Raw genomic sequence first — 275,727 nt, 5'->3', positions numbered from 1 at the left:
AGGCAGGGCATCATAAAAATAAAAGTCTTGGTTTGAACCCAGATTTAAGCTGGATCAACTGCGCTGGTGGATGTGGACTTCCCCACCTCCTTCTTCCCACAGGGCCTCTCCAGCCCCTTGAAAATGCCGCACAGGAACCTGGTTTGCGTGATCACTGTGGCTGGACATATGCCAGGTGCTATCTGAACAATCACTGCCTGGGGGCAGCATGTGGTGTTGTCTGAACCCAGGTGACATGGCTTGTTGGAGGGTTAATAACAACAGCTCTTGAGTTATTTCAGGGTTGTTTAACCCTCCAACAAGCCATGCTGCCTGGGTTCAGACAATATGACAAGCCATGCCCGGCTGGTGGTAATTCAAATTGTGCCTGGCACACGCCATGGCATAAACAAGCCACAGTGATCATACAAACTGGCCCAGAGAGTGGAGTGGGCTGTGGGAGGGAGGCTGATCCCCCCCAAATCAGGTGGCGGGATCTTCCTCTTGTGGAACTCAGATCCCGGATCCAACCCAAAGTTTGGAAGCATCCCCGGGTTCATATGAACACAGCTTAGAACCCCCCTCAGCTCAGCTTGGCACCCCGGGCAGCCGCCCAGCTCACCTACCCCTAAGGCCAGCCCTGGAGACACCCCAATAACAAGTTACCCTCACATTCTAGAACAAAACACCAAGGCCATAATTCAACACAAAGTTAAATATGCTTAAGTCTATTGAAATAAATGGGTGTAAGCGCACCTAACGCTGTCAGACTATGGCTGTTACGTGGAATTCTATCCAATTTATTTTGATGAACTACCTGAGTTTCATGGCACATGGTTTAAAACCAGGGCATTTGCCAGAAGTCTTTTCACCTCCAAAAAGAATGATTTCCATCCCGTCCCCCACCCACCCATCACTTTATGTGCAGTAGCCAGTTTGTCACTAGATCCTATTTGGGACTGAGGTTCCTAAAGATGAATTCTCAAGTACCCTGTCATGCAGAATCGTCACTACAGCAATACTTATTTCATGCTGACGATGTGCTAAGGCCAGCCACTATATTCAATGTTGGTTCTGTACCTATCCCAGCTTCCTCACTCTGTGCTATTCTCTTGCTTCAGTTGCTTGCAAAAGTAATTCATCTTCATCCCCTGCATTCCCCCCCCAGAGGTGGATTTTCCTCCAGGGTCATGCAGTTATAGACAAAGAGATGTGCTAGCTATGAATTTCTGTCTGTGTGAATAAGACTAATTGGTCCCTACTGAGAGGGACCATCTACACCAGCTTGTGAGTGGAAAAGGACTGCAGGGGACACTCAAGTAGTGCGGGACGTATAATCACAGCAGAACTAGAGACATTTTCCAAATTGCATACAGAGTTAAAAGTGCAGAAACAGCTTTATGTAAACGCACCCTATACAAAAGAACTAAGGTCAAGCTGTGAACACCACTGGGATAAGCCTGCCTAAAGGGAGGAAGATCGAAGGGAAAGGGAAAAAAACAAGTCCACGGTATGCTGTAAGGCAGCCTTCTCCAACCTAGTGCCCTCCAGAGGTGTTGGACTACAATGCCCACCATCCCCAGTCTGCAAGATAATGGGAGTTCTAGTCCAACACACATCTGGAGGGTGCCAGGTTGAGGAAAGGGGCTTTAAGGTTTCTAGCCAATGAGAAACCAGAGACTGCTTCATTGGCTGTCAGAAATGTCAATCCATCAGTGGAACCCAAGGTAAGTGCCCAACTCCACGCTGACCTGGGAAGGGAGAGGGCATCAGGGGCCATCTATTAAACATTAGAGGCATTTTCACTCTTCCTTTACCCTTCTCAATCTTTGTCCCATTTTAATTAATAACCGCATCTGCCGCAACTCCGATGCGCACCTCTTCCCCTGGATGTGTGGAATATTTTATGGACGGTCCTTCACTTCCTTCCCCAGCATGAGAAAATGGGGCAAGAAGCAATGAGGCCTCAGGTCACCCCTCCCTCTCACTTGGCCGTGCCCCCTTGGGGAGATCTAAGCCATGCTTTATGGCCCTTGACCTAAAGAGATAAGGAAGGAAAAGCTCGAAAGGGGGGAGGCATGGGCAGACCGACATTCCTAGAAAGTGGAACCAGACACTTGGCAGGTCCTGAGTGGGAGCCAGCTGCCTTCCAGCTCTGTCCTGGCCTTCTCACTTCCCCCTTCCTTTTCACATCCGAGCTCTTTAGTTTTGTTGCAAGAGGAAGGGGCCATTCCAGAAAACTGAAGCCAGAGCTGTGGCAAGGCTGTTGTCTTTTGCTCTGGGGGGGGGGGATGGGGAATCCTTGGCCCTTTGAGAATGTGGGCGCAGGTTTTATCCCAAAGCTTCTTTTTCTGCACATCTATAGGATATGCCATGTAATATAAATCTTGAATCAAGTGTCTGCAGCTGTGGTAGCAGCCTTACAGCAGGGGCAGGTGGCCTTTTGGGGTTGTGGGCACCTTTGGCAATTTGAGAAACTGTCCTGGGCACCACCACAAAATGGCTGCCATGGATGCCATGGCAGAGGACAAGTAACCTGTCCAAAAGACTGAGTACAAGGCAGAGCAGAGGTCTGAGCCCCAAGACGCTAAACAACTCCTTTGAACCCACAGTTTTCAGAAACGAATTTCCCAGCTGCTGGATAGAGAATGTGTTAATTTTTTTTAAAAAGTGGTAGAGCACCTTGCCGGGTGCAAGTAAAGGTGTCCAGGGGCTCAATAAAATGGAGAGGAGGAGGACCGTGTACGCCGCCTTGGGTTCTTTCCAAGATAAAAAAAGGCAGGGTATAAATGTAATAATAACAACCATAAATGGTGCCCGCAGGCACCATGTTGCCTGCCCCTGCCTTACAGGGACTGGTATGTTTTGTTCCATGGGGCAAAATAGTAGTTCCAGGGGAGCGGCTAGGGTCTGGAAAACAGCACAGGGGAAAAGGGTTAACTCTCCCTCTCACTGTACCATGGTCCTGACCGAAAGAGCGCCCCTCCCACAGCTGCACTTACACTTTATGGAACAGCAGGAGCCCCAGGCACAGAGCCCCCCCCCCCCCCGGTCTTGTCTAGTTGTGTCCTTCAGGATCCTATCCAGGAGAGCCAAGAGCCTCTGGCAAATCTTAGAACTATTGTATTTCCATTGCCCCCAAACTAGCATCCATACAATGCTGCATTTTATGTACTGTGCATGCGATACTTCTTAGGACTTAAATGCAGGAGGTCAGGTAGCAGGTAAACAAGCAGCACACTCCTCTCCAAAAACGGTCTTCTTGTGCCTCACTTTCAATGTAGAAACTTCATGGTATACAAAACGGCCGGGGACTGGGTAGCAGAGGGGAGAGGCTTCCACTGTCTCCATTACTGAATGTCTGCTGTAAAACTGTTGTCCTCTTTCAGGAGCCGCAGGGAACATAGATTCTCCTCTTAGCATATGCAAACAGAGGTGACTTCAAAAATTAAATATCATCGTGCTGAGCAAACCAGCTTCTCTTCATTTCATTGATCTGTTTGCTCCTATTTGCACAGCGGCTTGGCTTGAAGGAGGGTCAGCTTGAGGAATTGTCTGGGGAAGGGAAAAGGGTGATTTACAACAGTTGCCTGGGGTGGGGGGATTCACAATGGAAAGGAGGCAGAAACACGTTATCAGAACTCATCGCAGCACACCTTCCTTTGACACAGTGAGGCCCACATGACCTTGTTCATCTTCTCAGACTGGAAGAAATCCTAATTTCCACAATGACCCAAAGACTACGATCCTATGCATATGTACTCCAGACTAAGCCCCACTGAATACCAACAGACTTACATCCAAGCAGTGGCATAGTGGCAAATTCTGAAGTACATGCGCTCATTATAACAATCATGCCCCCAGGGAGAGTCCCAAAATTCAGGCACCTGTGTTGATCCATATCAACAAACTACTTCTAGCACTTTTCATCCCCCCCCCCCCCAAGCAGGTCTTTTGTCAAGCTAACATCTTAATTGCCCATTCCAGGCCAACCCAACCCCCAAATACTTTGCATTACAACAGGGAACAATAGACTGTTGTTGAGAAAATTCATTTCCTGCCAGCTATTATAAGGACTGTAGCTAAGTTCATGAGCCATTTGTGGTAGAAAGGTGGGGTACAAGTCAAATAAATAAGCTCAGAGGGAAAAGGGAGTTGGTGGGGGAAGCGGTGGCAGATGACATTGCTGTCCCTGCTAATAAGAAAGTGCCAGCAGCACGTCCCTGTGAGCTAGCCTCCACTACACCCCGATGCCAAGTAAACATGTATCGGATGGGGCTGCACATCTATTTTTCCTGATATTTAGCAAAGTGGGGAGGTGAAGCCAAAGTCATTCAGAGACTAAAGAGCCCCGCACCTCTTTTTAAACCCTACCTGCAATTCTGAATCACAACCACAATAGCAAAACAGATGGATCTTTTGATATAGATCAGGGTTGCCAGACGGCCACACATCTTCCCTGTCCCTACCCACTTCCCTTCTAACCTCTGATCATTTGGGGGCTTCCTGGCTTTTGTGCATGTTTCCCCCTTATAAAAGATTGAAATGTCTCTCCTAAGGATTAGTCACTGGCAGTCAGAGGTTTAAGCTAGAATATGTTGGTATGTTTGGTCCCACCCATTTTGCCTCTGGTCCCGCCCCTTTTCAATCCCTCCCCCCCTCACACACACTGAATGTGACCTCCAAGAGCTTCTCTGAAATGGAATTTGTCCCTCAGGCTGAAAGAGGTTCAGCAGCCCTGATATAGATGAATAGCTGGCCAGATGGAAACCCATAGCAGCAAAATTTAACATTTATAACATTATATTGGGCTGGAGCAGTGCAGAATAGTGCCGCTGATTTGTGTGTTGAGAGTTTATTTTTGTTTTTTGTTCTCTTCAACAGACAAGAGGTCCTCCACATAAACCTAGGGACGTCTGTCACTTGGAAATCCAGCCCTTTTGGAGTTCAATGGACTTCCACTGCCCGCCCGACTCGCCTTGCATTTGTGAGCCAAGCTGCGGGTTTTCCCTGAACTCAGGGGACTTTTTGCGTATTTTCTTTTTGGTGTTGGCTGCAATTTGTACAAACAGAGATTTGTGCAAACTGCAGTCGAAATTTGTGCAAATCACACAAATTTGTGCAAATTGTGGCTGCTATTTGTGCAAATTAAAAAAAACACACACATGGAAAATTCACTAACTGGCCCAACTTGCTGCAGACCGAGTCAGGCCTGTCAGTGGAAAATGAACTGAAATCCGGGGGGCTGAGCCAACAGAAACTTGTTGAGCTCCCGCCACCCTCAACAGATTCCTCTGACATCCCTGCCTAAACATGCCCCAAAATGACTCTGCATCCTGTGGACAAGGATGCAGTGGCTACCAGGGCCCAGAACATTGAATGAACCTGTTCTCCTTTCTGTGTGATCCAAAGAGAAAGAGAACCCTTTTCTGACCAGATATTATAGCTCTTCCCAGACTTGGCTGTATCATTAGGGAGAGTGAGGTGGTTGTTTTACCTGGCAAACGCTTGGGGGTAGGGATTAAACTAGCCCGCTGCCCTCAGGTGTGGTGGAAGATGCTGTCCCATCACGAGTGTTGCATTAAGATTCATCTGCCGGTTTGGTCAGTTTCTGTATGTGGAATGGGAGGGGGCGCCATCTTGTCCTTCGTCTTAGGTAGCACAATGTCTTGGTCTGGTCCTGGCCTTCCCAGTCCCTATTCTCACATAATCTACAGGTTTCATACTTTTTAGGACAGCCACAGACAGATTGTAGTGTACATGGGTTTTAGTAGGCATGGTAGAGCTGGTGTTGGTTATTATGGAGCAACTTTGGTTTCCGGAGGCTAAGAATGTCTTCATTCAAGTGGGTGGCAGAGGTAACGCCAGCAAGGAGTCTGTTGTTGGGTCAAAGCAATGCTGCTGTGTTTCAACTGCTCTCCTGAAGACTGTGTAAAACCGCCCTTCACCTGTACGAAATGGAAGAAACCTTTTATGGCACCTTTGACAGAAATGGTGCCATAAAACAAACACTTGGGTGTCCAAATTCCCATGGGAATCATTCTTGGTATTGGAAGGTGGCTCTTCCCAGAGAGTGATGTTGCAGTATAAGAGTCTTCCTCAACTCCTGGCATCTACAGTCCTAGTACCACTACCTTGGATTCTGGGGCAGATTCTTTAAAAGCAGTATTTGGAATGGTAGCCATGCTTTCCCCATGTGGTATGCTGCTTAGAGGAAGGCAACAGACCCACAGCAATTCCTCCTCCTCCTCCTGGGCAGTGCTGGATACTTAATAAATTCAGGGCCCAGGCCTGTAGGACACAAATCTGCATAAAATGTATATATGTTGATTTATATCTATATATAAATATATATAGGGGAGGGGCTGTAGCTCAGTGGTAGAGCAGCTGCTTTGACTGCAAGAGGTCCCAGGTTCAACCCCCGCCATCTCCAGGTAGGACTGGGAAAGACTCCTGCCTGAGACCCTCGAGAGCCGCTGCCAGGCAGTGTCAACAATACTAGGCTAGATGGACCAATGGTCTGCCTCAGTATGAGGCAGCTTCCTATGTTCCTATATACAAGTGAAGAAATAATTACTAGGATTTATTTATATTTCACGGGAGGCAAAGTCAGTCAATTAATTTCTCATCCAAATAATCTCAAATAAAATAAATTCTGCATTTAATTTGGATTTCCAAATGGATTTCCCTCCCCCGCCCCAAAAATTGCCATGCAGGGAGACATGTGCTGGGGGGATGTGTTGCAATGTGTGTGGGGGGGATAGTTAGCCCTTCCATCTCCAGCTGCAATCCCCCTTGAAACCTGCCCCCTGCATGGCAATTAACCTAAAATAAAAACCAGAACAAAAACTTTCCATTAGCAACAACAGATGCCCAGGGCTCTGGGGAACAGATCTGGAACCCTAAGAAATAGAGTTGAAACTTGGGGCCCTGGGCCCAGGCCTAGCAATGCCCCTGCCTGCTGCCTAGACCTCTACAACCTGTGTGAGACGTCAGTGCCATGATGACCTGCTGGCTTCTGAGGGCAATCCATGTGGCCGTGTGCTGGCTCCACCATTCAAGGTGTGTGTGGTTATTTGAGAGAACTGGCACAAAGATGCTGCGAAGAAAAATTGAAATAAGCTTCCTTAAAAGGCTGGCCAGAATGAGGAAAGATGCGGGGTGGAGAGAGGATATTATTGTTTCAGGATTTGAGCAATTGGCACCTGAATTGGCTAATAAAGTGTGAAATTGGTTTCATGCTCTGCTACCTTCTCGGAGACATGCTGTCATTATAGTTGCTCCCCATCTCCTCCCCTGTGGTGATCCAGCTGCTTCCAACATCTTTTCTACTGTCAGGGCCTGCCAGATGAACAGGTCAGTTGCTCGTGTCTCTTGGGCCACTTTAAAAACACTGCCAGGAGGCCAGGAGGACAAAAACATGGCTGTTCCAGCAGGTCGTTCACTTCTAAACAGGTATACTTGGCCCAATGATAGTCATATATATATATATATATATATATATATATATATATATACCCACACACACACACACACATATACATACACATACACATACACACACACACACACACACACACACACACATTAAAATCCCCGCAAAAGACATTATATTTTGAAGCAGTAATCACCCTAGTGTAACAAAGAACATATTAAATGTTGCATTGTCCGGCTCGATACAAAATGTTCCTCCATCCTGCAATCCTCACTTGTGTCAGGCTGGCTTTATTCCAAAGTGGGTGGGGTGAAGACTCTGGGCAGCGCAGGCCACCACCCTCTTGTGGCATCTTCAAAGGTCCCATGTGTCTCCTGAGGCCTTTTCCCAGGGGTCATACGCCAACCGAACAGGAAGTGACAATGCAAAACATTGTCAAGCATATGCCAATAATAGCACCCCCATGCCAGCAATAGCTGATGTATACAAAAATGAATACGGAACCAGGGGTGTGCACACCACAAAAAAACACACCCAGTCCTGCACCCACACCTCCAGAAGAGTGTCCTCTACAAGGCAGCATGGAACTGCATCCAGCCCAACACTTACTATGGGGGCAAGAAACTGACTTGGTTTACACATAAAAACAACCCAGAGTACAGGTTGAGTATGGGTTGTCATTGAATCGTGGGTTGTTATTGAATTGTGGGGTGTCATTACGTGCGAACCCTGCATTATGGTTTAACTATGGGTTGTTAACCACAACAACCTAGCAAGAGCACCCATGGTTTGTTGTTCGGTTGTGAACTCTGAGTTTTTGTGGTTAACAACCCATAGTTGAACCATAGTGCAGGGTTCACACATAATGACAACCCACAATTCAACAACAACCTACAATTCAATGACAACTCATACTGAACCTGTACTCTGGGTTGTCGTTATATGCGAACCAGGCCAGTGTCAAGCATTTGTGGGTGGCCCAAAGCTTACTGTGGGCTCCACACACCCAGTTCCTTATTCATTTCTATCCACATTGGCTATTCTTGGCATGGGGGCACCATGTTTGACTGTATCTTGCACCCGAAGTGTTGAGCTGGGTGTGACTTTTAGCAAGAATAGAAGATTATGACAGTGGCTATTAACAGGTGCTTATGCTGATCTAGCAAGGGAAATGTACAGGGTTAGCTTTAGAAGTATTAGGGGGTCCCCTACCCCCAAATTATTGTGCTGACAAAAAGAGACTCAAACAATCCTCTTAAATGTTTGCATGTTTAAAATGCTAGTTTCCTAAAAAGGGGGCATTTGACCCCATAGAAAAAAGGCTATTACAGTGTCAAGTGACTGTTACTTTTCAACCACTTTCAGTAACAACTGGAGATGAAAAACCCATTTTGCATTGAGCTGGACATTATAACTTCTACAGCACAATCCTATACTCAGAAGTAATTCCCACTGAGTTCAATGGGTCTTACTCCCAGGTAAGTAGATATATACTAGAGCTGCAAATTACATACTGCAGCTCTAGTATGTAATTTGTTATGCTAGTCTGGTTGTTCTTCCAACAACAACAAAATTATTCTTTTTGCAGGAATTTGAAAGTTCAAGCTTTTTTTGACTGGGTTACAGTGCCTTTTCCCCCCTTCATGGATCACTGCCTTGTTGTGGCGAAGGGGCTTGCGTAACTCAGTGAAGCCATAAGCTATGCCGTGCAGGGCCACCCAAGACGGACAGGTCATGGCAGAGATTTCTGACAAAATGTGGTCCACTGGAGAAAGAAATGGCAACCCACTCCAGTATTCTTGCCAAGAAAACCCCATGGAACGTATCACAAGGCTGAAAGATATGACGCCGGAAGATGAGCCCCTCAGGTCGGAAGGTGTCCAATATACTACTGGGGAAGAGCAGAGGGAATTTCCAAGTAGCACCAGAAAGAGTGAAGCGGCTGGGCCAAAGCCGAAAGGACACTCAGCTGTGGATGTGTCTGGTGGTGAAAAGAAAGTCCGATGCTGTAAAGAACAATATTGTTGAGGAACCTGGAATGTCAGATCAATGAATCAAGGTAAGCTGGAGGTGGTCAAACATGAGATGGCAAGATTGGACATCGACATCTTGGGAATCAGCGAACTAAAATGGACAAGCATGGGTGAATTTAATTCAGGTGACCATCTTATCTACTACTGTGGGCAAGAATCCCTTAGAAGAAATGGAGTAGCGCTCATAATCAACAAAAGGGTGGAAAAAGCAGTACTGGGGTACAATCTCAAAAACAACAGAATGATCTCAGTACGAATCCAAGGCAAACCATTCAACATCACAGTAATTCAAGTCTATGCCCCAACCACTGAGGCTGAAGAAGCTGAGGTTGATCGGTTCTATGAAGACCTACAACTCCTTCTAGAACTAACACCAAAAAAAGATGTCCTCTTCATCATAGGGGATTGGAATGCTAAAGTAGGAAGTCAAGAAATCACCAGGATAACAGGCAAGCATGGCCTTGGTGTACAAAATGAAGCAGGACAAAGGCTAATAGAGTTCTGTCAAGAGAACACGCTGATCATAGCAAACACTCTTGTCCAACAGCACAAGAGGCGACTCTACACATGGACATCACCAGATGGTCAATATCGAAATCAGATTTATTATGTCCTTTGCAGCCAAAGATGGAGAAGTTCTATACAGTCAGTACAAACAAGACCTGGAGCTGACTGTGGCTCAGATCATGAGCTGCTTCTTACAAAATTTTGGCTTAAATTGAAGAACGTAGGGAAAACCACTAAACCATTCAGGTATGACCTAAATCATATCCCTGATGAATATACAGTGGAGGTGAGGAATAGATTTCAGGGATTAGACCTGATAGACAGAGTGCCTGAGGAACTATGGACGGAGGTCCGTAACATTGTTCAGGAGGCAGCAACTCAATCCATCCCAAAGAAAAAGAAATGCCAGAAAGCAAAGTGGCTGTCTGATGAGGCTTTACAAGTAGCTGAGGAAAGAAGGGAAGCAAAAAGCAAAGGAGAAAGGGGCAGAATTCAAGAGAATAGCAAGGAGAGACAAGAAGGCCTTTTTAAATAAACAATGCAAAGAAATCGAGGAAAACAATAGAATGGGAAAGACTAGAGATCTTTTCAAGAAAATCGGAGATCTCAAGGGAACGTTTTGTGCAAAGACGGGCATGATAAAGGACAAAGAAGGCAGGGACCTAACAGAAGCAGATGAGATTAAGAAGAGGTGGAAAGAATACACAGAAGAACTATACAGGAAAGATCTTAATGTCCCTGATAGCCATTATAGTGCGCTCACTGAACTTGAGCCCGACATCCTAGAGAGTGAAGTCAAGTGGGCCTTAGGAAGCATTACTAACAACAAAGCTAGCGGAGGTGACAGTATTCCAGCTGAGCTATTTAAAATCCTAAAAGATGATGCTTTTAAAGTGCTGCACTCAATATGTCAACAAATTTGGAACACTCAGCAGTGGCCACAAGACTGGAAAAGGTCAGTTTACATTCCAATTCCAAAGAAGGGCAATGCCAAAGAGTGTTCAAGCTACCATACAATTGTGCTCATTTCACATGCCAACAAGGTTATGCTCAAAATCCTACAAACTAGGCTTCAGCAGTATGTTAACCGAGAACTACCAGAAGTACAAGCTGGGTTTCAAAGAGGCAGAGGAACTAGAGATCAACTTGCCAACATTCGCTGGATCATGGAGAAAGCAAGAGAATTCCAGAAAAACGTCTATTTCTTCTTCATTGACTATGCTAAAGCTTTTGATTGTGTGGATCACAACAAACTCTGGCAAATTCTTAAAGAGATGGGAGTACCAGACCACCTTACTTGTCTCCTGAGAAACCTGTACGAGGGTCAAGAAGCAACAGTAAGAACCAGACATGGAACAACCGATTGGTTCAAAATTGGGAAAATTAGTACGACAAGGCTGCATATTGTCACCCTGCTTATTTAACTGATATGCAAAGTACATCATGAGAAATGCCGGGTTGGATGAAACACAGCTCGGAATTAAGATTGCCGGGAGAACTATCAACAACCTCAGATACGCAGACAATACCACCCTAATAGCAGAAAGCGAAGAGGATCTAAAGAACCTCTTGTTGAGGGTGAAAGAGGAGAGTGCAAAAGCTGGTTTGAAACTCAACATTACAAAAACTAAGATCATGGCATCTGGCCCCATCACTTCCTGGCATATAGAAGGGGAAGAAATGGAAGCAGTGACAGATTTTATTTTCTTGGGCTCCAAGATCACCGCAGACGGTGACTGTAGCCATGAAATTAAAAGATGCTTGCTCCTTGGGAGGAAAGCTATGGCAAACCTAGACAGCATAGTAAGAAGCAGAGACATCACCTTGCTGACAAAGGTCCGTATAATCAAAGCTATGGTTTTCCCAGTAGCAACGTATGGCTATGAGAGCTGGACTATAAGGAAGGCTGAGTGCCGAAGAATTGATGCTTTCGAACTGTGGTGCTGGAGAAGACTCTTACGAGTCCCCTGGACTGCAAGGAGGTCCAATCAGTCCATCCTAAAGGAAATCAACCCGGAGTGCTCATTGGAAGGACAGATACTGAAGCTGGAGCTCAAATATTTTGGCCACCTAATGCGAAGAGAAAACTCCCAGGAAAAGACCTTGAAGCTGGGAAAGATTGAAGGCAAAAGGAGAAGGGGACGGCAGAGGACGAGATGGCTAGATAGCATCACTGATGCAATGAATATGAACTTGAGCACAGTCCAGGAGAGAGCGGAGGACAGGAAGGCCTGGCGTGCTGTGGTCCATGGGGTCACAAAGAGTCGGACACGACTTAACGACTGAACAACAATAGTGCCTTTTTGCTTGTTCTGGTAGCACTAGTATGCAGTGGCATATTATGCCATTGCATACCAGTAGTGCAGTATGCAATGGCATAATGGGGCACTTGGTGATCCTTTTGTTCCCATCTTCATGCAACTACTTATGACCTTTCACAGCCTCCAGCTGCTATACCAGAACATCAGCAATGTGGCTTTTTGTCTTTGAGCATGGCATTGCGCTTCTCTTATGTCATCTCCAGTTCAGCATGAGCTGTGCTGAGTGCAAATTCTCCAGGCTGAGGGTGGGTCACCTCCCTTGTACCTTCTTCTCAGACTGGAGTGGGTAGTAGGGTGGGGCAAATGACAGGTCTTGCCTGCACTTGGCCTCCCATCTTCTTTCCAGCTTTGGCACATGTACTTCATTGCACTGTATTGCATTTAGCTGGAAAATGCCTTCTGAAGGAACCAAATTTAGATCCTATGGTTTCGGATAACTATCGCCCCATGTCAAATTTTCCATTCTTGGGTAAGGTGCTGGAGTGTGTGGTGGCCTCACAACTCTAAGCCATTTTGGATGAAACTGATTACTTAGATCCATTCCAATCAGGTTTCAGGCCTGGTCATGGGACGGAAACCGCCTTGGTCGCCCTGGTTGATGACTTATGCCCAGGAATGGATGAGGGGAGTGCAACCCTGTTGGTTCTTCTGGACCTCTCAGCGGCTTTCGATACCATCAACTATGGTATCCTTCTGGATCGTTTGTCTGGATTGGGCTTGGGAGGCATGGTTTTAAAGTGGTTCTGGTCCTTTCTGGAGGAGCGGTCTCAGAAGGTGGTGCTGGGGGACTTCTGTTCCACCCCATGGACATTAGCCTGTGGGGTGCCGCAATTCTCAATCTTGTGCCCCATGCTTTTTAACATCTACATGAAACCGCTGGAGGAATTCATCAGGAGGTTTGGGTTGAAATGTCATCGGTATGTGGATGATACTCAGCTCTACCTCTCGTTTCCATCTGCACTTCCCAGGGAGGCTGTGGAACTCTTGAACAAAAAAAAAACAGTCTGGAGGCTGTTTGGGGATGGATGAGGGCGAACAAGCTGAAACTTAATCCAGACAAGCTGGAAGTACTGTGGACTGGGAAACCAACTACTTCAGAAGGAGGTTCACAACTGGTCTTAGACGGGGTTGCACTCCCCCTAAAAGACCAAGTGTGCAGTCTGGGGAGTCCTCCTGGACTCTGAGCTAACTGGGGAAGCCCAGGTGGCTGCGATGTCCAGGAGTGCTTTTTACCAGCACTCCATTTTAGGCTGGTACCCCAGCTGCTGCCCTTCCCCCCCACTTTTTTGGTACTTTACTGCTGTAAGCTGCCTTGGGAGGGCTTCCGCCCTGAACAGTGGCCAAGAAATGTTATAAAACAACAACAACAACAACCACAGCCCACACTTGACCACTGACTGTTAGCGTGTTGTGTGAACCCAGCCACTATGTAGGATCACTGAAATTCAGTGGCAGGCCAGTCAACTCACCTGTTTTATGTAAGTGGCTGCTACAGGGCTTCTACAAACCTGCATGTCTCCCTGCTACATCCACCTGGTTATCATCTAGTCTAATCAATGCTTGATGTGACGTCATTGCATTCAGCATTTCCACCCCTGCTCCAGTTCAGTGGTTGCTGCCTGAACGGGCAGAGAAACCTTGAACTCAATGATGTCACATCATATATTTCTTTCATGAGACATTACCGGAGAGGTGCGTGGGGAGAAGTAGGTCAACAGCAGCAGCCATGTATCTCTTGTAATGCCTAGCATGCAACAATCGCCTGACGGAACCTTTCTTCAGGTGGTATATTTCCATATAATGTGTCCATGAAGAATATTGACTTCATGGTTCAATAATTGTGCTACAAATGGAAATTCTGTTATAATATTCTGCTAAACCAATTAAAATGACAACAATCCTGAAATTCTTCAAATTGGGTCCAAACCCTCAATATTCAGCCTGAGCATATTCAGGCTGCGTATGATTATTTCCTTAAGGAATTCATTTACAGTACGGATTAATTCCCAGTGGTTCAATTTGTCTCTTGGATTCAGAACCCTGTTAAGCTCTTCAAGGAAGGTCAGAAATCACATGGCCAGCAAAGCAGGTTCTCCTTCTTGGAGTTAACTCAAGATTAGAAGTTTCTCACAGTCAAGTTAGAAAGTCTGGTAGACCGCAGCAGAGTGCACAGGAATTCTCTTTGGGAAGACCCAGTACAGTGCTTCCCTCATGACGATAGATTATGCTCCACGCATTTAGTTGATGGGTTGCAAGATTAGATTCTACATGGGATTTCAGCTGCAGTTCATGTCCGTGGGTTTGTTTTTCCCTTGTTGTTGCATTTTTATGGATTTATATGTACCATTTATTTTGGTGGTAATCTAAGACACACACACACACACACACACACGCATGCTTATTTGTTTATTTTATAGATGTACACCCCACCTATCAAGTTCCCTGGGCAAAATTACAATCAATCTTCCCTTGCCTGGTGCATGCTGGGGTTTCCAGGCATATCCTCAAAACTGTAGCAAGATCACCATGTCATCAATATCATTGCCATCAGTTTGTCAGCCAGCATTCTGGAATGTGGGGATGATGGGAGTTGTAGTCCAACACATCTGGAGGGCGCCCGGCTGGGGAAGGCTGGTTTATTTCTCTGCTGCTTTCCCATGGTAAACTGTGCTCAAAGCAGCTCACAAAATCAGAGGAGTTTATATGATAGAATATAACATCTCAAAATGATTCACTAACAATTACAAGCTTACAAAATGTATATAATCATGCACATATGAATAATTAGACCACAAAACAATCCACTGACAGTTCAGTCCTACAGGGGAGGGAGAGAGAGAAACAGCCTTTTCCAATGTTCTCTCACATCTGCAGGGCAGAAGGTAAGTGGAGAACAACTTTTTCTTCTTTTTAATTGAGTGTTCCTAGCCCTTTTCATTCTTTTAAAAAAACTTTTCCCTTCCATTGATGCCAAGGTAAAGGAAAGGAACGATGCCAGCTTCTGTGGTTCCTGGCCTATTCAAGGAACCCGTCCTTTTCGTGCTCTCCAGCACCGGAGTTCCAGCAACGGAGAAGCTGAGCACCAGCTGCAAAGCTCACGGAGGAGCTTTGCAAGGTTAGGTCTCCGTCTGTGATGGTTGAACTCTCTCTCCACTAACAGAGAAGAAGATCCTAAACATCCTGTGCCCTCCGAGATTGCAAGGATCATGGGATTGCCACCTAATAATTCATACTAGGACCTAACAACAGAAATATCAAAGCATAATGGAAATAGCAGCAAATATAATACGTCTTGTCCAGGACTAAACGTTGCCTCCAGCAACAGCCTCTAAACTCTGGGGGTCTCCAGGCACTTTCAGCAGCAGGAGCAGTGTTCGTAGCTGCAGTAAATTTGTAAGTTTGTAGCTGCAGTAGGTCAGGGCCCTCGCCTCCCAGGCCAGTGGAAATGAGCCAGACAGAGTGCAAGGGCTTCACCACACTGGGCTTTTTATCCCACAATGTTACAGAGGCTTCTGCTTCCCGATTCTTTGCAGGATTACAACCGGTTCCTTTACATGGGCAGACAGGTGGTTTGAATCAAGGAAAGCCCTTCCTTGGCAAGTTCTATATGTTCCGATATGTTTCCTTTTACAGCCACTAGATGGTGTTGTGATAATAGCGCTTTGTTGTCATTACACGCAGCCAGTAGAACGGATTAACGCCTCTTGTTGCTTTATTTCCAATATTTTAAAAAGCGGGATAAAGGGGGGAAAGCACAGGAGATGTCCTGGAAACTGACGATGTCATGTAAAGGACCTGCAAACTTCCGTGACTGGCCAATCACAAGCATGAAATAAATTGCTCGTGTAGGAATGCTCCAAGGACCAAGATGGAGAAAAGACCATGATCATGTCAATATGAGAGATCTCTCCAGTTGAAGCCCAACATTTCATGTAACTGTTGGTTAGGCTGTGTTGGAAGCAGACATTGTATCATGTCTAGAGCTGGATACAATAGGCAAAGGCAAACATTCAAAATTTAAAGTGAAAATTACAAGAGAAAGGTACAAGGTTGTGTAAGATTTGTTTTCAGATAGTGGTATCCTTTGGAAAAGGGCTGTGTTTCACCAACAGTTTGCAGAGTTGGTTTTGCTTTCCATTTGTTCACTTGCTGCAGTGACTAAATGCAATGGTCGACTACCCAATAGGAGCTCAAACTTCATCCCTGGGTTGAAAAGATTTCTGACAGCAGAACTGTTCTGTAGCCTACATTCAGTAGCTCTTCATGAATTGCCTCTCCAGATACTGATCATCCTGGGTGCATGCTGGGAATGCCTTTTACCTATACTATTTCATTTGTGGATGTGGACAAGATGGATGAAGACCTTCACAGGGCTGGCCAACTTGCAGCCCTAGGATTGTATGTGGCCCTCAGACTAATGTCATGTAGTCCTCATCCTAATTTCAGAAGGATGTAATATGTTTCAGACCTCTGGCAAGAGTGACCTCTCCCTTTCCTGGCAGCCTACTGGGTGGGAAGGAAGGAAAGGGGGGGGGAGAGAGAGAGAGGGGTGGGGCAAAAAGAGGAAGACAGAAGGGGTGACCCACCTCCTTTTGGCTTTGCCCCCACCCATGGCTGGATTTGGCCTCTCCCACCACTGATATGCTGCCCCCAACAGAAAAAAGTTTCCCCACCCCGTTCCACCACCCTGAACAAGCATCCGTCCCTAAAACCCCCAACTGTGCGAAGAAAAAACCTTGAAGGAAAGGAAGGAAAATCTGCATCACGGCCTTGCTTCAGCCAAGGCCGGAGAAGAAGTGGATGTGTTCCGCGGGCAAGCAGAGAGGCTGCCGGTGCTCAGAAGCTATTCAGTGATGGTCAACAACAACACAGCTCAATCACCCTTTGCTCTCAAGTGTCCCATCTGTATATCTTCCCAGGAGAAGGTGGTCAGCATTATGATCATCTCATTAGACCAGCTTTTCCCAAACTGGCACCTTCCACATGTGTCCGGACCACAACCCCCACCTCTCCAGCTGGTATGTGTTGGCTGAGGATGAGGGGGGTTGTAATCCAACCCATCTGGAGGGCACCGGGCTGGTGAAAGGCTGTTTTAGAGCCTGCCCAGGTGTTATCTTCCTCCAGGGTCATTTTAACATTGGAGCACACAGCTAGAGGCAGGAGAGCAAGTTCCCTGGGGAAGAGGCATCAATGGTGTGGTCTTCATGCAGCCATCATTTTTGGACTGAGCATCACCCAAACGGATGTTGCTTATTGCCAGTGTGCTCTTTGGACTAACAGGGGCCAGTGTTTTTTTTTTTTTTTTTTAATTGTCTTGCCTTTCAGCAATGCTTCTAAGATGGTTTACGAGACAATAAAACTCAAAAATCAAACTAAAATGTAACCATCATGATAACGTTAAAAGAGCAACACATTAAAAAGCATGAGAAAATTTTTTAAAAATCACTTTCCACAGAAAAGATAACAATATTGGTGTCAGGAGATCGTCTTTGAGGAGGGAGTTCCAAAAACGTGGTGCCACACCCGAGAAGGCCCTCTCTGTCTGGTCCCCACCCACCTCAGCTCAGATGTTGGTGAGCAGTGAGGGCTCTGGAGAAGAGCCTCCAAAGATGACCTCAGTACACAGGCTGGTTGATATGGGAACAAGTGTTTGTTCCTGTCCCTGGGCCCTGAAGAACCATCACATAGGGATCATCACAGCCCCTGCACAACTTGTGTCAGAGCTCCTGAGTCTGGCCTTGAAGAAGGCACCCCTTCCTTGCCTGTGCTGGGTCCAGATTTTTGAGGGCCCCTGGGCAAGACACTCTAAATGGGTTCCCTCCTTCAGTGAGTCCACCTTCTCACTGCCATTGTCATCAGCTGCTGTTGCTCCTCCTCCTTTTTTCTCATCATGCCCACCACTTGCTTGCTTGACAGGCAGAGAGCCAGGGAGCAAGGAGGCCGTGGCATCTGCTGCTCCTCCTTCTCACCACCACTGCTGCCTGGGCCAGAGCAAGAGGCAGGTGAACAAGCAGGCTGCAATGGTGAAGAGAAGCAGCAGCTTCAGGGGGCTCTTGTCAGTGGCCCCTGCTGGATTCTGGGCCCTTGGCAGGTGCCCAGCCATGCCTACTCTTGTCGCCAGTTTTGCCCCTTGCAACACCCTCTGTCTGGAAGCAGCCTGAAGTAGTGACAGGGAAGGAGAGGCGCAGCATGAGAGGATATGATTCATATCCCAAGTCACACATAGAGACAGCAACAGAGAAGGAAGCAGCAACCCATTCTCTTGGTGTTCTGCCACTTGATCCACAGAGGCTGGCTGAGTTCCTTAGGTGGACAATTTCATGCAATCAGATCCCGGAATGGTAAACTCAGAGGTGGATTGGCATGAACAGGCAAGCCGAATCATACTAGAAAGAATTCAGTACAACAAATCCCAGGTTTGCCATTTGTTTTTCATTCGCTTCACATCGTGAACTTGAACTTTGGATTCAAAGCAAGGGCTCCCAAGCCAGTAGGACTGTTTTGAGTTGTGCGGTTCCAAAGTAGTGTAACGCAGCAGACTGAGTGACGGCACCATTTCTCTGAAGCCAGAGTACTCTGCCCGCAGTAGTAGCTTCATGCACAAAGGCCATCCAGGGATCTCTCAGCCTTCTCCCTTTCCCCTACTGGCTTTGCTCCCCCCCACCCTATCTAGGGCAAGGATCAGAGGCAACGATCACCCAAGGCAACAGCAGTTCCAGACAGCAGCAAGGAGGGTGTGCAGCTGAGCCCTGAGGCTCATTGCTGCAGCTGGGGATGAGACAGAGCTGAAACATGAAGCCTATGGTGGCCATGGGTCTGACTTTACAGAGGACACTCCTCTATCTGAAGGCATCCTCTGTTTGGATGCTATCCAGTCCACATCCAGTTTAAAGAAGGGAGAGCTAACTTACATGCATAGATGCAAATTTAGAAAGAATTGCTCCAGTCTAAATAGAAATACAGAAATATGTCTCAGCATAGTGTGGAAGACAGTGACCACAGGTGACCTGCGTGCCTGCCTGCTCAAGATGCTCACTGTTGATGGGCAACAGTTGTCATGGTTCTTGATCTTTAAACCAGAATTGGACAGGACAGCCTTTCAAATCCAGGGCGTCTTCGAATAGAGGACTGCTCTCTGTAAGGGAGGACACCTGGACACTCCGCGAGCCTGTTGATACCAGCCAAACCAGATGGTGCCGTTTTGGCTATGTAAATACTGGCACTTGAAGAATTGAGATTGCTATTAATATATGTGATGATAGCCTTTGCCCTCAGGGAGCGGTTTTGTGTTTTTCCAGCTCTTCATAACATAAAACCTTTGATCTGGTTAAAGGCGAAAAGTCCACCATTAACTACTGTTTTGTTTGTAGGACTGATTGGGGAGAGGGATCTCCCTCTTTTTTTTTCTCCATTAAGGCACTACAGAGATTGCATATCATACTATATATACCAATAAACAGTTAATAGTTTAACAAAAGAAAAAAGAAAAGAAAAAAGATTGCGTCCACAAGGCATTTGGAGGGGCTAGAATGACAAAGCTGTTAGTGCTGCATAATTGAACACATTTGCGTAGGCAGGAGCTGCTGGCTAGTACTACCTCCTGATCAAGCTGTCTCCAGGAAGACACAGAAGACGGGAAGCCTCCATTTGCATTTGATTGGATGCGCCAAGCACAGGTCCCTCCAAGGCACTGCCAATTCATCTCTCAGGGGCACACAGGGGAGGCGGGCAGGTGGGCAAGCAGGCAGGCGGCACAGTGACGGGAATGGCAATGTGTGAGGCACACACAGGAGATGGTGGATGCTGGGCATAGGATAAATGTGGGTGGTTTGGCCTAGTTGCCAGATGGGTGCTTGGTTGGGGACACCTTTGGATGCCCCATCAGACATAGAAAGGACCAGCACGATGGAGGGGCTAACTACATGTCACAGACTTTTAAAAAGAGAGAGAAGAAGAGAGAGCAAAGTAAAGAAAAGAAAAGCAGCTAGGGGGGATTTTGAGCTGAAAGGTAGCAGCCGGAAAGGGTGCTTAATCCTCATCTGCCATTTTGCTGCTCCAAATCCTCCAATCTGATTTCAGCCAAGCAGCATGAAAGCGACGTGATTTGCAGTATAGATACAGTGCAGAGGGTAAAGGTGAAGCATTGCACACCCACCTTGCTCCCCTGCCACTTCACACTTACATTGGCATGTAACATGTAGAATGTTGGACTTAAAACTGGGTTTTGGTCCTGGGCTCAAGTCTCTGCTTGGCCATAAGCCTCTTTTTCCCAGTCTAACCTACCCCACAAGATTGTGAGAATTCAGTATAATCCAGGAAGAGGCTTGCACTCGAGAAACCCAGGGCAGAAAATAAGCAGTGAGTGCAAATGCAAATTTATTGTTGTTGTTGTCGTTGTTCAGTCGTTAAGTCGTGTCCGACTCTTTGTGACCCCATGGACCATAGCACGCCAGGCCTTCCTGTCCTCCGCTCTCTCCCGGAGGGTGCTCAAGTTCACATTCATTGCATCGGTGATGCTATCTAGCCACCTCATCCTTTCCTGTCCCCTTCTCCTAACGATATTAAAGGACACTAGACATTTTGAGCTGCATCCAATGTCTTCATCAGGGAGAAATTCTACAAAACAAACAATAATGCCAGTGTTCTTTTTGTTTGTTTGTTTTTGTAATGTAATATAGGTTTGTAGTTTTTTTTAAAGAACCACACATAATGGCAATGCGTCCATATACTGAAAATGAGGGTAGCCGAACCATAGAGTAGAAGTAAGATGTCAAATTCCAGACTCTTTGGGTTCAGCCAACACAATAACCCACACTCAAGGGATGAGTATGGGTTGAGTGTAGGTTGTTGAACCGTGGGTTGTTGAAACATTGTCTGAACTCAGCTGCAGTAACAAACCATGGTTTGTTAACCACAAACAACCCACAGTTCACAACCCAACAACAAACCATGGGTTCTCTTTATGGGTTATTTGTGGTTAACAAACCATGGTGAACGAGACAGGTGAAGAGGAGGAGCAAGTCCAGGGGGTTCTTGTCAGTGGGCCCCTGCTGGGGTATGGGCCCTTGGCAGGTGCCCAAACATGACTACCCCTGATGCTGGCCCTACTCAGGATAGCGTTTTATGATTTCTTTTTGCCCCTGAGGGCTTACTTTGATCAGAGAAAGCAGCTGGGGATGGCTTCAGAACAAGCAGAAGGCTGAAGGTGGGGTGAGGGGCTTTTTAGCCCTCTCCTTCTCAGCTGTTCTTTCTGCTCAAAATCACACCTGGCTGCTTTTCTCCTAGTGAGATATAAAGTAGATATGTGGACTTGTATCCTTTTACCCAAGGGGAGAAAAGCGGCTGGGGAAAGGGATGATTTTAAGGATACACATGGCTGAGAAGGAAGGCATTAAACCAACCCTCAACATCCCCTCCTCATCCTTTGCTCAGTCTGAAGCCACCCCCAAGCTGTTTCCTTTGATAAAAGTAAGCCCTCAGGTGGGAAAACAAGGCTGGCCCTTCCATGAGACAGGGTGAATCCCCTGCTCAGGTGACAGATCAAGTGGGGTGGTGGATCACCCCCCCACACATACACACACTCCTAGGAGGGCCCTACATCTGGCGCCACTGCGGAACTGCTCGCCCACCTGTTCTCTCACTTTGGGAGAGAACTCAGACCAAGAGATCAGGCAGGTGGACTCCCTGAAGAGGTTGCCTGCTCACCTGCCTGATCGGTCACTTTGAGGACACTCCCAAAGTAAAAGATCGGGTGGGAGCCTCTCTGGAGAGCCATGTCAGCCAGACAAAATGGCCAACATGCCTCTTTGGAGAGGCTGCCTGCCCCATCTCTCACTCAGGGGACTCTCTCAGAGCAAGAGATCAGGTGGGCAGGTGGCCTCTCCAAAGGGCCGCCTGCCTGATCTCTCACTCTGGGAAAGTTCCCTGAGTTAGAGACTGGGCAGGCAGCCTCACTGCAGAAGTGCCCAGGCCTGAATGCCACATTTTGAGGGGTCCTTCCATTGGGAGGTGGCCCGGGACACTGCCTGAACTGCCAGCTGCAGCTACACATCCCCCTGCCAAAGGGAGCGGGACATCTTGTGCCACCAGTGGGGAAAAGAATCACAGAATTACCAGTCCTGCATAGTTCCACCCTTGGTTCACACGAGCAGCAGATGAGGTTGTGTAAACCTCTTTCTGGACGATGCCATTTCAGATTGCAGGAGGAGGAAAACATGGTTAACTGTTCCAGCATTGGGGGGTGGGGCATCCCTGCACATTCGCATATCAGGGAGAAAACTAGGTTAGAACAAGTCTCCTTGACGTGGTCGTTTTCTATGTGCAGGGCAGAGGGTGTATATAATTTTTTGCACTGAGGAGCTTTTATCTATGCAATCCACCAACACTATCCACTACATAATGTGGTTTTCCTTTGCAGGAATGTTTTGGTACCCATAGAAGAACAGCTGTAGTAAAGGTTTCACCTGGGTAGAAACATTCAAATGGCCTTTGCAAGAAAGATCTGTGAGTGAGATACTATCCACTCCTGCTTATGACTCATTCCTGCGAAATCCACCTGGTTTGTCGTTATGGCAAAGCTTTCCATTTGTATTTCTTCATTAGAATTCCTTCAAAGCACTCTACTGGAGGAAACATTCCAAAATCCATTTTAGGGCAATGCCTTTATCAGGCCAACACAAGGATTATGCAATTTTGGGGTCCCCAGATCTCTTCATCACACAAGAGAAATCTGGAGATCTCGAAAGCTTGCTCACTATTTTGTGATGTTTTGCATTTGCCTAAGAAAAGTATTGCCCTAATATGGATTTTGGAATTGGTATAGCCTTTGCTTTTGTGTACTGGAGGAAAAACATTGCATCCAAACTCCCTGACAAGTTTATAGGTATATAGGCAGGCAAGCAGGCAGGCAGGCAGGCAGATAGACAGGCAGGCAGACTTTAAAACTGGAGTTCTTTCTTCAGTTAGCAGTTTCTGTGGCTTACCATGGCCACCATATCACTTTTTCATACGTCTTGCTGGGCATGAGGAGCTACATGGGAAATGGCCTTCTACCAGATCAGGTGATTTAGTCCACGTAGCACAGTATTGTCTTCTGTGACTGGCAGTGGTTCTCAGATAGCAAGAGGTCCTTCCCATCACCTGATCTTCCCTGATCTGTTTAAAACTGGAGATGCCAGAGCTTGAGCCTAGGGCCTCAAAGCAGAAGCCCTGCCACTGAGCTACGGTGTGTTTAAAATGCTGTCTGCCAGTCAGAATACTTGGAGCAAATTCCTTTGGAATTCTCTGGGCATTCCAGCACCATTAAACATGTCAGAGCATTGGCACACGAGTTGCACTTGCTGAGTTTCTTGGGCAGCAGCTGCACAACACAGAAAATGTTCCAGATGGGATGGCACAGAAGATAGGAGCCTAATTTTTCCCCCTTTGCAACACATCTTCAGTAAACAGGGGTCCTTATCTCTCCTTCTCACCACCCCCTAGAAAACAATTGGTTAGAGCAGGGCATCTTTCCCCGGTGCCTATGGGGAAAGCGACCATGTTATACTTGAGTTCTTGGTTCTAAGGGAGGCAAAAGCCGAGTGTAGTCAAACACGTACCCTGGATTTTAGGAAAGCTGATTTTAATAAACTCAGAACAGTGATCAGTAAGGTCCCATGGCAAGTGACTCTAATGAGAAAAGGAGTCCAAGATGGGTGGGAACTTAAAAAAAAAGGAAATTCTCAAGGCACAATTACAAACCATTCCAACAAGAAGAAAAGGTGGAAGACAACAGAAGAAGCCAATGTGGCTTCACAAAAAGCTTAGAGATGACCTGAAAACAAAAAAAGGACACATATAGGAAGTGGAAAGAAGGCCAAGCAACAAAGGAAGAGTACAGGCAGGTAGCACAAAATTGCAGGGATGGCGTCAGAAAGGCTAAGGCTGAGAACGAGCTGAGGTTAGCGAGGGATGCTAAAAGCAACAAAAAGGCTTTCTTTAGCTATGTGCATAGTAAAAGACAGAGGAAAGAAATGGTTGTTCAGCTATTAAATAAGGATGGCAAAATGATAACAGATGACAGAAAAGGCAGAGGTGCTCAATTCCTACTTTGGCTCAGTCTTCTCCCAAAAGAGTGTCTATGACCCCCCTGGCAAAGGCGAAGTACAGGCTGCAGGGGCAGGATTGCAGCTTGAGATTGATAGGCATATGGTCAAGGAACACCTAATTACTTTGAATGAGTTCAAATCTCCAGGGCCAGATGAACTGCACCCTAGAGTAATAAAGGAACTGGCAGAAGAACTCTCAGAACCACTGTCTATTCTCTTTGAGAAATCATGGAGGACGGGGGAAGTGCCAGATGACTGGAGGAGGGCTAATGTTGTCCCTATCTTCAAAAAGGGTAAAAAGGAGGAACCTGGGAACTACAGACCATTCAGTCTGACATCAATCCCTGGGAAAATTCTGGAGCAGATGATAAAGCAATCCATCCGTAAGTACCTTGAAAACAATGCAGTGATTACTCGAAGCCAACATGGATTTGTCAAGAACAAATCCTGCCAGATGAATCTGATCTCATTTTTTGATCAAGTAGCCTCCCTTGTGGACTGTGGGAATGCTGTAGACATCATATACCTCGACTTCAGCAAAGCTTTTGACAAAGTGCCCCATGATATCCTGATGAGCAAACTAGCTCAACGTGGGCTAGATGAAATAACGATCCAGTGGATCCACAGTTGGCTACAGAATCGGACTCAAAAGAATGCTTATCAATGGGATCTTCTCAAACTGGGGAGAGGTAACGAGCAGGGTACAGCAAGGCTCAGTCCTGGGCCCAGTGCTCTTCAACATTTTTATTAATGACTTGGAGGAAGAGGTGCAGGGAATGCTGATCAAATTTGCAGATGACACAAAATTGGGCGAGATAGCTAATACTTTGGAAGACAGAAACAAAATTCAAAGTGGTCTTGACAGACTGGAGCACTGGGCAGAAAACAACAGAATGAAATGTAATAGGGATAAATGCCAAGTTCAGCACCTCGGAAAAAGAAACCAAATGCACAGTTACAAGATGGGGCATACGTGGCTCAACAACACTACAAGCGAGAAGGATCTTGGAATTGTTGTCGATCACAAGCTGAATATGAGCCAACAATGTGATGTGGCTGCAAAAAAGGCAAATGCTCTTTTGGGCTGCATTAAGAGAAGCATAGCTTCCAAATCCCGGGAAGTACTCATTCCCCTCTACTCAGCATTGGTTAGGCCTCATCTGGAGTACTGTGTCCAGTTCTGGGCACCACATTTTAAAAAGGATGCAAACTGGAGAGGGTTCAGAGGAGGGCAACAAAGATGATCAGGGGACTGGAAACAAAGCCCTCTGAAGAGAGACTGAAAGAACTGGGCATGTATAGCCTTGAGAAGAGAAGACTGAGGGGAGATATGATAGCGCTCTTCAAGTACATGAAAGGTTGTCACAGAGAGGAAGCCAGGATCTCTTCTCGATCATCCCAGAGTGCAGGACACGGAATAATGGGCTCAAGTGACAGGAAGCCAGATTCCAGCTGAACATCAGGAAAAATTTCCTGACTGTTAGAGCAATAAGGCAATAGAACCAATTACCTAGGGAGATGGTGGGCTCTCCCACACTGGAGGCATTCAAGACGAGTCTGGAGCTGGACAGCCATCTGTCAGGGATGCTCTGACTTGGATTCCAGCCCTGAGCAGGGGGTTGGACTCGATGATCTTGTAGGCCCCTTCCAACCCTACTATTCTATGATTCTATGATTCTATGATTACTCCCATAATCCATAGCCATTGGCTATGCTGGCTGGGGCTGATGGGAGTTGTAGTCTATAACCACTAGAGAGCACCAGGTTGCCTACCCCTGGGTTAGAGTATCCTGATATACACACACACAAGTTGAACCCTGCCTGAATATTATGAAGGGATATTATGCCTTTCTGTTAGTGGTTTGACTCTCTTCTCTAATCTTTTCTAGGAACTGTACCACTTCCTATTGCAGACTGTTGCATGTATTTGAATGCTTATCCTTGTCAAAACAAGCATGTCAGGCGTGGTTTTAATAGTGATGCTGGGCATCTGAAAACAACAACAACAGGGCAATGTTCCATGAACTTTTGAGTCTTGCGTTTAGTACTGGCACCCCAACATGGTGCATTCCTGGGTCACAGATGCCTCATGTGTTAAATGTTGCATGCATGGGCATCTGTGTGACCCATTTTAAATATGACACCAACTATGTGGAACCAGTAGAGGCTGGTGATATAGGTTCATCACCTTGGACAGCTCCTTCAGAGTTCTGGCTGGTTCTGACTGAAACCCAGAATGGATTTACAGCCCGACAATCAGGGCCACCAGCCTCCACTGTGTGGGCCCCCATTATTTTAATGCACCCAGCTTTCCATTTTAGCTAGATGTTAGTGAGTGGGCTAGAACTATTCTCCCTAATATGCTTGGTTTCTGTGACAGTATGGTGGAGTTCTTTGTTTTTTTAATTTTTACATAGGGAAGTATTCAGTAATGCGATCCCCCACCTGCATTCTGAAATAGTACAGTCCCAAGAGGAATTTTGTACCTCATGCTTTTTACAAGCATGCAGATTGGACTATGAATTGTTGGCTGTGTCTTTAGAAGGCCTGAGGTCGGCAATGAAGTGAAATCCAATGCCAGGACATCCAACCCGTCTGATGGATCATGTAATCCAACCTGAAGTTTCTGCATTGTTCTGCTCACATTTCTCACCTTTCTCCTAGACAGAGGAGATTTTCCTAGTGAGAGTAAATGTGCTAAGAATGTATCTGTGTCAAGGCATACAGCCCTCCTTATAAAGGTTTCCTCTGGGTGTATACCTTCCCCACTGAATGGTACATGCATAAAATAGCGCAAACACTTTCAAATTGGAGGACGCATGATTAGGGGAGGAGCAGAAATGTAGGCTGGTATGGCACGCTCTTGATAAAACTATGAGAATCTCAAAAGGGCTGCTAGAATATGCAGCCCAGTCTATAGGTATTCATAAGTAAGGTATTCATAAGTTTAAATCTGTGGGATTTCCATACAGGTATCTGTGGATAACCCTGAGTGTAGGTAATTTTGTATGTGACCCTTAGTTAGTCATGGATTATTTCTTTTCCATTTTAGCACACCTTTCTACCCAAAGGGTTCTTAAAGTGCTTATGACTGTGATATCTGGATTTAGGACATTTAGAAAGTCTGTATTTTAGATGTCATAGATGTCAATAATGGTGCCTATGTCCCTGGGATTTTTGTAGTACTACTAGTCTGCAGGTGCATGTGGATAAAGGTTACATGAAATACTGCTAAAACAGAACAGGGAAAACACCAGGCCCAGTAGCTTTATGTATAACCTCAGCAGAAGGAATATGGTAGGTTTGAGGAGCTCTCCTTATATACATCTAGATCCTCTAGCACAGGGCCGGGCAACTTGTGGCCCTCCAGATGTTTTGGCTTGCAACTCCCATCTGCCCTAGCCAGCATAGCCAATAGTGAGGGCGGATGGGAGTTGTAGGCCAAAACATCTGGAGGGCCACAAGTTGCCCATCCCTGCTTAGCATGCTTATTCAAATGTAGGTTCCATTAGCTTCAGCAGGGCATACAGACAAATAAACAGGCCTAGGATTGCAGCCCAAGAAATGAGGTGGTAGTACAAATACAGTGGTTGGGAAATAATTCCTATAATACAGAGAGCAGATGATGGAAAAGGTGAAAATCCTATTTGCGCTCCTTTTTTCTGTAACAATCTCGGTGCTGCTTAAAAAGGCTCAAGCCGAGATCCACAGCCTGCAGCCAAAAGCTGCTCATGCTTCCCCTAGCAATGTTTAGCAAACCCACAGGCAAAGAGTGAGAGGAGAGACTGCAACAGCTTTAGCGCTATTTTATTGGCAAACAATAGAGAAAGTCAGAAAATTTATTCATAACATAAAATGATGAGCTGGGGTGTAGTGGCAAGAGTGTTGGACTGGGAGCTGGGAGATCTGGGTTCTAGTCCCCACTCGGCCATGGAAGCTCACTGGGTGACTTTCGGCCAGTCACAGACTCTCAGCCCAACCCACCTCACTGGGTTGTTGTTGTGAGGATAAAATGGAGAGGAGGGGGATAATGTAAGCTGCCTTGGGTTCCTTGCAAGAGGAAAAAAGGCGGGGTATAAATGCAATAATAATAATAATAATAATAATAATAATAATAATAATAATAATAAATGTGGATATACCCGCGTGCCGTCAAAGGAAAACAATGTATCTAAACTTCAGCCCACCACAGAGGGTTTGCAACCATGAATGTGCAGTTATGTTGGCTGGGATTCCAGATACTGGCTGCATGTGTAAACCCAGTGGAGCGCTTAGTTCCATCGGCCTATGCGGTCCTGCCCTTCGAGGTACACCATGATGATGTAAGAGGACAGGCTACAGTGGAATCTTGCCAACCTGTAGAACATCTGACTGCCCAAGAGGAAGAGGAAGATGATCAGGCTCAACCCCATGTCATTACATCCTGGCCCTTCAAGGGAAGGGAGGGGTGAGGTCATGGTAGACACTATAGATTTTATGGGACAGCTTTCTGTACATCTCATACGTGCTTATAAAAAACACAGGCATTTTATTCAAAACCATTTTGTGCTGGGAAAGAATCAATTGCATTGTGGTTGCTCTTACTGATGGTTCCACAATAATGCTATAGCATCTCTGTTCTATTAACGGTTATCTCTGCAAGCCATTTCCTACCAAAATGGTGAGTTCTCTTCTTATGTTATGCTTTTACAATGACAGGTAATGAGCTTACCAACAATTTCAGGGAAACAAACCATATCTGTGTAGGAGGAAAGCATGATGGGCCCTGCTTTGTGCTTACCTCATGTCTATTATGGGCTACATGAGAGGTTTTAAGTGAATTTCAGCTGTTTTTCTTCTTTTCTGTATTAGAACAGAAGAAGAGGATTGATGGATCGAACCAAAGAAGCATCTAATCTGGCATGCTGTTTTTAACAATAGCTAGTTAGATGCCTCTACGTCTGAGATAACAGCATGGGTTCTTCCAGGGGGAATCTTCCAGCAGGCAGGGCAAAAACACATTGCTCTGCCCCCTGGAAGAACCCAAGGAGGCTCTGCAGGCCGGACTGAACAGCATGGCAGGCCAGATCAGGTCCGTGGGCCATTGGTTCTGCACCCCTGCTCTAGGGAGACTACAGCATGGCACAAAGGCAACAGCCTTTCCTTGTTGTTTGTCCCTACTCCATCTGACATTCAGAGATATACTTCCTCTGAATATGGAGGTTCCAATGGGTTTCTATGGCTAATAAATGTTGGTAGACCTCTCTTCCATGAATTTGACTAACCTAGGCTTTAATGGGTGCCCAATCTTAGCCCTAGCATCTGTTCTCCATGGCAGGACTGAATCCTGAAACACATGAAGTAAAAACAGGTGGATGTTCTCATGAGCAGGTGCAGAGTGCATTTCTGTCGTCATGGGGCAACTACAGAGAATCTATATGCATCAAAGATGCGGGGGAAAGGCCTCTAGATCAGAGGCTACTGTTTCCAGATAGCCAAAGAGCTCAGTTCCAGCATCACTCCGTCTCCCGGCCCCAACCCCGACCCCGCCCAATGAAACACTGGTCTAATCCTTTTAAAAGCCATCTGAGTTAATGATAGGGTGACTATTTATGAATTGCCAAAAGAGAGGAAATGCTAAAGAGGATACAGATTTGCATAAAATCTGAATATGCCAGTTATATGCATAGATGCAAATGTAGAAATAAGTATTTTAGTTTTAATGGAAATGCAGTACATCTCACCATAGTACAGAAGGCTGTGACCGGGTGATCTGTGTGCCTACCTGTTCAGCCTGCTGTCCAGGTGCTAACTCTTGCTGGGCAATAATTCTTATGGTTCTCTAAACTGGAATTCAATATAGGCACCTCCAAATAGAGGACTGTCCTCTGTAAAAAAGTATACCTGGCTACCCTGTCACATCTTGTGTCAGCGAGTTCCATATGTTTGTTATGTGTTGTGTGAGTAGGATTTGTTTTGGTCTGACCTAAAGGGACCTCCAAACAACTGCATCTTGAGTAGACCCACAGACAGGTTAGCCTTGCATGCCTTACTAGATTATTTTGGTTCTCTTTGCTAGGGTGCTACATTAGACAAAAATGAAACTGAAATGGGGACACCAAGAAACATGAGGGAACTAGCAGCATGCTCAAGGGAACCTTGAGATTTGAAGAAGTACACACACACACAAAATCCACACACACACAAGCCCAGGGAGGGCTGAGCATGGCCACTGGCCATGCAATACTGAATGTTAGTTGGAGAGGAAACAGAGGAAACTGGGCTGGCGGTGATGGAATATTTTGGAGGAGGTTTTGGCAGGCTGGCTGGCTAGAACCCTAAACAGGAGCACCGGTGTTAGGAGGGAAGCCACACTGTAACATGTTGCTGTGGGTGCCACTTGTAAAGCATGGCGAGCGCATGTTGTTCTCCTTGTGCCTCTGCAAAGATTAGAGCCCCATCAAAGCTCTAAACACAGCACAGTCCTGGGAACTGCTTCCCACAACATATATGCCTTTCTTCTTGTACAGACATTATCACCACATAGGAGAAACCCAACAGAAATATCCAGGTACACAGTCATCACACAGGTGTCTATATTTTGTCACGTGTTTGAAGAGTTTGCAGCTTCCAAACATGGTAAAATTGCAGCAAAATAGACTCTCACCATGAGATTTTCACACGCGGCAGTCATACTGGAATTCCTGGCTTGTTCCTACTCCAAGGTCGTCATCTCCCTATAGGAAACTGTCGTGCGTGTGATGCAGCCCCATCTTACTATGTGCTGAGGCCTATACCACAAGTTTAAAACGTGATCCAAACAAACCAGATTTGCAACGCTAGCTACTTAAAATAACAACCTTGATGTGTGCCTGAAAGTTTCCTTCAGCTTATTCCACATTGCCACAATTACCACATTGCTTAGCCCCCCCTCCTGATTTGCATACCTTACATCTGGACCTGCAGAACAAGTTTTGAGTGCTACGGATGCTAACTAAATTGCTTTTTGCACCTTCAGGCAATGAAACATCTGCATGCTTCTCACTTTTCCTGGGAATGTTGTTCCTAGCAGACACATTACTCATTGCTTTCCCCTTTTAGAGAAGAGCCAGATGTACAGAGAAAAAGCTATCAGACTTTGGGCAGCTAGGCTACTGTTTGGAGGCAAACGGCTCCAGTTAGTCATTTGAATTTGCACTGGGAATGAAGGAAACAAACTCATCAAGCAAAACCGGAAAATAAGGAACTCGAGCAAATGTGAATAAGCTGTGGGACTTCCAGGGTTTCTAAATGAGGAAGACTGTGTATAGATGGAAACACCCGTCTCTTTCCAAGCCAAAGGAACTGCCCCTTTCCTGGAGCTGATCACACTCCAGCTGTCAATGAAAATTTTAGGAAGTTAGCAAGTTGGGTAGGCGGGTGTCTGGGGTTGAATGTTCATTAAGCAAAGTTAAAAGTTTTCAAAAATGGACCAATACCAGAAAAGCTACTCTCCCCTGCAGCAACACTCTGCCATTTCGTTATCCCTTTCATTGAAAAAGAACACCTTTGGAAGCTATGGGCATTTCCAGAAGGAAGGATCCCAAGCGCTACTAATCAAAAGGGATTGTGCAGCTATTGTAGCTTTCCTTCTTTACTGGATTTTCTGTGGAAACAAAAAAGATCAATTATGAGAAATCCCTATATTCTGATCTAGTTCAGCAGTGCCCTGTAGCGCATCCAGAAAGTTGGCACCCTGCTGGGCATCTTGTATAGGCTTATCTCATCTCTTTCTTTCCCAATATGCATCCTAAGCTAACTGGCTCAGACTGACTGGCCTCTTTGAGATGTAAGTTTACAGCCATTAGGAAGGTGGGTCCTGCCACTAAGGGCTTCTCCACACGAGGCTTTTATCCTCTGATGGAGATTGGCTACTCATGGAAGTTTGTGGGTCCTTTACATCACGTTGTCAACGTTCAGTGCATCTTTCATGCTAAATTACCTTTATCCCATTTTTTAAAAGATCAGAGATAATGAGCTACCAAATTACAGAGCATTGAGTTTCCTCGTGAAAACAGGAAGTCACATAATAAGAGGAGCTAGACCACAGTGGCATCTAGTGGCTGTATAATGAAACATACAGAACACGCAGATAAGGGAGAAAGGGTGGGAAGGAAAGCTCATGTAAAGGGAGCCCATTGTGATCCTGCATTTAAAATGGAAGCAGAAAGCCCCGGTAAAATTGTGGGATTTTTGCCTGGTGTAGAAACGCTCTAAGTAGTTTTCTAATTAGCTAGTTAGACCAATGACATCAAAAATGGAGGCTATCGCATTATTCGACAAAACCAGGCATGGCATCGGGGTCGGCATGGCATGGCATCTGCTGAACGCCCAGGGCTGAGAAGCGCTCATCCTTGGCCATGTCATCCCCTAAGATGGCAGGTGGCAGGTGTGAAGTGGAGCTGACCGCTGACCCAGCTCCCATTCAAACACTTCCTCACTTGCAGCAACAGCCACGCACTGTCAGGAGCGCTCTAGCGGCCTCTTTCAGTCTACTCCAATGGCCAACTCAAGACACAGACGAAAGGATTCGTTTCAAGGCTTTAATCCTTTTACAACTTAATGACTCTTTCAGATGCTAATCACCAGCGACTAAGCAAGGAACAGCAGAGTAGCCTATGCTCCAGGTTAGGCAGTTGGTCCCCGTTTGAAGGAGAATCACGGGAAGACCCTGAACTTATGGGCTAGGGAGAGTTCCTCCCTCTTTCCCTTGGGACGCGACCGTTGCTTGCATGCCAAATGAGCGGTACACCTCCTTTCCGCACCCTCCAGCTGTCATCGCTCCCAGCGTCGGCATCCAGCATCCAGCAAGCCCCCCTCCCGCACTCTCTCACTGCTAGGGTCACTATCTATCTCAGGAATGCTGGCAAGAGGAATTTCTGCCAGCTGCTGTGCCTGTGAGAGATGAGCGCGCTCCTCTCCCACGGATTGCTGTTTCTCCTCACAATCAGAACTGCTCTGGGGCTCTATTGGCTCAGTTTCCACCCTGACATACACTCCCACAACAGCATGAAAGGTTCCCCAGGATTAGCAGCAGCGTTGTTGAGTGTGGGAGTGAAGTCGGCACATGGCTCCACTTCGTGTCTGCTGCTTGCCTGCCACTCGCCTGCCACCACGGATTCGCCCACCTCCTCTCCCTCCACCATCTCGCCCTTCTCTTCCTGTCCACTCCCCCCAAAGTATCCTCAGGGGGCAGTGCCACTTTTGAATGGACTGCAGCTGCTGTCCAGCATCTGAAGATTACCCCAAGTACAATGCTGATCACATCGACATTGGGCATTGGATCTTGGTTAATCTTAAGAAGCTGGGCAGCAGGATGGCCAACGGCCCTCTCTTATAGAGGGCAGTCCTCTTTTTTGAAGGGCATCCAGAGGACTGTTCTCTGTTTTGAAGGTGTCCTCTGTTTGAAGGGCCGTTCTGTCCAATTCCAGTGTAAAGATAAAGAACCATCAGAAGGGAGAGCTGGGCCTTGAAGCTGCCCATGAACAGCACCTGGACAGCAGACTGAGCAAGGCACACAGGCCATCTGGTCACTGTCTTCCACACGATGGTGAAATGTACTGTATTACTATTTTAATAATGATGATGATAATAGTAATGCCTAAATTTATAACTATACAAATATATTAGCACATGGACATTTTATGCAAACAGTGCCCTCTTTTGTCTTCTTTTGTCCACTTTTTTAGTGATGCATTTCCTCTTTTTTGGTGATTCACAAGTGGACGCCCTAGCGGTAGCTGAAGGTCGGGGCCGAATGCTGGCTCTGCTCCCATTCAAAAATGCCCTTGGTCTGCCCAGGAAACTTTTGGGGGAGTGTGTGTGTGTGGGGGGGGGATGAGGAAGTGGGTGAAATGGTGGAGGTGGATGCAGATGTGGGGGAGAAGGAGGCAGTGGAGGTGGCTACTGGGCGGGGGTAGGAGGTGGCAACAGGGGGCCCATTGGCAGCACCATGCCAGAGTGCCCCCTGAAGTCTGCTGCTGGCCCTGGACAAAATAACAGCCTCCGTGAAGGGGCCAGCTTTAACTGAATGCAGATTCCCATAAATGTAAGTGTTCATTCACTACTTCTAGAACCTTCCACGCACCATCTCACTGCAGGTCAGGATGCTGTCTAAGACCATCCTCTCTGCAATGAACCCTGCATATGCTCTGGAACCCTACGTAAGTAGATAACGTGCAACTAGATTAGCTGACTTCACTGAATTTATTTGGAATTCTGTGTGTGATGGTTGCCCACCCCCGCCCCATAAGCACTTTTAAAAAACATTTGGACATTTGGCTGCATTATTTTGAAGGGGAATTCTCACTAAGCTCTTCCCCGTGTGAAGGAGCGCAGAGTTGCCATTTGTGTTTTAGGATCTCATGAGATTTCTCCGGGGGCCTGTGTTTCTGGGCTTGGGGCAAGGCAACCCCAAGCACCATGCTGTGTATTTGTTCCTGGGGCTGGGCTGAGGGGAGGGGTCCTTGGCCACAGAGCTCAGAAACTCCCCAAGCAGGGGACAGAATAGGGTGTGTCAGGAGGTTCATCCTGCTTAGTGACAGCCTACTAGGGATTATTTTTCTATAAAATAATAGAACTCTTGTAAAGAGGGGAACTCTTGTAAAGAAGGGGCCCACCAGGAGGAAAAGTCCATCACAAAGACAATGAGGGCTAGTTCCCCCATTATATTCCATGAATGTGGCAGGACAATTGCATGCGAAAAGCCTGTGTGTTCCTCCTGTCCAGCAGCACACGACTGCTCATCTGCCCCGATTATTTTTCAGAAGACTACAGAAAATATTGCCATTGCCTCCATTGCAGAAAGGTTTTTTCCCTCCTTCTTTCCAGTAGGGCTATTCCTCTTTCTGTTGTTATTGTTGTTACTGTTATTCTTTACATTTATATCCTCTCTTTCCTCCAAGGAGCTCAAGGCGGCATATATAGTCCTCTCCCCATTTTATCTTCACAACAACCCTGTGAGGTAGGTAAAGCTGAGAGATGGTGGCTTGCCCAAGGCCACCCAGTGAGCTTTATGGCTGGGTGGGGACTGGAACCCATGTCTCCCCAGTCCTAGTTCAACGTTCATATGGGTTAGGATGACATACTACTTGCACTAGTTTCTGGTTAGCAGTATTTTAATGTTAACGAGTTGCCGCCAAATCTTCCCTTCATCCCACCACCCCACGAACACAGAGTTGTCTGGAAATGTCCACAACCAGAAATAATTCCTCAGGGAAAGATGCTCTGCTGTCATGGAAATGATTTTCATGTCTTCCTGATATCTGAAGTGGGAGTTTGGTTTCTACTCTGTGACAAACTAGGCTGTAAACCAAACCCTGTGAATAAAGCTCATAGGGCCTTGTAAAGGGCATGATTCTTGTTGACAGTATAAACAAACTAAGCTCTTGTTTGAACTGTGCAAAAGGAGAAGTGCATTGTGACAAGGTCCTCCGGAGTGAAGTGTAACAATGTCGATGGAGCTGGTCTCTTACTTCCTGATATCAGTTCCTTGGCTTTTTTTTATCTTGCAGCTCCATCAACATATAAAACCGATTTGTTGATTCTCCTTACAGTACACTTCCTTGATACCTGGGCTTTAAGGAGGAGGAGGAGTCATGTATTTATTTTTAATGACTGAAAATAGTAGCCCTTCAACTGCAAAATGCTCAGGTCCCCATGGAGTTTCACAGACATGGAACCAGGCAGCCATCTGGTTCGTTATAGCTGGGACATCAGACATCGGTTGGATGGACTGGTCCTGCCATTAACCCTAAGCGCTTGGCTTTTTCAAATGATTTTCTGATGCAGGTGATGCCCCTGAATCTATAGAGCCTCCTCCAAGGAAATTATCTGTGGAAATTATCTGTTCATTACACAGATACATTTTGCTATTGTGGTGCTTCTTAAGCAGGCATTTAGACCCTGATGCTGGGAAAGACTGAAGGCAAAAGGAGAAGGGGACGGCAGAGGATGAGATGGCTAGATAGCATCACCGATGCAATGAATATGAACTTGAGCACACTCCGGGAGAGAGCGCAGGACAGGAAGGCCTGGCGTGCTATGGTCCATGGGGTCACGAAGAGTCGGGCACGACTGAACGACTGAACAACAACAACAAAGATACTGCAAAGCTGCAAATCATCCAGCATCTGTGCATCTACCAAAACTCTTATGGGAGGGCTGGACTCAGGAGCACGAGGAGGCAGAGGTGGAGAGGCAAAACTGCAGGTTGGATATGGAGAGAGAGGAAAGGCACCCACAGTAATTTGGAAGAGGCAGATTAAGCCACACCTTTTCTTCAGCCTGAACTTGCTGTCCTGTTAGCCTGAAGGTGCTTCCATGTAAAGAGCCTCCCAGCACTCCCTCCTGGGATGCTGTTCCAGTTCCACTTAAGGGGTGCTTCTAGATGAGGCTTTTATCGTACCTTTGCCTTGCCTCATTCATAGAATTTTACAGGGAATCTACAAGATGTTGTCCTCCACTTGTATCTCTCCCATGTTTTCCCACCGCTTCTTCCATCTTTTCTCTTACCACAGAAAATCCATTAATGAGAAACAGATGGAATAGCTGCACAGTGCTTTCTAATTAGTAGCAGTAAGAGCCCTGCATCTGGGGGCATTCCATGTTTATGCCAGCAAACTAGGGGCTTTGCCACATGGGGCTTTTATCCTGCAATCGAGATTGGTTATTCACGGATGTTTGCAGGTCCTTTACATGATGTTGTCAAGCTCCAGGACCTCTCCCATGCTTTCTGACCTTTATCCCAATTTTTTTAGATAGTGGATAATGACCTATTTAAATATAGCAAGTTGAATTTCTCTGTTGAAAGAGGAAGTGGCGCTATAACACAGCACCATCTAGTAGCTGTATAATGAAACATATAGAGCTTGCAGATAAAGGAACTTCCCAGGAAAATAAAGCAGAAGTCCATGAAAAGGGGCGTAAAAAGGGGTGGTCTTAATCTTGCAAAGAATATGGAAGCAGAAGCCCCAGTGAAGTTGTGGGATAAAACGCCTCTGTGTAGAGAAGCTCTAGACCTTGAAGCAAACAGACCAAATTCCTTCATCTATGCAACTAATTCCTATGCATCTATGCAAAGGCAGAGGTTGCCATCTGTCTTCTTTCCTTCCATTGGGTCACCTTAGAATGTCCTGCCCCAATCTGGTGCCCTCCAGATGTGTTGGACTACAACTGCCAGTATCCCAGGTCATTGGCCATACTGGTTGGGGATGATGGGAGTTTTCGTCTGACACATCTGGAGGGCATCAGGTTAAAGAAGGCTGCCCAGAGAGAAATACACAAAGATAACATTATATTATTACAACATTTAAAGTGTTGTAGATGAAGTTGGGTTCTGGACCTCAGTCATACATCATAAGGAGTCATGTTAGATTGACTCAGTAGCCTGAGAGAATGCTTTCCTGGTTTGTTATATATTTTATGGAGTCAAACTAATGGCCCATCTAACTTAGTACTGCTAATCCTGAAGTTTGGCAGACTTTAATTCCAGATCTTCAGGATTTCTCAACCTGAAACATTTCCAAGCTATGAAGACATTAAATGGAGCTGTGAAGGATCAACCCTGGGGATTCCGTGATAGAATACTTGCTCCCCTTCATGATCTTTGGAGCAAGAAATACCTGAGGGGAGTGACTCCAGAAGTACATATCTACTGTCTAGCATCTCTGCAAACATCCATGTGTTTTCTAGAGAAACTAAACACAAAACTAAAAATGTAACTGTAAGCTTCAAATGTAAAAATTTACCCCAAACTGTTCCTTCTTCCAGAAGTTAATTCTTTCTGGTGTTTGTGCAAAATCATGTTTTTAGCAATGAGCCTGCCATTCGGCAGCTGTTAGGGGCCCTGTGCTTCTGAGTCAGTGCTTACCACAAGAAGTTCCAAATCTGAAGGATGAGCTGGATAGAGAAATCAGGAAGCCCTGTGTTAATATCCAGTCACACTTGACCACCAACTTAGAATCATGCCTACAGGAAGGATTCTTACAAAGGTAAATCAAGGCTAGCTTGCCTTTTCATTTGTCTTTTAGGATCCTTTTTATTAAAAAGAAAGACACTGCAATCAAAACTATCCACACTGACAGTGCATGTTTGCTCCTTGTGATGGCAACATATAACAATCAAGGACTGAATAGCTCTGTGATTGATTAACTCGCGGTTTCATTATGCCCTCTGATGAATCACTGCCTGTTTTAACTGATCACCATTGCTCTGAATCTCACCATTAGACCAGGCTGGAGCAATGAAACAGATGAGTGGGAGGAATCCCTTCATATCAGAGGTTTGATAGTGATTGTGCATCTTGCCTCTCTAATACAATAGGCAATTAATGGGCTATGATGACATCCTCTTCTCCTGGCTGACTAGCACAAAGATCCGCCTGTGAAGACAAAGAAGGTATTTGTGAGAACCGGTTCAAGTGCATCGGTGCAGATTGACAATATAAACATTAAAAAAATAATAACAAATGGATATATTTGAAAAGGCAGGGTAGAGTGTATGATTCTATGTTAAAAAAATCCTTTTGACCAGCATCAATTGACTTGCCCACCCTCCCAAAGTGGGAACCCCAGATCCCCAAAACTGAAACCTAGCCTGTCAGGATCCAAAGAGAGTACCCAATGAAACTGAGCCCCTGGAGAGAAAAGCTGAGTGTTGGAGTGAGAGAGTAGAGAAGAGCAGAAGGATGTCAATAAAACCATGGAAGCATGGAATATACAGTTATTGGATCAATAGGAGTATAGTGAGAACATTCATGAGAAGGGCTTAAAAACAAAGCCTCTGTGTGTGTGTGTGTGTGTGTGTGTGACAGAAACAGTACTGTATGGCACTTCAAAGTGTTCTTTAAAGATGGAAGTAGATACATTTGGCCTCTTCTCAAAAGGTTTGCCATATACAGTCAGGGCCAGAAATATTGGAGCAAGGATAACTGTTTTGGCAGTTGGCCTCTGTACACCACCACATTGAAGTTGAAAGGAAACACACCCAGATGGGAGCGAAGTCAGGATTTTCAGCTGTAATTCAAGGGGTTTGACAAAAGTGGGGCACTAACCACTCAGGAAGTACAGCCAGTGGCAAACACCCCCCCCCAATCGTTGGGGGCTCATAAGTAATGGAACAAACCAACATCATTTCAAACTTAAGGATCGCCTTTAATACCTGGATGAAAATCCTTCACAGTCAATGACTGCCTGAAGTCTGGAACCCATGGACATGACCAAGTGCTGAGTTTCCTCCCTCGAGATGCTTTGCCAGGCCTTGACTGTAGCTGCCTTCAGCTGCTGCTTGTTTGTGGGTCTTTCTGCCTTCAGTCTTGTCTTCAGTATGTGAAAAGCATGCTCTATTGGGTTGAGATCAGGTGACTGACTTGGCCATTGAAGAACATCCCACTTCTTTGCCTTGAGAAACTCTTGGGTAGCTTTTGCTGTATGTTTTGGGTCATTATCCATCTGCAATACAAAGCGGCGTCCTATCAGTTTGGCAGCATTAGGCTGAATCTAGGGATGTACGAAAGTCACTTACCTTTTAAGAAATTTGATTTGCGGTGGGGGGGAGGCACTCCGTCCCTCCCCCCGAAATTCTGGCCACGGGGGGAGGCGTCCCATCCCTCCCCTCCGAAATTCTGGCCGGGGGGAGGCACCCCGTCCCTCCCGCCGCGAATCCTGGCCGGCCGGGTCTGCAAATGGCGGTGGCCGTAGCTGCCGCCGTTTGCGTCCCTGCAGTCAGCCGTGATAGGCTACGTAAATGTTTACGTAGCCTATCATGGCTGAGTTAAAAAAAAACACCGCGCGTATGCAAATGGCGGCGCCCATGGGCGCCACCATTTGCGTTCCTTATTTTGGCACGTCTAGTCTACATAAACATTTACGTAGACTATGGCGAAAATAAGGGGAACGCAAATAGTGTAGATGCTACGCTATTTGCGTTCCCCTTATTTTCACCGTAGTCTACGTAAATGTTTACATAGACTAGACGTGCCAAAATAAGTAACGCAAATGGCGGTGCCCATGGGCGCCGCCATTTGCGTACGTGCGTTTTTTTTTTTTTTAACTCAGTCGTGATAGGCTACGTAAAGATTTACGTAGCCTATCACGGTATTTTTAAAAAATCTAGCCGTGATAGGCTATGTAAATCTTTACGTAGCCTATCACGTTTTTTTTTTTAAAATTTGGAAATGGCGGTGGCGGCAGCCGGTCGGAAGACCGTCCGCCGCCGCCGCGCCACCGCCACACCGCCGCTGGAGCTGCCGCCGCCAGGGAGATTCGCCCAAGATAAGTCCCGTCCCGGGGGGGTGCGGGAGGGTGGCAGACCATTTCGCCACCGATTTTGGGGGGCCGAATGCACTGGCATTCGGCCTCCCCGAGATTCGTGGTGAAATTCTCTGACATCCCTAGCTGAATCTGAGCAGAAAGTATAGCCCTATACACTTCAGAATTCATCCTGCTGCTTTTCTCAGCAGTCAGGTTATCAATAAACACCAGTGACCCGGCTCCATTGGCAGCCATACATGCCCATGCCATAACACTGCCTCCACCATCTTTGACAGATGATGTGGTATGCTTTGGATCATGAGCTGTTCCTTTCCTTCTCCATACTTTTCCCATCATTTGGGTACAAGTTAATCTTGGTTTCATCAGTCCAAAGAATCTTATTCCAGAACTGGGCAGGCTTTTTTAAGTGTTTGCTGGCAAAGGCTAATCTGGCCTGTCTGTTCTTGAGCATTACCAGTGGTTTGCACCTTGTTGTGAAGCCTCTGTATTTACATTCATAAAGCCATCTCTTGAGTGTAGATGTTGACAATGACATGCCTACCTCCTCAAGAGCGTTCTTGACCTGGCTAGATGTTGTGAAAGGGTTCCTCTTCACCATGAGCAGAATTCTGCAGTCATCCATTTTAGTTGTCTTCCGTGATCTTCCAGGCCTTTTGCTGTTGCTGAGCTCGCCAGTTAATTCCTGCTTTTTCAGGATGTTCCAAACTGTTGTGTTGGCCACTCCCACTGTTTTTGCTATCTCTCTGATGGGTTTATTTTGTTTCCTCAGCCTAATGATGGCCTCCTTCACTCGCATGGACACCTCTTTGGACCTCATTTTGGGAGTTCCAGTGAACAGCTACCAAATGCTAATGTAAGACTCAGAACCACCTCCAGGCCTTTTATCTGCTTTATTGGTCATGCAGCTGCTTGTCAGCCATTCCTTCCATTACTTATGAGCCCCCAACGATGTGTGTGTGTGTATGCCACTGGCTGTAGTTCCTGAATGGTTAGTGCCCCACTTTTGTCACACCCCTTGAATTACAGCTGAAAGTCCTGACTTCCCTCCCATCTGGGTGTGTTTCCTTTCAGCTTCAATGTGGTGGTGTATAGAGGCCAACTGCCAAAACAGTTTCCTTGTTCCAATATTTCTGGCCCTGACTGTAGCTTCAGGGGCATTTATTGCAGCATTTTTCAGACGATTTTGAATACCCATCTCATAAAAAGTGCTATCTTGGGAGTAGAGCCAATGAACTTATCACACTTACATTAGGCCTGTGCTCAGGAGCAAAGGTTTCTATTTGCCCTCTGTCACTGCAGTATGAGGATGTGCGGATGGAGCTCGAGGGCATCTAGCAGGAGTTCTGGCCTCCCCCACCCCATCTCCCATTCCCTGCTGGCATGCCAGGTGCCCTGTTTTGGCACATGCTGTTTCTGTGTTTACTGCCTACACACCATCACCATATTTTCTTATGCACAGATGTAAAACACGGATGCTGGAACCGAGCAATGAAGCTGACACCAAGAGGGATGCCACCCAAGGCATGGGTGGCAGCAGGCAGAGACAAATGAATGTGTGTGTGTGTGTGTGTGTGCGTCAGGGAGGGGTGTGTGTGTGTTAGCAGATTATTCCAAAACTCTGAACCTTCCTCGGGAGAAGAGCTGAGGCTCCAAGTGACCCCACCAGGGCCTCCACAGCCTCTCCTGACTCAGCTGGTACAGAGAAACAGAGCTGAGTATGGGTTGGCTCTATTGTTATTCCCTCCTGCAGAGCACTCTCACTGGTGTAGCTGAGGGAGAAAAGCAGAAAAAAACACATGTGCCAACTGTTTCTTGTACTCAACTGCACTCAAATAATTCTGCTTGCTTTTTTTTTTTAACTGACTTACAACCACCCAAGTGCAGAACTTATCAAATAAGCACTGGATGTACACAGCATTTCTCTGGGTTTGATAGTTTCCTGGATTTTTACACTGTTTTTAAAAGCAGGGGCTAAAGCCCCATTCCAAAGTCACTGGCAGAAGCTACCATCACTCCCAGGTGGGCCAGGGTTCTCCTCTCAGGCTCTGTACCTTCCATTTCCTTCATGTAGAAGTTACTAATATGAACATCTGAAGCTGCCTTATGCTGAATCAGACCACTGAGTTCTGTATGGTGCTACTGGAAGTAGTTCTCCAGGGTTTCAGAGAGGACTCTCTCCCAGGGATTGAACTTGAGACGTTCTGTATGCAAAGTGTATGCTCTGTCACTGAGCTATAGCCCCATTCCTGATCATCTTCATCCCCCAAATCCTTCACCCCCAATATTCCTTGATACCACCCTGAATGGTCTTCATCCATGAAAATCACTGACCTTTGTTCACAGGGTTGTACCACCCACCGTTGTATCATTTTGTCTTCTGCTGAAGACCACGTTGGGATGAACATGAGTGTGGAAATGTCCGGGCTGGCATGATCCAGGAACTTGGAACCAGGATCCAGGAGGACAAATCAGGAGACAGGATCAAGAAGCAATCCTGAAATCAGGACCAAAGGACAAACCAGGAGGCAGGACTGAAGAACAACCAAAGGATACAGGAACATGCTGGAGCTCAGGAGGACCTTGCTGCACAAAGAAGGCTCCACTGGAACAGGAAGCCCTCTTAAAAGTCCTTGTCTAAGAAGACCCAATGGCCACCTTGGCTTGCCAGAGTTAGTCCAGGCTAAGAAGGCTAAACAACCTGGGCCGATGTTGCAGTTCAGTGGCTCACCACATGGGGCAGCAACACACCCAGTTCAAGCCCTGATAGCTCCTGTCAGAATGAAAGAAACAGGAAGCTTTTTTTTCTAGCTGGGCTCCTTGGGTGGGGCTGCAGGTCGCACAAGTCCTTTACTAGCGCTTTACAAAGATTGCCCCCACTAGCACTAGTGTCAGTGAAGCATGGGGTAAGGTTGGTAGGCCACAGGCCTGCAAGTAAGAAAATGAACCAGCCAGGATGATGCCAGTTGTGGGGGCAGGATCATACTCCTCGCAGGTCTTCCATTACTCTTTCTGTTTTGGCAAATCATGGCTATGTTGTAATGCTCAGATAGAACTAATGATCGGGAGAAAATGTGGTCAAAGAAACCTGGGTTCAAGTCCCATCCCAGTAGCAAAGTCATTGGGTCTGGTGGCCTTGGTCAAGTCACTACCTTTTAGCCTTAATGATATATCTGTACTACTTTAAGAACAAGCTCTATGGTTCCTGCCATGCAAGCCACATTCCTAAATTGCCACTGGAGCATCCCAGGAAGCAGTGCTTGAAGGTTCGTGCCAGCTTCCTAGGACACTCTGGGGATGCTCTAGAAACAAGCTTTCTACTGCAGAAAACATAGAGCATGTTCCTAGAGCAGGATTTTTTTAGATTGGGTTGGGGTGGTTGGGGAGGGGAGGGGGTTTCAACACCTTGATGTTGTGACATGGAGCAGTTGCTGTTGTGGCAAGACCAAGATCTGTTGCTGCAGGGGTAAATATGAATGGTGTGTGTGTGAGTGACGTGTGTGCATGTCTGCGAGTGACATTTGCACTCCCCCCCCACAGCAGACACTTAAGGGAGCTGTTAGGGCTGAAACATCTGTGCACCCCTGCTCTAGAAGCTGTTTCATGATGTGATTGTGAAGATGAATGGGAAGAAGCCTCGCAGTGGATTTCAGTAGCATTGACCGTGGGATCCTTTTGGATTGGTGGGGGTTGGGGGCACTGTGTTACAGTACTCTGTTCATACCTGCTATATTGGTATTTGAAGGTAGTGCTGGGGGCCTACTGCTGTGCTCCATGAGAGCTATAGGATTCTATTGGGCTCTGTTCTGTCCTCTATGCTGTTCAACATCTACATCAGTGGTAGGCAACTTCGGGGGGTTATTTTGCCTCTCTCCCTGAATAACAACATGAAACAGCTGAATGAGATAATCTAGGGGGAGTGCAGTTTCATCAGTATGAGACAAGAGAGAGGGCCTTTTCAGTGTTAGCCCCCCATTGTTATGGAACACTCTAGAGAGGCCTACCTGGCAGGGCACTTACATTATCAACCTTCCAGTCTCAGGCAAATACCTTTTTGTTCTCCCTGGTCTTTTAACAGCATTCTAATACTTTTCAACATCATTTACATGTATTAACATGCGAGTCTCTGCTTTTAATGGTGTTTAGGATGTGTCTGCCCTTACAAGACTTTTTTTTTTAATTCTTTGTGATTAGGTCTTGTTTCTCCCTGTCCTGGTTCTGTTTTCTGTTTTATTGGATTTTAGTGTGTATTCTGATAGTAAAACATGGATTTCATATTTTAAATTGTTTTAATTCCTGTAATTGTATGTTCCCCAAAGAACTTAGGTTACTGGGTGACTAACAAATATAATCAATAAAATACCCAATTACGCTTCTCCTTTTCATGAAATTCAGGTAATTCTGTGGGAGTGCTGAACCAATGTCTGGGATCAGTAAAGGACTGGATGAGGTCCAGTAATCAGAAGCTCAGTCCTGATGAGACAGAGATGCTGTTGGTAGGTGGTTTGTCTGATGGGGAGATGTTATGTAGCCTGTTCTGGATCAGGTTCATAGTTTGGGGGTGTTATTTGATCTGGCCATCTCTGGAGGCCCCAGTGGCCTCTGTGGCAAGAAGCACCTTCCACTGACTTAGCTTGGTGCATCAGCTACAGCCTCTCCTAGACAAAGATAGCCTGGCCACAGTAATCCTGTTTGGAGTACTGCATTTGTACATTGGGCTGCCCTTGAAGACAGTCTGGAAATTAAAATTAGCACATAATATGGAAGCTAGATTATTAACTGGGTATATGGAACACAATTTTCCACCTTTGAAACAGCTTCACTGGTCCTGGTCCATTTCTTGGCCCAATGCTAGTTTTAACTTTTCAAAGCTTTAAATGCCATAGGACCAGGATACCTCAAGGACTGCCTCTTTCCACATACACCTGCCCAGGTATTACGATTCTCATCAGTGGTCCTTCTGCAGGTATTTGAGCTGTCAGTGGTGAGGTGGGTGATAATCTAGGATAGGGCCCTTTCTGTGGTGGCACCCAGCCTCTGGGATTTGCTCCCAAGGGAGATTTACCTGGTGCCATCCCTGTTGTCTTTTTGGTACCAGCTGAAGACTTGTGTTTTGTTTTTCACCCAGGCCTTTCAGGGTGTCTAGCTTTTGATTGATGGGTTTATCTGACTTTCCCCACCCTCCAATTAATACATAACATAGTAATGTACGAACAAAACATCAACAGTACAAGCTACATTCAGTCTGACTTACATGTTTTAGCTCTGTTAACAGCAAAATTGGGAGATTTGATATTAGGAGCATGATTATAAAATTATATAACCTGTGCTGCTGTACCTATAAATAGAGCTGATGTGGCTTTTAAATGGTGAACTGCTACAATCTAATTCTGTCATATGGTATAAAATAAATCTACCGATACTGGATTTTTTTTCAGCGTTTTCTAAACTGCTTTGGGAGGTTGTTATATCTTATTGTAACTGTTTTAGCTGTTTAAATTGTTTTAAACTTTGCATGTTAAAGATTTTATATTATGTTTTTATTATCTTGTAATTGCATTTGCGGGTTGTGATTTCTGTAAACTGCCCAGAGAGCTTTGGCTATTGGCAGTACAGAAATGAAATAAATAAATAATATCTGAAAAGTGGTGTCTAAATGCTTAAAACAAACAAATGTGAATTGTATAGGACTTTACATGCTAAAGAAGGGTATTTGTATGTCGATTGAACAAGGATACTGCAGCCCCTGTGGTAATCAGAGTACGTTATGAAATATGAAGCTTAACTGGGCCTGTTGATAGTGGTACCAGCCACAGAGAGGTGTAATGGCCATACAGTTATCCAACCTTTTAAAAGAATAACCTAGTTGCAGCATCCTGGGATATTGCTATGATACAGTGTGGAGGATGGGGGAATAAGTAAACTTCTCTCTTGCTAAGTCAGCATCCAGAATATTAACCTAAAAGGGCTGCTTTCCAGTTGAATGTGCTCATTGCTTCAGCATCATAGAGATTGCAGAGAAGAGAGAAAACGGCATGCACGCACTGCATCCTTGTAGTTCTAGGATGGGGATGCCACATGTGCTGGGACAGAATTCTCAGTACCTTCCCAAAGTAAAATTTCCAGGATTCTTTGACAGAAGCCATGCCAATTAAAATAGTATGAAATCAGTATAGGTTATAGTCATATAGCACCTGGAAGACTAAAATTCTTTTACCGTTGCACAAACTTCTGCAGGCAAGAAATTATTTAATTAGACTCATGAAGCGGTTTGGAAAAACTAGTTTGTACATACACATGGACTGAGGCAGGGTGGAGACAAGATCAAGTTAACATGGAGGACTTACTACAACGCAAGGAACACAACTTGGTAGCAGCAGTGCAACACATAATCTAAGGGCATCTCTACACCAGCCTAAAATCCTGCATTTAAAACGGGGCTTTCTGCTTCCGTTTTAAATGCAGGATCACAAGAACTCCTTCTCCCTGTATCCAAGCCTTCCATTATCTTGCATTGATCTTGGTTCTCCTCTTGCCGCTTTTCGCTTTTCCTCTTTTCACGGAGGAAACTGATGCAGAACATAAAGGGGTAATCTGATAGCTCATCATCTGCGATCTATTTAAACATGGAACAAAGGGCATTTAGTGCAGGCAACTCCTTGGATGATCACGCTGTCATGTAGAGCCTGCAAACGTCCGTGAAGGAGCAATCTCAAGGGCAGGATAAAAGCTCCGTGTGGAGAAAGCCTAAGAGAGCCAGTGTGGTGTAGCGGTTAGAGCGTTGGACTGGGACTCAGGAGATCCAGGTTCTAGTCCCCACTCAGCCCTGAAGCTGACGGGGTGACTTTGGGCCAGCCTAACCTACCTCACATGGTTGTTGTGAGGATAAAGTGGAGAGGAGGAAGAGGACCATGTAAGCTGCCTTGGGTTCTTTGCAAGAGGAAAAAAGATGGGATATAAATGTAATAATTAAAATAAAGAAACATAAGTAACAGGGAATCAAAAACCCTCCTCTTGCATAAGCTCTTGCTGAAATCCTTTAGAAGGACAACAGAATTTTAATCGTTAGAAGACTACACTTTCATGCCTGAATCATCAGAGTCAAGAATGTCAGGTCAGAAATAACGCCACTAGCTTGCTGAGAGAACATGTGAAAAATCCTGAGTCTCTCCATCAAAACTAGACCACAGGCCCCAGTTCTTAAACGCTGCTTACTTAAGACATTTCTGGTGAATCAACGTAGCCACTTTGAGGCCTTAGTCAGCAGCTGAATACTCTCCCGTTCATCCTTAATAAGTATTTATGTAAGCAATTAATTTACATCTTGATTTTACCTCATGAAAGCTGCTCACAGCCAAGATAAAACTTTTTTTTTTAAAAGACAAATGAAACAAACCAAACCAGTAGGGCATTAACAAAAGCAAAAGCAAAACGGCTGTTCTCTGTGCTCACCACCTAAGACCCCCTCCCCCACATCGGCAATCCTCCTCCTGCTCTGCTTTCCCAACCCAGCTCAGCACGTTCACCTGAGCTTGTGTGTCTGTTCCTTTTATCAGTACTCCTCGGTCTGTATATTTCTTCATCTGTAGGCCCTAATCACCTGTTTCCACAGTCCTGGCCTTCTGTGACTGAGTGGTGACAATCTGTGCAGAGGTTTCATTTTTCTTTCCTTTAAAAAAAAATCAAACACATGGCAACAAATGGGAATTAAATTGAGGCCAGCAAGCTCATTTTCGATTTCAGTCGGCGCTGTAATAAGATTTCAGAGGGCGTCTCACCCATCGGCTCTTCAGAGCAGCTGTCTGTTTCCACTTGGAAAATGCTGTCCACTCTCCCTCTCTCTCTCTCTCCCTCCCTCCCTCCCTCCTGCCGCCGCTGCCGCCGCTGCTGCCACTCCAGCATGCTTTTGCCCAGCTACTTGAAAGGGGCTTTGTATTTTCAAAGTCCTTATGGAAAAACCCAGACAGATAACTGCCTGAGTGTTCTCTTTTCTAGTTTATCTGAATCTATCAGGTGGAGAAGGGCTGAAGGCTGGATTTTGCATGCACTCCTCCCTGGCAGTGCTGGCTACGGATCTGTGCAGGCATAATAAAGCTCAGGACCTGGCCATGAGCGCTCCTTCTGCACCACCTTCTCAGAGAAGGAGCCGCGCAGGGTGTAGCGACTGGCCTGCGCTTCTCCACTGACCATTTAGAGCCAGGTCGGCTGCAGCAGCAGCAGAGGGTGACGTGCCCTCTAGGCCCGGACTGTTAGAAATGTGCTTGGTAAGGGAGACGCATCAGTCGCACCAGAGAGCTTAAGGGCAAGTGTGGAGTGCTGCTGCCCAAGCGCACTGAGAGACAGGCCGGAGAAGAGAGTGAGCTGAGGAACTATTCACTGGTGGGACCATAGCTAGGGAGAGGTCATACCTTGGTGGTAGATCCCATGCTTGGCATGCAGAAGTCCTCCGGTTCTATCCCCAGGAGCTCCAGTAGGGCTAGGAAGGAATCCTGCCTGAAACCTTGGACAGCTGCTGCCAGTCAGTGTCGACAATAGTGGCCTAGTCGGACCAAGAGTCTGACTTTGAGGCTGAGATAAAAAATGAGCTTGCTGGCCTCTATTTAATTCTCATCTGTTGCCATGTATTTGATTAAAAAAATAAAATAAAAACATGAAACCTCTGCACAGATTATCACCATTCAGTCACAGAAGGCCAGGGCTGTGGAAACAGGTGATTAGGGCATAGGATGAAGAGATATATAGACCAAGGAGTACTGACAGAAGAAGGACATACAAGCCCAGGTGAGTGTGCTGAGCTGGGTTGGGGAAGCAGAGCAGTCTCTCTGGTCAGTGCAGGAGAGCCAGTGCTTACAATATTCCTCTTGTGGGTGCAGAATTTTTCTCTGCCCTAATTCACTAACAAGTACCCAGGCCTAGTCAGTCAGGGACTTTCCAGATATTTTATTTATTACATTTATATCCTGCCATTTTTCCTCTTTAAGAAACCCAAGGTGTCGTACATAATCATCCTCCATTTTATCTCCATTTTATTTAATTTATAGTTCAATAAATACACAATAACAACAAAGGGCCTTGTGGCATCTTAAAGACTAACAAATTTATTCTGGCATAAGCTTTCATGGACACGGTCCACTTTATCAGAAGCACAGTCTGTTTGCTGCAACAAGCTCACACAGCTACCCTCTGGGGGGAAAAGAAGTTGTTCATTTGATGCAGGAGATCTTGAAGTCTTCCCTCAAGCAAGACTCTCCCTTTCAGGGCTATTGCGGGGTTTGTTTGTTTTTTGGTGGGGTCTCAAATTACTAGGAAAATTGCATTGTTACTGGGGAAAATGCCACTTTTCCCCCCAGCTAGTGGGCCCAATGCAATTTGAAGTACTTGCTTGAGAATCACGGGGGACTTAATTGGAGAGCACTCATGATGACGTCACTGATGGCAATCAACAAAACTCCCAAATCCCAAGCTATAATTCTAGCACCGATCTGAGAAAAGGAGACTTGCACAGGAGCTAAAACTAAGTAACCAATCTCACAGCAAAATATACATCAATCCCATACCAGGTGTATTATTTGTTATTGCACTCTGCATTGTTTTTATTTATGTATAGTGGGGGCAGAAGCATACTAATTGCAAGGCAGGGCTTTCAACCTGCAGTGAGAGCCTGCCATGAGATTCGTAAGCGTCACCTCTGTATCAGCCCACAGTTTGCAAGCTGAGTTCTCTCCCTTTCACCTACTGGTGTGCCCAGCTAGCACTCAGCTCTTGTGTGTGTGTGTGCGCACGCGCACATGCATATGAGAGAGAGAGAGAGAGAGAGATTGAGAAGCAGCATGGCTATCTCCTCCGCAGCAATCTTACTTCATATCCATTACGTAGGGCTGGAAGCCACCCCTTTAGCTTTGAACTGTGGCTTGCAGGGCTACCTTTCAAAGCCTACGAACTGGTTGCAGAGGCATTTTTTAACTGATCATTTGAATAAGCCCTCAATCAGAAATTGGTCAGCTGCTGCACTGCCTTACTCCACAGAAGTCTTTTGGATTTGAGGGCACTTGCAAGCTAAGATTGGCTATGAATGGGGATTTATTTCCCAGGCTACAGGAAGATGTGAATAACCTTTCTGGCAATTTAGGTGATGCAGCTGGAAATTCTGATTGATACTGGTTCATTAGTTCTCTGCCCTTTAGCTGTTCCACAGATACAGATTCACAGTGGACCAAAGCTATACAAATAACGTGAATTTTCTATTAAAATAATATACAAAGTCTGTGGGAAGGTTGGTGTGTGAGATGTACTATTAGAAAAAGACTACAACGGCCTTCAGATGACTAGCTGATTTTCTAGGGTAGCTTTTGCCTTCCAGTGCAACAGATTGCGCTGAGACCAGGAAGAGGGGAATGTTACAGGAATGAAAATGGGACTGCCCCCAGTTCAGTCAAGGTGAGCCTTTAAAACCCTTTTGGCAAGGGCTACATTCACACAAATAAAGCTAAACTGCTAAGCAAGCATTCCTATGTGCGCTACTTAAAGAACTATTTTGCCCTGAGCAGAGAGAAGAGACATCAGAACAGCCTGGCAAGTCGCCCACCGCCCAACAGCTCCCCGCAAGTGACTCCAACTGAGCTGGTCCCTCAGACCCCAACTATTAGGCAGAGTGAAGGGGCCATCTCAGACAGCAACTGCTGAAGGATGGGGAGCAGACAGCTGTGTGTATAATGCAGGCTGCTCTGTGACCCTGAGCTAGACTGCTGTACTCAGTGCTGAAGCAAGATTCAACTGCAGATCAAGTTTATTTCTTTATTTTATTACATTTATATCCTCCTTGAGGAATTGAAGATGGCGAACATGATCCTCATAGAATCATAGAATAGTAGGGTTGGACGGGGCCTACAAGGCCATTGAGTCCAACCCCCTGCTCAATGCAGGAATCCAAGTCAGAGCATCCCTGACAGATGGCTGTCCAGCCTCGTCTTGATTGCCTCCAATGTGCCTCCCTAGGTAGTTGATTCTATTGCTGTATTGCTCTTACAGTCAGGAAGTTTTTCCTGATGTTCAGCTGTAATCTGGCTTCCTGTCACTTGAGCCCATTATTCTGTGTCCTGCATTCTGGGAAGATCGAGAAGAGATCCTGGCTTCCTCTCTGTGACAACCTTTCAAGTGCTTGAAGAGCGCTATCATATCTCCCCTCAGTCTTCTCTTCTCAAGGCTAAACATGCCCGGTTCTTTCAGTCTCTCTTCAGAGGGCTTTATTTCCAGTCCCCTGATCATCTTTGTTGCCCTCCTCTGAACCCTCTCCAGTTTGTCTGCATCCTTCTTAAAATGTGGTGCCCAGAACTGGACATAGTACTGCAGATGAGGCCTAACCAGTGCTGAGTAGAGGGGAACGAGTACTTCCCGGGATTTGGAAGCTATGCTTCTCTTAATGCAGCCCAAAAGAGCATTGGCCTTTTTTTGTAGCTACATCACGTTGTTGGCTCATATTCATCTTGTGATCAACAACAGTTCCAAGATCCTTCTCGCTTGTAGTGTTGAGCCACGTATGCCCCATCTTGTAACTCTGCATTCGGTTTCTTTTTTCTAGGTGTAGAACTTGGCATTTATCCCTATTAAATTTCATTCTGTTATTTTCTGCCCAGTCCTCCAGTCTGTCAAGACCACTTTGAATTTTGTTTCTGTCTTCCAAAGTATTAGCTATCCCACCCAATTTTGTGTCATCTGCAAATCTGATCAGCATTCCCTGCACCTCCTCCTCCAAGTCATTAATAAAAATGTTGAAGAGCACTGGGCCCAGGACTGAACCCTGTGGTACCCTGCTCGTTACCTCTCCCCAGTTTGAGAAGATCCCATTGATAAGCACTCTTTGGGTCCAATTCTGTAGCCAACTGTGGATCCACCTGAGAGTTGTTTCATCTAGCCCACTTTGAGCTAGTTTGCTCATCAGGATATCATGGGGCACTTTGTCAAAAGCTTTGCTGAAGTCGAGGTATATGATGTCCACAGCATTCCCACAGTTCACAAGGGAGGTTACCTGATCAAAAAATGAGATCAGATTCGTCTGGCAGGATTTGTTCTTGACAAATCCATGTTGGCCTCGAGTAATCACTGCATTGTTTTCAAGGTGCTTACAGATGGATTGCTTTATCATCTGCTCCAGAATTTTCCCAGGGATTGATGTCAGACTGACTGGTCTGTAGTTCCCAGGTTCCTCCTTTTTACCCTTTTGGAAGATAGGGACGACATTAGCCCTCCTCCAGTCATCTGGCACTTCATCCGTCCTCCATGATTTCTCAAAGAGAATAGACAGTGGTTCCGAGAGTTCTTCTGCCAGTTCCTTTATTACTCTAGGGTGCAGTTTATCTGGCCCTGGAGATTTGAACTCATTCAAAGTAATTAGGTGTTCCTTGACCATATGCCTATCGAACTCAAGCTGCAATCCTGCCCCTTCGGTCTGTACTTCGCCTTTGCCAGGGGGGTCATAGACCCTCTTTTGGGAGAAGACTGAGCCAAAGTAGGAATTAAGCACTTCTGCCTTTTCTCTGTCATCTGTTATCATTTTAGCATCCCTCGCTAACCTCAGCTCGTTCTCAGCTTTAGCCTTCCTGGCACCATCCCTGCCATTCTGTGCTACCTGCCTGTACTCTTCCTTTGTTGCTTGGCCTTCTTTCCACTTCCTATATGTGTCCTTTTTTGTTTTCAGGTCATCTCTAAGCTTTTTGTGAAGCCACATTGGCTTCTTCTGTTGTCTTCCACCTTTTCTTCTTGTTGGAATGGTTTGTAATTGTGCCTTGAGAATTTCCTTTTTTAAAAGCTCCCACCCATCTTGGACTCCTTTTCTCATTAGAGTCGCTTGCCATGGGACCTTACGTATCATTGTTCTGAGTTTATTAAAATCAGCTTTCCTAAAATCTAGGGTATACATTTGACTACGCTCGGCTTTTGCTTCCCTTAGAACCAAGAACTCAAGTATAACATGGTCGCTTTCCCCCAGAGTTCCTGTAACTGCTACTTTATCCACTAAGTCTCTGTTGGTTAGGATCAAGTCAAGGATAGCCAATTCTCTAGTTCTTTCCTCTACTTTCTGTAGGAGGAAGTTATCCAACACACAAGTCAGGAATTTCCTGAAGGGGCCATGTTTTGCAGAATTTGTCTCCCAACAAATATTGGGGAAATTGAAGTCCCCCATTACTACATCATGCTTCCTTGAAACATTGGCTATTTGCTGTTCAAAAGTTTCATCCTCGTCTTCTCCTTGATTGGATGGCCGGTAGTAGACTCCATCCACCAGGTTCCTTTTATTCTTTGCTGCATTTATTTTGATCCAGATGCTCTCGATGGGGCTACCAAGCTCATCCTCCTGCATTTCTGTGCAGAGATATGTATTTTTCACATACAGTGCAACCCCACCTCCCTTTCTGTTCCTCCTGTTCTTTTTGAAAAAGTTATATCCTTCAAGTGCTGTATTCCAGTCATGAGAGTCATCTCACCAAGTCTCAGTTATACCTATCAAGTCATAATTTCCCTCCTGTATTAAGAGTTCAAGTTCGTTCTGTTTGTTTCCCATACTCTGGGCATTAGTATACAGACATTGAAGACCATGTGCTTCATAGTCTGGCTTTCTTCCTACATGTGTCTGAAGACTATTATTGGGTGCTATTAGAGCTATTCTCTCTGTTGTGGTGCATGAGCCTTCGTCCATTGTTACCCCCAACTAGGGATGTCAGAGAATTCCGCCACGGAACTCGGTGAGGCTGAATGCCAGTGCATTCGGCCCCCTGAAATCTGTGGCAGAACGGCCTGCCCCCCCGCCCCCCGCAGATCCCTCCCGGGATGAGACTTACCTGGGGCGGATCTTCTGGGTGGGGGCGGCTCCGCCGGCAGCGGCGGCTGGTCTTCCAACCGGCTGCCGCCACCGCCGCCATTTCCAGGCTTGTGGGAAAAAAAAAAAAAGACGTGATAGGCTACGTAAAGATTTATGTAGCCTATCATGGCTATGTAAAAAAAAAAGAAAAAAAAGACGTGATAGGCTACGTAAATCGTTACGTAGCCTATCATGGTTGGGGGTGGGTTTTTTAAAAAAACAACGCATATGCCAATGGCGGTGGCTACGACCGCCGCCATTTGCATTCCTTCTTTTTACCGTCTTAATCTACGTAAATATTTACGTAGACTATGACGGCGAAAATAAAGGGGAACGCAAATAGCGTAGCGGGCGCTATTTGCGTCCCCTTTTGATCCACCTTTTTAGCCTATGTAAAGATTTACGTAGGCTAAAACAGTGAATGAAAAAGGGACGCAAATAGCGCCCACTACGCTATTTGCGTTCCCCTTTATTTTCGCCGTCATAGTCTACGTAAATATTTACGTACATTAAGACAGCCAAAAAGAAGGAATGCAAATGGCGGCAGCCTTAGCTGCCACCATTTGCGTACGCAGTTGTTGTTTTTTACCCAGAGCCCTCCGCAGCTGGAAATCTGGCTGCGGACGGCTCTGGCCTGGCCGGGCTGGGCCGGGCCTGGCTGGCTGCTCCGTGGAGCTGCCGCGGAGCACAGCCGACCGTTTGAGGATTCCGGGGGGAGGAACGGAGTGCCTCCCCCCCGTCCAGGATTCCGGGGGGAGGGACGGAACGCCTCCCCCCCCATCATCAACATAATCCGCGAAAGGTAAGTCACTTTCATACATCCCTACCCCCAACTTTACATCTCCCTCCCCCGTAGGATTCAGTTTAAAGCCCTCCTGATGAAGTTCTTCATGCTGTGGCCAAACACATTCTTCACAGCCTTTGTGAGGTGCAACCCGTCCCTTGCCAACAGCCCATCTTCCAGAAAGTATAGCCCGTGGTGCCAGAATCCAAATCTCTCACGCCGGCACCACCTTCGTAGCCACTCATTCAGTCCTCCTCCTCTCTAACATACAGAAGGTGGCTTCTATATGTTGAAGGGGAGGTACCATCTTGTCCTTGGTCTCAGGCAGCCTTGGGCCAGCCCTGACCACCAGGGGGTTACTTAAAAAATGTCTTGCTTTATGGGGAGGAGAGAAAAGGGAGAACTGCCTGTCTAATCACCTGACTGCAGAAAGTAGCATTAAATAGCAGGTGACTGCATGTGAACATGTGAGAGCATATATTAAAATGTTGATTAGCCTGTGTCAAGAATGAAAAGCAATTATTGCAATCAAAGTTTGAAGAAGCATATATACACACACACACACACACACTTATGTAGACATATAACCATATACTTATGTAGATAAGTACATATACTTATGTAGACATATATACTTATGTAGGCATGTAACTTATGTAGACATGTAACCAGGCCATATCTACTTATGTAGACATGTAGTATATGTATATTCTTCATGTTTTTGTTGCACATTGCCTTGAGCACTTAATGGAGAGGTGATTCAAAGGAAGAAAGAGAGAAAGAATTTTAAAAAGTAAGTCGCTGGGGCACTTGCTCATGACGGAATGTTTCGAAGAAGAGAACCACTGGTTGTATTTCATTTTATCTCCAGTTAGGGTAAATACATGAAGCCAAATGTCATATACCACGATCACATGGAGTGCAAAACAAACTGTACACACATGCTAAGCCATCTCCGTGACCATAACTGCACTTTCCCCAGTTGCCATAACCTCAGAGTTGGCAGCTGACTCACTCAGTGCACAACCCCATTCTCACATGAATCTTTCTCCATGTAGCTGTATACCTGTGCACATGATCATACAGAGAAACTGGCCCTCAGGCTGCAATCTTATACCCACTTACCTGGAAGTAAGCCACATTGAACTCAGTGAGACTTCTGAGTAGACACGGATAGGAATGTGCTGTTAGTGTCTGAAATGGCATGGAATTAAAGTGCAAAGGCAAACACTAAAAGGTACTTCTGAAGAGGTTGTGCAAGAGTAACTGTCTTTCTTTTATGAAATTTAGGGCACAGTCCTATGCATGTTTAGATCAAGAAATGGCCTACAAAGCTGGCTGGGGAATGCTGGGAGTTGTAGGCCTTTTCTCTGTCTAAACATGCATAGGATTGCGCCCTAAGCCACCTTGATATAGAGGATACATGCCCTATTAATTTTCTGCAAAAAAGGAACAACTTAAATTGACTTAGAATGTACATTTTATTTAAGATGAGCTCTCTTTCACTTTCTGTACCACATTAGTAACATTCACAAGTAACATGTAGAAGAATAAAATACGTTCTTAGCGTCACATGTGAAAAATGTCCCCTTTAATGTTGGTGCAGTAATTCAAAGGAATGGGCCATAAGAGATGCTCTTTTACTGTGGCTTGCTGCCTAATTAACTAGTCATTTACACAACTTGATTACACACTATGTTGCTGAATTTTACAAATGTACTGTTTATGCTCTCACCGCAGCTGTCTGCATAGCTGGACTCTCTGGTGAACTGATGTTTTGTTTTTGTTTTTGTTACATCTGCTGCTGGTGGAAAGCTAGAGTATTAAAATCTTAGATCATTGTTTGATTAAACAATCTTACTTTATTTACACCAAAGATCTCTGGGAAGCTAATTCTGCTTCATAATTTATTTATTGCTCATTTGGTATGGATTTATTCAGACTATCAACAAAATGGGAATGCTTTGATTTTTTTTTTTTTTAAGTTACAGCAGTACATGAAACAAATCTGGACGTTATCAGGAAACAAAATGAAGCTTTGCTCTTGAAGTTATACAGGAATTTAAATCCCCAGCAGTTACTTGGTTCTGCTTCAAACCTGATCCATTGTTTGATATGGAAAGCATCTCCATGTAAGAAAAAGACTGAGGCTACCTCATGTAGACTGTTGCACAAGACAATTGAACATGCATCTATCCCACCCCATGTAGAAGTACTGGGAAGCTGTAACCCATCATGGCTCCCCAGGATGTGTACATGTAAAATAGACATGCCCAATTGTCATGCATTAACTATCTGCAATTTCTCTCCTTTTCCCCATTATTACTATTCCTACCGTTAGTTCGCTTAGCTGTTAATCCACTGTATGTGCTTTCGGTTTCATCACAGGATTGAGATCCAATCACTAGATGAAGAGCATTTCCTGTCCCGCTTTTCCACTACATAACCTCTAGGTGGCACCATGGTATAGGAGAATAGTGCAAGTACAACAATGGGAAAAACATTTTCTTTTGCTTTCATAACACTGCATTTTCCCAGCTCTAAAAAAAACTTTGCTGAAAGTGCTGCTTAAAAACAGAAACGAAACTGGAGGGTCATGATGTTGTCAAAAGAAATGACAAACAACCATGAGTAGGGAATGACCAGGACCAAATCTACATGGGGCTTTTGTGCCAGTTCTACTGTGCCCCAAAGTTGATAGTGTCAGATGATGCATGCCCTTCTCTGTAGCCAGCATGCTGTTTCTAGCTCTAAAATCCGGTGTTTCTGAAACTGCTTTTCTGACAGATCCCATCACGTCGCTTTCAGGGTCTGCGTGAGCTGAACTGCCCTTACTGCAGGCTGCTGGAGCTGTGCTGATTGACAGAAGGGAAAGTGGTGGGAGTGGGTGCAAAGAGAACAGAATCAAGTCTACCTGGAAATAACTTCAAGTTGCACTTTGCTGAGAACAGGAGCAGAGGGGTCAGAAGAATTCCTCTGCCTGTTGTCATAATATTCATTGAGTGGGGAGTGGGAGTGGTGGAGAGCAAGCCTCAAGCCTGCTCTTTTAAAACTACACATCCCTACTTGGAAGTAATGTGTCCTCTTTTGCAGTTCACCACCCTCAGGGGACGGAGGGAGAATGGCGGAGAGCAAGCCTCAAACAGCGGGAGAGGGAAGGAATGGAGGTAGTTAACCTTCTGCTTCGCTCTGTCTGCACACCTTTGAATATGAATGGGGCCAGTTGTCTCCTTTTTCCCTTTTAATTTCTTTGCCTCAAGGAACAATGAGCTGGCATGGATAACCATATCTACTTAGAAGTAGGGATGTTAGAGAAATCTGCCGCGGATTCAAATGAGGCTGGATTCTTTGGAATCTGGCCTCAGGAATCCACGGCAGATTGGCACCACTTACCTCCGCTCCAGGAGGATTGGAGGCAGAACGGCACTCGGCTGCTTCTTCCACCAGAGCCGTTTGCCTCCTCCTCGCCAATTGCCATTTCTTTAAAAAAAGAAAAGAAAAAAGGCGGTCGGCAGGATGTGCCCATAGACTTATATGCAAAATAGAGCCATGAATCTTGCGTATAAGCCTATGGACACATAGACTTATACGCCAGATTCATGGCTCTATTTGCGTATAAGTCTATGGGCACATCCTGCAGATTGTCTTTTTTTAAAAAAAAGAAATGGCGATCGGTGTGGAGGATGCGAATGGCTCTGGCTGGCAAGGTAAGCGGCCCTATAGCTGGTGTGGCTCTGTGGAATCCTTGTGGAGCGGAGCCACTCCGGAGGATTCCGGGGGGCAGGAACGGATCGCCTCCCCCGCCATGGATTCCCACTGGAACAGACAGTGGGGAATCCATACACCCCTACTCAGAAGTAAATCACATTTTTTTCAATGAAGCTTACTCCTGAGAAAGTCATCAGGTTGCTTTTGGGTTCCCTTTGTAAAAAACAAACAAACAACAACTCCATGGCACATCATAGTTTTACACCCATTCCTGCAACACCCTTCCCCTCCTGCTCTTCCTGATTCTCATGTAGGCAGAGTTTTATTGATTTTAAGATCTGATGATTAGAATGTGCATATATACAAGCTCAAAAGTCAATCATCTCCAACCCCCCTCATTCTCATCCATTTCACTTGATTGAGCACAGAAAGGAGAACGGGGTGGAAGTAACTTGGTGTCGCCTATTGACTTAATAAAGTGCGGAGAGCAGGGAGAGGGAGAGGGGGCAAGCCTGTCCACAGCAATTTAATTCAAGTACTTTGATTCACCCCAACTTCCTCTGAGAAAGGGAGCATGTGAGGAGAGGTGTTTGCTAAACATGCCTACTCAGAAGTAAGTCATGGACGTCCATTGCACTTGACTGAGCAGTTTCATTCACAGAGGGGAAGGGGGGCAGTGGCCAGTAGCAGGAGCAGGGACGGGGCGGGGCGGGGAACACACCTCTCTCATTCGCTGAGCAGCGTCTCTGCGGTTGATGACGTTCACTTCAGCTGGCAAGACTCCACCCAACCCCAAAGAAAGGCAGTTTAAGGTGCTCTGGTGTGACTTGTGAAAGAGAGTTTTTTGGTGGTGTATCTCCGCTTTTCTTGCTTCGTGTGCCGCCACTGACAGACCAAAGCCAGTTTCATGATAACACCAGATAAAGCCAGAAAATGCTTCGGCTTCCATTTTCGTGTAGATTGGGCTCAGAGCAGTATAAATGCTTCGTGCAGAGAAGCTCCAAGAAGTTTAGGGCAGCATAGAGGAATGATCCCATCTTATCCTCAAAACAACCCTGTGATACAGTTTAGGCTAAGCAGTGGTAGTTGGTCAAAGTTATAGAGTGGGCATCATGACTGAGCAGAGATCAGCATGTACGGGAGGAACATTCCATGTAGGGAGCTCTTAAGGGCTGAAGAAACCCAGAATGGCCTATCATCAAAGCTCTGGCCATTCTGTGCCTTCCCAATGTTTCAGTTGATTTAACTCTGGAAGGTGAAAATAGATGGGCTACTTTCACATTTTCACCTCATCTTCATAGGCTGGTGATCCAGCACCAATCTTAGTGCTGTTATATTTGGGTCTCTGCTTCAGGAGAACGTTTTGTATTCTTCAAAGAGGCTTGTATTAAGTGGTTTTCTTGTGTTTTGAGCATCGTTTAAACATTGACTTAGATCCAAAGATCATGCTATGCAAGTAAAAAACACCCATATCCACTTACACAGAAGGGGTGGCCTGTTTTCCTTCATCTGCATCCCCCCTTTGAATTCCCCCCAAATTGGCTTTAGAGAGCTAGGGGATCCTCCAAAGTGGCTTTTTGGAGGCACAGGGTGCTGCAGACTGGGTGTGCGCTCTCTTTCTCACTCTCTATTACACACACACACACACACACACACACAGACGTGTCTTCTAGTTATGCAGAGGGATCTTTGAATCCAATCCAGTGGTGCTTGCTTATTATTTTTTTTTAACCAGCCAAATCTTCCTAAAGTACACCATGAATTTGTGTCCAAATAAGTACAGGTGACTAGCCTGAATTCATGATCTGTCCAGACTATGGATTCACAAGCTAGTTAAATATGGATGGATGCATTGCTTCACCTTGCAATTTAATTTAGAGATAATTCGATATCTGGGGAGTGGGCGGGAAAGGGAGTAAAGGTTTGTTGCCGGAAGACAGATAATAGTTCCCCTGTTACTCCTGCTTCTTTTCATAGGCTGCCTGAAGCTGTGTTCATGTCGAGTTAAGCTCCTCCTAATCTGTTTTTAATTGTGTTTCGTGTTTAAAATGCTCCTAGTTGTTAATTTGCACATGTCCAGCCACAAATTAGTGCTGAATGCATTGTGAACTTGTGCTAAACAGTCGAGCACCTGTAGATTTCAATTGCAGTTGTTTTGCACAACAAAGCCAGTAAGGACAGTTGACAAATGGAAACTAATACATTCAATCACCAAGGAGCAAGTATTACCAAAATACCTTCATTTCTCTCCGTTATTGCTACCTGGCCTAGGCTCAGACAGGGGGTCTGATTGTACTTGCTTTCAGAAGTTCATGCACTTGGATAGGGAGACATTTTAACCCCTCTCTCATAATGACTAGACCCCAGAGTCATCCCATAAAGCTGATTGGTGGGAGATTCAGGACAGATAAAATTACTTCTTCATACAGTACAAAGTTAAACTATGATAAACAAGATGTAGTGATGGCCATCAGTTTAGATGGCTTTAAAAGGGGATAAAACAAATTCATGGATGAGAAGGCTATCAATGGCTACTAGTTCTGATAGCTACTAGCTCTACCACCAGTATCAGAGCCAGTTGCTTATACACACCAGTTGCTGGGGAGCATGGGCAGGAGGGTGCTGTTGTACTCATGTCCTGCTTGTGGGTTTCCTCTGGGCATCTGGTTGGCCACTATGTGAACAGAATGATGGGCTAGATGGACCTTTGATCTGATCCAGCAGGGCTCTCCTTATGTTCTTATGTATACTTTGCCAAATGACAACAATAAAAACACACCCCGGCCCTTTCTTCTTATGGGTTGGCTTGTTGCACATCTTGATTTGCACCATTGCAGCTGAAGTGCACCCCTACACATAAGAAGACAGGACAAGTTGGCTGTCTTGTGTTCCAGGAAGACCCTGGCTGGATCTACACTTACTGCCTTTTTTCGCTTCCAATGAGGTTTCACTGCCGGCCTTTCACACTGCGCAGTACCCGCCTCAAATTGGAACCGGAATTTCCCACTTCCGTGCTCCCGCTTTCAATACCCTGATATCCCGGTATTTCCCCTTAATGTGCTCTGATTTTCCGCCTTCGCTACCGTATCCGGTCGTAGTCCCCTCCCCCGCCTGTCCATAAACGGCGGTGTTTGTATTTCCCTCCTGTCCAATCACAGCTCTTGACGGCCCCATGTCTTCTTCCGGCTACTGATCGCATAGTTTCCTCAGCAGCCCCCATTTCCTCAGCAACAAGCAAAGGGCTGGATGTGCGTGCGCTTGTCTGATCTCGCATGCTAAGCGGGGTCGGCCCTGGTCAGTAGTTGGATGGGCGACCGCCTGGGAATGAGGCTTCCTGCACTGAGCAGGGGGTTGTTGTATCCCTTCAAATGAGATTAAGTTTTACCCCCTCCTATCCCCCGCTCTGGATGTTTTTTTAAAAATTAAGGCGTTATCCTCGCAGAATTGGGGCTTCTCCACAATGTTTTTTCTCTAATTCAGGCATGCTCTTCAAAGATTCGAAGTTGTGAAGCTTCACAACTTTGAAGCTTCAAAGATCATGCCTGAATTAGAAAAAAAAACATCGAGGTGAAGCCCAGATTCTGTGAGGATAATGCCTTAATTAAAAAAGAAAACATCTGGAGCAAGGGATAGGCGGGGGTAAAACTTAATCTCATTTGAAGGGATAGAACAACCCCCTGCTCAGTGCAGGAAGCCTGATTCCCAGGCGGTCGCCCATTCAACTACTGACAGGGGCCGACCCCGCTTAGCATGCGAGATCAGACAAGCGCACGCACATCCAGCCCTTTGCTTGTTGCTGAGGAAACAGGGGCTGCTGAGGAAACTATGCGATCAGTAGCCAGAAGAAGACATGGGGCCGTCAAGAGCTGTGATTGGACAGGAGGGAAATACAAACACATGCGTGATGTGCGTGATCAGACAAGTGTGCACAGGAAAACAGCAGGAAAACAGCACAGCGCTCGAGTGTGAACCGAGCTCGCGCATTCGATGAAGCACTGCAATGGGGAAAATGGGTGAGTGTGAATAATCACATTTTAATGCAAGAGCATTTAACCCGATGGGACACCAAATTCATTGTGATGGCGGGCGCAATGTAGATCGGCCCGCTGTCTCCGCCTGTACTATCAACTCTTGCTGGCCCGGCCTGGTCCTGGGGGCCAAAAGGATTTTGCATATGGATGCAGGACAGGAGATTGCCTCACTTCCTTGCCAGTGTGGTGCAGGGGGCCTTGAGAGGCACAGCAGCACTATGCCATGCAAAAGTCTTAGTGGGAGGAATGCACAGCCCTGCCAAAGCCCTGCTGCTGCTGAATCCTAGCGAACACCTTGGCTGGATTCCGGGAGCTGCTGCATTGAAGCACAGCACTACCTTAGGTGCTGCAGCATAGCAGTTATTCAGTAAAACGCATCAGAACTTTTAAAGGGGGTCTGCGCAGCTTGTGATCCACCAAGCCAAACGCAGCCATGTAAATGATCTTACTCCATAATCCTCTTTTGGCTACCAGCTCGGGAGTGCAAAAGCAGGACGTGTTGTCAAGCACCTGGAAGGCTACCACACCTGGCTGTGTTTGGCCTGGAGAGTCTCAAGGCGTGCGGGCCTCATTTAATGAATCTCATGTGGGTGGGAGTTGCTCCCCTCTCCCCCATTCAGCCCTGACCTGCCCTCCCCTCTGTAGCAACAGGCCTGTAGCATTTGCTCTGGCCTGCAAGTGATCCTGCAGTGTGTAGGCCGGATTGGGAGCTTGTCCATTTCGTTCGCAACAGATGCTTTGGCACTTGACATGGCAACTGAGGCATTGCCAAAAGAAAGGAGACAGATTTGCATAACCTTTGCATGTGCTCATTTATACATATAGCTGCAAAGGTAGAAATAATTGCTATAATTTAAGTGGAATTACAACAATCTGACTATAGGGGGGAAGACTGTGACCGGTGTGCCTGCTCTGTCAGCTGTTGTCCAGGTGCTAACAGCTGATGGGCACCTTCAAGGCCCCTCCTCTCCCTCTTTAGGGTTCTTTATCTTTAAATTACACTTGGACTAGACAGCTCTTCAAACAGAGGACACCTTCAAATAGGGGACTGTCCTCTGTAAAGTAGGACACATTGCCACCCTATGGTGAGAGACCTTTTATCTGCTGAGTGCTAGTCACAGTTTGTAGTCAAAAGGACTTTATATACACAGATCCTGTGAAAAAGAGCCAATTTCTGCAAGGGCTGCCAAACATTGTGAAAATTCCTAGAATCACGGAACACTCAAGGCCATGATGTTGCAGGGATGTGGAGCTGATGTAAGAACTCTGAGGCGATGCCTGTTTGGGCTGCTTACTGTATCAAAGAGCAAGTCCTAAAATAGAAATGAAATTAAAGCACAAGGGTGGGGTAGGGGGCTCACTGATTTTGTCCCAGAATCATCATCTCCTCTGAACAGTGAGTGATAAAGAATGGCCTCCCTTGGAAGACTTTGGTAGAAAAGATGGCTTTATAACGTAAGAAGAGGTAATAATACTTAGTGGCTTTAACAAAACCTTCTCAAAGCCTATTCTCCAAGAGTAATATAAGGGAAGTTCCTCTTGAAAATGCCTAGAGTGACTTCTTAGCTCTCCCAAGGGACGGGATAGAGGCCCCATCAACTGTGTCATCTAAAAGTGGACTGGACAAAGCCCTAGAATAATATTCTGTAGTAAACAACCCTGTCTTGCCTCTCAGGAGATTGGCAACATGAGAGCTTTAGTCGCTCTTTTAATTCCAGATCCTAAAAATAGCAAAAGAAAAGAGAAAAAGAAAAAAAGCTTTGTAAACTTCAAGCCAAAACACCAACTTTAAGATCTATGGAAGAGCTGAGAAGGGCCAGAAAAAGAAAAGACATGCTATGAATGACATCAGAGCTTTTTGTTACTGGCTAAGGTCATGAACGTAGAAACGGAAATAAGGAACAATCCGCTGGTCATTCGGGCAGCGTTAAGGGTCCCAAGAATGCTGGATTAAAATAAAGGAATAAATTATAACATCTAAATTCCACAGCAAGGAATGCTAAATCCTGCAAGCATGTGGGCGTGGGCATGGGCGTGGGAGGGAGAGAATCACCACCCAGATCATATTACAGAAATTTGCATAACTATATGTGGAACCATACTTTAATTACAACATTTGTATAAGATAAGGGTGGGCAATTTGTGGCTCTCCAGATGTTTTGGCCTACAAGTCCCACCATCTTTCACCATTGGCTATGATGGCTACAGTTGATGGGAGTTGTAGGCTAAAACATCTGAAGGGCCACAAGTTGCCCAGCCATGTTTTACAAAAAATGTTCAGAGTGCTTCACATACATTATCTGGTTGTAATCCTTACAACAGTCTTCCCCAACCTGGTGCTGTCCAGATGTGCTGGACTGCATCTCCCTTCGTTCGTAGTGGGCGTGGCCAATGAGCATGCCAGCTGGGAATGGAGTTGCAGTCCAACCCATCTGGAGGGAACCAGTTTGGGGAAGGCTGCCTCACAACAACCCTGCAATTATCACCCATGTTGCAGACGGCGTGTGGTGGTGGGAGCTATGGCTAAGAGGGAGCAGCTTGCCTAAGGCTACATAGTGAGTTCAAGGCAAAATCAAATTTCAGACTTTCTGATATGTAGTTCCGTCTCTTAGCCACTACATTATACCAGCTTGATAGTGATGTATGACCAAAGTATCAGAGGTGTTGGAGGACAGAAGCTTTTTTATAGAATGGTGGGGGTTAGGGATGGGGTGATGGGGATGGTGGTGAAAGAAGCAATTTACACGATGGCACTGTTTCCAGTTGTGCCTGACCTTAGCTGTGAAGGCCGTTTGGGGGCTGATGTGTGTATAACAGCTGCTACACAGAGGCTGCTTTAATTTTGTCTGTGCAAAGGTTGCCACTGTCTCCCAGCAGGAGCCATTCAAGGGCAGCTGTGCACCATGGGGAGTTGTGGGCCAAAACATCTGGAGGGCCACAAGTTGCTCATTCTTGCCTGAATGTATATACTGGCATTTTGAAGAGAAGGAGTGTTTGTATTTAGTACTGTGATTATTCATCAGCAATCATGGGTATTTTCCTTGAGGAGACTTCGAACAATGGCCATATTTTGTTAATAAGGCAAAAAAATATAGAATTCCTGAGAGCTGGCTGTTCCTCCTTGTTACATTCCATAAAAGTTAAAAATGACACAGCAAAAGTTGCATGATTAAGGAATCTTTAGAAAAAGCTGGCCACTGGTCCACAGGTAAGCCGCAGGTGAAGAACTCTACTAGGTCGTGGTGAGCGGGCACTGTGATGCTTTTCATATGCTTTCTGGTATAGTGCTCATTCTTATATGACAAAGACTCGACTTGTAGCCATATAATAGCCCCTTTCCTTCATGTGGTTTGAAAATGTAAGTAGGGAAATGTAATGTCAGAAGCTATTTGTTCTTTGTTACCTTCCTGCTCTAAATAGAAGATATTAGTCATGGTTCAAACTTGAAGCTTGGATCTCAAATTTCAGGTTTCCTATTGCTCGACGTAACACCCAGAACAAAATGCACAGAGCATGTGTGATAGAGCAAAGGGCCCAGATCCAAAGAATGGTGCATCTTGTCCTTTGGATCCAAGCCACTGTTGTTAAACTGAGATCACAGGGACGAGCGGGAACCTTAGGGTGGCCACTTATCAATCACCAAATAAGAGGACAAAAGAGGGCAGTGATTTGCATAGTGTTTGCATATTTTAATGTATATTAAAGTAATATATTAAATTAAGGTATATTAAATAGATGTAAATTTAGAAATTATTATTATCATTTAAATAGGAATACAGTACACCTCACCACCATACTGTGGAAGTCTGTGACCAGGTGACCTGTGTGCCCGCCTGCTTAGTCTGCTATGCAGGTGCTAAATGGTGATTGTTCCTTATCTGTAAATTGGACTTGGACTGGACAACACTTCCAATAGAGGACACCTTCAAAATAGAGGACAGTCCTCTTTCAGACCTTCAAATAGAGGACTGTCCTCTGTAAAGAGGACACCTGGCCACCCGTTGGCCCTGAAGAAGCCCCTTTCTGGAGCTCAATTTTGTATTCATTCTTCTCTTGGCTACTACTTGCCATGTCTCCTTTTGTTTCTTTCTTACTTTTTTGACAATGTATCTGCATTAGCTCCACAGGCAGTGGGGGGAAATAATCTTCAGCCTGGCTCATCTGCTCAGGAGCAGAATACTAGCAAGATGCAGACATAGTCCCCAAGGCTTTGGTATAAACAATAAGAGACAGGCAGTTTCATGGCATAGTGCAGACACGGCATGGTAACTAGCAATTCTGTATAGGTTCATGGCGTTTTCCAGCTGAAAGAAGAGTCTGTTTGTCAGAACTTTGCTTGCAGGCTATGGGTATTTCCCCTTAATGTGCTCTGATTTTCCGCCTTCGCTACCATATCCAGTCGTAGTCCCCTCCCCCACCTGTCCATATGCGGCGGTGTTTGTATTTCCCTCCTGTCCAATCACAGCTCTTGACGGCCCCATGTCTTCTTCTGGCTACTGATCGCATAGCTCCCTCAGCAGCCCGCATTTCCTCAGCAACAAGCAAAGGGCTGGATGTGCATGCACTTGTCTGATCTAGGAAGCTAAGCGGGGTCGGTCTCGGTCAGTGCTTGGATGGGAGACCGCCTGGGAATCAGGCTTCCTGCACTGAGCAGGAGGTTGTAGTATCCCTTCAAATGAGATTAAGTTTTACCCCCTCCTATCCACCGCTCCAGATGTTTTCTTTTTTAATTAAGGCGTTATCCTTGCAGAATTGGGGCTTCTCCGCAATGTTTTTTTTTCTAATTCAGGCATGATCTTCAAAGATTCGAAGCTGTGAAGCTTCACAACTTCAAAGCTTTGAAGATCATGCCTGAATTAGAAAAAAAGCATTGCGGAGAAGCCCCGATTCTGTGGGGATAACGCCTTAATTAAAAAAGAAAACATCTGGAGTGGGGGATAGGAGGGGGTAAAACTTAATCTCATTTGAAGGGATACTACAACCTCCTGCTCAATGCAGGAACCCTGATTCCCAGGCGGTCGCCCATCCAACTACTGACCGGGGCCGACCCCACTTAGCATCTGAGATCAGATAAGCACGCAGGAAAACAGCAGGAAAACAGCACAGCACTCGAGTGCGAACCGAGCTTGTGCATTCGATGAAGAACTGCAACGGGGAAAGTGGGTGAGTGTGAATAATCACGTTTTAATGCGAGAGCGTTTAACCCGACAGGACACCAAATTCATTGCGATAGTGGGCACAATGTAGATCGGCCCCTAGTTCCATGAAGAAATGAGATTTGCATTGCTTTATATGTATCACTACACCTGTTGGTTTCTTCAAATGGTGAAGTCCACCAAAACATCCTTACCTATGTGGCAGCTTTTGCACACAGAAGCAACAACAACTAAATATTCCTGACTTTTTGCATTGCCCAATGACACATGAAGTATGAAGGGCAGCTTCATCACTGCCAATGTGTGCTGGAGCTGGTGTGCATACTCTGAATGTGGTTGGGAGATACATGGTAAACATCTTCTGCCTCTGGAAGAGCCGACAGTGGGATTATTTTCAATGTGCCCACCTTGTGTTTGAGTTCTGGCTAAAAGTTAAATCGGAAACACACAGTGTAGTACTGCTTGCCACTTTTTCCAGCTTTTTAATTATTATTATTATTATTAGTAGTAGTAGTAGTAGTGGTAGTAGTATTCCAGTTGGCTGCTGGAATTTAATCAGGATGTGTTGTTGAGGATTAAAGTTTCCATGGAGAAAATCTTTTGCATGGGCTTCATGACCACCATATCAACTGGAGCCACTGTCTCCCCCCCGCCCCACACACTTGATATCATTTCAGGTTTAATGTACATAATGCATACATTGAATTGAGTTTTGAGCTTACATGAAGAATTGGGCATATAAAATCTAAACCTTTTTTCATAATCCAGTCATCATTTCCTTTGGGCTAAAATAACAATTTCACACAGCTCCTGTCTTTGACCTGGAGGTCAATTTTGATGGTCTGCCCAGGCGACAGAGAAAGCCAATAAGATTCCATTAAATTTCACAGTTGAACACTGTTCAGCCAACATACTACTTTGCTGTCTAGCAAAGTATTTTAGTAACTTATTCATCAAAAACACTGGAGTGGATAATAGGCTTTAGGCTACACCTGGATTCTTAGATGATAGTTTGTGCTTAAAGATCTCTGTCCATTCCCATTTCTGCAGAGATGCAGAGACAGTGGATTTTCATCTCAGATACAGAATTTGCCATAGATGTTTCATTTCTTTATAACCATAACATTGGGATACGAGCTATTTGGAATTGTCTTTGCAGATGATTTACAAACTCCAGCTGATACAAAATCCAACAGCTCAGATCTTGAAAGGCATTGACTCAGAGGGAACAACATTTCAGTGGTGCCCCATTTCACTAGCTTCCAGACTGTTTTAAGGAGATGCTTCATCTACAAAGCCCTTAGAAACTACTGAATGTAAAGATGGACTCATCTCATATGCATCTTCACAGGAATTTGGATGGGATGGAACACTCTTGTTAATGGCCCTAAAAGGCAGAGTGTGTTCTGTGGAGGGTTCATATATCTGGAACACTGTGCCAGCATTGGACCATCTGTGTTCTGATTTACAGAATTTCAGGAAATGATGCAAGACTTAGAGCATTTCTACATGAGGCTTTTATTGCACGCTCATGATTGGTCACTCACAGAAGTTTGCAGGTCCTTTACACGATGTTGTCAACCTCCAGGGCATCTCCTGTGCTTTCTGACCTTTATCCTGATTTTTAAAAGATTGGGGATAATGCAGTAATAAATGTCATTCTGCTTTAATGTCCGTGCGAAATTGCGCATTTCTGGTATAATACAATGCCATCTAGTAGCTGTATAATGAAACATGTGGAACTTGCAGACAAAGGAAGTCCTGGAAAAAAGCCTGTGTCAGCCCATGTAAAGAGCCGATCTTAATCCTACAAAGAATCTGGAATCAGAAGCCCCGATAAGTTGTGGGATAAAAAACCTGGTGTGGAGAAGCCCTTAATCTTTTTTTTGTGTTAGGGTTGCTTCACATTCCCATATCACTCCTAATATTGTAATGAAGGAAGGATGTGAAGTCATGTCTATTTATGAGAAATACATGGTTGCCCTAAGAATCAGGGGTGGGTGGGTGCTCAGCATCTTTCTCATGAACAAAGATACCTGCACAAACTCTTCTATTGTTATCATTTTAGTAACAGGACTGTCTTGGTAGAGCAATTCTACAGTATAACGTAAGATCACAGGAAGGGGTGTATCTCAGAACATAAGAAGAGCCCTGCTGAATCAGACCAAGGGTCCATCCAGTCCAGCATTCTGTTCACACAGTGGCCAACCAGCTGTCGACCGGGAACCCACAAGCAGGACACGAGCGCAACAGCACCCTCTCGCCTGTGTTCCCCAGCAACTTGTGTACACAGGCCCACCACCTCTGGTACTGCAAAGAGCACACAGCCATCAAGACCAGTAGCCATTGATAGCCTTTTCCTCCAGGAATTTGTTTAACCCCCTTTTAAAGCCATCCAAGTTGGTGGCCATCACTACATCTTGTGGTAGTGAATTCTATGGTTTAACTATGTGCTGTGTGAAGAACTACTTCCTTTTATCTGTCCTGAATCTCCCACCAATCAACTTCATGGGATGACCCAGGTTCTAGTATTTTGAGAAAGGGAGAAAAATGTCTCCCCATCCACATTCTCCACACCATGCATAATTTTGTACACCTCTATCATGTCTCCCCTTACCCTCCTTTTTCCAAGCTAAACCATCCCAGCTGTTGTAACCTTCTTTCATAGGGGAGATGCTCCAGCCCCTTGGTCATTTTAGTTGCCCCATTCTGCCCTTTTTCTAGCTCTACAATATCTTTGTTTTGGTAGGATGACCAGAACTGTACACAATATTCTAAGTGTGGTTGCACCATAGACTTGTATAACGGCAGTATGATATTGACAGTTTTATTCTCAATTCCTTTTGTAATTATGCCTAATGTGGAGTTTGCCTTTTTTACAGCAGCTGCACACTGGACTGACATTTTCATCAAGCTGTCCACCACAACCCCAAGATCTCTGTCTTGGTTGGTCACTGCTAGCTCTGATCCCATCAGGTTATACTTGAAGTTGGGATTTTGCCCCAATGTGCATCACTTTGCACTTGCTTACATTGAACCTCATTTGCCATTTAGATGACCATTCTCCCAATCTGGAGAGATCCTTTTGGAGCACCTCACAGTTCCTTTTTGTTTTAACCACCCTAAATAACTTGGTGGTGTCAGCAATCTTGGCCACTTCACTGCTCACTCCTAATTCTAGATCATTTATGAACAGGTTATAAAGCATTCGTCCTAATACAGGTCCCTGTGGGACCCGGCTATTTACTTCCCTCCGTTGGGAGAATTTACCATTTATTCCTACTCTCTGTTTTCTGTTCTTTAACCAGTTACAGATCCATAAGAGGACCTGTCCTCTTATTCCATGGCTGCTAAGTTTGCTCAGGAGTCTTTGGTGAAGACGTTTGTCAAAAGCCTTTTGGAAGTCCAAGTAAACAATGTCCACTGCATCACCCTTGTCTACATGTTTATTGACACTCTCAAAGAACTCTAAAAGGTTAGTGAGACAAGACTTACCTTTGTGGAAGCCATGTTGATTCTTTTCCAGCAGGGCTTGTCCTTCTATATGCTTACTAATTTTATCTTTAATAATGCCGTCAATCAGTTTACCTGAAACAGATGTTAAGCTAACCAGCCTGCAATTTCCCAGATCCCCCCTGGATCCCTTTTAAAAAATTGGTGGTATCTGGTCCTCTGGTATAGAGGCTGATCTTAGGGACATATTGCATATTTTGGTTGGAAGATCAGCAATTTCATATTTGAGTTCTTTGAGAACTCTAGTATAGATACTATCTGGGCCTGATGATTTATTTGCTTTCAATTTATCAATAAGGCTGAGAACTTCATCTTTTGTCACCACTATTTGCCTTAGTTCCTCAGACTCCCTTCCTGAAAACATCAGTTCAGGCACATGTATCTGTCCTATATCTTCTGCAGTGAAGACAGCTGAAAATAATTCATTCAGCTTCTCTGCAATCTCCTTGTCCTCCTTCAGTACTCCTTTAACTCTACTGTCATCCAGTGGTCCAACTGCCTCCTTAGCTGGTTTTCTGCTTCTATATTTAAAGAATTCTTTATTGTTGGCCTTGATTAAGAATGTATGAAAGTCACTTACCTTTTCACGAAATGTGATTCGAGGTGGGGGGGAAGCGCTCTGTCCCTCCCCCAGTAATTCTGCCCGGGGGGGGAGGCGCTCTGTCCCTCCCCCCTGAAATTCTGCTGGGGGGGAGGCGCTCCGTCCGTCCCCCCGAATCCTGGCCGGCTGGGTCCGCAAATGGCGGCAGCCGTAGCTGCCGCCGTTTGCGTCGCTGCAGTCAGCCGTGATAGGCTACGTAAATGTTTATGTAGCCTATCACGGCTGAGTAAAACAAAAACAAAAAAAGCGCGTATGCAAATGGCGGCGCCCATGGGCGCCGCCATTTGCGTTCCTTATTTTGGCATGTCTAGTCTACATATACATTTACGTAGACTACAGTGAAAATAAGGGGAACGCAAATAGCGTAGCGTCTACGCTATTTGCATTCCCCTTATTTTCACCGTAGTCTACGTAAATGTTTACATAGACTAGACATGCCAAAATAAGGAATGCAAATGGCGGCGCCCATGGGCGCCGCCATTTGCATACGCGCGGGGTTTTTTGGTTTTTTTACTCAGCCGTGATAGGCTATGTAAACATTTACGTCGCCTATCACAGTATTTTTTAAAAATATAGCTGTGATAGGCTACGTAAATCTTTACATAGCCTATCATGTTTTTGTTTTTACTGGAAATGGCGGCAGCGGCAGCCGGTCGGAAGACCGGCCGCCACAGCCACCGCTGCCAAACCGCCGCCGAACCGCTTCCGCTTCCGCCAGGAAGATTCGCCCAAGGTAAGTCCCGTCCCAGGGGGTGGGGGCAGGGGGGTGGCAGACCGTTTCGCTACCGATTTCGGGGGGCTGAATGCACTGGCATTCGGCCTCCCCGAGATTCGTGGCGAAATTCTCTGACATCCCTAGCCTTGATATTGTTAGTGATATGCTCTTCAAAATGCTTTTTTCATCTCTTATTGCCCGCTTGCATCGCCTTTGTGCAAGCTTGTGCTCCCTTTTGTTTTCCTCACTTGGGAAAAAAAATCTATTTTTTGAAGGAAGCTCTCTTTTCTCTCATAGCTCCATTGACAATGTTCATTAACCATGCTGGCGACCTCTTAGACTTGGCGCTACCTTTCCTGACCTGTGGTATACATTTTAGCTGAGCTTCTATTGTTGTAGTTTTGAGTAATCTCTAAGCATTTCGAAGGGATTTAATCCTCTTGACTCCCCCTTTTAACTTCCTTTTCACCAGTTTCCTCTTTTGAAGTCAAATGTGACTGTGTTGGACTTCCTGGGCAATTTTCCACTTAAATATATATTAAATCTGATAGCACTATGACCACTGTTTCCAATTGGTTCAACAACATTTACATCTCATACTAGTGTGTGTTAAGTTTTGATCTCTGTAGTTTTAACCCTTGTGACGGAAATATTTTATTTGTCTGTATGTGAATGACTCATTACTGGCATGATCCAGCCAAAGTTATAATATCTTTAAGTCCCATTGATCTTAATGGAAGAGATTTAAGCAAGTGATTAACTTTTCTGTTAAAATCAGTGACACTCCCCCCCGCCCCATGTGTGTGTGCTCTCAGCAGCCTTTGGGCTTTGGGTTTTCCTCTTTCCCAATCTCTGGAGAGAAAGAATAGCTGCAAAAAGAACAAAATGCTAGCATGTTAAACAAGCAACTGGGCTTGTAAATTAGACAGACAGCTTCGTTCATGTCTGAACTAAGTACATTTAAGGATGACCAAAAGATTAGTGAATTTCACATTAGGAAGAGATTTTTGTATCCAATTGCATACGAGCCAGTTCATCGCATACCTAATCCACTTCTTGTTGTTATCTCTGAGAAGCTGAAAGCAGAAAAAAAGAGACACATGTTATGCCTTCCTTGTATAGATTCTAGACAGCCGCAGCTCAGTTTGTCAAAAGAGAGTCTGCTTTTGCTTCTTGCAGGTATATGTCACCTACGTTTTTGCATGGTGCACAATTGTAAGTCCAAACTAAATGCATGAAATCATGCTCTGAGTTGAGAGAAAACCCCATCACTTTTTTTACATGTGATCTCTGAGTATTTCTGTGTCTGTAACAAGCCACTTTTACCCACTGCAGACTCTTTGCTTATGGACACACTGTTGTCTGTCGTGCATATTCATTGGCAATTATCCATGCAAATTAGATGTGGAATTATCTAACATTTTGATAACCTGGTGCAGCATCAACAAGGAAAAACATGGATTATTATGTAGACATGGCCACGTACTGCAGTGATGCTGTTTCTGGAACAAAACACTGCATTTGGATGAGTCATCCACAACAATTCCAGCGTAACCCACCGTGCCAGTGCTCACCCACTCATGCTGTTTTATGTTGAATGGCAGAATGAGATTGCTTAGAAGCTAACTTCTGACACTGTGTTATACAGTAAAATATTTATCAGTGTCAAAAGTTGATGGCAGAAATCAGACAGGTAGGAAACGGAGGAGGCATTTGGGGATACTGACAAAGAGGAGGCAGGAAAGTGGGACCTGAGCTATGAACACTACAGGAACACAGTCACAATCTTGGACATTATAGTGCTAAAATAATGTCCCTTTCCACACTCCAAGTGCCCCCCCCCATTTCCTTATGCAGTGAGACATCTAGGGTAGTGCTACAGGGTTTCATATCCTTTGAAAAAAAAGAGCACTGGAGGCTTATAGTGTCTTTTAGTTACAGATAAATGAAACCTCTTTGCATTACAGATCCTTTATTTACAGATATACAAGCAGAACTTATTGGAAACAAGCAAACTCCTAATATCTGGCAACACAAACACTAAAGTTGCTTCAGATTCCCAGAGTGGCTACGCCTCAACCCCAGATATCCCATTTATGCCCACACAAAGCCCCTTCATGGATCACTGCCTTGTTGTGGCGAAGGGGCTTGCGTAACTCGGTGAAGCCATAAGCTATGCCGTGCAGGGTCACCCAAGACGGACAGGTCATGGTGGAGAGTTCTGACAAAATGTGGTCCACTGGAGAAGGAAATGGCAACCCACTCCAGTATTCTTGCCAAGAAAACCCCATGGAATGTATCACAAGGCTAAAAGATATCACGCCGGAAGATGAGCCCCTCAGGTCGGAAGGTGTCCAATATACTACTGGGGAAGAGCAGAGGGAATTTCCAAGTAGCGCCAGAAAGAGTGAAGTGGCTGGGCCAAAGCCAAAAGGACACTCAGCTGTGGATGTGTCTGGTGGTGAAAAGAAAGTCCGATGCTGTAAAGAACAATATTGTTTAGGAACCTGGAATGTCAGATCAATGAATCAAGGTAAGCTGGAGGTGGTCAAACATGAGGTGGCAAGATTGAACTTCGACATCTTGGGAATCAGCGAACTCAAATGGACAGGCATGGGTGAATTTAATTCAGGTGACCATCATATCTACTACTGTGGGCAAGAATCCCTTAGAAGAAATGGAGTAGCACTCATAGTCAACAAAAGGGTGGGAAAAGCAGTACCGGGGTACAATCTCAAAAACGACAGAATGATCTCAGTACGAATCCAAGGCAAACCATTCAACATCACAGTAATTCAAGTCTATGCCCCAGCCACTGAGGCCGAAGAAGCTGAGGTTGATCGGTTCTATGAAGTCCTACAACACCTTCTAGAACTAACACCAAAAAAGATGTCCTCTTCATCATAGGGGATTGGAATGCTAAAGTAGGAAGTCAAGAAATCACCAGGATAACAGGCAAGCATGGCCTTGGTGTACAAAATGAAGCAGGACAAAGGCTAATAGAGTTCTGTCAAGAGAACACGCTGATCATAGCAAACACTCTTTTCCAACAGCACAAGAGGAGACTCTACACATGGACGTCACCAGATGGTCAATATCGAAATTAGATTGATTATGTCCTTTGCAGCCAAAGATGGAGAAGTTCTATACAGTCAGTACAAACAAGACCTGGAGCTGACTGTGGCTCAGATCATGAGCTTCTTTTTGCAAAATTTTGGCTTAAATTGAAGAACGTAGGGAAAACCACTAAACCATTCAGGTATGACCTAAATCATATCCCTTATGAATATACAGTGGAGGTGAGGAATAGATTTCAGGGATTAGACCTGATAGACAGAGTGCCTGAGGAACTATGGATGGTGGTCCGTAACATTGTTCAGGAGGCAGCAACTCAATCCATCCCAAAGAAAAAGAAATGCAAGAAAGCAAAGTGGGTGTCTGAGGAGGCTTTACAAGTAGCTGAGGAAAGAAGGGAAGTGAAAAGCAAGGGAGAAAGGAGAAGATATATCCAACTGAATGCAGAGTTCCAGCGAATAGCAAGGAGAGACAAGAAGGCCTTCTTAAATGAACAATGCAAAGAAATCGAGGAAGACAATTGAATGGGAAAGACTAGAGATCTTTTCAAGAAAATTGGAGATATCAAGGGAACGTTTTGTGCAAAGACGGGCATGATAAAGGACAAAGAAGGCAGGGACCTAACAGAAGCAGATGAGATTAAGAAGAGGTGGAAAGAATACACAGAAGAACTATACAGGAAAGATCGTAATGTCCCTGATAGCCATGATAGTGCGGTCACTGAACTTGAGCCTGACATCCTAGAGAGTGAAGTCAAGTGGTCCTTAGGAAGCATTACTAAAAACAAAGCTAGCGGAGATGACAGTATTCCAGCTGAGCTATTTAAAATCCTAAAAGATGATGCTGTTAAAGTGCTGCACTCAATATGCCAACAAATTTGGAACACTCAACAGTGGCCACAAGACTGGAAAAGGTCAGTTTACATTCCAATTCCAAAGAAGGGAAACACCAAAGAATGTTCAAACTACCGCACAATTGCGCTCATTTCACATGCCAGCAAGGTGATGCTCAAAATCCTACAAGCTAGGCTTCAGCAGTATGTGAACCAAGAACTACCGGAAGTACAAGGGGGGTTTTGAAGAGGCAGAGGAACTAGAGATCAAATCTCCAACATTCACTGGATCATGGAGAAAGCAAGAGAATTCCAGAAAAAACGTCTATTTCTGCTTCATTGACTATGCTAAAGCCTGTGGATCACAACAAACTGTGGCAAATTCTTAAAGAGATGGGAGTACCAGACCACCTTACCTGCCTCCTGAGAAACCTGTATGAGGGTCAAGAAGCAATGGTAAGAACCGGACATGGAACAACCGATTGGTTCAAAATTGGGAAAGGAGTACGACAAGGCTGCATATTGTCACCCTGCTTATTTAACTGATATGCAAAATACATCATGAGAAACGCTGGGTTGGATGAATCACAGGTCGGAATTAAGATTGCCAGGAAACTCATCAACAGCCTCAGATATGCAGACAATACCACCCTAATGGCAGAAAGCGAAGAGGATCTAAAGAACCTCTTGTTGAGGGTGAAAGAGGAGAGTGCAAAAGCTGGTTTGAAACTCAACATTACAAAAACTAAGATTATGGCATCTGGCCCCATCACTTCCTGGCATATAGAAGGGGAAGAAATGGAAGCAGTGACAGATTTTACTTTCTTGGGCTCCAAGATCACCGCAGACGGTGACTGTAGCCATGAAATTAAAAGACGCTTGCTCCTTGGGAGGAAAGCTATGGCACACCTAGACAGCATAGTAAGAAGCAGAGACATCACCTTGCCGACAAAGGTTCGTATAATCAAAGCTATGGTTTTCCCAGTAGCAACGTATGGCTGTGAGAGCTGGATTATAAGGAAGGCTGAGCACCGAAGAATTGATGCTTTCGAACTGTGGTGCTGGAGAAGACTCTTACGAGTCCCCTGGACTGCAAGGAGGTCCAATCAGTCCATCCTAAAGGAAATCAACCCTGACTGCTCATTGGAAGGACAGATACTGAAGCTGAAGCTCCAATATTTTGGCCACCTAATGCGAAGAGAAAACTCACTGGAAAAGACCCTGATGCTGGGAAAGACTGAAGGCAAAAGGAGAAGGGGACGGCAGAGGACGAGATGGCTAGATAGCATCACCGATGCAATGAATATGAACTTGAGCACACTCCGGGAGCGGAGGACAGGAACGCCTGGCATGCTATGGTCCATGGGGTCACGAAGAGTTGGACATGACTTAACAACTGAACAACAACAACAAAAGCTCCACAAAGGAAAATCTACCACTGGCAGTTTTCCTGCTGGCAATAGGCCCTGTGGTTCTAGGGATAGTGTGTTCTGTAGATGGGGTGGTGGTAGGGTAGTGCTGGCATAGCTAATTTCCTCCCATTGCTTTTTTTTGGGGCGGGGGAGAAAAGATCCACAGTCCAGCAATGCCAGCCCCCTACACCTCCTGCCCTGGCGGTGGAGGATTGCTCTGTAAGTTAGGAAATTTTATGCTGTAATATTGATATTGTTATTGCATCGTTTGGCATCTTTTAAAAATATTTACTTTCAAATGTGTTTGTTTCATTATATAAAAATTTAACAAGGGACATGGGGGGAAAGACAGCCAATCCTTTATCAATACGAAATATTTGATGGTTACTTTAATATTTGGCTTCTGATACCTGACATCAGTTATTTCATATTTAACCATGGTTATTTGATATGTGATCTTCAATATGATTATTTATATTCTGTATTTGATTTATTCTATGCTAGTGATCAGAGCTGGCTTTGCATGAGTTGGAATAGCCCTTTGTTTGATCCAGCAAAGCCCGCTGGCACCCTAGGCACAGCACCAGCCACAGTGTACCCATATAGCCTCCTGAGGGAGAGGTCTGTCCACTCCATTCCCCTGGGAGGGGTTGCCCCCAGCAGGGCAGAGGGGGCAGCCATATAACTCTGTGCCCCAGACTACTCCCCCACCCCCCACTTCAGACTATATCAACGGCAGAGCTATGTCCTGGTTAGGGTACTGCAGGCTTCAAATACATTGATACATGAACATTAATTCAAATTAATTAACATGTTTAAAAACCAAATAACCCCAAGGTGCACACTCCTTAGTATGCATGCCAAATTTCAGGTGTCGAGGTTTCTTGGTCTTGGAGCTATGGTGCTAACAGACAGACACACATACATCCTCTTTTATAATTGTAGAAGATCAATAGGATTGACGAAGTCTATAATATCTGATAGGTCCCTCACCAAAGACTCCTGAGGAAATTTAGCAGTCAAGGAATAAGGGGAGAGGTCCTCTCGTGGATTGGAAACTGGTTAAGGAACAGAAAGTGGAGAGTAGGAATAAATGGAAGGGTATAAACAGTGGGATGCTCCAAGGATTAGTACTGGGACCAGTGCTTTTTAATTCGTTCAGTTCGAGGTGAGCAGCGATGCGACCAAGTTTGCTGACGACACCTAATTATTTTAGGTGGTTAAAACAAAAAGGGATTAGAAAGAGCTCCAATTCTAAAAGGATCTCTTCCAACTAGGAGAGTGGGCAGTAAAGTGGTAGGTGTGGTTCAAAGTAAGGAAGTGTGAAGTAATGCACATAGGGGCAAAACATTCTAACTTCAAGTATATGCTGATGCTGGGATTTCAGCTGGTGGTAACTGACTGAGAAAGAGGTCTTGGGCTTGTGATGGATAGCTCCATAAAAACCTGGCGTGAGGCTGCTGTAAAAAGGCAAATTCCATGTTGGTGATCATTAGGAAAGGAACCGAAAATAAAACTACCAATATTATAATGCCTTCACAGATTAATGGTACAACCGCACGTGGACTCCTGTTCTGGTCATTGCACCCCAGAAAGGAAATTGCAGTGCTGGAAAAGGGGCAGAAACAGGCAACCCAAATGATCAACCGCTGGAGTAACTCCCATAGGAAAGTTACACTGTTGAGGGCTTTTTAGCTTAGGAAAACAGTGACTAAAAGGGCATCTGATAGAGTATCAGGTTCCCAACAGTCATGCCTGACCCAGGCCAGGACAACTCGCCAGATGAAGTTGTGGAGACTGTGGACTCCAAGAACCCTGCGGATCTTCTTGATGCTACTGACACCCCTAGCACCTCTAGAGAAGCTACACCGGGTCCTCCAGTACTGGTAGACTCTGAGGAACCCCTGGATGGGGCCCCTGAGGGCCATATATCCCCTGCAGAGTCTGAGGATGGGGATGAGCGTTTGCCTAGTCCTAGAGCATGCTGGCACCAGAAGGTGGAAGCACAGGCTGCTACCTGTAGGCAAAGTGTGCACCTCAAGAACTACAGCAACTGGACTCCTCATGAGTAAAGGCGTCCTCGTGAGTAGCTCCTTCCTCATAGGGAGGATTTGTTACACAAGCCTGGGATGCAGCTGAATCCTGGGTGGGGTTTAGGAAGCTCCAACCTTTAAGCCTTCAGTTTAGACCTGCTAGATGCTGGAACAATACCTTACCTCAGCTTCTAGTGCCTTGAACCCTTGCTTCCCTGACCTTGCTTCATAACTGTGCTGCTGACCTTTGGACTCCTCCTGCTCTTTGGACTGTGTATGTGTTAAGCTGCTAATCTGTGTTTTGACCTTGCCCATGCCTCAGACCATTGATTGATTGACTGATTGCATTTATATCCCGCCTTTTTTCCTCTTGCAAGGAGCCCAAGGCGGCTTACATTATCCTCCTTCTCCTCTCCATTTTATCCTCACAACAGCAACCCTATGAGGTAGGTTGGGCTGAGAGTCCGTGACTGGCCCAAAGTCACCTAGTGAGCTTCCATGGCCGAGTGGGGACTAGAACCCAGATCTCCCAGCCCAACACTCTAGCCACTACACCATGCTGGCTCTCCTTTGTGACTGGTAATACTGTGCTGTTGACCTGTGCTTGCTTACTGACTTCTCCTGCTTTGAACTGCCCTCTTGCTGGACTAATACAACCATGCTTGACTTCTTATTGGATTTGCCCCATAATTGGCCCCAGGGCTGAGCCTGTCCAGCTGTAGCAGGACACAGAGGTGTATAAAATTATACATGGTGTAGTGAAAGTGGATAGGGGAATGTCTCCCCCACCGCCATTCTCCTAAGACTAGAACCCAGGGTCATCCAATGAGGTTGAATGGCTGGGAAATTCAGGACAGATAAATGTACTTCTTATTTATTTTATTTTATTAAATTTCTTAATCGCCCACCCGGCCACTTTGGGCGATGTACAACAGTACAATTTAAAACAGTAAAATTACACATTAAAACATTGTGTAAAAATACCCTAACCCACCCCAAATGCCTGCCTGAACAACTAAGTTTTCAATGCATGGTGGAAGCTCATTAAAGAGGGGACATGGCAGCATTCCCTAGGGAGGGAGTTCCACAGAGCAGGGGCCACCACAGAGAAGGTCCGTTCCCTTGTCCTCACCAGCCTAGCTGTCCTGGTTGATGGGACCGAGAGAAGGCCATCCAAGGCTGATCTTGTTGAGTGGCCTGTCTGGTGTTGCTGGAGGTGCTCCTTGAGATAGACTGGGCTGGAACTGTATAGGGTTTTAAAGGTCAAAACCAACTCCTTGAATTTGGCCTGGAAAATGACTGGTAGCCAGTGCAACTCCTTCAGCACTGGAGTGATGTGATCATGCAGGCAGCTGCCTTTAATCAGGCGAGCCGCCATGTTCTACAACAGGTGCAGCTTCCAAACCATCTTCAAGGGTAATGCCACATACAGCGCATTACAGTAGTTGAGATGACATTCTTCACATGGTGCATAGTTAAACTATAGAATTCGCTACCAGAAGATGTAGTGATGGCCACCAATGTGGATGGCTTTAAAAGGGGATTGGACAAATTCACGGAGGAGAAGGCTATCAATGGCTGCTAGTCCTGATGGCTGAATATTACCTCTTGTATCAGAGGCAGTATGCCTTTCTATACCTGTTGCTAGGGAACCTGAGCATGAGGGTGCTGTTGCACTCATGCCCTGCTTGTGGGTTCCTGCCTGGTCGACAGCTGGTTGGCCGCTGTGTGAACAGAATGCTGGACTAGATGGATCCTTGGTCTGAACCAGCATGGCTCTTCTTATGTTCCTTATGTTCTTAGTAAGTGCATAAATGGGGATTAAGGCAAAACAAATGCAGCCATTCCCATATTACATGCATCTTCATACAAGGGTTTGGACTCCTATGTACAGATTGTAGGATGCCACATGGAGGTTTTGTATCCGGGATCCCAGAAGTCAGGTTCCTGTGTCTTACCTCCTTCACTACCAGTGCTGTTTCCTGACAGAATGAGCTCCGTGGTTCAAGGCCACCCTCTAGTATGCAATACCAGCCTATCAAAGCATTCAGTCAGCTGACCTTTAGGGCCAATCCCTGACCACCAGGCCCTATAAGGTCTTAGCATCAGAACTTGCTCTTCGCTCTGAGCAACCTTGGTCCAAGGACACTGGCTAAACTGTGGCTCTCTTTCCCCCGTTGCTGCTTTAGATCTCACCCTGTCTAGTTAGGACTAGGCATCTGCCTCTGGGCCCCCTGATCTGTGTTTGCTCCTCTGGGACTTGACCCCTGGCTGGTTACTATATACCTGCTTCTGGCCCACTTGGCTGAACAGTCAGCTTTCCCAGGGTCCTGGAACCCAGCTGCCTAGAGCCTGACTGACTCTTGCTAAGGTGGGACAGAGGCAAAGCCAGTTATAAGCAGAGGTTCATTTGTTCTCTCTGTGCAGCACTGGGGCAGCTTGTCAGTTAATGACCTACAGACAATCACATACCACCAATGTGTTCTGTAGGCCCCCACACCCAATTAACCAACTAGAAAACTCACAGACACTGGTGATAAAATATCCAGTCAAGAGGCTATTCTCCGCTCCACCCCTGAATCAAATGCATTTGACTACAACTTGCATTTCAAGGAAAAGAATGTGAAGCCAGGACATTAGCTCTGAATTTTGAAATGTTGCTAGGTTTCAAATTTTCAGCCTTTTCTGTTAGATTTAAAACATTCTCCTCCTCAAGCTGGAGCTGTCTGTCTTCAAAGCTCACCTGCTTCTCCACCCTCCTTCAGCAATGCTCCTACTCTTTCTCTCTATCAGGATGGGCTGGTCAAAAACTCACATTGTAGCATCATCCTTTCACTCATGAGCTACCTGGCAGCTGCTGCTCTACAATAAGACAGGGGGTAGACGTTGACAGGAGACACCTTAAGATACCTGGACCCTGTTACAAAAGATGGGTAATGGTTATAGATTTTTCAGCACAGCAGCCCTAGCTGTCTAAGTGTTCTGCTCATGCTTCTATCAGCAAGAAGGAGGCACAGAAAAGTGGACTTGCCGAAGGCTCCCAATTGAATAGTGACTGCCAGCTGCCTAGCAAGTGGCCAGGGAGAGGAAGATGTTTGGAGGCTGTGGTGCCATTTAGGCCTCTTGAAACTGGTCACTTTTTCTTCTGGCAGGGCTCCTGCAACTTTAAAAAATAATGACAGCCAGAAATCCAATGGGTGCAGCTGTCTCTATCTTGACTTGCTATTAGAGCAGCTTCACCTGTTGAATTTTTTTAAATGGTGGCAAGCCCAGTTGGGATGAACAAGATGCTGGGAAAAGGGCTGCCTGAGTAGCACAAATCAGTTTAACAATGGTACAGTTATTGAAACAGGGACTGAAGACCCTCCGCTGACACTGACATTGAGGCCAGTCAGAACCCTTTGGTGGCTATGGATAGCAGTGTGAGGTCTATATTTTGGGGAGTCCTTGGGCATGCCCACAGTGGGACCACCCTCCTTGCCTCTGCCCATTTGTTTGGCCTCTCCCTCTGAGCCCAGTTCATGTCCCTGCCCAGAGGAAGGGCAAGGCAAATGAAGACTGCTGCTCCTTCTCGTTTCTGTTGTCATTGTTCATAGCCACTTGGAGAGGGTAGGTGAGCAGGCAGCCACAGCAAGGAGAAGAAGCAGAGCCAGAGAACTCCATGGCTTAGCTGTGTTCCCCTGCTGTGGAGCAGGCCTTGGCAGCTGGCTGCTGATACTGGCCCATGACGCTGGCCCTAGTGGGTGTCATCACAGGAAAGCTAGGGAGGTTCAGTGGGAATCTCATGGTGGCAAGGCTTTGATCAGGATGGTTTGGGCTTCCTTCACACGGAGCTTTTATCCTGCACTTGAGATGGCTTCTTCATGGAGGTTTGCGGGCTCTTTACAGGACGCCGTGAACTGCCGAGGCATCTCCTGCACTAAATGGCCTTTTTTCTGTTTTTAAATAGATCGCTGATAATGACCTATCAAATTACCCCATTGTGTTCCGCTTCACTTTCCTCCATGAAAAAGTAAAAGCAGCAAGATCCATGAAAGATAATGGAAGACTCAGATACAGAGAGAAGGAGGGGGAAAGGGGAGGGGGAAAGGATGTGTGTGAAAAAGGGAATCGTTGTGATCCTGCATTTAAAACAGAAGAAGAAAGCCCCGTTTTAAATGCAGGGTTTTAGGCTGGTGTCAAGATGCCCTTAGACTGGGATTATTGTGGGGTGAGGAGGCCCCATGTGTGTGTGTGCGGGACAGTGCTATGGATATGCGTGTGCATGAAAGAGACTTGCAGAGAAAGCTGTGTGAGCATATGTGGTGGGGAAAAGGAAATTTTAAAAATCCTGTTAGAAATTGTAAAAATTTAAGACAGTAAATGTTTTTCCTATATAGCAGGATGGTCTATATCGTTCTAACACATCATAGACTTGTTAAGGGCTCAGACTTTTTTTGGGGGGGGCCAAGTTCATATTCAAGCTGTGCTGAGTGAAGAATGTGCAGCAGGTGGAGGCTTTAATGACTCTGGGCTCAATTGTCTGCTGAGCTCACATATCAAATGCAGGAAAGTCACTAAAATCAATTGTAAGAAACATTTACCAGGAGAGGGAAGTGTGACTTTATTTAGGGAGGCAGCTTGAGCCATCTCTTGTATCTAGGCACAGCAACTCCGCTCTGCATGAGGTAGTTGTAGAACATTGGGGGGTCACCTCGTGCAAGGCAACGGAGCATTGCAACAGACGTTTGTGTTGAAACACCACATATTTTAAAAACCTGTACCACAGTCTTGACCCTGCTTGCGTTGGATGGTTGCCATGAAATGAGGTGTAGTCTTCTGTGCAGGACTGACTAAACTAGCCTGGGCGAGAACATGCAGTTCACAGCCATCCATTGCTTACCTGGTCTGCCTGAGACTGGCTAAGAAGATGCCAATTGCCACTGCGAATAGCCCTTGGGAACAGGAACAGCAGCAGCTTTCTGGGAAATCCCAGAAGGTATTGTGCACTGGACACAAAGGCTCGAATCTCACTTCTCTCTATGACTGAGGCTATACTATACTCACTTACCTGGGAGCAAGTCCCACTGAACTTGACGGAACTTCCTTCTTGATAGACATGTAGAGGACTGCACTTTAAGTCCCTGTCTGCAATATGGAGACAATAATACTTATTCACCTTACCAGGGTTGTTGTAATGTATAACAGATGTTTTGAACACTCAAAGAGCAATACATATTATCTATAGTCACGTATTTATTATTCATAATTCTGTGTTATTATTATTATTAATTTATTCTAAACAGCCGTAAGCAGAGTTCTTGTGCAACTGGGCTTTCCTGACCCTCCTTCAACTCCTTCTGCCCACAGAAAGGCCACATCTAAGGATTGTGAGATGCTTTGGAATGACATGCAATATGGCATAGGAGGTTGCAGCAGTGGAAAGGAAGATGGCAGAAATTGTGCCTTCCACTTATGCTAGGGGTTCTTTCTATTCAAGCCAATAATAATAATAATAATAATAGTAGTAGTAGTAGTAGTAGTAATAATAATAATTCTTCGGAGTACTGGTAGCATACTAGAATCTATTGTGGTAGGTGTCAGTGGTGTGATGTCACTGTTAATAAATGAACTGATGGAGCGGCCTTGCTCCCCTTTCTCCCTTGCTGCAGCCTGATGAAAAGACTGCTGCCAGGTGGCTGCTGACAACTGACGGACAGTCCTCCTTAGTGTTCGCAATCCCCTGGTTGTGTTCATCGCTCCCATGTTCACACAGGCTCCTCAAGATGATACCAGGAAACTGAAAATCACATGAGCACATGGGATCTGTCAGAGTCACAAATGCATTTCAGTACTGCTGACTGGAAATTCAGATCTGGTCATAATTTAGAAAGGGCTCCAGGAGTGAATTACTTGGAGGAAAACTAAGGCGTAGAGTTGTGAAGCATGTTTCATGTGAGAGAGGGACTGGAAGTGGTGGTGGGGGGGGAGTGGGAAGGTTGGTGTCCTAAACCTGTGTGTCCAAACTGGCCCTCCATCATTGCTCCTTATGGCTGGCCATGGCATTCAAATGACATTCCTGCAGCTGGTGCCTAGAAACTGCAGCAGCCGCTGTTGCTAAGAAGCACTTCGAGCAGGAAAGCAATTATCCAAGCATGGTGTATTCATTTTAAATAAATTGGAAGGAATTCTTGGGAGCACACGACAGATTGCAGAAGGCCTCGTAGAGAGAGCTACTGGATAGGCTCACTTTTGCCAGTCACCCAGAGGACGGGGAGTCACCTATCCAAAGAAGTGGAACTGGCTATTTGCATTAATGTGGAAGTGTTGTTCTGGCTACTTGCCAGTAAATCTCTATGATGGCAATGGGACATGCTTATATCACTGTCAGTACACACATTGGGTGTTATTATAGATATAATTCAAAATGCCTCTCTCCAACTTGGAGGTGATAAGCCATAGACTTCATTTTGTATGAAGTTTCTGCAGTTTAATACAACAACATACCATGCCTACCATGATCTGTTCAATTTGAATGAGGAAAAGAGAGGGTGCCCAGCAGCGGCCATGTCAACTTCAACCCCCCCTAGTTTAGCATTTAACTCAATCTACTGCTGCTCCGTTTGCTTTTCACTCCTCTGACAACAGTTGAGGTCGCTGAGAAGCGCTCAAGGGCCTGTTCTATAAGATATTCAGATTCAGATAAACAAAGGAAATAGTAATCTCAGCACTTGGGGGGGGGGGGGATACACCAAAACAACATTAACTTCTTGAAGCCATGGGAATTATTATTTCTATAATACTTTTAAAGAAATTCAGTTAAAGTGTTGCGTAACAGTTAGTAGCAGACAGGAAACCTAAAGAAAGACAGAGAGAGCAGCTTACCCAAGAAAATGTATCCAGAGAGGTTATGATTAAGCAGGGATTTGAACACAAATCTAATAATCTGCCCACAAGGCAACACTACCTCTCACATAATTGTATATCAGATTAATAATAATATCAGTTCATGATTTGGAAAGAATGAGGCTCTCTGGATCATTCCTTTCAGATCAAAGAACCTGTATGTAAGAGAGACCTCGCCACAAACTGGAAACTGTTCTAATCGTATTACAGAAAACATGCAATAAGACTAACATGCCCCTGCTGCTGTTATGCCTACTATGATAATTATACAGTTATAAATATGAATATACAGACATGGTATTAATAATACAGTACCTTTTATTAGGACAAACGTATACTTGTGCATTACATTATATATATTCTAGACATATCTAATAATGTATAACATGCAAATGGCCTGCAGATCACAAACTCTTCATAGGTTTCCAGGATGGTGGTGGCCATCTAGGATAAAGAAATGGCTTATGATCTGGTTAAAAGTGCTCACTATTAGACTCCTTCTCTTTTCCCCCTAGCCCAGAGATGAGCAACATGTTGCCCTCCAGAGATTTTGGCCTATAACTCCCATCAGCCCTAGCCAGCATAGCCTGTGGTGAGGAATACTGGGTGATGTAGGCCAAAACATCTGCCCAGCACTGCTCTAGCCTGCAACCCCCCCCCCATTTCTCTGGGCCATTCCCCCTTCCAACACCACTCTTTTCTAGCTATCTTTAACCTATTGCCTTCTCTGGCCCCTACCTTTGATTCTCCCATTCCTAGGCTTCTGCTTTTTTACTTCTCCATATCCAGGTCCTTCTACCTGCTTTACACCTCTTTTGGAAGAGATGGCTTCCAAAGACCTTCTGCCTACCCCATCCCTCTGGGACAGTAGGGCAGCTCAGGCAAGCACTGCCAGAGTCTTCGCTATTGTTTATTTATCTATTTAAAGCATTTTTATCCTCTTCTTCAGCTGACAAGGCTCCCAGAGTGACCTACATAAAAACAATAATATGCCATTAAAACAGTAGACTAAAAAAAGGGGTGGTGATTATAACGGTTTGATTGTTTTTCCTCTCCTGCTCACAAGGACAGTTGGTTCCAATGGCTTCGGGGGGGGGGGGGGCTTTCCCAACTTGGTGAAGCAGCAGTAAGTGGAGAAGAAGAAGATGGCAGTTCACCTCGCTGGCTCCTTCACCTTCACTGGCACCAGCACCACTTAGGGCCTATCAAGGGGGCTTCCAATCATCCAGGTTGGGAGGAGTGGTAGAGACAATCTTCCCCTCCCTGTCCTCCTGCCCCACATTTTTTGCTAAATGGGATCCCCCCTCCCCGTCTAACTGGGGCACTTTGGAGGGGAAGGAGGCAGGAGAGGCCTCTGGGTAGCTCGTATCCTGGCCTCTCCAGTCTCCTCCCCTCCCCGGTCCACCGAAACGCCCCTTTCTCCCTCTCCAAGATTGCTCCTCGGAAAGCAGCTGGTGCAGAAAGAACCTGACTCCAGCGTTGGAAGGGGGAATCCGAACAATCCTATGGCCACTCAGACGACGTTTAGGGGCCACAGGATTGCTCCCTCCATGGATTGCAACACAGATGGCTTATTATTATCTTTGGACCATGGATGGTGAATTCCCCATTCAGAAAAATAGTGATTGTAAAGATTCATGAGGAGTATTCTGAGATGTGCTGGAGATACAACACAGAGAAGGGGGGATTTTTACCATTGCTAGTGGCAGTATAGGCAGGCTAAGAGATATTGGCAACCGTGTTAGTATCAGTTAATAAAGTTCTGGGGGAAAAGTTGCCTCTTGACCCCAAGATTTTTAAAATTTATTTTAACAATGGAAGTGGTTTAAATAATTTTGGAATAGCCAACAAATTACAATGATTGGTAGCCTATTTTTGTTGATAGAAGAGGAGATGATCTGGCATGATCTGGCTGTTTAGTATGCTGTTGTTGCTTTCCTTTTTTAAATTTAATTTTCAAAATTAATTTTAAAAAATGAACTAAAAATGGAGACAATCACCTGATTTCCAATCTTTTAGTGATTTCACCCTGTATTCTCTGGTGATAGTCAGACCACAGCAACAAATACCAAACTTGCTCGCTTGAAGCGGGGGGTGGGGTGGGGAACCTCAGGATTTCTCAGCATGAGCCAGAGTGCTGATGTTTGAACATGACTGAATGTTGTTTATATACACTTAGTGTATTCTCCAAATAGATATATGCATGACCCATCCCCCGCTGTGGACACCTGCACTGAGACTGCAAAGCTAAGCATGCACGGAGAAGGGAGAGGAGTGATATTTTTATTACTTGTATTAGTTAGTGTTTGTAGAGTGCTCAACAGGGATCTTGGTGCTGAACAGTTTAAGTATGAATCATGAAACCAAGATCCCGGCATGGAATAATGAAGTTTTGAAGTCTGATCTAAGGCGGTTTTGAATGTAATAGTACTTAGTGCTTTGGAGTCATGTTGACTTTGGAGTTCGTTGAATGGCTTCGGTACTTCATGTGATCGTTTCAAAAGACTGGGCAATATTTACATTAGGAAACGAATGGCAAAGCTCCGTAATTAGTAGCATTGTGCAGGAAAGAGATGGAGAATTGCAATTTGGGTTTACATCTCTGGATATGTAGCAGAATGGCTTATTGCCCTTGTGCAGGGGTAGGCAACTTCAGAGGGTTAGGGGGCTGAATTGCTCCCTGAACCCTCTGGGGCTGCTCCAATTCTGAAAAAGCGATTCAGAATCCATCTGGGGCTTAAGTTCTGTTTGATGGGCTGTGGGGAACCCACAGGCAGCTGGCTGGCCACTGTGTGAACAGAATGCTGGACTAGATAGACCCTTGGTCTGATCCAGCAGGGCTCTTCTTATATTCTATTTTTCTGGGAAACAAGAAGCACTGCAGCTCAGTGGCAGCAATTTTTGGTGGCACGGTGATGGCAACTGGGGCGTGTGTGCTCAAACAGCGTTGGTGGGCCAAATGGGGTCTGAGGGCCACATGATGTTCACCCCTGCCCCAGTGGTATCCCTGGACTGCTCTGCTGCCCTCTGCCTATTAACTTTGCTGCCACCACTTTTGAACTGCCAGCACGGTAAATGTGCCGTTCATGGGTGCACAGTTTATTAAAATAGTTTCTGTATACCTATGGTGTTTAAAGAATGCTACTGATATGTAACACTAAAGATAAAGCACTCCTCTACTTATTCTCAAACTTCAAGCTGATTTAATAAAAACTAGACTCAGGTTAACCTCAATGGAAGGCCCAATAAATTACCTCCTTTAGGCTACATCTTAATAACGAATAACTTAAGCCCTGGATGGAATGGACGTCTATGCTGATACACTGAACATTTAATGGACATTTCAGTTATAGTAACCTCCCTATGCCCTGCATCAGTCACAAATAGGCCTATAAATACATTCTGCCTTGAATTCACTCAGTAAGTTGAAATTAGCCTGTGCCAATTTTGCTTTTACTTTACAGCGAACCCAGCAGTGTCTTTTTCGACTCAACTCAACTCAACAGCCCTCTGAGCTGCATAAGAAGTAGAACAAAAATCACCGCTTATGTATGGGCAATATATCTCCAAAGCTGACCAGTTTGCCCCAGGATTCTACCCTAAATAACATGCAACCATTTCATGTCCTGTGATTTTACTGAGGACAGAGAGGACAGTGGGATGAGAAAGGCCAATATGGAACATTGCACAGCAAGATGAAATGAATGTGCAGATTTTAGCCTATGCTCAATTCCTGGTCTAAAAATTGCAAAGTTCCCTTCTTGTATGGCCAGTCTGTTGGGTGCGGGGCCCCTCTTTCATAAGTCATCCACTGAAGCATCTTTCCCATGTGAAAAACAAAACCGAGTTTCTCTATAGGCTCATGAGTGGACATCATGGTCCCTTCTAGCCATGGGCCCTGTGTCTTTTTCTTGGAATTTTCCCTTGGGAAATTCCCTTATGAGACCCTCTTCCAAAGTCGCTCAGATAACCGCCCCTTTCTTCCCCAGAAGCATCTATTTGGACTTAATCACAGAGTGTGGCTTGGACAAAGACTGAATGCTTTATTTTTGTAGGTCAAATCCTATCTGACTGAGGATTATAGCAGACAGGAAGAAACTGCAGGTTCCCTGGGAAGGAGCCATAGCTCAGTGATAGAGCATGCGCTTTGCATGCAGAAAGGGACCAGGTTCAATACCTGGCATCTCAAGTTTAAAGTATCACAGGTAGCAGAACTCTGAAAGACCTCTGACTGATTCCTTGGTGAGCTGCCAGTCAGTGTGGACAATACCGGGCTAAATGAACTAATGGCCTGACTCGACACAGGTCATTTCATATGTTTGCATTACTTGTTTGATCCAGCTACTGACTGCCCAAGCTTGATTCCTGGGCAGCTATTGTTGTTAGGGAAGAGGGATAGCTCTGGGAGCATCACAACTTATCACATTTCTGTTTACGACAAAGCTTCCCTATTGGAATAATACACTTGACCAAGCATTACTCTTAGGAAAAAGAGAACGGGGGTTGCCAATTCTGTGACGGAGACAAATGCAAACTACGCAAGAGAAAGAAATCTGTAAAGATAGCATGCACCCACACCGTGCCAGAAGAACATTATATTATATTAGCCACTGAGCCCGGATGGCTAAGTAAACTGATTGCATGAGAAGCCAAAGACCAGGAGAGAAAAGGACAGGCAGCAGGATCAAATACAGCAAGGCAGCACATTCAGCTGTGCAATACAGTGACATCAATACAATATGACAAACAACGTAAGCTGAGTGTAATAGCCTGCAGTGGTAGAGTGCAGCAGAGTAAGCAGAGTTCATTTGGAGGGTGAGAGACTGAATGAATGTGTGGGTAAGATACTCTGGTTTGTGGCTATGTTTGGTCACTTAAGAGTAAATAGCTTTCTAGCTCTATCTGCCTAGATCCCCTTCAAAGGAACAAATCACTTTAGAGGGGGATTAGGTGAGAGATAAAAAGTAGAAATGAAAGAGAAGGGTCAGTGCCTCAGAGTCAGACAAGGACACGGCAAACTCCTGAGATGAAGCCACGAGTCTCTCCATAATTAGAGGTAACATAAGCCTCCCGATTTCATCTCAGATTTAAAGAAATACAAAGCAAGAAGCTAAATACTTTTATGGCCTCTTTGGCCATGGGACAATGTGCAGAGTGAAACAAGGGGAGCTTGTCTACACTTACAAATCATGGAAAAGAACTAGACCGTGTCCAATTCCGCTGATATCAGGAGTGAGGCCTTGCAACTTAAAGGACGATAGTAACGAGCCTGGCCAAAAAGGTAGATCGGTTCTGCACAACCATTTCCTGCCACTTCTACCATCTCCTGTCATTGATACTACTGCAAATACCGGATGTTTAGATTAAATAACTCTGCATTATTGATCTGGTGTGTGGCTGTGAGTGTACGCTTCCAGAGCCTGCGATACTAGTGCAGCTGTACCTTTTACCTATCAACAACCGGGGAAAGCTCATCAGCAGTCAGAAGAACCTACTTCTAAAGATTAAGTCTTGCTTATATATGTTACAATGAATGTCCAAATCTGGCAAATGGTAATATACAGATAATCCTCAGGTAAATTTTCTGACTGCCCGAAAACTCACAGATACAACAGTGCACGTGACAGCAAAACCTACCCACTGAGGGCACCATCTGATGCCTGTTTAGACAGAAAAACATCCTACAGCTCCCAGCATTCCCCAGGCAGCTGTGCACAGTAGATGGACCAGCAGCAGCCTGATGTGCAGAAGACATCTTCCTATGTTCCTGCATGACCCATAGGGACACAAAAACTGTGCTGCACAGAGCAAACAGCTCAGGATGACTTTCGCAAATGAATGTAATCAAGTCACATATTTTGGGATAAGGCAACCCTTTGCCCAGGATCACTGTCTGACCCCATATAAGGATATCAGTCAAATAAGCGTGACAACAAAACTTATCCTTATGCATGTTTAGACAGAAAAAAGTCCTACAACTCCCAGCATTCTCCAGCCAGAATCAAAATCAATTGATATGGCTCAAGAAGTTTGAATATATGCCCCTGCATGTTGACAGATTTCCATTATCCAATGAAACCAGCTGTATTCCATTTCAAGCATGGAACATAATAAACTATGAGACAATACCATCAAATAGCTTAAGAACAACTTTTTATACAGTGTGTCTGCTCTAATTAATAGGGGACCCATCTCAGCCTTAGGAATCCAATTGCAAATATTCATAACTGAAAACACAATGTCACTCAGGGCAAGCACATTTAAGATAAACTGAGGTTCAGACCATAGAACATGTTCCTTTCTGAGGACTCTCAGAGTGGTGAAGCAGTGACAAAATCTTGTCACACTAAATTTTAGAAAGAATGAGAATATGTCAGAATTTGGGCAACTGTGGATGCTCAACGTGGGGTGGGGGGAGAGGGTGTTGTAATTTTGAGTAGACATCTAAACATTTCTGCCTTTCACCACATGTCATCTCAGTTGTTACAACATCTACTTTACAAGTATCTGAAATCTGAAACCAAAGCTGTAGTTTACACAGCATTTGGGGTGTCTCCTGGTAGGCTCTCTTTAATTGGCTCTCTTTTCTGTGTCACACATTCAGCCTTTGGTAGGCTAAGGATAGAGATAAACTTTGCAACTCCTCCTGACCAGTGGCCTAGTGACATTAGTTGGTCTCTGAACTATGCTATTTTGAAAGGACACTGGCAGACTTTTCCTGTTATACTTTAAATTGGTAACTTTACACCCAGTCTCCCTGGGCCTAGATCACATCACAGCAGCTGGCTGTGAAGCCACTTAATCTCTTGGAAATTGCTCTGGTTATAATCCATGACTCAGAACCACATAAAATTATGGCCAAGCAAGATGCTTTGAACATTTTCTGTAAAGCATAAAAGACCAATCTACACCTGAGTCAGTATGTCCTGCAGACTTCTCAGGATTGTGGCACAGAATCCACACACCACAAAGATCGCTGGAGCCAGTAGTATCAGATCTGTGTCAAACGTATTCATAGTTAAAAATTAATTATCCTTTTATTTTTCAGATGCCAGGAAATAGCTTGGCCCTTTCACCAAGACAGAAGATAAACGTCTTTACAGCACCTTCCTTATTTTATTGGTACTATTGTTGTTGTTCAGTTGTTAAGTCGTGTCCGACTCTTCGTGACCCCATGGACCATAGCACGCCAGGTCTTCCTGTCCTGCGCTCTCTCCCGGAGTGTGCTCAAGTTCATATTCATTGCATCGGTGATGCTATCTAGCCATCTCATCCTCTGCCGTCCCCTTCTCCTTTTGCCTTCAATCTTTCCCAGCATCAGGGTCTTTTCCAGGGAGTTTTCTCTTCGCATTAGGTGGCCAAAATATTTGAGCTTCAGCTTCAGTATCTGTCCTTCCAATGAGCAGTCAGGGTTGATTTCCTTTAGGATGGACTGATTTGACCTCCTTGCAGTCTGGGGACTCGTAAGAGTCTTCTCCAGCACCACAATTCGAATGCATCAATTCTTCAGCGTTCAGCCTTCCTTATAGTCCAGCTGTCACAGCCATCAAGTACACTGCCTCAGTTCTCTTGAGTTTTGCAACTCATTCACAAGCATTAGTCTGAAGTGGAATTAGCTTAAAAGAGAGCCCCCAAACTGGCATATTCAGTAAGTTTCTGAAATCAGTCTCACCACTTTTGTGAGTTATATAAGGGCATGAAACAACACAGGTATAATAATCAGGTACTTTTTGTTGCTCACATTTCAATGAGATGTGGCAAGGAACTAATTAAAAAGGGAGCTGTGCAATTATACATGCAATAAGCACATATTATTTTCATATCTTTTAACTATCGTCTCTTTCCGTACTTCCCCAGCACAGGATGTTTAAGCTGGATAAATTCAGACTGGGTGTTGGTGGGGAAGTTCATGTTTCCCTAGAAAAAGTGATTAGCTATAGAAACAAGCTGATCAAAACAGAAAATAGTCTTTCTTGGCACCCATTAAATCTTTCCTGCCAGGGCTAGTATAAGGTATGGGGGGTAGATTTTTAAAGGGAGTGCAGTGCATACAGTTAGCCCCCTCTCCCTACACTGTCTTCATCCTGCTCCCTCCACTTAATTTTTTTAAAGCATTTTAAAATGATTACATGCATTTAATATGGTGTGTACTTTGGCCCTTTATTGCTTAAACGTTTCAGTGAAAAAGTAATATAAAAATGATGTAGCAAGCCAAGTTTGGATAATATAATATATGGAACCAAAGGACCCATGATAAGGTCGCCCTCAGTGTTGCAACCTTATATGAAAGCACAGGGTACATCAAAATCATAGCATATGGTTCTGAGAGAGATCCAATGGCAGCGTGGATGTGGTATGGATCCAGGGGGGTGTCTCCACCAGTGATTTACTCCAAGCTGACTGCATTTCGAGGTTGTTAGGGATACATGACATGGCCATCCAGCAGCCACCCTGGAGCTTATCAGGGTAAAAATTTCCTGAGACTGCTTAAAGTCTCTTTTCCTTAAGTCGGGTTCCCAGCGATATAGTTGTTGTGTCCAGCAACCCCTGCATTTACCTTGGGCATGCTAGTCCTGCCAAGGGTTGTGCCTTTCACTGTGACCCCAATCAAGGGGTGTTCCCTGAGAACTGACCTTCCCCCCCTCCTGCACTGCCTTGCAGGCAGCTCAGAACAGCCCCGCACTCCGCGCTCAGAAGAGGAGTGCGGAGTGGCAAAAACGGGACGTTCTGGGAGGCATTCCAGGGTGGGGCATGTGGAAATGCTGGTATGACACATCCTATGTGTCATCCGGCAGCCGTTTCCCCCGCTTCATCTTCCTGTGGCTCCGCAAATGCAGGGTGGCTGAAGTGTGGAGGAGATGTGTTCCTTTAGTGATTGTTCTTTAACGGAGTAAATAATGCTGGGGTGGGTGGGTGGTGAGACAGAGAGAGAGAGAGAGAGATTTTTGTAGAGACACAGGAGGAAACATGAGATTTTATTGAAGGTGAAAGTAGGGGAGAACCTGGAAGGTCGGGGGAAGCCTCTCTTGTTAGTTGAGCAGCCCCGCCAGTCAAATGACATTCACTCAAATCCCCCCACTTGGAAGTATGTTCTGTGAAGTGATTTATACTGCTCTGGTGCACCCATTCGTGGAGCCCTGCTAGGGATATTAGAGAATTCCGCTACAGACTCCAGTGAGGCCAGATTCTTTAGAATTCGCTCTCCCCCGGACTCCATGGTGGAACGGAGCAATCACCCCCGCCACCCCGTGAAATTTCCCCAGAACAGACCCTACCTTTTGTTGGCCGTCCGCTGCCCTGATCTGCGGCCGCCATTTCCCTCCCTACTTTAGCAGTGATAGGCTACGTAAGTATTTACGTAGCCTATCACGGCAAACAGCAGGGAAGCAAATGGCAGCTGCTACGCCATTTGCGTCCCTGCCTTTTGCCATGATAGGCTACGTAAATATATATGTAGCCTATCACAGCTAATGCAGGGATGCAAATGGTGGCCGCTACACCATTTGCATCCCTGCCTTTTGCCGTATGATATACGTAGCCTATCATGGCTAATGCAGGGACTCAAATGGTGGCCGCTATGGTGGCTCCGCAGACCTGCTGCGGAGCGGAGCTGGCCGGGGAGGATTCAGGGGGAGGGACGGATCGCCTCCCCCCCACTGCAGATGCCCCGGACCGGAATGGGGTGAGTAATCCATACATCCCTAAGCCCTGCCCAGACCAAAGCCAATTCCAAGAAAAAATCTGGAATTGCCACCAATCCCTTCCCTTTCCATGGTCGTGGAGACAGGTTCCAGGTTAGGAAGACATACACTACCACATATTGTACTTACTTCCTAGCCTAACCAGGTCAGTGCTGCTATTCTAAATAAACAAGGTAATTACTCAGCAAAACTGCATGCAAATAGCTGTCCTGGAAATTTAGTGCCTAGTTAGAAGGTAGGTCTGCTGGTTGAATCCATTTTGTAGTTTGGCACTTATAAATGCTGTAAGAAATCTTAGTGGTCAGTTCAGTGAGTGCTGACTGAGTAGAGTTGCCAGATTGCAACCTAGAAAACATTTACACACACTTAAATTCCCCAGTGGAGTAAGAGACAATGCAACAGAAACTTCTCCTGTCCATTTCTTCCCCTGGTCCTGTAGTCAACCCTTTCTCTGGCCTGCTATGGTGAGCAGGCCTGCAGGTGAGGCAGACAGTAATATTGGGGAGGGAACAGGTGGCAGAAGCCATGGTGGTCTTGGCTCTTGCTGCATTTAAACTTATATGCCTTTTCTTTCCCGGTGCAACCTAGCAACCCTTTTTCTGAGCATTAGCCTTTCCTTCTTTGAAGTACAATATATCCTATGGCCTGCTAGACAGTGTCTAGCGGACATAGGATTGCTCTCTTGGTGTGTTAAGAAAAAAATCCTTTGTCCCTGTTTAAACCACAGAAGATAGAGTTGAACCTCTTGATGAATTGTTGTTCAGCTTGTTCATATTGAAATCTGTCTTTGACGTTCCTTTGTTCAAGAATGGTCACCTTAAGGTAAACGACAATGTATTCTGAGAGGTTGAAGTGTTCCCTCACTGGTTTTAATACTGTCATTTCTGATGTCATATTAGAGTCCATTTATTCATTTGTGTAGTGACTAACCTGTTTGTCATAAGATGCTGAATCAGATCAAAGCCCTGAAGCCCTGCTGAATCAGATCAAAGGTCCATCTAGTCCAGCATTCTGTTCACACGGTGGCCAACCAGCTGCCCACAGGAAGCCCACAAACAGGAGAGGAGTCCAACAGCACTTCTTATATAGTCCTATATAGAATGCAGCAGGACACTGCTGGCAAATGATGACATATATCATATTGGAAGATGAGCAGGTGAATGAACCCCTGATGTTGTGGATGACATTATCTAAACTAGTTTATCTAAAGCATTTTTACCCTGCTCTTCAGCCAAAAAAAGCTCTCACAGCAGTTTACATAAGATCAATAACTAACAACAGAGTCCCTACTTATAGGCTTATAATCTAAAAGATACAATGCAAAAGGAAAAAGGAATGGGGAGGGAAGAGGGGAAAGTAAGCTCAGGCACCAGTTCTTAACAATTCCAGAGGTCTTAGGTCCAGAGTAGACATGGGGACAGAGTTGGCATCTGGCTCTGCCACAGGTCTGGTTCTTGGGTCTGTATCTCTATTATGAGGTCTGTTGTTGCTGGAGAGTAACTGGTTTAGGTTGGGTGGCTGTCTATGAGTACAAACCTACTAGCCAAGACCTGTGAGAGGGAATAATTGTCCAGGATGGGCTCTGGATCATGATACACTTGACTGGTTTTTGCTGGGAACTGTAGGTGACAAGAAGTGGTATTCTCCTGTTTTCTCTTCTTGGTCTGTCCTGCAGGAGATTATTCCTGGTTACCAGTCTGGCCCTGTTATCTTATTTTATTTTACTTTATTGGGTGGGTATTCTAGTTTGGTAAATGCCTGATTTAAATCCTTGTGATGTGACTCTCTGTCTGAGGAGTCTGAGCACCTGCGATTGTATTGTAGGACTTGGCTGTAGACAATGGATTTTGTGGTGTGCTTTGGGTAGAAGCTGGAAGCATGTAAATATATACAGCAGTCAGGTTTCCGATATAAGGTGATGCTTATTTGTCCATTATGTATTTGCACCATAGTGTCCAGAATGTGAACCCGATGGTGGGGTAAAAGTTAATGAAGTTCTGGTGGAACTTTGGCAGGCCCTCCTATACATGAGTCTAGATAATAATGATATCACTGTATCTCAGGTAGAGAAGAGGCTTTTGGGGACAAGAGCTGAGAAAGCATCAGCCAGAACCAAAGCAAGCAGTTCCCTAAAAATAATATTGGCACACTCTCTTAGTTTTGGGGAACTGCTTGTTCAGACCTTGGCATTAGCCAGTCATCTAAAAGCTAGGTGCAAGGAAGCAGAACCTCCTCTGGAAGGGAGTTCACAGCCTTGGGTCCCCTGCCAACATAGCTCTGTCCCGTTTCACTAGCCACCATATTTCAGATTATGGAGAAACTTGGAGCAGGGACTTGAGGAAGATCTTATGGTATATATAGGAGAAAGCTGACCTTAAGACAGCCTTTGCAACCTGCTCCCCCCAGATGTTTTGGACTGCAACTCCCATAATCCCTGACCATTGTCTATGCTAGCTGATGGAAGTTGTAGTCCAAAACATCTGAAGGACAGCAAGTTGGGGAAGGCTGCCTTAAGGTACCCTGGGCCAAAACCATTTATTTAGAGCTTTAAACAAGCCCTTTGAATCGAGCTCAGAAACCAACTGGAAGCCAATGAAGTTGTTTCAAGACTGGCATCATATGTTCCATGTGGCCAATATGGTGACATAAAATCCAAACCAGGAACTTATTTCTGTTGCCAAGCTTGGGCTCTTGTCCCCAAGTCATCAACAGAAAGTGATATCAGGATTGGGCCATGTCTGTGAAATGGTGCCCTGGCCCTGGCATGTTATGTTAATAAAGACTTACTTGCATGTATCCCTAACAAAATAGGTCAATATGCAAAAGCACTGTTAAGGGAATGCATGAACTCTGGAAGGAATGGGGTCTATCAAGTTTGTAATTCAAACGAATCAGCATTAACTTTGCAGAAAAACTGTGTCACAACTGTATATGCCTGATGTAAACAAAGCATGGTGGGCAATCTTACATTTCTGGTTCTTTGGCCCCTGCTCAGGATTCCAAAGCTAGATTTCTAGTCAGTAACTGTCCTTTCTCCAGTGCCTTACTTAAGGGGAACTCTATTGAATGAATGCTTTCGCTGCACCTCTGCACACTATAAGATGCCTGTACTGCTACCATTCTGTCTCTCTGTATGATTATGGCAAAAACACTGCATTCAGGTCATTGACCAATGCTTTGTGCCAAAACCTTAACAGGAAAAACTGTGCACTGTCGATGCCATTAGATCTTTCCATAACCTGACCTTCAATATAGTTGATCACTGGGTCACATTAGTGACACATCTGCATAATGTGATGGATATGCATAGGAATGCTTGAGTGGTTTCCCTTGTTAAACTCAAGAAAGGTCAGAGGACAATGGTTTTTGTCAACTCCTCAATTCCATCTTCGTGAGGTCCCAATGAGTATAATTATCTTGCTTCACCTTTTCAATAGATGTACATAAGATAAGGGAGATTTGGAGTGAGATGCCATGGGCACACTAACAACACCCGGTCTTGCCTCTCCCTTACATGCAGCATGGGTCATGTAATTTCAACATTTACCAGGTATCAATCTCACTCAAGAGTTGGATGAAGGCGACTTCTGGTCAGAGCCAATGTTGCCCTGGCAGCATTCCACGGAGCCTCCATGGGATGCTATCTCAAACAGCTTTTTAAAAGGTTGAAAAACCTTTTCATCTTCCCCTGGAATGGAAAGGGGAGGCAAGAGCAGCATCTGGATGAAGTCTTGGAAGCAGCAAGGGGGCTGGGCTCCGAGGCTAGTCTGCCAGAGCTTAATCACTGCTCAAAAGTTTTGAAACTCCTATCTAATTAGGAGAATCAAGGGCTGACATGCTCCAATGTAGTTTATGGATTAAGAAATACCAACAATATTTGAGGACCTGAAAGATCTGTTTGAAGGATGGCTACATCAAGGAGGAAAAAAGGAGCAGGATCTCTGCCTACCCGCCCTCTACCTCCCATGGCAAAGGCTCCGAGAAGTGAAAATACAGAGGAGTTACTTGCTCTGATAAAAACTTTGTCTTTGCAATTTGCTGAACAGGCTAAGAGGCTGGATACAAGTCAAAATTCCATCACTGCCCTGCAAGGGGCTGTGGATTTAATTAACACTTCTTGGCAAAAAATGGAGGTGAAGGTTAACGAGCTGCAAGATCGGGTGGCAGTGAACAACACTGCGTCACAAGCTTTTTATAACGATTTTTCTGTCCGAATCTCCCAACTTGAGGCTCTGACACACAGGGCAAATGTACGTATTATTGGTATCAAAGATCTACCTACTGATGTAAATTTGTCTATTTTTGTAGATAAGCTTCTGCATGAGATACTCCGTGTCATCTGATTGTTTACGTGATATTGAGCACGGATTCCGTGTGCCAAATGCCAAAGGGACTGGTTATACGATTATAGTCCAATTTGCAAGAATTGCCACAAAAAATTATATCCTGCGTCTGGCAAGAGGGGGCGGAAGTCTTTTTTGGGGATCAAAATGAGATAAAGTCATGTTATTTCCGGATTACACCAAAGAAATTGCTGATAAAAGAAGGCAATTTACCAAGGCGAAAAACCTGGCAAAACAAATTAACTTACAATATCATTTAAAATATCCTGCTACATTTTGCATTTTTTCTGAAGGTCAGATGAAGAAGTTTCTAAATCACAAAATGGCGGTGGCGTGGCTAATTGGAAAAACGCGTGAGACTTCTGTTCCAGCCCCATGAACTGGAATTTATAAACATGTTTTGTCAACTGGCTATGGTTGTAAGATCCAGGCTTGGCCAGAGATAATTGCTCATATATATTTGCTTGCTTGCTTGCTTGCTTTCTTTCATTTTTTTCTTTTCTTTTACATCCTTTCTCCTAAAATGGATATGATATACTGTACTTAAATTTACTGTTTGAGGGTGTATAGAGATCTGCACACTTCTTTGTATATCTAGTACAAAAAACATTAGTGATTGCTGTAAGGTTGATTTTAAGCTTTATTATTATATAACAATATAAAATGTATTAGTGATTTGTTATTATTATTTATCCTTTCTAATTTTCTTCCTTTTTAATTATTATTACTATCATCATTATGAGACTGGTTAGTAATACTTTTGGGTGGTTAAATTGTTAAGCTCTACTATTATATGTTAACTGAAGGGCAATATATGGTTACTGGAAATGAATTGTAGGCCTCCTTCCTTGCTATAAGACTGATGATATTGAAATGTCAGGATGATTATCTATGCTGTACTGAATCGTAATATTGCCAATGTTATAGGTATAACTTTTAAGTAGAACGGTATTTGAAGTTTGTGTGTAATGGAATTTAAACTTAATCCTTTTAAGTAACGTTTTTATATTTTTTCATTTTCTTTCTTGCTTCCTTCTTCCTTCTCCTTCTGTTTTTTTTTTTTTTTCTCTTTTTCTTTATTGCTGTGTCCTCCTAAGAATACTATATTGTTGGGAAACTGTAGATACTGATTAGGTTGTTGGTACTGTTTATTTCATTTATAAAGATAAAAAATAGAATAAAAGGTATTAAAAAAAATTGTTGGATGAAGGCAAGTTGATTGAAGCTGGTGAGACGACTGAAGTCATAATAGTTTACCAATCTTGCAACAGCATGGAGAAAGGAAGAGGAGAAGCAATGACATGTGATGGCATTCCTGGATTACTTAGATTTGTTACCCTAGGAGATTGGTTCTATTTCTATGTATCTTAAAGCATTGCATTCCAGGATCATGTCAGTATCCAGGAATATTTTCACAAACTCCATCTAATGGTAAAGGTGTAAACTAAAAATGATTAACTTAGCCATTCATGCCACTGTAACTTCAAGATTGATTACTGTAACTCTCTTTCCAAAGACAGAGCCTTTCAGCACATAAAACTGAGAGCAACTCACATCTTGATGAGACTGGGCTGGGCTCTCAACATATCTTATGTATGTTTTCATACATACAAAAGAAATCACTACCTTCCCTATGTCCTATTATGATCTCTCAAATCAGCCGACATATATTCTAGTTGTTCCATTCATGGAACAGGAAACGCTCACAAAAAGGAGCATTGGGTTGCCACCACCCCTGCAACTGCACGGCTTCTTTCCCTTGTACCTGCCTAAACTGAAACTGAAGTCATTCAAAGGCATCTTTATTTAAGCTAGGTTAATATGGCCAGGTTTAAGTTTCTAAGGCATTGCATCCATTTTGGCTCACAGCCATCAGAGGTGCTGCATGGTGGTGGTGGTGGTGGTGGTTGGGAGGAATGCATTTGAGCAGCACTCTAGCAGTCTGAATGCAGAGCCTGCTGCTGCAATGGAGGCACAATCTGTATTCCTTGCGACAGAACCATTTCAAGTGCATGACCGCCTCCCCCAAATTAGCATCTCCATTGTGTATCTCTACAGTGGAGAACAGAGACACGTTCTATGTGGCCAGTTATGGACCCAAATTCCCTCCTATTATTAAAAAGCCAGCAGACTTTCAGTACGTAATACAAGACCTTGTAATGATTTTTAACAGCTAGGATTGGGCTGTGGGTATTTTTTAGCTCAATATATTTTACAACAGACTCTATTATGATTGTTATTGTTGTTGTTGTTGTTGTTATTTCTATACTGCCCCATAGCCAAACCTCTTTGGGCCGTTTACAGAAGTTAAAACATTAAAATACAATATACAAAGTTTAAAAGCCATTTACATAAAAGCACACAGACAATATACACAAACAACATATAAGTAAAAACAACTTTGAACAGTCGGTTATAACTAAAGACACAACCAGGACAAATTAAAACTCATCATGTGTTGCCAAATGCCTGGGAAAAGAGATAGGTCTTAACCTGGCACCAAAAAGATATCAATGTTGGCGCTAGGCAGAAGATGGGGGGCCAACACTGAGAAGGCCCTCTCCCTCATTGCTGCCTTCCGAGCTTCCCTCGGAGGAGGCACCCAGAGGAGGACCTTCAATGCTGAATGTAGCATACGGGTAGGTGCATTTCCGGAGAGGCGTGCGATCAGGTATTGCAGTCACAAGTCATGTAGGACTTTATAGGTTAAAACCAGCACCTTGAATTGAGCTTGGAAGCATATAGGCAGCCAGTGCAAGAGGGCCAGAGTTAGTCTTATATGTGCAGACCTTCTAGTCCCAGTTATCAATCAGGCCACTGCATTTTGCATGAGCTGCACCTTCTGAATTGTCTCTAAAGACAGCCCCATGTAGAGCACATTGCAGTAATCTAACTTGGAAGTTACCAGAGCATAGACAACTGAAGCCAGGTTATCCCTGTCCAAATAGGGGTGTAGCTGGGCCACCAACTGAAGTTGGTAGAAGGCACTCTGTGCTGCTGAGGTCACCTAAGCCTCAAGTGACAAAGATGGTTCCAGTAGGACCCCCAAGCTATGGACCTGCTCCTTCAGGGGGAGTGTAACCCCACCCAGAACAGGCTGAACACCCTCTATCCAGTCAGAAGAACCACCCACCAACAGCATCTTGGCCTTGTCTAGATTGAGCTTCAGTTTATTAGCCCTCATCCAGTCCATTGTCGCAGCCAGGCACCAACTTAGCACATCCACAGCCTCACCTGAAGAAGATGAAAAGGAGAAATAGAGCTGTGTGTCAGCATACTGATGACATTGCACTCCAAAACTCCGGATGACCGCACTCAACGCTTTCATGTAGATGTTGAACAGCATGGGTGACAAACCTGACCCCTGTGGAACCCCATCCTCAGGAATCCACAGGGCCGAGCAATGTTCTCCAAGCATCACCTTCTGGAGCTGACCCTCCAAGTAGGGGTGAACCCACTGCAATACAGTGCCTCCCACTCCCAACTCAGAGGGCTGTTCCAGAAGGATACCATGGTTGAGCGGTTGAAAGCTGCTGAGAGATCAAAGAGAATCAACAGGGTCAGACTCTCCGTCTTTCTCCTGACATAGGTCATCATACAGGGTGACCAAGGCTCTTTCCATGCCAAAACCTGGCCTGACCCTGACTGAAATGGATCCAGATAGTGGGTCTTTTCAAAGAGTGTCTGGAGCTCTAAATTTTAGAGTCTAAAGGCACAATCCTATGCATGCTTAGACCGGAAAAAGTCCTACAACTCCCAGCATTCCCCAGCCAGCACGGGTGGCTTGGGAATGTTGGGAGTTGTGTGACTTTTTTTTCTGTCCAAACATACATAAGGTTGCACCCTAAAATGCTACCTATCCTGAGCTGATTAGATAGAACAGACCTCAAAACACACATTTCTGGCTGGGCCTGTTTAGCCCTATTAAAAAATACGTCATGAAGGAATGGGACATCATTTTATAAATACAAAGGGATTAACGCAGTGTGGGGGGTGGATTATTTGTTGCAACAACTAATGGTACTAAGTTCCATTTATAAACTGAGATTGGTGATCAGAATTAGGTGTTCCGGTATGAGGGTATACAATTCTGGGACACCGGTAGAGGCAGTTCACTTATCTGCTTTCAAAAGGGAATTGCAGAAAGTCATGAAGGATGGTTTCTGATTTTAATTTGATACCTCAGGTAGGGCCTATTGAGACATTTAAGAATTCTCTTCCTGAACCCCTTCTCCTTCCTACTTGTTTTATTGCCCTTTGCTATGACTGGAGATGGAACACTCGGCAGGGCCATCTTAAAATAAAGAAAAAATACGAAATCTTCCATTAAAAATTATTTGGGAGACTTAAGTGAGTTTTTCTTTATGCTGTACCAGATCACCATCGGAATTTTCCTTTGGGTCAGATTAGCTAGTCACTCTGAGAATGTATTGTCTTCTTTTGAAGAATGCGTCACTCTGAATTGTTTTTACTAAGCTGTATTTTAAAAATTGTGTGGGTATCTCTGCTTTGTCCATATTTGCTCAGTGCTTCTGGCGCATTATAGCTTGGGTGCCGCTGGTTAATCTGTAGGGCTAAAATGTTTATAGGTGGCGTAGGTGTGTTTACCTTTGAACAGAGGACTCGACCAGAGGATGTCAATGTCCTTTAAAGTCCTATGTTCACCATAATAAATGAAAAAAAAAGCAAAATATGACAAAGTATTGTGATAATATGAAAAATGTGATCTATAAAAGTTCTAAAGAACTAGAGACAACCCTAAAACAGCTGATAACAGAGCGGATAAATGACAGGATTCTATTGTTATTGGACTTGGACAATAAGCAATTTCATTCACTCCCCACCAAGGAACCATAAGCACAATGCAACTCAGTGCATATCTCTTAGCAGCATAATCCTTTTATGCAGATCACTATCATATAGACAGTCTGATGGGCTTCTAGGGGGATCTAGCTTCAATTGCTCGCATGTGCTACTGCTCAGGGCAATTATATATTGACTAATTAAATTATTCAGCTGCCTGCATTGTCAAAGGATGCTCTTTCCATTTTAATTGCTTTGAATAAGCAAATAGGTACGACATAAAGAGGGTTTCAGACCCATCGTTAATTCTTTCAGAAGAAACTTTTAGTTTGTGTGCAATAAAACATGAGAGCAAGCTGCATCTGAAACATGAAAGCATTCCCCACATCTGACAGTAGCCAGCCAGTAAAACAAAGCCCTGGGTAAGCACAAGGTTGGTTCTTTGCATTCTTCAATTTAGCTCAGCATGTGTTCTGTTCAGGTGTACAGAATATTCAGCAACCACTTCTCCTGTAGTTATGAGCACAGCATAGCGCACCATAAAAGAAAGTCTAATGACTATGTGCATTTATATGTCAGTAAGGATCAAGCTTTGAGCTTCTGGCTCACTGCCAACATAGCCCAAGGTGCTATAAAATCTGGTCTCTTCAGAATTAAGGACCAACCCTGTCAGCATTTATTTCCCCATGTTCTTTACTGCTCCATACAATGAGGAGTGTCACTGAAACCAGTCTGGGAAATTTTTACTGAAGGAGCAGTTGCAAGAAGCATATGTGCCAGTGGAGGCTGGTGGCTCTGATTTTGGTAGGGCTGTTTATCCATTCTGGGTTTCAGTCAGGACCAGCCACAATGCTAAAGGAACTGCCCAAGGTGCTGAACCTATTTTGGGGCTGGGGTCCAGCCCCTTGGATAGCTCCCTTAGAGTTCTTGCTGTGGATACACAGCCCCATCAAAATTGGATCCACCAGCCTCCACTGGTATGTGCAATCTGTCCTTAGTAGCTAACATGAGCTGAGTGGGGCCTTAATGTTGTGTGCTTGGGGGGAGCGGATGGGTGGGTGGGGGACAAAGCAACTTAAGCCAGAGGGCAAAACTGATTGCGCCCTGACAACACTGGATATTTTACCGCGGTACTAAGCAGTTTAGTTAGTTGGCAATGCTAGGGGTAAATGCCACAGGGAGAAACAAAGAGAGCTACCCTCCAAAGCAATGACCCAAAAGGGCGAAAAGACATCGGTGCAGAAAGACCTCTGTGCAATAATCACAATGCTTGTCATGTGGAGTTTATATTAATGTTTATGTGTTTGCCGTGTTAAATAGAACCCAGGTAAGCTCGGGTTAACTGTTTGGTAGTCAGTGAGTGAAAGGTGGCTTGTGTCGAGACTGAGCTTATAAAAGGCAGGAGCAGACAGTTGGTTAGATGGAGATAAGGTTTGGAGATAGAGATGGGGCCTTGGGGTTTGATTAAGCTACATCTAGATAGTGGGGTTGTGGGAAGAGTAGAGTAGAAGGGGTAGAGTAGGCAGGATAAGACCGAGAACTGAGTGATTAATTATAAGATATTTATCTTGTATTAAATAGATTTTGTTTGTTTTTTTTAAATTATAAAATCCCATCTTGTTCATCTTTCTGTGCTACCAATGGTGTTCACATTTCCTGGATACTTCTTCTGGTTGGGTAAAGTGAACCAATTAGGCATATCGGGTGGATTTACCTTTTTTCTCTTTTACCTGGTGAATTTAGGGGCTGAAGCTTGTGGGACAGTGAGGACAGCTGTCCCGAAGCGGAGGCAGAAGGACTTGAGGAAGAGTTACTTCACAACCTCCCCAAAATGCATTGAATGTGATTTTTAAAACCCCCAACATGCACACATTTCATGCTATGCTCTTCTTCAAAGAAAATTAAAACAAGGTAAAATAGGTATCCAAACTTGGCTTCCTTTGAAGAATGACCTTAAAATTATATATTTAACCTACCAGATTTTTCATTTACCAATGCAGGAAAAATGCTTCTATAATCTGTCCAAGCAGAGATGCCCAAGTTCTTCTAATTCTCCTTTGTCTCCGTTTGCTTATAATCTTATAGCAGGATGTACACCTTAGATATATTTTTAAAACCCAACAGTTCAATAATTTGTTTTCCACACCAGTGGATTCTGCGACAACCATTTTTTTGTGCAGGGCCTAATGTGAGCCAACTGAACTCTCTCTACATGCTACATCTAGTTGCTTAGCCTGGAAACAAGGCCTCTAGCTACTGGAAAGAGGAAAAGGGTAGATTAAGCTGGATGGGTTGGGAGTGAGGACAGGGAAGTTGTGTAACAAATGGATGACTGAGCTGGAGAGGGAACAGGAAACAGCATTACAGTCCAGTTTAAGGAGATATACTATCCATAACTAGCCCTGACCCAGGTAGATATATGTGAATAAAAAAATTATAAAACAGCATTTATATAACACCTTTGAGTGTTCAAGATGTCACATTCATTATCTCAGGAATCCTTACAACTGTCATGGTAGGTTAAAACTCAGAACCAGGTTACCTCAAGGGACATCTCCCCTTATACCAACCTCCTAGGCCTTCTTTGCAGTGGTGCCCACCCTGTGGAATGATCTCCCCTCTGAAGTATATCAGGCGTCAATGCTGGCATGTTTTAGGCATTTATCGAAAATATATCTGTTCTCTTTGGCTTTCCCCCAGGCCGGAGCTGTTTGTACCAGCCTCATGATACTATTATGCATGTATGTGTGGTCTTGTGTATTTTTGTTTTTATTCTTTTGTAAACCACTTTGGGATTTGTTTCAAATGAGAAGCGGTATATAAATATTGTTATTAATAACCATTAATTAATTAATAGGTAGGTTCATATTATCATCCCTTTGCTACAGTGGTTTGGTTAAGGCCAACTTTGTGGCCAACTTTGAACTGGGGACTTCAGGCTCAGTTTCTCCGCTGCTGTTCACTAGCTCTCACACCATAGGGTCATAGAGATTAGCTTTGATCGTACTGAAATGCCATCTACGGCATCTAAATTGCTTGTTTTTCACCTTTCAAGGGAGCATGTTTTGGTTGCTAGCCTGAAGCTGTATGTACTAATGGATTTTTTTCTTTTTTTACCACTGTGTTTCTTTTTCATGTTCTAGCCTAACATATTGATTGAGGGGAGAAGAGATGCTGCTCACATTCCATGCCTAAGAACCCACAATGTGTCAGCTCAGCAGGCCTTTCAGAATGAGTTACTGGGGAAAATGCATTGTACTGAGGTAATAGGAGAGTGTGTTCAGCAGCATTACCTGCAGATTTAGCTTTCACATCATCTGCGTGAACAATATGCACAGCAGGCCTACCCAATGTTCCATCCCATGTACACAGAAATCTTAATGCTGCACAGTGAGCTGGCTAATATCACACCTGATTACTTTCAACTTTCCCGGCGTAACAATGTTCTCTGTGGCTGAGTAAGCTGGCAGGACTTGAACCCCCACTTGAGTAGATTGGCTGGTTTAGCTCCCACATTTTGGCTGTAGGTGGGGATTACTGGCTCACTTTGGCAGCAGGGGTGGCAAGGTGTTGAAAGAATGAATGGAAGATTTTGTGTGTGTGTGTGTATATACATACATACATAGACACACAGCAAGAGAAAGAGAAAAAGCCACCCTGGATTGCTTAAGGAAGCAGTGGTGCAGTTAAGTAATTTTAGACTCTGGATTTCATGGTCCTACCAGCCCTCCCCCCTCCCCGTTAGACAATGAGTATTACATCACTTGCTTCAAGGTGTGGTAAGCCAGCCTTGCTGCATTTGGAGGCCTTCCTGCCCAATTCTGCTGAGTGGGACCTTCGACTTGTGCCCCAAAGTCCTGCCCTGACAGCACCACTATAAGGAAATAATTCACAGGAAAGCACGTCCGGATTGCCAAACGACCACGAATAGCTGCTCAGCACAAAATGGAAGGCGCCGAACTTCTGCTTCCTGGCTTCTCAGTCAAGTCGCATACGGGACACTAAACGGAAGTCCTTGAGGAGCGGCCGCGCTTTGCGACGGACAGACAGCGCGCAGGAGTAGCGGCGGGCGGGGTGGCGGCGGATCAATCCCCGAGTCGACGCGAGGCTGTTCGCGCCCGCGTTCCTCCCCCTCCACCGGGCACGCTGCGCTCTGTGCCAAGCAGAACTGACTTCTGTTCTGCAGCAGCGGAAACGAGGGCAGAAACGAGGCTGCGTCCCCCTCGCCAGGGAGTAACCACGGCCAGCTCCGGGTCCGGAAGTGCGATTGCTAGGCAGGCCGACGCGCCCCGCACCGGGGACGGGCGGCGGGGGGGGAGTCCCTGCCCAAGGGAGAAGCAGGAGGACCGCGCCTCGCGGCTCAGCGCTCGCCCCCGAGACGCCGAGCCCCCCAGGCGAGCTCCATGACGCCCCGCGCGCGCCGTCCCCTCTCGCTCCCCGGCGGGAGCCGCGCGCGCTCGCGCGTCTGCCTCTGCCTCTCCGGCCCCGGCGAGCGCTCCCCTCGCCCGCGGCTCTCGCAGGAGAAGCAGAGCGCGCGAAAGCGCCGGCTCCCGGCCCCCTCCTGCGGGCGCCGCCGCTCTCCCGAAGCCCAGCCCCGGCGAGCCTCCCGCCGCCGGGGCTCCGCCCCTTCTGCCTGCCCGGCCCCGCCCACTCCCGACCGGCGGGCTCCAGGCCCCGCCCCGCCGGCTGCCCGGCTCGGCTGGTTCCTGGCTGCTTGCGCGCTGCTGCCCTTGCCGCATGCTACTTCGTGCCGTTGCCGGAGGAGCTGGAAGATGGCGGAGCCGGGGCCGGACTGCAGCGCGCTTCTGGATGAAGAGCTCTCCTCCTTCGTCTTCAACTATCTCGCCGACAGCCAGGTACGGCTCTGGGCGGCGAGACCCAGCCTCGAGGCGCACACGGCACGTCCGGATCTGGCACGCGCTGAGCAGTCGCAGGGACTCGAGTGCCCAGCGGGGACGGACGGCGGCGGGGAGAGGGAGCCTGGAGCGAAGGGAAGCTGCTCCCGGGGAGCAGCAGGAACCCCAGTTCCACCATGCACCGGGAAGTCTCGGCCACAGGGGCCCCGGGACCAATGCACAGCTGGGGACCTCAGATCCGCTGTATGTTAAGGATTTGGCGGGGAGGTGGCACGATCCCGGATCTACCAGGCACCGTGAAATCTGGGGTTCGGGGGACCCCGGTCCGCCACGTACTGGGGACTCTGCGATGCAGGGTTTCCTCCGATCTGACATGCTCTAGAGTTTGGGGCGGAAGGGCGCCGCGTTCACGCTGCATAGAATCTGGGGCGCTGGGAATGAGTGTGTGTGTGTGTTTGTGGGGCGGAGGAGGGTGGCTGGCTGGCTCAGAACCAACTTGGAAGTGTGAGGTATGAGATCCCCGGAGCAGAAGAAAGTGTTATGGTGCCCACTGAGATCTGATAGGCACCGGTGAGCCCCACAAATTTCAGAGAGCGGGAAGTGTGTGTGTGTGTAAGGACTTTTGGTTTCCTCAGAGCGGATCCCTTCCTTGGCCTGTCTCATGCCCCAGCAGAGGAAAACGAAGAGCTGGACGGATGCACGGCCGTCCTGACACACATTTCCAGTGCGTCCAAGGACTTGGAGAGCCTGGATGTGTGCGGGTCAGCAGCCGGGATTCCTTCAGACACCAGACAGGACCGAGGAGCGTGGGGAGGGGAGGCTGCACGCTTGTGCAGACAGAGCAGGCAGCGCTCCGGCTGAGTGGCGAGCAGAGAAGGAGGCTGCAGCCGACAGCCCTGGAGGAGGCTTGCGTCTGTGCTCCTCTCTCTCCATGCCGCATTTAAGAGAAGGATCCGGCGGAAGGGAGGAAGAGGTAGCGTTCCCACGGTGAGCCTTGAGTTGCGGGTGCTCCTGCCGGCGCCAGCACCGCATGCGCGGGGAAGGGAAGAGAAACTCGAGGAGCCGGAACACTTTTCAGCACCACTCGCACGTGGACTGGTGGGTCACGCTGCTGCTGCTGGCCCAGATACGAGCAAGTCCTCTTGCTTTTTCATGGGTTCTCAGCTGGAGCTGCAACTGCCCCCTCCTCTGCCCCCCCCCCCTCCGAGCGCAGATCGCTCTGTCGGGGTTATGTGCTCTGGAGCTAAGGATGTGAGAGGTCGGAGGTGCAAGCGAGGGCAGAGTGAAAGGGGGCAGCATTCTTGAAAGAGTTTATTTAATTCATTGTGAATGTTCCCCACCCCCCCACGGCTCCTCTTCCTTCAGGCTTGCCCTTTGGAGGCGCCACTGTTGCCTTCTCCTCCCTTTAACTTACGGAGGCAGGACAGGCAGCCGTTCAGCTTGACTGTGGGGCAGCAAGGATAGATGGATGCCGGACGCTCCCACCCCTTTTCTGCTTGGGCTTTGCTGGTGGGAACTCTAATTTCTTGGGTTGTATGCGTGAGTCATGCGGCTAGCTGGTTATATACCTGCAGTTTTGGAGTGAGGGAGGTGTATGTGTTAGTTGCTACAAATAAGCAACTTTGCCGCTCTCTCTCCCTTTTGGACTGAGTTGCATGTTAAAATCAGATTAAGGGTTTCTTGGCAGCCCTCGCCTGGTCACGAGCGGGTGCCTGCTGGAAGGGCAGCGGGCTGCATTCTTTTCCATGGGGAGAAGCAGAGAGGGGCTAGAGAGCCAATGCTGCAAGACCATCATGCATCTCTCACAAGCTCAGTGCCTGTTGCAATTGCAAAGAGTTTTCCATGGTTACGATTCCACTCCCCCTCACCGCCCCATTGCCCTCCAGTTTTTCTCATAAGCAGAGATTACTAAACAGCTTTGATTTGGGATGTGGCACATTCCAGTCCTCCCTCTCTTCCACTTGGGTTTATGGATTTAGTTGCTTACAAGAGCACAGAGGAGAGTCAGCTATGTTTGAGTCGCAAACAAGCAGTAGTGCCCTGGTCTCAATCAGTCTGATTTGCCACTGGTGTGCGTTTTTCTATGTGCCAGAGGGAACCAGGCTGGACTTGCTCCAAGCTAGACTCAGTGTAGTCTGAGCACCTCTGTGCTAGGGCCAGTGCTGGAGCTTTCCAGTTTGTCATGGGACAATGTTGGCTAAGGGGACTTTGCAAAGAATTAAGTAGGAGATGTTGACAACTGGATTAAAGAAGTTTGCAGAGAATATTTTGTAAGCAGGGTTCATATTTTCCGCCTTGCAAAGGTTTATTTACATGATGCCAGAAAAACAACTGACTAGGAAACTCTGGTGGGTTCTATAAAAAACATGTTTGCTTTTGAAAAAAAAAAGAAAATACCTTTGAGACCCAAGAGTTCAGAGGACTGCATAAAACACTTTGGCTGCCTTTTATAAGGATGAAGAGATCTGCTCCATTGTAACTAGTTGTGTGGTCTCTGCATATTTAAAAGCAGAACATACCTTATAGTTTTGTGCTGTGTGGTGGTTGGAAGAACTGTGTATCTGGCTTTTCGAAAGATAAGGTTGCAAGTGTAACTGGGGGTAGACAAATCTGAGTTTTGTATGTTCAAAAGGCCAGTGAATGAAAATCTGAATTTTGTCCAGATAAGAGAATCTTGACTAACTGTTGTTACAAGCAGCTATTTGTATGTAGGTTGCAACATTGCTAATATATAATTTAGACAGTGTATCACTAGTATTTGTGGTAGGCTGATCTTTGCTTTCTGCTGCAGGTCTCTCTGCATTGCTTGAAGGTGCTTTTAATCTTTGGATTAGCTTTTCTTCTCCTCTGCTGTGCATGTGTGCAAGGGCTAAAGTCTGGAGTGAAAAGGAGTGGCATGTGATTTCTTTGGAAAATGATTGAAGTTGTAAGCATGCTTTGTACTTGTACCTTAACCTCTGACGAAACTGCAGTGAAGGCTCTAGCCTTGGCTGCTGTCACATGTTTTGCATGTAACTATGAGCTGGAGGTACTTCCTAGGCTCGCCTCTGACGTCTCTCCTCATTACTACTATACTGTACTAGCCTCTGCTTACAGCTGGGCTGCTAAGTTCTCAATGAAGTCTGAAAGCTGCTTCTGCAAAGTATTCTAGCCCAGGATCAGATTATCCAAAGAGGCTAAAAATGTCAGGAGGCTACAAGATAATGAATATTACCCATTTCTTTCACGGAGACCCTGAAGGATTTCAGCATTTCCCATCACATACCATGGGCACTCCTCCCCCTTCCTCACTTTGCAGCAACATTGCAGAAATGCATACCAAGTTGCTGTGAACATCATAGTACAGTAGGTGAACAGTCACCCACAGAGTGTTAACCTGATGTGCCTTAATCACGTTGATAGCTGTTATGTATTGAGAGGAAAGTTGTTTCACAAAATGACTGCATTGCAACAGATAGATATTAAAGGCCTTCTGCAGTCTGATTTTCCATCAAAATGGGCATATTGTGCAGCACTGGGCAATGTATGATTTACGCGCAAGCCAGCAGGATTCATTCCCTGCTTCTCATTTCGAGTTTGTGGCCATTGTTGCTAATTCATCAGGTGTTGCAAAGTGTCAGGAATTACTAGCACATACTGCTGAAGAGATAAGAGTTAGAGACTGTTCTGTCTCTCTAGGAGAGTGAGAAAGCAGCTTGACTTTTCCATTTTCCATTGGCTGAAGGAAAAATATAAATGATAACACAAGCCGCCACTTGGAGCTTCCCCGGGCAGTATTTCCTCTTTATTTTCTCAGCATCTTGTTAGCAGCTCAATTAATTAATGGTTAGAGACATAAACTATTATTGACCAAAACGAAATGGTTTGTCTTCTCTCAGACACACACACACACACACACACACACTCTTCCAACTACTTCATAGATCTGCATAATGCTTCTTTTGGCGTGCTTGAGCTATTTAGACAAAAAATTATTATTTCCCTTGGCAAAACAAGGAAATTGTTTCTTGGTTGAACAGTATCCTGGTGTTTTGAGAATACCTTGGCCAGCATCACATCACTGTTTGGGGAAGGGAAAGCCATATTTTGCTCTGCTGAGTTTCCTCTTCCTGTATGCTTCAGTGACTTAAGAGAAGTGGGGTTCTCAATTACCTATTTCAGGTTTTCTAGCCCCGAACAGACATGTAGTGAAGCCATCAGACCACCACTGCAGTGTGCTCAAACTCTGCATGTATATGTTCACACCTACATTTGGGCAAGTATTCAAATGGTCCTTTTGTGACCCTGATCTTTTGTGGGTTCTCTTGGGGTGATGGTGGTGTTGTTGTTAACATTTTGTTGAAAATTTAAAAAATGTATGCACATACAAACCCATTTTATTTTTATTTTTGTTTATCGTTACATTTATATCCTGCCTGGTTTCCTCTAGCAAGAAACCCAAGGTGGCTTACATAGTCCTCCTCTCCATTTAATCCTCACAACAGCCCTGTGAGGTAGGTTAGGCTGAGAGTCAGTGACTGGCCCAAAGTCACCCAGTGAGCTTCATGGCCACATAGGGACTTGAACCCAGATCTCCCAAGTTCTAGTGCAACACTCTAACCACTATACCACACTAGCTCTCATTTGTCCTTTCCTCCTCTTCACCCTGCAAAAGTAGGTTTTCTTTTGCCACACCACCCTTCCCTCCCTCCACCCCTATGCATATGAGAAAAGAAAAAGGAGGGAAACCCAAAACAAAGCATAAAAACGCATCTCTATATACATCATATATTTTGAACGTAGTTTATATATTTTGCCCTTGGTGTAAAACTGATATGGCTTTCCTTGTTAGTGCAGTCCAAATGATGTCTATGCTATATATAACTCCAGAAAACCACCCCAGATGTTCTCATGTGTACCCAGGTCTCCTTGGTTCATATAGGCCAAGTGTTCCAACATTTCCTCAACCCATTTCTCATGGTGGTTTGGTGGGGACTTAAACTACTGGCGTGGTGGTCTTTTCCACACTAGTGGTTAGGAGGTGGTGGTCTTTTCTATTTGCTTGCTTGTTTCATGTAGAGAAGCAAAAAAGAGATGCTTCTTCTGAGTTCTCGTTAACATTGCTTGCTTTGTTGTTTTTGGCAGACACCAGCAACAAATTGAAATTAAGAGGTGAATAGAATATTCAGAAGAATTTGTATATAGAGGGTCCTTTCTGGAATGGACCACTACAGATTGCAGGCAGGGCATAGTATATTTGAATGTCCCTCATGCCAAAAATGCCCTGCCTACAGAAAGCTAGCATGCCAAGGTTAGGTTACATTGAAACCAATGGGATTTATTTTCAGTTAAATGTGTGTCATCTTTGAGTGTAAGTCAGAAATGTAGTTATGAGAAAGCAGGAGATATATAACAGTAGAGTACATAAGCTGTGGGAGTAAGGGCATTATCTTGTAAATGAAACTTGATCTAAATTGCCATTTCAACATGGATCCCACTCAAAGAGGTGTGAATTTAGTGCCTGACAGCTGTATAGACTGGATCTCTCTGTTTATTCAGAGATCGTATAAAGTGTGGGCAGCAGCCAGGAAGAGTTTTTCTCCACAGGCACAGTCATGCCAGGCCTTTCTGAGCCAAAATTCCCCAGAGGAATAATATTGGGGATTTAGTCACTGTGGAGTTTCTGCTCCTTGGCTTCTCTGCCGAGATGCCCAGCAAATGAGCCAAATGTGGCATAGACGCTAGATTGCTGTTGGCTAAGGGCTGATTGGCACAAAGGGCATTTTTATGGCTATGGGCTGAACTAAGTGATGGCAGTGACTGACAGTTTCACAGTATCATGGATCCAGGAGTGTATCATGCACAACTTTCCAAAAGCTGGACAGTGATGCACACAGTTATACTCAACTGCCTGCATTAGTGTCTATCAGCAGGCAACTCTGATCAAGGGAAACTCTACAGACAGGCATATTGACTAGTAGCCAGTACATGTAGCTGCATAAAAGAAAGATGAGCATAAGATGCAGTCACATAAGGCAGGCAAAAACAGACAACTCTATGGCAGGAAAGAATCCGCACGTGTGTTCTACTTCTGTGGTATTGATCGGCACAAAGGCACTTCTGCTGTAGTGCTTCTATGCCTTGTGTTTGCCAGGCAAAATAAAGTGGTTTCGCAGGCAAGCGGGGGTGCGGGCAAAGTGTCCCAAGCCAGGCAAACTTCAGCCAGCCAACTTCTTCCAGAGTTGGCTCGTGGCACTGCTGCTGGCATTCATGGCTGTGAACGGCTTTTACTTTCTTCTTGGCAAATATGGTTCTCTAGGGAATATGTGACACCTGCTCAAAGGGGCTGTTGGGGGTATGTTGTAGTGCTGTGGTCATTGGGGAGGATCCATTGGCTAAGCAGCTTTATAAGCAGGTGGTTCTCAGTACAGGACACACTACTTTTTGTATGAATCATCAGAAAGGCATTTTCTGCCCACTAAACTATATTGGGCTGATTCCAGTCTAATGGTTTTGTACATGCTGTGATTCTTGGCAGTCATCTTGGGAGCAGATACACATGGAATAGCTGTATCAGAGTGGACTACCAGAGATTAAAGGGGCCTTGAATATTTAGCCCAGGTCTGTTAAAAAGGATTTTGAGCATAGCCTATAGTTTCTTTCACGACACCCTCATCTCACCCAGAGAGTATGGCTCAGCATGTTTATTCATGCATTGTACCCACAACTCCTTTCCGTTCACACAGGTTGCTACTAGCTTAGATGGCTTTACAAGTGAAAATAAATTCATGGAGGGTAGCGATATAAATTGCTTGTAGACATGATAACTTGATGGAGCCTCCATGTTCAGAAACAAGAAAGAGTCTTTAGTGGCACCTTAAAGACTAACAGTTTTATTCTGGCATGAGCTTTTGCAGGCCCTGCCCGTGCCCTCAGATGCACAAAGTTTTGACCACAAATTGGCAGATTTATATACACGTGCTGGATATAGACATTTTGCATTTCAGTTCCCCCCAACAACACATACCTCCACAAAGCAAGGCCCCACCTCTACCTCAGCTCCTGAGTGTACTGTAGGTAGCCCTAGCCCCAGCCTTGCCACATTAGTCCTAGAGGCCCCCCTCCAGGGGTCCTTGGGGGGGGCAGTGGTAGGGCTCCCAACATCACAGGGCCCATAAACCCTCTGGGTGCCCTGCTGTCTCGTTCCCTGGTTGGACTGCAAGAAGGGCTTCAGAAACTGAGTGGAGGTCCCAGATAGTTTCATATAACTGGGAAGGGATGATTTCTGAGACAGCCTGATCCCAGAGCTTTAAAGGCCAAAGCCAGCACACTGGATTTTGGAGATCAACAACAGAAGAGGGCTATTGATTGACTGACTGAAAATAATTATATCTTGTCTTTCTTGTAAAGGAACCCAAAATACCTAACAATGTGTCATGAAAACACAACAGCAAATCAATAAATTAGAAACCAAGTAAAAGAAATAAAAACTAATGGGCGAAATAAAAATAAAAATACCCAGCGCAGCACAAGCAACAACAAACTTGCTGCCATCATGCCTTGCTCATTTTTGTGTGTGCTTCCTAGAGGCATCTGGTGGCTACGGTTAGAAAGCGACAGGCTGACCAGGGGTGATTCCTAGACAGAGTCTCCTAGTGCTAATAAGAAGGCATTGTGCAGCTATTCTGTCTTTTTCTCCTTAATGGATTTTCTGTGATAAGAAAAAAGACAGAACAAGCAGTGGGAAAATACAGGAGGGTTACAAGTGGAAGATGCTGTCGTCTGGGCCCCCTGTAAAACTCTGTGAATGAGGCAGGGTGATGGTAGGATAAAAACCTCATCTGGAAGCAGCACCCTAGGTAAACTTTTGGTATGTTCTAGCAAGGTTCTTTCAGTGTCAAAAGGGTAGATGCTGGTTGCAAGGACCCCTGGTGAGTGCCAATATATTGAAATACAGGAGTGATCACTGGGGAAGAGTGTCTGTGGGCATCTCTACACCAGCCTGAAATCCTGCATTTAAAACGGGGCTTTCTGCTTCCGTTTTAAATGCAGGATCACAACGACTCCCTTTTTCACGTGCTTCCTTTCCCCCTCCTTCCCCCTCCTTCTCCCCGTATCTGAGTCTTCCGTTATCTTTCATTGATCTCGCTCCTCTTCTTGCCGCTTTTACTCTTTTCACAGAGGGAATTCAAGTGGAACACAAAGGGGTAATTCGATAGCTCATTATCGGCGATCTATTTAAAAATGGAACAAAGGGCATGTAGTTCAGGAGACGCCTTGAATGATCACGGTGTCATGTCAAGAGCCCGCAAACTTCTGTGAAGGAGCAATCTCAGTCGCAGGATAAAAGCTCAGTGTGAAGGAGCCCTGTGTGTCAGTGAATAAGTATGAAATCAGACTTGCTTTGAATAACTAATCTGTAAAAGATGAGCATAGCCACATTTCTCATGTTTTTCTCCATTTCAGCCAAAGTCAGCTACTCATGCACTGGGTAGGGAAGCTGAAGCAGATGGATACAATTACTCAACTGCTGGTGCTATATTTTTCAGCCCCCACCATATTGTAATTGGTAGGGGTGGCAGGGCATTGTGGAGGTGAAAGGAGTGCTTTTTCTCCTGTCTTCATGTTGGGCCTGGACAGCGCTATGTGTTGCTTTTTCTCATGGTGCTCAGGGGAGCAATAAAAGATGGCTTAGCTTAAAATTGGAGCCTCTGGCATTGGCAATAACATGAGTACAAGCCCAGTTCCTTTTAATTAAGATATTTTTCCATACCCCCACCATCACTTGAAAGTTATGAATCTACTGCCCGCAGCCCAAATCAACGAGCAGCCTAGGAAAGAAGACCCTCTTGCAAGTAAATCCTCCCGAGTTAAAAAGCTGATATCAGACTGGGGAGGGGGAGTTTGCTGCTGCAAGTATTATTGCCACCTTACCTTTCTTTATTCTAAGGCTTCACTCCTAAGATTACTCAAACAATTGAAATCAGCTGGACTGACCTCTGAGTCAGCACTGGAGTGTACAAGAGTTCAAGGAGGTAATTTTATGCAGGTCCAATGGGCCACTGGTAGGCCAAATTAAAAGACAAATCAAAGAATAACATGTGAGAGGTCCTACGTGGAAGTAAGTCCCACTCAGTAAAATGGGGTTTAGTTAATGAGCAAACACACACAGGAATTAGCCAAGCAATTTCTGAAGGCACCCTTTTACCTTGAAGGACACCCCCTTTGTATTTACTTGCCATCTGTTAAAGTGGAAGGGGTTCTTATCAGAGAGCATTTGAAGTCTCTGGAACTATACCTGGGTTTGCAAGAGAGGGTGGCTTTCCAAGGGCATGCTTACTTGGGAGAAGGAACCACTGAAAGTGGTGCTCAGTGAAGGCTGGTGGATCCTGCCAGAACCCTACAGGAGCTGTCCAAGGTGCTGATCCCTATCCTCCAAATAGGTTCAGCACCTCGGATAGCTTCTTTAGAGTTCTGCCTGGTTCTGACTGAAACCCAGAATAGAACCACAGCCCCACTGAAATCAGAGCCACCAGCCTCCTCTGGTGGTGCTTCTGAATAAACACGCATAGGGAATTGTGCTATAAAGCTCTGAAGGAAGCCTCCACATGCTTTGCTGATATGCACGGAGCCTGCAGGAAAGTGTGCATCATATAAGCATCCAGATTGCCTTAACCCTGACTTGAACGCAGCCCAACTCGGTGTGAATGGTGTAAACAATGGAGCAATCAATACGCAGGCATGTAGTCACATAGAAGATACAAAGAAAAGAGCAGCCACAACTACCACAGAGGATAAAACAAGACAACCCAACTGATGGGCTGAAAGAGAAGACAGTGGTGGACTAGATGGACCAGCTGTCTGTCAGTATAAGCCAGATCCCTGTGCTTGAGAACATGAGACAGCTTTTTAAGGGTGTGATGACACTAGTAATTTCATGGTAGAAGAAAGTAGCTTAATGCACTGGTCCTTAGTTGGCTTTCTTTCTGCTGAGAAAGGGAGATTTCAGCTGTGGCTGGGCTGAATTTCAGTTTCTTCTTTTTAGGGGTGGAGGTAGGAACTGCTGATGCACCTGGAATGGAAGCATCTTGCAATGAAAGGAAAAGGAAAAGACAGCTTTCAGCCCATGCTGGAAACTTACTAGGTGAACATACGCAAGACATGAGGGCAAATTCCTTTTGGTTAATCATTGTGGTCTTGATTAACTGGCTTGCCAAGGGCAAATAATCCCTTCTATGGGAAGGCTCAAGCCCCTTGCCTAAGCCAAAGGCACTCCTTGTGCTCTTGCACAGCTCCAGTTCATTTCAGTGGGGCTCATACAGGACTACTCCCTGGTAAACAGTGGCCTAGGAGAACAACTGTGCAGGGCCTTTCCATGAATTGGTTGGAAAGGATAGCCTTTTCTTTATGCATAATGTATCCTGTGATTCCAATCGCAGCACTACTAGCAGCATTTCTAAAACACTCAAGTATAAGCTATTTTAAAATGCAAATAATTAGTTTATAAAACTCCTTACCTATCCTGGTCTTTAAACACTCTCCCACTTCACTGCCATTTTGGACTGACCACAGTTATTGCAAAGAGCAGGAGCTGGTCTCAAATAATTCAGCATATGGAATTCAGCACTTAAAACACAGGCTGGAGCTCATTTGAAAGCATACTTTGTACCAATGAGGGTGGCAAAGAAATTGTACTTCCCCGCTACCATCGCATCTGCTCAGAGTTACCCAGAGGAGCTTTTACAGGTTGTCAGAGGCCTGTTACACTCTGGCCCACAAGAAGAAGAGCTGGACCACTTTAAAGATAAAATGGATCATATCCATGCCAACTTGGACGCTATAGTAGATACAGGTCCAGTGGATGTAACTTTGGCTCCTACTTGTCTAGTTACAATGGATACTTTTCCATTTGTACAGCTCGGGATGTGGATAGGCTTATCAAAGCAGCCAGTGGGGGACTGGCTGAGTGGGTAAAGGAAGTGGTGAATGCCTCTTTATGGCAAGGTGTGATTCAATCTTGCCTAAAGGAGGTGGTGGTAAGACTTTTCTTAAAAAAACGCCCCTCCCTGGATCCCACTGTACTGGATAATTTCTGGCTGGTCTCCAATATTCCATCCTTGGGCAAGGGTCTGGAGCTTGTGGTGGCTTCTCAGCGCCAGGGGTTTCTGGATGAGACCGATTATCTAAATTCATTTCAATCTGGCTTCAGGCCTATTGATGGGACAGAGACCTGTTTTGGTTGCCTTGGTGGCTGATCTATGCTGGGAACTTGAGAGGGGGAGTATGTTTCCCTGTCAGTTCCGCTGTACCTTTCAATGGCTTTTGATATCATCAACCATGGTGATGATGTTGAGGTGGGACAAGGAGGTGCTGTTATACTGTGGGGTGATCTTGGAAGGTGGTGCTGAGGGATTCCTGATAAAAGCTGTGTCAGGGTTCCATTTTAACCCCCTGCTATTTAGCATATGCATGAAACTGCTGGGAGAGATTACCCAGAGTTTTGAGGTTTGGCGCCACCAGTATGCTGAGGGTACTCAGCTCTATCTCTCCTTTCCATCTAAATCCAAGGAAACTGTTCCAGTTCTAAACTAGTGCCTGATGTCAGTAATGGACTGGATGAGGGCAAATTGAAGCTTAATCCAGACAAGACAGAGGTGCTTTTGGTTTGTCGAAAGGCAGATCAGGGAATAGGGATTCAACCTGTGCTGGATGGGGTTACTCTCCACCTGAAGACTCAGGCTTGCAGTTTGGGCGTACTCTTGGACTTGGCCCTGAACCTGGATGCCAAGGTCTCAGTGGTGATCAGGAGTGCATTTGCATAGATAGGCCTAGTGCTCCAACTGTGCCCATTCCTAAAGATGTCTGATCTGGCCATGATCACGCATGCTTTAGTTACGTCCCATTTGGGTCTGCCTTTGAAAACGGTTTGGAAATGTCAGCTGGTCCAAAATACTGCAGCCAGACTGCTGGCCAGGGCTGGTTATGGGGAGCCTTTGACTCCCTTGTTATGGCAGCTTCACTGGCTACCAGTCTGTTTCTGGGCAGAATTCAGGGTGCTGGTTATGACCTACAAAGCCCTATATGGTTTGGGACCTCCAAACCACTACTTGAAAGACCTCCTTCTCCCATATGAGCCTGCCTGGTTCTTAAGATCTTCTGGAGAAACCCTCCTTCAGAGGCATGTTTGGTGGTGACCCAAGGGAGGTCCTTTTCAGTGACTGCTTCCAGGCTTTGGAATGTTCCCCCAAGGGAGGCTAGGTTTGCTCCCTCTCTGCTGTCCTGCGGGCAGACAAAAACTGCTTGATTCAAGACGGCCTTTTGGCCTGTAAGTGAGTCTGTTGGGTTGGGTGCTGCTTTTTATTATTTTTATTTTTTATTTCTATTTTTTATTTTGTAATTGTTTTTATTGCATTTTAATGTATCGTTGTAATGTTTCGATCGGTTTTAATTGTGCCTGGAAGCTGTCTTGAGTGCCATTTTCTGTAGAAAGGCAGGGTACAAACCAAATCAGATAAATAACTAAAATAATAAATGGCTTTCTGAAGTAGCAGAGACCCTTGGGTACTATTGTAATATATTACCAACTTCCTACACTTAACCAAGAATGGGCCACTATAGTCTCTGCCCACCACAGCTTCAGATGCCAGATCTAAATCCCAAAGAATGGGCTGCAAATGGAGTTGTTGGCAAAACCACTCCTAGCTTTTGACTCAAAATGATATTGCAGGCACAGTGGTAAGGTCTGGAGCATCCCAAGTCTAAGTGTAAATGTTTAATGGAGACTGAAACTCATCAGCGACAGCTTACTTCTGTCCTTTCCTCCCTGCCCATATATAGGGCCAAACTAAATGCTATAAGCAGGAAGTCAGCCTGTTACATTTTTTGGTTCAGTTCCAGTTCAGGTTCAGCTGCAACTGAATTCATTCTGGTTTGGTGCTGGTTCAGTCCAATAAAGATTCAGTAACTGGTTTGGCACACATAACCAACCAGTTCAGTTCTGCTTCACATGAGAAAATTTTAAAATAAGGCACATTATTTATAACCATTTATACAGTGGGGTGGAGCAACCTACTAGGCCTAAAACAGCTGCAACTAAGTGTCAGCAATAAATACTATGACATGTGCATGAAACAAACAAATGAAAATTCTGAGTACCTAACAAATATGTGCTTATTTTATTCACACTGTTTGATTTTAACTGTAAAATCAGAGTCATGTGTACTAGGTGAAGATTCAACCAAATCAATTTCCATGTTAGGCAAACAAACCCCTTTCACAGAAGGGAACCAGGCTTCCGGTCCAGCCCCTGCCTATTGCTTCCCATTCCTAGCCCTTGAAGAGGCAGAGTATAGAAGCCTGTATGTATAAACTGAAAATGTATAAATCCTCCAAGAAATTGGTTTTATTTTATAAGCTCATTCTGATTCTTGTTCTGAAGGAGCCAGTAAGTGTAGGTGTTTTGTTTGTTTGGTTGAACACTTATTCCAAAACTGGTACACTGAATTTTTTCATCTGGTTTTGTTTTGGTTCAGAGACTTTCAGTTAATGGTTCAGGTACTGGTCAGTTTCTAGGAAAAATAAAAGTTCATCTGGGTTTTCATTCAGGTTTGGTCTGACTCCCTCGTTATAAGAAACACAGAACTGATTGACAGGTGGCTCTCTAGCTTTTTGTTTCAAACCTCTGGTGTTGGAGATTCCTTATTCTCCTGAGCAAAATTTTGTTTCAGTGCACATTCAGTTGCAGTAACTGCTGTACAAGGGGAGTGATGTGAGAGTCAGTGTCACAATCAAAAGAAGAACTTTCTCTTTGTACTGTGTTTCTAGGATCTTTTGCTTGCACACGCTTGCAATTCAGCCAGTCAGATGAATTACATTACTTTGAATTGTGTTGTATTTTATATACGTTAGCTGCTTTGGGGTGGGCCCTGGAGGTCAAAAAGTAGGGTTTAAATTGAACAAATGAATGAATGATACCTTGTCCAGGGCTGGTGTTGAGTCGGCATAGTTGGGCATCTGCTGAAGGCACACACCGTAGCAGGGAGCCCACAAAGTGAAACCTGCTTGTTCAGGTTTCAAACCTGCCTCTCGCTCTGGCCCAGACAATGGAGGTGTGAAGGAGGAGCAGTAGATGCCCCTGGCTGCTTGCTCTTTGCCTCTCTGCCTGGTTAGCAAGCAGGTGGTTGCAGTAATGAGGAAGAGGAGCAGCTGGCGCTGATGACAGTGCTGGTGAGCAGGTAGAGGTAGAGTGGCTCATTGGAGTTGTCTTGCCCAAGGGCCCTCCAAAACCTGGCACTGGCACTGACCTTGTCTGAAACACGTATCAGCACTTGTGCGCAAAAAAGTAACATCTGAGGAGTTCTCACTTGGGGCTGCACGTACATAAGTGTAACATCCAGGCCAAAAGCAAGACTGAGGTTTCAGAAAGCCAGTGTGCAGATGTATCTAGAACTGCAGGACAGCCACTTATTCAGCAACCCCCCAGTGAAGGTTAGAGATACGATGATAGCCAGTTGGAGAATCATCTTCAGAAGTGGATGTAACAAAGAGGACTTGGAGGAACAGTATGAGGATTGACTGGCTGACAGCCAAGCGTACTTTGATGGACTTTGTCTCAGTTCTGTATCTGAATAAATAAAAAACCACCAAGGCAGACAATGGATGGTTGATGGTTGGTTGATTGGCTTGGCTTTACAGTAGTCGTTCTTGAGGTACAAATGTCATGAAACGACTCCACTGATCTAAATTAGTGATAATATGCAGGAGGGATTGGTGTGGGTTCACTTCATTCCCCCTCCGCTTTGGCAAACTGCAGCTGCCAACTGATTTAATTATGTGTTACTATTTCATTTAGTGATGGGAGTGAAGTTGGAGTGGCGGGGGTTATGAGAATTGAGGGACAACTAACTGCTTACGTATTATGAACAGTTTGGTTGTGGTGGAGTCTTCCTTAGTGAAAGCCAAGGTTTGCTCTAAATGCTCCTTGGTCTCTCCCAGCCTTACAGTTTGGTTCTGGGTAGCTGAAAACATTGCCAGAAGGCAAGAACATGTCATGTATATGAAGGAAAGCTATGTCTGTGTCTTCCAGAAGAATAGGAATGTTTTGAGACCACTGAATATCACTCAGCACGATCTGATAGTAAAGTTTTCCCCCTTATCAAACGTTCCAACTGACGCCTTATGGCTTTGCTTTCTCTCCTGTTCTGTCTGCCTTTGTCTCTATTATTATAAATTATTCACTACGATTCCCCTGCCCCTGCCATCCATTCCTAGTTTGGGTTTGCTTAGAGACTGAACTGGCAGCATCTTTATTTGTTCATTGCTCCGGCTTCCAAGACAAAGTTTTAGTGATGTTGACTTCTCTCTTCCCAATAGCTGCTATGGATTCACTTATTATGTTTTGTTGACATGATATCTCATTTGAATTTAGTGTAGTTAGAAGGCTCTGTGTGGCATGCATGGAGTGTGTGTGGCTGAGAGGATCTGTTTACTCACACAGCAGGACAGGGCATGCTGCAACAGTTGTCCAGTAAGCTATTTGCATCTTCAAGTTCACCAGGGTATTGCAAGCTGTCTGGGCTTGGTCACTAATTCCCAACCTGGATATGGCATTTATACCTAGCATCAGCCATTGTGACACATGGCTTCTCTTCTCCATCAGTGTTGCATTATAGTATGTTGGCCATTATATGTTTTCTTAACCAGAGCAGTGTGTACAGATACACACACACACACACGCACTGCTCACCAAACTGGACTGAAATCCATTAGATGTGGAGGCGAACTGGATTTGATTTCCATCTCCATTATCAACTTGTTGTCACCCAATTTTTGTGGCGAAGGTCCCCAAAATATGGATCAATTCCAATTATATTTGTTTTCTTAGGGGTTGATTACATGACTCCTGGATCACATGCACTTGGCCTTTTTCCTAAGCTACAGATCTTCATAGTTTTTGTACCAGTCCCTTCAAACCTATTTCATTTTTTTTTTGGCTACAGTCTTATAAGGATGCATTTTTCAGCTTTGCAGGCTTCTGACCCATTGCTCTTCTTCAGTCTCAAGGAGCCCTTAAATGCTGTGTTGTCATTTGGCTTTTATATTATGCCCTACTTCATTTGATCAGTATTTGTCTTCTTTTCTGATTCTTAAAGGCCCAGCCTATACAAGCTGTGTTTGGAGGATTCTGTTGGTGTGGAACATCAGAATCCTCCCAACTAAATGGCTCAGTACTTCAGTTTTCCAGAGTACTCCAAGATCCATCATCAGAGTGTTGAGCACTTTGGAAAGCCTAGCCTTGATTTACTTGGAATTATTATTTTTATTTCTCACCAGCACCAACTAGTATTCAAAGGTGGGACTGAAATGAGTATGAGAATAAAAGAAACTGTTAAAAGGGTGAATTGCAATTCTGTGCAGTGCTTGTCCTCCCAGAAGATCTAAATGTATTTGGAGCCCCATAAGCAGCAATGTGGGTTGGTAAATTGCTTTTATGAACGTAGAAGAAGCATGTTAAAAGAATATATGCTGCACAGCTCCGCCATACAATTAAAATTGCTCTGCCTTTCTGTGAGCAGGTTCTGTATTCAGCCAGGGCTGCAATGGGAAGAGTGGCAGTAACACCTCAGAATGATGAATTCCAGGGTACACAGAAAAACCAGCAGGTGTGACATTTGAGGACAGGAAGGAAACAAGGCAAGGCAACTGCCCTCCATTGCCCTGATATTTGGGACACTGAATATATTAAAAATGCGTTTACTTCATTTAATGGAGGGAAAAAATCTGTACTTTGCCCTTTAAAAGCATGCAATAGAAATGCAAACCAATGGGTGTTATTTCTATTAGTTAGGGATGGCTTCCCAAGGCTGCTTGCAGCCATTATGTTCCTCAGCTGTTTGGCTGAGTAGTTTAGTGGTGGTAGCAAGTGTGAGAGACCCTAGAAATACTAGGGAATAGTGGGCAACTTCTAGGATCCAGGGACCGATTTCCCTGAAACCACCAATGTGACAGCAGGGGCACGAATTTTGGTGGCGCAACAGCAAGAGCAGGACAAGTTTGGTGCTTTGCTACTGAAATTCCATACTGCAGCAATGGTGGCAGCACAAAAGGGCCTTGGGAAGTCATTCCTAACTAATAGCAATAACATCCATTGGTTTGCCTTCCTGTTGCATGCTTTTGAAGGGCACTCCACGAGCCAGTGCACCGCACCAGTAAAAATAACTTCACAGAACATATTTCCTGGTGGGGGTTGGAGTGAACGTCCTCTGACTGGTAGGGGCTGCTCAACCAACAAGAGAGGCTCCCCCCACTTCCCCCTGAAACTCCAGATGCACATGCATTTCAGGAGCAAGCCTTATTGAGCACAACAGGAGTTACTTCTGAGTAGACACACATATGCTTGTGCTGGGAAAGATGGGGGGGGACAGGGATGGGAAACCAGCCCCCTTTCTAACCACAGGATCTCTGTAACAAAGGTGTGAAGTAGTTACTTCCTAAGGCAATAAACCAAGCTATGGAGAATCGCTGGTTGGGTAAAGCACTTTACAAGCTTCAGGGAATCAGTGCTTTAAACTCTGTATTCAAACCCTGTATTCAATTCAGGGGGATCTCTCTAAATTCTGATGTGGGCATTCCACAATGGGAGTTACTTCTGAGGAGACACTAATGGGTTTGTTGTGGGAAAGAGAGCAGTAAACACAAAGACGGGAAACCAGCTCCCATTGTAACCTGATGCTGTGCAGGATCTCTATAACGAAGGGTTGAAGTAGTTACTTCGTAAGGCAATGAACCAAACAATGGAGAATTGGAGCCTCGAGATCATGCTTTATAGCACTTAGGGAATTGGGCTTTAAACTATGCCATTTCAATTGAGGGGGATCCCTGTAAACTCTGATGTGGGCATTCAGGGGACAAGCCTTACTGAACACAATGGGAGTTACTTCCAAGTAGACACACATATGCTTGTGCTGGGGGGCGGGGGGAACACATGGATGGGAAACCAGCCGCCTTGAGTCCCAGTATTGGGAAAAAGGCGGGATATAAATAAATATAATAAATAAATAACAATTTTTCTAACTGGATGTTGTCCAGAATCTCTATAAGGGAGGTGTGAAGTAGTTACTTCCTAAGGCAGTAAACCAAACAGCAGAGAATCAGAGCCTCAATATCGCACTTTACAGCACTTGGGGAATTTGGGCTTTAAACTGTGCCATTTCAATTGAGGGGGATCTCTGTGGGTATTTCTATATTAAGCAAAACCCCTGCAAAAACCCACATCCTTTCTGGAGCTTCCTGCTTTCGGTTTCTTTGCAGGATTAGGAAAGGCTTCTTTACCCGGCAGCCATGTAGTTTGAACTGGGGGAGTGCCTTCCTCCCTCCCTGGCATGTGTGCAAAGGAGACGGGGGTGGGGGAGTCTTGTTTTCATAGCTTAACTTCTGCTGTACTGTTTTCTTGCAGCCCCCAGGAAACCTCTGACTTCTGAGTAGACATAAAATGTAAGATTGTGCTGTAAGTCTGCAGCCCTTGGCACACTTATGTGGGATGGGACTTACTTCTGAGTAGACATAAGATCACCCTGTAAGTCTGCAACCCTCGGCACGCTTACTTGGGAGTAAGCCCCACTGAATAGGGTGCTTTGAAACAACAGAGGACGTTGCTTCTGAGTTTGGTGGGCTGAGGGGTCAGATGTGTCTCCGTTGCAGGGAGGCATTTTACCCTCTTCTCCCTCTAATTGAGAAATACAGAGGCAGGAGACGCAATCCGCAGGCAATTCTTGCCCTCACTCCTGTCAAATCTCATCCTGACTGCACCCCCAACAACTGAAAACAATTGCCTACAGTAGGCAGACACAGCGGTTTCTTCCGCTATTGCAGAATTGCACAGGGAGGTCATGGCACTCCTGTTCTGTGGGCTGGAAAAAATACCACATTTTTTTTGTGTTTGGGGAAAACATGAGATAGGCTGGAAGAAATGGAGGGAGATACCCTGGAGGGTAACGGCACCATCTAAAGAGCCCGTAAACTTCCGAGAGAGAGCCATCTCAATAGCTTTGTGATGAACCCCTGTAAGTTCTGATGTGGGCATCCAGAGGACAAACCTCATTGAGCACAATGGGAATGTCTTCTGAGTAGACGCTAATTCGTTTGTGCAGGGACAGGAAACACCCCTTGACTGGGGTCATGGTGAAAGGCACACCCCCTGGGTAGGGCTAGGCGGGGGGGGGGCGCATGCAGTCTGTGAGGCTTGTGTTGACCACTTTTAGTGCAATTGAATACAGAGTTTATTTGGTAGTTTGTTGTCAGGGTTGGATCGGAGCCCAGAGAGCCCCAGAGCAGTTCTGATTCTGAGGAACAGATAGAAACTGCAGGAGGAACCCGCGTGCTGTTCAGAGGAGCAGCCAGGGGGAGAGCCCCTCCTGGTACACATTCCTGAAAGTGATAGTGACCCTGGCAGGGAGAGGGAGGTGCAACAGCAGCTTCTGGATGCTTGGTGCCGGCGCAGCGTCAAGCGGGAGATGACGGGCACTAAGAGGAGGCGCTCAGCCCGCTCGGCGCGACGGCAGCAGCGGCGCCCCGATGCCCCATGGGAAAAGGGTGGACTCTCTCCTCCTAGCCCATAAATACAGAGGTTTTCCGCTTTCTCCTTCAAACGGAGATCAACTGATTCCTAAGGTTAGAACCCCCGAGTAGGCAGCTCTCTTAAGTCTCACTCCTAAGATCAAGCAATTAGCATCTGTAAGCGTCATTAGGTTGAATGGGAATAAAGCCTTGGAAAAGAGCCCTATTGTCTGCGTGTTGATTCTGGCTACCTGAGGATTTCAGAAGACGGCAGGGGCGACCTCCTGACATTTATTAACAGTATTTGTATACTGCCGAGTAACTGATGTTCTCTGGGTGGTTAACAATACAATTTGAATCCATACAGATTTTAAAAAGCTAAAAATCAAAGCAGAATGAAATGACAATGTAAATTAAAATAAATAAAACCACCACCAGTAAAACACTGATGCAGCAGAGCTAAAGGCACTAAAAGATCCTAACACTAAAATGAAAGCGAAATAAAAAAGCTGCTGAAAAAAACATAACTTGTGCTCCAGGTGAATGTCTCTGGGGAGGGCATGCCACAACTGAGGTGCCACCACTGAAAAGGCCCTCTTATTAGTAGCCACCACTCAATTGGAGGGGGTCACCCGCAGAAGGGCCTTCTAAGAAGATCTTAAGGTCCGGGTAGGTATATGTGGGATGAGGTGTTTCTTCCAGTAACCTGGTCTTAAGCCATTGAATTCCTCTTATGGTTGTGACACTGATTCTCCTGTCACAACAGATTCTTTGTCCATCCGCTGCAGCTGGATTGCACTGGAACAAATGTTGCTCAAGAGGATATATAATCTCTATCATTGGAAAAGACCCAGATGCTGGGAAAGACTGAAGGCAAAAGGAGAAGGGGACGGCAGAGGATGAGATGGCTAGATAGCATCACCGATGCAATGAATATGAACTTGAGCACGCTCCGGGAGAGAGCGCAGGACATGGAGGCCTGGCATGCTATGGTCCATGGGGTCACGAAGAGTCGGACACGACTGAACGACTCAACAACAACAACAACAACAACAACAACAACAGAAAAGCACCTGTCAGGGAATACTGGGTTTCATTTCTGTGGCATGATGCACAGGAACACTTTATACCTCAAGCCTGGGAGCTAGGTTAGCTGAAGGATAGTGATCTGCCTCCACGTCACCCAGACACTCATAGCAAGTAGGTGTTTAAACTTTGCATGCCTATCCCTGCCCGTGGGACAAAGTGCTGTCACTTCCAGTGGATACGTTTCTGTGATGTAAAAGCAGACAGACTTTGGAGCCCTTTAAAGTAGTTGCTAGTGGTACAACTGGCTCCTAGGAAGGAGAGTTTCATCTGCAGAGGCTGCACCATGGCAGCTGGGTTCTACTAAAGTGTGCCTTGAGAATTGTGTCACCACATTATGCAGCACCGTTGGGGCTTGCTCTGGAGTGTGCAGAGGAATGTTGCAAGTAGTGATGGACAAAACCCTCCCCCACCTCCAGTTCTTCTTGGATTGGCTCAGAATATGCTGAGCTGTCCCCCCTCCCCAGATCAGGAAATGGTTTGGTTTGATCCCTCTGGTACCCCCACCCCCTCCCCGTGGCTGTCCAAACCCCCTTCCACCTCCCTCTCACAGACTTGTGAGCCTGCCTCCTACCTACCCAGCAGGAGAACTTGGAGGAAAATGTGGGGGTAGGTGGGTTGTAATACTTCATATCTGAGGCAACCACTGTGAATCACCAAGGTTCACATCCAGAGCCAAGGAATTAGACAGCTTGTTGACATCTCTAGTCACAAGGCTACATCAGTCTACAATATACTGTAATGCTTTCTCGTCAAACAACAGGGTTGGAGCTTGAATGGAATGATGGCATCCACCTTCATCTTTCTTCTGATATATCTATTCTCTCTCTCTCTCATATCATAATTCGCTCCTCATCAGTCTCTGTTTTGACTATCTTTCTTCTCTCTCTAATGTTGAGCATGGTCTTGTCTTGTTTGCACACACTTTGCACTAGGTTTTGGTTGTGCTCAGGAGTAACAAGAGTTGCCCTTTGAACATCCTCCATTCCTTGGTATGGTCAGATAATGACCCCACCTCCGAGGGTGGGAAGTCTCAGGAGAAGGGTGGGGTTCTTATCTCACACTGATTTTGAGACACTGTGAAGCGGTGAGAGAGATTGTGGATGCCTCTGAGTGTGTCCCATCATGCACAGAATGAGAGGCTGACCCCTCCCCTCCACCAACTGCTTTGCCTTCCCCAACCGGGCGCCCTTCAGATGTGTTGGACCACAAACTCCCCTTATCTCCACCCAGCATGGCCACTGGGGGAAGAGGGCAGAGCAAACACAAATAATGGCTTGCTGTCAAGGTGAACCAAAACTTATGGATCCCTGCAGTTATAACTTAAATGTAGAGAGTATTTGGATATGAAGAAGTGTTGCCGTATTGAAGGCGTGGCTGAGCTTACTCTTTTCCTATTGCTGAAAGCCCCATGTTTTGACTGAAGTCTGGCAGTACCATTAGAGACCACCAGGCATGGGAGGTAGGAGCTAGCCCAGTGTTGAGGTGAAGGACTTAAGAGATTTTAGATTCTGTAGAATTTGGAAAGAGCCGTGATGCAACAGCCATCCCATATATTGAGGAGGATCTGTCCCCTAACTCCCTGTGATTGTTCCTGCAAGCCTCATCAGTTTCACCTGCATGTTCTCCCCCACTGCCCTTTCAAAGTTGGCACTTTAAAAAACTGGCAGACATTGGTGAAATGGACAAAGCTTTCACAACTGCATCTGTTTCACTGGAGAGGAGACATGGGAGATTGTGAAAGAAATTACACTGGGGTGGGCAGGCAAGTAATGGAGAAACAAGGGGGATACACTCTTGTGAGATTGGCACCCATCATGTTATAGAATCCTAGAACAGTAGGGTTGGAAGGGGCCTACAAGGCCATCGAGTCCAACCCCCTGCTCAATGCAGGAATCCAAGTCAGAGCATCCCTGACAGATGGCTGTCCAGCCTCGTCTTGAACACCTCCAGTGTGGGAGAGCCCACCACCTCCCTAGGTCATTGGTCCCTTCGTTGTATTGCTCTAACAGTCAGGAGGTTTTTCCTGTTGTTCAGCTGGAATCTGGCTTCCTGTGACTTGAGCCCATTATTCCATGTCCTGCATTCTGGGATGATCGAGAAGAGATCCCGTCCTTCCTCTTTGTGACAACCTTTCAAGTGCTTGAAAAGCGCTATCATATCTCCCCTCATTCTTCTCTTCTCAAGGCTAAACATGCCCAGTTCTTTCAGTCTCTCTTCATAGGGCTTTGTTTCCAGTCCCCTGATCATCTTTGTTGCCCTCCTCTGAACCCTCTCCAGCTTGTCTGCATCCTTCTTAAAGTGGATGGACACAGTACTCCAGATGAGGCCTAACCAGTGCTGAGTAGAGAGAAACTAGTACTTCCCAGGATTTCGAAGCTATGCTTCTATTAATGCAGCCAAAAAGAAAATTTGCCTTTTTTGCAGCCATATCACATTGTTGGCTCATATTCAGCTTGTGATCGACAACAATTCCAAGATCCTTCTCGCTTATAGTGTTGTTGAGCCACGTATGCCCCATCTTGTAACTGTGCATTTGGTTTCTTTTTCCAAGGTGCAGAACTTGGCATTTATCCCTATTAAATGTCATTCTGTTGTTTTCTGCCCAGCACTCCAGTCTATCAAGATGACTTTGAATTTTGTTTCTGTCTTCCAAGGTATTAGCTATCCCACCCAATTTTGTGTCATCTGCAAATCTGATCAGCATTCCCTGCACCTCCTCCTCCAAGTCATTAATACAAATGTTGAAGAGCACTGGGCCCAGGACTGAGCCCTGCGGTACCCTGCTCGTTACCTCTCCCCAGTTTGGGAAGATCCCATTGATAAGCACTCTTTGGGTCTGATTCTGTAGCCAACTGTGGATCCACCTGAGAGTTGTTTCATCTAGCCCACTTTGAGCTAGTTTGCTCATCAGGATATCATGGGGCACTTTGTCAAAAGCTTTGCTGAAGTCGAGGTATATGATGTCCACAGCATTCCCACAGTCCACAAGGGAGGTTACCTGATCAAAAAATGAGATCAGATTCGTCTGGCAGGATTTGTTCCTGACAAATCCATGTTGGCTTCAAGTAATCACTGCATTGTTTTCAAGGTGCTTACAGATGGTGGATTGCTTTATCATCTGCTCCAGAATTTTCCCAGGGATTGATGTCAGACTGACTGGTCTGTAGTTCCCAGGTTCCTCCTTTTTACCCTTTTGGAAGATAGGGACAACGTTAGCCCTCCTCCGGTCATCTGGCACTTCACCCGTCCTCTATGATTGCTCAAAGAGAATACACAGTGGTTCTGAGAGTTCTTCTGCCAGTTCCTTTATTACTCTAGGGTGCAGTTCATCTGGCCCTGGAGATTTGAACTCATTCAAAGTAATTAGATGTTCTTGACCATACGCCTATCGATCTCAAGCTGCAATCCTGCCCCTTCAACCTGTACTTCGCCTTTGCCGGGGGGTCATAGACCCTCCTTTGGGAGAAGACTGAGCCAAAGTAGGAATTGAGCACTTCTGCCTTTTCTTTGTTATCTGTTATCATTTTGCCATCCTTATTTAATAGCTGAACCACCATTTCTTTCCTCTGTCTTTTACTATGCATGTAGCTAAAGAAAGCTTTCTTGTTGCTTTTAGCATCCCTCACTACCCTCAGCTCGTTCTCAGCTTTAGCCTTCCTGACACCATCCCTGCAATTCTGTGCTGCCTGCCTATACTCTTCCTTTGTTGCTTGGCCTTCTTTCCACTTCCTATTTGTGTCCTTTTTTGTTTTCAGGTCATCTCTTAGCTTTTTGTGAAGCCACATTGGCTTCTTCTGTTGTCTTCCACCTTCTTTTCTTGCTGGAATTGTTTGTAATTGTGCCTTGAGAATTTCCTTTTTTAAAAACTCCCACCCATCTTGGGGGTTGGACACGATGGCCTTGTAGGCCTCTTCCAACCCTACTATTCTATGACTCCTTTTCCCGTTAGAGTCGCTTGCCATGGGACCTTACTGATCATTGTTCTGAGTTTATTAAAATCAGCTTTCCTAAAATCCAGGGTATGTGTTTGGCTACAGAAATTTAGCTTTTGCTTCCTTTAGAACCATGAACTCAAGTATAACATGGTCGCTTTCCCCCAGAGTTCCTGTAACTGCTACTTTACCCACTAAGTCATCTCTGTTGGTTAGGATCAAGTCAAGGATAGCCAATCCTCTAGTTCCTACTTCTACTTCCTGTAGGAGGAAGTTATCCGCCACACAAGTCAGGAATTTCCTGGAGGGGCCCTGTTTTGCAGAATTTGTCTCCCAACAAATATTGGGGAAATTGAAGTCCCTCATTACTACTACATCACGCTTCCTTGAAACATTGGCTATTTGCTTTTCAAAAGTTTCATCCTTGTCTTCTCCTTAATTGGGTGGCTGGTAGTAGACTCCGACCACCATGTTCCTTTTATTCTTTGCTCCATTTATTTGATCCAGATGCTCTCGATGGGGCTACCAAGCTCATCCTCCTGTATTTCTGTGCAGAGATAAATATTTTTAACATATAGTGCAACCCCACCTCCCTTTCTGTTCCCCCTGTTCTTTTTGAACAAGTTATATCCTTCAAGTGCTGTATTCCAGTCATGAGAGTCATCCCACCAAGTCTCAGTTATACCTATCAAGTCATAATTTCCCTCCTGTATTAAGAGTTCAAGTTCATTCTGTTTGGATGGAACTGTATCCAAGTTACAGCAGGGCAGAATGGGACAGCATCTAGGGTAGGCAAATGTGTGTGTGATCTTGCTCACTAGCTGAAGTGGGCATGAAGACATTTATAGTGGCAAATGCATAACTTGAGAACATTGGTAATGTGCATTAAGTGAAGTGGGGGAAGATTTCCGGGTGATCATTAGAGCACTTGAAAATATCTGTGTGCTGTCAGCTTCAGTTGTTACAGGTAATTCAAATGTCGTTCTCTCACACAGCATGTCTATCTGGAGAAATGGCATTTCCTCAGTATCCAGAAGTGCAGTATTTTGTTGCTAGAAAAATACAGTCCCTGCCCCTCCTGCCCCTCACTTTATGTTATATGGATTGCTGAGTGGAATGAGGATACATGAGTGAAACAGAAACCTACTGGTATAGTGACCATATCTTTACTGTTCTGTTGTACCGCCTCCCTCCTCAGCCAACTACAGCAGGTGAGTTGCTACAGCAGGTAAGGGAGAGAGAATTGTGACTGGGGAGAATGAATTGCAGCCGTGTCCCCTCCTGTGAGTCACTTGGGTCCCTTTGTGCCTTGAAGCAGAGATAATATTTTTGGAAAAATACCTGTCTTACAGCATTCATGATGCCTGTGGCCTTTTGCTCATCACTGTAATCTTTTTTTTTTTCAAGCGTGCAGTATATCTTTCCTTATTGTCTGGTAGATTCTGCCTTTAGGAGTGTTCTCATGCAATCCATTCCTGCAAGAATTGGAAGTATGCACCATATCCCCATAGAAAGACAATCTGGTGCAGTAGGGTAACACGGATAACTTATTGGACCCACATGCGCTCCATTTTGGTCTAGGACCTGTGGCTAACCATTTTCTCTGGAGGGAGGCTTCGTTTGGTTGTGCATATGTGCCACTGTAGCAGCAGCAGTTGGCAAGAAGCACACTGTGTGCTGCCTGAGGCTCTACAGCTATCTATCTACATGTGTGTGTGTGTGTATATATAGAGATACCCTCCTTTGTGGCACAGATACTCAGGCTCAGGCTTTCCTGATTTAGACGCTGTTATTCAACCAAGCTGCTTGAAGTGCTAGCTGATCGGTCTTGTGATTTGGTCTCTGGCTGACGGGAACGTGCACAGGATAAGGCTTGCTCTGTATTTTCCACGGGGATGCAGAGGATCCCTTGGTTACTTGACTGTTTAGCTCTGTGATTTTCCCGTTGTTGCCTTTTAAAGGCATCGGTCTGTCAGTAAAGGAAGTATGCTCAGAGTTCTGATTCTGCATGGCTTGTTGGCCCCCTGTGGAGCATTCTCTCTGTCTGTCTGTCTCTGTCTCTGTCTCTCACTCTCACTCACACACACACATACACACACACTCCTCCTTCCTATCATATGCTGTTGTGCCTTTCTATTGTGGTTCCTCGGTCACTAGTTTTCCAATTTATTCATACCTGACAGCATCATGTGCCAGTGCTATTGAACTATATTGCTGTGTTTGCGAAGTATGCAGATGATTTCATGCAAATATGTGCACATTCAAAATTGATGGATGTTCAGAACTATCAGGAGAGTGAACCTATGGAAAGGCAGGTTGTGCTTTTTTGCTTGCTCCCTTGCTTGCTTTTGTTAGTGATATTTGTATTAGCTTTTCTTCAGGCAACTCTCCTCATCCACACTGGCCCAGCACTGAGGGACAGACTGGGGTGGGCTTCTTACCCTTTGATTCCGCTACCTGGAAGTGGGACTGCAGAAGCATGAGCACCCCATCCAGCCATTACTGCTGTTTTGTCCCCTTTCCTAGAGCACACAAGTGAACAATCTTAAAGTGTATAACACAAAAACACACCATACATAGTTTAATTGGTACCATGGCTCAGCTCTGGCATCTGTTTTTGGTACCAGGGGCCAAGCCTGAAACATATTAAGTAAAAATAGACATGCCCCTGAGCAGATACACAGTGCATTTCCCTCACCACTGTGTAAGTAGAAGGACTTCATAAATCAGGAATTAGGGGTAAGTGCTTCTGGATCAGAGGGTAGTATGTCTAGATCAGTCTTCCCTAACCTGGTGCCTTCCAGATTAGTGGACTACAACTCCCATCATGCCCAGCCAGCCTGGTCATTGACCAGGCTGGCTGGGGATGATGGAAATTGTAGGGCACATATGATGCCACCCTTTAAGCCCTGGCATCTTTCTTTTAGAAATTAAGCAGTGGGATCATGATACCTTAGATCCTGTTTGCCAGCACTCTTTTCCTTTCAGCATCTAGTGTTGACCAATAAATGCTGAGAATGTACTATGTTCCTCCAGTAGCCACCTGGTTAGTCTGGACATGGCGGCTGAGAGCCTCTGCAGTATTATGCCATGCCATCAGAACCCATCATGCGTACAATGCAATAAATAGGGCTGTAAGCCTTTTATGAAGTCTATTTCCACCCTTGGATCTGGGATTTAATGCATGGCTGCTTAGAGAGGCTGAGGATTTCAGAGGTCAGCAGGGCTAATTGCAAAGCTCAGAGCTGCTCAGGACAAGTAAGGCTGCAGGTACTATACATGCTAGGCAGCTAAGCCAGATAACCAATGAACCAATCAAAGTCCATGCTGCAGGGGTCTGGCTGTAGTTCTTAACTAACTGTGTGACTATACAGGAAATTGGCACAAGTATGTTGCATCAGTTGTGCTTTTCAGAAGGTGATCAAGAGCATGGAGTTGGAGACAAGGTCTTTAAATCATGACTGGGCTGGGTTTAGTAGATTATGTAGACTTACCAGGCAGTGAGGAGCTGTGGCTATTTCTGAGATTATGCCTTATGAGGAGGAGCATGCAGTGCAGCTTGATTTCTGTCCTTTAGCAAGCATATTTGTGACTGTCAGCTTGATACAGATCTGTGTTGCTAGTGATGTGGCCTTAGGTTAATATAAGGTAGCTGAATATCCTGGTGAATGTGAGGCCTCCTTTACAACATTTCTAAAATTGGGTGGATGATGAGAAGCAGAGCCTTATAATCATTGTGTTCATCAGGAGCACACAACTTGCCTATCAGACTTCCTGATCTGATTGTTTGGACATACGCTTGATTTGGCAGAGCTAGATACTGTGGTTTTGCCCAAAGACAGGCCTAGGGTTGGAAGTGCTTCCCCTGTCTGCCCAGTCTCATGAGGATCTCTTCTTGATTTCCTCCAGGCTATAGTTCATCAGAGCCAAGTCTGTTGCTTGGCTTTTTTGTGTCTGGTAGTACAAAAAAACCCAGCTGGGCCAAGTCTGGATTCTTACACAGGATAACAGAGCCCTCAACATGTGAATTGAAGTTTCATTCTTATCCTGTGTAAGAATCCAGATAGGCAGGTGGACATTAGGAAACAAGGGCGCCATATCTTTATTATCTGTCTGATGCCAAGAACAATCTGGTAAAAAATATGTGGTCTTCCTTGTCCCGAAGCACTTGTTCACTTGCTGGAAGAAACATAAATGCAAAGAGCATGTGGAAGAGCAAATGCTGGACATCATAGCCAGATGGTTCCATGATGTTCACTGTGGTGAATTAAGGTGTAGCTGTGGCTGTTTTCCTGAGGGCAGAACTGGTATCTCTGGCTTGTTGAAAAAAGGACTGTCTGGCATTCTCTCTCTCTCTCTCTCTCTCTCTTGCGCACGTACTCTCGCTCTTGCTCTCTCCCCCCCCAATTCCTCTTTGAAACCCAGCAAGTGGCATTTGGGAAAAGGAAAGAATGGGCTGTTCTGAAGTAATACCTATGGGCATTGTACCTTCAAGGGTAATTTCCCAGAGGGCTTTACCCGGCAGGGACAAGGAGAGACATCATTCCCTGTGTACAACCAGCAGGTGCTGCTTGCTATTAAAGATTAGTCTAGCAGCTGCATTAAAGGATTCTGCTCCTTATCCGCTGTCCGGACCATAACTCTTAAAGTTCACAAATGAAGCAAATGAAAGCTCTGTGAAGAGTGAATGGGGGAAAGTCTTCTGTCGCCCATCTACAACACATGTATATATAGTATTTTATTTATTTGTTGCATTTATATCCCACCTTTCCTCCAAGGAGTGGAAGGTGGCACACATCGGTCCCCCTCCTCAAATTTGTCCATTTTATTTGTAATCCTGTTTTATGACTGCATTTATTGTTTTTATTCCATTTTGTAGTTGTATGCCAATATATGTATTGTTTACTGCCCTAATAACTTTTGATGAAGGGCAGTGTATAAATATCCCAATAAATAAATAAATAAATAAATAAAGTGCACAACAATCCCGTGAGGGAGGGTTAGGCTGGGAGAGTCTCACTGCCCCGAGGTCACTCAGTGAGCTTTATGGCTGAGTGGGGATTTGAACCCATCTCCCCATTCCTACTCCAACCATTTATACTCTAACCATTACACTATGTTGGCTCTAACATAGGCCAACTGAATGCTGAGGATGGATGGCATCTTCGTAGATAGAATCTGAGGCCTGGCAATAGGACCAGAAGAGATGGGTCCCCTCAAAGCTCAACTGAGCTGCCAGATCCTTCCTTCTTGGTGAGAATCTTTTAAAATTCTGAACAGTTCCCAGTAGATAGGCTGATATACGGTAGGTTGTTATGTGGGCAACTCAGTGTAGACTTAGGTGAATCCCAGTCCCTTTCCTTTTCCAATTCCTGCTCCTTTTGCTTACTTTCCTTGACAATCCTCTGTCGTTGTCTTGAAGTGATGATGTTGTCATGGCAACCAGCATGGCTGCAGTCTCATTGTGCAGCTCCCATGCAAGACGCACCAGTAATCTAAAAATAATAAGCCCTTGCTCATTTCTGTGAGGAGCTGATCGAGGTTTTGTTGCAGGGTAGGAGCAGCAGATGTTTGTAAGTGGAAAAAGGCCTTCCTGAAGAGTTCTTTGAGTGTTAGGACTCCTAGCTGGTGTTTTGCTTCTATCCTTGACAGTGCTTTGGAATGACAACTTTGCCTTATAACAAGGTGGCAAGAAAAATACATGATGTTTCAGTGACAGCTTAGCAGTAGTTCAGACATTCTCTTCACCGGGTATCACTAAAGATATATCCATGTATACAAGAATCCCAAGAAAGAAGACTGTTCCTCTTGGAGAGATTATAGTAAGAGTAAGATGCAAAGCTGCTACACTCTGATGCTTGGTGGAGTAAAGGTAGGAAATGCACACTTCAGTTGTGGTGCTGTATCAAATTACCCTTGTGCGGCCTATGGCAACCTGCATAAACTTTGGTTTTTTATTTTACCACAGTGTTCGCTGTTCTTATATTGGGAATTTCTATACCCCTTCATAAAATGCTGAGAAGTACTATAGACATTTAAAATATCCTCCCACATATTTATCATCAGTACCCCTGTTGCTGTGTTCATTCATAAGAAGTGCCCAATTTTGTAGTTATAGTGGTGTGTCAGTCTAAAGTAAGTCCACCCAACTCTGAAATTTGCAGAAGTGAGATGATCTTTCTTGTCTCCCATCCCACTCGCCAGACAATGTTCACTTCAGTGTCTTGCCAACTTTTTTTCTTAAGCATGGGAAGCAAATGCTTAAAAAGACATTTTATCAAAGTTGAAGCAAAACTGTATTTTCCAAAGTGATTAATATTGTGCCTTTACTTTATCCTTCTTTCCCTCCTAGGGGTGCCGCCTTTACCTTCCCTCAGGCTCAGACTGCACCAAAGACAATTTTTCCTCTGAACATCTCTGAGGAAAACAGGTTGGCATTTTTTAAACTCAATGCCAGGAGCAGTGCCTGAGCTGGTAGGAAGATGGATCTGTATAATTGAACTAGGGTATAACTTTTAAATCCCTATTTTAATATCTTTATAAGACCAGGGCTTCCCTGGCCCCAGACTGTTTTCCCTGCAAGTCTTCGATTCAGCATACCTGAAAGCAAAATTATGGACCTGTTGACTTGAGGGTGTCGGTGGTACAGTCCATGGAGCAGCTCAGTTCTGGTCTCAGGGATCAAGGTGGAGAATCTGTGTTGTTCCAAAATCACAGAGTTCAATTCCTGCTACTCCATTTGCTTAGTCTGGCTTAATGATGCTTCCTTAAATGAAGAAAACAGTAAATTCTAGTGGCTTCTGCATTTTGTCTACTTTCTTGTTTTGAATTGTAACTGAAGGGTCACTGCAGTTGTGTTTGCAAAACTCTTTTTCTCTCTCCAGGTACACAATACAAACACTTATCTTTGATAAGAACCCTCTGAAATGATAAGATTGGCAATAAACTTAGTAAATTTTGGCTGTGTCAGAAAGGTTATTTTTCCTTCTGTATGTGGTACAAATGAAGTTGAGTCTTCCACATTCTGTTTTGTGCTCATTTGAGAATTGCCACTGCAGTTCTCATGTATACAGAGATCCCATTCAGACAACAATATTATCCTCTTCTGTACCTGATGTGTGGTGAAATCCTCTGTAACCACTTGGTAAGATGATGAAACCAAGCCGTGGGAGGGTGAGAAAGGTTGTTGCCATGGGAGGGAGAGATTTGGTTGTCTCAATTCAGACTGTAGGTGAGACTGTAACATGTTAGTGGGAAGGTCATATCAGTGCTCATAGCCCCCAGCTCAGATACATAAAACCTGAGCTTCTAGGGGTTGCTGCTCTCAGCTTTTGGAAGAGGAACAACCTGTCAATTCCCAGCTTATGTGTTAGTTGAAATTCTACTGATACTGGGAATGTGTTGTTCCGCTTGTCATATGAGAAATGTCTGTTTTGGGGGGGATGCTTGTAAATGTATATTCTGCAAAGACCTTCTCCTTCTCTTCCCCAGTTTCAGGGAGTATCAAAAGGCATCTGTTTTCCTCATGGCTTTCCTCCTCTCCTGTCCTCTCCTCTCCTCTCCTTTGCAGTGCTCCACGCACCTTCCAAATCTGTGCCGGAGGGTCCCAACCCCTGGAGGAAATTTGGGAGGCTGCAAGGAGGAGGGGAAAACCATTTGGCCAGTGGTTTCCATTCTGCTGACAGATGGTCAGGGTTGGGTACACCTCCCTGTTCTCTGCATGATCTCTTTACTTTCCTGCCTCCTTCTACTCACCTGCTCCAGATTCTGCCTCAGGAGGTCGTGGGCTGTCTTTTGCTGGAGACATTTAAGCAGAGGCTGGGTGACCATCTCTCAGCAATGATGTAGTTGCATTTTGCATTGCAGACCCTATGTTGAAGAGGGGGGAATGGTCTAGATCAAGGGTAGGTAATGTGGTGTCCATGGGCACCAGTGCACCCCCAGGCACCTTTTTTGGCACCCACCAAGGTGCCCTACCCCTCCCAGTTTTTTTTTTAAATTAACACATTTTCTTACTGGCAGCTGGGATTGCTATGAAATAGGTTTCTATTGGTGCTGAAAACTGTGGGTTCAAAGGAGCTGTTTAGTATGTTGGGACTCAGACCTTTGCCCTGCCTTGTACTCAGTCTTTGGGTAAGTTATTTGTCCTTTGCCATGCCTCCCATGGCAGCCATTTTATGGTGGTGTCCAGGACATTTTCTCAAATTTCCAGATGTGCCCATAGGCCAAAAGGTTGCCCACCCTTGGTCCAGATTACCTCCAAGGTGCCTTCTAACTCCAAGTTTATATGATTCCTCTTTTTCTCCTCTATCACATGTGGATGAATCTTGAGGCCCACTATGTAGGGTGACGAGATTCAAAGGTGGACTGGGTTATAGCTGTGTTCAAGAAAGGCAGGTTTTCTGACCCCTGCATGATTGGCAGCACCTCTCTTTTTTTCTTTTCTATTGTAGCCCAGTACTAGGGACTCATATGTCTCACAGAAATGCGCATAGGGTTACAGCATTGAAGGTCTAGGATCCTGTACTACTTTGGTTCTGCTCCCTGTGCTACTAGATGCTCCAGGGGAAGAATTTTCCTATCATGAGGCATGCAAATGTCTATAGGAACACAAGAAACACCAGAGTATTTTATAGAGAAAGGAAGAGAAGAAAGGTATAATTACAGGTAGAAAAGAACAAGTTCCTTATGAAAGTACATGTGTATATATATATATATATATATATGTATGTGTGTACGGATCTGCCATATGGAAACAATGTAATTCAGTATTTACAAGTGAAATGAAAATGTAAACACACAACTTTTTACTTTGCTAAACATCAGGTTTGCCATGCCTCATTTAGGCAGAGCTATCTGCAATATAGGTACATGAAAGTATTTGTATTTATGCAAAAGTGTACATATTTGAATTCAAGGGTGTGTTTCTGAATGTTTTTTTCCTGTGGAAGGACAGGTGCATACAGATATGCAGGCAAGGACATGTATGTGTATTTCTCCATTTATGTGTGTGTAGCAATGTTGTTGCCAGTGCCAGAACCAGTTTGCAGCATGATTTAATGGACAACTTTGGGAATCAGTTCCAATTCCATCTTCAGTCTGACACTGTAATTAGTGCCACCTGCTTTTTTCCCCTTTCTGGTATTCAGCAGTTGAAGAAGGAGGGAAGGGCATTGGTTGCTCAGGTAGACCCTTAAAACTGAGTTTGTCTCCTCTGAGATTCCCATACGGCTAAGGAAGGAAATGTGATTACAAATGAAAGCAAGAGCTACAGTCCTGGTGTGACATTTGGTGATGAAATGAACATGTTCTATGAAGACAGCGCTAATAATCTGAAGATGATTTGATTCTTCTTAGATACCCATTAATATTCCCTTTTGATGAGCGTGGTTGCATTTATTGGTTGTGTTTAAATAAAGATGCTTCATTTAGACCCTAAACGCTTAGGGAAACGGAGTTCTAATGAGATACTTAATTTCAGAAGTGAATAGTTTTCCTCAAAACTTGCTAATAAAGATGAAGACTCCAGTTTTGTCATGCTGGGGCTATTCCTAATGCCAAACAGGCACTAAGGAAGAAGGCATGAACTGAGGAGTTGGTAGGAAGAGATGGGAAAAATGAAAAAGCTTTTACCCTTTGGCAGCTGCTGCAGAAATGGTCTGAGTACACTAATGTTTGAGAAAACCTTGAGTTTAGCATGAATGAGGTCTACTCTACCAGTTATTCTTTTAGGGCACAGTCCTATGCACGTTTGGATAGAGAAAAGTCCTAAACTCCCAGCATTCCCCAGCATGCTAGGAGTTGTAGGACTTCTTTCTGTCTAAACATGCATAGGATTATGCCCTTACTGTAGTAGTTGTATCAATTACATGGGGTGGGGGCGGCCTTTCCCTCAGTGGAGGTCTTCAAGCGAGGCTGTTGGGAATGCTCAGTTCTGTCAGCCTTGCCTCTGTGCCTTAAAAAAATGCTTAACATACTGAGATTGACACAGCGAGGCTCTCTCATTTAGGCTAGGAGAAGCTTCAGCTGCTAAATTTTTCTGTTTGGATGCTATTAAAAGGCACAGGAACAGGGCCAGAAATTTATTTTGACAACCATATTATGTTGATACCAGTGGGTAAAGACTATGGTCTGTATTCCCTGTTTATACTTCCTAGGGAATAAGTCTCACTGAACTTAGTGGGACTTCTGAGTAAAGTTGCAGAGAATCGGGCTATATGTCTCAATCCCCATCACACTGTGACAGGATCTGCTAGATCTCAGTTATTCCTGACAGATGCTCTTCTAATCTTTCTGTCTCTCTTATAACTTCTGAGATCCTACAGTTTTCTTGGCAACTTTTCCACCACTTAAAATGGGAATGTTTGTCCAACTTTCAGTCAGTTCTGTACCATGGCATTTTAAATTCATTGTCTCATATGTTTCCTTTGGTAGCAGTAGAAGGCTATTATTTTATAGTCTTCTTTACAGTTTTTGGTTAAGGCAGTGCTTATATTCTTTCCACGTGCTCCGTTATTCATTAGAGTTCTGTCAGTCTCCCCATATGTTTAATGGAGGGGGTGGAACGGGCGGGATACATCCAGTAGTTTGTAGCTTCTCGTTCTCTAACCAATACTGGGTTGTGACAACAAATCTAGAATTCTTGTTACCTCTGGTATAGACTCAATTGACCTTTGGCCTGCTTTAGCATGATGGAAGAGAGGATATTAGATTGAGCTGGAGATTATGAGCTTGGTGTTAAATGGAGCATGGCTCTACCTAATTGTATGCTGGATGGAATGCTAGTCTTTTCTGGTAGTACAGAAGTTGAACCACAAGACTAAAATGGGTTTCGTGTCATTGTTTTGAGACCTCCTGTATGGCATAAGATTTCCATATTTTTTTTCCTGACAGTCATATGCCATGCAGAAATTCAGCTGGTACTTTTTCACAGCTATGAGAGAGTCTTCACCTCACCTATATAATGTCTGCCTATCATACTGCTGTTAAAAGGGACAGGAACTCTTCCAGGAAAAAGCTGGCAATTCTAATAATATCTTGTCCTTAAAACAGGTGGTTGATACTAAGGAATTGCTGAAGTTTCCATCTGAGTGTTTGCAATTCATTTGTTGTATTTGAGTCAGTGATGTGGGATGAAAAATTTTCTGTGGAAATTTCAAAATGTTCTAGTGCTTTATTTTTCCATGGAAAATTTTCCATTTCATAAATTCATTAGTAACAATGAATGGATACCAATTGCAAATACAATATTATGCAAGCTGGCAGTTTCAAAGTTGTATTAATTTTGTATTAATTTCGTGGCCCATGGGGTCACGAAGAGTCGGACACGACTTAACCACTGAACAACAACAACAACAACAATTGCACAGATCATTTCCAGTATACCAGTAGGGGTTTTATCTTCTACTTGATCGCATTGGGATAAGTTGTTGGAGCAGGTCTTGAGTGAAAAGAGATCTCTTTGGGGCTATAACTTGGTAGAAAGTATTTCTTCTGGTGAACTCCCTTTCTCCATTTCCTTTTGAATAGAAAACTGGAAGTTTGGGTGTGTCTATATGTGAATGAGTGAGGGCAGGCAGGGACAAGGTCAGGCAGGCACGGAACAGCTTGTCATGTGAGGCGAGTTGCAGTCTTGTTACAACCTAGTAAAATATTAGTACTGTGCATAACAATGCAAAACTCCTGACCTTTCACCCAGAACCGGCTGTTCTTTACTCTGTAGAAACAGGTAAGAGCTCAAAGCCCTAGCAGAATTTGAAAGACAAGTGAAAGGAGATAGAAGGTAAAGATTTGCATATTGGGATGCCTACTTCCTTGTACTGCTTTCTGTTCCTTCCAGGACTGACAACTTGACATTGTGGGAATCATTGTGACTGCCTTCACAAGCTTCACTGTTTGGAGAAAGTGAGACTTTACAAACAGTGAACAAAAAAACACTGAAGTTGCAAGGCTATTTGATTATTGCCTTCCCTTGCTCTTTCTGGAGTGTTGGGATTCCTGCAGCGGATCAAATGTCCCACCACATTTTCTTTTACATCCTATGACGGGCATGTTTAGTTTCCCATTTTTCATCTATGTCTCTGGGCCTTGCTCCCAGTCCTAATCTGTCAGATAGGCAAATGGTGTGTCGAGGATTCACTGGAGACTGCTGTAACCGTTGACTGACAGTGAGACTTATCTGGGACCCTTGCTTTAGTTTTGCCTGTGTTGTAGGTAAATTAGGACTGGCAGATGTATTTTTTTCCTGAAGTGGTTGAGATACTGGGGGTAACAAGCTGTTCATCCTCACAGATGGCCCCTCTGGATGCCCCAGGAGCAGTCCAAAGGGGATTTCTCTTTCCCTTTTCTCCCTCTCCCTCTGTCTGTACTTACAGCCATTTTAACACAGCCGAGTGAAGCTGTTCAGTCTTGTTCCCACTCCTTTTACAGTATGGGCTGTTTGCCTAAGGAAGCCCAATAATCTCCTCTGTCCTGCTTCTTTCCTTCTTTGGTTGTCCTGATTGCTCTGTGCCCTGGCACCCATTCCCTCTTTCCAGAGCCTGAATCTAAGGCTACCCCTTCCAGTTCAAACAGAAATAAAAGCAGTAGGAGAGGAAATGGCCCCTGACAAGTGTTTATCAACAGGGCAGCTCTTCAGGTCTCCCAGGGGTATGGATGGAGTCAAGCAAGGAAGACAGAGGATTTTAAAAAATTTATATCAACGTGTCTTTTCCAGCACGCAAGATGGATGCCAACTGGCTGCTTAGTTGATTTCTCATCTTCAGAAAACAGACATGTTTTACAGCAAAAAATCCCCCCCCCCAATTTATTAATTTTCATTGGGAAAACAGAGACCTGGCCAGGAGACAGTTACTTTATGAGTTCACACAAACTGGGGACTGAGCCTTCCATGTGACATCACTAGCATAAGTCTGAAATAAGGACTGAGCAATTCTTCTTTGGCAAATCTACACATAGGATTTCATGCAGAGTCTGCCAGATAGTGGAGAATCAGGTGGCTGGCACATCAGATGATGCACTAATTTCCTATGTGTAGGAAATTTTTTTTCATGCGGGCATATTCCATCATTGGAGCCCCCATGTGCAAGCTGAGTTGGGACAGCCCATGGGAATCAGGCTGTTGTTTGATCATGTGGCTCACATGTGTTGCAGAATTATATCTGCTTAGAGACAAAAGCGAGATTTCCATTTGTCTCTATGTAGACATGGATGCCTACAAAGCAAGATCACTTACCTGAAAGCAGTCCTATGTGTACTTTTTTGGATGTAAGACCCATTGAACAAAATGTGATTTGCTTCTAAGTAAACATAAACATGCATAGCACTGAGCTGTAAGACAACCTTGTTACTAAGACCCCAGAAATCACTAACCTGCAACCCCTCCCACTCTCCACCCCAAAAATCTTATCTCCACCCCAAAAATCTTACCTGCTTTTTACTCATAAGAGGGGCACCTCTTATGAGTAAAAAGCAGGCTAGTGAAAACATTGCAGGCTCGAAATGCAGTGAGCTAGTAAAGGAAAGACTGAACAGTCTGTTTCTCCTTCATTAGTCTGTGTGGCTTCCAAGCCAGCTGCAGAGAAAGGGGCTTCGCTATCTCTGTGGACACCACACAACAACACTCTCAGATCCTCCTTTGTGAGCCCACTCACTCACCCGGAGGGAATTCCTGGCTGCCAGTGGTGACAGACAAGTGGTTAAATACAAGACTGCTGTAAGTGTCCAGAACTTTCCATAAGTAAGGGGATGGTAGTTACTGGGCAAAAAAGTGTTTCTCCATTGGATGGAAAGTAAAAGTTAATGCTGTTTGGTTAATAGAATCATAAATATTCATACATCATTTGAGAACTGAATGCATTACAGAACTCTGGTAGTTGCAGGGCTTAAATAGGAGTATAAGATCAGTTGTCTGGGGTCTATGAATTATCTTGGTGATATATAGCAGGGGAGGGTGGTAGATCTTCAGATGTTTTGGACTTCAACTCCCATAATACCCTGCCAGCATGGCCAATGGTCAGGAATGCTGGGAAAGTCCAAAATGTCTGGAGATCTACCTTCTGCCCTTCCCTGATATATAGGATGACATCTTCTATATCCTAGCTCCTCCAATGACTTACTTGTCATGGCTGGGTTCACACAACACAACAAACCACACTCGAGGCTGAATATGGGTTGTTGTTGAACTGTGGGTTATTGTGTTGTGTGAACCCAGCTGTGCTAATAAATCATGGTTTGTTAACCACGAACAACCCACAAACAGAATCCATGGTTTGTTGTTGGGTTGTGAACTGCGAGTTGTTTGTGGTTAACAAACCATGGTTTGTTAGCACAGCTGGATTCACACAACACTGAACCCATACTTAACCTTGAGTGTGGGTTGTCATGTTGTATGAACCCAGTCAGTGGGTCCAGTATGAAGCCCACAAATAATAATCCACAATACATGACTTGCATTGCTATTTTAAGTATGTTTACTCAAGCATAAATCTCATGGAGTTCAGTGGAACTTACTCCCTTGTAAGTGTGTTTAGGGTTTTAACCTTATTGTGCCTTTTTATAATGCTTAACCTCAGAAAACAGATATTTTAAACCATGGTTCTTAAAAAACACACACACCATAGAAAAGCAATCTTAAACCCGATCTGTTTGACAGATGGTCATGATTCATTTTTAAGAGAGCCTAAGTGTGGACTTCAGCATGTTTGTTTGTATTAAATTCGGATATCATTGTAACCCAGGTTATTTTACTTTAAAAGAGATATTGTAAAGCTTTTAAAAACAAAAATCTGATCAAAAGAAAAACACCAGTAATTTTTTTATCCAGCTTGGATAGCAGGTTACAAGTGGCACAGAAATGGACATGTGACTGCCTAGAAGTGCAGAGGAGCCAAGACATAAGCCCAGCCCGCCTAGGAATGTGTTGCCCAGCAGGGGCTCTGTAGTCTCCCAAGAACCTTTCTGAAGCACCTCCTCCCTCTGAGCTGACCTACACGTTGAACTTACTAATGGCGTGAAACCAGCATGAACTCCAGGGCGAAAGGATGTCCAGAGTCATTGCAAAGGGGTCAATTTGAGCTCAAGCAGCTCTGGGGTCTCTGAGGGGGTTTCATTTCATCTGAGAAGGAAAACAGGTGGTCTTCATGTTTCAGCCTTGAAATGTCACCATCTGAAATAAAAGAAGGTCAGACTGCTTTTCAAGTTGAACTGAGACTGCTCTTGGCGAAGCCCAAACCCACTTTGCCCCAAATGCATCCTTGGGAATGGGGTTTTGACTCATACTCGCTGCATTCTGAGGAAGGAGACAGACAGACAGACTTGGAATGGCTGTTTGTCTCCACCCTTAGGGTAAATAGCATCAAGCGAATATGACTCTTCAGAGGTGTTCTAGTCAGTAGTGGCCACAGAAAGGGTAGAATTCCAGAATCTGGGACTGCACTTATCTTGCATGTATATATGTATATTCACACACACACACTCTTCCCACCTGCCCTCCTTGTCCTCTCCAGAATGCCCCCCTCCTGCCCTCTTCGCTCCCCAGGCATCTGGATCCCTGAGTAACCCAGGATGTTTACTTGCAACCGTGGGAGAGTTTTTGGAGCATGCGTGGCTGGGTCTTTGCTGTGAGGAGGGAGGAAAGGTGCCAGACAAAATGTGAAGGATGCACAGCTGTTCTGCTGATTACAGCCCAGTTTCCACTCTAGTCTGATTTGCCAGCTCCACAAAGTATTATTTATACTTGGGAACCTTCTTTTAAACCAGCCTTCAGAGTCAGAGGAATATTGCTGGTTGCAGACATTTGGAAAGAGGAGAGCCTGTGGGGTATTTGCAGGAATCGGATCTTGTATATATATCACAGTGCAGGCACAATGAGCTTATGCCCTGTGAAGACTGGACAGGTGAGACAGAGCTGGCAGTGCTGCAGATTGTCATTGCCATTCAGTAGAGCCAAAAGGTTGTTCCTCTGCCCTTCCCTCCCTCCGTGTGCTTTCAGAATCCTCTTGAGTTGCTGAAGATCCAACTCTGCTCTTGCCAACTCTTATTTTAGCTTATTGTCTCTTTGCCATTTTTGGCTGACATATTTGTTGCTTTCAAAGCTCAGTGGTCAGTTACCCAACTATCAGAGGTAAACGGCTCCTCCCCCCCTCCCCCAATATTTAATAAGGAAATTCTCCCTCTGTGGTGGTCAGGAGTTGCGAGAAGTGCTGAACGTGTGCCCAGATATTGTGACCCGCACCCACCCCCGGCCTTTCCCTGGATTCAGTCTTGTGATCCTGGTTTCATGTGTCTTTTATTCTGGATTAATTTTGAGCTACTGAAATGGCACCGTTTTTGTCTGTTTCCCTTTCCTTAACATGCTTTACTTAATTTCTGAACAGAATTAGCCCTGTTTTGTCACATGAGTTTAATTCTCAAAGACTCCTGGACAACAAGCCACCAACAAGCCACTTCGTACTCATGAAAACTGAAGGTGATCAGCATTCACCCTTCTGCATTTTTTTTTTTAAATGAGAGTGTGGAAACAATTTCCCCTTTTATTATGCTTTCCCACTCCATTCACCAAAACAGAAGGTTGGTTAAAGCATGTTAAGGGATTAATCTCTTTTAAAATCAGTTTTCATTTGAAGAATATCACCCCCATTTTGTTGCAAAAAAAAAGGGAACAAGCGTTAGGATCAAAGCTCCAAAGTGCAAGCCCGCGAGTGGGGAATTTGGGGGTGCTTTACTGAAAAACCAGACACACTGCAAGCTTTGTTCTCAGGTGTATGTATGCTCATGCATTGCTCTCTGGGTGTAAGGGAGCCCATGGGCGTAATAAAAACAAACATTCCGTTGTGAATATGTACTATTGATAGACCTGTATTTGCTGAAGGCATGGACATGCAATATAATAGTCACAAGCTGTATTTCAGTTCACAGGGCCATGAATGAGAATTTGGAGATAAATCCTTGCCTTTGCAAGCTGTTCCCTTAGAAGTCTCAGACATGTCCTTTATTGGTACTGGTGATTGAGTTCCTAAACTTTGTGATCAACTTAGGGCTGTGTGGTTGGTAAAGGAGATATGTGCACAGCAGGCAGAAGGTCAACAAGTGGCAGTTCCCTCGCTACTCTTTGTGCAGCTTCACGTGCTGAATCTGTGCTTTTCATGCAGGTGTTACAGACATGGGAGCCTTTCCAGAAAAAAATAGCTGGCAACTGTGGAGATTCATGTAGACGAAGGCTTGTATTACTACAATGAATTAACACAAGGAGAACTAATCTTTCACAGATACACGTTGTAAAAAGCCAAACAATTAGGAATCTCAGTCTCCCCAGGCTGGGGACCTGTGTTGCGTTGTTAGCATCACCTCTGAAAGGGTTCTTTCCCATACATACCTTTCCACCAGGAAATGCAGACTTCCCTTCCTTATGATTTACTTTTTCTCTCTATCCCCTTTTAAAGAATACTGAATGTTGGGTTCCCCCCCACACACGTTGTACCATATGGCGGCTCAGCAGATGCACAACTGCGTGGCACTTCCGCTTGTGCCAGATACCTTGTGTATCTCTCTTGTGAGTAGCTGTGTGGTCTCCAGACGTGTGTGGAGCTTCTGCATCCCTGCAAGGTGGGGGTGGGGAGTCAGTGGGGGTGGGAAAGGAGGTGTGAATTCCATTCTGGATAAGTCAACAGGTGTTAAAAAGCCAGGGCTGACTTAAGACGTTTTGCTGCCTGATGAGGTGAAGGACAATCTGGGCCTCCCTCCCATTCCAAATACAAAAGCTAACTGGACTGGCAATTTAGTCTTCCTGGCAATGGGACAGCAGCCTCCACCACACCTGAAGGCTGCAGACTACCTTAGGGGGTGTAAGGCAGGCTGCATGTCCCACCTCCAGTATCTTGCTGCTGCCTCCCAGCAACTGCTGCCTGAGGTGTCTGCCTCACTCTGCCTAATGGTAGGGCTGGCCCTCTAAAAAGCATAAGCATGAGATACACATGCACACACAAACACACACATGCTTTCCTGCCATGTGTTGTAATGGACAAAACCACTCTTATACTCAGTGAGGTAGATTTTGCTGTGGGTTTCTTGTGCAGTGCCCGTTCATTTGATACCTTTTAAAATAAGCTCCTAAAACACAAGCAGTAACCAGGATCTGTTCAACAATTTCCAGAATTGCTTAGGTATGAAACTTGGTTGTTACTGATGTTCAAGGCTGGATGAAGTGTATGATTATGGGTGCAGTGTAGACAAAATTTAAAGGCAGCATCCAAAACTGCTGCTGCACCTCCCTGTTGCACTCGTGGGACCTACTGCTAGCTCAACAGGAACTAGTGCTTCCAAAAATAACCTCAGAAATGAGCACAAACGCTTGCTTCAGGAATGGGGCAGTCAGGGGAGCTCCCTTCTGCGAGCTCCACTGACCTGCCCCATTCTGGAAATGAGCGTTTCCACTGTTTTTGGTGCCTTACAAACCACTAGCTTCCCATTGCAATAGTGCTGAGTCCTGCTAGTATGCAGGCAGCATTGAATGGGATTAAAATGGCTCAATTGTTTGTGGTTTCAGGAACTTCTATTGCGGATCCACCAATGAGTTGCCCTTTCCTTCTTTCTTGCTTCCTCTTCTTCCCTATCCTCCATTCCCCTTTTATTTGACCCATGTGATCACATGCAGGGGAGCTGGGTATATCTGGCATTTTGGTTGGCAGGTGTCAGAGTCACAAGGTAAGATTATTCAGAGCGAAGATGTCACCATGGGATAGCAACACTGATCACAGTCAGCCAATTAGAACACAGGCTCCCTCTGGCCTGTGGTGTATCAGGTGTCCTGAGCTGAACCAATGTGCTGGAAGTGTTGGCACTATGAGGCAGTATGCCTGGAGTTCCTGTCCTTCTTGGCCCTCCCTCAATGGGATTCCATGCCAAGAGCAAAGAAGTGTTTGCTCTAAACGTTCACAGAGCCTCTTTCCACGCAGCTTTTGCAGCTGAAATGTGCAGATGAAGCTGCTGATTCTCTGCGGTGTTCCCTGTTTTAGCCTGTTTTAACCCATTACTTCAGTGGGGGAGGAAGAGGTCAGCCAAGTTTTGATCAGAGTTTCAAAGTAGTTTTGGAGAAAGACATGAACTGCTTACATACTAGTTTGGTGAAAGAGAGTGGGTTTTCCTTGGCAATCGTGCTTGACAAGAGAGTCTAGAATTTAGTGGAACTATGAATGTGTCTTACCCAGTCTCTTCCACATCATATAGTTATAGCAGTCCCTTACCCAGTATATAGTTGGTGGAAACTGTCGCAATGCTCTGAAGATCCTTTTTTTCTTGTACCGTACCTGGGAACGCGTTGATCTGGCTCATTGGAAACTCTGTCTTCTTCTCCGAGTAGAAGCCACAATACAGACCATATCTCCAGTTAAGATATTGTCATGTGCAATCATGTACAGATGGACTTAGAAAGTAATCCATATTGCATGAAACACACACTTCTCTCACAGGGTCTACAGCAGAGCATTACAAAAAGTTTCAAAATTCAGCTTCTGGTTCCTAATTGAGAGCTCTGCTTTAAAAGATTCAAGCCCCACTCCTTTACTATAGAGTATGCTGTAGGAAATTGCCAATCTTCCACCCTGCTGAACTAGGCCTCCATTGTCATTGTTCCCAAGAAGATTAGTCCTGTTATCCCATGCTGTTAGGATTGTTTAGCGCTGGTGGTTCATTCTTGTAGTCTTCCAGGTGGTTCTCCAGACGTAAAAGAAATAGCTGATTCCCGGGTGGTTGTGAAACTCAATGTAATACTTAATCTGCATCCTTGGGGCTAAGGGCCCAGAACAGCCTCCTGAGAGATACGTGGGCATAGAGCAGATCTAACCAAGTCATAGAAAAGGCTGGCAGGCCTCCATGTGGGAGACATTTGCTCATTCTAGAGTTTGCTATGACAGTCCCCACCCCCGTGTCTTGATGCCCGTGTCTATACACAGCATGAGAACAATAGCATTGTTTATTTCCACGATCGCACATCCAATTGGTGGAGTAGTTCAGGGTGTTGAAAAACACAATCGTGCAGGCAAAGTGAATTGTATAGGTATGAAAGAGAGACTGTAGATGAGACTCCAGAAGGGTGGCTGTGTTAGTCAGCTGCAACAAACATAACAGAGAGTCTTGTATGGTCCCTTCAAAACTAACAAAATTTATTGTAGTTTATTGTTTCAGGAGGTCAGAGCCCACTTCATCAGATGCACACTGTGGTCACCTAAGTGGCTAAATAATGTTACCTAAGTACAGAGAAAAGAGGTAAAATAGTTTTCACAAAGCGAGACCTGCTTGATAGCGGGGACCAGAAGGTCTGAACATAAAGGTCTGAACCAACTGTGTCCCACCTGTACATTTCTGAGCCCAATTCAGGTCCTGGTTTTGACCTATAAAGCCTACATGGCTCAGAACCAAAATACATGATGGAGAACCATTCCTGATATGAACCTATCTGCACACTATGATCATAATCTGAGTCCCTCCTCCAGGTGCCTCTTCTGAGGGAAGTTCAGAGGATGGCAACAAAGGAGAGGGCCTTTTCAGTGGTAGCCCCCCTATTGTGGCGCACTCTCCCTGGTGAGGTCTGCCTGCTGTCAACATTGTCATCTTTTCAGCATCAGGTTGAGACTTTCCTCCTTCCAGGAATTTGACAACATACGGTAAGGTTTTAACTGGTCCTGGGATTTTTATTGCAGATTGTTTTAAATTTTTCAATATGTAAATGGTTGTTGTAGTGTGTTTTACATTGTATTTTTTAAGGTTTTAATCTCTTGTAAACTGTCCAGAGATCTTTGGCTATTGGGTGATATAGAAATGTAATAAATAAATAATAGGTCAAGCAGTGCAAGAGGCAACCATGAGTGTCACAGTACTATGCAGAGCACAAATGAATACAGAATCTAATTAAGTGAATTCAAAATCCAATCAGTGTCAGTGTGACCAAGTCTGGACTAGGGGTGTCTGGCTATGTATCCTCAGGTCCTGTGTCATCAGCATTCCTAATTATCTGTGAGATACTGCAGTGGTTTAACTGCAGTCCATTATGATCTTGTAGGCCCCTTCCAACCCTACTATTCTATGATCTCCAGAAAACACCATTCTGACAACCATGGATAGGATATAGGAGCTCTCTAAACCAACTTTCCATATAAGGATGTTCTGTCAAGAATGTTACCCCTGATGATGTCATAGCACACTTGGTTGCTGTATTGCCAATTAGTCCCAATCTACAACTGTTTCAGATCTGGAAACAGTTTGTATCTTCAAGTCAGTGACACTACTATGGGTACCTACATGGTGTTTATACACAGTGTATATTATACACTGTTCATTTTGCTTTGCATATTCATTATTAATCACTGAGAGTTGATCATTCCTATTACTCTTAGTAAGCCAGGGAGAACAAAGAAATTGGGGAGCCATGGAGATCAATGGACCTCTAGCAAGAAACTAGGGAGAAGTCTGATTTTGGGACCAAAGAGGTCATTACCAGATCTGTGTAGGTAGCCCAGGAGAGGACTAGCAGTTTCCAGATTACAAGTATTTACTTATGGTGAGCTCAAAGAACGTCTCCCTTCACTGTCTTAGTATGTAAATCTCCCACACCCCTTTTTCTCCACACCCCTGCTGCATGCGAGGGCACGGAGTAATGCCAGCCAGTTTTTGGCTTGGGAATTTCCCCTTCATTGCTCGAGGGAGTCAGTTCCTAGTAATATTCATTGCTGTAATGAGGGTGTTGCTCAAATGCACAGACAGGAAGCTGTCCCTTTATTTGGACCATCTCACATCATGCAAAAGATACCCTCCTTGTTTTTTTCCCAGGGATTTTCTTAGAACCCACACCATGGCATTGAACAATGTTTACAATTAATTTGTAAACTCCATGAGCTTTTTTTTAAAAAAATCTTATTCTGATGAATTTTATGATACTGTATAGATTTTGAAAAGCTTCTTCAGCTCTAATAGGGGTGGCAGTCAGGAAATCTAGCCTGGTACTGTGCTTCCCTTCCAAATGCAAATCTAGACCTGCTTGTTTGTGGAAGCCATCTCCTGGATAACCAGGATGTAACTGTTATTACTTCTTGTGCCCTGTTGGGGGTGGTATGCTGTCTGGAAATCTTGCATGTTATAATTAATATTTGCTCAGACATTTCCTTAGTTAATTCTAGGGATGTCAGAGAATTCCGCCACGGATCTCGGGGAGGCCAAATGCCAGCGCATTCGGCCCCCCGAGATCGGTGGCGGAACGGTCTGCCCCCCCGCCCCCCCCGGGACGAGACTTACCTGGGGCGGATCTTCCTGGCGGCGGCGGCGGCTCCAGCGGCAGCTGCGGCAGCGGTTCAGCAGCAGCAGCTGCGGCGGCCGGTCTTCTGACCGGCTGCCACCGCCGCCATTTCCAGTTAAAAACAAAAACAAAAACGTGATAGGCTATGTAAATGTTTACGTAGCCTATCACGGCTGACTTAAAAAACAACAACGCGCGTACGCAAATGGCGGCGGCCATGGCCGCCGCCATTTGCGTTCCTTATTTTGGCACGTCTTGGTCTACGTCAAGATTTATGTAGACAAAGACGGCGAAAATAAGGGGAACACAAATAGCGTAGTGGACACTACGCTATTTGCGTTCCCCTTATTTTCGCCATCTTAGTCTACGTAAATCTTGACGTAAACTAAGACGTGCCAAAATAAGGAACGCAAATGGCGGCGGCCATGGCCACCGCCATTTGCGTACACACGTTGTTGGTTTTTTTTTTAAGTCAGCCGTGATAGGCTACGTAAACATTTACGTAGCCTAACACGGCTGACTGCAGGGATGCAAATGGCGGCGGCTATGTCCGCCGGCATTTGCGTCCCTGCTAGCCAGCGGCTGGATGTCCGCCGGCATTTGCGTCCCTGCGGAGCACAGCCGGCTGGCCAGGATTCCGGGGTGGGAGGAACAGAGCGCCTCCCCCCCGTCCAGGATTCCGGGGGGAGGGACGGAGTGCCTCCCCCCCCACCATCAACATAATCCGCGAAAGGTAAGTGACTTTTGTACATCCCTAGTTAATTCACTAAGTTTAAAGAAGTTGAGGGGAACCTCAACTGCTGCAAACTTCCTGCTGGAGTCAGGAAGGATGGATCTGTCTCCCATTGTTCAACTTCCAGACTGGCTGGCCAAAGGCTGACAAAGACTGAGCTGACAAAGAAGGCTGACAAAGACTGAGCTGCCTCATTATCATTTCAAAAGAGTCACCTACTAATTTGTTTGGGCTTTGCATGGCAGAAGATCATCCCTGTAACAGAACATAACTTTTCTTACTTAAAAGCATTGGTGCTCTACCTGACAGTACCATCTCTATGTGTAATGATGATGTGTATTGAATGCTTGGTTTTTACTGTGCTTGCTGCATTTTTCTTTTTATAATAAATGTTTCTCCAGTTAAGCTTAAGCATGTTTTATCCTTGAGATTGAAGAGACTGTTTGCACTCTGTCTCTCAATCTCTCCCTCTCTTAAAAAACTGCTTCATCCATGCTTTAAAAGTTATTCAATCACAGTGCCTATGGAATTGTGTGCTAGAAAGAACATTTGTTTGACCATAGCTTAGACAGTTTCTACCAACTTCCCCAGAATTTCCCTGGATCTCTGGTGGTAGCAGCAAAACTTTCTTCTAGATCTGTAGATAGAATCTCTGCTAGTTTGGGCTCTTAGTGCAACTACTATGAAGGTGGGGGTTGTTGATTTTTTTTATAATAGCCTCCCTCTCTTGTGGGGTTTGGTACAGCATGTATCATGGAAAGTGCCACCTGCTATGCTAAACAGAGGAGAGACCAAACTATGCTCAGTTGGTGGGAAAACATGATTAGGCCTCACTTGGAAATGTTTTTATACAGCAGCTTAGAGAACGATATCAGCTCTTAACCCCTCCTGTACACACAGGAGACCCTTTCAGAGTCATTCTGGAAAGGTTCTGAAGAACCTTGGGCTCTCTCGGGTTGTTGTTCAGTCATTCAGTCGTGTCTGACTCTTCATGACCCCATGGACCATAGCACGCCAGGCCTTCCTGTCCTCCGCTCTCTCCCGGAGCGTGCTCAAGTTCATATTCATTGCATCCGTGATGCTATCTAGCCATCTCATCCTCTGCCGTCCCCTTCTCCTTTTGCCTTCAGTCTTTCCCAGCATCAGGGTCTTTTCCAGGGAGTTTTCTCTTCGCATTAGGTGGCCAAAATATTGGAGCTTCAGCTTCATTATCTGTCCTTCCAATGAGCACTCAGGGTTGATTTCCTTTAGGATGGACTGATTTGACCTCCTTTCAGTCCAGGAGACTCGTAAGAGTCTTCTCCAGCACCACAGTTCGAAAGCATCAATTCTTCGGCGCTCAGCCTTCCTTATAGTCCAGCTCTCACAGCCATACATTACTACTGGGAAAACCATAGCTTTGATTAGACGGACCTTTGTCGGCAAGGTGATGGCTCTGCTTCTTACTATGCTGTCTAGGTTGGCCATAGCTTTCCTCCCAAGGAGCAAGCGTCTTTTAATTTCATGGCTACAGTCACCATCTGCGGTGATCTTGGAGCCCAAGAAAGTAAAATCTGTCACTGCTTCCATTTCTTCCCCTTCTATATGCCAGGAAGTGATGGAGGAACCTGGGAACTACAGACCAGTCAGTCTGACATCAATCCCTGGGAAAATTCTGGAGCAGATCATAAAGCAATCCATCTGGAAGCACCTTGACAACAATGCCGTGATTACTCGAAGCCAACATGGATTTGTCAAAAACAAGTCCTGCCAGACAAATCTGATCTCATTTTTTGATCAAGTCACCTCCCTTGTAGACCGTGGGAATGCTGTAGACATCATATACCTCGACTTCAGCAAAGCTTTCGACAAAGTGCCCCATGATATCCTGATGAGCAAACTAGCTCGAAGTGGGCTAGATGAAACAACGATCATGTGGATCCACAGTTGGCTACAGAATCGGACTCAAAGAGTGCTTATCAATGGGACCTTCTCAAGCTGGGGAGAGGTAACGAGTGGGGTACCGCAGGGCTCAGTCCTGGGCCCAGTGCTCTTCAATATTTTTATTAATGACTTGGAGGAGGAGGTGCAGGGAATGCTGATCAAATTTGCAGATGACACAAAATTGGGAGGGATAGCTAATACTTTGGAAGACAGAAACAAAATTCAACGTGATCTGGATAGACTGGAGTGCTGGGCAGAAAACAACAGAATGGCATTTAATAGGGACAAATGCCAAGTTCTGCACCTAGGAAAAAGAAACCAAATGCACAGTTACAAGATGGGGGATACGTGGCTCAACCACACTACGAGCGAGAAGGATCTTGGAATTGTCGTCGATCACAAGCTGAATATGAGCCAACAATGTGATGTGGCTGCAAAAAAGGCAAATGCTATTTTGGGCTGCATTCATAGAAGCATCGCTTCCAAATCCCGGGAAGTACTAGTTCCCCTCTACTCAGCACTGGTTAGGCCTCATCTGGAGTACTGTGTCCAGTTCTGGGCACCACACTTTAAGAAGGATGCAGACAAGCTGGAGAGGGTTCAAAGGAGGGCAACAAAGATGATCAGGGGACTGGAAACAAAGCCCTATGAAGAGAGACTGAAAGAACTGGGCATGTTTAGCCTTGAGAAGAGAAGACTGAGGGGAGATATGATAGCACTCTTCAAGTACTTGAAAGGTTGTCACAGAGAAGAAGGCCAGGATCTCTTCTTGATCATCCCAGAGTGCAGGACACGGAATAATGGGCTCAAGTTACAGGAAGCCAGATTCCGACTGAACATCAGGAAAGACTTCCTGAGTGTCAGAGCAATACGGCAATGGAACCAATTACCTGGGGAGGTGGTGGGCTCTCCCACACCGGAGGCCTTCAAGACGAGGCTGGACAGCCATTTGTCAGGGATGCTCTGACTTGGATTCCTGCATTGAGCAGGGGGTTGGACTCGATGGCCTTGTAGGCCCCTTCCAACCCTACTATTCTATGATTCTATGATTCTATGGGGCCAGATGCCATGATCTTAGTTTTTTTAATGTTGAGTTTCAAACCAGCTTTTGCACTCTCCTCTTTCACCCTCAACAAGAGGCTCTTGAGATCCTCTTCGCTTTCTGCCATTAGGGTGGTATCGTCTGCATATCGGAGGTTGTTGATAATTCTCCCAGCAATCTTAATTCCGACCTGTGATTCATCCAACCCGGCGTTTCTCATGATGTACTCTGCATATAAGTTAAATAAGCAGGGTGACAATATGCAGCCTTGTCGTACTCCTTTCCCAATGTTGAACCAATCGGTTGTTCCATGTCTGGTTCTTACTGTTGCTTCTTGACCCTCGTACAGGTTTCTCAGGAGACAGGTAAGGTGGTCTGGTACTCCCATCACTTTAAGAATTTGCCACCGTTTGTTGTGATCCACACAATCAAAGGCTTTCGCGTAGTCAATGAAGCAGAAATAGACATTTTTCTGGAATTCTCTTGCTTTCTCCATGATGCAGCGAATGTTGGCGATTTGATCTCTAGTTCCTCTGCCTCTTCGAAACCCAGCTTGTACTTCCGGTAGTTCTCGGTTCGCATACTGCTGAAGCCTAGCTTGTAGGATTTTGAGCATCACCTTGCTGGCATGTGAAATGAGCGCAATTGTGCGGTAGTTTGAACACTCTTTGGCGTTGCCCTTCTTTGGAATTGGAATGTAAACTGACCTTTTCCAGTCTTGTGGCCACTGTTGAGTGTTCCAGATTTGTTGGCATATTGAATGCAGCACTTTAACAGCATCATCTTTTAGGATTTTAAATAGCTCGGCTGGAATACTGTCATCTCCGCTAGCTTTGTTGTTACTAATGCTTCCTAAGGCCCACCTGACAACACTCTCTAGGATGTCCGGCTCAAGTTCAGTGACCACACTATCATGGCTATCAGGAACATTAAGATCTTTCCTGTATAGTTCTTCTGTGTATTCTTGCCACCTCTTCTTAATCTCATCTGCTTCTGTTAGGTCCCTGCCTTCTTTGTCCTTTATCATGCCCGTCTTTGCACAAAACGTTCCCTTGAGATATCCAATTTTCTTGAAGAGATCTCTAGTCTTTCCCATTCTGTTGTTTTCCTCGATTTCTTTGCATTGTTCATTTAAGAAGGCCTTCTTGTCTCTCCTTGCTGTTCTCTGGAACTCTGCATTCAGTTGGGTATATCTTCCCCTTTCTCCCTTGCTTTTCGCTTCCCTTCTTTCGTGAGCTACTTGTAAAGCCTCATCAGACAGCCACTTGGCTTTCTTGCATTTCTTTTTCTTTGGGATGGATTTCGTTGCTGCCTCCTGAACAATGTTACGGACCTCCGTCCATAGTTCCTCAGGCACTCTGTCTATCAGGTCTAATCCCTGAAATCTATTCCTCACCTCCACTGTATATTCATCAGGGTTATGATTTAGGTCATACCTGAACAGTTTAGTGGTTTTCCCGACGTTCTTCAATTTAAGCCGAAATTTTGCAAGAAGCAGCTCATGATCTGAGCCACAGTCAGCTCCAGGTCTTGTTTTGACTGACTGTATGGAGCTTCTCCATCTTTGGCTGCAAAGGACATAATCAATCTGATTTCGATATTGACCATCTGGTGACGTCCATGTGTAGAGTCGCCTCTTGTGCTGTTGGAAAAGAGTGTTTGCTATGATCAGCATGTTCTCTTGGCAAAACTCTATTAGCTTTTGTCCTGCTTCATTTTGTACACCAAGGCCATGCCTGCCTGTTATCCCGGTGATTTCTTGACTTCCTACTTTAGCATTCCAATCCCCTATGATGAAGAGGACATCTTTTTTTGGTGTTAGTTCTAGAAGGTGTTGTAGGTCTTCATAGAACCGATCAACCTCAGCTTCTTCGGCCTCAGTGGTTGGGGCATAGACTTGAATTACTGTGATGTTGAATGGTTTGCCTTGGATTCGTACTGAGATCATTCTATCATTTTTAAGATTGTACCCCAGTACTGCTTTTCCCACCCTTTTGTTGACTATGAGTGCTACTCCATTTCTTCTAAGGGATTCTTGCCCACAATAGTAGATATGATGGTCACCTGAATTAAATTCGCCCATGCCTGTCCATTTTAGTTCGCTGATTCCCAAGATGTCGATGTTCAATCTTGCCATCTCATGTTTGACCACCTCCAGCTTACCTTGATTCATGGATCTGACATTCCAGGTTCCTAAACAATATTGTTCTTTACAGCATCGGATTTTCTTTTCACCACCAGACACATCCACAGCTGAGTGTCCTTTCGGGTTTGGCCCAGCCGCTTCACTCTTTCTGGCGCTACTTGGAAATACCCTCTGCTCTTCCCCAGTAGCATATTGGACACCTTCCGACCTGAGGGGCTCATCTTCTGGCATCATCTCTTTTAGCCTTGTGATACGTTCCATGGGGTTTTCTTGGCAAGAATACTGGAGTGGGTTGCCATTTCCTTCTCCAGTGGACCACATTTTGTCAGAACTCTCTGCCATGACCTGTCCGTCTTGGGTGGTCCTGCACGGCATAGCTTATGGCTTCACTGAGTTACGCAAGCCCCTTCGCCACAACAAGGCAGTGATCCATGAAGGGGTCTCTCGGGTTAATCCCTTATAAAAGGGATAGGCAAACCTTTTGGGTTGTGGGCACATTTGACAATTTGATAAATTGGCCTGGGCACCACCACAAAATGGCTGTCAAGGGAGGCATGGCAAAGGATAAGGAACTGCACAAAAGAATTAGTACAAGACAGAAGTGGAGTCTGAGCCACAACACACTAAACAACTCCTTTGAACTCACAGTCTTCAGCACCAACAGAAACCTATTTCACAGCAATCCCAGCTGCTGGTAAGAAAATGTGTTAATTAAAAAAAAGTGGGAGGGGTAGGACACCATGATGGGTTCCAAGAAAGGTGTCCAGGGGCACATTGTTGCCCATGGGCACCACGTTGCCTACCCCTGTTTTATAACCTATTTTTGCATAATCTAATTATGTCACTTCAGTTGAGCATCGTTATATATGCCCATGCATGTGCTGCTGCTCGATGCTATGTCCTACTTCTTTCCCTTCTCCCTGTGTCCCCCCACCTCCACAAGAGCACTGTCATCAGGCACCAGGCACCCTGTGCAATGAATGCATCTCATGAACCTGAGCAAGAGCCTGCGATGCTAGAGAACACAGCACACTTCTCCCCCCCCCCCCAAATCTTGCCAGGCAATGAAATCATGCTCCCTCCCTTCCCTTCCCATTCATCATGGTGATTGCTGGCTGAAGTGGGTTCAGTGACACTGGCAGCAAGCAAATGGCAAGGAATGGGCCAAGTGCTTTGTGCATGCAATTAGCACAATTATCTATATTCGATCGTTTTTGATCTATTATATACATTGCCTTGCCAAAATGATACTGCAAACCATTCCCAGGCCACAGCTGAGGCCTCTCTGGGGCCTCACCCTCTTTTATTCCCATCCGTTCCTCCTCCTAACAACAGCGCCATATCCAGAATAATACAAAATGATACTATATAAAAAAGAGGCTGCTAACTGGGTCTGCTCTAAGGAAATGCATCCTGCTAGTTTTGAAATAACTTCACTGGTTCTTCATTCAATTCCGAGCCTAATTCAAAATGCTGGTGCTTTCCTTTAAAGCTCTGTAAGGTGTAGGATCTGGGTACCTGTTGGAATCCCCTTTCCCACAAGTACCTGCTCATCGGTTAAGATAATTGTCGCAGCCTCTTCTCCAACTGCCCTAGACTTCTGAAGTTAGGTGGGTGTTGACTGGAGGGTGGGCGAGTTTTTGGCTGCTCTTTCCAGGGAGACTCACCTATGTGTGTGTGTCAGGGGAAAGGCCTTTCTATTTTCCTGGGCCTTTGAAAATGTTAGTTGGATCTGATTTTATTCTGCTGGTATGATTTTGTGTATGTTTTTCTTCTTCTAATATTTCATTTGCTTTTATCTGATTGTTAGCTGCTCTGTGAGTGTATGGCTGAAGAGAGAGGATGTAACATTTTAAGTAACTAACTTTAGCTAAATAAAGTCTCCTGTTATGTGGATGCCACTGATGTTAGATGGATGCACTGATGTGCTTTTAGGGGTTAGGATTTAGGGGTTAACGTCTTTTCCCTTAAGAAATTTGCATAATTTAAATAGGAGTTAAGAATCCCTCCTCTGTTAGCCTGTGTACCAGAACTGAACTCGTAAGTGGGAGCCACATGGAAGCAGCAGGGAGTATATGTTAATCTATTAATGACAAAGGAGAAAGTGTTGTAATAATAGGTGACCTCAGTTACCCTCATATAGACTGGGTAAATGTGTGTTTTGGACGCAACAAAGAAGTACAATTTCTAGATACCTTAAACAGCTGTGCCCTAGAACAGTTGGATATGGAACCAGCTAGAAGAGAGGGGACCCTGGACTGAATCCTAAGTGGTGCCCAGGACCTGTTGCGAGATGAGAGTATTGTTGAACCAACTGCAAACAGTGACCACAGTGCTATCAAATTTAATTTATATGTAAGTGGAAAATTGCCTAGGAAGTCCAGCACAGTTACATTTGACTTCAAAAGGGGAAACTTATAAAAATGAAGGAACTGGTAAGAAGGTAGTTGAAATGGAAAGTCAAGGGGGTCAAATCTCTCCACAGTGCTTGGGGGGTTACTCAAAACCACAATAATAGAAGCTCAGCTAGAATGTATACCACAGGTTAGGAAAGGTAGCACCAAGTCTAAGAGGTCAGCAGCATAGTAAATGAGCAGTGTCAAGGAAGCTATTAGAGAAAAGAAAGCTTCCTTCAGAAAATGGAAGTTTTGCCCAAATGAGAAGAACAGAAAGGAACACAAACTTGCACAAAAGAAATGAAAGCACATAATAAGGGTAAAAAAAGGAGTTTGAGGATCATATTGCTAAAAACATTAAAACCAACATTAAAAATATTTAAATGCATCAGACAGAAGCAATAAACCAGCTAGGGAGGCCGTTGGACTATTGAATGACAAGAGAGTTAACAGTACTAAAGGAGGATAAGAAGACTGCGGAGAATGGTTACCCGAGCCTGAACTGATATTTTCAGGAAGGGAGTCTGAGGAACTGAGGCAAATATTGGTGATAGGAGATGAAGTTCTAGATCTTATTAAAAAACTGAAAACAAATCATTGGATCCATATGGTATCCACCCAAGAGTTCTTAAGGGTCCGGATGGTATCCAACCAGGAGTTCTTAAAGAACTCCTGTGAAAATGCTGATCGTCTCTCAAAATATGTAATATGTCCCTAAGATTGGCCTCTGTATCAAAGGACTGGAAAATGGCCACTGTAACACCAGTTTTAAAAAAGGGATTCAGGGGATCCAGGAAATTACAGCCCTGCTGCTTAAGATCTGTTCCAGGTAAATTGACGGAAAGCATTATTAAAGATAAAATTATCTAGCATATAGAACATGGGTGGGCAGCTTCTGGCCCTTCAGATGTTTTGTCCTAAAACATCCATAATCCTTCACTATTGGCTGTGCTGGCTGGGGCTGATGAGAGTTGTAGACCAAAACATCTGGAGGGCCACATGTTGCCTGCCCTGATATAGAAGGACAAGCCTTGCTGAAGAAGAGTCAACATGACTTCTGCAAAGGTAGGTCGCATCTCACTAACCTGTTAGAATTGTTTTAGAATGCTAATAAGTATGTCAAAAGGGCCGATCCTGTAGAAATTGTTTACTTGGTCTTTCACAAAGTTTGGTCTTTCACAAAGTCCCTCACTAAAGACGCCTGAGCAAACTTAGTGGTGATGGGATAAGAGGAGAGGTCTTCCTATGGATTGGTAACTGGTTAAAGAACAGGAAACAGAGGGCTGGTTAGCACGATCGCAGGGTGGTTCCTAAGCCACGGTGGCTTGTTAACCACCCTGCATGTGCTGGTTGCGTGCTGGCCAGATTTACATAATTAACCTCACAGGCACAGCTTGTTGTGATGTCCAAACCCAGCGAGGGTGGTTGATTGGGTGGTTAACAAACCACCTAGCAACCCTACAATAGGCCATGGCAACAAAAATGATCAAAGGGCTGGAGCAGCTCCCCTATGCAGAGAAGTTAACAATGTTTAGGGCTTAGGCGTGATATGGAGAAAGTGGATAGGGAGACATTTCTCTCTCTCATAATACTAGGACCCGCGTTATCAAATGAAGCTGGATGTTGAGAGATTGGGGACCGCTAAAAGGAAGTACTTCTTCGCACAGCACATGGTTAAACATAGTGAAATTCGCTACCACAAGATATAGTGATGGACACCAACTTGGATGGATGGCCAGACAAATCGACATGGAAAAGGTTTCCTAAAGTAGGGAGCTTAAAAATGTTTGCCATAGATGAATTTTAAGATGGCAGGATCAACTCAATATTGTAGCTTCTGGCTTCTGAAACATATTAGAGTTGCAGAGCTCTGAGAGAAAGAGAGGAAACCCCATGTAAAGCTATGAGGGAGGTGGGGCTGCTCTGGTTAGATAGCTAGGGACCTTTCCAACTTGGCTTCTCTTTGTTCTCTCAATTAGGCAAAAATTCCTTTTATAAATGTTCCTCTGAAAGTATACAAGTTCCAGTACCATGTTCATACTAACATGACCCAGTTGTTGAGCTCAGTGTGCAAAGTAGGCAACACTTTGCACCATCCTTCAACAATGAACTATACTGCATGCAAGTCCTATCTTTGCTGTCTTAGAGCCAATTCACCTGACTGCTCTCTCTCCTCCAAGGTGACTTTTGCAGTGAAATTTATACAGAGGGTGGTCTTGTTAAGAAATCCAATTCACTTTGAGACCTTTTGCCACTATCCACTATGGAAACTTTGAAAAATGGACTTCTAGAAAGCAACAAGAGAGTGGAGTAGGGTGAAAGACTAGTCTGGAGACTGGGGTAGGAAATCACTAGACTAATTTAGGCTGCCTTCCTATGTGCACTTGCTTGGGAGTAGGTCCCATTGAGTCTGTCTTGGGAGAAAAAAGAAGTGGGATTTTTTTGTTTAAAATTAGGCCAGACCACTCCCTTTTTGTCTGGAACTGCCATAAAGTGTTCATTCACTTTTTATGGAGAATCCAGACAATGTCATTAACAAATAGTTGGATTTAATTGTTTTCTGTTTGTCGTCCCCCCCCCCTCATGTTTTTCAGATATGATTTGTGGCAAATAAAAAATAAAACTCGGTTGCAATGCCATCTATTCAGGGTGGTCAGGCAAAGTGCTATTGAGGCTTTTTAGGACTCCTGTACATTTAATTAAAACTTTCTGATTTGCAGGTTCTGCCTTTTTATTGAGCAAGGCAGTAGGATTACTGATGAATAGTTAATTTCACATTGAATAGCCTTTCTTAATTGCCCCTTAATGTACATTTCTGTTCCCACTGCAGAAAGAGGGGGTTTTATGTACTGATTTCTTCTTATTTATTTTTTTTAATAGTGAAATAGCTGCTATGCTCAACAGGAAGCAATAACAAGGCAGAACCTGTAAGCAGGAAACTTTTAATTAATATTGGAAAGGACCTTTGCTGAATGGGTAAGCACTATGGAATGATTTTGGCTATGGGAAGGGGCACTACCGGATCATATAGCATTATATTCCATGCTGTGTGGAACCTCAACTTTAATTCCTCTTCCAGCTAATTATGTAAAAACAGTGACTTAGCTGTGCTAAAAGGCTCTCGTGTGGAAGCTACTTTAGTTACTGCCTGTTGTAAGAAAGTGAGGTGGTTTTACCTCTGTTTCAGGTGTAGGCAATGTGGTGCCCACAGGCACCAGTCTGCCTCTGGATACCTGCCCACTGGGGTGTTCTACCCCTCTCTTTGTTTTTAAAAAATAACAAAATGTTGAGAGGGAGCATATGTATGAGTCGTGATCCAGAGTGAGAGAGAAAAAGAGATAGGGAGGAATGGGTTGGCTGGCAGAGCGATAGACAAAAAGGGGTCTGCCTTCTGTGAAATAGATTTCTGTTAGCACTGAAAATGGGCTTCAAAGCACTTGTTTTCTGTGTTGGGAATCAGACCCTACCTCTATGTTGGACTCAGTCTTTTGGGCAGGTTACTTGTCCTTTGTGACTAGCCATGTCTCCCATGACAGCCATTTTGTGGTGGTGCCCCGGACAGTTTCTCGAATTGCAAAATGTGACCACAGTCCCAAAAAGGTTGCAGACCCCAGCTCTACCTGAACAGAAGTGGGATGGCATCCTATTCCAGGTCTTCAAGCAAGCTCCTGGGCAAAATGCAAAAGATCAAGCTGTTAGGGAATAATAAATGTGAGAGAAGAATACGGAGCAGTGGAGGAAATAGAACAATACGCATTGCTAACTGGAACCTCAGTGCAGCCTTGCTGAGTTTTCTCCAGACATAGAATGGCCATGCATTTCTAAGCTTTTCTATAGAGCCATGGAGGCTAGACACTGTTTTATTATCTATACCTTTATATTACTAGAAATACATCAGCATTCTTAGGCTTGCCCTGAAGGTGCTCAATCTTTTGCTTGTGTTTCGAGCAAACATGTTTAAAACACCCATAGGAGCTCAAACACCTGCCATCCTCTCCTCCACCCCCTCCTGCTTAATCTCCCCCCCCCCCCCGCCTATCAAACACTATCTGGGGAAGGTGGAAGGAAGGTGTGGGCATTCTGGCTCTTCAGCAGGGAATCCTTTACTACATAATTGGGGATTGGTACTACAAGTGTTAGCCAAAGAAGATGGAAATGGATGAGAATGGCATCACCTTCCTGCCAGGGGCGTGTGTGGGTGTAGTTCCAGTCCCCTGATGGGCAGGGAAGGAGACTCCACCAGGGAGCTGGAGAACCTGCTGCCTTCACCACCACTTCCCTACTCTTCTGCCTCAGAAAGCAGGGGAAGGGTTAGGCAGCAGTGATGGATGTGGCAGCAGGTGCTCGAGGTGGCGTCAAGCAGGCCCTGTCCCCAGCCTGCTTTCAGCAGACTACAAACAGGGCTCTTCTTGATCCATCACCTACTTGTGGAAATCAAACTGGCGCTTCTCTTTGATTCCGAGTACACCTATTGGATTTCTTGAAACATCTGTAAACATGGATATTCTCTGGATACTACATTCCGTGTCAGATTACCCCAGTTATCGTAGCCATGGTGGGAAAGCTCAAAGCAAATTATATGTAAAAATCATCTTCACCTGGGCTAACCTAGTACCTTGAAACCTAGTTGTTCAGTTTTTGTCTCACTGCATTATGAACCATGCTGCACCCTTGTAGCTCAAGAGCTCTTGCAGTTGGTAAGGCTTTGGCTTCCTGTTTGGCTCATGTGTGTATAACTTAAAGAACGGTGAGGTTTGTACTGAGGGTGTTTCTGCAGGCAGAACAATCTGGTGATGTTTTTTTCTCCTTTAGCTGTGACTAATGTTTGGCTTTTAAAAATGTATATAATTGGGTAATAATGAGGTTTCTCATGCTACTGCTGCACTTGTTACTGGCTCTTTCAAGTTAGTTCAGATTGTCTAACGATCGTATGAACAGTTGATGTAAAGTGTACATCAACTCCTTCAAAAGCATTGTTGTCTGTGTGTGTGTGTGTGTGTGTGTTTAAAAAGCACAAACACTCCAATCTAATTCTGCATGTCTCAGGGTGTGTTGATTGAAGCCATTGTCAATGAGAGATGGAGACTAATTTTTTCTCATTATGCTTGAAAGTGTTTTTAAGGACCAGCTAACAAGCCTTTGAAATGGCCTCTGAGTTCAGTTTTGTGTTGTAAGGTGCTTGTTTTGTTCTGCTGTTCAGTCACTTGTCTACTGCTTACTCAGTAACCTAGAATCTATAAAGCTTCCTAACACAATCTTGCAAACACACAAGTCAGGATTTAAAGAAGGGATATATCTTCAGCCCAGAGAAGTGCATATGGAGCTGCAGTTTTTCTTGCTTATTTTGTTGTAGCTTCTCCCACTATTAAAGAGAGAAGCTGTTTTCTAAACTGAAGATTGTCTTGTCTCTTTAGTAGTGAGAGCTCATAGATCTCATAGAGTCATAGGGTTGGAAGGAGCCTACAAGACCATCTGCCTTGAACAACATGGAAAGCAAAACTCTGGGTGTGCATGTGTGCAGTTCTCTCTATCAGAAACAGGTGCCCTTTCTTTGGATCCCAGCTACAGTATTTTTTAAGGGGAGACTATATGGCAGTTTCTTGTAATTCCATTTGGCTTTTGTAGTGTTCCTGTTAGGCTTCAGCAAGGGTCAAGATCCAGGCCATTGGGTTCCAGGACCCAGAGGATTGGGCTGGGGTCCACCTGGGCCAGAAGTAGGTGTGGGGTTCAAAATAGACAGGGGTTGAGTTCCAAAAGATCAGGGCTAGAATGACACTTGTTGTTAAAACCAGGCAGGGTCAAGATCCAAAGCAGCAGTCAGGGAACAGGAGCATGGGCTTAGGCAGTATCTTTACACCAGGGACAATTTGCTCCAACTGAAGAGCAAACTCTGATCTGAGGGTTTTGTAGGGCCTGGTAGACAGGGATTGGCCCTTGGAGTCAGCTGACTGCTCAGGCAGGCTAGTACTGCAGCCTAAATGACATGCTTGAAGCCCAGAGCTTGGTCTGCAAGGCTTGCCGTAGAAGTAGAATGTTGGTGGCCTAGGAGGTAAGGCACTGGAGCATGGCTACTTTTGGGACCCAGTGTTCCAGGCAGGGCTGGCTGCAGGGGGCCCTGGGCAAAATATCCTCTGGTGGGCCCCCTCTTCTGTCAGTGGGCCATGGCACGCTTATCTAGCTGCACTAGCAGTGCTCCAAACAGTGGTGGGAGGCTGTGGCTACACCCAGCCACCTGATGCTGTTGGAGTGCTTTTTTTAAGGGGGTGCAAGACAGGATCAGCTGTGGGGCCTCTCAGCTGCCCAAAGATGTCAGGTGCTGACACAAGCCCTGGTTCCAAGGATAGGCAGGTAGCCTTTTCCCAGGGCAGGTGCATCCAGACCTGGCTCCATTCAGGCAAGGAAGCCCGTGGGCACAAACTCACAGGTACCACCCTTGAGCGACAGCTGAAGAAGTGGACAAGGCCTCGCTAGGAAATCTGGCAGACAAGGGATTAAACGTGTCCTATCAGATAGCAGAAGCTACAAGGCAAAGAACAAATCTTGGTAGTCGGAGCATAGGCTAACAATAGATTCACTAGCAAACACTGCCATTATAGTCCTGTAGCTCATATAAACTGTGGCTTCATCCACAGCAAGTTTATGTCCCAGTCCTTGGTATACTCATACTGCTATATTCAGGAGTTCGTTAAGGCTGGGAGTAGGATTGGCCCAAGACATTTTGCTGCCTGAGGCGAAGGACAAGATGGCGCCCCCTCCATGTACAAAAGTTGGCTGGACTGTCAGTTGTATCTTTCTTCAATACTGGCAATGGGTCAGCATCTTCCACCATGCTTGAAGGCAGCAGTCTGGCTTAGGAGTCTCTGGGCAGGCCACGTGGCACATAATTTCCCCCTGTTACACCTTGCTGCTGCCTTCCAGCACTTGCCACCTGAGCAACCACTTCACTTTGCCTCACAGTAGGGCTGGCCCAGGCTGGCTGGCTGGCAGGCAGGCAAGAGTTCCTTTGTTTGGCTTCACACTGGTTCTTGTGTTGCTGCCTAATGATGGGGGAGGGCTCTGGAGGGCTTTTGGAGCAGGTCATGAAGAATAGAGACTCCTGGAGCTGGTGGGGAAATGGCTTGCAGCTTTCTGTGTTAGTGACTGGATGTCTGAAGAGGAAATCCCAAGGAGAGTCGCTATCTGTAAGGCAAGCTTGTTACCTAGCCACTAATCCGCTTGCCTGTGGCATATGAGAGTCTTTTACAGGTGGTTCAGTGGCGGCTTTTGTAAATGGGACAGAGCTGCTCTCCCCACTCCACCCGCTTTTGGTCCCATTGAACAAAGTAGGATTTGCCAAAATGGGATTTGCTTCTGAATAAATATGCATAGAATCAAGCTGTAAGTGCCCAGAACTTTCCATATGCAAGGGGCTGGTACAGTGCCGTCTCCAGGTTTTTGAGGGCCCTTGGGGAAGACTCCCTCAATGGGCCCCTCCCTCAGTGAGTCTTCCTTCTCACTGCCATTGTCACAAGCTACTGTTGCTCCTCAGCCTCTTTCTCATCATTTATTTACTTATTTTATTACATTTATATCACACCTTTCTTGCATCATAGAACTCAAGGTGGCTGTCCCATGTGCCTTCAGACTATGCCGCCACTTGCTTGCTCGACAGACAGAGAGCCAGGGAGCAAGCAGCCAGTGGCATCTACTGCTCCTCCCTCTCACCACCACCATCACTGTTGTCTGGGCCAGAGCGAGATGCAAGTGAATAAGCAGGTTGCAATGGTGGAGCAACTCTAGGGAGTGCTTGTCAGTGGGCCCCTGCCAGGGTGTGGGCCCTTGGAAGGTGCCCAGCCCATGCCTACCCTTGATGCTGGCTCTGGACTGGTAGTTACTGGGGCGGGGGGGGGAGGGTTTTTTTATGAGGTGGAAATAAATGTCCACTGTTTAGTTAGGAGGTTCTTGCTATTTGAGAAATGAATACACTTCAGAGCATAGATAGTTGGAAGTGATAAAATAAGAGCAGGAGATTATCCATATGGACTCTGTGGATGTTCCTGGAGATATACAGGGGGATGGTGTCTTCTGGATTGCAGCACCTATGTTGATTTGCTAGCCTCTGAGTCCAGTAAAACGTCCACAAATAATAAACACTGTACATGATTTATTGCATGCAGTGCAACCTTGTGCATATTTACTTGGAAGTAAACCCCACCGGGTCCAGTGGGGCTTACTAGTAAGTTTGCTTTGGATTGACACCTTAACCTCAGCAGACAGTTATTTTTCACCATGGTTCTCTTTTACATAGAAAAGCAGCTTTTAATTCATTCTATTTGATGGATGATCATGATTCGGTTTTAAGAGATTTTAAGTGTGTTTATATTAAATTGAGATTTCATTGTGAACCAAGTTATTTTTAAAAAGAGATACTTTCTCTCAATGATTAAAAATAATTATCCTATTTATGTCCCAGTTTTTGTAAAAATAGGAAACATAAATTTTTATCCCCTCTGCTGCTTATTCTGTGCCTGCAGATGGATATGATGGCACCTAGTGGGGGATCCATTCAGAATTTTCCTTCTGGCTTGTGTGCATCCTAGCCCATACATATTTAAAGTCTTGATGGAAGAAAGACTTTTTGTGGGTTGCAAACTCCTTGTCCTTCCCCCTTTTGTGGCTCTTGTCTGAGGTGTCCTGGCCAGCCGCTTGCATCTATCTGTGCATATTCAATTCTGCATTATCGCTGGGGACATGGGGAGTCTTATCAGAAGCATCCTAGCTCATCCAGAACCAAGCCCAGCAGCAGTCATGGCAATAAATTTGGATGCTATATTTAGATGCACAGACTAAAGGAGTGTCACAGCACTACCAGAGGATTTTGCTACACAATGCAGACGGTTTTCACTGCTTCCTTTCCTTCTCCTCCTTGGCGCCACTGCTGGAGGAAGCTTTTAGAGACGATCCAGCATAGGCCACAACAAACACACGGAGAGTTTGGCACTCAGCAAAGGAGGGTCAGAGAAGAGTCAGATCCAGGAAATCCAAGGAGTTTGGCTGTGAGCTCATTTGGTTTGGCAAAGCCTTCGGGTACTTGTACAGAAATTTGTAGTAAAGTTTGTAGTAAATACATGTATTCCTGGGACATCTCCATTTTCTGTATTAGTTTTGCCAAGATTTGGGCGGTGTCCTATTTTCCTTTTTCCCCATGTCTAGGGACAGAGTCTGCCCACTGACCTCTTAAGATCCTCACTGTGTCATCCTTGAGAGGAACGGTGTAGGAAGTCCTACTGCTTAGCAAAAACCCAAGATCTGTCTGAAATAGGGATTTTTTTTAAAAAAAACATTGCTACACATGGATTATCCCCACCCCTTGGACTTATTGGAAGAGGAAGCTCTACTTCAGCTGAACTTCTGGCTGCCAGTGACTTTGTAACACAAAATCACAGCCAACGTCCTCCATTCATGCTGAACTTAGAATCCAAAAACAGTGGCCCATTAGCATTTGTCCTGATGCTGTATGGGGAAGGACAACTGGGGTTAGTTATAGTGGACTGCTGGATTTCTCTAGCAGCGGTAGATGTGAGCAAGGACGTGCCTATAAGATCTGAATAGCAATCACAGCACAACCCGTGTAATAATGTAGTTTGTGTGTGGGAGGGTGAGGAGAGCAGAGCGAAGCACGAGTCATGGGTGGGAAGCCCAGAGCCCAATCATTGCATGCTGTCTATATTCCACAAGTTTCCTCTTGTAGTGTTCATTTCTTGTGAAATGTGATTTATTCCCTTGGAGGGTCTGATGACTTATGATTCAGAACCATGATATAACATGCTACAAACGTTCTTGTGATCTCTTATTACTGGTTTGTTCCAGTGATAAAGTTTTGACAGCCCTTGAATTCAGGCCAAGTATTGTCCAGACAGATGCTCTACTAGCCTATTCTATTTATGATGCTATGTGGTGTGAGAGATGAGCAACGCCATGGCTAGAATCTTATATTCTCTAGAGCAGGCTGTGGTTCACGTCTGGCTAGAGAACAAGCACCACTATTGGCTGCCTGTGAGGACACAGATACCTCAGTAACATGATGGCTGGTTGCTTCAGGAGGTGGCTGACCACCACAACCTGGCCCAAAATAAATACTGGTGTGTGCAGCCACTCTTGCATTACACGGGGTGAGCTTATTCACACTTTATGGGGCTATGCCAGTGTTACACTGGTGTCTCCTATTGGAACATGTGAATTGTGAAGGGCAGATGCATGTCTCCAACATACAGTGGGCATGTGTCATGATAGCTGTGGGAGACATTGGTGTAACATTGCTGATCATGAGCCTGCTCTAAGTGTGCCCTTGTGCATGAGCACAGACCAGTCTTTTCCAAACTGGTGCCCTCTAGATGTGTTAGACTACAACCCCCATCATCCCCAGCCAACATTGCCAACATATTTGGAGGGCTCCCAGTTGGGGGAAGGCTAGTACAGACCATACAATAATATAACATAAATCAGGTCAGAGGTTCCTTGGTTAGGTTGCTGGTTAGCTCACTAGTCATTTTTTCTTGTGGATTAAATTCCAATGAGAACTTGGTTCCTTGGAAATGCAGGCAGTGAGGACCCAAACAGATGTGATGTGGGAGATTTGTCATCAGATCCCTTGATGTCTTTTTTGTTTTTGTTTTTACTTCAGTAGAACTGTGGGACATGTCACATGTATGCTAATTTGATCTGGGAAGTCTTGCTGGAGGAGGGTGAGTTTAATGCCCCCTGCTGTTACCCTGATATAAAATGCCCACCAAGGCTGCTATTAGTCCCCCTGGAGAAAAAAGTGCAGGCACCGTGCAGATACCTATATTTCACCCCACTACCCCCACCCCAGTGTGGCTAAAACAGATTTGGGCAGAGGGGAGGATGTAGATCAGGGAAACGGTGCCAAAGGAAAGGGTTAAACACCCCCTTCTGCAGTGATACTTCTCAGATCTAATTAGCAGCCCCCCTTCTCCCATGGCTGCTTTAAAGTAAAGAAAAAGATGTTGGGAAAACCAGTTAGGGATCTCCCTGTGTCACATCTATTTTGGCCTAGTTTCCTCGATGCTTAAGTTCTCTCAGCTCCTAGGTTTGCAGAAACATGTATATGAAGCAAGAGATACTTAGAAGTAGCTGGCTTTATACTGCCCATAGGTGCAGTCCTTTTTTGTTCTGATATCAAAGCCCCTCTTTACAGTTTTGTCAGTTTCCATTGCACATGACTCTGCTGTTCCCAGCTTGCTAGCAGCAGTGTAAGGGAAGTGAGTCGATATCAGCTGTCTGTGTGTACCAAACCGATTTTCCCTCCAACCACCCTTGGCGGCACCTGCCTTGCATCATCAATACAGTAGATTTTGAGGACACTTCAAGGTCTGAGAAACCTGCTGACAGGGACAGTTACCAGGCGCTCCACTCTGTGTTCTGTTTGTAATGCCAGGGAGAAAAGGTATCAGCGATCCAGCTCCTACCAGCAGAATCATGCCAGCACAAAGAACCTCTGCTGTATGCCCCACAGTTCTGTACTGGCACAAAGACAATTTGAGGTGACCAGGGAAAGCTTTACAATAACAGTCAAAAGTCTTCTCTACAAGACTGGCTCCGGACTACGTGTGGCAACGTGCCAGAAGTGGGGGCATTGGGGGTGGGGAGTGACTGTACCTGACTTGAGTGGCAGAATCTAATATGCACAGTTGCAGTTGCCTCCGTTTGCTGTAAATATCGATGAGACTATTGATGAGCCATTTAAGCCTGTTCTTAGGTAATGCTTTCGATCTTCTGGGTCATCCGTTATTTGGGAAAGCAAGGTGTCAGGACCAGATCCCAGCCTTGGGTGCCTCAGGGATACATTTTGCTCTTTGCAGAAAGAAATGTAGTTTGCTGCGCATTCTGTGGTGAGTGTCTATGATAGAGATAGACATGGGGGGTTGGGTCATAAAGTCTGCAGGTGGGTAGCAAGGCATCTCCGGCTGGGCTTGTATACTGATGTCATTTTCTTCTGTACCCTTATATGCGAGGCTAATGAGTGCAGATACAACAGCACCATTTGCAGTAGCAGAAGCCGATTCCCATTCTCCATGGGTCTCTCTGTCCTCCCCTGGGCAGACCAACAATCCAGCCTTTATCTTCTTCCTGCTCTCCCCCACTGCCCCCCCTCGCAACTCCAGAGTTAGAACTGCAGTATTTCTTGCCAAGGTGACATTGGAGGCAAGTGGTCTGCTCAAGGGCACTGGGCTGCATTCTTCTCTAACAGCAACCTGCCACAGAAAGCAGCAGCAGCAGTGGAGAGAGTGATGGTCTCCTCTGAGCAGGGAGATGGATCGGATAGAAGCAAGGCATGCAGCATGGTCGCGTCCTGCGTAACTGGAGCCGCCACTCACATGACTTTGCAAGCAGCTTTCTCAGCTGCCGGAGAGCTGTAGCCATTCAAAGTTTATGAAGGTGGCATATTAAGCAGCCCACCTTTAATACTTTTGGGGACCATGCCAAGCATGCAGGCCCATTTCAGGAAATAGGCTACTCCACAGATGAAACTGCATCTAGAGTTTCAGCCTCTGTTTGTCTCCAGTTCCCCAGCCAAAAAGAGTGAATGCAGATTCAAATGTCTTTAGAATGCTTGGATAGAGGTGTTACATGCTTTTCCCTTTATAGAGAAAGTATCAAGCACCAGTCTCCACCCAAATGTGGGAACTCAGACATCAATTTGGGCAAATACCATGTTGGACACTGGTGCCTGGGGATCTGTACATTTGAGTGGATGTGCAGAGACTGAACAAGCCTAAATTCTTCTCCTCCTCCTCCCCCTCCCCCAACCCCGGTATTTTCTGATATTCCGATGGGAGATCTCAGGTCTTCATCTATTTACCAACATTTGGTTCTGGTTCATCTGGAAAACAGGAAAGGGGAGCTATACTTTCTGATTCACGTGGAAATCTAGATTCCCAAGCAGGTAGGGTTCATAGGCAGGAGTTATCCTTTCTACAAACAGTGGAACTGTCTTTCAAAGTTCCCCTTCACTTCTGCCTTGGCAAGCACAATACAAAGATGTTTTGTAGTTAATAGATCTATTGTGTCTAGTCTGGCACCTGCTACCTGTCATTTTGAATCTACATCCCAGGCTTACAGGGTCCTGGAGATGGTATCTCCTGTATGTCCTTCTCATGACCTAGAAAACGAAGTTTCTGGAAAATGCAATTTCTCCATGCAGGTAACTTGTAAAAAGGCATTCAGGCCCATGCAGAGGACCTAAGCATCTTTAGCAATAAATATAAGTACACCTTAGCCAGAACCAACAGGTGATGAGCATGTGATTTAGACATCTCCTGAGTGGATGGTTTTGCTTGAGAGGAAGCTTGATTGACAGAGGAAGAGAGTATGCATGTTTATATGTACACTTTTACACAGAGTCAACCTTCTGAAAAATATCCAGTAGTATTATTTATTACTCTATTCTTGGCACCTTGCTACTTTTTTTTGTCCTGAACTGTTGTAGTGCACTCAGGGAAAAATATGATCTCCTCTTCTGATTGGAAAATTATTACCTTTCATAATTAATTGAATAATAATAGCCATTTCTAAACTGTTGCTTTGTTTAAAAAACAACATCATGTAACTAATACTAGTATTCCAAGCACAATTCTATAGTGGACTTGTTCTGATCTAATAAGTTAATTGTGCTCTATATCCTGCTTCCAAAGATTCATCTACTGGTCTTAACACTACCCTAAGAGTATGATTACTGGTTGGATTACCATATTTGCTGATACTCTGAAAGTGAATTGTATACAAATATGATAGTTTGGCCCATATTCCTGCAAAAGCTTTGCTCCCATTAAATATTTGCTCAGAGTGGCTAGAGACTTTCATAAGAGCTCTTAAATCAAATTTAAATCCCCCTGCCTGCCCTCCCAGCAATGAGTCTGCGTTCTGCCCTTGAGGAGGACAGGGAAGAATGCTTCCCCTTCTTAGACTCTCAGCAAGGCAGTCATGGTTGAGAGCTTAGAGTGAGATGGGCTGTGGAGCTCACACAGTCCTGGGCAGCCCCACTGCAAAACCGCAGTCAGGTAATCTCTCCATTGCTATTCCCAGTGCTGATGCTCAGTATGTTTGATATTTATTTATTTATTTCTACAAGAATTTATGCCCCACTTTCCCTCTATCCCCTGAAAAAGGAGTTGCTCAAAGCAACTTACAAAATATAAAAACAGCAATAATCGATCATTAAAGCACAATGATTGAAGTTGTTACTGAATCCTGCTTCTAATATTCTCTCACTGCCTAAACACCTGCTGGCCAAACTTTTGCCCCAGCATCTCCCAACTGGCTTGTGCTGTTGGCAAGGAGGAAGAATCTGCAGTGCTTTAATTTGGAGAATGAAAAGTATGATTTTGCTCTTCGTAGCTTTTTGTCTTTTCAGTGGTGTATTTACATATACAGCCAAAGTGAAGATTCTAGAGACCTAGCTGCTGTTTGGATGATTTCTACACATGAGAGCACAGTATGTGGCAGTGTGGTTCTGCTCCTAATTCACGCTCCTGTCATACGTTTTCCGGAGTTGTGAATGATTAACCTTCAGTATGAGCTGTCTTGTCACAGAAGTACTATGAAATAAAGGGCAAATAAAAAGGTTTTTCTACAGAACCGGAATAGTCAAGCAGGCAAACAAATGAAAAGAGGAGCATATTTGTACAGGGAGAAAAAAGGGAAATGGTGGGTCTAGGGAGGAGGATGGATAGCATGAATGTTTGCTTAAATCGAGATAGATTTTTGCCCTCTCACCTTTGTTCATCCAATCTCTTCTGGACATTAATATTCTGAGGATAGTATATCAGGACCTGTACCTTCGGGACAAGTTTGTATTTCCTTCCAAACCCCTTAGACTTAACCGAATTTCCTAAGTTTGGATTGTGTGTACTTTGTTCATTTCAATGTATTATTCAAATGCCATGAAAAATAAAGATTTTCTTTTATTTTAAGCTTGGCAACCCAGAGTGGCTGTATCCCATAGCCTGACAGATGTCATTTCAGATGCCATAGTTTTTCACAGCATGGAAAACATCAGTGATGTTTTAAAGCTGCAATCACTTTTTGTGTTCATACTCTCCAACAGTGCTACTGGGGAGAAAGCTGCAGAAATGTTGTCCTTCAGGCAGGAGTGCCTACTCTATGCACGTCCCTGACTATGTTTCCCAAAAAATCTTATAATAACAGGGATCGTAGTTGTGCAGGGATTATGACTGCCCTGATGGGGAATGTGTCTGGTCATGCCAAGACAACTTCAGAAGTTTTCCACTGGGAGGGGATGGACACTAATAAGATATGTTGTAATAATGTGTTAAGAAACGGAAGTAAAGAAGGAACAGCGTAGTCTTCCTCCTTTGTGGCAATGTTAAAAGTGCATAGGGGGCAAACAAATTGCAGGACAATAGAGGTTAAGGAAGTGTCACATTGGTCCCATGAGTGGGTGAAATATTTAGAAACTAGCAGGGCACTTCGGGTGAGTCCTTCCCATTCGACAATTTCCCAGAGTTGCGTTTTCAGAGTTTGTTTTAATGAGTGCCCAAGGGATAATATTAGTTCTCTCACAGCATAGGTAAATTCGTAGGCAGTTATCAGAGCCACTGATGAGTGGCATTTTCCCACTCTTCCATAAGGTTCCATAGTCCTGTTCAAAAGGCTCACTCGTGTGTGTGTGTGTGTGTGTGTGTGTGAGAGAGAGAGAGAGAGAGGGAGAATATTTCCCCAAAACCTGCATTAAAAGGGCAGGGAAAATCTCTGTGAACTGAGGTCACTGCATAAAATGTATTAAGGATTGCTAAAAAGGTGAACGTGAGTATTTAGTGCAAAATGTGGAGTGGTTGTTCTAATCTGTCCAAAGGCTAACCTTTTAAAGATAATCTCATTATGCTAACATTTTTTTCCTAACATTTATGTTAACATTTTTCCAGGTAGTGTGTTTAAGATTGAGGTGTTAGTGATTGTGAGAATAAACCCAGGAGCCAGTTTTTATTCTGGATAAAATTATCCGACATAAGAGAGTATTATATTGAGAATGCTCATTGATAAGCAGGAGGTTGTAGGAAGTTCTAATGTGAAAGCTGCCATCACTGTTTCTCACCAGCACCGGGACCCAGCATCAGATGACTCACACAACTGTGTACTATGCAAATGTATAATAACATTCTCTTGAGAGGCCTAGCACACTTGATGGAAGGTCTGCCCCACTGAGTAGACTGTGTGGAAATCAACTGCCATCGGAACAAAAGAATCCAGTACTTTTCCTCTTGCAGTACAGTGCCTGGATCGTGATGATACAATAATCGTCATATTCTGTGGATATCTTGTTGTGGCTTTATTCCCAGGGCAAATGTTCATTTCAGAACTGTATACATTTTGGGTGCCTCCAGCTCTGAGCACAGGGACAATTCCATTGTTGGGATCCTGGTCGTCTTCTGTTATTTGTCTCTTATGCACTGCCTGCTTTTTTTTTTTAAGGCTTGCTTTGTGTCCTGAGAGACTTGAGGTGCCTTGGCGGTAACAGTAATTCTGAATGTTAAGGAGATATCTTCCAGTCCTGATACCTAAGTAGTTGCAGGCTCTGTGCTGTGGTGGGTATGGCGGCCTGGTTTCATTGCTGATGCTGTTCATCATTTAAGGAAATGATGGGTGAGCCTCATGTGGTGTGTAGAACTCTTGAGTGCTTTCCTTGTACAGTATCAGGAGGAAGCCAGTTCAGAGACACTTGGTTCTCTACATTCCTTTATTAGTGGAGGCATTTCTGTGCTGCTTCTCTCCAGGTTGACTGCCATTAATGAATAGTTCCTATCTAACTTTAAGCAAATAAGACAGTGAGGGTGGAATGTTATATGTGTTTAGACAGAAAAAATTCCTAAAACTCCCAGCAGTGCTGGCTGGGAAATGTTGGGAGTTGGAGGACTTTTTTTTCTGTCTAAACAGGTGTAGGATTGTGCCGCTGGTTGATGAGATGGGACCCTCCTGCAAGACTGTGCCACCTTACACACTGTGAGTGACTTGTTTTGAAGTGCTCCCCTCAAAAACTATGCCAAGTGTTGAAATGTACCATCTCAACGAAAAGACAGAAGCTAGAAGCCCTCTGTCCGAGCAGTGAGTTTTGACATGGGGAGTCATTTTTATGTGGGGACACTTTTAAATAAATTACTCCCCATGTGGAAACTGAGGTAGTACATTGGTGGGTTCTACTGCCTCAGTGAGTGAACATTTGAATTGGCCCTTAAGGGAGACCATAGTTAAGGAGTATTGAACTCAAGTCAGCAGTGAAGTGTAGCCTGTCGATCTGATAAGAAACGGGTGTTGGCCACTTTTGTAATACAAAATGGGCTTTTGACCACGGGAGTGAATCAGAGCATATTGAGAATCAATCCTTACCCTTTTCAAGCTTAATTTCCTGCTTCCTTCCATCCATGTAATGGAATGGGCCCCTTTTTGTGGAAGGTGAGATAAGTGTAGTGGCAGAGAGGAAGTCAGATGCTCAAACTGGTTTGGGAGGTTGGCTGGTTTAAATTGGTTAGGACTTGTTGCCATTTGTGAGCAGTCATTAAAGGGTCTCAGGACCTGATCACCAGGCCTTCAAAAGGATTGTGATCTTTTTAGGTATGTCAGAACCTTTCCCTTCTATTCACTGGGCCTCAATCACAATAGTAACTTTTCTCTTGGGCTTCAAGGATCACCTGACACAACTACACACTTATGGTGCCCAATGCAGCGGGGCTTTGACTCCTGTCTGAGGTCATGCTTAATGCTCAAGGAGGACAAAGGATTCTAATAGTTTTCTTGTGCCTTTTTAACTTGAGTTTGAACTTCTTTGTCACCTTGCTTGCCCTTGTGTGTAGCACTAAGGAGATGGTTAACTCCTTTCCCTTCTGTCTTAGACTTCCTTCACAGTTCCATGGCACTGCAGGTATGCATCTGTGTTTGATTCATGTCTGCTCTATGTGAAGGGCATACGTACATCCCTTGAATGCCTGGGAACATGCGTTGTACACACACCAGGGACCTACAGTTGCAGCTCCCTGGCATGCATTTAGAGAGATGCTTCTTCCCTTGCATGCTTAGTTCTGCAAACTCAGGGCAAATTTTGTTCTAACTACAGTGTGAGATAGAAGATATTCTGTACCTGACTTGTCAGGAGCTGCTGGGACTGAGAGCTTTTGTGTTTCTGTAGAGTTGCCAAAACTGGTGAACCATGGAACTGCATTTTGCAGCCTCTGCATAGGGCAGCCTTCCCCAACCTGGTGCCCTCCAGACGTTTCAGACTGTATCTCCCAACATTCTTGACCATTGGCCATGCTGGCTGGGGCTGATGGGTGTTGAAGTCCAAAACATCTGGAAGGCACCAGGTTGGGAAAGGCTGGCATAGGCAGTTTAGTATTCTCAGGCTTTGTGCTGATACAGCCTACCCAGGCATGGGTGAATGATAGAATCATAGGGTTGGAAGGGGCCTACAAGACCATCAAGTCCAACCCCCTGCTCAGTGCAGGAAGCCTGATTCCCAGGCAGTTCCCCAGGCAAGTACTAACCAGGGCTGACCCTGCTTAGCTTCCGAGATCAGATGAGATCAGGCACATTCCCAGCTTTCATCTTGCAAAAAAAAGAAGAAGCAAGCCTCTAGCCCTTGTAGATCTCTAGCCCTAACTATGAGGTAAGATGTACAGCCATTGTTCTGCCCATTCGTTCTGTGAAAATTTAGCCTGCATGTGAGTTTTAGTGTTTTTAGTCATTGAATGAAGGGATAGCAATGACTGAGACACCCATTGACTAGAGAAGGAGCTTCCTAGTTCATTTTTAAGCTGTTCTTTTTCTTTTTCTCTGGTGGGAAGTATTGCAGCCCCATTAAAAAACAAAAAACAAAAATCTAGGATTTTAGTGTAGCTCAATTAGGTAGTAGTGTGTGTACCAAAAATGGAGTTTGTGATCTTTCTAACTTGGGTCTTATGAAAAAAATGACACGCACACCCCGGTTGATAAACATTAAAATACCCTGCCAGTGCATGCAGATAAAATCCATCATTATTATACCCATATCTAGGGATGTTGCGGGAGTCCGAGAGGGGGGTGGAGTCGGGTGGAGTCTGGTGGACTCCCCCCCCCCCCCCGCCTCCTGGACTCCAGTCTGTGGACTTCTGTGCTTGCCCAACTTGGTGCGTGTTGAGTCAAGCAAGCTGCTGGTCCTCCAAGCCACTATTTTGCATAAAAATGGTTGCTTGTTCTTTTACCTAAAGGGCCTTTTATGCAAATAGCAGCTGTAAAGCAGCCATTTCTGCAAGATTACAGGCCTAAATAAACCATTTACATCTATGGCTGCTTTACAGCTGCCATTTGCATAAAAGGCCCTTTATGTAAAAGAAAGCCACAATTTTTACGCAAAATGGCAGCTCACCGAGGGATCAGGTGGCCGCTTGCCGGGTCCCCATGGACTTCCCGGTGGCTCACCTCACGTGGCAAGCGGGGGCAGGCAGCTGGCACGGATCCGGCGCGTGATGCACAAGGTGGACTTGGGTGAGTCTGTCCATCCCTACCTATATTATAGGAGACAGGGATGTAGCAAAGAGAGCGTCGGTTATGCTAGCTTTGCAAAGTGCTGTTGTACCCATTTTGCTGTGAGGGGTGGGGTGGGAGTTAGAGTAGTTACAACAACCCTGCAATATAGGACAATGTTGTTATCCAGTCTCCCAGTGTGTTGGGTTTGGTTTGGTTTTTTAAGGAAAATGCAGTGTGGTGGAGGCTGTGAAGTTGATTGTGGCACTAGTGCAATTCATTAACTCTGATATATGTATGTGTGTATATAGCTTTAAGAGAGGCTGCAAAGTTTAGTTTCTCTTTCCTCCTGGAAGCCTGGCTGAAGCCTCTCCTTCTCACTCTTAGTTCAGGCCTTGGAACTGATGCAGTGTGCCATGCAGCTAGTGTTTTCTCATGTAGTCATAAAGAACCATTTTGTGAAGCTACCTGAGTCTCTTGTCTGTTTCCTGGAGAGTAGATCCTGCTCTCTCGCTGCTTGGTCACCAGATCTACTAAGAATGATGGACCTGTTCTCTGACACCATCAAGGATTTTTTTTTTTTAAATATGCAACCAGCCACAAAATTCAAGTAATGCAAAAGTTGTATTATGTTAGCTGATATAAAAAGTGGCTGATAACAATGTTTGCATTCGGCTGTTATGACAAGCTTGGATTCTCTGGAACCCTGGTTTATTGGTAATGAGCATTGTGCTAGTGCAAGCTGCCCTCTTGGCTCCTCCTAAACAAAATGCAGACCCTTGTAATTTTGAACATCTGGAATTGCCAGCCTCAGGCTTCTTTGTAAGTTCAGCTGGAGGGAAAGCCTAAGCTGATGAGGGACTTTGTACATAACATTTATGCAAATGCTATACAACTCACATGCATTTATATGTTGAACATGCAGATTAGCTGTAGCCTTCACTTACTTCAGCATTTCCATTATGGCTTTTAGTGCTGACCATGATGTCCCTCTGAATTGAAAGATCATAGAGGATTCATCATCAGTTAAAGAGAGCCCAGTGCAGGCTTTGCTCTACAAGTATAGAAAATGTGTGTCAAATACTTAAAGATCCTATTTCTGATCAGTTTTCTTTGGCTTCCTATTTTGTGGTTGTGTTTTGACAGCCCTCTCTAAACCCAATTGAAACCACTGGGAGTGGGATTTAATTAGTCATCATTAAATTCCATCCCATTGCTTTCAAGTTAGTTGTGACTAACTTTGGCTAAATTATGGACAACACTTTTTATTTTTACTAATTTCTTTAACTATAGGGTTGTGGAAGCTATGATCTACGTGTACCATTGTACTTTGGATAAGCATCATGATATGTAAATCTATTTCCCAAGCCTGTGTAGACACTCCATGTAAAATTCCAGCCATGTACAATTCCATCCGCAGCTCTCTCTTCTGAAGATGGAAAGCCCAAGGCATCATACATGCTTTTTTTAGAATTTGTTTTCCCTCTTTGGAGTGAGAAAACTGGACAGGATATGAAACTGTAGGGCTTTCAGGCACAGCTTTCCCAGCCTTTCTTTGGAATGGGAATTCAAGGGACTGGGAAGAGATCACACGACAGGATAAAAATAATCAGAACGTAGAGCAAAGGCCCTGGAGCTCAGTGCATGCTTGGGAGCCTGACCCTGTTGCTAGCTTCAGTTCCTGACTTTTCACCCTATATGTTGGAGAAGTTTCTTCAAATACAAAACATTTCACATGGTTTTGCTGAGAACCAACAGTACCTTTGAAATGCCTCCTTTGCAACAAACACACCTGAAATGGCCCAGATCAGCCTTCCCCAACCTGGTGCCCTCCAGAAGTTTTGGACTACAACTCCCAGCATTCCTGACCATTAGCCATGCTGGCTGCAGCTGATGGGAACTGAAGTTCAAATCATCTGGAGGGGAAGGCTGGCCTAGATCATTGGTCTTCAACTGGTGGGTTTGGACCCATCACTGGATTGCAGCCTTCAACTGGTGGGTCGCAACAACAACACGCCCTTACAAGAATATTGTAAAGAGTTAAGAAGTAAGCCTTCCAATGCACATTTGGGTTAAAGGTGGGTCATGAGTCTGAAAAGTTTGAAGACTCCTGGCTAGATATTGCAGTGCCAGTAAATCTTGGCACCTAGCCACGCTCACTAGGGCTGCAATCCTAAGCACGCTAGCTTAGGATTCAGTTCCACAACAAACATTTTGCCCTCAGTTCTCTAGATACTACTGGCCTTAGGAGCCATTTATCCTAGAATTTTCTGCATTTGATGCTTACAATTGAGCTAGGATATGTGTATATGTAGTATAGTAGGCAAGGCCCTGGGAATGTATTCTTTCTGCATAGTTTCCAGTGACCATGAGATTGCATGAAGTTAGCAGAACTGGGCCACTGGTGCTTTTTCTGGTGTTAACAATGCTTCTCTGCATGCATTGCCTTACTGGTTCTCTGTGGAAGGCTTCGGCCACTTCTTAAGTGATCTTTTCAAAACTGTTTTAATTCATTTCATAAGAAAAACTAATCCCATTAGTACGAATTTTACAGAAGCTCATGTATAATTTAAGGTAAGAATAAGAAGCCATGCCAGTTTTGCTGGGAGGGAATATATGAATTCTCTAGATAGGCTTCTGGAAAACAGGCGTGCATGTTATCCTTTGGGATCTTTTTAAGGCAGTCATGTCTTAGGAGTGCAAAAACTGGAAGACGTCCTGAGTCACAGCAAGGGAGAGGAGCGTAGCCCTGCTCAGGAGTTCAATACTGTAAGCGTAGAGAGGATACAGGGAGGGGTTTCCAGTTGGGGAAGGCTGTAACTGGGTTCAGCTGAACAGGGTTACAATCTTCCTTCAGGCATTCCTGTTTAATGTGGGATGGTCCTGGGGTGAAGAGGGTGGGGCACAGTGCCCTGCACACTCACAACATTGAATGCCTGAGAATAGGGCCTCCGTTTCCCTAGAATCCTCAAGAAAATGATGTAGTGAGGACTGTGACACAAACAAGTGAAGAGGGTTTCTTTTCACCAGAGGCTTTTATGTTCTTCCCTTGTCTGAGTTTTGTATCTCTGAAGAATCCCTTATGGTATCTCTGAAAGCCTAGATCTGTTGTCTTGCCATGCACCCTGAGAAAATCAATGGAAGAATCTCTTTCTCTCTCTCTCTCTCTCTCTCTCTCTGAGTTGTTCCACTCAACATAACTGAATTACCAGCGCAGGGAATTTTGTGACCAATGGGCAGAGCTAAGAGTCATTGTGATAAACAAGGGAGTGTTTTTGTTTCATTCCTACACACATACGCGCACGCACATGCACCACTTTCTGCTTCTGTGTGCCAGTTTCTTTTTCATAGCTTGGGAACTATAGCTAGATGTGGTGTGTGTATGTGGGGTGGACATACGTTGGCTAGTTATTTTATTTATTTGGCTGATTGAGCATCTGCATAATCTACAATACCTCTCTAAAAGCTTGTTCAATGTTGTTCTCCCCCCCCCCCCCCCAGTCTGCCGCTAGTGCTCCAGTTGGAGCCCTCCCTGCTCCTTTCCAGCCATGTTGGCTAGACCTGTAAATGGGGACAGAGCCATCCATCATTCATGCAGGTGCAGGGAAAGGGAGGGGGGGGCGGGAAACGGGTGAAGAAATGTCCTTTCAAAATGTGAAAGCTGCTTTCTCTGTCCCTTGGAGAGGCGTAGTTGTTTCCATGTGCTTCCTTTCTCCCCATAATTTCAGTGCTTTTGTGGGTGACCAGCACGATGACATGCTGGTAATTTTTGACTCTCACAAGCCAGAGGTCAGCTGTTCCTCTCTTTGAGTCCATCCTGATTGCTGATGGTTCATCTGAAGGATCAGGTCAGGAGGACCAGCAGCCATCGCACACATTGTCACGGATGGTAGCTTCAGATCTCCATGTGCTTCCTCTTTCACTTCTAAGCATATGCTTTCCATCACTGAGGAAACACCTTTCACAAACCTCTTTTACCTGAGTGGATTTGATCATCCCCTTTTTATACAGGCACTTTTGAATCCCAACTGAAATCTCCTCCTCTGGGATTTATCACATTCCTTCCTCATAGGTATGGATTATATATATTTGGATTATATCTATTGCAAAGGAAAGGTCAATGCAAAGTGAGAGAGTGCTTAAGAGGATGCATCCTGAGTTCAGGTCTGCAGCCTTTCTGTGTGGGATCTTTTCAACCTCACCTGCTTTGGAGCAGGACTGTTTACTCAAGCATCTAGGGGCTATGTGTTTATTATTACTGAGTTTGCAGAACAACATCAGCTTTGTTTGTTTGTTTTAAAGATTTTTATACTGCCCCTCAATTTAAAAAAATCCAGGGTGGTTTACCACAAGAAAGTAGAATAAACAATAAAACATAATGAAACTGTAAAACAGATGTTAAAGACAGTGCGAAAACAATTCAGCAGGGATAAAATATCAGCGCTTAACAAGCACAGGAGAATAAGGAAGTTTTCAGCTGGTGAGTACAAGATAGTAGATGCCTCTCTGGAGGGAGAATTTTACATGTGAGGTGCCACAACTTTGGAAATTCCCACTCTGGTTGCCACCCACCTAATCTCAGATGGGGGGGCACCCCAAGGAGAGCCTCCAAAGAAGTTCTCAGTGCACAGGCCGGTTGGTGTGGGAGAATTTCTTCCCTCAGTTATCTGGGTCCCAAGGTGTGTAGGGCCTTAAAAATAAGAACCAGCACTTGGAATAAATTGTGCTGTGAAATGGACCAAGCGGCTGTGGAGCTCATAAAGCACTGAAAAGATGTGTTCCCAACATCCTTGCTTAAAGGCAAACCCTGCTCAAAAAATACCCCATTCCGTCTGGGAGCATATATGTGATATTAAAACACAGCATTTTTTAAAAAAGCAACAACCTGCAAAGCTGCTGGATATATACCATTGTTACCCAAAAAGGCATTTAAATCATTTAAATGCATATAGTAGGTATCTTATTGATAGAGATGGACTTAGCTCTACAATGGGGGGAAACCACGTTGACTTAGAAATGGATCTGTTACTGTGCTTGCTCAGGACATGTGTCTCTACACATTTGAAACCTACTTTTTTGTGTTCAGGAAAAAAGCCCTTCTGGAACATGAACGACTGGGTGAATTCAGCTTTAGGGCTAGGAAGACCTCACGCAATTGCAATCCTGGCTATAATATGCATGCACACATTTCTAAACTTTGGAAGTCCTCTCCTCTCTCCACTCTTGTCAGTTTTCTGAGATTTCATTAAGAATGGCCCAAATAATTTCAAAGCTGTCTTTAAGCCTTAAGGACCTGAAACTTGTCCTTTTAATAAATGAAAACAGAGATCCTCAAAATGCTGAATTCTATGCCTGATGCCAAATCCTTTGCCTCCATGGTACAGTCATGGAATGCACACAACCCAGGAAATCATTGTTTGGATCAGTGTATTCATTTGTTTGTCTTTCATTTTAAAAATTAAAATTATGTTAATGAATCATTAAAATACGTTGGCTTACTGCTAACTAGAACGGTCTCAGAATGTTTGCTACCTAGGAAGGCATGCTATAATTCTGTAGTTTATACAGTCAGGGCCAGAAATATTGGAACAAGGATAACTGTTTTGGCAGTTGGCCTCTGTACACCACCACATTGAAGTTGAAAGGAAACACACCCAGATGGGAGCAAAGAAAGGACTTTCAGCTGTAATACAAGGGGTTTGGCAAAAGTGGGGCACTAACCATTCAGGAAGGACAGCCAGTGGCATACACCGCCCCCTCCATTGTTGGTGGCTCATAAGTAATGGAACGAATGGCTGACAAGCAGCTGCATGGCCAGGAGTGGCCTGTTTCCTGGGTACCCCATGACCAATCAAGCAGATAAAAGACCTGGAGGTGGTTCTGAGTGTTACATTAGCATTTGGTAGCTGTTCACTGGATCTCCCAACATGAGGTCCAAAGAGGTGTCCTTGGGAGTGAAGGAGGCCATCATTAGGCTGAGAAAACAAAATAAACCCATCAGAGAGATAGCAAAAACAGTGGGAGTGGCCAACACAACAGTTTGGAACATCCTGAAAAAGCAGGAATTAACTGGCAAGCTCAGCAACAGCAAAAGGCCTGGAAGACCACGGAAGACAACTACAGTGGATGACTGCAGAATTCTGCCCATGGTGAAAAGGAACCCTTTCACAACATCTAGCCAGGTCAAGAACGCTCTTGAGGAGGTAGGCATGTTATTGTCAACATCTACAGTCAAGAGACAGCACAGCTTTATGAATGTAAATACAGAGGCTTCACAACAAGGTGCAAACCACTGGTAACGCTCAAGAACCGAAAGGCCAGATGAGCCTTTGCCAGCAAACACCTAAAAAAGCTTGCCCATTTCTGGAATAAGATTCTTTAGACTGATGAAACCAAGATTAACTTGTACCAGAATGATGGGAAGAGAAAAGTATGGAGAAGGAAAGGAACAGCTCATGATCCAAAGCAGACCACATCATCTGTCAAACATGGTGGAGGCAATGCTATGGCATGGGCATGTATGGCTGCCAATGGAGCCGGGTCACTGGTGTTTATTGATAACCTGACTGCTGATAAAAGCAGCAGGATAAATTCTGAAGTGTATAGGGCTATACTTTCTGCTCAGATTCAGCGAAATGCTGCCAAACTGATAGGACGCCGCTTCACATTGCAGATGGATAATGACCCAAAGGGGCCGCGGTGGCTTAGTGGTTAAGACGCTGAACTGCAGACTGGAAGGTCGGCAGATCAGCAGTTCGAGACCCGAGTACTGCATGACGGAGTGAGCTCCCGTCTTCAGTCCCAGCTCCTGCCAACCTAGCAGTTCGAAAGCAAGAAATTGCAAGTAGATAAATAGGTACCGCCTTGGCGGGAAAGGTAACAGCGTTCCGTGCACCTCGGTGTTCAGTCATGCCGGCCACATGACCACGGAAGCGTCTTCGGACAGTGCTGGCTCTTCGGCTTAGAAACGGGGATGAGCACCGCACCCTAGAGTCGGACACGACTGGTTGGGGACACCTTTACCTTTTTAATGACCCAAAACATACAGCAAAAGCTACCCAAGAGTTTCTGAAGGCAAAGGAGTGGGATGTTCTTCAATGGCCAAGTCAGTCACCTGATCTCAACCCAACAGAGCATGCTTTTCACTTACTGAAGACAAGACTGAAGGCAGAAAGACCCACAAACAAGCAGCAGCTGAAGGCAGCTGCAGTAAAGGCCTGGCAAAGCAGGAAACTCAGCATTTGGTCACGTCCATGGGTTCCAGACTTCAGGCAGTCATTGACTGCAAAGGGTTTTCATCCAGGTATTAAAGGCGATCCTTAAGTTTGAAATGATGTTGGTTTGTTCCATTACTTATGAGCCACCAACCATAGGGGTACGTGTATGCCACTGGCTGTCCTTCCTGAATGGTTAGTGCCCCACTTTTGCCAAACCCCTTGAATCACAGCTGAAAGTCCTGACTTCGCTCCCATCTGGGTGTGTTTCCTTTCAACTTCAATGTGGTGGTGTACAGAGGCCAACTGCCAAAACAATTATCCTTGTTCCAATATTTCTAGTCCTGACTGTAATTGGAACAATGATGACACATAACTTCAGAGGTTTATTAATTCAATATGGACCCCTTTAGAAATTGGCGTCTGCATATTCAAAGAACACGTGGAGGTGGGAGTGGGGCTGCTCAGGCTGGCCTCACGGCCACTGTCACTGTTCCCAATGGCTCCACTCTCAGACCTTCACACATTAGGTGGAAGGTCTAAAGGGGGAGTACATGAAGGTTCCTCCTTCAGACCATCTGCCAAGGTGTAAAGGTCTGAGGGTGGAGCCAATGGATGATGTTGGTAGGCAGGGCCAGCACATGGGGTCCCTCCTCCATGCCTTTATTGAACACATGGAGGCTGATTTTGTAAAGGGGCCTCATTTGTCATTTAGAAGCATGAGTGTTTGCCATTTAGAAGTCAGTGTTCTACTTAGTGAGCACATTTGGTGCATTTATGTGAGCTGAAGAATTAAGCTTTCTTGATAAGTGTGGAAGGGGCTGTAGCTCAGTGGTAGAGCACCTGACTTTCATGGTATAGGTCCCAGGTTCAATTCCCGACATTTTCATCCAAAAGGAACTCAGGTTGCAGGGCTGGGAAGACTTTGGTCTGAATCACTGGAGAGCCACTGGCAGTCAGAGTAGACAATACTGGCTAAGATGGACCAATAGTCTAGGGCATTCTTCCCCAACCTGGTGCCCTTCAGATGTGCTGCACTGGGGGATGCTGGGAGTTGTAGTCTAACTCACCTGGAGGGCACTAGGTTGGGGAAGACTGGTCTAACGAAACCTCCTGTGTAGATATGGGCCTAATATGAGATTGGAGCTAACTGAAGTTATTGGAGAAACCATGTCAGAGGAGGAAGTCGTCTCTTAAGTCAACTGACTAGATGATTCTGATCACTCAACCCCAAACCTTTCCCATACAGGTCGCATTGAAATGCATGGCAGTTGTATAAACTCCTCTTGTTTCACTGGGGTTTTTTTTTGCAAGAGAGGCTCCTGATGCATTACATCCAGTGTCTCCTGGAGTCCCCCATCTCTCCCCTCCTACCCCCCCCCCCACTGCCATGCAAAGGCTGTCATGGAGATGGAGGATTATTCCTCCTTTGCTTACCTAATCAAACACGAGAGTTTGGGTTATATAGATGACTCACCTTTTAATAGAACCTGTTGTGGCATATTTGTTAAAACATAAAGCCATTTCCTCTTTGATTATTTCTTTATGTGGAAACATGGCCTTTCTCTCAGAATGTTTGCTAGAGACCTGTGGCCTATGCATATTTATTTTTTAATCTGTTTATAATAAACCATGATCACTTTGAGGTGATCATTTTCAAGTGAGCTCAGATTTTTTTTTTAGAGCATTCATTTCGCAGGGGAAAATACAAACAGCAAGAAACTTTGGAAAATCAGATTTGTATCTTCCTTAGATATTACCCAATGCTTTCCCTATATAAGCACACAGCTACTGTTTCCAAAGGGACACAGCCTCGGACAGTTTCTTACACCTGGATCCTATTTCTCACTCACATTTTTGTGCCATACCCAACACATACTTTGTATTATTGCTGTTCATTTATCCTGGTCTTTGTTGCTGTGTGGCAGGAGATAACACCAAGTTTATTAGAAAATATTGCTACGGCTTACAGGCGCCTCTGGGATCTCAGCTGTGCAATCTTAAACCAGCCCTTTGCTTTGCATTTGTTTTTGCTTTTCTTCCATAGACCCTCTGAACAATGAAGCTACAATACTAGGATTTAGAACTTGCTATCTTTTGCAGGAGGATCAGCCCAGCTGCAGGTCATATGGGAAGTTCAAAATTGCATAATAATCTAATTCATGGGCCATCTCCCGCTAAATGGAAGCAGGACTGTCACATTCATTTGTGCAGGACAGGATCCCATCCTCACTACATTAGCACCATGCCTGGAAAGTGTATAGATGCACCTTGGTATATGTGTAATTTCTCATGTGCAATACTAGTAGTGGAATTTTGTGGCAGGCATATTTTGATGTTGTTGGTTCCCATGAGTCCAAGCCAAAAAGCATTGCTTGATTTAGTCCAAACCCATCGTTATGAAATCTCATTGATTCTGATCATGCTTTTAGCATCTTTTTGATAGACTCTTGTCACTCTCTGTGGTGTTGAATTGGTGACTCTCTTGGCTAGAAACACTATTGTGTTTGTACTAAAAACAGCAGTGCAGTAATTTTAGACTCTGAACTTCATGGTCTTAAGGGGTGGTGGTGGTGGTACCATCCATTTTAGATGGTAATGTGTATTACTTCACTTATTTGTAAAATGTAGTAAGCTTATTCTGCTGAGTGGGGCCCTAGACTTCTGCCCCAAAGTCCTGCCCTAATGGCTCCACTGATCAAGAACACAATCCAGATTCTTTGACAAGGAAATGCAAAATCTTCACCAAGGAAGAACAAGGGTAGCAATCAAAATTGCACCACTCAATAAAATGTATATAAAATATTTACTGTGCATACATAAAGGGTTGGGTCCAGCTTTAAGCTGGATCAACTGCGCTGGTGGAAGTGGACTTCCGCCCCCTTCTTTACCTTACCCGGCAGCCCCTCCAACCCCCTGAAAATGCTACACAGAGAGTCAGGATTCCCTGTTGATTGGGTTGAGCTGTGGTGTTGGGGAGAGCGTGGTTCCCCAGCAAACAGGAGGAGAGACCTTCCATGAATGGAAGGTAGATCCTAGATCTAACCCTAAGTCACTGTGCTTTATTGCCTGTTTTGAACACAATAATAGTTTTCTTCCAGGATTTGGAGTTCTATGTAAGGAATAACTGGTGACAAAATGATTAGAGATGGTCAGTTAGCAGTACAGGTACCCAAAGCCCCATACCTTGCACTTTAAAACCGTTTGCAGGGTTTGTGTATTGTCAGAATTTTATATAGTTAGTTCCATTCAGGTTCAGCAGCAGGTACCAACAGTTAAAATGATCAACACACATATACTGAAAACAAAATCCAAGTGAAATTGTAGTTACCACACACTGGCCCTTGAATATATTTCCACAATAACAAAAACTGAGCTGTGTGAGCTATCCTGGCTTTGGTTATATTCTGCCACATGTTTCTCCTGCTGTCTTGTGAAAGGGTTGTTTTTTTAAGTGTTTGCCTTAAACTGTAAGGTAATATGATATTCATTAGTGCTGAGATGGATGCTGTGCTTCACCCCAGCTCTGGCTGCATTTTGTGCAAAATTATCTTTTAATAATTTAAGGTGAAGAACACTGACTTATTTGGCTGCATCTTTATTCATACTTCTTTAGATTATAGCGAACAAATCAGAAGGGACTTCGGAATTTATTGCCAACAGTTTCCTGTCTGTACTGCATTGGATTAAACCCCAGATAGTATGTGAGCAATATGGCTGTGAAAAATATAAAGAAGCCTCAGAGAAAAACACACACGCTGTAGCTAATTAATCTTTGACAAAATATGCTTCCTTTCTAATCCTCCCCATGCTTGTCTAAAAAGCTCTTGCTTAAAACTTGTTTATTCTGCACATTACTAGCAGCAGCTATACCTTATGCTTCCTTTTTTCTTTCCGAGTAAGACTTGGGGAATATACGACTTAGGACAGCATCCTCCCCCCCCCCATATGCCTTTACACGTGTTTAAGGTGCTCAGAGAATTCTTTTAACTTATTTCTTATACATTTGCATAGCTTTCTTTGCTGTTCTATTCTTTAGAAGGAAGGAAAACATGGACCAAAGTTCAAAAGAGTCACATGTCTTTGTAGGAGTTTCACCAGTGGCCTGATCTGTCTCCTTTTTGCAGCAATTTACTTGTGCATTGTGATCCCAGAGATGGGCCCTGCTATGGGACACAGTGTCTCAGTTTCTCATCATTAGGCCAAGACTAATTCCCACAGAATGGCCATAATAGCTGGCTAGCTTAGTGGAGTCCCTTAGAGAGAGAAATTTTAAAAAAGAGCAAAATACTGTCATTATGATCCATTTTGTGAAAGGCTGAGGTTTGGTCCTTGTATGAATCATGATAAGAAAAGGCTCAACTGTTATGTAATTATCCACATCCCCTCTCAGTTGTAATGGTTTTGTGAGAGAAGCATAGGTTGGGCATGGCATTTACCAGTGGTTTTTATCACAGCCCTGAATAATTTGTAGCATCAGTTCCCTATCTGTGAAATGGGAATAATGGGGATTTACTTCTCAGATTTGTTGCGAGGTCAAATGCATAAAAGATTGTAAAGCACTGTGCAAACTGATTGTACTTTTTATGTGTGATTATTACTAGCAGCAATATGTCACAAAATGCAGGAGGAGGTGAAAGCCTGCCTGGCATTCATGTGTGCTTGACTGCAGAAAGGTGGGGAGGCAGATGGCATTGCTTTTGACTGAGATGTACTTCCTAAGAACATGCTTCATTATTTCTTATCTTTCCTGTGGCCAGTAGCTACACTCAGTAAAGGCCTTAAGGAGAGCTGGCTGCTCGCAACAACCTGCTTCTTTCTGAAATTCTGACCCCCTTGGGGGACTGTTGGCACAGACTCTGGATGGGATGTCTGCACCCTGTAAGGATGAATGAACAGTAGGAATCCCGGGCAGGGGGCTCACTTGACACCCAGGGATCCCTCCTCTCCTTTCCTTAGCCCAGCAGGACATCATTCTTCTCTCCTCCTTCCACCATGTCAAATATTTATGTGTGCCAGCACAAGCCAGGCCGCTTCTCTGGCCGTAACTCCTGGGGAGCACCAGTTGCCTGTTTTGAGGCCTTGGCTATAAATATCAAGCTGTCAAGAGGAGCAGCCTGACAAAAGACACGAGTCAGCACTACACTTAGCCATTTAAAATGACATTTTGTCAAATGCCATCGCAGGGGTTGGCATATTTCCTGGCAGCATTGACCTTCATGCTGACTGCCAGATGCTTGCTTGCTTGCTTGCTTGCTTGCTTGCTTTCTCAAACTGCATTTATTTATAACATCCCGTCATGGGCTTGAAACCCATTGCTGGTGTATTCCACTCACTCTTCCACAGCACTGAAGTAAAGCTCCCACTTTTGTCCTTCTAACTGTATCATCCCAGTTAAGAATGGTTACCTGGGCAAAACTGCAGCTGAAGGGGTTTAGCAGCAGTGCTCGCAAAGCAGAAAGCTCCTCCCTTTCCTTGGAATCCAGTTCCAAGGTGCATTGGGTTTGAAGGTGCTGAAAACAGTTTTGGCCTGGATTGAAGGATAATGCCAATCCCGGAGGTTTCTACTAAATGCAGAAGACAAAGGGCCAATGAAAAATTGTATTCTGTCCCCAAAACAACATCTTGAATTGTAAGGGTGTGGTCTTTCTCTTGATGATATCAGGTAGCTTTTATGCGGAAATAAAAGTCCTCTGCTGTTCTGTTTCAGAATGCAGGTGTGAGGGGATCACTCACCTCAAAACCTTCACCTCAAAACACAATTGCAGCCTACTACTACACATAACACCAATACATATAAGAAGAGGAAATACATTGAGAAGCATCTTTTTTCTCACACAGTACTAGAACAGGATTATCCAGTGTAACCGATTGTTAGCAAGTTTAATACAAACAAAGCACATAATTAACATATAGGATGTGGTAATGGCCATTAGTTAAGATGGGTTTTTTTAAAGGAATAGTCAACTTTGTAGTGGATAGCTATCCTTAATAGCTATTAACACAGATAATAAAATGGAACTTCCATGTTCTAAGGCAGTATACCTGAGTACTAGATGCTACACTACAGGAGATGGTTATCACCATTCCACCCTGCTTGTGAGCGTTCCAGAGGTATTTGGTTGGCCACCACTGAAGACAGTGCAGGAATATAGACAGATCTTTGCTCTGATCCAGAACAGTTCTTCTATTCTTACTCATCCTGCAGTGTTCTTGCTAGTTAGGAGAAGTTGGCCATCAAATGTGATTTTTAAAACATATATGACATTTCTGCAAACACCAAAACCTCAGACTAGGGATAGGCTAGCCATCACTCCTCACAGTGAACTCAGCGGCTGAATGCCGATAGGATCATAGCCAAAACAGAGGCATTGCGAATCAGGAGGTGGGTATCAGCATGCTCAAGGAAACCCCAAGATTTGCAAAAGTACAACAAATCCTTAGGGGGAAAAAACCTAAGTGGGCAAAACAACAACCCCCAAACAGCTCAATGAAGACAGGGGCCCGATCTACACTTACGGGTTTTTTTTCACTTCCAATGAGGTTTCACTGCCCATCTTTCACACTGCGCAGTAGCCACCTTGAATTGGAACCGGAATTTCCCGTTTCCGTGCCCCTGCTTTCAGTACTCTAATATCCCGGTATTTCCCCTTAATGTGCTCTGATTTTCCGCCTCTGCTACCGTATCTGGTCATAGTCCCTCCCCTGCCTGTCCATATAGGGCGATGTTTGTATTTCCCTCCTGTCTAATCACAGCTCTCGACGGCCCCATGTCATCTTCCGGCTACTGATCGCATAGCTTCCTCAGCACCCAGTGTTTCCTCAGCAACAAGCCAAGGGCTGGATGTGCGTGTGCTTGTCTGCTCTCTGAAGCTAAGCAGGGTCAGCCCCGGTCAGCAGTTGGATGGGCGACCGCGTGGGAATCAGGCTTCCTGCATTGAGCAGGGGGTTGTTCTATCCCTTCAAATGAGACCCCTTCAAGTTTTACCCGCTTCTATCCCCCACTTTGGATGTTTTTTAAAAATTAAGGTGTTATCTTCAAAGAATCGTGGCTTCTCCGCGATGTTTTTTTTTTTCCTAATTCAGGCGTTATCTTTGAAGATTCGAAAACGCCTTAATTAAAAAAAACAAACCCCGAAGCGGGGGATAGAAGGGGGTAAAACTTAGCCTCATTTGAAGGGATAGAACAACCCCCTGCTCAATGCAGGAAGCCTGATTCCCAGGCGGTCACCCATCCAACTACTGACCGGGGCCATCCTTGCTTAGCTTCCGAGATCAGACAAGCGCATGCACATCCAGCCCTTGGCTTGTTGCTGAGGAAACACTGGGTGCTGAAGAAGCTATGCGATCAGTAGCCAGAAGACAACATGGGGCCGTCGAGAGCTGTGAGCGTGGTGGGCGTGGAATCAGCAGAAACAGGAAGAGTTTCTGATCCTTCAATGAGAGCTTCCGTCTTTAAGAGCAGGAAAACAGCACAGTGCTCAAGTGTGAACTGAGCTCACGCATTCGATGAAGCACCGCAACGGGGAAAATGGGTGAGTGTGGATAATCACGTTTTAATGTGAGAGTGTTTAACCTGACAGGACACCGAATTCATTGCGATGGTGGACGCAATATAGATCGGCCCTAAGCATGCTCAGTAGCCACAGAATGCTGTGTGTTGGAGGAAAAAATGGGAAACTGGGCCAGGAAGGAGAATAAAATGGAGTATTCTTGAAGAGATCATGGCTGACTGGCTGGCTAGAGCCTTGAATAGGAGCACTCTGCACTGCAACATTTTGTTGCAAGGTCCCACTTGTAGTATATAAACTGGGATTGTCAACTTTGGTTTCAACAGGCTTCATTTGCTGAGGCTGCTCTTTCAAATATGGCAAGCATAGTTGAAGGATCCCTTAACCATCCCAGGTGTACTCTGCTCCTTCCTTCCAACTTCCTTCCACCTTTGTAGAACTAGTCAAGAACTTTAACTGAGGTTGAGATTTTATTCTCTTTTGTCATAATATTAGGCTCCAACAGGCCATTCCTGTTCAAAGTACTCAGCTACATGTCTGGGCACCCTATAATTCCACTGGCTATCTCCACTGGATGTAAATAATGTGTCCCTCAAGTGGTTGAAATATCCCTAATTGCGCAGATGCAGTCTCCGAAGAGACTGTCCCGTCAGAGAGGTCAATAGTTCATGATAATAAAAAAATCTCTCAGACGGCCTATAATCCGCATTGCCTGCAGTATGTAATTTCGGATTTCCCTGATAAATCCAGACGGCTCTCACAAAATCTCCTGGCATAGGGATTTTGTTTCATTTTTTAGGGGTGGAACTGTCAGGGAACCAAACAATTCACCCTGTCTTTTAAAAGATGCACACATGTTTTCACTTGCCTGCCCACTTGCCTCCCGCCAATAATGTTTGAATTTTCCCCCTTTCCACACTCTAGAAATTCTGCCATCTTCCTCACTGAAGCCTGTTTGTAAATTATCTCACCTTGTGCTGCTTTGCATTCGAGCTACCTAAATGCTAGTTGCTAATTTGGAGCTTTCTCTTTGATGCTGGTGCTGAAGTTATATTTATCTCTTAATGCCATGTGTAGGGACTTACTCATGAGTGGGAGGCTTTGAATCAAACGGGATGAGTCATTGGCAGAAGCCACAATTTCTTTGTGAGTAGCCTGGCTGGTTGGGTTTTGTTCCAGATGCTCCTTCTGGGGCCATTGCCCCCTTCAGCCTCCCAAATGGAGCCATTATGACTCCACCGTCACAACTGCAGTGCTTCAGCGGCAAGCCCTCTGCAGAGCATCCTGGTGGCATTTATGCAAATGACAACATAAATCTGCCCTTCAAGGCTTAATATGGGATTAGGTTATTGAGAAGCTGCTGCATTCTGTCCATCCGGCAGCATTTTTTAGTTGCTGCAGCAGCTGTTAGAAGCTTACCGCTTCACAGACTGGCATGTGATTTCTTCTGCTGTATTTTCTGCTGCACTGAAGAAATAAAAAATTAGTCATCCTTTTAAGATGCTATAATAACGAAGGGCCAGTTTCACACAACTGCATTTTTTTTCCAGTCTGCGCAGCCTTCTGTTCCTGATGCACACACTGTGCTGCAGGTCATATGCTTGCAGTTTGTGCTTATGGTGTTCCTCTGATTCTGTGATAAGGTCCATCATGTATGCATTCAGCATCACTCTAGGCCATCTGCAGAACTGAAAAGCAAGCCCAATTTGCACTAGTGGGAATCATCCATTAGACTTTGTGTGTGTATATTCATGTGTACTGTATACAAGTGGCAGAATTTAGCCTTTTCTTGCTTCAGAATTTGGGTTGTCTGAGCGCAGAGTCCTGGAGTACAAGTTACAAGTGCACACATTTAGACAGTGTGTGTGTGTGTGTATTCATGTGTGTATTTGCAACTTGTACCCATTTTAATATATCCAAATCTCTGCACTACCACTTGTATGCATTATGCAAACTAAACCATTTCATAGTTACTCATCTTTTTAATAACTCTGCAGTTTTAACTATTTTGCATATATCTTTCTGGTTTTGCTTGTCATCAGTAGGGGCAATATCCTATGCAGGGCTCTGAAGCACTACCTTCAACAATGGAAACCTTACACAGCCCCTCCCTTCTGGCTCCTGAGATTTCAGCAGGTATTGCTCACATACTTTCAGGCGTATCTTTACAACCCAAAGGGATGGTAATTTGTTTTCTTGAAATCGGTGATTGTCAGGAAGTTGAATTCTTCACCCAAGATTTTTGTGCTCCCATGGAATACATACACCCCTGATTAACTGAATACTTTCTAATCTGTATTTGTGTGATGTCCTAATAAGTAATACCCCCACTTACAAATGAGGCACCCTTGCAAGATTACAAAGGAGGGTTACTATGAAGCAGGGATTAGATCACAGGTTTCCCATGTCATTGACTTCAGCTATGAACTATTCTCATAGGACTGACTGAATAGCCCTTTATTACAGGATCTGCTGTCTCAAGAAACCTCATGATGTTCTAGTTTTTTGAAAAGCTATGAGAATAATTAATGCAGGGTTACGTCCAACACTGACTACTCAGTGGGTCCCAAACCAACAGGAATAGCAGTTGCTCCTGAGATGTTAAAGGTGTAAGGAGCTGAAATATATGAAGTCAGATCAGTGTTCCATTTATCCTGGTACTGTGAACACTGACTAGCAGTGCTTCTCCAGGATCGCAGAGTTATTTCCCAAGCCTCGCCATTTCAGACGCTTTTAACTTTAGATGCCAGTTCTTTGAAGTTAAGATATGGTGTTAGATCCACATTTAGCCATACTTAGAGTAGACCCCTTGAAATCAATGGGCCTTAAGTTAGTCATGACTACTGTATATTCCATTTATTTCAATGGTGGAGCCGTAGCTCAGTGGTAGAGCACATGCTTTGCATGCAGAAGGTCCCAGCTTCAAGCCCTGGCATCTCCAGGTAGACCTGGAGAAACTCCTGGCTGAAACCCTGGAGAGCCATTGCTGCAAGTCAGTGTCATCAATACTGGGCTAGATGGACTCATGCTTTGACTCACTATGAAGCAGCTTCCTGTGTTCCTATTCTTACTATGACTAAATCTGTATCCAACCCATGCTCTTCTCTGACTTCCAGGCCATCTTTGAATGTCCACCACCACCGTTTTAGTTGCCCTGAAATACAGCAGATACACATGTAGTTCCTACCCTTTCCCCACACATCCAGCGGTGCAAATCTGGGAAGGAAGCCATGTTGTAGAAGTCCTTCTGAAGGGGAAGCATTAGTACTCAAGTAGCAAACCAAGTCAGCTACTCCTCTGGCTTCTGGAGATTTCAACAGGCAGTGCTCACAAGGTCTATACAATGACACTTTTGGTACCACTTGGCAGAACCTCCTGCTTTTTCCTTCAACCGGCTTCATGCTAAAGTTTATGGATAAGGAAACTGCAAACATCCCTGTTTTGATCTGTCATTTGAGCACATGGCTCAGGAGAGTTATTCAGAGAAAGTTGGTATGACGGCAATGATTTCGCCTCTCCAGTCAGACTCCATTTAGCCTCTCCAAAAGTCCCTCTGGACCTCTTGCCAACAAAGGTTGTGTCTAGCTGAATAAAGCCTGCCTTAAAGGAGGAGGGAGAGGCCATAGTCCAGTAGTAGAGCACATGCTTTGCATGCAGAAGGTCCAGCATTCAATCCCCAACATCTCCAGTTAAAAGGACCTTGAGTAACAGGACTTGGATGACCCTTCCTATGTTGAAATGCAGTAGTTTGTGCTCAGTTTTAAAAAGCAAACTGGGAAATACCTCTTCTCATTTTCATTTTCCCATTAAATCTTTTCTTAAGTTTCATGTACAGAAATGATGAGAGGATACTGATAGACTCTTCCTATCTGATTTTGCATGTTTAGGGATTTATTTATTTTTAATATGGGGGAGCATTCAAACACCTGTGGCCCAACATGGTACAGTCTGACAGCCGATAAATCGTCTGAGACTGCTGTCCGTGTCTTTTAGCTCTTCATCAAGCCAGTTGTCTGAGATGTGTGGCAATCAACTATTCATAAGACACATAACCAAAACCAAGTAGAGTTCAAGGAGACAGTTCTGTTGCTGGTGCCAGTCAACAGTATGTCTTTCATCCATGTGCTTGAGTGTGCAGTGGCTCAGAACTCAGTCATCTCTCTCAAGCTGATGAGACAGTGGGGCTGGGGCAGACTAACATTCCTTGTCTGCAATTATCTAGCTGTCTGTCTGTCACTGTGGAGGCCTAGATGCCAATGCTTTAGCAGAGTGTGTTGGCCTTTGAAGGTAACTCCGTGAGTTTGAGTGTGACCAATTTAGAGCAAGGATCAGTGTAGCCTTTCATGTCACACATACAAGCCTCCTCGTGGTGGGGAGAGCTTCATTTTTCAGATCTTATACCAGTGTTCGAAATGGCCATCTTGCATCTATTAGCAAGTTGTCACCCACCAGTTTATAATTAAGGCATCAAATACAAATACTCTGTCAGTACTTTACAATAATTTAATAGCAATTTGTCTGTCGGTCGGTCTGTCTGTCATTGGCAAAACCTGTGCCGCACACAAAGTAATCTATTGGCTGTTGATTTCTTTTGTGTGATTTTAATAAAGAATTAAAATGCTTCTTAACCAGTTCCTAAACTTACAGGAAATTCACATTTTAAGGAAAGACTTGAGGTCAATATTGAAATTAGTGCCCTGAAGATGAATTGCCCAACTGCTGTGCAAACGGACAAAACCTAGGTGTCTGTGTGTCCTAATTAACAAATCACAGTTTGAGGTCCACAGTGCTTCATCATGCATCTGACAAGGGCAAATCCAGCCTTTCCACTTTAAAATAACTTCTTTTTTGAGGGACACAGGAGGAATACAGAATACAATGGTGGGATGTAAAATTTCCAGTCCTCCTTGAATTTTTACTTGGAGCCCATCTTTTTGGTACAGTACTAGGGCAGCCTTGTGAAGTACACTCTCCATTTTACCATTAGATAATTGGTCCATCTAGGTCAATATTGTTTACTCTCACTGGCAGCAGCTCTCCAAGGATTCAGAGGTCTTCCCAGCCCAGTTACCTGAGATCTTTTTAAATTGAGATATGGGGAATTAACCATTTAGGAAAATGTCTGTCAGCTGTTCTGAGCCCATGGGATAGAGCAGGATATAAATAATATAAAAAATAATCAAACCCGGGACATTCTACATGCAAAACAGGCACTCTACCACAGAGTTTTGGCCCCTTCCCCAGAATCTGGGTTTCCAGTGGTTCCACTGAGCTCCTTGGCTAGTTTTGTGTTTTGCTCTGCTTCGGCACACATGAATGAGGTGTCTAAAATGAAAGATGGTTCCGAATTCCCAGCCATTTTGTTGGCTGTCTTCCAAGGTCCAATGGCTGCTTTCCTTACAATCTCCTGGATAAAATTAGAACAAAGTTCATGTCTTTCACAAACAGAAAAAGGAAATGCAGAAAAGGGGAACATTAGCCCAGCCAAGATCCATTTCCCACTCTAAGTACTGGGCCTGTCAGAGTAGTGTCCTGTACCATCCACCTGCCCACAATTGGGGGTGGAAAGAAGAATCGGAAATATCATCAGCTGTTCCACCTTCTGTTAAGTGCTTCAGTTCTTGTTCTTCCAAGGCATGCGGCCAAATATGTGTATGTCTTCTTGTTTCTAAAGCAATGGAGGAAGGAAACTGGTATTCAGAGATTGAAAATACCTTATTGACAGAACTAGCCAAGCAAGAACTAGCCCAGTTCCTGGCAGTATTACCTCATCTGAATGGCATTCAGAATTGGCTTGGAAAGAATTCCTGAAGCTCTAGGCCACTAGTCTTCTTCTGATGGGTCATGACCCACAACTTGTCTGTATCTGAAGTGGGTTACATTAGGCACCAACACCATTTTCTTTTGTTTCTTTTTTGATGTTCAAAAAATACCAAGAGGAGAGAGGGATGTAGAGAGAAAAAGCAAATGATGAAGATAAACAGATAGAAGGAGAAGGACAGATGTATGCAGTATAAAGAAAGGAGGAAAAATGAATTGTCTGTTGCAGGATAGGACTAAAGTTGAAAATAATGCTCTGTATCGGTATATTACTATATCAGTAAATTTAAATAACTACTTCTTATCCACCCATAGCCAAATACTCATCTTGTGCCATCCAATGTCAATTGGTCAAACGATTGTTTCTGACTCTGAATGACTTGGGATGGATCCATACGTACAGTCAGGAGTAAACTGTCCTATTACTTATTATCTCCCAGGTGACCCTTAAGCTGGACTTGAACAACATGGCATTGCCAGGGTACCAACAAAATCTTATGGCTGACCTCAGCATGCCAAGTAGGCAGCCCAAAGAGGCATTGGATTGCAGGAGTTTATTTATTCCTAATTCTGTTGGCAGTGGGGAGGTGTCACGTCTGTAGAGATTATCAAAAGACATCCCAAGAGCTAGCGTCAGCTGCGACTTGTGATTGCAGAACAGGGATCTCTTCCCTTGTGACATATCAAAGACAACTGAGGAATTTGGGTGTTTTGCAGAAGTTTTTTCTATATAAAAGAATTGGAAATGCATATTAAAAGATATTCTAAAAATAAAAATATCTACCTCTGTTCCCAGGGGAAGATTTGAGAGAATGCAGAGCATTTGATGAAAACATACATTATATGAGGATGGGGGCGGGGGAGAAATACTGATGGAAAGCAGGATCTATCTATCGCAACAGGTGGTGAAGGAATCAAGAGACCTCAGAGGCTGGATTAACCATTAACCTAAGCAAACTACAAAGCAGGTCCTGTGAGCTGAAAGGGGGCCACCGCTGCGCTGCAACTGTACGAGAGTTTCCCAGTGAGGGAATAAGGGCTCACCCTGCCCTTCACTGTAAGTTAGAAAATGGTGCCCCTTCATCCTGTAGCATAAAGCATTGTCATTGTTTTCAGCAGCAGAAATATTGGGAATACTGGCAAATTGGTCTGAATGGGGAACAGAATTCTACCTTGTCTGGTGGTGGGCAAGACAAGATGTTGTATGAATGCTAGCAGATACATGTGAGTGCTAGCAGGCATGAAAAATGTGGTTGATGGATCAGAGGTTTCTGGGGATATGATTCAGAATATGATTCAGTTTTAGATCCATATGTCTTTTGATCCAGCTCAGAAGGCTTGAACGTCTCCAAAGCTAAAGTGTAACTAGGTCAGCTTTGCTAAACTCATTGAAACATTAAGGCAGTGCCAGGCAAGCCAGTTTACCCTAGAGCATTCTAGCTGAATTCAGTAGCCAATGCTATCTAGCCTTTGGCATCTGGGACTGGCAAACTCGAATTTCTTAATCTACCCAACCAAGAAAACCCAAAGTATTTCAGGTGATGTTGTGAAAACTAAGACATTGATAGATCATAATTGTGATGTCTGCAGTGCAGTATATATTTGGCCCAAATTGCTTCGAGTGTATTTGCCTTTCATCAGCTTCTTCTCTATGTCCATGTGCATTGGATGGACCATGACTTATGGGATGTGCCTCTGGATGTGTAGGCTGACACTGGTTATCTCTAACATTTCTTGATCAGGTTGGGGCCTCTTGCACAAGCAGTACAATATGTGTACTTGTATAATGTTAGAATAACACCAGCTTGTCCGTTGCCCTAGGCAAGTCACAAAAAGATGGAAAACACTAAAAAGACCATGTAGAAAAGAGCCCCTCTATGGAACAGGGAGTGTGGACAAATGGAACAAGATGGCAACAAAGGGTGGGCATGAGGCTAAAAAATACAGGCCATCGGCATGCATCCCGTGGGGTTTTGTGTGAGTTGGTTGTCTGCATGCATTGTGTTGTACTCTAAACTGAAACAATATGACTCAATTCCCCCTCAGTCCACGATGGCTTGCAGGGCAGTAACTGAGGGACTGCACTGTGCTGATTCTAAACCGTGCTTCCTCCAGACAATAGTGGTAATAAGATGTGCGTGTGTGGCTTTAAAGGACATTTGTGGAAAGTCAGCAAACCGGGAGAGCCCCCTGTCTAAGCCGGCCTGTCCTTTAGTTGCCAGCTTTTCAGCTGGTTGCTGTGCTTTTAATCACAGGCTCATATGCAGCCATTTAGTAGGTGATACTGTTTGTCTCCATGCTGCGAAAAGGTTTGCCTGCTGAGGTTCGCATATCAAGCTCTTGTTGAAGGCACAAGAGTAGGCCAGGCCAGCTTTTTCTCGTTCAGCTGGCCTGCTGCTTTCCCTTTCTACCATTTCCAAGCCTCTTCTCTACCCCAAGATCGACCCTTTCCCTTGGGCCTTTCCTTTATAACCTGCTGACCGGTTGCCCTTTTTTCACCTGATGTTCATACAGAAGGGGAGGAGTACCAGCAGTTTACTGCTGTAGGACACTGTGTCCCAAACTAAATTGGAAAACACGATACAACATGAAGTCCCATTCCTGTGGGAAACAAACCCTATTATCTGAGATTATCCCAGTTAATAAAGGGAGATTGAGGGGTGGGATAGGGTAGGGCGGGGGAATTGCTGTCTCTTTCATTTCTGTAACTTCTTGTGAAAATTGATTTTTGAGTCTTAGACTATTTGGAAAACTTCAAAGCTGTGCTTAGGATGTTGTTCTGTCATTACAGCTTCTCAAATGCTCAGCTGATCTTGTGATCGAAGAGCTAAATGCAAAAGAAATAAATTTCCTCTTCCCACTGTTAGGAAGCTCCCACAGATCAGCGGGTCTTCACATAAAAGGGGCTTCATGAATTTTCATTTCTTGGGTAGAGTTTTGAATGCTAGACTTGGTCATTATGAGGACAAAGGCTTTTGTCATTTACCAGCTCTGTGGTGGCTTGCCTGGTTGTCTCAGAAAGGAAGGACTGAATGCTGAACCCACCCTGCTGAATTCAGTGAACATTGTAATACTACTGATGCTGGCAAAGGTGGAGCTGTGTTTTGGTAGCCACAGCATGTTTGTGGAGAACAAGGGAACCTCAGTATTCACAGCTGTCAAATGGGTGTCTTTAGCACAGGGGTGCAGAACCTCAGGTCCTAATTTGGCCCTCCAGAGTGCTCCAGATAGCCTCACACCCCTCCCCCATCCGTCCATTGTTTGATGGTTCCCCAGCTTTTGCACAGTTTATTTTCCCCATTCTAAAAAGTTAAAATGCCTTCTTGAGGCTTAGTTACTAGCGGGAAGAGATTCAAGCTAAAATATGCTGGTCTTTTTGGCCCAGCCCCTTTTGCCTTCAGTCCCACCTACCACTGGAATGCAGCCCCTGAGAACTTACCTGAAATTGAATTTGGCCCTTCGGCTGAAAGAGGTTCTGCACCCCTGCTTTAACTAATAGGGCCCAGAGAATGAACTTGGACTCTGGGTTCAGATCCCTCTGCCATGAAGTCGCTGGGTGTATCTTGCGACTTGTTTAGTTTAACATTGTTGTGAGGATAACAAGGGATAGATCCATTTACACAAGTGTGGTGTAGTGGTTAGAGTGTTGGACTGGGGAGACCCGGGTTAAAGTCCCCATGAAGCTCACCGGGTGACTTTGGGCCAGTCGTTGACTCTTAGCCTAAGCTACTTAATGGAGTCGTTTTGAGGATAAAATGAAGAATATTCGTTTGGGGACACCCGGGTTCAAGTCCCCATGAAGCTCACTGGGCGACTTTGGGCCAGTCACTGACTCTTAGCCTAAGCTACTTCATGGAGCCATTTTGAGGATAAAATGAAGAATATTCCATCTTGTGTTACTTGGAGGAAAAGGCAGGATAAAAAAAGTAACGAATAAATAAATACAGTGGCCTGAACGCCTGTGAGGAAGAGCAGGATTCATATATGAGCAATGAAGTTACACATAAGTTAAGCAAATTAAAGTATGCAAGTAACAATAGAATAAGACAACCAGCAAAACTCTACCTGTCAGATAAAGGGTTTTCTCCGTGCACCAAGGAAGGTGTAAATATCAGCAGGGCCAGATGGCACAGTTTTGCATAAACCCTTGTCTGAGCAGGCCTTGTCTTAAACATTTCTCCCCCTCCCTGCTCTCCATTCATTCTGGACCTTTGAAGGCAGCATCCCCAATATACACCCATGACCTTTGGTAAGCTTTGCCGTAATGGTGCAGTGCAGCATTACCGTGTCCTTCTCGGTCACTCACTCTTGCTGTCCGTGTTGGGGTTTAATGCAATTGCGTATGCCTTGAGAATGTGGTGGAAATGGGGCCGGGTCTCAGCTGCTCCGTGTGATTGACTGGATATTTTTAGCTCAGTTCTTAGAGCTTAGATTGCCTTACATGCGCCAGCCATTGATTCTGCTCTATTATACTCACATTTTGGCTGGGTTTGAGGAGCAGGGGAAGAATACAATGGATTGTTAGAGCCGTTATTGAATTGGTGTCTGGAGAAACTTGTTTCTATAAGGAGAGATTGTCACCGGGTCTGAGGAAATATCCAAGCTTGAAGGGTCTGCTTTTTGATGCCATGGGTGTGGCAGTACTACGTTTAGGTGATGGATGGAGCTGGAGGAAAGGGACTAGGGAGGAAATGGAAGGCCAAACAAAACAGGGAGGTGGAGGGAGATGGCGTGTCTACTGGGCCAGAAATTCACCACTAAATGCACCCAGGATTCCAGAGCCTTACCTGATTTGTGACTGTGTTGTGTGCCCTATAAGTCTCTTCCCTTCTTTCCTAATTGCTGACTATTACGGCTGTAGGATAAACCCCGGATGTCTGTATTATGTCACTAACGGCTGGAGTAACTTAAGTGTCCCTTAAGAACCCTTGCAGCTGCTGTGACGGTGTACAGCAGCCTTCCCTGCTCACAGCATCCCTCATGCTGTGGGGATGCTGGGACTTGTAGTCCACATCTGGAGGACACCAGCTTGGGGAAGGTTGGTGGTGTATAGGGAGTGTTTGTCTTGGAGCTTATCCTAACCCAAGGAAAACTTTCCCTAGTATGTTGGGGAACACATCAGGGCCCTTCCAGATGTGTTGCTTTACAAATCCCATCCCCTTCCATGTGGGAATGACGGGTGTTGTAGTCTAGCACATCTGGAGGGTGCCAGGGTGGAGAAGGCTGCTCTAGAGCAACTTCCCATGGCCAAGGGAACTTTCCCAAGTCATGCTTGTTCATTTATTTTATTTATTTAAAGTATGTTTACCCTGCTCTTTGGGAGCTCGAAAAGGCTGTCGGAGCGGCTTACATACAATCACTGAGAACAAGACAGTCCCTGCTCACAGGCTTACAACCTAAAACGACATGACGTAAAAGGAAAAAGGGATGGAGAGGAAAAAGGAAAAACACAAACTTGGGCACTGATAAGGACCAGCTGGAACCAGTTCAGTGATGGAACTGGTGGAATGGCCCTGCTTCCCATCTCAGCTCCCTCTGCTGCAGCCTGCTGGAATGGTTGCTGAGAGAGAACCCCAAGGAGATGGTCTTTCAGCAGAGCTGATGCTCCTCTTCTGCAACCTACTGGAATTGAATGTTAAGGTGCCCATTTACTCTTAACTTTTTAAAAATAACACACACACACACACACACAGACCCCTTGTAATTATGGCTAATGCAGCATGTAATGCAGGTGTCAGCCATTCTTAATAAGAAAAATTGTCCCTAGAAATGTAGCCATTTAATCTGAGTAATCTGGTGGTGGTGTGGGTGTCTTCCTGTTCCTATGAACAGACAGAGACTTAAAAGATGCATGTTATCAGTCCCCAGTAACCTTTTTTGCCACAAAGCATCTGGGGCTGTCCTCCAGGGGGCTTGGCCTCTCTCACACTAGAAGACAGTGGAAATGATATGTTCAAGAGCTCAGAAATGTTAATCTTTGAATCTGCATAATAGGATATTATCGCATAGAAACAGGAAATACAAAACCCAAGTGTTTCTTCTGAAAGCTGGCCAAGGTTGCAGCATCATTCACAGATGGACATACTAGATGTTGAATATGAATATTTAGTGGCAAGTGTTTTATTTTGCTTTATGCTAGAGTTTCTTTTGAATGACATTTATGCACATATCCAAAGTAGGCAAACAATGATCATCATAATTAGATACAGGTATTCACTTCTTACTTACAGAGGGGGAGAATATACCTAAATTCAAATAATCTTCCAGGGAAACTAGGAAGATGTAATTATAATACGTGTACAGGTGGTAATGGGCAAAAGAAAATCTGAAAGCCCAGGACATTTGCTTTGGCAGTTTGGAGGAGGGCAGGAAATGCCCCATTTCAGAACATGGCTGCCCTTCAATATATTTTCAGCCAAAGTGAATTTTAACCCGGGAGAATAGTTTGGATTTTCCAAAAGAAAACCTCCCCCTACCCTGCCCCAAGTTTGGGAAGTTAGTTAATTTTAATTAATTTTCCTAAAATTTTTGCCAGGAATGCATTCTGTATTATTGTATTCATAGCTGTCAAATTGTTGAGCTCCCAAAAATGGAAGGTACTCCCTCCGCCCCTGGCAAATCCCAGCCATTAGCAAAACATATCTCATATTGATAACACTGTATTACTAGTAATAAATAATATATCTTCTGCCTCTGGCCCAGACAACAGGTCTAGTAGGTGATTTCCCAACAAACTCTTCTTAAACTGTTTAATTGCAACCACCAGTTGTATACACTTTATAGTATAAAGCTTGCCCTAGAGGCACCTCAGGTTTGTTCCCTTAGACATACAACTCTTATTATGCAGTGTTGTCAGTTGTATTTCCCTGGCCATTGAGCATCATATAGAATTATAATTGTAGCTGCCATTTCTGTTTTTAGCTTTGTTTTTATTGTTATATTTTGATTGATTGCATTTTGTTTTTATGTGTTGTAAAGCTGCCCTGGAGAAATTAGAAGTGCGGGCTAAACATTCCTAAATAAACAACTGTGGAAATGTTGCATTTTGGAGCTTGAAGGCTTCTGCAAGTAGGATAACTGAAAGAATTTAGAATCCACTTTGTTTCAGGGAGGATCGGCCCATTGGGCTTCTGGTTCCACACCAGTGTGGCTTTTTACTGGATGATGTTTGGCATCCAAAGACATCTGTGATCTGATAATCTACATATTGGGAAAGCGTGTGTGTTATTCGGCAACAAATACCGAAGGATTTGCAAGCATTGCCAAGCTTACTGTTATCTCTTTTCTGTCCATAGTATGAAGTGTCTGGTGAGGAGCACCTTTACTCTGATTTCCCAGAGATTGATTTGTCCCAGTTGGATGCCAGTGACTTTGACTCAGCCAACTGCTTCAGCGAGTTGCAGTGGTGTTGTGAGCGCTCCGAAACAGAGTCCAGCCAGTACAGCACAGATGACTCCGAGCTCTTTCAGGTACTCTACTCCAAGCAATTCCCCTGTCACTGTGGGCAGTTTGCTCTGGAGCAAAGGCTTTCCTTTACATGCATCTTCCCCTCAACTATAACACCATTGTTGGCAATACCCTGTGGTTGTTAGGGTGGCCCATTGTGGGGAAGAAACACATTCCTAGAGGCAGGGTCATTGCTAGGCATTTAAAAGATTCAGGGCCCAGGCTTGCAGACAGAAATCTACATTAAAAGAAATCAGAAATAATTAAGTAAATTTCACAGGAGGCAAAGCCAGCCAATTAATTTCTCATCAAAATAACCTCAAATAAAATAAATTCTTCAGTTAATTTGCAACCTGACCTAGGTCATCTCAAACCAATGAAAAAAGGTCTTTCCCCCTTTTAATTGCCATAAAGGGGAAGATTTGGGGAAGAGAGTGTTACAGCATGTTGGAAGGGGGAGTTAACCCTTCCCTCTCCAGCTGCATTCCCCCATGAAAATTTCCATCTGCATGGTAATTAAGCTGAGGAAAAACCCCTTCCATTGGCACCAATGGACACTTAGCACTCTGTGGAATAAATCCAGGGCCCTGGGAAATAGGTTCGGGGCTGGGGTGCCTGGGCCCAGGCTGAGCAAGGCCTATGGATGTGCGAATCAGCAAAAGCCGAGCTTGCCGACGTTCTTCAAATTCCATCTCGACGCTCATTCCGACTCAAGTCTGTATCAGATTGAAAGCTTTGTGTTTTTCTTTTGGCATGAAAATCTGTTCGTAGTTTTGTGCATGTTTTTTTTCCCCAAATGTACACATCAGTTGTGTGCATCTTTGAAATATATGCATTCTTCTCCCATTAATTAAAACCTATTTGTGCACATTTTTCGAAAGTATGCATTTTTTCCTGTGCATTTTTCAAACATACACATGTTGCCGAGCACATTTTTTTGAGTATGCAAACCACATTGCAAGCTTGGAAATGTACAGACGTCAACCACAGATTGCGTCCAAGTCTGTGTTTGGTCTCGAAGTGCGAACTGGGTAAATTCTGATAAAAAACGAACTGGAACTGATTTCTCACATATCCCTAGCAATGCCCCTGCCTAGAGGGGAGAGGGAAACGCATACATTATAAGCAATTCTGATGTAACTTTATTCCTCCTGAGAAGAATAACTGTGTAGGAATATATGTGGCGCAGTTCATGTTTGAATAGTAAAACACGCATGGGTGGGGCGGGAGCAGGTGGGAGTATAGCTTCCAGACAGAGGGCTCCTGGCACTCCCAATTAGAAGGGATTGTGCAGCTATACCATCTTTTCCTCCTAAATGGACTTTTTGCGGAAGGAAAAAGATATGAGAAACTGGTGAGGAATAGGGGAGGGTTGTGAGTAAAAGACGACATTGTTTGGATCCCCTGTAAAATTCCGTGAATTTTACAATTCACGAAGGCAATTGCACGATAAAAGCCTCATCTGGAAGCACCCCTCATCCCCTGCTTGCAGGTCTTCTGGTGCAACATTTTGTACACGTGTTTCTTCACGTTTCTATGGCAGAAAACCACCTTGGAACCTGCCCTTTGTTTGTTTGTCCAAGAAGGGCAAGCTCTTATTGTTTATCTAAGCTACCGATACGTGCCCCTTTGGCTGTAGCAGCATTTGTTTCAGGCTACATTTGGGATTTGTGGATGCTGCAGGCTTTTCTCTCTTCATACGAAGCTGCCTCATACTGAAGGCCAAATTCAGCCAAATACATTAACAGAGCAATCCTATGCGGTCCAACCATCCTGCCCTCTGCTGGCAGATGCCCGGCAGAGCAGGAGAAGCGGCAGAGGCGATCTTTGCCTCTCTGTCCTCCTTTGAGCTGATGTCCCACTAGATGTGCTTTTGAGTGTGCCTCATAGAGTTGTGAGGACAGCAGCTGGGAGGCTTTAGGATCCGGCGGATCCTCAGTGCCTCCTCTCCCCAACCACTTCTCCCTCATTCACAACCTTACCCAAGGTCAGAGCGCTGACTTCTGGTGAGGAAGCCACTGCAGTGCTTTCCATGGCTGCTGCAAGGGGTGAGGGGCAGGAGGGGAAAATGTCCCAATTCACATTTTCCCTTCCGAGGTCGTAGGAGTGTCCTGTGGTTCCTGGGACACTCTCCCAGGGACCATAGGATTGCTCGCTAAATGTGTGATCATATTTGTGTATCTTTCAATTTTTTTTTTTAAAAAGGCAACCACAGGAGTCCCGATCTGGACTGGGACTGTCACAGAGTGGGTGGGAGTGGCTTAGTCTTGTCCCCCTGTCTCTTGTCCACCTGGGTATGCAGTGCAGCATCAGCATAGGCTAGATCAGGGGTGGGCAGCCTCAGGCCCAGGGGCTGAATCCGGTCCTCCTGTGGTCCTGGTCTGGCCCTCCATGGTTCCCAGATGGCCACATTCCATTTTCCGGGCCACACTCCCTTTCCTCTGACCACCACATTTGCTGGTTTTCCAGCTTTTGCATATGTTTTCCCCTGATTTTGAAAGGTTGAAATGTTTCCCCTAAGGCTTAGTTACTGGCAGTAGGAGCCTAAAGCTAAAGTGGGCTGGTATTTTTTTTTTTGTATTTTGGTCCTGCCCACCACTGCAGTGAAACCCCTGAGAGCTTCTCCAAAATGGAACTTGGCCCTTGGGCTGAAATAGTTGAACATTCCTGGCGGGAGATGCAGCACAGACTCGAGGGCCAGGGAGAAGATGCTGCTATTGTTTCTAAGGAATCCATCTCTCTCACCAGGAGACCAGTTGATCTGAGTATTGGGTTTGAGTGATTGTACCTAGAGTTGGACCAGAGAGACAAATCAGGGATTCTGCTGGTGAGCTACTCATCAGTCTCTGTGCCACCCATCAGTCTCTCTGCCTGAGCTGCCCAAGGTGGCCTTGGATGTGGTGTTGAAAAATCCAAAGATGCTTGTCTTGGGGGATTTCAGCATTCACATAGTGGCCACCTGAGGAGAACCTGGTTGGGGTATCATAGCTGCCATAACAACCATGGGGCTGTCTCAATATGTTGTCCAATGCCTTCTGCAGGACCCACTTTGGACCTAGTTTTGCTGAAGGAGCAGGTAATTGGTGGTCTAGAATTGGGGTGGTGGTCTGTACCCCTGTTGTCATGCTCAGGTCATTTCCTGATGAAGGTTAGGTTGGCATTGGCTTTCTCCCTCTGCAGGGGTGGTAGACTTATTAAATTGATCCATGCCTGGAGACGTATAGACTGCTCTGGAGGATTTTCCAGTTGACATGGCTGGTGCTTCTGTTGAAATCCTGGTCTCCCTATGGAATTATGAGAAGGGAAGGGCTGTTAACACAGTTCCTCCCCAGAGTCCTCTCATGCATTGTGGAGCCCAGCCAGCTTCCTGCTTTACCAGAGAGTTGGGGATGATGAAAACGCAAGATGATGACTAGAACATAGGTGGCATAAATCTCACAGTGACTATGTCTGAACACAAGTGAGAGCATATTATTGTGACTACTTTGTGGCCGTGAGGGCAGCAAAGCATTTTCACTTTTATACCATCATTGCGTCCTTGAGTAACCATCCAGCGCAGCTTTTTCAAGCAGTCAGAGAACTATTACATCTAGACCCTGAGAAAGATGTGTTGGAACTCTTGGAGGCCTGCTGTGGCAAGTTTGTTAGGCACCTCTAAAGGTAAAGTCACTCGTATTCACTCTAACCTTGACACCATCATTGATAAAGTTCCAGAGGAGGCATCCAGAGCCCCATCTAGTCTGGTTTCATGGGATCAGTGTTAGTTGATGCAACCCAGGGATGTGGACAAAGTGCTTGGAGACATCCATCCTACCACCTGTATGCACAATCCTTCCCATTTTAGCTACTTAGATCCAGCCAAAGTGGATTGACTGAGTCCTGGAGATAATTGATGCCTCCTTGAGAGAGGGAATAGTCTTGGCTGTCTTGAAAGAGGAGGTTGTGAGACCACTCCTTAAGAAGTTCTCACTGGCCCTAGAAGATTATAACTAGGGCTGTGAACTGCTTTGGTCCGAATCCCGAAGCGGATCGGGGTGATTTGGACCAATGCGGTCCAGTTCTGGAATGGGTTGGGGTTAGGCCAAACATCCCGAAGCAGGTCAGATCAATCCAAAGTGCTTTGAGGTGCTTTGGCCCAATCTGGACAGCCCCCTGCGCCCCCTGTTCTTTAGCTTGACCGATAGGGTGCGCCCGCAGCAGTCACCATCTTGGAGGGAGACACCATTTTCTTTTAAAGTGGTGACTCTTCTTCCAGTAATTAAATGTTATATAGATTGCGGCCATAAAGGGGTGATCTATGCAACATTACAGGGTGCTTTGGCTGTCCAGATCTCGCTTTGTACCTGGAGGCCAAAATGGGTCTGCCCAGCTCTGGATCGAACCAAGGTGGGTTGGGGCCGATTCGGAAGCTCTGAATCGGCCTCCGAACTGGATCGGGGGGTCCCTGCACAGCCCTAATTATAAGAACTGTTGCCTTGTTGCAAATATCCTCTTTTGGGGCAAGGTACATGAAAGGGTGACAACAGTACAATTCCAGATGCTGTTGGAAGAAAAGGATTCTCTAGAACCATTTCAATCTGGCTGTAGGCCAAGGCTGGAGAATGAAACAGCCCTGGTCACCCTGATGAATTACCTCTGTCAGGAGAGTGATGGAGGGAGTGCAACCCTGTTGATTCTTCTTGAACTCTCAGCAGCTTTTGATACCATCAACCACGGTATCTTGTTAGACCAGCTCTGTGGTTTGGGCTGGGAGGCACAGTGATACAGTGTTTCCGCTCACACCTGTGGGGCCAGTTTCAGAAAGCTTTGGGAGATTTCCGCTCCAACCAGTGGCACTTGAGCTTATTCTCCATGCTATTTAACATCTATATGTAGCCGCTGCAGGAGGTCATCCAAGGTTTTGGAGTGAGGTGTCATCAGCACTGTTTTCCATGGTCCTCTCACTAAGGTGTGGAGGTGCCTAATGTCAGGGTGGACACTGAGCCCATAGAATCCTAGAGTAGTTCTGATTCTGAGGAATAGGAGTCGCTCCTGGGAGAGGAGCGTGCTCCTCTTTCCCAGGGCTAACAGCTGACGGAGATTCTTCTCACCGGCATTCTTAGCTTAGATAGCAGACCTGGGAGTGACAGAGCGCGGGAAGCAGACTTGATGGACGCATGACGCCGACGCACAGAGCGGCGCCAAAATGGAGGGTGCGGAAGGAGGCGTAGTGCCCGGTTGGCGCGCAAACAACGGCTGCGCCAAGAGGATCCAAGGGAAAAGGGGAGGGACTCTCCCTAGCCCTTAAGTTCAGGGGTCTGCCAGTGATTCCCTTTCAAACGGGGACCAACTGTTCCAACTTAGGGCATAGGTACTCTGCTGCTCATATCTAGTTGCTAACAGTAGAGTTGTTAAGTTGTAAAAGAAGAATAAAGCTTTGAAGAGAATCCCTTTGTCTGTGTCTGGACTTGGCTACTGGATTAGACTTAGAGAGGCCTCCAAGGAGCCCTTGACACCTAACCACTGTCTGGACTCAGTAATAGGCTGGATGGGGGCTAACAAAGTGAAGGTGAATTCTGATAAGATGGAGGAACTCTGGATAGCTAGTTCCTCGACTGTTCTGGATGGAGTTGCGTTCCCTCTGGAACAGCAGGTGTGCAGCCTGGTGGTGCTCTTGGATCCAACCTGGTCAGTGGCTTGGAGCACCTTCTACAAGCTTTGACTGGTTCATCCCTTTCCTGGTCCAGAATAGCCTGGCTATGGTGATCCATGCTCTGGTAACTTCCAGGTTGGATTACTTAAGTGCATTATATGGGAGGCTGTCCGTGAAGATGGGCTAGAAGCTTCAACTGGTGCAGAATTCAGCAGCTAGGATTCTGATTGGGTTGAGGAGGTGGATCTGTATCCCTTCAGTTCCGAAAGAGTTACATTGGCTGCCTAATCATTTCCAAGCCCAATTTAAGGTGTTGGTACTTACCGCTAAAGCCTTCCTCCCATACCAACCTGCCTCTGCATTAAGGTTGTCAGATGAAGCTTCTCCAGGTGCCTTCAGTAAGAGAAGTGCATTATGCATCCATGAACATCCTTCACTGCGGTGGTACCCCAACTCTGGAAGGTCCTCCTATGGGAGATTTGATTTGTGCCAATGCTGTATGGTTTTAGGCACCTAGTTAAAATATTTTTATTTGCCCCGATGTTTTAAATGCAATTATAGTTTATTCTGATTATGTATGTTTTAGCTGGTTGATGAGATTTAATTCATTAATTTAATTAATTATGGATTTGTGTTTTGTTTGTTTTTATTGCATTGTATGTGTAATTTTGTGTTTCAGAACCACCCTGGAACATACTTTAATGGGTGACATATGATCTAGAAATGTTTCAGATCAATAAATGTGAAGCTCAAGGGTTTGGATCCAGGGTCTGCCTTGTGCAAGAGGAAGGGTTCTTCTCATGGAACATCCCTCTGCCTGATTTTGGGGGATCCCTCCCTCCACAGCTCACCCCATTCAGCAGGGTCCCCTGACTGTCTCTGTAGCATTTTCAGGGGGCTGGAGGAGCTGTCACAGAAAGGAGGGAGTGGGGAAGTCTACTTCCACCAGCACAGTTGATCTAGCTTAAATCTGGATCCAACCCTAAGTATTTCAGGAATTCTTGCAGACATATTCTCTCTGTGCCACACTCTCTCACACTCACAGACACACATAATTCTCTCTCTGTGTGTCCATATAGCCCATTCCTACCGTAGTTCTGTGCTGCTTTCACCAGGCACACAGAGGGCTGGAGTATTCTGTGTAGCAGCAGAACTAGCCCATGAACTCTTCCTAATGCAGGCTCATTTCTTTTCTCGTTCTGGAACAGTATGGGGAAGCTGAGGAAAGGTGGCTGTGGGTGGGAAAGGGGGTCCAGGCTATTAATATCTTTTCTGCAGATGATTAGTGCTCCATTAATTTGCGCTTGGTTTCTAAATGGAGCAAGTGTAGTAAAGCTAATGAGGAGGTGGAAGAGTAGGAGAGGGCTGCTGAGCTAATCCTCCTGTGATCTATTATTAAGAGGAAATTACAGGATAGTGCCTTGCGCATCCAGCTTGATTTTTTAGAACCTGACCGATTGTTCTGCAGTGGGTGGAAGGCAATAAAGGAGGATGGCGTAGAAGGCAGCAGAGCGGTGGTGGTGGGGAGCTCATAGGAAGCAGCACAAAGTGACGTGGCCTAGGAATGTTAATTTCCAGCGTGCAGAAAGCTTCTTTTTTATCCGAGTCTCCAGCGTCAGCATCACCTCTACATCTCTGTGCACATGGATATTTATAGCTGAGGCTCCCTCTTCATGTGCTGCTCGTGCTCTCTAAATATACGTGGTTGTTGTTGTTGTTGTTGTTCAGTCGTTCAGTCGTGTCCGACTCTTCGTGACCCCATGGACCATAGCACGCCAGGCCTTCCTGTCCTGCGCTCTCTCCCGGAGCGTGCTCAAGTTCATATTCATTGCATCCGTGATGCTATCTAGCCATCTCATCCTCTGTCGTCCCCTTCTCCTTTTGCCTTCAGTCTTTCCCAGCATCAGGGTCTTTTCCAGGGAGTTTTCTCTTCGCATTAGGTGGCCAAAATATTGGAGCTTGAGCTTCATTATCTGTCCTTCCAATGAGCACTCAGGGTTGATTTCCTTTAGGATGGACTGATTTGACCTCCTTGCAGTCCAGGGGACTCGTAAGAGTCTTCTCCAGCACCACAGTTCGAAAGCATCAATTCTTCGGCGCTCAGCCTTCCTTATAGTCCAGCTCTCACAGCCATACATTACTACTGGGAAAACCATAGCTTTGATTAGACGGACCTTTGTCGGCAAGGTGGTGTCTCTGCTTCTTACTATGCTGTCTAGGTTGGCCATAGCTTTCCTCCCCAGGAGCAAGCGTCTTTTAATTTCATGGCTACAGTCACCGTCTGCGGTGATCTTGGAGCCCAAGAAAGTAAAATCTGTCACTGCTTCCATTTCTTCCCCTTCTATATGCCAGGAAGTGATAGGGCCAGGTGACATGATCTTAGTTTTTTTAATGTTGAGTTTCAAACCAGCTTTTGCACTCTCCTCTTTCACCCTCAACAAGAGGCTCTTGAGATCCTCTTCGCTTTCTGCCATTAGGGTGGTATCGTCTGCATATCGGAGGTTGTTGATAATTCTCCCGGCAATCTTAATTCCGACCTCTGATTCATCCAACCCGGCATTTCTCATGATGTACTCTGCATATAAGTTAAATAAGCAGGGTGACAATATGCAGCCTTGTCGTACTCCTTTCCCAATTTTGAACCAATCGGTTGTTCCATGTCTGGTTCTTACTGTTGCTTCTTGATCCTCGTACAGGTTTCTCAGGAGACAGGTAAGGGGGTCTGGTACTCCCATCACTTTAAGAATTTGCCAGTTTGTTGTGATCCACACAATCAAAGGCTTTAGCGTAGTCAATGAAGCAGAAATAGACGTTTTTCTGGAATTCTCTTGCTTTCTCCATGATGCAGCGAATGTTGGCGATTTGATCTCTAGTTCCTCTGCCTCTTCGAAACCCAGCTTGTACTTCCGGTAGTTCTCGGTTCGCATACTGCTGAAGCCTAGCTTGTAGGATTTTGAGCATCACCTTGCTGGCATGTGAAATGAGCGCAATTGTGCGGTAGTTTGAACACTCTTTGGCATTGCCCTTCTTTGGAATTGGAATGTAAACTGACCTTTTCCAGTCTTGTGGCCACTGTTGAGTGTTCCAGATTTGTTGGCATATTGAATGCAGCACTTTAACAGCATCATCTTTTAGGATTTTAAATAGCTCGGCTGGAATACTGTCATCTCCGCTAGCTTTGTTGTTACTAATGCTTCCTAAGGCCCACTTGACTTCACTCTCGAGGATGTCCGGCTCAAGTTCAGTGACCGCACTATCATGGCTATCAGGGACATTCAGATCTTTCCTGTATAGTTCTTCTGTGTATTCTTGCCACCTCTTCTTAATCTCATCTGCTTCTGTTAGGTCCCTGCCTTCTTTGTCCTTTATCATGCCCGTCTTTGCACAAAACGTTCCCTTGAGATCTCCAATTTTCTTGAAGAGATCTCTAGTCTTTCCCATTCTGTTGTTTTCCTCGATTTCTTTGCATTGTTCATTTAAGAAGGCCTTCTTGTCTCTCCTTGCTATTCTCTGGAACTCTGAATTCAGTTGGGTATATCTTCCCCTTTCTCCTTTGCTTTTCGCTTCCCTTCTTTCGTGAGCTATTTGTAAAGCCTCATCAGACAGCCACTTTGCTTTCTTGCATTTCTTTTTCTTTGGGACGGATTTCGTTGCTGCCTCCTGAACAATGTTACGGACCTCCGTCCATAGTTCCTCAGGCACTCTGTCTATCAGGTCTAATCCCTGAAATCTATTCCTCACCTCCACTGTATATTCATAAGGGATATGATTTAGGTCATACCTGAAAGGTTTAGTGGTTTTCCCGACGTTCTTCAATTTAAGCCGAAATTTTGCAAGAAGCAGCTCATGATCTGAGCCACAGTCAGCTCCAGGTCTTGTTTTTACTGACTGTATGGAGCTTCTCCATCTTTGGCTGCAAAGGACATAATCAATCTGATTTCGATATTGACCATCTGGTGACGTCCATGTGTAGAGTCGCCTCTTGTGCTGTTGGAAAAGAGTGTTTGCTATGATCAGCATGTTCTCTTGGCAAAACTCTATTAGCTTTTGTCCTGCTTCATTTTGTACACCAAGGCCATGCCTGCCTGTTATCCCGGTGATTTCTTGACTTCCTACTTTAGCATTCCAATCCCCTATGATGAAGAGGACATCTTTTTTTGGTGTTAGTTCTAGAAGGTGTTGTAGGTCTTCATAGAACCGATCAACCTCAGCTTCTTCGGCCTCAGTGGTTGGGGCATAGACTTGAATTACTGTGATGTTGAATGGTTTGCCTTGGATTCGTACTGAGATCATTCTATCATTTTTAAGATTGTACCCCAGTACTGCTTTTCCCACCCTTTTGTTGACTATGAGTGCTACTCCATTTCTTCTAAGGGATTCTTGCCCACAATAGTAGATATGATGGTCACCTGAATTAAATTCGCCCATGCCTGTCCATTTTAGTTCGCTGATTCCCAAGATGTCGATGTTCAATCTTGCCATCTCATGTTTGACCACCTCCAGCTTACCTTGATTCATGGATCTGACATTCCAGGTTCTTAAACAATATTGTTCTTTACAGCATCGGATTTTCTTTTCACCGCCAGACACATCCACAGCTGAGTGTCCTTTCGGGTTTGGCCCAGCCGCTTCACTCTTTCTGGCGCTACTTGGAAATACCCTCTGCTCTTCCCCAGTAGCATATTGGACACCTTCCGACCTGAGGGGCTCATCTTCCGGCGTCATATCTTTTAGCCTTGTGATACGTTCCATGGGGTTTTCTTGGCAAGAATACTGGAGTGGGTTGCCATTTCCTTCTCCAGTGGACCACATTTTGTCAGTACTCTCTGCCATGACCTGTCCGTCTTGGGTGGCCCTGCACGGCATAGCTTATGGCTTCACTGAGTTACGCAAGCCCCTTCGCCACAACAAGGCAGTGATCCATGAAGGGGAAATATACGTGGTACCATTATACAAATCACCCAGCTGAGATGTGTGGTGCAGGTGGATGGAGCGATGAGCTCGGGGGGAAAGTTAAAACTTTACATGGCTTATGGAGCATGCAAAGGGTCAGTCCCTTGGCATGCTCCATACCTCTCCCCTGTTTTCCGCATTACTCACGGCCTTTCCCCCACAAAAGTGGAAGGGGTGCGTTGTTTCGATGATTTGCTGAGCACTCCCATAATCAGGACGTGCCATGAATTATTATTAGTTTCAGTTCTCCCTTTGTTAACTTGATCCATCCTTCAGTGCAGCTCTATTCAGGCATTCTACTTTTGGTTAAGGTGAACAGGTGAGCTGGGAGCCGGGCTGTGCTATGTAGCCCCGCCCCTGATGTTGCCTGGGTCACAAAGCCCCTCCTTCTGGTGTTGTGCATCTGCAGAGCCCCCCCCCCCCATGCACAGCCTCCATGTAAGCCAGAACTCTGCACTATCGGAGTTCCAGCTCATGTGGCAGCCTCCACGTGATCAGGGGCCCCCTTTCTGCAGATGTTCGCACTGTATGCATGGACACCAAGGGGAGGAACTGCTTCTCAGCACTGCCCTGCTCCCAGGCCGCATGTTCACCTAAACTAGGGGTGGGCAACTTGTGGCCCTCCAGGGATTCTGGCTTACTACTCCCATGATCCCTCATCATTGGCTATATTGGCTAGGGCTTATGGGAATTGTTGGCCAAAACATCTGGAGGGCCATAGGTTGCCCATCCCTGACCTTAACCATAACTAGAATGCCCAGACTGGACTTGTGTCTTGGCTCATGTTTGCATGCTATACCTGCTGCTCAGCCTTCTTTGCCCACTATGCATTTGGCTTTTCCTTACGATGCCCCCGCCCCAATAAGCAGAGCTCTTAGGTCACTTCTTGGCTTTGTGGCAATATTTAGGCTCAGGATCTCAGCCAGCGACTCTCCCTCAGCTCTGCCCTGTGGCAAGTCTCGTACTTCATCTCTTGCCAATTCTGTGCAGGCTGGTGAAGGAGGGGAAGAGCGACCTGTCCTCCCTTTGCCAGCTTGCTCAGCTTCTGTACTGCTTGTGGACAAAGCGCATCCCCTTCTTCCACGGCTAGCGCAGAACCGAGTGGGCTGGCGAAGGAGGGACAGAATGCTCTGCTTCTCCCTCGCCAGCCCACCACGCTTATAGCCTGCAGAATGTTTTAATAGGCTGCTCTCTTACTCATAAGAGGGGCTCCTGGAAGCCTCTGCTTCTTTCCACAGATATCTCAGTTTTTATAAACAAGAATAAGAACCTGCCTGCTCTTCCCCACAATCCTTTCAGCTTGGTCTTGTGCTCCAGCAGGACCCATTACTGGATTCCGCCATTTGGCACTGGATGGTCCACTTTGTCATTCTCATTCGTGGAGGCATAGAGGGCCCAGCTCAAGAGGGTATGACCTCTAGGGATGCCAGAGAAATACATGACAGATTCAAATGAATTCGGATTTTTGTGAATCTGATCTGTGGATTCCTCAGCGGACTGGCCTTTTCGGAATGGCTTTTCGGAACGGCTTTTCACTTTTGGGGGGATTAATGCTAATGTGCATTAGCTTTAATGCTCATTAGCGCTAATGCACATTTGTGCAAGTGTGCATTAATGCAAATGTGCACTTGCATTCATTTGAATTAGTGCAAGTAGAACGAAATTCTATTTAAAAAAATTCCGTCAAAGAGCGGACAGCAGCACGACAGATCTGTGGCAATCCACAAAAGAGACAGCACGGACTTAACAAAATTTGTATATCCCTAACTACCTCTTGGATCAATCTCATTTGCTTTCTGTTTGTTTTTAATGATCTTCTTTGGCTTATATTTTTAAGAAAAGTGAGATAACAATTTTTAAAATAAATATGGTTCAAACCTCAGCATATTCAGGTAAGGCTAGAAAGGAATCCTGCCTGAAACCCAACAATATTGGGCTAGACAGACGAAGGGTCTGACTTGGTATAAGGCAGCTTCCCATGTTCCTATCTGAGGAGCTGCAGTTTCTTTGCAGTTGTGCTGAATAGATCCAACAAAGCATGTACAGGTTGGTGCAGAGAAAGTGGTCTTACACTGGTGTCTGAAGGGACAGTGTGTGTGCGTGCGTGCGTGCGTGCGTGCGCAGGTTTGTGCGTGTGTGTGTGCAGTTGCCTTTCTCAGGCCTGGTTCATTCATGCATTCATGCATGTACACAGTAGGCCAGAGCAGGTCCCGTGATAGTGCCTGACCATTATCTAAATCCATTTCAGTCAGGGATCAGGCCGCATTTAGGCATGGAAACAGTCTTGGTCGCCCTGTATAATGACCTATGTCGGGAGAGAGACAGGGGGAGTGTGACTTTGTTGATTCTCGATCTCTTGGTGGCTTTCGATACCATCGACCATGGTATCCTTCTGGGATGACTGTCTGAGCTGGGAGCAGGAGGCACTGCATTGCAGTGTTTTCAGTCCTACTTGGATGGTTAGCTCCAGAAGGTGGTGCTTGGGGGATATTGCTCGGTCCTGTGGACTCTTCAGTATGGGGTTCTGCAGGGGTCGGTTTTGTCCCCCATGCTGTGCAACATCTGTATGAAACTATTGAGCACGGTCATCCAGAATTCTGTAGTGCACTGTCATCAGTATGCTGATGACACACAGCTTTATTTCTCCTTTTCATCTTCTTCAGGTGAGGCTGTGGATGTGCTAAATCAGTGCCTGGCTGCAACAATGGACTGGATGAGGGCTAATAAACTGGAACTCAATCCAGAAGACTGAGATGCTGTTAGTGGGTGGTTCTGCTGACCAGATGGAGGGTGCTCAACCTGTTCTGGATGGGGTTGCACTTCCCCTGAAGGAGCAGGTTTGTAGCTTGGGGGTGCTCCTGGAGCTATCCTTGTCACTTGAGGCTCAAGTAGCCTCAGTGGCACCGAGTGCCTTTTACCACCTTCGGTTGGTGGCCCAGCTATGCCCCTATCTGGACAGGGATAATCTGGCTTTAGTTGTCTATGCTCTGGTAACCTCCAAGTTAGATTACTGCAATGTGCTCTATGTGGGGCTGTCTTTGAAGATGGTTCAGAAGCTGCAGCTTGTGCAAAATGCGGCAGCTGGACTGAAAACGGGGACCAAAAGGTCTGAACATACAAGACTGATTCTGGCCCACTTGCACTGGCTGCCTATATGCTTCTGAGTCCAATTCAAAGTGATGGTTTTGACCTATAAAGCCCTACATGGCTTGGGACCACAGTACCTAACAGAACACCTCTCCTGGCATGAACCGACCCATACAATACACTCTGCATCTAAGGCCCTCCTCCAAGAGCCTGTCTGAGGGAGGCTTGAAGGGTGGCAACAAAGGAGAAGGCCTTTTTGGTGGTGGCTCCCCATTTGTGGAATAATTTCCCTGACAAGGCCTGCCTGGTGCCAACATTGTCATCTTTTCAGCACCAGGTTAAAACTGCCCTCTTTTCTCAGGCATTTGGCAGCATATAATGAGTCTCTTGATTGTCTCTGGCTGATGGTTTTGGATATATGTTGTTGTTGTGTGTTATTTTACGTCATTATGTGAATGGTTTTTGTATTTTATATAATGTATTTTAATGGTTTTCAATTTTTGTGAACCACCTAGAGAGCTTTAGCTATGGGGCGGTATAGAAATAGAATGAATGAATGAATGAATGAATGACCAACCCACTCCTCACCCCAGCACAACCTTCCATGAGCATTAAAGGGACCTGGCCCATTGCTTCCCCCTGCCTGTGACACACTGGCCTAGCTTCCCCTGGCTCTGCTTCATATCCCACACAACACCCCCCCCCCCCGCTTGTCTGACTCGGCAGGAGCTGGGTTTGACAGGATGTTGGAAAAGGGCTGTATATTTCTCTGAAAAGCTAATATTATTGCTGTTTTAATTCCTGTAATAAAAGGAGAGTTCATCATGTGTAAACTGATTCCTGGGACAATATTTGGCATGGTGATGGGTGGGAGGGCTGTCTGCAGAGGCTCTTTGAAGTGTTTCACAGAACTAATTGAGAAGGGAAATAAGAACTAGGAAGAACTGTATGGGATAGGAACTTATACCCAGGTAACCTGTGACATGGGCTAATGTAGGATGAAGTAACTGGCAGAAATACACATATTTCAGTTGCTTACTGCCCATTTAAATTTCAGTTTTATTATGAAGAGAATGTGCTTTTGTTCTTTTCTTTTAACACAAGGATGATCTTAGATTTCAGGTTACTAGTGCCTGCCAGACAATATTTTGCAGTGGAGTTATCCACTCATTATGAACTTTTCAAGAATTCCTTCCCTACAGTGATACCTTCACCGTCCAGCTTTATGCTGTTCTTGTAAGAGGTCCAAAATGACTGGCAGGCCATCACTGCGGGATGCATATTTTCCTCTGAACTTCCTGAGGAAAAGATAAACAGAGCCGAAATGTAAAAGACAGGACTTTTAGGATTGAGCAGAGCCTGATGAAACGTATCCTGCTGAGGTCCTGCGTGCAGAAGTGCCTTGCCAATATTGGAAGGAAAATAAATTTGCTCAGCGAATGCAGCCCCCTTGGTGCCTTCCTCCTGGATGTCGCCACTATCACTTCTAACAGAGCTGACATGGATCTTTGGGGTTAATTATGGCTATACACAAATCCCAATAAGCACTCAGAGTCAGTGGGACTTTTTGTTTCTTTCAAGGCAAGCACATCTCTTAAGTGTCTGAGAGCCAATTCAAACGTTCAGGCAAGCATATTATACAAACCTCCCATGTGATCACACCACATCAAAATGCACACAGGAGAGTGCTTGTTTGGAAACAATCCCCAAATTGCCCCACACAGGAAGAAAATAACATATCCAGGGAAACGCTAGAAAACAAGCAAATCTTGCACATGAATTCTGTGGCAACATAGGGCTCTATCCAATGTTGCTGGTCCACTTACGCCATTGATGCAGCAGTAGCATAAGTGACCTCTAGTGCACCGCCAATAGCATATGCTGGAGTGATGGGTTTTCCAGGAAAACCCATCACTCCAGCATACGCTATTGACATTGCGCTAGAGTTTGCTTATGCAAATGGCACAAGCAGAGCGGCAGTGTCATGTGGAGGACTGTACCGTGTGTCCCTATGCAAGCCTGAACTGGCTCTAACCAGACTAGACTGGAGTTCCCAATATGCTACACAATTAAGCTTTTCTGTAAGGTAGCAGAGTGTGTGTGTGTGTGTGTGTGAGTGTGAGAGAGAGACAGACAGACAGACAGAGAGGCAGGTCTCCCAACAGTCAGGGTTACCTCATATACCACCAGTGCACTGTTTGTACTGCAAGCCTAGAAGACCAGGGGTCAAACTATGTTACTTTCCCCCTTTTTTTTAACTTAAAAGCAAGCACTAGGGATCCAATCTGGATTGGGACCCTATTGTGTGAGGCATGGGGGCTTTAATCCATTGCCTCTGCTGTGGTCCCAATCTGAATCAGGGCCCTTGTGCCTGCAACTTACATTGCCCCAAAGTGATCCGTTTGTTTAAATGGATCACTTTGGGGCAATGTAAATTGCAGGGATGGGGTCCCCAGTCTGGATTGGGACCTCAGGAAGGAGCAAAGGGTTAAAGCCCCCTAGCCCCCCCCCTCCCGCTAGGATCCTGATTCAGATTGGGTCCCCTGTGCCTGCTTTTGAGTAAAAAAAGCAGGGGAGGTAATGTATAGTTTCACCCTAAACTCTCTGCTTCAAAGATGCTGTCTAGGCTGAACAACCAGCATGCATAAGAATTCAGTCAGCTGACCCCAAGGGCCAATCCCTGTCCTCCAAGCTTTAGCCACTTCTGCCCATCTCTGATATGAGGGTACTTTCTAAGTGCCTGCTCCCTATCCTTGATGGCTACTCCAGAACTTGACTAGTGCCTCTGGTCCATTTAGAGTGCCAGCCAGCTCTGCTCCCCCAGGTTCCAGAACCCAGTGTCTTGGAATCTGACCCTTGCCAAGTCCTGATATTTTCAGATTCATAGCATAGGTTGTACTTAACAAGATGTTGTTCTAAAAAAACACCTTGACTTTTTGTTCTGTTCTTGGCTAAAAGGCAAATATTGCTGTGATGCTCCACTTTTTTTTTTAAATATAACACTTTAATACCCCCAGATACTGGGAAGAAACCAGTGCAATGCTCTGTGATATTGGAAGGATTGCCTGAGCAAGTTACAGCACTGAAACTCATTGTCAAGAGCCAAATTCCACAGGACCACAGTTAACATTTGGAGTCCTGTCCCCATATTTGTTTCTTTGTTTTTTGAAGAGCTGAAGATACTGAGAAGGTTGGTCTGTAACAGGTCAGACCCGAAGAATAGTAAAATAGCCGTGTGGCTAATTCAGCCCATAAAATTAAAACAGCTGGTTGTTAAAATCCATTGGCTCACCCTCCCCTGAACCATTTCACTATAATCTGACATAAAAGAGCATTCATCTTTTTCCGCTCTTCTGATTTCCAGGAATGGTTTCAGTGCTCATCATACTATTCAAATACGTGCAACTGTACAATTTAGGGAATTAGTAGAGAAACAGAAGTGGGGTGAAGGATTACATGGGCCCCGAGTACTTCCATGTGCAAACTGGTAACATTCAGAATTGATTGGGCATCCTCAGCTTGGTTTCCTAAGCAATTAAAAGTTATTTCCTATAGCTTTTGGGCTGCTGCAGTAGTAGCGTGTTGTGATTGCACATATTGCTCTTGAGTCATCAGAGGCATTTTGCTAAAGTGTACCTTGCTGGTTCTACCTCATTACAGCTAACAATCATATAGACATTTGGATCTCCAAATGATTTGGACTTCAACTCCCAGAAGCCCCTGCCAGCATGGCCAATGGTCAGGAATGCTGGGAGTTGAAGTCCTTCTGCCCACCCCGGACTACCGCATGGAGGACTGTGTCTTAAGGCAGAGGGATAGATTCCATTATCATCTGTTAACATCCAGCTCTATAAGATTCTGCACTGTAATTACATGGCATCACGATTCCCATGCGCGCACGCCTTTCTCAGGATGTGTGAGACGTTTTCCTGCAGGCTCTGTCAGCTCATACTGCACCCACTCTTTCTTTATTGGACACCCAGATTCATCACTACATTTCTTTGTCTACATGGAGCCAGTGTTTACCATAACTTTTCCAGTGTGATTGTCACTGAGAAGGCAAATTGTTTCGGCGGTTGCTTGTATGATTCTGCACCTGTGCATTTCAAGCTGATTTTATTCAGGCCACCAACACCACCCCTGCTGTAGAAGATCCAGATACCTTCTAGCAATAAAAAACACAGGCACCTGAAGTGGTCAGTTGGAATCAATGGGCACAACCCAGCCAAAGCTACACACTTTAAAGTCCTTTTGATTTGAGTTTTAAGCATGTGCATAATTCTTCCATTGAAATCAGGATTTAAAAGTGTCTAGCTTTGGCCAGATTGTGCCCACTGATTCTACCTCAGTTCCCTGTGTTTTTTATCGCCAGAAGGTAGTTTTGCCAAGAAGTGCAAAATACCTGTCAGGTTTCAATACAAACTGGGAGGAAAGTTAGTAATTTAAAATTTCTTTTTTCATCAAATTTGGCAGAGAGAAGAGGTAGTCACTGCATCTGTCCATGTCTGCATTGTGTTTGCATCCAGTTTGTATCCTTCAGTTTCAGATCCACCAACTAATTGATCCTAAGCATGTTTAATTAGAAAGAAATCCCACTGAGTTCATTCGGACTTAGCCCTTGGCAATGTGCTTAGGATTGCAACCTCAGCTGATTAATGTACCAATTAAATTGATAGTTATCATGCAGTGTGCTATTTATCCTGGTTGAAACTTATCTAAGGGTGTGATCCTATGCATACTTACCCAGGTGTGAGTCTTACTGAATTTAGTGGGACTTACTTCCCAGTAAACATGCATATGATTGGGATGCAAAAAAGGCCAACACCAGGAAAGATGGAAAATGTCTGTAGGGAAGTTGAGGAATCCACACTGACAGCTGCTGTTTTAAGAAAGTGGTTTGTACTTTCTTTTTCTGTTAAAGAGACAATATACATCAAGCAAAAGCCATACAGCAGAATCCTTCCAATGTAAGCCCTGTTCCTGAAATAGAAATATACCTATATAGAGATACAATCTGCAGCTCATGCAGAAATAAAGCTCACCATCAAATCAAATCTCTGTGAACCTTGGTGACTGCCGTTATAAAATAAAGCTGGAAATAATGTTCATTGATGGGTGAATTGAGTAAAGCTCACAACTTCTTGCCTGGTATTCAGACTCTTCCAATGGACTACTGGTTTGTCAGGAGACGCATTCTATTTGCATAAATGAGTGAAAGCAGAAAGAGTGAGGGAATGCATAGTGTGTGTATGTGTGTGGAGGAGTCCATTTAGGGACTGGATTTCCCTCAATTTTCTAGACTTTATTAGGGTCTAAGCCTGATAGAGCCACTAGGTGCAGATACCCTCCTATGACATTATCAGCACATGTAGGTGCCAAGAGGCCTCTTCAAAGCCCATGGCTTGCACTGATTGAACAGGCCCTTTTTGGCTGTCGTACATAGTCATCCAGAGAGAATGAGGCAGCAAAGAATTCCATTTCAGAGAAGCTCAGGGGCAGGGTGAGCATTCCAGTGGTGGGTGGGGCTGGATGCAAAAGGGGCGGGGCAGAAACACCAGCATATTTTCACTTAGCTCTTACTGCAGGTCATTAAGCCTTAGGAGAGGCATTTCTGCCATTTAGAAGATGGGGGGGGGATGCACAAAAGCTGAGAAACCTTCAGTCGGGGGAAAGGGGGGCAGGGCTATTGGGGAACCCCAGAGGGCCAGATTGGGTCTCCAAGAGGGCAGGATTTGACCCCTGGGCCTGAGGGTCTGCACCCCTACCATGGATGGACTCCGGATGGTAACATGCATGTGCAGTGCATTCTGAGTTGAGCTCGGCAAGCAAACTACACTTCGCATGTTGCAGTGACACTTCTATGGCAGCACACATTTTGTCACTGGAAAACATGTGGTTCCCCACTCCCCACCTCACTCTAACACATCCGTTGCATGTTTGTGTGGGAGTTTCACAGGCACCTACAGCGCTGAGTGTAGATATGCCTTGGAACAACCACTTTTTAATCACAGCCACATTGCCAGCTTCCATGTCTGGCCTTGCACAAGGGATATTCTACCCCTCTCCAGATTTTCAATCTTTAGATTAAAACAACAACACTGTGATGCTTTGTCCCTGATAACATTTGTAGGGTGAAAAAGTAGATGTTAGTTCAGATTTCTCTTTTATAAAAGTAGAGTTATATACAAATGAATAAGGGCCATAGCAGAAGGACATTCCCCAAATGGGAATGGGTTATGTTGTGGAATCTAAACTCCCCTCTTTATGGTTGGAAGGCTGTGTTCCCTTTCTTTCCAATATATAAAAAGAACCAGTGTGGCGTAGTGGTTAGAGTGTTGGGCTGGGATTTGGGAGACCTGGGATCTAGTCCCACCTGGCCCTGAAGCTCACTGGGTGACTTTGGGTCAGTCACTGAGTCTCTTACCCTCAGGGTCGTTGTGAGGAGGAGGACCATATAAACCACCTTGGGCTCCTTGGAGGAAAGGCAGGATGTACATGCAACAAACAAACAAACAAACAAATAACAGCCTCTGTTCCCTAGCATGATGGCTGCTATGCTGTGTTTGTTCCTTGAATGTTTTTACATTTGCATTTTTCTCCTGTAGGAGGTATTTTGCTTGGCAAACACCTCTTCTTACCATCTCTCTCTCTCTCTCTCTCTCTCTCTCTCTCTCTCTCTCTCACGTTCTTCTGCCTCCTCCCAGCAGATTATAGACAGCGAGAATGAAGCGTTGCTGGCGGCTCTCTCCGAGACACTGGATGACATCCAGGGAGACGACATGGGCCTGGCTGCCTTCAGAAATATGGATGAGGGGGACATGCCCCATAGCGGTGGCACATCGCCTGCCCCCTCTCCCAAACTGGCTGCCCCTGTCCCAGAGGTTGATGAGCTGTCTCTAGTAAGAACCCACTTCCTACTGTTTAAGGTGGATTTGGATGCGCCTCTGATAAGCCGGCTGCATGGGTATGATAGGAAGCCAAGGTCTGAATTTTTTCATTATAGGCTTACAATTATAACAATACAAAAGCATATATATCTATATCTATATCTATATATTCCTGTTATTGTATACGTATACATGTGCTGCGCCATTGCTCTCACTTGATTTCTCCATTGCCATCCTTGTCAGGGAAGTGTGTGATTGTGACAGGGGATGGAGTGGGTTACTGTGTGAATGGCTAAGGGCACAATCCTATGCATGTTTAGACAGAAAAAAAGTCCTACAACTCCCAGCATGCTCCAAACAGCACTGCTGGCTGGGGAATGCTGGGAGTTGTAGGACCTTTTTCTGTCTAAACACGCATAGGATCGCACCCTAAACACATCCCAGATCTTTAATCATTTTAAGCAGAGCCATGCTCATGGTGCCCATTGCCTGGGGTTTTCCCTCTCATCTCCGACATCTCCCCCATGCCACAGAGTCTGCAAATGCCGCTCACTTCAGGGCCGGAGGTGTGAGATGAGCTCTCTCACTGCTACGGCTGTTCATTGGTCTCCTTGAGCACCAGGTTATTTTTAATTTCTTTGAATCCCTATAGGCAGGGCTGAGTGTATTCTGCACTCTTTATTTACTAAAAATAAAACCAAAGTTGTGCACTACGGTATCTGAAATCTAAGATAAGCCATTTTGAAGTTTTGTGTGTGAAGTAGGGCAGAGGTTTTCTAAATAGTTTTTCTGCCCAGAAGATCTGCGACCACTATACTTTATGTATATTAAGTGGATGTGGATATTTTTGTTCACTTGGCACAATTTTGTTCTGCATAGGCTGGTTAGTTCTGGTGTAGGGCAAACTGCCTGCAGGATACTCAGTCTAAGCCCCCTGCCCTGATGAATAAGGTTGCAATCCACTTACCTGCGAGTAAGTCCCATCGAATTTAATAGGGTTTAAATCTGATATAGGATTGCACCATAAAAATCTTATTGAATCACCCTTCCAGCTTCTGAGATTTCTTCAGGTGTTGCACACACATTTTCAAGGGCTTGAAACTTGCCCTTATTTTCCCCCTAGTATGGAGATACTCAGGAAAGCTAAATTCTGCATCCAGAATCATATTCCAATCTTTTCCCTTGCAGAGAAATGCAGAATACACAGCACCCTGCCTGTAAGTCATGGAATTTGGGGACATGGCCAGGCTGTAGTCCTATCTGTTTTTGGTTATCTGTGGCTTGTGTTCCACATCCTTTATTACCCAACCTCTGAGGAAGAGTGGTTAAAGGGGAGAGGGTACACTGGATGACATCTCTGTTAACAGAGAAGGCCACCTCTTCTGAGCCTGGTTTCACTTAGTAAGTGCTCAGAGCCTTCAGTCCTCCATATGTGTTTCACCCTTCTGTTACTTGGCCATATTTTAAATCATTTTACGAGATCTGATGCAATGGAGCAGTTCCTCTCACTTATAACTAGAGTGCTGGTACAGGAGGCCAGGCTTATAATTACAGGCCCCAGCCTAGCATTCCTCCCCCACCCCACTCCACCTCCTGGTGTATAATTACTGGATGTCATGGTTTCTAAAAGCGTTATAGCGGCATCTAGTGGTGAAAAGTATGCATTTTCACTTCACACAACAATGTGCATGCATGTGGGTGTATAATATTTATATATTTATATATTTATATATATTATATATATACATATATATCACACAAATCTGTATGTGTATATATAGGATGTATACGTTGCAGGGGGAAGGGAATAGCTTTCCATTTATTATTATTATTATTATTATTATTATTAGGAGTTTGACACATGATATGAAACTGAAATTTCACTATATTGTGATAGAGAAAGCAGCAGACATTTGACCGTGGGAACTGACTGATTTGATATCCATCATGCACTTAATTTTTAAGGAGCTTTTCAAGTTTCCAGGCAACCTTTTAAGATTTCTCCCCACTGCCACATTCCCACAAGAGTCAAATCTGGTATTTTGTTACTGATCCCAGGTTGCCTTTAGTGTGAGAGTGTAGAATGTGAAATTCCCCCCTCTTAACATAAATATTCTAGCCATGTAATCAGAAATATTTGGGTATACTAGATACTCTTAAGATAATTTTCAGCTTGCTGCTTTACCCACAACTTCTTTGATAGGATTAAGATAGCATCTATCATAAAGATGATCCAAAAAACAAAAACCTCAGTAAATACTTTGGACAGAAAGTACCTCTTCAAAACACTTGGCAAGCTAATGAATGAATAAATTGAAGCCCTTGTTGGGATGTTACATTCAACTGATCTCTTTTGCAGAGGCCAATACATGTTTCCCAGTTCATAGACACAAGTGGGTTCCTGTAAAACACGTCACAAGTTAGGGAGAAAGGGAAAAGGGATTAGCCTCAACACCTCCACCTGTGATCCTTTAAACTGGGGGTGGGCAACTTCAGCAGTTCTGGAGGCCAATTCCTGTGCCCCCCCAGAACCGACCAGGAGCTGCACACACACTCCCCCCCCCCCCCGCTGCCTTGATTGGTCTGGAAAAGTGGCACACTATAAATAAATAAATATATCACCACCATGTCACCAATTTTGCCAAAGAAAATCAGTAGTACAGTGGCGGCAAAAGAACTGTGGTTTGCCTCCGAAATTTCACCATGCAGTGGCAGCAAAAAAGGGCTATTTTCCTTTAAGGGAAGTACCCAATTTTTGGACACCACCCTGCCAATTTTGATGGCGAGGCAGTGGGGGCCACAAAAAAGGCAGGCAACAGAACTGGGGTTGGAGGATGTGTGCCTCAGGACGCCCATTCTCCCATTCCCATCCCCACCCTTTTGAACCCAGGTGGAAGGAAAGTAAGTAACATCCTGCTTGCTTTCCTACAGCTTAATGCTCAGCCTTGGCCAGCTGTAGGTTTGGGCTGCCAACGTTCTAAAGCACCATGAAGTCAGTGCGTGTGCATTTTTTAGGGCCTGGGGACATAGTTTTCACACACACACTCCAATATTTCTCTACCTTCCTAGGGGGTCTCCACCACCGATAGAGACTTCCTCCTAGGGCTGCCTTTCTCTGTGTTTGGGCTCCTTGGGCATCCTCATACAGGGGACCCGCTTTGTCATTCCAGCAACAGAGCATTCATTTTGCACAGACAGCCCTGATTTCATTAGTATCATCAGTGCCAAGATGGCTGTAGCCCTGCTAAGAGGAGGCAGGAGAGGGTGACGTGCACACTGGCTTCCTGGAAGACACTCCTGGGATTTTAGGAGGTGCACCCAGAGAGGGCTTGCCAAGTCTTTTGAAGACGCAACTTGAGATAAGTATGAAAGCAATGAGAGTTGTCCCTCTGATAAGCAATGGATTTGGAGACTTGCAGCCAAAGTAGCTCTCCAGAAATGAATCGAAACATTTTTTTTCTGCATTCTTCTACACATGTTCTGTCATTCCAACATGAACTATAATTCCATGCAGGAAATAGCACAAAAACTGCAGGCTGATCGCCACGCATGATGATAATACATGCTTAGTTTTCACGATACGTACCCAGGAATGAATGCTTGCCATCACCTTGATGAGTTTCCACAAAAAAGCAGCAAACCTTCATGGGACTGGGTCTTGGCAAGTATTTGGTACTTGTTGGGACTGCAGCTCAGTTCAGGAGGCAAGCCTCAGCTTCATGTTGGCTTTCAGTTTCCAGGATGCATCGGAGCCTGCCCACAATCCTGATTCATGAGGCTCTTTACTCTCTTTATGGGTGAATGCTAGAACTTCTGTTGTGCGTTGGGCGGGGGGCGGGGGGAACGGCCATGTAAATCTGGCCCATGTGAACTGAAGTGGCTGTCTTGGCGATGTGGGTTTTGGTTCTGTGAATTGGGTCGGTGGTGGCAGTGACCTGGGAGAATTTAAGCAGGGGCTGCTGTTCATTTATGCAGGAATTCCGACTCTTTCTTTCACCGTTTCCCTTTCCAGCTGAAGAAGTTGCTTCTTTCTCCATCCAATGTGCCTCCAAGCTATGAGGTTCAGAAAGAGGGGAATGTGTGGCGGCAAGGAGCTCCTAAGTCAAGACCCCAGCGGCCCGGTGCAAAGGTATTGTTCCTCTTAGTAGCCCCAGCCTTGCCTTGCCTTGCCTTGCCCTAAAATAACACAGTGGACTAGATTCGCTCAAGATCAAATCCAGTTTCTTCATAGGTACGTCAGAAGCTGCTTTTGCGGAGTCAGACCATTGGTCCATTTAGCGCAGTATTTCTACAGCAGAGGTGAGAAACGTCTTTCAGCCCCAGAGCCAAATTTAATTTCAGAGATGCTGTCCATTCCAGTGGTGGGCCAGGCCAGAGGCGAGATGGGCAGGGGCAGAAACACCAGCATATTTGAGCTTCAAGCTCTTACTGCCATCAACTAAGCCTTAAGAGAGGCATTTCCACCTTTTAGAGTGGGGGAAAAGCTGACTCTAAACTGATTGGCAGTGGCTTTCCAGGGTTTCAGACAGGGGTCTTTCCTACCCCTTAGGGCTGCTCTTGACCGACCTCCCACCTTCCCTTGACCCTTGTCCTCCAGCAAAGATGGGTGGAGAATTTCTGCAACCTTCACAGGATTGTGCTGTCAGCTGCAAATTGCACTACCTGAACTGTCCAAGAGCCGTTCTACATGAGGCTTTTATTTTGTGCTCGTGATTGCTTACTCACGGTAGTTTGTGGGTCCTTTACACGACTTTGTCATCCTCCAGGGCCTCTCTTGTGCTTTGCAACCATTATTGCAGGTTTTTTTCCTAATGAGGAAAGTCTGGTATTTTTCTCAGAGGTGTTATAGAAGCCTTCTGTAGTTCTGCAATTCTGCTATACCACAGTGCCATCTACTGGTTGTGTAATGGAACATATAGAGAAAGAAAACCCCTAGAAAAAAGCATGTCTAAAGGAGCTGATCTCTATCCCACAAAGAATCCGGAAGCAGAAGTCTTGGTAAAGGTGCGGGATAAAAGCCTGATGTAGAAATTCCCTAAGTGAGCCGTTGAGGGGAGCCCTGCTTAGGATGCATTATAATAGGCTAGCCTAATTAGGCAAAATCTTTGCTTACTACTTTAAACAAAATAATGCATCTTGGTCACGCTGACTTAAGTAAAGTGAAATTTTAAAATAGGGATAGCCCAGCAGCAGGCTGCATCCAGACCACAATGCGTTTTTATCCGGCCCCTTTTGTATGTACCGAATTTAAATCAAGGTGTGGCAAAAGGTTTGCTCTTGGTCTTGCTCATTAAGGGGTTTACCCCACCCCCTGACCCACCACTAAAGCTAACACAAATAAGATATATTTTATATTTCAATGCTCTATCTCCCCTTGGGATTTTGTATGCACAATACCCCAGCCATATGTCCAAGGACATGTGCTGTGGGGTATTGTGGGAACCTCTTACTGGGGACCTCTTACTGGCAGGTGACACCCTCTGTGTGTTAGAATGTGACCACTCTTGAGAAGCTTGGGTTATATACTTGTAGGCCCTGGGCCATTGTTTGGAGAGCAAAGTGCCAGGAATACAGAAGCTGGGTATACCTGGTTTAAAGGAGAGAGATGGAAAAACAAGAGACTAATAGTAAGATCTGAGTGAGCCTTCTCAAAACAAGGGCAATGCCGTTTCCCATAAGGCCTTCCTCTGGGTGTACTGTGGAGCTGTTTCCTTGAGCACAGCGTACAAAGCATCTCCTATTCTCACCAGACTCCCTTCCTCTTTAAACTTTGCCATGATCGTTCCCCATCTTTGTTCTCACTCCCATTCCTGATCCAAATTAGAGCAGAACTTCCTAGCCGCTCATTGAATTGACTTCAGTTGGGCAAAGAGCTACATGTAAAGTTGCAGAACCAGTCCAGCTGTTTAAACTAATCCACACAAGGTGCCTTTAAAGATTTTCCACTTTGTTGACAGAAATTGTGCAGTACGTTTGGCAAGTAGATTTGAGATTGCATGGGAAAGGCAGGGCAAAAGGGAATGGGTGGGGGAACTGCCCCTTCCACACTAGCTGGAAAGAAGGGAGGGTTAAAAAAAAAAAAGTAATCTGCCACACACACCAGCTAAAAAGGTATGTGATGCACGCATTATGAAGAATCTATGTGATCCATCTTGGAAAGAGCTTTTAAAAATGCACAGATATGCTCTGCCATCTCCTCAAACCCTGCATTAGGTTTCAGCATCCTCCCAACTCTTCACTTAATCTCTCTTGCCCAGTACATGGAGTGAATGAGACCCTTCATCTCTTCAGCTTTTATCTCTAGCAGTCTTTTGTTTTCTGATATATACATAATCAAAGGATAAGGACTAAATCAAGTTAAATTTCCATCCAGATTGTAGTGTTTCCCTCAAGCTGTTCACAGATGGTTCTTATATTAAAGCAGCCTTCCCCAACTGGATGCCCTCCAAATGTTTTGGATTTCAACTCCCATCAGCCCAAGCCAGCATGGCTAATGAACAGGAATTTTGGGAGATGTAGTCCAGAATATCTGGAGGGCACCAGGTTGAGGAAAGCTGTATTAAAGAATGAGCACACACCCCTTTGCTTTGGTTGCAGGGGATACAACTGTCTTTCCTCCAGGTGTTCCTGCCATTAGAGAGCCACTCCCACTCAGAATAATCAATACAGGGCTAGATGGACCAAAAGTCCAACTAAGTATAAGGCAGTTCATATGCTGGAAACTCAGCATTCACCGCATCAGGGGAAGTAGCTGGTTAAGTGAGGTTCTCCAGCCTGCACCTTTGGGCTTCTCCACATGGGGCTTTTATCCTGCGATTGAGATTGGTTACTCACAGAAGGTCGCAGGTCCTTTACGTGATGTTGACATCCTTCAGGGCCTCTCCCACTCTTTGTAACCATTATCATGGGGATTTTCATGATGAGGAAAGTCTAGTATTTTCTCTCCATCCCAGTATATCCCACCATAGAAGCCTTGTGAAAATGTGCAATTCCGCTATACGGCAGCACTATCTAGTGGCTATATAATGAAACATACAGAACTTGTCGAGAAAGAAAATCCCCGAAAAACAGCTTGTGTCAGCCTGTGTAAAGGAGCTGATCTTAATTCCACAAAGAATCCTGAAGCAGAAGCCCTGGTAAGGGGGCAAGGTTTTACCCTCATATAGAGATGACCTTTGTTGCTCTTGGGATTTGTATGTATATGTCAGCTTTGCCCAACCTGGTACCATCCAGATGTGTTGTACTGCAACCTTCATCATTCCTAGCCACTGGCCATGCTGGCTAGGAGTGATGGGAGTTGCAATCCAACATATCTGGAGAGTACAAGGTTGGGGAAGGCTGGTATATGCCATGGAGCAGCACTGATTGGATAGTACCTGCAACATCACTGTGTGTTCCTCACCATCCTGCCTGAACCATTTTGGTGATATTTTAGAAGTTATTTTCTTTTGTTTTTAAAAGTTATTTTGAGGAGGAGAACTTCCTACTCTGCTGCTTGAGCCCTCATTTTACCTATTTAGTTTTTGTTTTTTAACTGGCAACCACAGGCAAGGCAAAGATCGTCCAGCAATCCCCCCCGCTCACGCTTCCATTCTGTTATTTTCCCAAAAGGGGAGCGAAGGAGCTTTTCCCCTTCAGCACAATTCTTCCCTCGCTGTAGCAAGGCTGTCATTCCCCTCGATTATGCTACTGCAGTTGCAGGATTGGGTTTGTGCAATAAGAGCAGTGAAGGGGGAAATGCTCCCATGGCTTGACACTTTAGCATCTGTGCCCAGTCTTAGTGGGGCAACCTGGGTAAGCAAAGTAAGCAAATGCACAGCAAATCTTGTAAATGCTGTGGAACTGAGGCTGTGATGAAAGATCGCTGAGGTCCATGCAAAGAGGTAGCTGGATGATGATCCCGTCTCTTCAGGGTAAGGGCCTCCTTGACCATGGTGATAACGAACAGCAGTGTTGCAGGCATAAGAACATAAGAAGAGCCATGAGGGATCAGACCAAGGGTCCATCTAGTCCAGCATTCTGTCTACAGAGTAGCCAACCAGCTGCCTGTAGGATCATCCAGTAGGTGCCCATGACATTTGCGCAATCATATAAACACAGTACTTTCAGCAGGAACAGGAGCCCAGACTAGAAGAAGACTTGGATTTAACCTCCACTTGCAGCATGAGCGCTCCAGTGTGAGAGCTAGAGCTTGGTACTGGGGCACTCTCTGAAGTGCAGCCTGAACAAGAAGAAAATAGAAGCAAGTGCCATCTGCTGGCTTGAAAGCAAGGCCCTTCATTTACATCAGGGACCAAAACAGAAAACCAGATTCTGCAAGCTCCCTAGAAATAGAATAGAGCAGACAAGTTACAGCAATTATGCAAAGATTTTGGTTTTCAGTGGTGTTTGAATTAAAGACAGATCCTTATATCCTCCGAGCAGTAAGGAAGCATCACTGCTGAATCACAAAGGCAGCCATAGGAAAGGCTGTATGGGTCTTCCCTTGTTTTGTTGCCATGTATGTATCTTGTCATGGTTTACATAGATTTCCATAAAATCCACTCAGTGCCACCACACTCTTTGTTTGGACTAAGAAGCATCTGGTGTAAAGTCAGGAAACCGCCATTTCTGGGTGCTGTGAAATATGTAAATGTTTCCTGTGGTTGCTTACTGTACTGTACTGCTTACTTAACCACCAGTGCTCCTTACAGCAGGGATGCAGAACCTCAGGCTTGGGGTCCCAATCCGGCCCTCTGGGGTCCCCCAGTTAGCCATACCCCTTTGCCCTGACCACCACTCATTTGGTGGTTTCCTGGCTTTTATGCAGGATTTTGTTGCCCATCCTAAAAGGTTGAAATGCCTCTCATAAGGCTTAGTTACTGGCAGTAAAAACTTTAACCTGCAATATACTGGTATTTTTGGCTTTTCTCATTTGGCCCCACCTGCCACTGGAATGTGGCCCCTGAGAGCTTCTCCGAAACAGAATGCAGCCCTGAGGCTGAAAGAGGTTGAACACCCCAGCTTTACGGTGTGGCTAGAAAAGCTCGTTCTTATTTAGCCTAACTCCCATTTCTTTTTATTTGTGAAGGTGGGTGGTGGCCGAGACAGAAAGTCAAGCTTCCTCCAGGCTCAGAGTCGGAGCTGCACTGAGCTTCATAAGCACCTCACCTCCACCACCACACTCTGCCCACACACAAAAGCCACCTGGCCACCAGACAAGTGCCATGGCAGCAACAGCAATGAGCCCGAGAGACATTGTGCCCACAACAGAGAGGACAGTGACTCCAGTGAAGACTTGCTGAATGACAGGAACCTTGCAGCAACCCCACCCTTGTCTTCTGAGGAAGGCACTGGAGAGAAGGAGCTGCATGCTGCAGTGGAGCTCATCCGCTACATGCACACCTATTGCCTTCCCCCGAGAAAGCTGCCCCCCACCCACCTTGCGGACGTGAAACACCAGCATTTTCACAGCCCCTCCAAACGCGCCAAGCCAGATTTCCCCCTGCCGAGGCCTCTGCTCTGGGGTAAGAACAGTTTCCCTTCCGGCTCTTGGCATCCCTCTGCAGGCCGCAAACCGTCCAGAGACCCTTCTGCAGATTTCTCCATCCTGAAAGAGCTGCTCGCCAGAGACCTCCCATGTGATGTCAGCAAGCCATACAGACTGGCCAAGCCTGTGTATGCCTCCTTGGCCAGGTCACAGCCTTCCAAATCTGCAAGAGCTCCGCCACTCAAGACCGGGGGGGGATCCACAGAGATGTGTAAGTCCACAGCCAGAATGCTGGCAGAGGCAAAAGCTGAGCCCAGGCATACTCCCAAAACAGAGGCCAAGGCTAAGAAAGAGACCGGCAGCCCTGCAGAGGAGGATGGTGCAAAGCGGGTGACTCTCTCAGCTCAGCTAGCCTCTGGGAAGGCAGGCCGCAAGCAGGAGGGCTCTCTATATGCAGTGCGGCGCTCCAAAAGACTCAATCCTGAGCTCAGTCTCTGGCTGTCATTCCTTGACGAGTCTCCCCTGGACTCTGCTTCATCCACAGTGGCAGCAGGGAACAAACATGCCTCCAGAGAGCCACCCCTGTGCTCGGGTCTGCAGGACTTTGATACAGAAGCACCAGCAGCCGAGGTAGAAGTGAGTGGTGCAGATGAAGTGGATGGCAGATATCAGAGTCTCCCAATGGAGTTGCAGACCCCCTCACCAGAGAGCTCTGGGGAGAGCGAAGTGTATGAGATCAATGAGAGCCAATGCTGCCCAGGTACAGTGGGGAGGAGAGCTGGGGCATTCTTCTGTGGGCCAAACTAAATGTTTGTCTAATGTGATGTTTGGACCTGTGTCAGTGTTCCCACACTTCTTGGGGGCGGGGGGAGGGGCGGGGAGAAGGGGAGTGTGATGTATTACCCTTTCCCCACCTGTGATTATTATAACATCACCACTCTTCATAAATACTTTTACAATGCCAAGTAGTGATTCTAGCTCCAGAATTTCAGTACCTCTATATTCACTCAACCTCTTCTTTGAGGAAATACCTTAGGGCGAGTGTGTGTGGAACGAATACATCAACTATAACCTAAGCAACCCCTTTATTAGGACGTTGCCACCACCTTCCTCCTCATGAGGAGAGAATCTTCAATTTTTGTGTGTGTGAGTGAGTTTAAATTCATAGACCATGGCTTTTTTCTTTCATAGTTTCATCTAACCCTTTTACTGGTAACAAATGAGACTGAGAATGACATGGTTTGAAAGAGCAAATCAAAAATGAAACTTTATTTACACGGTATGAGATGTTTCAATGCAGGTTGAGTTTTATGTGGTAAAAATTCTTGTTTCAGGTTTTTATTAATTCCTTACCTACTCGACCCTTTCTAATAGTAATAATCAAAATAATAAATATATCTCCCTCCACCTCCCAGGGGAATCCAATCCAGGGGAATCCAACCAACACATAAACATTAAAAAATCCAATTAAACAAAGAAACAAAATACCATTTCATCACAGGGGGGTAAACCCATGTGATTGGTATGAGCTACCCTAGTCTCCTTCTAAGCACATGTTCAATCTTATGTCCTCCCAGTTTAAGAGATGGCAAACTCAGCAATGGGGAAGGAAAGGCTCTTTCTCCAAATCAAACAGAGAGATCATCTTCCATAAAGTATGTAATATATTTAAAGAGCAGGGGAGAAAGTTTGCACAGTTATGACAAAGGAGACATTTGATACTGTTTGAAATTGGGCAAAGTGCAACAAGGAAGGGAAGGTTCTGGAACAGCATGACATGCTTCATGGACAGACTCATGGATGGATGGGGCAGCAGAGAAGAGGCTAGAATTCTGAGCGCCCAACTGCATATAACCCAGCCACTAAGCAAGGACAAAATCGGACATGTGAGAAATCCATGATCAGATCCCTGGTGGCTCTGTTTACATTTAAAAGCAGCCATAGTGAGACCTGAATGGGATCAGGGCTTCAGCACTGGGGGAGGGCGGTTTGCCCTTTTCCCTGTGACATATCCCCAACTTCGCTTCCCCCTCCCCCTGATATTGCTATTAACTGTAAAGGGAGAAAAATATAGGTAAAATAGTTTGGAGGGAGGCATGATTTAACTCAGGGAAACTGCACAGGGGGATAGGGTTAAACACCTGCCTCTCACAGCCCTAATCCTTCCACGCAACACCATTGCTTTTTTGTGTAAAAAAAAAAAAAGTCATTAGGAGTTCTGATCCCAGATCACTTGCATCTTACCTGGGGTGCTTTCAGACGAGGGTCCAGATGACATTGTCTTCTACACATGACCCTTCCATGTCTTCCCACTCCTCCTTCTGTATTTTCCCTTAAAGCAGAAAATCTGTTAAGGAGAAAACAACAGAATTGCCATGCCGTGCCCTTTCAGTGCTAGTGCTAGGAGCCCGCCACTTGGAACCAGCCCTAGTTTGGCCCTCATCTACCTTCTCTCTCATTGGCAGTCTAGTCCAGTTTAAGGGCTTGAATGTGGGCTCATTGGGTCATTTTGTTTTTCTCTGTTTTTCTCTTTCAGAAGCACCGAGGTGTCTGGCACTGCCCTTGGTACAAATGTAAGTATTATGGCCAAAATACATTGTATTCGAGGATAATAGCCCCAAATGTCAGAGCATTAGCAAATCCAGCAACTGGCAGTCTCCAAAATTTGCAGCTCTGATAACCTAGCCAGGCCTGCAGTATTGCTTGGCCAGAACTAGTTTTGCTAATGGCAGCATATGGGCCTGTTTTATTGAATTGTCGTAGCAGCAAGTAAGGACATAGCTTAAGAAGGAGCAGCATCATTAGATGTGGCCCATCCCTGCAGTGTAGCACCCTGGACTGGAGATTCAATCAGCTAATCACTCAGTACCAGACCAAAGAGCAAAACATCATATTAGGGCCATGTCATCATGGCCTCTTTGTTGGGGCAGCCTTCAAAAACATTGCACACTCAGTGCAGAGACAGCAAAGAGCGTTTCCGTAGAGTACTTGTCACATAGGGTGGGTTTAGCTCAGCCATCCCCAACCTGGTGTCCTCCTGGCATGTTGGACTACAACTTCCTTCGTCCCCAGCGACATGCTGGCTGGGGAGTTGTGATCCAACACATCTGGGGGGCACCAGGTTGAGGGAAGGCTGATTTACCTGTTTGGGGCATTCAGGTACATGCCCCTGGTGAATGCTCTTCTCTCTTTGTTTGAGGTGGTGCCAAAGCTGGCCTTCTGGTGTCAAAACTCCTGATCCTCAGGGATCTAGGGGCAATTCCCATGTTTCATTTTCAGATATGGAGGTCCTTACATAGACAAGAATGCATAGATTCATATAATATGGGGATGGTTGCAATTTTATTCCACAAAATGTCAGAATCGGGGGACTGGCTTTCCCATGCATGTGTCAGGGTAAGAAAATGCCATTCCTGCTTTACAGAATACACTGTCAGGTTTGTTCCCATGATGTTCAGTGGCTTGCAGTGGCTGATCTACTCTGATGTTACCATAGGCTCTGATGTCAGAGAGAGGATGGGCAGGATACAGCTGAGCTGTTCGTGCATGTTAAAGGGGACTTCCAGTGCAGGAGCTTAGTGCAAAAATATTTACTTCTGGCTAACGGCTCCATATTGGGTACATATAGGCATGTGCAAATCATGCAGGAGATGCATTTTCAGACAGGCCAGATGGAGCAGGAAAGTCCCATTCCTGTCAATTGCATCTTTATGGTGAAAGATACTTCAAATGTGGGCTGTTCATTGCATATCTTTCAAAAGAATATGTGCTGGAATAGGATGGTCAGATCCTATTAGTGATGGCATCATTTATGGAGGCATTGTATATGGCTTTATGGACACCCCTTTCAAATATACAGCCTCCAACACCTGGGATGAACGCAAGAAGCTGTTGTTTTAGACTAGTGCTATTGACATTCATGGTTCCAATCCATCTTTGAGGAGGAAGACACCAAGCTGGAAAAGTGTATGTTACCTCTCAGTAGTTGTCCAAATGTACACCCATATGCAATGACTCTTAAAGATGTATTTTGGTGATGATTTTGATGATGATTACCTACATTTCTCTACTGCCCAATAGCCAAAGCTCTCATATGAAGCAGAAGCTTCATAATTAGCTGTATTCTGCAGACAGGGTTGCCAAAGTTAGAAGCAAAATATTACAACAGGGTTATGTGAAATTCATAACAGAAGCGAGAAGTGCATCAAGACCCAATATAATAAAGAGTTCTTAAATGGTGCATGGGTCTGTTCACAGTGAGCTGGTTGTCTATGTGCAGGCCACATACAGACCCCACAGCTCCTGCCTTCTGGCAATCACACTAGGTCAACTATATTGGTGATCATGCCCAAAATCTTTGATTTGGATACTGCATCAGTATCAAAAGAACCAGTCTGAAAGAACAACATCTAGCGTTCACCCCAGGTCTTCATGAGGATAAAACTGGCTGAGAGGCTGTGCTGTATTTGAAGGCAATGTTCTCAGTGACATATGTGGTACCTGGGGAAATGATGCCATCTGTGACGAGATCTATCCTATGCTGCAAAGATTCTTCTGAAATGTGTGATGAATATCCGAAGTCTGATGGATCTCTCAGCATAAGGACGCAACTATGCAAATTTATTCATGAATTGACCTCCATGAGTCTTACCTGTGCCATCTGTGATTTGCAAAAAGGATTGTTTGCAATGTACATGCTGTCATAGGCTTTCAAATGACACCTTGCTGATGCAAATTGGCTGTGTGATTTTGGAGCCTTTCAATGGAAATCCATTAGCCACAGATAAGATGCTGCTTGCTGCCGAGAGTTAGTGATGTATCCTCAAGCACAAACGTGGGCTTGCAAGTATGAAAATGTAACCTGCCGCTGTGCAAATAAGTCTACAGAAGGTATTTCATATGTGTTTTAATAGTTTATGCTGGTCATTTGTGGCCTAAAACTAGTCTCCTTCTAGATTGCAAAACCTTCTCTGCATAGTTACCTGGAGGTAATCCTTACTCATCAGATGCTACCAGTCGAACGGCCATTTACAAGCTTGATAACATGGGAATTGACATTTAGAGTGGAACAGCATGGGCGTCCCACACCAGTGTCACTCCGTCTTTACAGCCTCCCTGTTTCCACTTTATTATGTGAACCATGCATTTTCCATCTTAAATGTACACCTTGGAACTTCCATAACCACACCACTCTACTTTTATTCTTTAGAGAACCGACATTTGGGAAGCGCAGTTTCGAGCAAGTGCTTACTGTGGAGCTGTGTGGCACTGCGGGTAAGGACAGAGTTCATTTTAAGAGTTTGTCACTTTATTATTATTATTATTATTATTAAATTTATTAATCGCCCATCTGGCTGGTCACCCAGCCACTCTGGACGATGTACAACATACAATAAAACAGTTTAAAACAATAAAATTCTACAATAAAAACATTTTCTAAAATACCCTAACCCACCCCAAATGCCTGCCTGAACAACCACGTTTTTAATGCACGACGGAAGCTCATTAAAGAGGGGGCATGACGGAGTTCCCTAGGGAGGGAGTTCCACAGAGTGGGGGCCACCACAGAAAAGGCCCTCTGCCTCGTCCCCACCAGTCTAGGTGTCCTGGCTGATAGGACAGAGAGAAGGCCATCCGAGGCTGATCTTGTTAAGCGGCCTGTCTGGTGCTGCTGGAGGCGCTCCTTAAGATAGGCTGGGCCGGAACCATATAGGGTTTTAAAGGTCAAAACCAACACCTTGAATTTGGCCCGGAAAACAACTGGTAACCAGTGCAACTCCTTCAGCACTGGAGTGATGTGATCTCGCTGGCGGCTGCCTTTAATCAGGCGAGCTGCCGCGTTCTGTACCAGCTGCAGTTTCCGAACCGTCTTCAAGGGTAACCCCACGTAGAGCGCATTACAGTAGTCTAAACGAGAGGAGACCAGGGCATGTACTACCGATGGGAGCAGATGGTCGGGAAGGAAGGGGCGCAGCCGCCGTATCAGATGGAGTTGATACAGCGCTGTCCGGCTCAAAGCTGACACCTGAGCCTCCATGGACAGCTGGGAGTCCAAAATGACCCCCAGGCTGCGGACCTGGTCTTTCAAGGGTAACCGTACCCCATTCAACACCCCCCAGGTCAACATCCCCCAACCTCCTCTTGTCTCCCACCAAAAGTACCTCGGTCTTGTCAGGGTTCAGCTTCAGCTTATTCCTCCCCATCCAGCCACTCACCATCTCCAGACATTTGGACAGGGATTCTACAGCCAACCTTGGTGAAGATTTGAATGAGAGGTAGAGCTGCGTGTCATCCGCATATTGATGACACTGCACCCCAAACCTCCTGATGATAGCCCCCAGCAGCTTCACATAGATGTTAAATAGCATCGGGGAGAGGATGGAACCCTGTGGCACCCCACAAGTAAGTGGCCATGGGTCTGAAACCTCCTCTCCCAGAGCTACCCTCTGGTACCTGCCGGAGAGGAAGGACCGGAACCACCACAATACGGTGTCTCCAATGCCCAACCCCTCCAGGCGGTCCAGGAGGATACCGTGGTCAACGGTATCAAAAGCCGCTGAGAGGTCGAGGAGAACAAGGAAGGAGCATTCACCCCTATCCAGAGCCCTCCTCATATCATCTACCAAGGCGACCAAGGCCGTTTCTGTCCCATGCCCAAGCCTGAAGTCCGACTGAAATGGGTCTAGATAATCAGTTTCTTCCAAGTGTGCCTTCAACTGCACCGTCACCACCCGCTCAATCACCTTGCCCAAAAATGGCAGATTTGAGACTGAGCGAAAGTTGTTTAAAGGGGGTTCCCTCAAACTATGGATCAAGGATGGGGCGATGCCAAAACATCATTGTCATGTAGTAACTTTAGAATTTTAACTCTCCCTATGACCACTGACAGGAAGGAAGGAAGGAAGGAAGGGGAATCCAGGCACCTCTAAGCACTGTTCCTCCATCCCCCATCTGAAAAGGTAGCTTTATAACAGCATGTGTCAGGATTCCTTTTTGCCCTGCTGAGAACTCCAATAGCCAAATCAACACTCAGACAAGAGGCTGCATTTCCAAGGCTTAATTCCATTATCCTAATGAGGCATACAGATGCAAATTGCTAGAGACTCACAGACTACAAAGGAAAAGCCTTCAAGAAGTTCAAAGGGGAGTTATGAAAGTTGGTCTCTGTTTGGGAAAAAGGCAGCAAACTCTCTTAATTTAAGGGGTGGGAGGGGAAGATCTCCCCCTCTGCCCTGACACCTCTAGGTGCAGCTGTTGACGCTGAGCCAATCGGGCAGAGCGCCTAAGCTCAGCCCCGGCGATTTCCTGCTTGTGCCTGCGTCCACGCCTTGCATCTAAGAGTTCAGGTTGTCCTTCCCTCACCTCCCCCTGTTCACTATCACTCACAGGGATGTGTGAAGGGAGGGCCTCTCCGTCCAGCTGTGCCTCTGAAGTCTGGGAAAGTTCCTTCCCCACGTGTTGCAGCTTTTCCTCAGAATCTGAACTGCTCTGACACTGTATATGCTCAGAGGCAACCCTGACAGCATGCACCTGTCTAGTTGCCAACTGTTTGGGAGGTGCTGTTGCCATTTTCTAAGGGCTAGATATAAATAGCGGGGCATCCTCATCCAAGGCCAATTACACAACAGCTTTTGAAGGATCAACAAAGGGGCAGGAATGCATGATGAATGAATAGGCCTGACTCCTCTTGCATTACTTTCATGCTTCTAAACTGAAAGAGCTTTACCCATTTGCTTTTTTGGGGGAGATAAGGTCTCACACCACCAACTACTCCACCCTACAAGCCTTCAGAGGAGGACCTGTATAAGCCAGACATTCACCAGAGGCCAGCAAAGGAGACTGCCATCATCACCAGCTCTGAGCCACAGCTAATGACCGGGGATGGGGCAACCTCCAGGAATCCCCAGAAGAAACACCCAGTGCGGACAGAGCTGTACGCACACCTGAGTCGGTCTGCCACACATCCCGAGCAACACGGAGTATTGAAGCGCCCTTTCTCACGCTCATTTGGTGACCACGACTATTGTCAGGTCTTGAAGCCTGAGGCCTCGCTCCAGGGGAAGGTGCTGAAATTCTGGGAGCCCCTGTGCCACGTAGAAAGCCAACACAAGCGGAGAGCGCCTGATGTGCCCTACCAGGATGCAAACAAGATTGAAACCTTTGTGAAGGAGGGTAGCAAACAACTGAGAGACCAGGAGATCCGAGCCAGCTTGACAAAACACTTTGGCCTCTTGGACAATGCCCTCGATGATGGGCAGACGGCTTTCTGCAAGACTCCTGAATATGACACTGTCTTTGAGGACAGCTGCAGTGAGATTGGCTCGCCACTGGAGGAGGAGGAGGAGGAGGAAGAGGAGGAGGAGGAAGAAGAGTGCTGCACAAGTCCACTGGAATCCAAGATGTGTCCATACAAGAACCCTCTTTCTAGGACCAGTTTGCACTATTGTTCCCGAAGCAGGTCTGGTTCAGAGTCTTCATGCTGCAGGTCCAGGTCTCCAGCAAGCCAATGGGCTTTCAGGTACAGTTGTGAGCTCATCTTGTCCTTGGGAGAGGGGCTCAGATAGGCCACTGACAGGCAAGTCATCTCTGGGTTGCATTGGCTAGCCTTCCAGCTCTCTTGCAAATGGCCCTTCATACAGGCAAGTGAAATTCTGAGATAATACAGAAGTACCAGTTGCTCTACTGGTGGCTCTCCTGTAGAGACGTGAAGGCAAAGGCCAAGCCTCATAAGCTCCTCAGAGCAGAGATCTGTCTTTTCGCTTATCTTACCCCAAAGGTGGGGAACCTGTGGCCCTCCATATGTTGCTGAACTTCAATTGCCATCAGCCCCAACCAGCATGGCCAGTGGTCAGGGATGATGGGAGCTGAAGTCAAACAACATCTGGAGAGTCATAGCTTCACCACTACTGTTCTACTCCGCGAAGTGCCATGCACATTCCTGGTGCTACATAAATAATAAGAATAGGGATGTATGAGAAATTCATTTCAAATTGTTTTTACCGGACTTGAGCCAATTCACACCTTTCCAAGCCAAATATGGACCCAAATGCAGCCTGCAGCCAAAATCGGCACGTTTCTGAGCTCTGCATCCAAGCCCATACATTTCTGAGCTTGCAATGATATTCACGCCATTAAAAATGCATGTGAAAAATGTGCATGAAAAGATGCATTTTAAAAGTGTGCACAAGCATCAGTGGGAGAAAATGAGTACATGTTGAAATGCGCACAATTGATTGTGCATTTGAAAAAATGTACACAGAAATTCACAAATGTTCATGCAAAAAGAAAAAACCAATCTGGTATGGACATAAGTCGGAACAAGGGTCAGGGCTATTATCAGAGAACCTTGACCATCTCGAGCTTTGCTGGTTTGCACATCCATACATAAGAATAAGGGTTCATTTAAAATACACTGGGGATGGGATCCAGGGATCCCATGATTGGAATTCTGCTCCCAGAAACTCCTACTCGTGCAAGTGGGGGAGACCAGTTTTGCCAATTGCTCCTGCACGCCTTGAGAAAATCTGCTCTGGAGGGTCGCAGGACCCTTTGGAACCACATGAGAAGTCGCACAGGATGTTGATGGGGAAACTGGGGGAAAATTGCCTCCGCTCCCCCTTCCATGAGGGGCAGAATCCTCTGCTTGATTGCCAGCTTTTCTGCAAATGGAAGGAGCTCTTCCAAGAAAATGGGTCCAAGGAAACAAAGGACAAAGCATCCAGGTGCATAGAAATAAATGTAAGATCTTTCACAATAGAGTTGGAGACCAAAGGCCTAGGCTGGCTTTGCGCCCCTGAAGTGGATTTTCAAAACATGTTCATCTCGGTCAGTTTATTCCTGTGCACATCGAGCAAGGGTGGGCAGCACATGGCTCACGAGCCACATGTATCTACCCCTGACCTCTAGTGCGGCCCTTGCTGTGCTGCCGAAATTTGGTGGTGCAGTGGCAAAAACGTGACAGTTTGCCACTGAAATTTGGTGGCAAACCACCGATGTTTTCACTGCCATCACTGCACCACCAAATGTTAGTGGTGTGGTGGTGACAGGAGTGCAGCCTGTGTGTGTGGGGGGGGGATCTGGAAAGTTGTCCCCCGCCCCCGAGTTTCCACCCCTGACCTAGAGGCTTCCTCTCCTTTTTTCCCTTGTATTTGGTGCCTTCCCATTTCTCTCTCTTTTTTTTACTCTGCATCCAAGCTCATGTTTCTGAATGTCTACAGTTGTAATCCACAGCATTCTGTGTTTATTTTTTAAATGGATGAGCCAGACCTGGCAAGCAAGAAGTGTGTCTCTGCTGATTTGTGATTTCTAGCATTCACATCAGCCAGAGTCATAGAATCATAGAAAAGTAGGGTTGGAAGGGGCCTACAAGACCATCAAGTCCAATCCCCTGCTCAACGCAGAGTCCATCCAGGTCTGAATTCTTGTGCTTCCTTGTTTCCCAACAGATGTGAAAATGGCAAGCATTGTCAAGATGGAACCATTGGCAACCAGGGGCAGACAGAGAAGAAAAGAGAAAAAGCCATTGTAAGTGGGCTGTGAGCTCAGTGTGGGTTTTGCAGTGAATGAAGTGGAAGTGGTGTGGTTTCCAGCCAGGTCAGATTACTTCCTCCTTCTAAAACCCATCCAAATTTGGGGACAAAGAAATTTTGGTTCCACTTCCATTCAAGTTAGGAGTGACACCAGCACCTTGGCTGTTATTAACAGTATCTACGTACAAGGCCAATTTAAGCAAGTGCATTGGAAAGAAATAAAGTGGACACAACTGACAACGCATTGAGTTCTTGACACAGAAAGAACCCAGTGCAGAATTCATCCACCTGCACTTGCAAAGAGCAGTTGGGGCTGGAACCTTGGGAAATACCTGAAATCACTGAAGCAAGTCAGGCAAACAAAAGGAGACCACAAAGACAAAGAAGGCCACTGAAGCAGGAGGGAATATGCTCAAAGCCATGGCTTTGGTCTTGTATGGGGCCTTTTAGTCAAAATGACATAGATTCATTCATTCATTCTTTCATTCATTCATTTAGTACATTTATAACCTGTCTTTCTCAAGACAGGAACTCAAGGTGGTGTACCTGGGATTCCCAGGTAATCTCCCATCCAGCCACTGACTAGATCCACACCTCTTTAGCTTCAGCAAGATCCTCCATCAGACCATTCCCTGGGATACACATTTCTAGCTATTGTTCTTCCATACTCCATCATTCCCTCTGTAATGTAAGATTGCAGGAATAGAATGGAGGTTGGCTGGAATATTAACATTTGCTGAACTGTTCTACTGCCCATGGGATTGTTAATGATTGACACCTGTGTAGCAGAATAACCCTTTCTGTAGTACTGCAAGTGAAGCAAGAAGCCATACCTAGAGGCTATATGTGAAGGCAAAGATTTTCTACTCATTCACTCAGATCTTTGCAACCTCTGTCTGGTTCAAGCCTCACCATTGCAAACATCTCTCTCCTGCAGTGCTGTCCTCCTAGCTAGCAAGCCCAGTTTTCTTTCTGTTTCTTGGTTTCCTTGTTCTTTAAAAAGAAAAAAGAAGAAGAAAACGTTTGTTAGATTTATTGCACGTACGTCCTGGATTCTGTTCCACCAGTCACCACACCTCCCAAGAATTTGTGGCCTCCAAGAAAAACAATGACAAGCATGTATTTCTTTCTAAAACCACAGTAGAATCCAGTGGATTCTATCAATTGCCAAAAGCTCCTACAGTCACCCATTAATGTGGTTGGACTAACAAGTCTTGGGGGTGGGGTAGGGGGATGGAATACTTACAAGTTTGTTTGTTGGTTTGTTTGTTTGTTGGTTTGTTTGTTTGATACATTTATATCCCGCCTTTTCTACCAAGGAGCCCAAGGTGGTGTACATTATCCTCCTCTCCATTTTGTCATCACAACAACCCTGTGGGGCAGGTTAGGCTGAGAGTTAGTGACTGGCCCAAAGTCACCAAGTAAGCTTCATGGATGAGCAGGCACTTGAACCTGGATCTCCACAGTCTGAGTTGAACACTCTAACCACTACACCACACTGGTCCTGCACATTCAAACATTCAAACATCTTCCAGTCCTTCCCCTCCCTTGGATTCTCAGGTCATCATCCGAAGGTTGCAATACATTCTAAAAAGATTCTAGGCAGGGCCTCCCTTTACATTGCTTCAGAAAAGATTCCATGCTCTGATGGTTGCATGCATAACATCTGCTAATACAACTAGAAGAACATAATGTTCAGATATGCGGTCCCTATTTCTCCCTTGCACTCCCGTATTTCCCTGCAGGTCACCATTCCCTTCCACCAGATTCCCCCATTCCTCTGTTCATTCACTTCAGGTTCTCTGAGAATTTGGATCGACTGGATCAAAAATGCTTTCTCATAACATCAGTCACTTATGGATGGCAACATCCTAAGCTAGGCTGTGAGGGAGCGTTGGTCAGACCTTCCAATTGGTCAGACCTTCCAATTCATATAATTGGTCAGACCTTCCAATTGGTCAGACCTTCCAATTCATATAACTGAGGGATCATATGACTGAGTTTTCCATTTACAACTTTGCAGCAAAGGTTAAAAAGGAAAAAGGCACCACCTTTGAAAGGAAGAGATGTAATATTATTATTATTATTATTATTATTATTATTATTATTATTATTTTTATAAAGGCTGTGTAATATATATCCTATCTCTGAAGAAATAGTAGCAGCAGCTCCTCAAAGAGCTGTTTGCCCTATAGGCTTTGTGCATTTGAGGTTGTCTTGGGGCACCCTAGCCTGCTGCCTCAAGCAGGGGTGGGGTTATCCAAGGCTCAGTCATAAAAAGTGCCGCATCTGGACAGGCCTGAGCAATGATTCTTATCCCTGAACAGGGAGAAGGCCGCGTAGTGTACATCAGAAACCTCGACAGCAGTATGAGCTCCAGTGAACTGAAGAAGCGTTTTGAAGTGTTCGGCGAGATTGTTGAGTGTTGCGTTTTGACCAGGAATAAAAGGTGGGTCAAAGTGATGCTTCCCCTCCCTCACTGCTAGTGCTGACAGACCCCGGGTCTTAAGAACGTGAGTACTGGGAAGCTAGCTTGTCTATTCTGCATTTGAGCGACATGACTTCTGTCTTCTTGGGAACCTGAGGGATGGGGTATGTTTCTTTTGCGAGACTCTGGAGATGTCTGTTCTTTGGGGAAGTGTCTGTTTCTATGGTATAATGCTGAGCTGAAGGGATGCCTCTTTGTGGGATTCTATGGAGACAGAATACTTGTCTTTGGTTATTCCATGGGATTTGTTATCTTTTCAAAGGCACCCCCTTACATTCTATAGAACAGCAGGGTTATAAAATAATGGGGCTTCTAAATAAAGAGACACATGGAAGCATTCTGGAGGACACTGTCAGAAATGGATCATCCTTCCCCTTTGCTATCAACACCACAAGGAGACAAAGCTTCAGGCTAATACTACTTTATTTTGCTAGAGACTAGCCTCTCTACAAATGCAGTTTCTAGGAAGCTCTCAGACTGCCTCAGCCCCCTAAACAACTAATCTGCTATCTCTAATGAGAGGAGAGGAACTCGAGGGTGGTGAAGTTGCCGACAGCTTGGGCAGGAACCTCAGGGCCAGACTTGCTTCACAGCTCCCTCCTACGTTGGCTTCCAAGAGTGGCTGTCCTGGCGGAGTGTCTGAGCCCTGCCGCTAACTTTTCCTGATTTGCTTTGCAATGCGCCCTAGAATCTTTGAAATCATGCCCTCTCTTCCTCCTGTTCCTCGGAAACTTGAGTTCTCACCGTGGAGGGAGGGGGCAGGGACTCAGCCTGGGCCATCTGTTTATCAAGGCCTTCAGAGGAATCTCTCCCAGTGTCTTGGCTCACTAGGGGAGGGTCTCTCCCCCCAAGCTCTGATCTAGCTGTTCCAACTCTGATTCAGAATCGGAGCTGTTAGACATCTCAAGGCTCTTGGCCTCATCCCTGACAGGTGCACAGGATAAACACCTCATCCATTTTGGTTCTGACAACCTACAGAGTGTAGCATGAAAATGAAAACAGACTAAGCATGAACCAAATAGACCTCTGACGGCACAACCCTGTGTATGTCTGCTCAGAAGTAAGTCCCATTGAATTCTGTGAGACCTACTCCCAGGTAAGTGAATGCTGGACTAAATAGTCCAGCCTTTCCCAACCTGGTGCCATCCAGATTTGTTTGACAGTGGCTCCCATAATTCCCAGCCAATGTGGCCATTGGTCCTTTGGTCTGATCCAGCAGGGCTCTTTTTGGGTTCTTAAGTGGATATAGGATTGCAGCCTTAGGCTCATACTTCCCTCGGCTACATCACACTCCCTTTGCTTATCAACTAAGTAGGATTGCCATTAGTTTCCAAGCACATGGGGGCAGCATCACTTGTGGGAGAGGAGAGAGATCTTTGGACACCTGAGGGTGGTGGAGCTGGAGCAGCAAAGGTCACAGGTACCAATATAAGAGCAGAGAGATGGGGATAGGGGAAGGTCTCAGTACCTTGGCCAGTAACCTGGGCTGCATGTGTTCTGTGATTACCAATACGGGGACCAATATTCTGCATTCTAAGAATCCTAGTTTTCTTTTTCAAGCAACTATCTAGCCCTTATGACTGGAAAGATAGGCTTGAAAATGTGTGGTTAATGTCTGGTGAAATCTCAAAAGCTGGGACACCTTGCCCTGCGAGGCTCAGTTGGCTCCCTGTCTTATGGTGATCACCATATGACAAAAACTTTCCTGTACAGGCAGGCATTCGTTTTTTTGGATAGATAAACTTGTATCCAATGCCTGCTTTATCTGGCACAATTGTCTCTGTATTTGTTATATTGTGTGTGTGTTGAGGCAGGGGGCAGTTGTGTGTGGGGGTACTTTTGTAACCCTGAGTAGTGCAACCCATTGGTGAAATGCCTAGAGTTCAACCCTTGTTGACCCTGATGAGCTACAGTAGACAGTTTGGTTCTGGAAGGAGAGAGTTTCTGAGAAGACTGTGTAAAGCAGGGATGGGGAACTTTAGCCCTGCAGGCCAAATCTGGCCCTCCTGGGATCCCGGTCTGGCCCTTCAGGATTCCCCAGAGAGCCATGCTGTCTTCCCTGGCCCTACCCCCTTTGATCTGACCACCATTAGTTTGGTTTTCCTGGCTTTTGTACATTTTTTCCCATTCTAAAAGGTCGAAATGCAGCTTAATTACTGGAAGTAAGAAACTTAAGCATAACTATGCTGGTATTTTTGGTGTTTTCGGCCCCTAACACCACTGGAATGCAGCCCCTGAGAGCTTCTCCAAAATGGAATTCAGCCCTCATGCTGGAAGATGTCCCCATCCTTGATGTAAAGGGAGGATAACACAGAAGAGGCAGAAAAGAGAGGTCTTGAGGGGGCTGAGAAAAGACCAGGAAGGAGTACAGCAGCAGTTGTAACCTTCTGTCCTCCCCCAGTTACCAGCCAGCAGCTGTTCCACAACCAACAGTGTCTGAGGACTAGTCTTGGGTCCTAGACTCCGCAACTAGAAATAGGTCTTAGGAAATAACCCTACATTTGAGGACCATTTTTGAACTCCATTCCCTCCATTTCATTGTTTAGCTATTTACTTTAAATTGTTTATTCATTTGAATGTTTGTTTTGCTTCTTTCCCCCTTTTCCTTTCCCTGTTTAAAAAAATCCTAGTTCTTGTTTTTTATGTCCCAATAAGCTGCTCACTGGTTCCCCCACCCCACCACCTCTTTTCAGGGAACAGGGGTTCTGGTAGGCTGGAAGCACTGGACGCTAGTTTTGAGTCAGCATTTTTCTCCCTCATCCATCCCACTACTGTATGAACCCAGGTTCCGTGGTTTCCACCACCCCACAGGGTCACTGGTAGGGAAAGTGGGGTTACATTGTATTTTATGGTTGGTTTGGATTGTTGTTAGCTGCCCTGAGTGATGTGTAACCACCAGAAGGGTGGGATCTTAATTTTCATATGAATAAACAGGATAAGTAAATTATCAAAGCTTGCCTAAAGTGCCCTTTGCCAAAGCAGGCAAAGGATGCAGAAGGCCAATGTGGTATAGTGAACAGGGTGCTGGTCTTGGATCAAAAAGACCTTGGTTCTAATCCTTATTCAACCATAAAGCTAAATGAGATAGTCTTTCTCTGCCTAACCTACCTTGTTTGAGGATAAAACCATGTGCTTTTCCTTTGGAGGGGATCTGGGAAGAAAATGTCATACAGATAAATAATGCTTTTTTGCTGGCTATGCTTATTACGTTCTCTCTTTTGTTCCTCAGGGGAGATAAATACGGCATCATCACATATCGGTGTTCCGAACACGCCGCCTTATCCTTGAAGAATGGTGCCTCACTGAGGAAAAGAAATGAGCCCTTGTTCCAGCTGAGTTATGGAGGCTTTGGACACTTCTTCTGGACCAGATACACTGACTTGGGTAAGCCAGCCACCATATGAGGCCAAACAGATCCACTTCCTCACTATAGCTCCTTACTTTGGTGGTGGTGGTAGGGTGGTGGTGGTGGTGATTTCTTTGCTGCACTGTCTCCCATTGCATTTATTATCATTTGTACCATTTAGGGGCTTTAAAGGTGATCAGTAGCACCTTGAATGAGGCTCAGAAGCAAACAATGCAGATCAAATAATATTAGGCTCACATGCTCCAGTAACAGGCTCCCATGAGCACCCTGGTAGCAGCATTCTGCACCATCTCCAGTTTCTAAACTCTCTTTAAAGGTAGTCCCACATAGAGCATGGAGCAATAGTCTATCTGGAATATGACTGAGGGGGCTGTGGCCTTTTTCCAGGAGCAAAGCTGGGTCCAGGAGCACTCTTGGGCTCAGGACTCAGAGGGAGTACTACCCTATCCAAAACAGGCTGAATCCCCAATCAGATTTTCTACTGACCAAAAGCACTTCTATCTTCTCTGGATTAAGTCTCAGCTAGTTCATCCTCATTCAGCCTATCACAAACCCCTGATGTTCAGGACTTTCTCTGCCTCCCCTGGATCTGGTGGAAAGAAGAGAGATTGCTGGGTGTCATCCACACACAGATGACACCACATTCCATAACTCTGTTAACTTCATTTGCAAGAAACACTGCATTCAACCCATCTCAGCCCCTTAGAAACAACAAGACTGATATTGTTTACATGCTGACTTAGCTCGGGATGAAAGAGAGGTGAATCAACAGCTCTCAATTTTACTATGGATTCTTTTCTCCTTTTCCCATGTACACTTTTAATTCATCGCTGAAATGTCACTGATTAAACGTGAGCTGAAGAACTTGAACTGAGCTGTCCCTGGACAGCTGATTGTGTTAAGAAATCCTGAGTGTTAATATATATCACTTTTGAACACCTTGCATAAGGTATCACATGTAATGCAATTTTGTCATGCAGGATTTATCCATCTTCACTTATCGTGTGTGCGTGTGTGTGTGTGATTGAATATGCGGTACAGCAGTTACTTAACTGCTCTGTACCAAGAATTTGAAGAATGCCCCAAAATATTATACAGAGTGTGTCCCTGTTGGGGTCTTCATTTGACAGCGTCTATGTTTTGTCTCTCCTGGCAGCAGATTCCAATACGGAAGAGGCCTCCCCAGCTCCGGTAAAAAGCAAATATGAGACCATGGATTTCGACAGCCTGCTGCAGGAGGCTCAGGAAAGCCTGCATCGGTAACAGCCTTAACCTTTGAGGAATACCTCAATACCTCAGTCAAGGCACTTCCAATATGTTTACGTTTTCAAAGAAATGATTAAGTATACGACAAGAACGAAAGAGAGAGAGAGAGACTGCTGTCCCTTTAAATCGATGTTTACATTGAACAAGCTGCTTCTGTCTGTGAGTCCCCATGGTGTTGATGTTCCACTGCCACACATCAGTATCTTTGCTTCTGACTGGTTGTGTTAGGATGAGCCTGCAAAAGCCTCCTGTTTCCTTCTCGTCCGCTCCCTTTCTCTGACCGGCCCCTCTTCCCTACTTCCGCTGTGGAGTTGCAGCTGTGTTCACCATAACTTTTTTTTTTTGTCTGTAGTGCGTGATGATGAAATTGTTAATTGTGAATAGAATCAAGATTGTAAACTAATTTTTAATAGAAGAAAGAAATATATACTTATAATGTATTTATGGCTCAGATGTACTGTAATTCAGATTTATTGTACCGCTTCCTTGATTTTTAACTATGCACTGTAATGAGGCACTTACCCCTCAGCAGATGCAGCCTGCCCTTCAGTTAGCAGCTCACGTGAAATGGATTTTCACCTGAAATGGAGTGGTGAAGCACTCAGTCCTGCCCTTGACACACAGAGGCGTGTCTGAGTGAGGCTCTGGTACTGCTATCTAAGCCGTTCTTTCCATTTGCATGGGCTGGATTCTGGGATCTCCGCTCCCCCGTGGCTGGTTGCATGAGACACGGCATGCTGTGATTCCACTGTCCAGAGCGGGCTCTGGGTGAATTGGAAAGGGGTGCTCAGGCGGCGAATTACTTAAGAATGAAATGTGGGGAGAGGAGAAGGTATAAGGGTGTGTTTCCCCCTCTCTTCGTGCCGGATTGGCAGTGGTCTCAAGGGAGCGAAGCTCCATCTGCCTTCAAAGCCCAGGAAACGGGACATAAGAAGATCAGATCAAAGGCCTGTCCAGTCCAACATCATGTTTTCCACAGCAGCCAACCAGATGCCCACAGGAAGCCTATAGGGAGGGCAGGAAGGCAATAACTCTTTATGATTGCGGCTTTCCAGCAACTAGTTCTCAGAGGTATACTGCCTCTGACCCTGGATGAGTGGCCATTGATAGACTTATCCTCCATGAATACGGTGAGACTGAGAAGGTCTGCGGGCCATCCCCAGAAGGATTATTGCAAACGGTCTCTTAGCATTCCACAGACTATGATAGCAGCCGTAGTTTTATGAGGTCTCAGTAAACACCGGGTGGGAGTTGGAAGCACAGGAACACGGAGTGGTTCATTCAGGGCCACGCATCGCGCTACAAGTAGCCTCAGGAATAGTTTTTTTTTTTACCATCTGAGCATCTAACCAAAGCAAAATCTCTTGCCTGGTGGGTAGCGTGGGGCTCTCTCTGCTTCACCCAACAGAGAAGGGGCAAAGGAATCCTTGTGTTCGGGCTGACAGTGAGTCCACAGTGCTCTAAGCTGGCTAATGGCACCTGCATCATCAGCTGAGCTTCCATGGCCCGTTTTGAACACTACTCCCCCAATAAGCGGAGTCAGATAAGCCATAAGACATACAGTTATTGCTACTGTTAACTCTACGAAGAGAGTTTCCACCTCTCTGTCCCATTCCCTGCCAGGAAAGCCATAGGTGTTGCTATGGCTGTTGCCTTTTGACTTCCTTGTGGCTCTGATCTGATGCCCACCTTCCCTTTCTTCCTTGATTGGATTCTCGTAGATTCAAACACTTGAGGAGTCCTCCTGAAGAAGTCAGTATAGTGTGGCTTAGGGTGATTTAGGCAAAGTGGTTTATAGAGAACAGGGCTCCTTGAACTTGGCCAAGATGCCAGGTCAGAGGATGTATGCAAGCTTCATGCTCAGAAGCCTGAAGAAGTGACAGGAGGGAAGGAAGGAACCCCCTATAACTGCCGCAGTTGCTATATTCTAAATCAGCTGGCACTTGCCACTGTTGGAGAGAGTGCACTGTGCTAAATGCACAACTTGCCTGATGCATTAAGGTTACTCTCGTGCTATCTTTGTCCAGGGACATGAGAGGAAGAACCAAGAAACTAGTAGAAACATCAAGGAAGAGCATTTCCCAGTGGGGACCAAAGAACCTTGCTAACTTAAGTCCTCCATCAGTCGCGATGTCTGCATTTTATTTTTCACAAACAAGGTGAGACCTTTGGGATTTCAGCCATCCCATGTAGATAGACTACAACAGCCTTAATTCTGCCAACAGATCGATTCTTTTCCCTTAAGGTCGCTCTGGCATTAACATGCATTTGATTTGAATCAAAAGACACAAATTGCCAGAGGCCAGGGCAACTGCCTGGTTTAAGCCTAACATGCCACCCAAAGACTTATCTGCCTGAGTAGTCCCATTGACTCGGTGTCAGAAACACCATGAACAAGGTCAAGGAGTCAGCTTGTTGGTTATTGCATCCTAATTCTGTCTTCTGATGTGGAGCTTTTATAATAACAGGGCTCATTTCACATGGTAGCTGATGTCATGATTTCACGTGTTGTTGGCAAAAAATAATTGCCACTGTCCTGGCTGCTAATATGTTGCTTGTCCCACGTCTGTTGAGGAAATTACCCTAAGAGACTGCAAGGATGTTAGACCCTCCCATAATCAGCCCAGAGCAAAGTCTGGCCCAGATGAAGCATCTGCTATTGACAAGTGCCTCATTGTAGCTCTGCCTTTTTCTGTCCTAGTATTTCCTCACCACAATGATGTTTACATGTGATTGCTATAGAGCTTACTGTAGAATGTACATAGCGACACATTTAGGGTGGGTAGGACTGTCCTGTCCTGTGCTGTGCTGACGTTTTCAGAGAACAATCAAACAGAGAGAAAAAATTGAGTAACCACCCCAGCAACCAATAAGTGGAATTCTTCCATCTCCTGGCTTGATGAGAAGGGTAGATCAAAGTTCACAGCTGGCTTTGGTCAGAGAGATGGAAAATGCATCAAATTTTAAGCATGTTGAAAGTGTTGAATGCAGCTGCAGAGGAGGAGGGAGAGTCCTTCTGCTATCCAGAAGGCACTGCCTTCAGTGCGAATCACTTGCAAACATGGCTTTGTACTTACCTGGTTTTATCTCTCATGTTACTTTTGAGAGGTTGAATTTGCCAATGATTATAGAGCATGCAAGGGCATGCTCTTTGAGGAGGAAGGAAGATCCTGTAACGCACATGGCCTCTCAATCCTAGGTATAGGGGAGAGGTGCAATAAGTGGTCTTAGCCTATAAAAATATTTTTTTTTTTCTTGCAAGAAACTTCACTGGACTTTATGCAATATGCACACATGTGCACAAACGCACACAGGTATGGGGAAAAAGGTAATAGTGGGGCACTGAGCCCCTCTCCCTGCTGCTGGGCACAGCAAAAGCTGCAAATCCAGCAGTGTTGAATGTAGAACCTGAGTGGTATGGTTTGAAAAGCATGCACATTTAATGCTGGTTATGGCACACTGGTACTACCTGTGGCTTACTTTAATGGGTAATGGAAGCACAGCTATGTTTGTATCAGCCACACAGGGAGCAGTGTGTGAAAACCCTTTCCTCTTATTTACACTTCCAGTAGCTTGGGAAATTGCAGTCTATGATGCGAGGATTTTAGGCAAGAGGTCTGCATCAGAGTTTTCCAGGAGGGGCAGAATGCAGTAAAGGTCCTCTGTTTTGTAGAGCAGCAAGCTGCAGTGCTCCAGACACACTGCATGAAGTGGTTTTGAGATGCTGCTGGTGAAAACTCTGATTCTGTAGTAGGGCACAGAAATTGGTAGGATCATATAGGTGGAGTGGAGGTCCTGCGTTGTACCCAATGTCAGATCAGCAGGGTGGATGTGTTTATAATAGACTTACAGAACTTGTGATTCACCTACCGGACTCAGCCCACCAGCCTGCCAGAGGCCTGATCGTGGGCCTTGCTAGCACTGCAAACCGGGGGGGGGGGGGTGTTATCAAGTACCTAACAGGCTTTGATAGGCAGCTGATGTGCTGCAGTTAGGGTGGTGGGTTGTGCAGTCCTAGTCTATAACACAGCATAAGCATTTTGCTCATACTACAGGAAATTCTTTTAGCTTTGGAAAACCATGGTGCAGTCTCCATGGCTCACTAACTAAGCCTGGAGCCACTCTACATATGCACACAACTTGAAGAATTCAGTTTGGAGCCATGGATCTGGAAAGGGGAAAGGAAATGTTCTTTCTTTAGGACAAGAGAACTAAAATGAGCTTTACATCTCACTACAGCCATTACTGCCGCTAACATATTTGGGCAGAATCACCCTTAGTGTAGTTCTGTTCAGCAAATTTTGACTTCATAAGGACAGTATATTGAGACCCTCTGGCTAAGAATGGCAGGGTGTTGCCAATTAGCTAAGGAAATGAATTAATTATCGTAATGGTTGTTTCCTCTGTCCCTTTTAAGAATACGCATGATCCTGTGCTTGCTCCGCATATGCTTTTGCAAAGTCTGCCTAAATTCCTCCTCTGTTCTTTCGCGTAATAATATGCATAATGCCAGCATCCCCATGTTCAAGGGGTAGGCCTAGCCATAACAATGAGCAAGAGAACAAACCAAGCCCTTATGAGATCAGGCGAGAAACCAAATAAAGAAAGAGATATCATTTTCCAGGGTGTTTCGGAATAAAAGGGTGTAATAAGAAAGGCAATCACGAGGGAGACATTTATTTTTTTAAATAGAACTATGTGTGTGTGTGTGTGTGTGTGTGTGTGAGAGAGAGAGAGAGAAATCCCTCCTAACCCGTTTTTTGTAAATCAGGAAAAATACCTTAATGATAGGAATAAGTCATAAGCCATTTCTTTATTCTTGGTCCTTTTAATAACCATTGTTTTATGTGAAACACACATTAATATTGCTAAATTCAGCAGCTGAAATATTGGAGGACAAAAAAATGGTAGCATCATCAAAGACTGCACAAAGAAAAACTAGGTTCCAAATCTCTTTTTCGCTGTCAGTTGACTGAAATAGTCAACCCATATTCCCTCACAGAGTGACTGGTCTGCTCTATGCTACCTCCATGAAACCTTCATGTTAGCTTCATCTTGTGTTTCCATGCGTAGTATTAGATTTTCTCAGTAGTCCGTGTTAAAAAGCCTTAGAGGAATCTGTGTGTGTATGTGTTTGTAAGCGTGCGTGCGTGTGTCTGTGACTCTTATATTTTCATTTGCCAGCAGCTTGTCACACCGTCCAAACCAGGGGGCCATGGGTTATGAGAGGGTTAAACAACCCTCATAAAACCATGGTTTGTTTTAGGGTTATGCAAGCGTTGTTTAATCTTCATATAACCCATAGTCACCAGGTTTAGACAACACAACAAGCCATGGTTGCGGTTTGAATATTCAAAATGGCTGCTGGTACACGCCACAACCCACTATGGCTTAATAAGCCAGGGTGGGCTGTTTCATCATACAAATTGCCCCACTTTCTGTAGCTAGCCATATTCTCAATTTGTTCTTATAGCCAGGTAGTCTGTTTATCTTTAGCAATATGAGCATGCAAAGCCTTCTGCTTCTTCATTCATGTCTTTTGTGAAGATTCTGCAAAGAGTTGTTTGCTTAGGTCCCATTCTTATGTGTGTCTTTTGAGACCGTTTTCCCATGATCACCAATTCCCATGAATTGTTTTACGTGGTTATTGGTCCACCCATAAATTTTTCACATATGATTGCAGGTACCCCGTTGCACGTAAGGTGCATTTTGCGCCACAGGGGGCTTGTGCATTCTGCATTTTACCTCCAGATAACTGGAGGCTTGTGCAACAACAACATGGGGGCTTGTGCATTCTGCATTTTACCTCCAGATAACTGCAAGTCTACCATTAGCAGCGGCTAGAGGAAATGCGCTAGAGGTGAGCAGCTACAGTGTGTTAAAACTGATTTCTTGTAGAATAAATGCTACAGAAATGTAACATTTACACAAGCCGTATTGTGTGTGATACACCTAGCATCAGGCAGTCTCTGGCTTAGTTGTCACCGACCATGTCTGGGCTCACATGGTCGAATGCACCTCCCTACACATGGATAACAGGCATGTCAGGGAGAAGGGTGTGGGTAGAATCTCAGTGAAAACTAAGACAATATGTCCCAGTGTTAAGGAGCAAGGTATCAGATTCCGGCTTGTGTGAATCCCTACAAATAAAGACATCAAGTATCATGTTGTCACGCTGAGATTCAGCTCAGGGTCAATAAGACAGGCCACATTACATGCATCCGCCTTAGGTTCATCCGTCTTTGGAATGCATGGTGCCTGTCATCCAAGGCTATGGTCCAACGTGCACATAGAGCTCTATGAAAGCAGGGGATGCCCCACTTTATTCAGGACTTGGGAATTCCATCTCTCAAACCATTTCACAGCATTGAAGAGAATGGGCAGCCCAGTTTCCACAGAGCGCTGTGCACTTCACAGTGTACCTGAGCCACTGGATTGGGATGCAGAATTTTAAAAGGGTCACTTTACAGTGAATTAAAAAACAAAATCTGGTAAGCTTTCCCCCCCATTTCCTTATGGAAGAATCTTCGTATGATGTGAATAGAAAGACAAACCCCTGGAGAGTCTGCTTTTAATACGGCAGTCGGTGCGTTAGGAGGCATTATTTATTAGAAAGTTGAAAAGGGGTGAATTAATACCACTGTTTGCAACGTGTGTTTATGAGTGTATGTGAGCCAGAGAGAGTGAAGGAGACTAAATTGATGCATTTCTTGAGAAAGGTGTAAGAATTTCACCTAAAAGAGGGGCACATTTGCTATGTGTTATTTATAATAAAGCTAGATTTTACTTTTTGTTTTTGAAGAGGACACTGCTAATAATTAGAAGGGCCCAATTCTGCCTCTCTTTTACATGTATTAACTAAGTGGTAACTTGCTCCTGGGTAAGTAAAAGCAGCAGGATTGGCTCCTTTCGTAATCAATAAAATCAAGCTTTTAGTTTGCTGTTTTAAAAAAAAAAATACTAGAGGATTTTTATATTTCACTTTATTCCCGCCCCAGTTGTGTTCTGTTGTGTCCTTATTTATGTAATATACTTTAACCTTAATTGGCATAGATTCTTATGCCTTTCCTTTGTTATTGTCATTTTTTTAAAAAAGATTTCTTTCTAGTGTGATTTAAACGTCTACCTTCTAAATGAGATAACGTTTTCTTGTATTTTTACATTGTCAGATTCTATAGTTTCGTAGATGATTTAACCAAATTGCTCAATGTATTCTCTATATCTATCTGGTGGATATATAAAAGTTCTATTTTAAATTGTGTAAATACTTCAGAACTGGCTTCTTTTTGAGACTCCCCTGCCGTGGAGTTACTTGTTTACATCACAAAGACTGTAGAATCTCTACATTCATGTACTGTAAATAGTGAAGTGATCTGCCTATAAATAAATAAACCATAACAAATATACAACAAAGTCCAACAAGTCCTGCTTAATTACAACTCAGTATGTGTTGAATTGTGTGCACACCTTTGGAATGTTGCATATATGAAGTGGAAGCAGCTCTGGAAGGAGGTCTCCAAACCACTGCAAGTCACCTGCTGGCTTGTGGTACAGCAACAACCTGCGGTTTGCAACAGAGATTTACAATACAATCCTTTATGTATCTACTCAGAATTCCCATTTTGTTCAGGTAAGAGAGTATAGAGCAGACAAGCATAGCATTGCAGAGTAACCAACTGATTTTATGTTGTACTGTTACCCTGCCTTTTGGTTTGTGTATAGATTTACTATTTGCTCATTGGAATATGATGATCACCATGGTAGTTTTTCAGCTTATCAGGAAGCACATCAATTACCAGAGGTTGTTTGTTTTCTTTTTCTAATAACTACTCTTTAGTGTTTCTGTTCTTGCCAATTTAATAATAGGGTTCATGTTACAACTTCACATTGGTCCTGATCCAAGCAATAGGCTTTCATGTCTTATAATCAGTCCGGGGAATGAGTAAGGAACTGCTGGTCCTACTGAAAACATTCTTTATAAACAGTTTTTTCTGGAAATTTGTGGGAACCCTCAAGGTCACTAGTTCCTTAAAAGCCACTGGACTACTTCCAGTTTCCCCTTCCACCCAGCAGCCTGTCAACACAACTCAGGAGAAAACATGCACTGAATCACACACTAACTCAAACAGTTTAGGAGCATAGTTAAAATATTAAAGGCACAGTCCTACGCATGTTTAGATATTTTAGTCTTTCAGTGTTTGTTACTTTAGATCTGTTACAGTATTTTAAACCTTTGCATTGCTACTAGATTTTATTTTGTTTTCTATTTTTATTTTATACTGTAGTTTTAAACTTCTATATTGTATCTTATCATGTTGCATTTTATGATTTAAATTGTAAACCTCCCAGAGAGTTTCAGCTATTGGGCAGTATAGAAATGTAATTAATAATAAATGAATGAATCAATGAATGAATGAAAGACAGAACAAAGTCCTGCAACGAATTGTAGGGCTTTTCTCTCTCTAAGCATGCATAGATTGCACCATAAATTGCTGTTCCCACTCCCATGGGTGCTTTTAACTGGAGATGCCAGGGATTGAACCTGGGACCGTCTGCACTCAAAGCATGAGCTCTACCACTGAGCTATGCTTCACCCCAAAGACCTGCCAGCCAGACACTTCCTGTTGAAGAGTCCCTGATTTGCCCCCTCTCAATTAATGACTCTTGCTCCTGAACTTCAACTGAACATTGCTGCTTACCACCCACTCCTCATTCATGTTGACAGGCCAGGCCGGTCATTAGGCACAGTGAAATGGTTTCCTCAAGCTGTAGATTTGGGGCAGCAGATTACTAGTTACTTAATTTACTATTGTATTGTTTACTGCTGGGGGGGAGGCACTTCTGGGGTTTTGTATTTCAGGTGTCAAAATAACATGGCCAGCCTTGGGTACTATGTGCAGTGGGGACAGTACTATTTGGTATTTTCACTTCAGGCAGCAAAATGTCTTGGGCTGGCCCTGCTCTTGGGTAGTTTGCTTATTGTAAACAGGGCAAAGCAAGTGAGATGTGTGGAAGACGTGCACTCCTGATTGATGCCTTGACAGGAGCAACTGACTGCATGGCGTGTGAATCACTCCTATCTCTCTGGAAGAAACTCCCTCTGCCCCCGCTAGGCACGATGCTTCCTAAGCAGGCTTCCTGGGGGCGTGTTATTAGCATTCAGACAAGGTTGGCAGGCTTCTTACTGTGCTAGGCAGACACTTTAAAGTGGGGTCACACAGTCAAGCAGCCTTTGAGATCCAGCCTAGAGGGGCTCCATTAAATTGAGCCTTTCAATTAAACCAGAGGCCCAAGGGAGACTGCCTGCATTTGCTATGCCTTCTGCAGTTCCGTGACATCCTCACTTGCCAGCAGCAGGGGAAAGATGCTAGCCCTCATTTCTGTATTTTGCATCCCTTCAGTAATTTCTTTATACCACTTGGATGCTGTTAGCTTCCTTGGGCATACTACGGGTAAGGTGGAATCCACATTTAATAGGCAGGCAGGCAGGCAGGCAGACATGCATGATGTTCTCTCCTCTTTGAGCATGACCCTCCCCGCATTTTAGGAAGCAGGACAGAAAGAAGAATAGTAGAAATTGGCCTGGATGAAGCTATCCATGGTGCCAAACACACTGAAGCAAGGAAAAAAACCCACCTTCAGGTTTCTTTTCATTTATTGGAGATTAGCTAGTTGGTGTGGATTTTGGATTTGTAGCAGAGACAACAATGACATTTGGAACGGGTCTGCTGGAACATTATGGGGCAAGGCATATATAGCAATCCTATGTCCCTGAGCTGCACTCACGGCTTCTATAAGGAGCATAACCAGGACATTTTGACTGCAGAGCAGAAGTCCAAGGCCAACACCTCTTACACCACGTTCAAGGTTCACATTCTCGGTTTGCCAACACAGAGATGCCAGTCATGCAGCATAGAGAAGTTTCTGCTTCCTCAGAAGGAAAAGCCTTCTTGGAAGCACCAAGGGAAAGCCTTGTCAGAAAGAAGATGATTTCCTGTCATTTCTGCCTAGAGAAGCCTCCCTCTGCAGAGAAGATGTATCTAACATGTGAGACATCCCTGTGCCGGGCCCACCTGAGCAAACTCAGTTCTGAAACCCTCCAGAGGAACCACGACTTGGTGCTTCTCAGTGCTGCAGGGGCCCAGGAGGAGAAGAAATGTTTGGAACAGGCAGAGTGGCTGGAATGCTTCTGCCAAGATGACAGCGTGCGCCTGTGCAACGTGCTCCATTGTGGGCTCCCACAAGGAGGGCCACCGTGTTGCTGCCAACAAGGACAAATATCATGACAAGCAGCTGGTAAGGGGCTTTTCATCCAGGCTCTTTGAGTAGATTTAACACAGATAGATACATTTTTGATATAAACCGGTGTCAGAATCTGGGAGTAGGGAAAGGGACCTTCCAGGACTTCGAAACAAATAGTGGAGAGCCAACAAACACATCCATCTGCCTCAGTCTCTGTCTTTCAAATCCTGTTAACTAAGGAAGTTTGAGAATTTCGTTTCAGTTCGTAAATCATCTGGACTTGTTCTGTTCACAACCCTGAACATGAACAGGAGCAGGTCATTTTCAAAACTGGTTGCATGTTTCTGAACTTGCAATCATGTTTGGAAAATGTGTTGTTTTTTAAATGCGCACTTTGAAATGCACATTTTTCAAAAAATGCACCTTTTCCCTTTTCTCTATGATTCTATGATTCCCACTTTAGCCAATGGTGGAAAGTGTGCAATTTTGAAAAATGCACACAGAAATGTGCACTTTCCCATTCAAAAGAACCCCCAAACATGCTGCAAATGAAACAGGAGTGAGCCAAACTGAGCTGCTAAGTTTTGGACCAACTCGCAGGATTCCTGCCCATTGGCCATGCTGGCTGGGGCTGATGGGAGTTGAAGTCCAAAATGAGGGCATCAGGTTGAGGAAGGCTGGAGGTAAAAATATTGGGCTGGATGGCCAAATAGTCTGACCTGACCTTCCGGGTGAGTAAGACTGCAATCAAAGCATACTTACTAGAGAGTAAATCCCAATGTGGTAGGTGGAACTTACATCTGAGTGGAGATGTATAGGATTGCACTGTTAAGTCTCATTGAATTTACAGTACAATCCTACACATGCTTACTCAGAAATCCCACTGACGTCAGTGGGATTTACTCCCTAGTATGTGTGCTTATGATTGCAGCCTTAGTGAGACTTACCTCTTGAGTAAATATCTAAAGGGTCGTACTGGAATTCATGGATTACCGTAGGGAGAGTTGAGCCCATTTTACACGTTCTCTTTGAACTGAACAGCAGCACCAGACCAACGGTGGTTTCAACACTGCCTCTTGACCATCCAGCCTTGCTTAGCCAACTCTGTGCTTTTTACAGGTACCTTCACTTTATAATGAAACAAACTCACCCCAGGAAATGTGTTTTTGAGCAACATTTACCATTTCTCAGTACCTGACACTGATCATAATTGTGCCAGCCAAGGTTAACAAATGCTCTATTGTATGTTTTGGCTAACAGCCCCTTTCCAGGGGACCCCAGTTTAGAGCGCAACTGAGCAAAAGTGAATGCTGACTCACTCTGTTGCTTTCTGCAAGGACCTGCAACCGGGTGTTTCTATACATGTTTACTCAGGGAAGAAGTCCCACTGAGGCCAGCGGGACTTTGGTCACTCTGCAAACCTCATAATCGATTAGCATACAGAGTTACATTTGTGCTGGTACTATGGGGACCGCAAATCTGGGATATTTACTCATTTCTGCAGACTTAACTGCATCCTTGCTTGTTCTTGAATAGTTAAGAATCCAGCAGCTTGGGAGGAAAACCAAATATATTCAAGCAAAAGGGCAGAATATAGCAAAGTTTAGCCATGGTGGCACTCCCAATTGTATCTGTGTTTTCTTGGAAATTAATCTTACAGAGTTTAATGGGACTTACTCCCAAGTTGGAGTGCATTCTAGCCTTAGATTGCAATCCTAAACATACTTGCCAGGAAGAAAGGCACACTGGAGACATGATAGAGGTCTATGAAATTATTCATTGTGTGGAGAATGTGGACGGGGAGACATTTTTCTCCCTCTCTCAAAATACTAGAACGCAGGGTCATCCCATGAAGCTGATTGGTGGGAGATACAGGACAGAAAAAGGAAGTACTTCACACAGCGCATAGTTAAACTATGGAATTGGCTACCACAACATGTAGTGATGGCCACCAACTTAGATGGCTTTAAAAGGGGGTTAGACAAATTCCTGGAGAAGGCTATCAGTGGCTACTAGTCCTGATGGCTACATGCTACCTCCAGTACCAGAGGCAGTGAGCCTATGTACACCAGTTGCTGGGAAACATGGGTGGGAGAGCTGTTGCTCTCGTGTCCTGCTTGTGGGTTCCCGGTCGACAGCTGGTTGGCCACCATGTGATCAGAATGCTGGACTAGATGGACCCTTGCTCTGACTCAGCAGGACTCTTCTTATGTTCTTACGTTCTTAACTCTACAGAACTACTTGAAATCAAACATGCACATGTAGATGGCAGCCTTTCCCAAGCTGTTTTGGACTACAACTCCCAGAATTCCTGACAGATGGCCATGCTGACTGGGGCTGGTGGCAGTTGAAACCCCCCATCTGGAGACACCTAAAACATCTGGATGGACCCAGGTTGGGGGAGGCTGGGATATGGCTTCCCATTGTGTCTAACCTTTTCTGCCTTGGGCCCTGTTAACTTCAGCTCATATCTCAATGTGGAGCTGTTCATAGGCTGCCTCATCCCCAGAGTCCCGGCACAAATTTATGTCGGTGCACACTAGTGTAATATCCAGGTTTAAGGCTGCAGCCCTGTGCACAGTTACATGACACTTCGGAGTAAGCATGCATGGGAGTGGGCTATAAGAAGCCTTTAAGGGGCAAAGCTAGATGGATCTGCCTTATTTGCCACGTTTTAAAGTCATGTTAGCAATTGTGTCTGACTAATACTTAAGACACAGAGCTCATGATAATCCATGCTTGTGGCTTGAACTCCAAAATGCGAAATCTTATGGGACTTGTTAAAAAACCCCAAACCCTGAACCACACAAGTTATAAGACCTAACTTATGAAGCTGCTTGTGATTTTTTTAGGGCTATCAGTTGATGTAGGGTTGTTTTTTTTTTAAAGAACTGTTTAATCCCTGCTTTTTAACCCAGTAATCAATCACATATAAATAAACAGGCTTATTAACAAAACTTCAGTATAGATTCCTTTTGCCAGGGCCGGCATCAAGGGTAAGCATGGCTGGGTACCTGCCAAGGGCCCACACCCCAGCAGGGCCCCACTGACAAGAGCCCCTTGGAGTTGCTCCTCCTCTTGAACACTGGAGTTTGGTTGTTGGCCTGCCTCTTGCTCTGGCCCAAGCAATGGTGGTGGTGAGAAGGAGCAGCAGCAGATGCCACGGCCTCCTTGCTCACTAGCTCTCTGCCTGCCAAGCAAGCGAGTGGTGCCCATGCTGAGAAAGAGGAGTTGACTCACTGAGGAATGTGGGCCTGATGAGCGTGTCTTGCTCAGGGACCCTCAGGAACCTGAAGCCAATACAACCTTTGGGGGATTGTGTTGGAAGTGTGAGATATCTCACATCAGCTTTATCCAACCTGGTGCCCTCCAGATGTGTTGGACAACAACTCCCATCATTCCCAGCTAGTGGCCATGCTGACTGGGCATGATGGAACTCACAGCCCAATACATCTGGAGGGCACCAGGTTGGGGAAGCCTGTCTTACCGTGTAGCACCATTGTTAGAAGGAAAGGCCATCTTTAACTTATTGTTTTAGTCCTCTTTACAAGAACTAAGACACACACACACACACTCAACTCTCAGCCCCACTAAATAAAATGGTTGCTCACTCTCCAATTAAAATCTCCCCCTTCCAATTAATCAGTGACAGGTGTTGTGGATTCCTCTCCCAATTAAATTAACTGAAATATGCACTTCTGCTCTTTCTTCTTCTATTCTTCTGTTTTTCTCTGAACCAGGAAATTCTCTCACTGGTAACGGAATCAATGCAGGAAAACAAAACTGCCAGGAACAAGGCCCTCATGCAGCTTCAGGAGAGAGAGGATCAGATAAGGTTTTGTGCACTAACCTGGTGACACCAAGCACCTCTCTCAAAGGCCAAGGGGAAAGTAAGTGTGTGTCCAATATGCATCTCCTTCCAGCACCCCAGTCCTTTCTCTTTGATCAGGCAGCACAATACATTATTGCCAGTGATTTTACCCCCACCCCTGAGTTTATCACTCCAGACATTGGGGTGGCTCCAGACTTGGTCATACTCACCGCCATGACTCGCATAAGTTCCACTGATTTCAGTGGGTCGACTACTCTAAGTTTGGCTAAGTCTCTGGACCCAACCTGATATTAACAGTTATAGGGCTGTAACTGACTCTGGGTTCAATTTAGGGTGACCCTGTGGCCTACTTTACAATGCTCTGTTTGATGGCACCCTCTCTTTGAAGGTCTGCCCAGTCCAAGTCCAGTTTCAAAATGAAGAACCACAAGAAGGAAGAGCAG

General features: G+C 45.1%; 2 protein-coding genes and 1 long non-coding RNA gene across 3 annotated transcripts in view; 2 read left to right on the top strand and 1 right to left on the bottom strand.

Annotated features, from left to right (window-relative positions):
- Window positions 1–38,376: 38,376 nt before the first annotated feature.
- On the bottom strand, window positions 38,377–48,503 carry LOC146354338 (uncharacterized). The gene is made up of 5 exons (XR_014787420.1): window positions 48,426–48,503; window positions 48,248–48,316; window positions 42,982–43,144; window positions 39,539–39,828; window positions 38,377–38,759 (listed from the first exon to the last, which is right to left on the bottom strand). It is a non-coding gene; the product is annotated as an uncharacterized LOC146354338 (long non-coding RNA).
- A 53,869-nt stretch (window positions 48,504–102,372) lies between these two features.
- Window positions 102,373–261,648, top strand: PPARGC1B (PPARG coactivator 1 beta). The gene is made up of 13 exons (XM_084838658.1): window positions 102,373–104,525; window positions 109,863–110,950; window positions 213,382–213,555; window positions 233,912–234,103; window positions 238,104–238,220; window positions 243,162–244,320; window positions 246,097–246,133; window positions 248,770–248,834; window positions 251,313–252,078; window positions 254,006–254,084; window positions 256,417–256,538; window positions 259,807–259,961; window positions 261,101–261,648. Exons 2-13 carry the CDS (start codon window positions 110,498–110,500, stop codon window positions 261,205–261,207), a joined length of 3,426 nt encoding a protein of 1,141 aa, XP_084694784.1. The 5' UTR covers window positions 102,373–104,525; window positions 109,863–110,497; the 3' UTR covers window positions 261,208–261,648.
- A 9,458-nt stretch (window positions 261,649–271,106) lies between these two features.
- LOC146354336 (uncharacterized) overlaps window positions 271,107–275,727 on the top strand; it is a 13,199-nt gene continuing 8,578 nt past the window's right edge. The window contains exons 1-2 of the mRNA XM_084829801.1: window positions 271,107–271,430; window positions 275,193–275,342. Coding sequence (XP_084685927.1) covers window positions 271,107–271,430; window positions 275,193–275,309 — 441 coding nt within the window. The 3' untranslated portion in view covers window positions 275,310–275,342. The remainder of the gene's footprint in view (window positions 271,431–275,192; window positions 275,343–275,727) is intronic.

Source organism: Heloderma suspectum, chromosome 2, assembly GCF_057233095.1.
Source record: "Heloderma suspectum isolate Gila_16-S chromosome 2, 16-S_ref, whole genome shotgun sequence".
Taxonomy (NCBI): Eukaryota; Metazoa; Chordata; class Lepidosauria; order Squamata; family Helodermatidae; genus Heloderma; species Heloderma suspectum.
This window is presented reverse-complemented; position numbering and strand designations above follow the sequence as displayed.

Excerpts from the sequence above, each read along its gene's own strand:
- PPARGC1B (XM_084838658.1), top strand. The coding sequence starts at position 110,498 with ATGACGCCCCGCGCGCGCCGTCCCCTCTCGCTCCCCGGCGGGAGCCGC. Across the intron at positions 252,079-254,005 it reads GCAAGCCAATGGGCTTTCAG|ATGTGAAAATGGCAAGCATT; the intron begins GTACAGTTGTGA and ends GTTTCCCAACAG. Across the intron at positions 256,539-259,806 it reads GTTTTGACCAGGAATAAAAG|GGGAGATAAATACGGCATCA; the intron begins GTGGGTCAAAGT and ends TTTGTTCCTCAG.